Raw genomic sequence first — 256,007 nt, forward strand, 5'->3', positions numbered from 1 at the left:
CCAAGCAAACACACATACAGTTTCTTGCCTGGATAGAGATAATAAGAAACTGAGAAATGAAATAGATTAAGCTTGTGTAAATAAAAATGAAAATAAGCCAAATTATGCCAGTTTTGTTTAGTGTTGGGAACTTTCCATTGAAATGTGAGGTTGTGTGTTTTTTTTTTTAAAGCATGTAAATTACAGTAAAACTTAACCGTCAATCCCCAGAATGACCCTGTGCAGTGTTTCAAAGTAAGTTAAAAATGTAAACGTCTGGACACATAGCTTTATGGTTTTCAAATGCACTTAAATTACTGATATGAAAAACAGTTTCTAATTTGTTGCATTTAATAATATATATTACTTATATTTTATTGATGGTGAGAATATTGATGTAAATTACAACATAATGCAGGAGAACACAAAGTTTAATTATAGATTTTTCTCTTTCTACTAATATAATACATTAGATTAAAACACTTAAAACAATAATAAAAAATGAAAATATACAAAATGTGATTCATGATCGAAGCAGTGAACTATGTATGCAAGACTAGAGTAGAACTAAGAAGGAAGATGCAATTAAATTCTAATACATAAACCAAACAATGATTATTGAAGTATTTTAGTGCAAGACGTGAACTGGAAGGAGTATAGAAAGATTTAAGAAAAGATCCATGGGCTGGTTTAGGTTAGATAAAAATTGGAAGCATATTAGTCTCCAAAATTAGATGAGGATGAGTACAAACCAAAAATATAGAACAGGCTTCATCATAGGATTACATTTAATTGTTTTCACTCTCTTAAAGGACAATGATGAATAGCCTCTATAAACTATTCCTTGAGATTAGATTTGCACAATGCCAGACTCCTTTTTCCACTTGATCTTTTACAACTATGAAAAAACAAAAGAATTTCTGCAGACACTCAACTGTCTTGGTGCAGCTCTCCCTAGCACTAATTCACCCATGAAGGATTGAGACAATCCAAATTTAGTTCTGGTTGCCTTGGGGCAGAAATAACAAACTTTTGAAGCTGAAGACTTTCTTGGCCTGGAAGTAGTATGCCATGTATTAAATTGCTAAACTGTGGGGTCTGAGCTGGGTTGAAGAACTAGAACAGCCCAGGATAAATTTAATATAATAATTTGAAATGATTGTTCTTCATATGTTTAATTTGCAGATTCTACCTCATTGAAACTTGCGGTTTGTGGGCATTTCAAATCTCTCGAAAATCACCCAAATTGGTTCTATAATTGACTGAGTTCTATAGAGGTTGAGGTCCCAACACATTTCTTCTGGTATCAGCAAAGACTAGCATAAAAATAATTTTAAAAATGAGCCGATGTACTTAATGAGCTTTTAAACATATCTACATGATGTGATTCCTTTTTAGAAGCCCAATATGGTTATGAATGAATGAATGTACACATGATATTTAGGATCAGCTCTGAATACTTACATATTTAAAAATATTTTAAATATCCGGCTCTGAATATGATTGGAAACAGCATTCTTTTAAATGGCCATATAAACTGAATACATTGTTCCAGCAAATAGCATTACACTGATTAACTATTTTATGTACATGCTACTACTCCAAATATGGCTTGTGATGCACAGGAAGGTTGCAAAAGGAGAGTAATCCATTAGGGATGTCCATGGGAAGGGGATCAAAAAAAGTCAAGATGGTAACCACAATCGTGTAATTGAAGCCCTGCTGGGCTTCTATTGCACTGCTGTGACTGCTGTTTTGATTTTTTCCCCCCTTCTCTGCAGACAACCCTGGATCATGGAAAGTGCCTCCCTTGCCAGTTTGGTTCAGAAATACAGCAGATACAAAGCAAACAAGATGCTCGATGATAAAGGTGACATGCTTGAACACACTCTTAACAAAAGTATTGCAGGCTTCAAAAACTGGTGGAGTACAGCATGGGTGTCAAACTCGCAGCGTCACATTTCCGTCATGTGACATATTGTGACATTTTCCCCCTTCACAGAGCTGGGATGGGCGTGGCCTGTGCGTGATGTATCTCACCCATGGGCCGCTAGTTTGACACCCTTGGGTTGGTCCTGAACTTAATCACTGAGAAGGAAGAAGGGTGCAGAGGGAACTTAGATAATTCTTCTCCAGCAACACACAGACTGAAGTATATATATGAAGGACTATGAGAAAATGGCTTTTTCCTGTAATAACTTCTGAATCTTGTACTTTATTCTCCCACCTGCCACTATTCTCAATACATTAAATAAAATAAAATCAACACAAGTACACTCTTGGAAAGCTTTTGTCCGTGAGTTGAAGATGATCTTCCTCCCACCCAGCAGGCCTTATCATAAAAACATGAAGAGCAGGGAGATGGTAAAAGTTCTATGTCATGAACAACAACAACAGCAACAACAACAACAAAAAATCACATAAGGCAGATGTGCAATATAATGATATATATGAAACAGATAGATAAACAGCCTTGGATTTCTTTTACACTGCATCTTCTGCACGTTTCACGGCTAGCCAAATGGCTCTTTTTTTCTACAGGAAAACAAGCATAGGATAATATTGGAAATGACATCCTGCTTTACCAATTTCTTTCTTTCACGGTAGACAATAGAGGAGAGGTTACCTGGTGTCCTATATTCCATTTCTACATTGCTGTCTGTATCTATATAAAAGGGTTTTAAGGCTGGAATAACTAAAAGCCTCTCCCTTGGGGATTTTCCATGCCATTTACACAGGTCTAAAAGCTTCATGTCTTTTGTGTTACTGATATAGATAACATTGATCAATGATACTGGTATTAAAACCTTGGACCTTTTAATCTTTGGCCTTTTGTGTCTTTTTTATCCTTGCTTTTGCAGGCCAGTTTGATCCAATCTGCCAATTAACTGTTTTTGATCCTTGTGTCCATTTAATAAAAAAACATTATATTTTTGCTAGCTGCACTGAGGATTGTGTGTGCTTACTCTGTTCTGGGTAACAAGATAGGCTGGGAGTGTGCTGGGTGCAAACTAAATACTCTGTTTCCCCAAAAATAGGACCTATCCAGAAAATAGTTTTTTGTTTGTGCCTAATATAAGCCCTACCCTCCAAAATAAGACCTACTTAAGAGCCTATGCAGCCGGCCATCCATCCATTCAGTCTGGTTACTTGTTCTGTGGTCACGAGGTGAGGTGGGGGCTGGTGGAGTTGCCCCACACACCCCACACTGGCTTATCTCAGGGCAGCAAGTCCATCCATGCCCAACACCTGCCTCGCAGCAGCAGCTTCAGCAGCCATGTGAAGCAGGACCCCCCCCATGGCCGATGGCCCACTTCTTCTGCTTGCTCATGGCCACAAGGTAGCAGGAGGCTGAGTGGGGCACTAGTGCCACGGCTGCAAGGTGAGGCAGGTGTTGGAGCATGGATGGACTGTCTACGGTGGCTCTGAGGTAAACCGGTGCAAGGCGTGTGGGGAAGCTCCACCCCCGCCTCACCTCATGGCCGTAGCACCAGTGCGTTGCTGAGCCTCCTGCTCCATTGTGACCACAAGGAAGTAGAAGTAGGCCAGCGGCCACGCAGGGTCCTGCTGGACGTGGCTGTTGGAGCCATTGCTGCGAGGCAAGGCATGTGTCAGGGCTGGGTGGCCCACCGTGAGCAAGCAGAAGAAGTGGGCCTCCCATGTACTCTTAAAGTACACGGGGAAAAATAAGACATCCCTCCATTTTGGGGCCCCAAAAGAAAATAATGCTTATTTTTGGAGAAACGGGTAGGAAATTTCCCATAGGAATTTTCCAACAGATGGTAATGCAAATCAACTTTCTGAAGAAACATAATTGCAGCTGAGTCATTTCCACGGGGGTAAAATGGTTTCGCAAACTTCCTCTACCTTTGGCATATATTCTGATGATTTCTTGGTGCCAAACAAAAAATTGGTACCAAGAACAGGTTGTAACTATTTGAATGTTACTGCTTTGGGAGTGCAGCAATTAATTTGTATAGGAGTATTTGTCTGTGCTATTCCCATTTTTAATCCTGATTGCATTACTTTTGGATACTTAATGACTGAAATTCACACCAGGTGGAATTTTATTTAGCTAATTAAATATATTTAGTTTTTTTCTATTGGGTAAAACCTTTTTGTTTTACTCAATGTTAGCCACTTAAGTCTGACTAGCAAATTGGGTGACCATATAAAGCTAAAGCTAAATGAATTAAGAAATGAATCTCTATGTCTGTGATATATTTAGATGTAATTTTATACTGATTTATTTTGTAGTTGTTTTATCCCTTAATATGTGTACTTGATCAAAAGGAAATGAAATGCATTGTTCAATAATAAATCCAATCTCAAAACAGGAACAGAATGACTGGTTTGTACAATTTGCATCTCAGCTCCAGGCAAATGTAGGAGGGAACTCGAAATGTTTTACATATGCAAATTGATAATGGCCTTTTCTGTTGTTGGTAACATTGATATTTCACCCAGACGAAGCCTCCAATCACTGCCTCCAAACTGCCTGCAGAGTACAGCTATACAAAGAACAGTATAGCACCATCCAATCCTGCTATGTGATAGAGGATATGCTGGCGAGACAACAGATTTAGGATGACAGAAGTTTTCCCTGGCTTCAGGACAGGAGGAAATTGGGCATGGTTAAAGCAACTGAATCCTTTACAATAGAATTCTTATTATTCTATTCCAAGCAGTTACCAAATCTTCTTTATTTACATCCATTTTCCATTTATTCTTGATTGGGTGCCTAATCTGTCTTCTAATAAATTCTCACAGAGGGCTTATATTTTCACTTCCTAAAGGTGCTGCTTCTGGGCTCATCGGCCTATGGACGTCAGATTCCCACCACCCAGCACCAGTTCAGGAGTTCCTCCCCGCCGGAGAAAGGGAAAGAGAGAGAGAGGGAGGGAAAGAGAGAGAGAAAGAGAGGGAGGGAAGGAGAGAGAAAATCAGAGGGAGGCACAGAGAGGGGGAAAGAGAGTGAGAGAAACAGAGGGAGAAGAGAGAGAAGGAGGGAAAGGGAGGGAGGGAGAGAGAAGGGGAAGAGAGGGGGAGGGAAAGAGAGAGAGAAACATGGAGGGAAAAAGGGAGAGAAAGAGGGGAGAAAGAGAGAGGGGGGAAGAGAGAGAGAGACAGAGAAAGAGGGAGGGAGGGAAAGAGGGAGAGAGAGAGAGATGGGGAAAGAGGGGAGGGAAAGAGAGAGAGAGAAAGAGTGGGAGAAGAGAGACAGAGAGAAAGAGAGGAGGAGGGAGGGAAAGAGAGAGGGAGGGAAAGAGAGAGAGAAAAAGAGAGTGGGGAGGAAAGAGAGAGAGAGGGAGGGAAAGAGAAATGATATTACAAAAGGTTTTTTTTTATTGTTGCTAAACGTAATATTTCAAAAGCAGAAAAAAATGAAGGGGCGTAAAAGTGCATTTATCACATTTTTCTTAGAACAATTAGCTGAACAATTATTTTAGGTAGTAAAACCTCAGTATTCAGGTTAAATTGCTGTGTTGGCACTTTGTGATAAATAAGTGGATTTTGGGTTGCAGTTTGGGCACTCAGTCTCTAAAAGTTTGCCATCACTGCCTTAATCAGTTGAGGTTTTCATATAATGTTTTTGTAGAAAGGTACCAAAGAAAGTATAGAAGGTATGTCAGGTTACCAGCCTTAGTTACATCGATATCACAACATATGCAGCATTCCTGATTCCTGTTCAGTAAGGAAGTACTGATTCCACATACTGTTGTTTGTGCTCTGTTGACAAAGTATACTGATACACTGAAAATGGTTACCACTTGACTGGCTAAATGTTGAAATTGTTACAGTCTTTACTGCAGAAATATATTGGGAGTCTTGGAAGCCTTAGTCCCATGAATACAGCCTTAAGACAAATTAATTTAAAACAGAACATATTACAGGACGGTTTGGTACCTGGACAAAATCCTTGCTTAGGGCAGATCGATCCTTTCGATCCTTTGCTAAAATCACAAGATGCCTTATAAAGCTTGCACCGCATTGAAGACCCTGTAAGCAGAGGAAACAAGTCACCTGCTTTGCGCCAAAGCCAAAAGTTTGTTTTGTGGTATTTATTAACTCCATCAAAATAGACAATCCATTATAAGCAAAGGTTGAAAAATAACAAAGGAATAATTTTAAAACAACGCTTCCCATCGCAAATCCTTAAATGCTTGGGAGACAAAGTGCTTTCAGCAGTCTGAAGTGTTGGGATTGAACTTTGCATGCACCGGCTCTCTGCATCTGTAAACTTGCTGATCACAAGGGGCGTTGGCTGCAGAAGTGACTAGCAATGCACTTTTATTTCTTTTCTTTGTCTAACAGACTGTCTTTGTATCTCTCTATGTAAGTCGGTGACGTGGTTAGAATGGCTTTCACCATTCTTTCTCACTTCTGTCTTCTTTCTTCTGTTTCTGATCTGTGTGGATCTGGTTTGCTTGCTCTCCGTGAGAGAACTCAAGCTCTTCGCTGTAAGCAGACCTGAGTAATCCAGGTTTTCCAATCACCATGGTACAGTATTTACTAAATAAATGTGGGTTTTTTTACACACACACACACATGTATGTATGTATGTATGTATGTATGTATGTATGTATGTATGTAATATCTTTATATTTGGACAGCAGAGACATTACAGCAAAAGGAATGCATGGAAATAAAAGGTTAAAAGTATAAAAGTATAACTATACTTTTAACCTTTTATTTTCATGCATTCCTTTTGCTGTAATGTCTCTGCTGTCCAAATATAAAGATACACACATTGTCTTCTGTTTGAGGCAATGTTATAAAATTCCATTTTGGCACATAAAAGGCAAATTTGTTTACTTGTTTAATTAATCATCTGATCTGTTCACTAATGAATTGTGTTTCTTTCTCCAGTTTGCAATAAAATTAGTTCCCAAAGAATCTTGCAAACAACTAAAACAAACATTAACATCCGTGAAACAAGGAAAACTTTTAGTCAGAACTAAAGAAGCTGTGCAAGAGACTGCACAGCATTAAAACTAAAACATAAATACAGTAAAGGAAAAGGTAACAAATGAATTATGTTCTTTTCCTAGTGACTACACAAACATTATACTTGGGCACCATGCAATTTCCTTAAGCAATAATAAAAAAATGTTTGTCACTTGCCTTCCAGGATGCCATTACAGGTAGATCTCGACTTATGACCACAACTGAGCCCAAAATTTATGTTGTTAAGTGATACATTTAAGTGTGTTTTTCACATTTTACAACTTTTCTTGCCACAGTTGTTAAGTGAATCACCACAATTGGTAAGTCCGTAACACGGTTGTTAAGTGAATCTGGCTTCTTGTCAAAAGGAGGCAAAGGTGATCACATAACGTTGGGATACGGTCATAAGTATGAGTCAGTTGCCAAGCATTTGAATTTTGATCACATGATAATAGGGATGCTACAAAGGTTGTATGAAAAACCGTCGTAAGTCATTTTTTCAGTGTCGTTGTAACTTTGAATGGTCACTAAATGAACTGTTGTAAGTCAAGGACTACCTGCATTTTTTTTTATTTCAATTGTCCAATTTAGTCTATAGGACTGATATTTCATGGTTGTCTCCAATCCAAGAACTAACCCGGAGCAGTGATGCTTAGCTTTTTCATTTTTATCAAGGTTAACAAGGCACTGCCAGCAGTTGTAAATATTCTGACCAAGACTCCCAGGCTGTCATCAGGAGTTGAGACTTACTCGGAGGCAGGCAAAAATGGTCTACAGCAGAAATAATTTTAGGCTTTTATTATGGTTGCAATCTAAAGTATATAAACCGCTCTTTAATAAAACTTACATAAGACAAATTATCTAAAGGAAGATCTTTAAAACCAAATGGCAAAATTAAAAAGAATAGATGAAAGAAAACATTTCCTTCTGTGCTGCTTTCTTTTCTTTACTCACAACCACAATATTTTCTCAGCCTTTAGTAAATGAATTTTGAAAAACAAGTAAACTATATTTACTACCAAAGCCAACCAACCAATAAATAAAAAAGACTTTTTTAATGAGGAAGTATTTACTTATGCAATCTTATTCATGTGCAATTTTATTTTCCATCGAGATGGAAAGTTGAAACTTTGACTTTGGGTTTTGCTAATAGATTTATTGTTATAGAAATGACTAGTATATATTACTGTGTAAATGTAAAAATTGAGGCTGTAATGCTATTATCTCCTACTGCGCTCATTAAGGTTCTTAGATTGCCCTTATGTGCACAACACAATGATTATTTTAATCATAGTTATGGAATCAATCAGGGGCAGGTTTCAAAACCCGTCACTACCTGTTTGCTTGCATGCGCGACGCTTCTGGGTGGGTGGGCGGAACCTCCCGCCGCCGCTGCTACTGGTTCGCCCGATGCGGGGAGAACTGGTAGCAACCCACCACTGGAATAAATTACAGTTGGCTAGATTTACATAGTATGCTAATTCATAAACCATAGTTTGCTAGGGCTCAATAGTTAAGAAGTTGCAACCTTGTTGGCAGATGTTTCAGAAACCAATTTTAAAATGGAAATACTTGAGAGCAATTTCTGCACTTCAATATCTAGTGCAAATTTTTAACTTTTATGTGTATTAAAAATATTCAATGAATTTACTGGAAGCTTCCTAGACAGTCAGTAATGAGAATGTATTCTGCTTCTGTCCTCTGAACCACAGCCATCACTTCACGTAATTGCCACTGAATATGCTAAAGCTTAATTTTATTTAATTAATCTAAGAGATGACTTTAAGTTTGATTGTCATAGAGCAAATGCTCCTCTTTCCCTAAAAATCAGGTTGGTCCTTAGAAAATCATTCTTCATCAGAACATACTGCGTTCAACTAGCAGTGTCTGAAGCAAACTAAGATTTCATCAAAATGAGTTAAGATGCATTGTGTTAGAATGCAAACTCTGCATTATACACAGTTCACATATTTCACGTACTTACATACTTCACATACATATTGTGATGCACATTTAAAAGGTCAGATTTTACCTTGCAACATCAGGAGGCACTTTTTAGCATCCCTCACATGGATGCTCATGTCTTCAACAAAACTTTTCAACCAGATCAGTTTTTTTTTAAAAAAATGAATGAAATATTTGCCGTAGTTCCATTTCCCCTGTATCTCCATTTTCCATTATTTATCTCCATAGCCACACATCCATAACATTCTTTTAATGACTGGAATCGATACATTTCTCCTTTAAAAAAAGAACTCATGCTCATCCCAGAACATAATTATAGCTTTTTTGTGGTGGAAACGTATGATCACAAAAGGCAAAGCAGTAAAGCAAAGTCACTAATACTACTCTGATGTCCTTTCTTAAACAAGTCCACTCTGGGTCTGTTATAATAGGCTTTATTTATAAATCAATTGCTCCAATCATCTACTCTATCAAGGTGTGCAGATCACAGAGAAAAGAATTGGTAATTCTCACAAACCACTTTCAACCAAGCATTGAGGCAATCAGTGTTATTGGAATACACAAAGACCTTCTGAACTTAAAGCTATAGCAAAGCTGTTGATTTAAAATAATTTATACAATCATTGCCACATTCACTTTTTCTTGTTCACACCCCATTTACCTAAATGCCATCCAACTAGGCTGGCCAGGCATTAACCAGAGGAATAGGAGCCACCAAATATATATTTAGAACTACTCAAAGAACTGGGGTGCCCCTTTTTATCCCTACATCCTTGTTTTAGGAATTTATAAATTTGGCAACTGTCAGTGGTATTAAGGTTTCCTTAGACTTTGTACCCAGCTTCCCTTTGTTGTCTTTTGATGGAATTTTTTTCCATGTCTTTTGACTCTTAACAACTTATCTTCCTATTATCTATTTCTGAAGGCATCTTTTGACATTTAATTGTGTTTGTCCTGTGTCCAGTTAATTTTTAACTTATAGCAGCAATTGTCAATGTCGGCCTGGTTTACACATTTGAAACTCACTCCTCCATGGAGTTTAAAGATCATTTTATTTCACAGGGTCTTCAATTCTAGATAGGTTTATTGGCATCCCTTTTGAGGGAAAGCTGATTGGAATAACTAATTTAATACTACTGGTACCCGGATTATGTTATAATTTGTTGCTATTGTTGTTTTTGCAGTTTAACATATTGTAACCCCACCCACTTTTTGATTGAGTGGATTGTAAGAACTGTAAACTAAATAAATAACTTACACCATGCATGTATGAGACAGATTGTCTTTGTTTTCTCCAAGCTATAAGCATAGATTGGGAAGTAAACAAAAAGTATCTTCCGGAAGACAACAGCAAATCATTTCTGTCCTTTGACAAGAAAACATGGATTTGTGCATATAATCAACAGGAATCAAATTGGATTCAACACATACAACAAAAACAATGCAAAATATTTATGAAAAAATAAAATATTTTTATACGTTAAAATATATCTATTATCTACATGCTATTAAACCTCTCATGTCTTAACCTTAACCTGGGCGAAATGGTGCATTATAGGGCAGAATTTTTTTCAACTGAAGTACATCAAATGGGTTAACACATAGAATATATATGGAACCTATGACTCCTGTGGAATTGAAATTTGGCAAATTTTATAAAACACTTAATTGCATAAAAATTATTATTCTAAAAAATTTAGAATTTTTTCAGGTACATTAGAAGCTCTGCCATTGTTGAAAGCACTGAGGAATTTGGTAAAGAAATATCTCTGAAATGATGACCCAAAAGGTAACAGTTGTCTAGTTTTAAAATTAAATTGTCTAAAATACCATAACACAATCTGACAAGCTAAATTCATGACACCTTTGTAAATTAAAAAAAAATACAAAACCAACATATGCACACCTTATGTATTAAACCTCTGGGAAACTTAACACACCTTTTTTATGTAAACACCACAGATCTTAGAGGAAAATATTGGCTCTGTCAATTATGTTGACATTACTGTGCCATTCCAATACCTGCTATGTTTCTTGGAAGCAGGAAACAAAAAATAAACCAAAAAGGTAATCCTTGAGAGGATGGCCAGGTACCCTATTTATTCTTGCCCAGAACATCATTACAATGGATTGTTACAAAAATTGAGCAACAAGATTATTTTACATAACATTCGTGTAAATAAGGAGCACACATGCCTTGTACATTTCTGAGACATAAAACACCCATTTTCCAAGGGTGAAATTCAGCAGGTTCTGACAGGTTCTGGAGAACCGGTAGCAGAAATTTTGAGCAGTTCGGAGAACCAGAGTGGGGTGGGAATGGAGATTTTTCAGTATCCTTACCCTGGAGTGGGATGGGAATGGACAATGGAGATTTTGCAGTATCCTTCCTCTGCCATGCCCACCAAGCCACACCACGCCCACAGAACCGGTAGTAAAAAAATTTGGATTTCACCACTGTCATTTTCCCATTAATTCTATCCCCATGGCAAAACATGGAATGAAAAATTACCCTTTTGCACCAATAATATGCCATCAGTCACAACCTCTCCATCTCAAATATTACTTAGCCACAAGAAAGTAGCTTAGCTGCTTCTTCATATGAACAGAGTGGCAGTTTAGACAGGGTTCAGCATTCACAGCCAGATCTTTGCTGCTAATCAAAGAATCAGATCTTGTTTAACTCTCAGGAGCAGATTTGCCTCCACTGCATTCATATCTAGTCCGAGTAGTACTGAGAAGTGTGGTTGATTCTAATCTGCCAAAAGAGAAAATAATTGGATTTATAGATCATAATAAACTGTAAGTGCTCTGCTTGGTTTCAGCTAAGCATGAATTGTGAACATCAGCTTATAACTTGTTCAGCTAACCAAGGTGAAAACAAATAATGGCTTCAGAAAAAGTTTGAGCCCTGCCTTTCCTTATTTTATAGGATGGGTAAAAAGAGACCAAATATTACAACTGTCAGTCTTGTCTTATTTTCCTCTCAGTACAGGCTTATAGAAATCAAGGTAAAGGTTCCCCTTGCACATATGTGCTAGTCGTTCCCGACTCTAGGGGCCAGTGCTCATCTCCGTTTCAAAGCTGAAGAGCCAGCGCTATCCGAAGACGTCTCCGTGGTCATGTGGCCGGCATGACTAAACGCCAAAGGTGCACGGAACGCTGTTACCTTCCCACCAAAGGTGGTTACTATTTTTTCTACTTGCATTTTTTACATGCTTTCGAACTGCTAGATTGGCGGAAGCTGGGAGAAGTAAGGGGAGCTCACCTCGTTACGCGGCACTAGGGATTCGAACCGCTGAACTGCTGACCTTTCCATCGACAAGTTCAGGGTCTTAGGCCCTGAGCCACCATGTCCCTATTAACGCGTCCCATTATAGAAATAAGGATACCTTAATATCTCTTTCTCTTGCCTTACGTCAGGTACAGGTGAACATGTAAGAAAAGGCAGGAACTTCCTCTTCCTTTTCTCAGTCTCTGAATTAGAGATCCACCTAAAACCACAAACAAATCACTGATCACATTTGTGACCATAGATAAAACTGAACATGATTGGGGAGGATACCATTACAATCTGAGGATCAGATCTATGTGGATCCTCATGAATTTACACAGATCCCAATATGAAGTATTAAAAGCATGTTATTTTTGAAGCAAACTGTGGGCATAATAATCTATGCAGGTTCACAGGAAATGCTAAAATCCTGATGGTTTGGATTATTTAGATTAGAATGTAATGTGAATTTATCCAATTGTGGTTTACTCACTACCTAAGCATTAGTCTGTTACTCCTCCCTCACCATGCTCTTTGAGTCTTTGCTAGAGAATCCTAGTGAATCAGGGTCTTGAATCAATGCTATTATGCTGTAGCATTGTATGGACAACTGATGGCCCTGGTTAAATTCCTAAATTTAATTATAATAGTCGGGATACAGGTATTCCTCGATTTACAACCACAACTGAGGCCAGAATTTCTGTTGCTAAGTGAGACAGTTGTTAAGTGAGTTTTGCCCCATTTTACAACCTTTCTTGCCATTGTTGTCAAGTAAATGGTTGCAGTTGTTAAGTCAGTAACACAGCTGTTCAGTGAATCTGGCTTCCCCATTGACTTTGCTTATCAGAAGGTTGTAAAAAGTGTTCACATCACTCCTGGACACTGCAATGATCATACATAACAAGTCAGTTGCCAACTGGTTGAACTTTGATCACATGACTCTGGGGATACTGCAACAGTTGTAAGCGTGAAGTCCCTTTTTTCAGCACCATTGTAACTTCACTTAAACTAATTGTTGTAAATCGAGGACTACCTATCCTACCAAACTACCACTTAAAGTTTCTAATTGTTGTAAACTGAGGATTACCTATCCTATCAAAAAGACCTAGATTTGTGATGTTACTGCTCATTCATTCTATTTAAAGAAAGAATCATGCAAAAAGTAAGGTCATCTTTTTTAAAAAAAAAAATACCTAGGCATTCCTCCACCTTACCACCCTCCCACCCCAGCTCTTATTTAACGTCGGCCGTTAAATGAGCACAAACCTACATTCTTCATTTAAACCGAGGTTTGTCTTTCTATTTCCTTACTCACCACCCAGCAGTTCCATGTTCATCCAGATCATTCTCCCGGTGCTTTCTTGTGAGTAACACAGAAGTTGCTACACGCTGTCCGGAGTTAAGTTTACTTGCTCTCTCCCCTTCTAACTTTCTCGTCGCCGAGGTGAAGTCCGGGGCTTCCCGTTTTCTACGTCCATCCCGGGCGGCTGCCGCTCCGAAACAGGAGCAGAAGCTACGGCGTTTTTTGGGGGGGGGGGGTTGTTTTTTTTTACAGCGGCACAACGGGACATGCCTTGATTTCGTCCGAGGAAGGGAAGGGAAGGGAAGGGAAGGGCTGGGTCCTCCGGGTTCAAACTTCAAACAGGTTCCTGCTCCGCTCTTTCGGCGGCAGCCGTCAGGGCAGGGTTTGATGTGTAACCCTTTTTCCCAACGTGCTGGAACTCGTTTCCACGCCCGTCCCAGCCCACAATCGCTCCTGAGAGAGGGAAGGGCGGGAAATACCTGGGAGGAAGACGGAACAGCGTCCCGACTTGAAGCTCTCAGCACTTTTTCCCAACAGACCCGGGCGGTTTAATAGCAGTCGAGCGGCGGGAAAAGCTCGGGGGATCCTCGCTCGCCGGGACTCAGCGAAGTAAGCTTGGGGTGGGTAGCAGTAGCGGCGGCGGCGTCCCGTCTGCTTTCCCTCGCGTCCAGGCGGGGTGGGGTGTTGGGGGGGGGAGGCTTTTGGTCGGCCGGTCGTGGGACTTCCCGCCTTGCACGATCCCCAGTTGTGATGTTGTTGTTGTTGCGGGTGGCTTCGTTTCTACGCTCTGCGTCGCGGAGAAGGGCTGGAGGGAGGCTTCTTCCCCCGCACGCCCTCTTTTCTAAGGACGGAAAGGTGGACGGCTCCGATTGCTAGGCTTGGGTTGCCGAGCCAGAGCTGAGGAAAAAAGAAAGAAAGAAAAATGCGTGTCGTATTTGGAGTTTGGGGTTAAAAAGTGGGGGGGGGGAGATAAGGGATCAGGGGGAGGGGGGGCCTCTGTCTTAGCTTGGAATGAAGAAGAGGCAAGGAATGGGTAATATGGGGGTTATTTGAGGCTGTCCCGAGAGGGGGAGCTTTGCTGGCGTGAAAGGAGAGGGACGGTGTTCTTCAAAGTCACCTCATAACGTGGTAAACTTTAGGTGAGGGAGAAGGAAAATGGTTCCGCTGTTTAGAGTTTAAGCGAGCTAAAGGAAAGAAGGAAGGAAGGAAGGCGAGGCGGGGTCCTTAAGAGGCCAAATAAACCGGTCAAAACTTTTGTGTGACTGGAAGGCTCCCTCAGCGAAGGCAACCGCGAGTGTTAACTTTAGGCCGAATCTGGCCATCTCTTTCTTCGCCTCCCACGGACGGTTGAGGGGGGGGGGAAAGAAGCAGATAAAAACGGATGAGTCTGTGGATTGATGTTTCCACAGACTTCTGTTACTCTTCCTGAGGAGATTTTCGGGCCGCTTTGTAATGTTTGAATTGCTTTTTATTTCAAAACAAAACAAAAACTTGACTGTGTTTCGAATGCGAAGATGAAACTTTGAAGGAATGAAGGCCGGTTCTGTGCAGGTTTATCTTCGACGACAGCGAGGCGTTAAGGTTTTGTTTCCAGTTTCATATTGGGAAGGGAGAGTTTTTAAAGCTCTTTTTCTCTTCTTGCGGCCTTTTTCTCCCTCCTCCCCCCACCCCCCCAAGTCTGAGGAAAATTCATACCATCTAAAGAAAAGATAAGGGAGATACCTAAATGGGACGATATAGCGCTTTTCAACTCTGCTTCCTTTGCTTTCAAAATTAAACTCGTCACGTGATAGGAGCACAGTAAGGTTTGAGTCATGCATCTGCTACTGCACTTCATGTATGAAAGGCGGGATTTTATTTATTTATTAAATGTGTATGCTGCCCATCTCAATCAAGCGACTCTGTGGCTTACAATACCATAAATAACAGAATAAAAACAATTACAGGATCGAAACGTTAAAACATCAGACATTAAAGTTAAAACATGAAAATATTAAAGTGGATAGAAATCTAGGCAATGACTATGCTCCCAATACTGCATTATTTCAAAAACACAACATTTAAAAACCATTATTTTAAAATCATTTCATGATAGAATGAGGAATTTCAATTTATGATCAATATTACTTTACTTTTGGGGTGTGCTAGAAAGGATTGCAAGTTAAATTGATGAGTTCAGGTGGTGAGTGTAGATCCTTGACAAGTTGGGCTGTACAAGATGATAATTATATTTTTATTCTACCTTTTATACATTTTGGCCAATTTGCATTAGCATTTTTACAAATTGCTCCATTTTATTCTTGTGTCCTATCTAGCTATTTTATTTACATATCTTTAAATGACATAACCTAGTCCTAGAAAGTTAAACTGTGAGAAGCTGAACCATCCCTTAAAGATTATGAAGGGAATAAATGGATCAAAGTACTTTTTTCTCTCAAGCAGCATATTCACTACTTTAGGGAAGAAAACTCAGGATAAAAAAAAATGTTTTCCCCCATTGAGGCTTTCATAATTTAGAATATTGTATACCAATGAGGAAACTAGACAAGATTAGTTTTTACTGTATTTCAGATATCCTCTACACATTGATGTAATCTTCTGCTCCCTTGGAGCCAAGTTAATAATATAATTCATTAAAATTCTATTTTATTCATCTGTAAGAGTTATATGTGGCAGTAATCATCTATTCTAAAGGTATATGTGTGCATAAAGCACAACAATTACAGGAAACTAGAAGAGATCTGTTATTGGACTGCAGTACAGTAAAGCTTCAGTAGAAACAAGTGTACTCAATAAAAACCTTAATTTCTCAAACATGGATAGTGTCAGACCAGGTCAGACACTGCAAGAAATACTAGAACTCTATTGATATAGACTATACTGTAATAACAGAATCCTGAACACCTGATAGATTTTGTCTTTCCTTCCCCCTTATACGCAAGAGATCTATCTCATAAATCTCTACAGGAAGTCTTCTGCTAAGTACCCTTGGAACATGGTACTTAATGTCATGATCTACAATAAAATACTCTGTTTTATTCATGTGTAAGGATTTTATATTGCACTAATCATCAAAAGGGGTTTACATAGCACAAAGCAGTTAAAAGCTGCAATCCTGTAATCCTCAGAAAAATCTCCCAGAATTCATGAGATGTAGCATTTATTTAACCAATGGAGACCTTCTTGCAAAGGTACAAGATGCACCACAGCTAGTGCTGTTCCACTGATATACTAAAATGGGATTGGAAGTAGATACCCAAACTCCATTTTCTTACAGTTCTTCTGGTATGGGGGTGAAGAGAAATATACCAGCCCTGAAGTTGGCATATTTTTCCCCCCATGGCAAAAATGTTTTGGAAAAAGGATGAAAAAATAGAACAAATTCTAGCACAATGGATATCAGGCTTTTAACAACTTGCTTGTTTTATCAAAAGTTATTAATCTGTTTTGACAGAAATGTTAATACGTTGTATTGAAAGCAGTGCTTTTATTGGGGTTCATTGGAAAAATATCATAAAGATTAAACTACACCCTAGCAAAAGATTAATGTATTTGTATTCCATAGCCAAAATTACAAGAAATTAGAGGATTTTTCTTTATTCTGTTGTAACTATTTTGATGTAACGGATACAAGGGCCTAAAATAGTTACAACTGTAAGTAAAAGGATATGCGTTTGTGTATCTATGTGTATGTGAAACTGCTTTGCCAAACTCCCAGCTTCACACCCAATGATTGAAGTAGTCTATTCATGAAGGGTGGAGGTGATGAAGATAAATGACAGGATTAATTATTGCACATTGCAAAGCAAGATACAGTAATCACCACCATGCACAGTAGATCTTTATAGAACAGAACAGAAATCTTTAATTGTAATGAATCATGAAAGGGAAAGGGTTTTCTGGGAACGCGGTGTTTCAACAGGCTATTTAATATTTGCATTTATTTAAGTATGTCATCCACAAACAGTGATTGTAATATAGGTAACGGTTCAATGTAAAGAACAGCTAAGGATGAGTAATTGTATTATAAATTGCCTAAAAAACTGCCAAAAATGTTTTTGTCACAGGTGGGATATAAAGTTTTTTCATTAGCCAGTATATCTTTGTAATTATGTTACAAATATTTTTCAGCTGCCAGGTTTTGGTCATTTACATTGTAGTCTTACAGATTTTGTCTCAAAAGCTATGAGGATCAATTTAAAATCATGTCTAGCAGCTGTTGTTTGAAGATCAAACCAAATACTTTGTGCATTTTATTTATTTATTAAATTTGTATGCTGCCCATCTCATTATCAAGTGATTTTATGTCCTTGGTGAACTAGTACTATATTATATAAAGTTATGGAGAAATTATGGTATTTCTTACTGTAAATTAGTGATTGCTATCACTGATAAATATTATTACTGACTTCACACATAATTCTAAAATAGCTTATTTTTAAAACACAATTAGTTTAACAAACCATAATAGTTTGATTACCCTATGTCTGTGATGGCAAACCTATGGCACATGTCCCCAAAGTGGCCATGTCGCCTGGCATGTGCGCCGTTGCCCATTTCTCTTCTGGGTTTCTGGCGTGCATGACCACGCGACGATCAGCTAGCCTTTTTGCATGCAGCAGTGACGGAAACTGGAAGAGCTGGTCTTCCATTTTCCTGCATGAGCATGTGCACCAGCCAGCTGATCGTCATGTGTTCATGCGCGCCAGAAATCCGGAAGAGTAACTGGCTGAAACTGGAAGTTCAGTAGCTGAAACTGGAAGTTCATTTTTGGGTGTGTGCATGTGCCCTGGGCAGCTCCACTTCCTGGTTGCGGCCCAGACGTGCGTGCACGTGCTCCCTTTACAGCACTTGGTGCTGAAAGCACTTTGCCATCACTGCTCTATGTTAAGACAGAGCAGATTGGTTCAAAATTGAGGCTAAACCAAACTAATTTATGTAGTGCCTTAGTGTTGTAAGAGAAAAAGACCCTTGATTGGATTCAATACCAGCTGAAGTTCTTAATGATATTCATGGAGAGTCCAATATACAACAAGTTACACTAATAAGATACTGATATTCTGAGATATAAAAGTATAGAGATTTTCTTTTCAAGATATTCACAAAAACTACACTCCTAATTATTGTTATATTAAAGCAATGTGATGTGCACCATCACACACTTTTTAAAATTCAGTTTCAACTAATTCACCTGTATTCATATTTGAAGGATAAGCAGAAAATCTTGAAATCATAATATGAGAGCCAGATTAAGAGATGGAGTTGCATTTATCATGCCATCTTTACAGATTATCTTCAGGTAATTTTTCTATATGTGAGTTAAGGTTTAGGTTAAAGGAATTCTGGAAAGCCCTTGTTGAGGTTCATTAGAATTTCTTTTACCAAAACTGTCACTTACACTTAACAGGTAGTCCTTGTTTAATGACCAGTTGCTTAGCGACTGTTCAAAATTACAGTGGATACCCCCAAAAGGCACTTACAACCTGGTTCCAGAGTTCTGGTGGTGGTATACACACCCTTATGGTTATATCACTGCATTTCTACAGCCATTTGCAGTATTCTGTATATGATGCGATTTACAACTTTTTTTTTGCCAGAAACAGGCCTTTCCAGCAGTTTCCAGCAAAAAAATGCCCATAGCAATACACTGCCTCATTTAATGATCACCACATTTGCTTAACAACCATTGAAAAAAAGTTGGTAAAATTGTGTCAGTCATGGGTGCCACATCTTAGGGCTGTATGACTTACAGTGGAAATGTTATGCTCCATTACATTCATTAGTTGAGGACTGCCTGTACTTAAAGGTCTTGAAGTGACTGAGAATTAATAATTCTAGTTGCTGGTTTAATTGGATTTTAATTGCCTTGAATCATAATGGCAATGATATCTGTTAGCTGCCTTAAGCATGCTAAGGAAATATATTTGAAATAATAAAGTATATATTGTCATAGTGCTTAAATGCCATGGTTATAAAAACAACACCTGTTAGTAATTAGGTCTGTTCATTAGTTTAGGTTGAATTCCAGAAAGGTAATCAGGAACATGTAGGAATGGGAACACAGCAACTGTTTGCTACAATCTATTAAAGTAAATCTTTTTTTCAGAATTTTTCTCTTTTCTTAGGCTTATTTCTCATTTTTTAAGATTATGCAGCTGACCAGTAAGTAATCCAGGAAAAATATGCATTTGCTTTAAAGAGGTGTGAATTGTTCATACCCTTGCATAGTAGAAAGCACTTGTTTGGGATCAAATCTGAAGCGTTTCAGAACTTTATCAGTGATCATTTTGCTCTAGAAAAAAATTATTAATTGAGTTTTTATATCTGCCCATCTCACATGCGTGTAATTATGCACAGCAGCATGGACAAGTAAAACGAAACTAAACGGTATAACTTATACATTAAAACAGAAAAAAACAAACACTATAATAACAAAAGACAGGAAAGAATGCAATAAAACTTATACCAGCTATTTAATGGACTCCGTATTTCCATGAGAACCCCAGACACCATGACAAAGCCAAATTTTGAGGGCCTTTGGCAAGGCTAACAGGGCTGAGGCCATCTTCACCTCACAAGAATGATATTCCAAAAGGTTGTCATAAAAGAAAAAGCTCTCCTTCTGGTCCTGCCAAATGAAGCTCCGTGGCTTATGAGACCCTTAAAATATCTTTCCTGCTGGATCTGATGGGATCGTTCTGTATAATTGGGGTGAGGTGATCCCTCAGATAATCTGACTCCATCTATGTAAGTCTTTAAATGTCAAATACAGTACCTTGTATTTGGTCCCCAAACCAACTGGTAACCATTTCAGCGCACAGAGCAGATACATATCATATCATGTGCCATTCTTGGGTTACAAATAACTGCCTGAATTGCCATGTTTCATATGGCTGAATCTTCTGCATGTCTTCAGGAGTAGTCACATGTAGAGTGTATTACAGTAGTCCATTTGGGAGGTGATTAGGGCATAGAGCTTTCAGGTCCAGAAAGAGGTATATTGGTATATAGCATGAAGCTGTGCAAAGGCTCTCCTGGCCACAACTGCCCCCTGCTCTTTAAGCAGAAATTGTGAGTCCAGAAGACTCCCAGAGTTTGCAATATGTCTGTTTGGGGCAGTGCAACTCCATTCAGAACTAAGGATGATAAACCTCATATACAAAAGGTTCAAAACCCAAAAGCACTCTGTCTTGCCAGGGTTCAGTTGAAACCTATTGTTCCCCATCCAGACTCCAACAGCCTCCAGGCACCAAGAAAGGATGACAGTTTACTATACCATATAGCTTAATGTTGTTTGTTCAATAGATAAAAAGGCTGTTAGGCTCCACCTAGCAAGTAGAATTGGCGCCAAGCAGACAATAAATCTAGGAACTTTCAATAAGCTTTTTATTGAAGAAAAGTTATGAAATTCTGTGAAATCTAAATCTAATAAGATGAAAATAAAATGAAAATGAAATAATTCTAGCACCTATAGAAATCAAACATTTGGGTTCCTTATTCTTGCCTAATGAGCTATCTGTCTCCCCTTTTTTGGGTCATGTTTCCCTCTGCCCCTTGTTTTTGCAATAGTCAAATTTACTATCAAATTCTTCCTCACTGTCTATGTAAGTACAGGTAGTCCTCCACTTACAACAATTCATTTAATGACTGTTCGAAGTTACAACAGCATTGAAAAAAGTGACTTATTACCGTTTTTCACACTTACAACCATTGTAGCCTCTGCATGGGCACATGATCAAAATTCAGATTCTTGGCAACTGACTCATATTTATGACCGTTGCAATATCCTGGGGTCCTGGGATCATCTTTTGTGATCTTCTGCCAAGCAAAGTCAATGGGGAAGCAAGATTGATTTAATATCTTATTACTAATTTAACAACTTCAGTGATTCACTTTACAACTGGAAAGTGGTAAAATCGAGAAAAATTCACTTAACAACTGTCTTGCTTAGAAACAGAAATTTTGGACTCAATTGTTGTGAGTCAAGGACTGACTATATTGTGTTAATTGACATTTCAGTATTTCTGTTGGCTATCACATGATTTGAAATTAATTTATTTTGGATTTACCCATAACAGTATATCATATCCTGTAGCTCAGGGATGTCAACCTGGATTTCTTCGAGGGCCGATCAGCATTGTAGTTGTCCTCTGTGGGCCGGCTGTGGGGGAAGATGGGACGGACAGCAGATGGGAGGGACGCCTCCTGCAGCACCCTGCTGGCCAAAACGGGATGCGGGATGGCCTGGATGGCCTCCTGCAGCACCCTGTCATTTTTGCTAGCAGAGGCACCATGGGCCAGTCCTTTGCTATTTACAGGCTGGCTCCGCAGGCCAGGTCTAAGCACCCGCAGGGCTGGATCTGGCCCGCGGGCCTTGAGTTTGACACCCCTGCTCTAGCTTGACAGACACAAGAACCCATGATTAGCTGAAAAGTGAACATTTCTAAGATTTCTAGGAAGTCAATGGGATAGTAGGATTTTAAACTGATTCCCTTGATCAGGTTTTTATATTTTGAAGTAACTTAATTTTGAAGTATATTAAATATTGGTTTACTAGAACTAGGTGTTTAAACAAGATTGTTAAGAAATTGAAATTTTACTTTAAAAAATAAGAATTTAAATTAGGGGTACTAGATGTTGACTGCAAAAATATGGATAAAACATACTTTGGAGTATTAGAGTTTTCTGTATATAATTGCTGTCATCTTGATGTTTGCAGGCCAGAAGTGAAAACCTAATTTAAGAACTGAATACTGACTGATTTGTAACCAATTTATCAAACAATTCATGGTTACTTGAGATTAAACATTTGAGGACTTTTGAAGAGGACAGTTCTGTTAAGGAATGAGAAAACTTTTAATTCAGCATACTGTATAAAAGAAGGTACTCAAGCAGTAAAGAAAATCAGTTAAAGTCAATTTTATTGTTCAAACCTCTAATGTAGCTTATGAAAGAAGGTATACAGTACTAGTTTGTAAGGAAGACTAAAACAATAGGAAATCTGGATCCCAGGTTTCAAACCAGGATATACTGTAGCACTGTATAACAAACGGCATTTGTTGCCCTTTTTGATGATGTATAGTGGATTCAGGAGTGGAGGAAGTACAGACTACTTGGCTTTCAAATGCTTGGTTGGTTATACCATCAACAATGGTATTTTTCTGGACTAGCTCAAGGGATTGGAAGTGGAAAGCACAGTGCTGCAGTGCTTCCCCTTTCTCCTGGGCCACTTTCTGTCAGTGGCAGTAGGCCCCTGCTTTGGCAAATGTCTCCCATTCTCACCACTTTTATTTAACGTGAAACTCTTGGGTGAAGTCATTTGTGAGCACTGGGGTAAATATCATCACTATGGAATGTATACAGTTGTACATCTCTGGCCCTGATGTTATCTTAGTTCTTTCCCATTGTCTAGACAGGAGTCTGGATAACAAAGAACAGACTTAGACTTAACTCTAGTAAATCCAAGCGGCTGTGGGTTTTTCCCAAGGATATGGATCAGGGGATTCTCCTCATGTGATTTTAAATGGGGCTGTACCTACTTGGAGCTGTTGTACCATTTGGAGATCCTCCTGGCTTCATGGCTACTGTTTGACATTTATAGACAGGTGGAGCTTTGCACTAATCCATCTTGTGCACCAGTTGTACTCACTGGTGGAATGGGAAGCTTTACTCACAGTCAGTCCTGCCATAGAATAGGAATAGGAATAGGAATAGGAATAGAATTCTTTATTGGCCAAGTGTGATTGGACACACAAGGAATTTGTCCTTGGTGTATATGCTCTCAGTGTACATGAGGAGAATAAAATACATTCATTGAAAATAAAAAGATACAACACTTAGTGATAGTCAAGATTACTAATAAGCTATCAAATCGTACTAGGAAACAAATAAAAACAATATAAATTGAAAGATACAAGTAACATGGTTATAGTAATAAGCGGGAAGAGATAGATGCTAATAAGGAAGAGAAGAATAATAGTAATACAGTCTTAGTAAATTATTTGACAGTGTTGTAGGAATTAGTTGTTAAGCAGAGTGATTGCATTCAGGGAAAAACTGTCTTTGTGTCTAGTTGTACTGGTGTGCAGTGCCCTATAGTGTTGTTTTAAGGGTAGAAGTTGAAACGATTTATGTCCAATTCCCAGTTGGAGATTTGCAATGTAATTTACATGGAGCTACCTTTGAAGACCATCCATAAGTTACAGTTGGTCTAAATGCATTGGTGCAGATAGTAATGGTGGCATTTTCATACATCTATATAATTCTACTTCTTGGTGAGCTGTATTGGTTTCTGGTAGGTTTCAGGGTCCAATTCATGGTGTTGATTACCACCTACAAAGCTCTACACGACATAGAGATAGGTTGTTACAGGACTGCCTCTCTCTGGTTAGTGCTGCTTATTCCACAAAGTTGCATGTGCTGAGAGGAGTCTCCTCTTTAAAGTTGTGTCATATAATGGTTCCTTAGAGATAGGTCTTCTCTGTTCTTGTGCCTGCTTTGTGGAAGTATCCCCTCCATATCATCTGTCACAATAATATAAAGTAACAATATCAATAATGTAGAAACAGTTATAAAGTATAAAATTGAGGGACAAAGGGCAAGAACTGTTAATTGTGTATACAGGTAAAAACATGAATTTAAAGATTTAGTACAAACTATGTGAAATCTTTTAATTCATGTTTTTACTTGTATACCTTTAATATTTTGTCTTTCAACTTTTAAATTCTGGAGAATCTGTTAAAAGATAAGTATGCAGCTTTTGTCAGCAACTATTTGCACACATTTAATAAGATTTTTTTTTTACTCCCTTTACTTACTTTTATCAAAACTATCAAGTATTCACCGTCTCCATTTTATAATATTTTGTGCTCTTAAAATAACAGGATGACAGGTATTGCTTTCAGTTGTAGAGATGAAGAATATAATATTGTTGTGCTGCTATTTGGTTTTGACAAGGATGAATAGAACATTCCATCATTTATGGAATTCAATTTCAAAGTTGGTGAAGATGTTATAATAAAATTTTACACTTGCAAATAGTTTACTGTTTGACAAATCTGTTTTAAGTTTTAGTTCAGCAAAGCACTATCTTTTGGAAATTTGCACATAGATTATTTTCCTCCATAGAGACATGCAGCAAAAATAGCAATTCCAAATACACAACAAACCAGCTTGCGTTTGCAGAAGTTCCATATTTACTGATATCTCTTCCTTGATTTAGCACCATCCAGATGTCTTGTCAAATTTTGCCATAATCCCTTGCTTTTGGATGAACTGATTGGACTGAGGCGAGTTGAAATTTGAAATAGCTGGTGAGGTTGCTTATTCTTTGACTAAATGCTTTTAGTTTCTTTTTAGTGACAAAACTGTTTTTCAATCATAGAAATCTTTCACAATGTACACATTTTGATTAAAAATAAACCTGAAATCTTAAATGGGTGTTTCAATGTCTTCCAATGTGAGGGAGAGGAGTAACTCCTAAGGGTTGGTCTTTTAATTAATCGACACATGGAAGTGGTATAGGTGATGGGGTATGCAAGCAGAAGCTCAGTGGTGGGAAATAATAAAATAAGCACTCAGATTCTGTATACTGGAGATAAGTTACATACCTATTTTTAAAGCCCAGTCTTCTCCTAGTTTGGGACTATAATATCTATGAAGAGCATGTTGGCTGAGGAATTTGGGACCTGTGATTTGAAGTCAAAAGACATTTGGAGGGTTCAGGTTTGAAACACGCTGGTATAATATTTATAATATTTCCATATAAAAGGTATGAAAAAGAAAAGAGCTTGAAGAGGGGGAGGCATAGTTGGAATTTCAAATAGCCATTTCAGTAGATGTAATGTAAAGCAGCTACCAGGATAAACCTATGCAACCAATTACAGCACCTAGCAGAACCTGTCTGGACTTGGAAGCTTAGCCAGATCAGGCTTGTTTAACACTTGCATGAGGGAACAACGTAGAAATTCCAGGATGGGTTGGAAGCTAAGCCAGATCAGGCCTGTCTAATACTTGTGTGAGGGAACCACAAGAAATTTCAGGACTATTAACTAGACTATGAAGTTGAAAAAAACATTTTTGAAGTAGGCAGGGGCAGACCACTTCTCAGGACACAATCACTAAGACTCAAGCTCAAACTGACTGTCTTGATGATACAAACGCATTCTCCTTTCATAATCACAGGATTATTGGCAGTGTTAAAGCACTGCTGCAGTCACAGATATCAGATAATATTTGTGTAATTGCAATTCATACATTTATAAAGGTGATTCTGTAACCAAGAACAGGCGACAAGGATCATGGTACAAATGTAGGATACATTTATTAGGAAAAGTAAATTCTCAAAATATGTGCTACATCTTTGAAATTGTCTGAACTTCAGTAAATCATTTGACCATCCTTTTTAAAAAAAATTGACTGGATTATATCACCAAAACAAATGGGCTATCTAAAGCAGGGAGCTTGAAATTTTTCTGTTCTATTAATGACCAATCAGTTAAACTCTATTTCTCTGTCCTATATGTAGGTCTGTTTTTGAAATGGAAGACATGACTCAAAGTCACTCAAAAGTATTTAGTGTAGATTGTTTGGTAATCATTGCTTCAATATTTAAAGTTGACCTGATTCAGAGCTCATCAGCATCTAATAACAGTGCTACTACTGCTGGCTACTGGTTGAAATAAGACATAGTGCAAAGCCATAGCTAGCTTTATCATTATTTCTTAAACAACAATTGTTTCGGTCTATATACTTAGGTAAGCCATAATTCATTGAATTTAAATTATTAGGTGCTTGGTCAAAGCTAAACACATCTTTTTATGACCTATGACTTTAGAATTCTGCTGTAATGAGCTATGAGAATGATTTTGGGAGGCAGGATGAAAAGCTGCAGCCTAGATGTACAAAAGATAGCTCAGTCCACAGAAGGAAAGAGGGTGTGAGGAACATCTCAGAGGGTACCTTCCCTAGTTTTCTGGAATGTGTATGTAAGGGAGGAGATAAGCTTGCAAAATTCTGCTACTAAAAACTTGCACTAACGTTAGCAATAGTACTCATGAATTGTGCTTCTCGTCTAGTCTACCTTGAAGAGTTGACATCTGCTTTTGTAGCCATTGCTAGCCATTGTGCTCCTTCAACCTAATCTAAGAGACTGGTACCTAGGGTGAGAGCCACTTGGACTGAATAGGTAGAAATAAATACATACATTTCTGAACCACCATTGAGAGACTGCATACTTTGTCTGGTATAACAGCCAGTTGGTCTAGTGATTAAAGCACTAGGAGTATTAGGTATTTGCCACATTGAGTTATTTACAAGAATAATAAAGGCAGAATATCAATCAATCAATAAAAAGAAATAGCTATTTAGATTGCTGAGCTTACTGTCAACTACCAAATGCATATGTTGAAAAATATTGAGAAGCACGAATAGGCTATTGCATAATATATGATCAATCATTGTACTGAAAACATTTTGTATGTCCTAGTATTTGCCAAGCTGATTTAATTTATAATCACTTTAAAATATGCTCAATAAAATATCTTCTTATTTGTTAAAAAGTGATAAATCCAAACCCACATGAAATATTCATTCTAGTTTGAATAATATTGAACATGCTTTACATTTGCTTAAAAAATTTTAACCATTCTGAATTCCTCTTCTTTTTTTTTAGATATATTCCATAGTGTATGCATGGAGGTTTAAGAAGTCTTTGATCCAAAATAACTCTGAAAATGGAAACCTCATCTTTGCTGTCATCTTTACATGATGAATGCAGATCCGACAACTACCTTGAGCCTCACTACAAGGAATGTTACAGACTTGCCATTGATGTGTTAATTGAAAATGGTTCAGAGGCTTACCAAGAATTTCTTGCTAAGGAAAGATGTTCTGAGTTTCTGGCAGAAGATGAGATTAATTATATATTAAACACTGTTCAGAAAATCCCCCCAAACATGGTTTATGCTACTGACAACAGTGTTGATGATGCCTCTTCCTCAGGAACATACTGGCCTATGGAATCCGATGTAGAAGCACCTAATCTTGACTTGGGTTGGCCTTACGTAATGCCTGGAATTTCTGGTGGTACAAATATTGAACTTCTTTTCCACCCACCACGAATACAACCTTTTACAATAAAAGAAACTATTAGGAAGATGATCAAAGAAGCAAGAAAGGTAAATTCATTTCTTCTTTCTATTAAAAAATGAAATATGTATAGATCATGGGTATATAACTTTGATTTTGATTCAAATCAGTATCTATTATTCAACCAAAGTTTATCATAATTAAAAATGATTTTTTTAATCTACTCAATTGCCTCATAATCTTTCAAGCAACTTAAAAATGTCTCCAAAAATTCTGAGAATATAAGTATCTTTCTTGGAAAGGTAAAATTAAAGAAGTAGCAGGAAAAATAGAAATAAAGGAAAAATATTCTTAGTCAAATATACATTTTCTTTAAAAAAAAAAAAAGCAACCGTGGAACTGGGAATGTGGTTGAAATAAGAGAGAAAGATCTAATCTTTTTTTCACTGTGTGGCTAATTACAGCTGTTGGTGTATAAACTAGATAAAGTCCACAGTATGGAGGAAATAGCTAGAGCTTGACAACAGAGTTGTTAAACTTAAGACTTAATAAACCAAATTGTTTATATTCACTGAGGCCAATCTCAGAGGCAATATAGTTAACATGTTGACCTAGTAGGAAGGGATAAATAACAAGAAGGTCACCCAGATAAGTTTATCAAAGCATTCCAACAGCATGCTGTAATCTAGACCTTGTCTATCATTTTTTGGTCTTGCATTTGCAGTGTAGTAGGCCAAAGGTATATAAAAATGATTCTGCTTTGCTCAGGGCTGCTCAACAAGTTGCCACTACTTTGTGGGTCTCCAGTTTACACTGTATTGTTTGTATGTCCAATAAAATTATGTTGTATCTTTGAAGTGATTCAGTTTCTTTAGGTGAGCGAGGTTTTAGCCACAACTGTTTCCCCCATTTGCCCCAAATGTAATACTTTAAAAGTTGGGGTACATGCTTCCTTCTATATTGTTTTATATACATGTTTTTACTTTAATTTACCTGCCAAGATATCTCTATTTGTTTCAATGAAGAAAATAGAATTTACAGGGATTTATTTGCATATGGTACATAGATTTTCATGGAAAATAAATGGAACTTTATGAATACCTTTTTTTCTCACATGGAACTCTTGATTGAATCATTAATAGTATTTAGTGCCATATAATTTAAAAGAACAGTTACATCAGTGCAATTATTTTTAATAATTGTTAGCAAAGGACAGACGTGGCACAGCTCAAAAGCTTGCTCAGTATATTCCAGACATTACAACACAGAGTGGTAAAAATAATTTGATATGGCATTATCATAGATCATTTTGACTATGTAGATGAATTGAGCTAATTTAAAAATGTATTGATCAGCTTTCAGACATTTATGTGAATCTGGTATTACAAGACCCAACCAATTATCATATATTCTGATTTATAGCTCTTTGGAGTTCTAAGTTAGTGAATGCTGTATAAATAAAATTTGTGTTTTTTCAGATCTTTTAGTGTCAGATGAGTGAAATTTCATTGGTGTAACCAAATTAATAGAATAAGGACAATGCTATATAACTGCTAACCTTGTTCAGTAATTTTACTCTATATTCTTCATTCTCGCTTTCTTGCAGAATTTTGAGGTCAATAATTCTCTGATATTTATAATTAACATTTATAAAGTTAATATTTTATATGTACATTACTTATTTTATTTAAAACATTTAAAATATCCTCATAGAATAAGGTTATTATTTGTAATGAAAGACATGGTAGAAATCTGAATTTTAGGAGATATGTGTTCCATTGGGTAGCTGTGTTGAAAATACATTTAAGGAGAATTTGAAAACATTACACTATTTGTATGCCATCTGTTGCTATGACAGTATTGACATACTGATTCTAAAATAAGTGGGAGATATTTGACATAAAACAAAAACAATATATTCAAAAAAATTGCACAAGTGGAGTTTTATCCAGTAATGCTTCCTGATAAAAAATATAGTTGTCAGGGATACAAAGATCAAGCCCAACAAGAAGATATTTGACAATTGTGGCAAAAGAAAGCAAAGGTGGTACTAATAGTGATAAGCACCTTGGGTGCAAATCCAAAACAACTGGAGCACCACTTGAACTTAATTGCCATTGACAGAGTCACCATCAGTCAATTGCAAAAGGAAGCTTTACTCAGAACAGCTTACATCCTGCAACAATACCTGTAACACCATCAAACATCCACACCTTATCCAAATCCTTAGGAAGGACTAGATAGGTGGACAGAAATGCCAAATCCAGTTTGAACATCTGATTTACTGTACAATGAACCATAATAATCCCCTGGAAAGTCCCATTGATCCTTGGAGGTCAATATTGACCATTATGAGAATTTGCTCTAAAGCCTGTTTTCCTCATTTTAAATAACCAGAACATTGTTTTAGACCAGTAGTTCCATTACTATGTAATATGACACTCTTCCCTTTGCTAGAAGTCTAGCTTGTTATGCTCATGTGCTTTTCTAATATTTCATAGTCCACAACATCATCAGGTGTTGTAAGTCAGAACACCTGGAAAAATAAAATTGGCAGTGAAATGGGATCACTGCCAGTTTTACTTTTCCAGATGTTCATTTATTTATTTATTTATTTATTTATTTTTAAATTTGTATACCGCCCTTCTCCCTAAGGACTCAGGGCGGTGAACAGCCAAGTAAAAACATAAACTACAAACATTAAAATACAATTAAAAAGATATATATAAATTTGGCCCCATGATTAAAAACAATAACAGACAATTAAAAACATTTTTAAAAGTGTTAGGCCAGCCCGGCTTGCTGGAAAAAGAAGGTTTTAAGGGCACGGTGGAAGGCACCGAAGTCTTGGATTCTCCTTATCTCTGGGGGCAGCTGATTCCAGAGGGTAGGTGCCCCCACAGAGAAGGCCCTCCCCCTGGGGGTCACCAGCCTACATTGTTTGGCTGATGGCACCCCGAGGAGGCCCTCTCTGTGGGAGCGCACAGGTCGATGGGAGGCCGTCGGTAGCAGCAGGCGGTCTCGAAAATAACTAGGTCCTATGCCATGGAGTGCTTTAAAGGTAATAACCAACACCTTGGAGTGCACCCGGAAGACCACCATAAATGAGATCTTTACATTACATCCCGTTTATGCATAAAACAGGCAAGTAAATTAGCTGCGTGGTTATATGGATTACTATTGAACTGAACAATTATATGACAAAATCTTTTAGGTACTAATTAGGATGAAGCTAAATTTAATCCAGGTTCAGCAGTGCTTGCTTTTGGCCATCACCTGACTGATTAAAGATTTGTAACTACTGGCACAACTGGGGCCCATTCTACAAACATGTGACATTAAATTTGTGTTTACGTTTAATGCACATGCTTTATTTGAAATGCAATGTATAATTGAGAGTTTTTAATTCTGTAGTTCTGACAAAAAAAAATCTTTTTAAAATTGTTTTTTGTATTAGACAGGAATGACCAACCTGGAGTCCACAGATTAAAGGCAATCTCTGACATCTCGAAATCAATCACACAATGAAATTTGGCTAAGTTTGGTAGTGATTTTTAGTAGAAAAACATTGAAATAAGGAAAGGAAATATAAGGCCTCATAATAAAATGTTCCATTCCCACTCTTAAAATTTTCAAAAGTACAAAAGAACTGATTTGGGAGAGTTAATGGGAATGCTAATCTAGTGCTGTGTTAGGAAAAATTGTCCTACTGTTGCTAGGATGCTGATTTATTTGAAGTAGTGCATGATATATTCAAAGACATTTTAAATATTTTAATTAAATTGGTCACATGTCATGGTTCCCATGAAGTACTTCTACCACTAGGCTCACAGACATCTACGCTTCAATTTAACATTGAATAATATGTTTGTCTTGTTTTTAGAGCATTTAGATTTGAAAACATTTAATGGATCTAAACCATGGATCTTCCGTTATTTTGGTGGTCTGGTGCTACATGTAGATTTTTAGGCATGGAAGCACTGATACACAATACCAATCACAAGCAAACAAAATATTTATAATTGCAACAAAATTTTATAAAGAAAGACACATCTGTGAAGCTAGAAATACATTTCTTTAAGCCTATTGTTTCTTGCCATGAAGACACAAGTCCAGGGGTGAAATCCAGCAGGTTCTGACAGGTTCTGGAGAACTGGTAGCGGAAAATTTGAGTAGTTTGGAGAACTAGCAAATACCACCTCTGGCTGGACCCAGAGTGGGGTGGGAATGGAGATTTTGCAGCATCCTTCCCCTGCCACACCCACCAAGCCATACCACTCCCACCAAGCCAGTAGTAAACCAGTAGTAAAAAAATTTGGATTTCACCACTGCACAAGTCTATTTTTACCAGTTTTAAATACATTATTCTAAAATTATTGGGTTCTAAAAATAATTCTTCTAAATGTATTTCTTCCAAATAAAAATAACACATCCAAATAATTTTCTCTCAAACCCACAAAACTCTTTTCTCAAACTACATACTATCTTCTGCCCAATGCCGTCTAAAGTGATTTCCCACTCATATCTCCCCTGTGATGAAATAAGTAGCTCTCTTCCTCTCTTTTTCGATTTCTGAATTTCCTAACCCTTTCCTTATCTTACTTCTTTCTTCTTATTTCTTTAAGTCAAGGGATTTCTATACACTTTTTTTAAATCTCCAGTTGAATATGTTTCTCAAAGTGCACAGAAAGGTTTTTGTACATATGAGGGACAGTTTGTGCCTATGAATGGGTTGTTAAATTTAGGGTACTTTATGATATGACTAGTGTTTTATAAAGCATAATGGTGTTCTTAAGGGTTCCTTTGAAAATAAATTAATTTTGTGTACAGTTCTGGAAAGTTCACGTTGCAATAAATTTCAAAGCCTACAGATGGAATAATGAAATTAGGCTGCATTTCATTATTCCATCTGTAGGCTTTGAAATTTATTGCAACGTGAACTGCAGCCTAAAGTGAAAAAGAGAATGTATACATTTCTAAATTTCTTTCGATTCCTTACCGTTTATCATTAGCATTATCTTCATTGTTTTCTAACTTTTCACAAGGTGAAAATTGGATTGGCTCCACTTTCTTCAATAGCTTCAATAGGAATGAAACACAATAATTTTAATTAACCTTTGGGAGATGCTGTTTATAAAATTTAAATTGCTGGAATATTTGGAAAGAAAATCAGTGATGATTTAAATGAATTCAGAAATGAACTCATTCTGTTCATTATGTTCTGGAACCTCGATCTTTTGTTTTATATATGGAATAATTCTGTATAACATTTAATGATGCCTTGCAACTTTGAATCACAGCTTTTTTTAAAGATATCTTGGGCCTCTGATAAGGAACAAATAAACCCTAACTTAAATGCATCCTGAAAGACTGTATACAGTCATGTGTTAATGCAGAGTTATACTTTAAAATGTCATGCTTCTAAATTGTAGAATTCAATTTTCTATTGGAGGTGTTCTTTTTTATTTTTGATAAATACTGTAGCTTGCCTTTACTATAATCTCTTTTTCTTTACATACATATGTATGTAAATGAAGTGAATGATATTAAAAGATTTTATGCATACTAAATGTGTTCATTTTCAGAAGACTTACTCCTCTTTTCTTTTTGTGGGTCAATTTTATGGACCAGTTAAGTTCCCATAGAGAGTGAATTAAGGGAAACTAGAAAAATGTCAGCATTTCTCTCCAAAACTATTTGCTCTAAGAGTAATGACACATCTTGTTTAACAATACAAAATACTTTGCTTAGGGAATATTATATCTCCCTCTCCACTCAGGTAGAGAACATGGATAAGAGGTTTTGAAAGCAGGAGTGTTTGCAACAACCTCAATGTCTTCCAACATAAACTAAAAGGTGAGACAGAATGGCAGTAGACAGTCTTCCATTTCTGTGCCATATTATGGGATTCTCCAGTCTTAGGATTGTTCCTGGATGATCAGGTGGTAGTGGTGGCCAAGAATGCCATTGCTGATTTTCAGCTTCTCTGCCAACTGTCTGACTTTCTAGTAAAGTGGATCATCTCCTGTCAAGATAAAGTAGCAATCATACCATGGTTATTGTAATATAGTATGTTTTTGCTTTGCTCTTCAAAACTGTTTGCAAATTGCAAACAGATTAGCTTTTTATTTGTTTTAATGCTTTAACAGGTTGACATCTAAAAAGCCACTTCCTACACTATGAAAATACCAGAGCTCCAGTAATTCATCTGAAGATGTAGTGCTTTCTGCTTCCTATAGGAAAAGAAAGAAGGTGTTTTGAGTTGCAACAACCTGAAGAAGAATTGAAGAATTTTTCTCAGATGGGTTAAGCTGATACATTTGTTACAGAGAATTTTTTTTGTAATAAAAACTATTTTTACCACAGCTTTCATATAAATATGTGTATGTATGTGTATATATATATATATATACACATACATACATACATATACACATACATACACACACACACACACATACACATATCATCATCATCATCATGATATAAATCACAAATCTAAAACCAATGGCACTAAGCCAAGGCCAGAAAAGTACAGTTTCCATCAGTTATTCATTGATAGAGAATCAAGATACGATGTAGGAAATGTATTTATTTATTAAATTTACATGCTGCCCAATTTGCTATCCACAATGAAATGAGGATTTTGATCAGTTGGCTTGGCCAATGACATAATTTGGAGAAGCTTAAAGGTAGTTTGGTTCTACAACACCACTCTCCATCTTATTTCTCAAAACGTGTAAAGGAAAACCGACTACAAATTTATAGAAGATACTGTTCTATAATGTCTTAAAGACAAGATGAAGTGAAATGCAACATCTTTAGCTGGTTTTAACCATTTTATTTTCATTGCAAATCAAATCTTTACTTGAAGGAGAAATATCTTCAATTTTTCAGATTTAGCACAGGTTGTTAGAATTTCTTACAGACAATTACAGGTAGTCCTTGACTTACAATCATAATTGAGCCCAAAATTTATGTTGTTAAGTGAGAATTGGTTAAGTGAGTTTTGTCCCATTTTACGATATTTCTTGCCACAGTTGTTAAGTGAATCACTGCAGTTGATAAGTAACCTGGTTAGTAACCTGGTTATTAAGTGAATCTGGCTTCCCCATTGACTTTGCTTATCAGAAGGTTGCAAAAAGGGGATCACATGACCCTGGGACATTGCAATGGTCATAAGTATGAGTCAGTTGCCCAGCATCTGAATTTTGATCACATGATCATGGGGATGCTGCAACGGTTGTAACTGTCAAAAACATTCATAAGTCACTTTTTTCAATGCTGTTGTAACTTTGAACGGTCACTGAGTTAACTGTTGTAAGTCGAGGACTACCTGTACAGCCAAGGTGTCACACAGTACATTCACTTTTTGTTTTGTTTTTTCTTTCTCCATTTTTAATTTTTTTTGCGGAAAAGGAACTTTTACTATGGGATTCCTAATGAAACACAATGGAGTGGCTGAAAAAAAAGGAGGGGGGGTAGGGTAGGATAGGATGGTAAAAACCAAACAAATGTTCCACAATGCATTTACAAGTTAATCCTCATACTGAAAAGCCAGGTGCTTTCGTTCCTGCGTAATTTCAAGTATTATCTTGTTTCTCAAGGATAGTTAAAAGCACAAAGTTAGCAGCTTAACAGTTTGACTCATGGCTGATATTGAGTGATCAGTGAATACTGATTCAATCCCTGTGAATTACTTGGGTTTGTCTTATTAGCACTTTAATTTTCTTGTTACTCATCTTTTGTGTGAGTGTATGTGCCTTCAAGTCAATCTTGACTCCTGGTGACTGCCTGGACAAGCCCCTTAATTTTCTTGGCTTAGTAAGAGTGACTGGCCCAAAGTTATCCACTGGCTTCATGCATAAAGCAGGCTTAGAAATTAAGGTCTCCTGGGTTTTAGCCTGGAGTCTTTACTCACTACACTAAGCTGGCTTTCTGACTTGATACAAAGCAGACAACTTCCCAAGGACAGCTATTGCTAGTATGTAACTGAGCAAAAAATAAAAGTCCTACCATATTTGAAAGCTTTGTGATTAATGTGCTGTTTGATGATTGTGCTGATCATGTGATAAAAATGCATCTTTCCTAGATCCCTCATACATAATATTCCTATTTAAAGTTCCTTTGAAGCTTTAAAATACATTCTATGATGATTGCATAAATGCGCTACATTAGAATATTCACATATAATTTATGAATAAAACAGACTCCTTACATATATCTGAGTAGAACTTTACAAACCAGAATATTATTCTGCCACCACATTTTAAAAATGTAACTCAGTAATTCTATTTTCATTACCTTTTTTCCTGACCAATTGTATAGTTGTTTGTGCTAATAGAAATTAACATTTGAAGAACCTTCATAAAATATATGACAGTTTTTCCAGAACGCTGCTACTACACTCCAGCATTGGGAAAATCCTCTTATCTGACAGCAACTGAGAGAACTTTTTTTCCACTTATCTACCCACTCTGTGCTCTCTCCACGCCCCCTTTTGCACCCGAATCCCCAGTCTTTCTCTCAGTTGCTGACACACTGGGAGGATTTTCTCTGTGCTCTGAGTGTTGCGTTAGGCCTTTTGGTTATTTTTGATTAGCCCCCTTTTTTATTTTTACTTCTCCTTTTTCGGTTGAGTTAGATTTCTTTGATTCCTGGAGTCAATCAGCTGCTCGTTGGTTTCGTGCCCAGGGAGCTGGGTCGTGCCGGCTTTCGCGCATCTGCGCCTGCTGCTGCCGGCTTCTGTCCCTGCGGGGCGGATCCGGTAAGGTGCTTCTATCGCCGGGGAGATCGGGGCTGAGCGGATCGCTCCCCGACTCCCGTGTGGAACAGCGAGCCGGAACGGAGGTATTTCAAGTGCGGCTACTGGCTCGCTGTGTTTAGTGGCGTGATTCTCCAGCTCCACCATCCTTCAAAGCTCGGGCGGGCCGTCATTTTACAACTACGCCACCAACTTGCGGCCGCCATTTTGAACCATTAGGGCGGCCGCCATTTTGAAATCACCTCGTGGCAGCGCGGACCCTAATTAGAGGGCCGCAGCCTTACTCCGAGGTCTGGCTGGCTGAGTCTCTGTCCCATGCTGGGCATTGACTCGGAGGAGAAAAAAAAGGGGGGGAGCGTTGCCAGTTTATCGCTCACCCCTTTGTTTGCAGCCTTTTGTGCACGGCTTTCCCTCTACCTGGGCAGAGACAGGGGTGCCCTTGTGCTTAGTGTGGCAAGAGTGCCAGCACTGCTTGTTGGGGCATAGTGCATTGCCCAGGGCAGTAGCCAGACTATCAATTCATCTATCTATTAATCAATTAAACAATCATTCAATTAATTATTCTCAAGCGGATATCTATTAATTACGCAATCAAAGCAGCCAGTCATTCAATCAACCAATTAATCAAACAAACATTCATCCAATCAATTAATCAATTAATCAAGCAAACTGATTTCTGTCAATCAATCAATCATTTATTGATTCTTTATTTATTATTACAATTTCATCTGTCAATCAACTATTTAATAATTCTATTCTGCTTGGGGCATTCTCACCATGGCGGACTGCTCGTTCTCCTCAGACAGTGATCAGGAGGTCAGTCCTGTCAGATCTAAGTCCCGCAAGAAACAATCGGGCAAACGCTCTGCGTCTGGCGGTCACAAGTCCCGCCACTCTAAGACCTCCTCTGCCGCTGATAAGGATGCTCTCAGGCATCATAAGGCTTTGGAAAAACGATGTGAGAAGGCCAAGCAGGCATCAGCTTCTTTAGTCCGTGATGATGCGGGATCCGCCCAACAGTCTGTTCCTGTTCCTGACCTTTCGGAGCGGAGAGCGGTCCAATCCGGTTCCTTGGCTTGGCAGAAGGGCGTGTCCCAGTCGATGCCTGATGTCTCCTCAGCGGGGTTGGAGGCCTTTCCGCCCCCTCGGCGCCAACCTTCGGCCACTTTCACGCCTACAGCAGCGGGACTCCGAGAGGTGGACAATCCTCCACCTCCATCTCAGTTCGACTTCCAGACGATGTTGTCAACAGCGTTGGCCTCTATTATGGCGGCCGGAGCGCAGACAGCGGCCCAGACATCGGCGGCGGGGACTTCAAGCACGTTGGCCTCTTCAAGTTCTCGCAGGGCTCGATCCCCCTCGCCTCGTGAGTCTGTTTCGTCTGAGGGCTCGTGCCATGACGAGGAGGGCCCCGACGACCTCGAATTCTCTGAGGATGAAGGTCTGGTACCTGACACTCCAGCCTTCATGGGCTTGTTTCGTCCCTCACTATTTAAGTCCCTCCTTCACAAGGCTCGCTTGACTACTAATTTGGGTTCGGTGGGAGCACAACCCCCGACAACCCCGTCTGAGACCGGTCCTCATGATGCCCTGTTTAAGCAAGTCAAGCAGGAAAAGGACTTTATTCCGTGCCCTCAACTGTTCGCGGATGTTCTGCAAGCGCCTTGGGCCCAACCAGGGTCGTCCACTGCTCCAAGCAATTTAGATAAGAAACTGTTCTGTGTGGCGCCCGAACTTGAAGCCATGTTGGATGTGCCCACAGTGGATGCACCGGTGGCGTCTCTCGCTTCGCATTCGATGGTCTCATCTGATCCGCTGGAGGGGCTCAAATCGGAGGACAGGCGCACTGAATTGGCCTTTCGTAGGTCTCATCAAGCCGTGGCCTGGACTGTTAGAACTGCCACGGCTACTTCATTCTTCAATAGGGCCTCTTTGATCTGGTTGCGCCAACTTCAGGAACGGCTCCCTCCAGAGGATACCCGCTTGCGCCACGATATTAACAAGATTATTGCAGCCACAGAGTATTCGGCGGATGCTTCGTTGAACTCTTGTCAAGTTTGCATCGCGGGCGTTAGTGACTTCTGTTACATTGCGATGCCTTTTCTGGCTACGGCCGTGGAAAGCTGATGTGAAAACCAAATGGAAGTTGGCGGCGGCCCCATATAAAGCCCCGAACCTGTTTGGCACGGCATTGGAGCCGATTCTTGTGGAGGACAAAGACAAACGCAAAATTATGCCCTCGTCCTTTCGCAGACAAGACAGGCGTTACACCCCTTACACGCAACGTCAGCCATTTCGTTCCTACTCGGGGCAGGGAGGCCCCTCGACTTACCGGCAGTCGTTCCAGACTCCAGACCGCTTCTCCGACAGACAGCGTTTCAGAGAGCGTGGCAGGTCACAGTCCTCCTCCAAGCGCCCCTATCGTGGGTCCACTTCTAGGCCCTTCAGACGGGGCAAATGACTCACCGACTCCGGGGCCAGTGGGAGGACGTATTAATACACAGAGATGTGTGGCTATGCCTGCTTTTTCTAAAATCAACAATGATCTTTCGTTTTTCCAACATTTAAAACAAGCCTGTTTTTATTACATCAGTTCATCAAACCCTCTATCTCCTTGCGGTAAGCAACCTCATTGTCATTCTGAATAAGTGCTGTTGTATCATCCACATACTTCACAATATGGTTGGTGGCAAATCTTGCACAACAGTCATGGATCAACAGGGTGAACAACAGCAGACTTAGGACACAGCCTGGAGAAGAACCTGTGCTGAAGGAAATGGTGTTGGAAATATTAGTCCCAACTCGCACATACTGGGGCCTATCAGTAAGAAAATGAAGAATCTAGTTGCACAAAGGAATATTAAAGCCTAAAAGCCCAGTTTGTCTACTAGATGCTGAGGAATGATTGTATTAAATGCCAAACTGAAGTCGGCAAACAGCATTCGCATATGAGTATTTCCTTCCTCTTAAGTGTGTCAAGCTCAAGTGAAGAATAGAAGAAATAGCATCCTACATAGAGCGATTTGGATTGTAAGCAAACTGAAGTGAGTCGAATGCTGGAGGGAGGCTAGATACAATAATGTCCTTTATCAGCCTCTCAAAACATTTCATAATGATGGATGTAAATGCAATCAGATGGTAATCATTGAGGCCCATAATTGTAGACTTTTTTGGCACTGGCAAAAAAACGGCCATCTTACAACACGATGGGATCACTGCCTGCTGCAGTGAAAGATTGAAAATCTATGTAAGAACACAAGCCAATGCATCTGCCCATTCCCTAAGAACCAGTTATATTATCTGTGGGCCTTCTGCCTTCCAAATGTTAACTTTCCGCAATGTCCTCCGGACAAAAGTAACATCAAAGCTAAACATTTCGTCGTCAGGATGGGGCACAGCTTTCCTCGCAGGTGTGCTTTTTGATGCCTCGAATCTTCAAAAAAGTGTCTTCGGCTCATTTTAAAAGTCTGTGTTGGCCTTACAACATGATGGAGCCACCTTATAGACTGTAATGGCCTGAATACCTTGCCACATACACCTGGTGTTTGTCGGAAAAAAGTTCTGAACTTTCTGACAATAGGCTTGTTTTGCTTTTTTTATGGTGCTTTTCAAATTAGCTCTGGCTGTTCTAAGTGCCAGTGTATCACTGGATTATAAAAGCCGCATTCCTTGTTTTCAACATCTTGCAAACCTCATATGTCATCCATATGCCCTCACAATAATGTTTTTAAGAACACAGACATCTTCAATGCACTTTTGAATATATGCAGACACAGTAGTGGCATACTACTCTACATTTATATGCTGGTTATCAGTTGCTGCTTCTTTAAACATGCCCCAATCTGGGCACTCAAAGCAATCTTGTAATCCTTGGTTTCTCTCTGAGTAATAAAGGCTTATATGCTGAAATAAGCAGCACTGAGAAATGGCCAGAAGAGCCCAGGTGAGGACAGGGGGCAGCTTTGAATGCATTCTTGATGTTAGAATAAGCAAGATCCAGTGTATTCCCCACTCTGGGTTGCAAATTGATGGAAATGGGGGAGAGTAGCTTTCAAATCAACTTGATTAAAGTCACCCACTACAATAAATACACCATATAAATTGCTTTTCCACAGTAGAGCAGACTTCTTCAGGAAATGGTAGACTTGTTGACAGAGATTTGATAGCTGTTTGTCTGGGAAACTGTGATCCAGGATTTCTGTAATAGATACGAAGCTGAACTAGATTTCCAGAATCCTATCATTCAATGATTCCATAATTTAAAATAATGCTTTTTTTTTGTAGCAATTTTCTGCTTTCAAAAATGCTTCATTCAGTTACTCCTATCAGCCCCATAACAAAAACCATGGAATTGCATGACATCATCAAGATAGTTGTCTTAGTATGTTAATCTAAAGAGCCTTCTGATACTTTGAAATGAACAATTATAATCTAAGTAAATTATACTATATATATAAACAATTATAATCTAAGTAAAAACTAAGTAATCTTAGTTTTTTAAGAATCTACAACATTCTTAGTAACTAAGTATACTGTCCTTGTCAGCTGGCTAGCTTATACTGCAATCCATGTATATGAACATCAGTTTGGGTGCCAAATTAATGATAACAAAGCCAAGGGGTCGAAAGAATTAATTTTTACCAATTAAAAAAAATACACCTGATGTTTTCATGCAAGAATTCAGAAATCAACTCACAGTCGTTCTCCTGCGTAAAGAAGAAAGTGATTATTTAATAACAGGCCAATCTATTATGGTTCATTTAAAGTTGGTCATGCAGATATTTAAATAGGTTTTAAAAACTCATTTATTTCAGTTCCACCTTTTATGAATTGGATATTTTATATTAGCACTTTTAAAATTAGTGAGTCATAGGAACTGTTGGTAGTTTATTTGTATGTGTTTAACTGCTCTAAACTTCAGATTGTTTGATTTGTTAACAGAATCTAAAGAGCCTTGGTAGTACAGGAGTTTAAGGCACCCTGTTATTAAGCTGGTTATTAAGACCAGCTGCCTGCAATTACTGCAGGGTTCGAATCTCGCCAAGGCTCAAGGTTGACTCAGCCTTCCATCCTTTCTAAGGTAGGTGAAATGAGGACCCAGTTTGTGGGGGCAATAAGCTGACTTTGTATAAATATACAAAAGGATGAAGGCTATTGCTGAGCACATTGTAAGCCGCCCTGAGTCTTCGGAGAAGGGCGGCATATAAATCAAATTTAAAAAAAAAAAAAGAACCAAATTTTGGTTTGATTCTTGACAGGCATCTTATACATCTAATGAGGGTACTATATTAAGATAGTATAATGCAACTTAGATAAAACAAAAAAGGTTCCCTTAGAGATGACATTTCAATGAAATAACAGATTGAGACAAGATTGCATTATATAACCTTTCCGTTAATGAACTGGAGATCACACGTCAGGTTGAGGGCCAGTGTCCATTATTAGCTAAAAGGAAAATTCATGCTTTGTTATTTACAGATGATGATGTACTTCTTTCACCTATTAAATTGGACCTGATATATTGTATTGCCAAGGAAATTATACAAATTAACTATGATAAATCTAAAATTTTGGTTTTTGGAACAAAAAAGTAAAGAAGTTTATTTGGAAAATTCAAGATCATATAATAACACAAGTAGAGAATTTTACTTATTTGGCATTTTATTTAACCTTGCTCTAACTTGGCAATATCATTGTAAGGCAAAACTTTTGAAAGCAAAATCTACTAGGATGGCCTTGCTTCAGTATTTTTACTCAAAAGAAGGAAAATTGTTCCTGCAGCAATAAACATTTTTAATGCCAGAATTACATCTCAAATTTTATATTGAATTCCAGCTTGAATCACATTTACTAATACCATAGCACAGCTGCAAGTAAATTTTTAAAGGTATTTTTTAAGTGACCCAAGCTGTGATGCAAATTCTGTTAATCTCATGGAAACTGGGCAGTGCCCTTTGATAACAAAACACTGTTAAGTTTTGATTACAAGTAACATGTTTCTAAGAACAAGGAAGGATTGCTTCAGGAAATCCCACATGAATCCTTTGTAAATTTATGGTTTAAACAGGTGACTGAAACAATTAGTCAGATTGGCATTGTTCCTTATTATTTATTCTTCAGTGATGTGTCATCAGCAACTCATAGTATCAGACAAAGACTATGGGATAATTCAGTACAGGACTAGACAAAGTCAAAATATTGTGTTCACCTGCAACATTTGGAATTAATCATAGATATAGTTTTCAACTCCCTAAATATTTGAATAGCTTATATTTAAATAAATACAGAATAGCTTTTTTAAAACTAGATAAAATGTATCACCATCAAGTATGCTATGTAGTAGATATCAAAAAATTTCTACTTCTCAAAGATTTTATCCCTGTAATGGTACCGATCCTGAAACAGTGGATCATATTTTGTTGTATTGTGGATTTTATACTATTCTTCAGTAAAATGTTGTCTGGTTTATTTTAAAATCTAAACTAGGAAAGGATGCTTTTGGGTATATAAAAATGTTCTTGCAGATGAAAATCATAAGATTACAGTGGCAACAGCCAGATTTTAACCATAAAACAAGGCTTTTAGTGACAAATCAGTGAGCTCAAGTCTGTTATATAATCTATTAAATATTTTACTTAATAAACAGCGTTTTATCCACTGCCAACTTTAAATTATGTTTATACATTTGGACCTTTTGGCCATAAATAAAATTGGTTATTTTATTAAGCTCTCTGATTTAAATGAAATTTAAATTTTATCGTAGTTTGTTTCTTATTTTTGCTTGAAGTGCCTAAAGATTGTTTACAGGTATATATGTAAGGCCACATATTAATAAATAGTTTCATCCTATATGCATTATAAATAGAACCACCCTGTGTGCAGTATCAGAATGGTATATTACAAGAAGCTGTAATATTTTAACCATTAGTTACGGTTAGCATGTACAAATGGTACAATTTTCTCTTTCTTCCCTCATCTAGGTTATTGCCATAGTTATGGATATATTTACAGATGTAGATATTTTCAAAGAAATTGTAGAAGCATCCACCAGAGGAATTTCAGTCTATCTTCTGCTAGACGAATCAAACTTCAGCCATTTTCTTAAGATGACAGAGAAGCAAGGTTGCCAAGTCCAAAGGCTCAGGGTAAGTCCAGATTAGAAGTGCAATGTTTAATATATTGGGAATTCAAACAAATGAATGCAAAGTTTACATTCTCTTGCTTTATAATGTAGCTTATTAGAATGTTAGATGCATATTTCATGTTTATACTGTAATTACAAACTCTAGCTCAAAACACTTATGAAGTAGTTTCATTTGTTTTGTTTTTTTCTAAACCAGTAAATATTTCTGTTAAGGTAATAATTTACTAACTGAACAGCTGCTGTAGTGCTGTAATACTGAAATGATGATGCAATGAGAATGAGTCAGTAGGGTTATTTAACTGTTATCACTTTAAGAGGCTGTTTTATAAGAGAGGCCCTGTAAGGGCATCTCTCTCTCCATGTGTGCTTAGGTGCTATAGATGATTGATTGCCTGACTTTGCCTAGTACATGTATGTATATATTCCTTATAGATAAGCCCCTGTTTGAAAGACAAACCTCTGTCTCAAAATAGTCACACTGTGTGCCCTCTGACAATTTCATTCTCCCATCTTTTCTTTCTTCCACTCTCCGTCCAATTTCCTCAGTTATTTTCATCTGAACAATATGCCTTAATGTACTGTTTGGTAGACTGTGTGAACTTGTTTCAGTTTGCAAAATATACTTTAGCGCATCTGGCAGTGCGTGCATAGCACCTTTTTGCAATACCGTAAAGCATGGCATCCTTCCATATTTGTTACTTAAAGGCAATGTGGATAGGTGTTATGTTTCATTCCTACACACTGATGCAAGATTGAATCTGAAGCTTTAGGACAGCCTAAAATTTTGGATGAAAGTTCGCTTACAGAAAAAATTGCAAACCTTTCTTTGCCCACTTTAAGATAGTACAAATTATGATCTGTCGTGCATTAAAAAACAGTGAAAAACTTAAGCCATGTAACAAGGAGAAGGGGATGGTGGAATAATGGGAACAAGGCTTGTTAATAGCTATCATGGGACTACGACTTCTGGAGAGGATACTTCAGTGTGATTTTCTTTCTCAAAAAAAAAAGTACTAAAACAGTTTATTTACAAAGTGTTTTCCAATTAAGCTGATGAATCTGACAATTCAAATATTTAGGCAAGTAGTAACATGCTAGCTTTAACTGTGTACTAGTTGCTTAATAATGAATGCTTCATGCAGAGATAATGAAGTTTCAAATACATGAGATGTTTTATTACATTATAGATTATATTGATGAGATGATTACTACTGGAAATTGTGTGCTGTTATTAATTTCTAGCATTTTCCCCAGTGACAAGATTACAGTCTGATCCTATGCACCACTAGGAAGGAAGAATAATACTGTGTACAATACTGCTGCTATTATTACTGTTAGTAGTAATAACCAGTGGTGGGTTGCTACCGGTTTGGACCGGTTCTACCGAATAGGTAGTAACTTTAAGGATAAGGATAATTTTATTTCTATACCGCCCCTCTCCCGAAGGACTCGGGACAGTGTACAGCCAGGTAAAAACACAATACAAATATCACAATTTAAATTTAAAAATTATTAAAAGTATTACATTTAAGGCCAATTAACTAAAAAAACCCAAAATTTTAAGAACTCCGAATTTAAAACTCAATTATGAAGCTAACCCTGCCTGTCGGAAGAGGGGCCTCACCACCGCCTCCTTCAAGGCAGCAGGAAAGGTCCTCTCACTCAGAGAAGCATTTATAATCCCCTGGAGCCAGCCTCGTGTAACCTCTCGGGAGGCCAGTACCAACCAGGAGGGACACGGGTCCAATAAACGTGGCAGCACTAAGCCTACCCAGAATCCTGTCCACGTCCTGGGGAGCCACAGGGTCAAACTTTAGGAACTAGTTCTCCAAATCAGTAGTAACGGCAGCCAGGCCACGCCCCCGAACCAGTCCCCCGGTCGCTGCTCGCTCGCCCACCCGACATATCCGTCGGATGGTAAGCTGATTGAAGCAAGAAGCCTCTCAGCCTCCTGGCCACAGAGCACCGAAAAGTCCTTCAGCCGGTGAAAAGAAAGCTGCGCATGTGCAAAGATGGTGGCAGCGACCGGAGGTCTTTCCGGCGCTCTGCGCCAGTGGCTAAGTGGAAAAGAAGCCTCTTGGCTTCCAAGTTCAGCAGCAGGCTCAGTCCCTTCACAGGGTCACTTTTCTCCGCGCCCAAGAAAGATCAAAAGGCACAGAGCAGCCTTTAATGACAAAGTCGCCTAGATGAGATAAAAGAAAATGAACCACTGAGGGAAGGAACCCCCCAAAGCTGCTGCCATTGCAGCCCCCCCCCTTCCCTGCAGCTTGGAGCTCCAAGCGGAAGAAGTCCTCTGTTGTGAAGAAGCAGCAGCTCTGGGTGCACCACGCCTGCTTTCTCTTTGAGAGCCACTTTGCAAGCAAGGTGCAAAGTGGCTCTCAAAGAAAACGAAGCGGGGGTGGTGCACCCAGAGCTGCCGCTTCTTTGCAACAGCCGAGGGCGGAAGAGTTCGCTCAGGAGCGATGCAGGCAAGGAAGGCGGCCGGGTCAGAGGGAGGTGTAGCCCGAGCTCTCTGGGATGGGTAAACAAATGTGGGGAGGCGAAGGGGAGTGGACTTGGGCCCCTGCGTGTTGCACCCCCTCCCAGCCTTCGTCCATGCTTCCATGCTGCCAGCATCTCCTGAAGCCTCTGCTATTGGAGCCGCGATAGGGACTGGGGCAGCCCGGTAGCAGCCATGAGCCATGCTTTCCTCTAAGCGCTGTGGGCGGCAGAGGGAAACAGGTGCTTCTCTCTGCACAGAGCTTTCCGGGACTGAGACTTGGAGGAAAGCGCAGCCCATGGCTGCTAAATTTCACTGTGCTGCGCCAAATGAGCAACGGAGAGAAACAGCCACTGACCTGGAGAACACGTAGGCTGGAGCAGCTCTGTGTGCTCTCCACTGGCTGTTTCTTCCTATTAGCTAGTGCAGCACAGCGAAAGTTGATAAACCTAAAGTTTATGCCAACCTAAAGTTGATAAACATACCCTGTGTTATATAATTAAATTATTTAATAGCAGAATCTGCAAAAATTCCAAAACAAAATATTTTATTTATTTATTTTGAATTTGTATACCGCCCTTCTCCCTGAGGACTCAGGGCGGTGAACAGCCAAGTAAAAACATCAAGTACAAATATTAAAATACAGTTAAAATATACATATATAAATTTGGCCCCATTAATTAAAAACAATAAACAAAACACTTAAAAACACTTAAAAAATTAGGCCAGCCCGGCTTGCTGGAAAAGGAAGGTTTTAAGGGCACGGCGGAAGGCACTGAGGTCTTGGATTCTCCTTATCTCTGGAGGCAATTGATTCCAGAGGGTAGGTGCCCCCACAGAGAAGGCCCTCCCCCTGGGGGTCACCAGCCTGCACTGTTTGGCTGATGGCACAAAATATTCCAGTTCATGTTACATATTGAATGTGTAGTGGTCTCAATTGTTTTTTCCCCAAAGTATAGCAAGAAGATGATTAAAATTGATGTATTTAAATTGATGATTAAAATTGATGTATTTATATTCTATTTTGGAGTATTTCTTCCATGGACGGGTAGTCACACATGTGTGAGAGTGATGGCTGAACAAACCTATCAGATTATGGAACTTTTTTAAAGTCCATCATATATTGAGAAGTAAATTCTTCTACTATGAGCTTTTCCATTGTTTATACTCTATTGCAAGTCAGTTTTGTCCCTGGAAGAAAACAAAGAGTAAATTCAACCAAATACCCATAGGAGCTTTTATTAAGGAGTGTTGTTTCTAGTTGCGAAGTCGTGTCCGACCCATCGCAACCCCATGGACCGCATTACTCCAGGCCTTCCTGTCCTCTACCATCCTCTGAAGTCCATTTAAGCTCATACCTACTGCTTCAGTGACTCCATCCAGCCACCTCGTCCTCTGTCATCCCGGTTCTTCTTTTGCCCTCAATCTTTCCCAGCATTAGGCTCTTCTCCAGTGAGTCTTTCCTTCTCATTAGGTGGCCAAAGTATTTGAGTTTCATCTTCAAGATCTGGCCTTCTAAAGAGCAGTCAGGGTTGATCTCCTCTAGGACTGACCGGTTTGATCACCTTGCAGTCCAAGGGACTCGCAGGAGTCTTCTCCAGCACCATAGTTCAAAGGCCTCAATTCTTTGGCACTCAGCCTTTCTTATGGTCCAACTTTCACAGCCATACATTGCAACTGGGAAAACCATAGCCTTGACTATACACACTTTTGTTGGCAGGGTGATGTCTCTGCTTTTTAGTACGCTGTCTAACTTTGCCATAGCTTTCCTCCCCAGGAGCAAGCGTCTTTTAATTTCTTGGCTGCAGTCCCTATCTGAGGTGATCTTAGAGCCCAGGAAAATAAAATCTGTCACTACCTCCATTTCTTTTATTATTATTATTATTATTATTTATTAGATTTCTATACCGCCCTACTCCCGAAGGACTCAGGGCGGTGCACAGCCAAACAATAAAAACACATACAATACAAAATTTAAAAAATAGAATAAAATCAAATTAAATAATTTTGGCCCCGACAAATTTAAAACCCCAAACTTTTAAAACCAATTTAAAATTGAATATATAAATACTAAAAAATATTTAAAATTTTAAAAATCTTTTATAAAAGAGGGGGAAAATTAGGCCAGGCCGGCCTGGTGAAATAGTAAGGTCTTTAAGGCGCGGCGGAAGGTGCGCAGATCCGGGATCCTCCGTATCTCTGGGGGGAGCTCGTTCCAGATAGTAGGTGCCCCCACAGAGAAGGCTCTCCCCCTGGGGGCCGCCAGTCGGCATTGTTTGGCTGACGGCACCCGGAGGAGCCCCTCTCTATGGGAGCGTACCGGCCGGTGGGAGGCTATTGGTGGTAGTAGGCGGTCCCGCAAGTACCCGGGTCCTAAGCCATGGAGCGCTTTAAAGGTGGTAACCAAAACCTTGAAGCGCACCCGGAAGACCACCGGGAGCCAGTGCAGCTCGCGCAGGAGAGGTGTTACATGGGAACGCCATGTCGCTCCCATTACCACCCGCGCGGCCGCACTCTGCGCCAGTTGGAGCCTCCGGGTGCTCCTCAAGGGGAGCCCCATGTAGAGAGCGTTGCAATAGTCCAGGCGGGAGGTGACAAGGGCATGAGTGACCGTGCGTAAAGAGTCCCGATCCAGAAAGGGACGCAACTGGCGAATCAGGCGAACCTGATGAAAAATCCTCCCGGTCACGGCCGTCAAGTGCTCTTCTAAAGACAGCCGTGAGTCCAGGAGGACGCCCAAGTTGCGAGCCCTCTCCGTGGGGGCCAATGATTCGCCCCCAATAGTCAGTGATGGCGTCAACTGACTATATCGGGACGTCGGAAACCACAGCCACTCAGTCTTGGATGGGTTGAGCCTGAGCCTGTTCCTCCCCATCCAGATCCGTACGGCCTCCAGGCACCGGGACATCACTTCAAGGGCATCGTTGGGGTGATCCGGGGTGGAGATGTACAGCTGGGTGTCGTCAGCGTACTGATGGTACTCCACCCCGAAACCACGGATGATCTCGCCCAGCGGCTTCACATAAATGTTGAACAGGAGAGGCGAGAGGACCGACCCTTGCGGCACCCCACATATGAGGGGCCTCGGGGTCGACCTCTGTCCCCCTGTCAACACAGACTGCGACCGGTCAGAGAGAAAGGAGGAGAACCACCGCAACACAGTGCCTCCCACCCCCAACTCTTCCAACCGGTGCAGCATGATACCATGGTCGATGGTATCAAAAGCCGCTGAGAGATCTAACAGGACCAGGACAGAGGAGCACCCCCTGTCCCGAGCCCTCCAGAGATCATCAACCAACGCGACCAATGCCGTTTCCGTGCTGTACCCGGGCCTGAAGCCCGACTGGAACGGATCCAGATACGTCGTTTCATCCAGGTGCTGGGGGAGCTGTTGCGCGACCACACTCTCAACAACCTTCGCAACAAAGCGAAGATTGGAGACCGGACGATAATTTACCAACATTGCCGGGTCCAGGGAAGGCTTCTTGAGGAGAGGCCTCACCACCGCCTCTTTCAAGGCGGCGGGAAAGTCACCCTCACTCAGCGAAGCGTTTATAATCCCCTGGAGCCAGCCTCGTGTCACTTCCCGGGAAGCCAGTACTAACCAGGAAGGACACGGGTCCAATAAACAAGTGGTCGCGTTCAGTCTACCCAGAATCCTGTCCACGTCCTCAGGGGTCACAGGATCAAACTCATCCCAGATAACATTCTCAAGACCTGCCCCTGTCTCTCCCCCTGAGACTACCCAGTCGGAGTCCAAATCTTCCCGAATCTGAGTGATTTTGTCATACAGATACTGAACAAAATCCTCGGCTCTGCCCTCCAAGGGGTCCTCCCGCGCTTCCTGGTGGAGCAGGGAGCGGGTCACCCTAAAGAGGGCGGCCGGGCGATTATCTGATGACGCAATAAGAGCAGCAAAATAACTACATTTCGCTGCTTTTATCGCCACTAAGTAATTCCTAATGTGGGATCTTACTAGTGTCCGGTCAGATTCAAGAAGACTGGCCCTCCAACTACTCTCTAGGCGTCTTTTCCGGCGCTTCAACTCCCTCAGCTCCTCGGTAAACCAAGGAGCCAATTGAGATCGGCGCCGGGTCAGAGGCCGCAAAGGCACGACCCGATCCAGAGCACCAGCAGCCGCCCTATCCCAGGCGGCCACCAGGTCTCCAGTCGAGGCGTGTGCCAGAACCTCAGGAAATGGCCCAAGCTCCGTCTGGAATCTGTCAGGTTCCATCAGGCGCCTGGGGCGGAACCATCTGACCGGCTCCGCCTCCCTGCGGCGGGGTGCAGCGGTTCGAAAGTCGAGACGAAGGAGAGAGTGATCTGACCATGACAAGGGTTCAGTAACTATATCCCCTATATCAAGATCCCTCAACCACTGTCCAGAGACAAAAACCAGATCCAGCGTGTTTCCCCCTGTGTGGGTAGGGCCATGAATTAACTGGGTCAGGTCCATAGCTGTCATGGAAGCCATGAACTCCCGAGCCATCTCTGACGTCTCACCCACGGACGGCAGGTTGAAATCCCCCATAACCATAAGCTTAGGGGTATCAACCGCCACCGCGGCGATGACGTTGAGTAGCTCGGGCAGGGCTGTTGCCACGTGGCAGGGAGCCAGGTACGTGATCAGCAAACCCATCTGAACCCCATGACCCCATTTCACAAAAAGGGATTCACAGCCGGCCGTCTGAGGAACAGTGGCCTCCCTCGGTCTCAGACCTTCTTTAATGATAACCGCTACCCCCCCGCCCCTCCCCTGTGACCTCGGCTGATGGAATGCTTGGAAACCTGGCGGGCACATTTCAACGAGGGGAACCCCCCCCTCCTGGCCCAACCAGGTCTCCGTAATACCTGCCAGGTCCGCACCCCCCTCCTGAACAAGATCACAGATGAGGGGGGCTTTATTTACTACGGACCTGGCATTGCACAGCATCAGCCGAAGGCCTGGGTCCTGAGGGTCTATGCAACCTGAGGAGCGAGTAGAGCCTTGGGGGCCGGAGCACGCCACCGCTCGTAGACAGCGAGTGCGCACTCCCCTAACACGATATGGCCCCCTGCTCCCGCCATATCTACCCCTCCCACCTACAGTACTGATGTTCAAAAAACTATCCGGACAAGCTCTAACCCCCCCCTCGATCCCGGGTCCTCCATCCCCCACACCACGCTTCACTGCCAGACCCGACCCTCCCCCTTGTGGGTTATCCCCCATACCCACAGCCCGAATTCCAATCTGACCCTCCCCCTCCCTAGGACCCCTTAAAAATTTGACTAAAAATTTTGTTAAAAAACCCCTCAATCCCCTCGTTTTCACATGCCACCTCTCTGGGTCCCAAAACCCTTCCTTGAGGTGGGCCCTCGATAGTGAGGAGGGCCACATCTGCGAGAAGGGGGAATCTCGCAGCGCAAGAAGATCTGCAGTCGTATACATCTCCAAAATGCAGCGATGGAGGCCCAAAGCTCAGACAGGGGACTTCACAAAAGATGTAACACAGCCAATTGTTCATCGATGTGCTGTTGGTGTCTCAACTGTCCTCCCACAACAGCAGGAGGGTCCTAAATTATCTCCTCCAATGGGGGCGACCTCCGGCCCGCCCTCTCACAGCGGAACCCCACGGGCCGTAGATTGAAAAAGTTCTCCCACAGACAAGAGCCATGATGTAATAGAGGACCCCTCAACAGTTGCATCAGTTTGGCTGACCATGGTCGGAAGAAAGATTTATCAGTCTATCAGTCAGTCTATGAGCCACGCCAGGGGTGAAGATGGAAAATCCTTGGCAAAGTCTTATACTCAAGATCATATTCGAGTAAGTCCCGATGAAAAAGGGAAAGAAGGGAAGGGGAAGAAGGAAGAGGGGAAGAAAAGGGGGGGGAGAGAGAGGATTCCCTCAATTAGGGCGAATAATAAGCCCATTTAGGCAGACACAGTACCTGGGAGGGGGAGGAGAAAAGGGCTGGTATCTATGTGACGGAAAACTCCTCCGTCGCCCCCCAGCCCTACATTCCTCAGATAGTTCAGTTCTTCCGGGATAACAAATCCAAACCCCAGCCTCCATTGGATGTCACAGGGGGCCTCCAGGTCCTCTACAGCTGCCAAGATATCCCGGGAGGGGGTCTTTCTTCTCCAGTCCGTTATGCTCCTCTCAGTTTTCACCCTCTAGCAAGGCCCCTTCTCCGGCAATAGGGCCTGAGAACAGCTCCAGTACTTCCATGGGGTGTGCCATGGCCCAGTTTAATGTTGGGGCCGGCCTCACCACCCCCGCTGATATCCACGCCACCATTCCCGGTTTCCAGGGGCCGCTGAGGAAATTCCTGAGTGGGGCAGATGAAATTTCAACAGGCTGCCACCACTCGCTGCCCCACAGCCATACTTCCCCTTTCACCTTGCTGTTATCGCTGCCCACAAACAAACCACCATAGCACCACTTTCGGCGGCGTTGGAGCAGCGCAGCCAACTTCTTCGCCGGCGCCTCTAGGCATGTCCAGGGGCGAGGGAGATCTCAAAAACCCTCGCCCCCTCCGCTGACTGACCCCCCCGCCGCCAGCAAGCCACATCTCCATATCTCCGTTCTCCGCTCTCTGCTCTCTGCTCGGCTCGGCTCCACTCTCCCTTCTCCTTCTCCTTCCCAGCAGCGCCGCCGATCTCCACTCCCCACTCGGCTCGGCTCTCAGCGGCGTCGGCGGAGTCGGAGCAGCGCGGCCACATTCTCCCTCGCCGCCTCCGACTCCGGGGGCGTCCAGGGGCGAGGAAGATCGCAAAACCCTCGCCCCGAAGCCATCCGACTGAATCAGGGGTCGCTGATGGTCGAGCTCCCCTGCAGCACCCCCTCGAGCCCCAGAAAGTCCTCCATCCAGCCGCAGCACCTCACCTCACGACTGCCATCTTGCGCATGCTTACTAAACCTTCTTCCCCATCTATTTGCCAGGAATTGAGAAGGCCAGATGCCATGATCTTAGTTTTCTTAATGTTGAGTTTCAAGCCAACTTTTGCACTCTCCTTCTTCACCTGCATCAAGAGGCTCTTTAGTTCCTCTTCGCTTTCTGCCATTAGAGTAGTATCATCTGCATATCTGAGGTTGTTGATATTTCTCCCAGCAATCTTAATTCCAATTTTTGATTCATCTAGCCCCGCCTTTCCCATGATGTGCTCTGCATATAAATTAAATAGGCAGGGTGACAGTATACAGCCTTGCCGGACTGCTTTCCCAATTTTGAACCAATCGGTGGTTCCGTGTCCAGTTCTCACTGTTGCTTCTTGACCCGCATATAGGTTTCTCAATAGACAAATAAGATGGTCTGGTACTCCCATTTCTTTAAGAACTTGCCACAATTTGTTGTGATCCACACAATCAAAGGCTTTAGCAGAGTCAATGAAGCAGAAGTAGATGTTTTTCTGGAACTCCCTAGCTTTCTTCATGATCCAGCATATGTTGGCAATTTGATCTCTAGTTCCTCTGCCTCTTCGAAATCCTGCCTGTACTTCTGGTAGTTCTTGATCCACATACTGCTGGAGCCTAGTTTGTAGGATTTTAAGCATAACCTTACTAGCATGAGAAATGAGTGCAATGGTGCGATAGTTTGAACATTCTTTGGCATTGCCTTTCTTTGGAATTGGAATGTAAACTGACCTTTTCCAATCCTGTGGCCACTTTGAGTTTTCCAAATTTGCTGGCAAATTGAGTGTAGCACCTTTAGTGCATCATCTTTTAATTAATTAAGGAGTATTTTAATTAATTTAATTTAATTAATTAAGGAGTACTTTGTGGCAATAAGAGCAGCAGCATGTATTTATATTTCCATTCTCATTGCATCTACAGATTATTGACTGGTAGCCTTCTTTAAGGCGACTTGATCCCTCTTAGGTAAGGAGGAGCCAGGGCAACCTTTGCAATGTCACTATGAGAATTAAACTGTTGGATAAAGTCACTCAGAGTTGGATTCTGGCTGTTCAGATCCCATGGAGTTGTCTGAGATATGAACTTGCTTGGTTAGCTGGGAAGAGCTCGAGTCTGTCAGTTCTTGGGATAGAGAACTTGGTGTCTCTGAGTTCTGCCACCTGTGTTCTAGATCTTTGTTTCTCTAGATTGACTAGGCCTCCCAGAAGATGACATGTAGGTAGATGCATGTGGTGGTGGATGCTTCTTTGAATTGGGATGTTCCACCTGCTTTGAAGAAGGTGGCGATTTGCCCTCTCAAGAATTTTTGTCATCTTTGTGGCCAATTTGATATCTGCTACCAGCATTATTATGTAATGCCGTGACTGCTAGATGCTTCACATCTGTCTGAAAGATTATATATGGAAACCATTTTCTGCATGCACATACTTCTGGCTAAATGAATATTGAAATAATTTGTGCATGTAATAAAAGAACTTAAAATAATCTGTATTCCTACACTCGTTCACTAGGCGATACGGTTTACTGAATTCATTTAAAGATGTCTCAGGGAAAGAAAATACATGACTAAGTGTGTGGTGTATAATGTACTCTTAAAATGCAATTTTATGCAAACCTGCTTAGTATTAAGCCTCTGGGGAGTTACTACTAAGTAAATACACTTGGGATGCAGCTTCAGTAATACAACATTCTAGTTTTTATGTTATGTTTTGCCTTGTTTTGCAGAACATGAGAGTACGTACTGTAAAAGGACAAGATTATTTCTCCAAGTCAGGGGCAAAATTTCATGGAAAAATGGAGCAAAAGTTTCTTCTTGTTGACTGTAAGAAAGTTATGTATGGTACCTACAGGTAAGAATTTATACACTTATTTATTTTCAGTATAAATGAAAATACTATATTTCTTTCTGTTATTCTGATTGAGGATAATACAACTTCTGTCAGTTAAAAGCTACCCAAACTATAGTGTAGCACCATGATGGCGAACCTACGGCACAGTTGCCAGAAGTGGCACACAGAGCCATCTCTCTGGGCACGCCAGCTGTCACCTGTTGCTCTTCCAGTTTCTAGTGTGCGCATGTGCACCATCCAGCTGCTTTTCACGCACACATATGTGGCAGAAACTGGAAGACCAGGTGACCAGTGCACATGTGCATGCCAGAAACAGGAACCTCAGCTTCCTGACGCGCGCATGCATGCCGGAGAGCTGCTCTTTCTGCTCAGTTTCTGGTGCTTCCTTGTGCATACGCATGTGCTCCGGTTTCAGCACTCGGTGCCAAAAAGATTCGCCAACATTGGTGTAGCATGTTGAGGACAAGGACAGGATTTATTTGGGATGTAGGTTTCAGAGCTTAAAGACACTAATGAGTGAAGTGTTGACTTTTCTTAGGGGGAGTGAAGGGAAGTCGGATTGTGTTTTCTTGCAGATGTTTCATTACCCAACAAGTGCCATCAGAACTATAAGGGAATGGAGGTTGCTTTCTGTTTATATATACAGATGGTTTGCCCTGTCAGTGTTGGTGGGAGTGTTCCACAACCTTCTAGTACTGATGATGTTACCTAGTTGAGTAATGAAATGCAAGAAAACAACCAAGCTTAGAGAGCACCAAGGACCCCACAGTTCAACCCTGAGCTATAAATATCTTCTTTTATTGGAAGTCAGATGGATGAAATTAGCATTGCAGTGTCGTAATGCAAACCCTACCCTTTTTACCCTTTCACCCCAGTCCAGTAATATCATCCATATCACTACCTAAGCCCACTGTCCTTAAGAGGCAGGACAGTGGGGGGGAGAGAGACAGAAGAATTAAAAACACAAGATTTCTGACATGATTTCCAACCGTATTTCAATTTTGTACAACTTTAGTGTGTATTTTAGGGCAAGTAGTCTTTTCGCCTAACATAATATCTCTGTTTAATAGGTGATAATTCATAGAGGGTAAATGGTGACAATTAATACCTGTGAATCTAATTAACAGGCATTGTTTAGAAAGTTCAGAGTGGCTGTCCGGGGATGTTCTACTCTCCAATGGCAGAACTGATCAAGTGCATTATCTGTTTTTCTTTGGTGGTTGCTCAGCATTGGATGTCCCCAACTTAGATGTTTAATCCTATAGTTGTCATCTGGAACTATTTGGAAGAAGGAAGTTCATATACATAAGAAGCAAACGATAAATGAATATATACGGTACCTTTGAATTGTCCTTGGCCTCTGGCAACTGCTTGGACATGTTCCTGCAGTTATTTTAGCAACATTTTCAGAGGTGGTTTGCCATTGTCTCATTCCTAGGGCTGAGAGAAAGGACAGGCCCAAAGTCATCCAGCCAGGGTGGAAATGTTACAGTCTGGTCTTTAAAGTGATTCCTAGAACATTGCACTGATTAATCAAAATAAAAACTGTCCTCCCCCCCCTCAGGATCCCAGTATAATGAGAAAAAGGAATAAAAAAAGATTTTAAAAAACAGTGAAAAATAGCCCTTCCTGTTATTTAATTCCATTGTTCCATGTCCCACATTTTGAAACTGAACACATTTTAATTTTATATGTAATATTTATTCATGTATTTTAAGGCTGTTTTTATATACTTGCCATTGCCTTAGCTCAAGGCCAAACACACATTTATTCCATCCATAATGCAGCTCAAAGGAATTTGTTATCTTTGTAATACCATACAAGGATCCTTTGATAATACTTTGTGCAAATGGAAACAATTAAAACGTTAACAGGAGAAATAAATTTATGCCAATGCTATATAATTATGCATTATATCTATAACATATGCCCAAGTTTAGATTTTGTACCAACACTGCTGGCCTTTTCAAAAGCATTGAAGACCTGGATGTGTTCCTGAGTGTGAGGGTTGTTGTTTAATTTGTTATAGATTGTTTTTACCTTGGTGGTCATTATATATATTTTAGCTTTTATGCTCTTAATATATTTTCATATGTTTTTAACCACCCAGAATCTCTGTGTTAGAGACGGGCAGCCACATGAATCAAACAGGCAAACAAACAAAATTAATACATCACATTATTGTTCAGATCTGTCATTCTTAATTTGCTGCTGCTTTTGAAACATTTCTATATGGCAGAGAGACAATAATTGTGGGGGAATTTAAAAGTCAATATAGCTGTCACAGATATGTGATCAAAATCTTATCCTTCCTGTATTTATGTGGCACACATGTACAAAGTGATACGGCTTCAGTTTCTCTGTCATGACTCTCATCTTGACTTTTATGACCTCCCCATGCAGAGAAGAGAAAGTGAACAAGATTTCTTCAAGTTTTTTCCAAATACTATTAAGGCTGGGCAAGCTTCAAAAACTGATGTGCGAATAGTGCTTCAGATTTCAAGTTGTCAGCCTAAGGTTAAAATAGCTAAAATGTCTTTTTCAGGCATTATTTAAGGAATGAACTTCCAATACAGGAGCCCCCTTTTTAAGAATTTGACAGTTTTAATTAGTAATAAAGAGATATTGTTGTTAGGCTTCCATGCAAGTCATACTGAGTGCATATTGCCTAATTGATGCATCAGAGCTGGATTGCGGGGGAAAATGTCAATTATTGGTTTGCAGTGCTAACTATATTAAGTAGTTAGGCTAAAACCATTATTTTTAGAATTCTGTCTCACAACTAAATTATAGAAGTAATGTTGGAGCAATTTATACACTTGTTAAATAATTCAGGCAAATTAATTGCGGAACAGGTTAGATGTAACCTAACAAAATGCTTAGATGTAACCTAACAAAATGCCAATTTTGCTAGAGCTTCCTTTTGGAAAATATAATTGAAGTTTTCATGATAACTATAATTATCTATCCCATGTACTCTTGATAGTTCTTTAGAGTACTTGAAATATATTATCTCTGAATGATCATTATATCCATTGTACATTCCATATTTTTATCAACATGATTTTTTTCATGTTAACATCTGAACTATATTTTAGCCTCTTGTTTTATCAGAAATATCTTTTTCAGATTGCTGTTTTGGGTTCTTTAATAACTTTCCTTTGGAGATTTTGATCTCTGAATGTAATAGTTACAAAACAAAACCCTGTCACAAATATATCACATTTTATCTATTCCTGATTTAAATGGTTAATTATCTTCTTCTTTTTTTTTAAACTTTCAGCTTTATGTGGTCATTTGAAAAAGCCAATCTCAGTATGGTCCAGATAATCACAGGACAGCTTGTTGAATCATTTGATGAAGAATTTAGGACACTGTATGCCCGTTCTTCTGTTCCCAGTTCATTTGCTCCAGAATTAGTTAGAATCAATAGCTGCCGAGCACTCTGGGAAAATGAAGCCTATCAGCACTCACGTTCTTCTTTAGCTTCTATTTCCAGTCAGCGTAACCTTTCTGGGTGGCAAGACAAAATTCATAATTTAGATCCCACCATTCTGAACACACGACATACTGCTAGGTATGGAATAAATGAAAACGACCAGTTCAATCCTAGAAATCATCTACTTCACAAACCCCCATTTGCTCCAGGTTTCCATATGCAGAATAGAATTCAGCAATATCAGCCCAATGATGTAAATGAACATTGGAAAAGGCACAGTTATGCAGGGGAGAAGCCAGAAAGGACTCCTTATTTGATGCTCAATAGAACAACTAATAGAGCAAATAATCCGTCAAATCTTTGGAAAGTACCCTCCGATAGCCTCAGTATTGTATCTTCATTGCACGGGAGCCATATCAATCACAAGGTGCCTCAACAGAGCTTAGCTGACCGATTTCCACCGCCAAAGCTCAATATCGCGGACAGGAACTCAATTGTACGGAGATCTTTCAACGGCACTGACAGCCATATCCGTTTTCTCCAACAGAGAATGCCAACCCTTGAGCGCACCACAAAATCTTTCCTACGCAACTGGCGCATTGAATCATATTTAAACGATCAGTCAGATTTCCCGGCAGATTCAAACGGTTCAGGGTTAGGAGATAGGGCCGAGAGTTATGATGCAGCTGATAATATCAAAGCCCATGCCCTTTATGCCCATTCCCGGCTTCGCTCCTCGTTTGTTTTCAAGCCCACATTGCCAGAACAGAAAGAAGTAAACAGCTGTGCAAGTTCTTCCAATTCAACAATCATTGGTTCGGAGGGCAGTGAAACCCCTAAAGCAACCCCCAATCATATCCTGAAACAGAAAGATGAAACTGATGGCACTAAGGCCGAACCAAGCCCTAACATCCCGCTGGAGCCTGATATAGTAAAAAATCATACCTTGCAGATTTCAGAAGATATAAAGCCAAGTGCAACATTACCTGTGGCGAAGGAGAAACCTCCTTATATGTATTCATCTCTAAACAGAAGCAAGCCAGGAGAATTTCGAAAGAATCATCAAAATGAAAATATATTGAAAAGGCGAAGTTTTCCTATATTCGATCATTCAAATTCTATTATGGATCATGGTGACAGCAAAGAGGCATCCAGTTATATTTACAGTACATTAAATAGGAATAGATTTAAGCATCCAAAGCCACCTCTGGAAGATAGCTGTAAAAATTCGAAAAGCTTGCACAGTATGGCAAATCATGTATCAGATAAGGATAAAAACCATGAAGTTGAACCAAAGGAGTCACCTACTGCCAAGGCTGTTTCTATAGCACTAGTTGAATCTAGCAAAGAAGAGCCTAATAAAGATGCCTCATCAAAGAAAGAAAATAAGAATTCCCCAAACTTCCTGAAAAAGGGATCACAGAAACTAAGGTCTTTGTTAAACCTTACACCAGAAAAGAAGGAAAATTTGTCCAAAAACAAAACTCCTGCTTTTTATAGAATGTGTAGCAGTTCTGACACTTTGACATCAGAATGTGATGAAAATCAAAAACCCAAAACCTCTGAAACGAAGACGGATTGTTCTCCAAGAAGGAAAAGAACCTCTTCATCAAATTCACAAGGGAGCCTACATAAGAGTAAAGAAGATATTGCCATCAGGCCTAAATCACCCAAATCTCCTAAACCTCCCAAGTCTCCCAAGCCCCCAAAATCTCCCAGACCTCCAAAAGCTCCATCCGATGACAATGCTAAAAGAGGGCCTACCATGAAACCCTTGGAAAGCATCCTGTTAGAAGTACCTCCTGGTGACCCATCAGCCCCCAGATTTAATACAGAACAAATTCAGTACCAAGATGTTAGAGAGTTGCGTGCCAATGCAAACCGTGAGCGAGTAGCCCAGCCTGCTCCACAAGCAATCCCTCCACAAAGGATGGGTGGCCCAAGCTCTCGCTTGCCCAGCCCAAAGCCTCACGAGGAGCTCATAAGGCCTCGCTTCACTGAAAGGCGGGTTTACAGTCGCTTTGAACCATTCTGCAAAATGGAAAACTCGGCTCAGCCAATGAGCAACGCAACCAAAGCCAGCGGTCATTTGCCAGAGGGAAATAGCAAGACCACCCATAATAATTATGGAAGGAGCAATCAAGTGCTTACTTACAATCCTGGTTTATACCACCCATTGCATCCAAATGAAAACAAATTTAGAGGAATTATGCAAAAGTTTGGGAATTTTTTGTATAAAAACAAGTGAAACCTGTTTGTGGGGGTCTTCTAAAAACCTTTCAGTGTTGTAAATACCTAACAAATTAGACTGATGGGCAGCTTTCATAAAGCTTAATGGTATAGTTATTGCAGATCACTGCCATATATGTATATAATAAGCATTCCAAAACATTGGCTGGATGGAAGTTTTGGAATTGGGTTTTTATGTATTTGTACATTAAATTTGAGATTTGCTCAAATTCACTTTGATGCTTCATATTTTAAAAATAATAATAAAAAATATGACATAACAAGCCAAAGAAAACATTTGAACTCCAGTCACAAAAAGACCATTTATTTCACAATATTTCTCCCTTTTTCATAATAAATCCTCATTTGTTACTCATCACACAGTCTATCTGCTTTTTAGTTTTTCCTTCTCTAAAGGAAATATGTAACATTGTACATAGTATATTTTTTTTTATTGGAAGTGCAGAATTATTCTCATTTATCTCCAATTTTCAGTAGCAACCACATGTACATCATGTGCAAACTCACCAATTATGGGTTAGTTTTATGTATGAATCAAGCCACCATGACTTTTGCCACAAATCGTTAAAAATATGCCTTAATATTTTAAGTAAATACTGCTGGCTTGGGTGCTCAGGAAATTGCCGTGGGCTTGCCATTTTATCTCTTCGTGCATGTATATTCCCTATTTCCTGATTTTTTTCTAACTATACTTGCCACTTTGGGAACTAATAACTTCTAATGCCTCATAACATGGCTTACAAGTTTCAAAATAGGAAGTTAGGAAAGAAATCCATATGCAAAGAGGAGGTAACTTCCAACTCATCTCCAAACAAGATTCTTAGACAATTGTTTTATTAAAATCTGGATATGGTGCTACGTATTTAATTACTCTCATTGTTTTTTCAGTATTTACATATTTTATGCAGCAAAAGGCAGAGTTGTTTTATCTTCTACAACCCCACAGTCATAAGACACATATGCTACCTGTAATGGATGACCCAAAATCTCTGTCTTCTTAATGAATTAGTGATGCTGTTGCTGCTATCAGATTCTTGAAAAGTCCTGGTTTTAGAAAGTGTCACAAGCATAGACTTTTTTCTGCTTCTATAATGACACCTTTTTATAATCACTGGGCCTTGCAAAAATAAACTGTTTTAGAAAATGAGTCTTAATTTAAAGCATGTGACACCTCTAAGGATATAAGACAAGCCAGGATGCTGGATGCTTTGGCAACATAAGCAGGCAAGGGTTGGTTTTTACCATAATAATCTCAACTCCACTGAGGTTTTTATATGTGTCTGTGTCCATGAATGTGAATGTCAAGTTCAGTATTCAAATATGAGTAAACCTTACATACATATGTAGATCTGCAATGTGTGCAGATGGATGATTTATAGCAAAGATTGTAATCACAAGGTCCACCGATGAGTTAGTTGAAACAAACAAACTTAAATTTTTAATATGGCATGTTACACTTTCACAGAATCATTAAATACAAGGTCTTCAATACCTCAGAGCTTAAATGTTAACAACTTACATATTGTTTAACAACTTACATATTTACATTAAAATATTTTATAATTAAAGTATTTTCTTTAATCCAATACTACGTCAATATTGATACTGTTCCTCTGAAGTTCTAAAGCACATGGGAGAAAAACCTTCATATAAGTTCCTGATTAAAAAAGCCAGATTTTTCTTAATAAATGGTATGCTGCCAGCCATTCCCGTGTTAATCTTCCAGACCAGTGTCCCTTAGGATTGCATTATATTCAAAAGTGCCCTAATAAATTTTATGCTAATTTAAAAATTGTTTTCCTTTTCATTTTACAATGGTCCAAATGCCAAAAGAGACTTTTCTGTTTCTAAAACAAAAAACCAGATTGAATTACTTCATTTGGGATACCATCACAGTGTATCATTTTAGTGGGCATGCAGTGGGAAAGCTGTTAAAGAATCACAAATGAAATCCCAAGAAATGGAAGTGAAAATGATTCATTACCTTTTTTTAAAAAAAACAAATCAAATTACATTGTGATGGGAAGAAGAAGATGCATAGGTGGTGCCACCCTCCTTATTCTAGATCTTTCGGCGGCTTTTTGACCATAATACTTTCTGGACCCCCTGCGAGGGTTAGGAGTTGGGGGACATGGTTACGCTGGTTTTGCTCCTACCTTAGCGATCAGGTCAAGAATGGTTGAGAGGGCATTTTATTATGCAGTGCCCAATGATTCTGGCCTTTATGCCATCTTGATTAACATAAACATAAAACTTAATTTTATTGGTCTTATTTACATTCTGCCTTCATTACTTTTATTTATAATAAAATATATGCTATAATAATGCAACAAACATCTAATATTCTTTCTTCCTCCTATTTTCCTCACAACCACCCTGTGAGGTGAGTTAGGCTGAGAGAGTGACTGGCCCAAAGACAGCTAGCCAACTTTCATGGCTAAGGCTAGAGTTGAAATCACAATCTCCTGATTTCTAGCCTGATTTCTTAACCACTAGACCAAACTGGCTTTTATAACTTGCTCTACATGGGACTGCATTTGGAGACCACCTGGTCCAGAATACAGCAGAACCTGTAGAATCTGCTTAGGTTCCCAATGGTGCACTTCAAGGTACTGGTTTCAGCCATTTAAAAAATCCTCACAGTATCTTGGAGATCACCTTTCCCCCAATAGTTTTTGGGCATCCTTTTCACCTACCATGAGTTATAGTGATGGGAGGTCTGAATATCAGCATTCTCTGTAGCAGCTCCTCACCTTTGGAAAAGCTTGTCCTGAAGCAAGGATGGGCCCCATCCTCCAGGCTTCCTGGTAGCAGGTAAAATCGGGACTCTTCCAGAAAACCTTTGGTGATTAATTATAGCCAGTGTCACCATCCTGAGCAACTTTCGTTCACCATTTTCAATATTCGGAAATTAACATTTGGATTTTACTATTTAAAGTAATTACTTAATTTCAAGGAATCCTGACTTTTCTATTATATGCTTACACTACATTCTGTAAGTACCTGGAGTCCATTAGGTTTCTAGAAGGCTGTAGATCAGGGGTCTCTAAACCTTGGCAACTTTAAGCCTGGAGGACTTCAACTCCCAGAATTCCCAGCAAAGTTGGTTGGGGAATTCTGGGAGTTGAAGCCCACCAGGCTTAAAGTTGCCAAGGTTGGAGACCCCTGCTGTAGAGGTATTAATAGATCATAATAAAAAAGATGAATAAGTTGCAGTACTAGAATTTGGTGATGGAAATTAGGTGGTAAATGAATTTGTTTGATTTATCACAATGATTTGGAGTCATGCCCCCAACCCAGGATTAATAATGCTGCTGTTATGGTTGGTTGCATAGTTAGCCGGTTGTTTATGCCTTACAGCAGTTGCATCTGCTGGCTTCCACAGATGTTTGATATTCAGAGATTAGACCACTCTTCCAATAGTTATTGCTGCCTAAGAAACATTTTACACCAAGGCATGCATCTTTGCAAGCATAACTTAACTGCATGCACACAGAGCTCTGTTTTATTATTCCGTTGTCAGAACTCCCAAGGTGAAAATAAAAGGGTAATAAAACCAGTTGCTTTTCGTCTGATTCAGCATTTTTCCTGATTCGTAGGCTCAGGAAAGGTTAGGAATATGCCTGCTAGCTACAGAAACCATGATATAAAGCATAAAACCAAATGTTGGTGAGTGAGGCAAGCTTTAAATTCAACCTCCATGTCAGAAATGATCTTAAGAAAAATAGGTACATGCATGAATGTTCTATATTCTTGACATCTCTCTTCCCAGAAATCTGTTTACAGATAATCCTCAACTTACAAGAGTTTGTTTAGTGACATTGTAAGTCATAATGGCACTGAAAGCAGTGATTTACAACCGTTTTTCACACTTACAGGGCTATTATTTGCCTTGGCCTAACTTTGTAACAATCTCAAAATGACACTAAAACCTTTCCCTCTAAAGGAGGGCAGAGGAATGTCCAGGGCATAGCTTATTCCATTGAAATAATGCCTCTATCAGGGCATCAGCGGAATAATGCCTGATCGTGCTTGATGCTGCAAATACCTGTGTAGAATTTTGCAGGAATTGCACCAAAGAGCACTTGTTTTATCTTCTGTGAGATTCACCTAAATACCCACTTAAAACATACATAGTAAGTAAAAGGAACAGCAGATCTTTTTTTCTTTTTCTGAAATGTTTCTGATGTCAAAATGCCTGTTGCAAAGAAACTTCTAACAAATCACATAAGCCCACAAGGCAAAAGGGATGTCTACATTTATTTATTTAAAATTTATTGGCCACCCAACTCCTATGGATATGCCACACTGAATGAATGGGTTTCCCATATAAAGCAATACAAATGCAATCCATATATTTAGTGTTACGCTGTTGTACGCTATGTTCTGCATAATGTGCAGCAACTATACAGACTCTACCAGAAATTTCTCCAAGATAAAGGCGGAGGAATCCGGGCAAGGTTTTTTTTTTTTTTTAATGGTTGCAGATTTCCATACCAGTTATTTTCAGAAGGAACAAAGGAAGTACAGTTATGTGTATGCAACGGCATGTACCTTTCTATAGCATATGTAGAGCGTTAGCTAGTGTGTAAGAGAATAGTTTCTATGTACAGGAGGGGTCAAGTTTATAAACGAACAACTTATTTTATGGTATCTAATTTCAGTCCAAAGGAGGAAGTATTACTTCCTCTTCCTGATCTTCTTTAGAATATGGCTTCTAGGGAACTATATATACAAACATGTCTATAGAGACTCAAATAGGAGACATGCATTGGGTTGGTAATCCAATACAAAGAAGGTAATCATTGTCCAGAGTTTCAGTTCCTCCCTCCCTCCTCCTCCTCCTGCCCCTTTTTTTTATTGTAGCCAGGAATAAATATAGATGGTTTTCTGGTAAATAGAGGACAGCCATAGACTTACACATAAAATCTATTTGCATCCTCATTTCGTATGACCAGCAGTGAAACAGGCATTGTTGAAAAACACCCCTCAAGAGATCTAATTCAATGCTTGCACTGCAAAAGTAAAAGGTATTTTTGCAAAACATGCCAGCAAGTCTCTATCACACAAAATAAGAGAAATATAGAAAACTGCTTTCCTTGCAACTGTAAGTTCTCCATCCTGTTCCTAGCCAAGAAAAGCTTTTGTAATGCCACTCCCATCCAAGACAGTGACAAACCTGTTTATTGGCATGACTATATCTAGTTAAGGAAACTCCCTGCTGAGTCATCAAAACTGCAATACTCACAGTTCAAAAGGATGCTTCAGTCACAAGAATGTTACGCCAGCTTCCAAAACCCCTCCATTATACAATAAACATTTTCTGTATTTTACTGAAAACTGCTGGAAAGTTACAGCTCTGTCTGGGCAGCCGACTTCGACAATGCCAGAGAACCGGGTACATGTCAGTGCAAAGCTTACCATGTCTTGCCTTGGCACTTTCAACATGTAAAGACTGTCAAGAGAAATACAAATATTTGAGAGCAATTTCTGTGAAAGCCTCAGAATCCGTAATTGCTCAATGGGGAGTAAACCTGGAGGCTTGACCCTTGATCTTCTCTGCTCAGATCTAAAGGAGCTGAATGATGATATCAGGCCTGAAGGGAATATAATCCTTTTTCATCTTAAAGACATTTTCTCACTACTACAGCTGGCCATGCTGACTGATAATTAAGGAAAACGCTGCTTGCTTGCCGGATGGATGGATGGATAGATGGATGGATGGATGGATTGCATTTTTACACTGCCACAATTTCAAGCAACTTTCGGCGTTTTCCATCATAAAATCAGACCGGAATAACAGACTAAAAACATAAATAAAATAAAATTTGAATTGTAGGTGTCATATGACTGTGGTGACTCTGCTTTAATATGCAACTATTGAGAACCAGAGATTATCTTTGGGAAGGAATGCAGTAGTTACCAAAAAGAAAATTAAAAAATTTAGAAAGAAACTTAAACCGACTACATGTAATCCTCAATTTATAACAATTCATATTATTATTATTATTATTATTATTATTATTATTATTATTATTATTATTATTATTATTATTTATTGAATTTATATACCGCCCTACTCCCAAAGGACTCAGGGCGGTGAACAGCCAAAAGATAAAATACATATAATACAAATGTTAAAAAATCATTAAAATACAATTACATAATTTGGCCCAGAAAACAAAATTTAAAAACCCCAATTTTATAAGACAGATTTAAAATTTTAAAAATTTAAAAACAATTTAAAAAAGAGGTTGGAATAGGAATGTTTTAAGGGCACTGCGGAAAGCGCGCAGATCAGTGATCCTCCGTATCTCCGGGGGGAGCTCGTTCCAAATGGCAGGTGCTCCCACAGAGAAGGCTCTCCCCCTGGGGACCGCCAGTTGACACTGTTTGACCGACGGCACCCTAAGAAGCCCCTCTCTATGGGAGCGTACTGGTCGGTGAGAGGCTACTGGTGGCAGAAGGCGGTCTCGTAGATACAGATGACTGTTTGAAGTTACAATGGCACTGAAAATGTAACTTTTGACCATTTTTCACACTTAGGACTGTTGCAGCATCCCCATGGTCATGTGATAAAAATTTGGATGCTTGGCAACTGACTCATAATGGATGCAGTGTCCCGGGGTCACATGACCAATTTTGCTACCTTTCCACAAGCAAAGTCAATGGGAAGCCAGATTCACTTCACAATCATGTTAACAACTGCAGTGAATTACTTAACAACTATGGCAAGAAAGCTTGTAAAATGTGGCAAAACTCACTTAACAACTGTCTTGCTTAGCAACAGACATTTGGGGCTCAATTGTATTCGTAAGTCAAGGACTACCTGTGTAGCATTACTGGTATAAGTGTGGGGGGGAGCTAAAATGTCAGCCTTTCAAGTTTCTGCTACTGTAGCTTATAGGTAATTCTTGATTTATGACTGATCATGTAATGAAAAGGTTCCCAATCCCAGGGCCAGGGCCTATCTTCATTTTTATTAATTGTGAAATATTCCCAGCAAGCAATAGGAAGTGTGTTGGAGGGGGTGGGAATAGTAAGTTATGCATACTATAAATATACATATATTGATTTGGAATAATAGCTAGTTTATAGCACCACAAAAACTTTAAATACACCTTTATGATTATATATTTTATTTATACCATAACTCTTGTTAATTCCACCTTTGAAAACCAAGGCAATCAAAATTTAATATGGAAAGTACCATTTAAAAGAATCCTTTTCTATATTATACTGAGGAAATTATACTTAGGATGTTATATATTCTGCTGCATAGCTCCCAGCGACCGGTAAGATCCCACAGAGTTGGTCTCCTCTGGGTCCCGTCAGATAAACAATGTCGGCTGGTGGGCCCGCGGGGGAGGGCCTTCTCTGTGGCTGCCCCAGCTCTCTGGAACCAGTTACCTCCTGAGGTCCGGACCATCCCCACCCTATTGGCCTTCCGAAAAGTGGTGAAGACCTGGCTTTCCTGGCAGGCCTGGGGCTGTTGATCTCGCTCTTGTGATCTGGCGAGATCCGGCCATGAATGGTGTGAATGAGTTTTTAATGTTTTTAATGTTTTTTAATTTTTCAATGTCTTTTTATAATGATTTTTTAAATGTATTGTGAGCCACCCTGAGTCTTCGGAGAGGGGCAGCATATAAATTTAATTAATTAAATTAAATTAAATTTTCTTGTACTTAAGTATTTTAAGCCTTTTTTGAGAAATACACCTAAAAATGGAGGAAACTCAGCAGTCTAATCAATTTAGCTTACATTGTTAATAAATTTGAAATCAAAACCAGATGCTGAAAATGAAAGGGTGATGAAAGAAGGGACAAAGAAGGAAGGGATCTTACCCTTCCTTCTTTGCATTATATGAAGAAGGCAATCATAATGCTGACCTACATTTAAAGCTGGTGATATCACAAGAGTTCCTAGATCAGCTAATATACCAGTTCAAGAAATACAATATAAAATTAAGGAGGTGTTTGGTTTTTTTGGTCTCTCGAGCTGCCTCATAGCTACTTACAGACTACTCCTTAACTCTCATGGTTATTGTTTACTTTCCTTGAATGTTGCTTATTATTGATAACTTCTTGGTCACAGAGAATCCAAATAAAGTCCTTTGTCTTTGAGAAAACAAAAGAGTTTGTTCTCGTGCCTCTTGCCGAGACTGGATGTGATCTTTGCCGTTTGGCTTTTCTCTTCACTTTTTCCAGATATACGAGGTTATCTGATAACAGCTTTATTGCATGATTGCAGATTGTGTGGGCTATTTTATGGCTGCAACCAAATGCTGTAAAGCATCTGTTTGTGTTTATACAGCCATCAACAGGCCACATAGACTGAACACGTACTTATTATACTTCAATTATCCTTTTGATTAAGTCCTGAAACCTGATGCAGGCACTGTTTTATTAGCCTTTTCAGTACATGCTCAGATGCTTTTTCTTTTCTAAATGTGTGCCGACATTTTAAAATGCAGCACCAAATTTTATGCCAGTGGCATGGCAGGATCATTCATGAAGCCATGGCATTGTTGGTTAATTACATGGACAAAATTCACAGTATAATTTTTTCTCTCATAGTCAAAATCCGTTGAACTTTATTTCTTGAATAAGGCTGGGGAATCGTTCCTGGAAATCTCAAGTAAAAACGCTCTTCCAACATAAATGATTTAACTAGTAGATTAATCAATTAGAACTTTTAATTGATTGATCACCAGAAGACCATTTTATTCAATAAGGACACATTTGTGTTTGCACTGAATTAAGGAGAAGCTTGCTTAGCATTTATTTATGTATATTTTTATATTTACTTATTACTTTATAAGTAAGTCAACGTGGCAAACATACTTAATACTCCTTCTTCCTCCTGTTTTCTCCTCAACAACCACCCTGTGAGGTGGGCTGAGCTGAGAGAGAAGGACAGGTCAAGAGTCACTCAGATGGCTTTCATGCCTACGGCGGGACTAGAACTCACCATCTTCTGGTGATTGGCTCAGAGTCATCCAGCTGGCTTTCATGCCTAAAGTGAAAATTCAATAGATTTTGGGTCGATAGGTAAGAAAAGACACATACTGAGGTTTTGATGCTGAAGCAGACTTGAGAGGTATCTGATTCTGGCCCTCACAGCACCCACCTATACTTGTCAAATCCCACCCCACAAAAGCTATTAAAGAGATCAGCTGGTGCTTGCTTTTCCCATCAATCAATGAGGCTGGGTGGAAGAGGAATGCTCCGATTTGTTTTTAGACATTTCTCCAGAACTGCAAGCCAAGACAACCTTTTATTAGAATGTTTGCTCGGGGATTTAATTCAGGCACACACAAACCCTTCCCAGTACTGGGTTTTAATGCTTCTTCAGGGAAGAGTTTTATTATATGTTGCAGGATTAGCCTTGATCAAGCAAGCAAGTATATGGAAGCCAGAGTGCTTCCATATCCCTATAGGTGAGTCAATCTGTCAGTGTTCCAAGTAACGCACCCATTGAAAGCAGAATTCCGAGGCAGGTAGATTCCTCAAAGAACATGTTTATTGGATACATCATATCAGCACTCTAACAGTTCCCACAGTTTTCACCTAATTAAAAAAGTAAAAATCCCCCCTCCCAGGTGTCACCGGTTACATTGTCCAGTGAAGATGGATGGCAGTCTCCTCTCCTCCTTCAATAGCCACCTGTTACAATGACCTTGGTTCCCACAGGAAAACTTTTGTTTTGACTCTAGTCGGGCTATCTACTTCCCCCTCTCCCTTCCCCCTCTCAGGCTTCGTGCAACTATGAGGCAGCACAAGATGGCTTAAGCCAGGTTCTCTTCAGAGTTGACAGCAAGCCTCAAATATTTTGAAATTTGTTTGTCTGCTTAGGGGTTCTTTCCCGAACAGAAATTCAGTTGGTGGTCTTCACCTTTGAGTTATCTGAATGTTTTTGGTAGGTTTGTTGCTTCCCCATCCCGACTTGTAAATAAATAATGTCTGCAAGGCGTTAGTGTCATAGAACCCAACCTGACCTGATGCAGGAAATCCACAAAGGATTTAGGATCTAGTGAAAGTTATCTCTACAAGGCAGCACTGTTAGTGTACTGGTTTTTGTTCCAGCAAAAATCACTGCTCATTGGACACATGAGAAGGGAGGCAGAGATATTTCTGTTGTACATATTGGGCAAAATATGGGTTATGTCACTGGCTTCCAGTACATTACTTTCAATTCCTTCAATATTTTCTCCCAAATGTATAGGAACCAATGAGATGCTAAGAGCAGGCCTGGGTATTTGCAAGCAAAGAATGTTGCAATGATAATTGTTCTTCTTTATGGGGAAAATACTAAGGATTCTACAAATTTCACTTTTATTATCTTTATAAGTAACTCAAGGCGGCGAACACACCCAATGTTCCTTCCTCCTATTTTCCTAATAACTACAACCCAGTGAGTGGGATTGAGCTGCTGAGTGAGAGACTGGCCCAAAGTCACCCAGCTGGCTTTCATGCCTTAAGCAGGACTAGAACTCTTAGTCTCCTGATGATTTGGCCCAAAGCCACCCAGCTGCCTTTCAGATGGAACTAAAACTCCCAGGCTCCCAGTTTCTAGCCTGAACTGCTAGATCAAACTGGCTTATTGCACTGTATTTTGTAGTTTAATATGACCTTTTGGCTAGTCAGTAAAATATTATTATTATAAATGCTAATTTGGGCAGCTCATGTAATAATATCCTATCTAACTTTGTTCAGTCCGCAATATCGAATTGTTTCCTCAAGGACTGAATGGGCAGTCTTTACTTCAAGATATCCTTTCTAGACAAAACTTTTATAAACAAATACAATGCTAATTTGATAAACCTAGCAGACTCAATTCAACCATATTGTCTGGGCCATACACTGGATCCCCCAAATCTGCTCCCATAAAAATCACTAGTGCATTTCCTTTATATCCCTAATTGTGAAGTAAATGCCGGTAATGAATTTGGCGGGAAATGCGGGGGAAATGCTAATTCTGCCTTCACTCTCTGGAGCACCATTTCTGTTGCCCAGGTTCCATTTGGCTGCCCACCAAATGGAACACCCCAATGCAGATCCAAAAATCACTGGAAATTTGCCTGATCTTCTAGCTTTGGGACAAAATGACGGTTGATCCCCTGTAGAGCATTTTATTGTTAGTTTGCTTCTGGATGCTTATGATCTGGAGTTTCTTTTTTTAATTGTTATACTTTTTTTTCTCTAACTGTCAGTTTGGAGTGGTTAAGAGATCAGGCTAGAAACTGGGAGATCATGAGTTCTAATCCTGCCTTAAGCATAGAGCCAGCCTGGTAATTTTTGGCCTAGTCATTCTCTCAGTCCTAAGAAGAAGATAAGTGCAAAACACTTCTGAAAATCTTGGCAAGAAATCTATTTTGGCACTGCTCTTCCCAACCTTGCCTACCCCAAATCTTGTCAAGAATCAAGACCTTCTTTGAAGCATCCTCCCTCCAGCAAATGTTAAAAAATGTTATGTTTCCCAGATTCATCTGGAGTTGGCTGCCTCTAAATTGTATAAAATAAATCATAGGTAGATTAGACAATTACCCTGTAAGATGAGTGGAAATTTGCCTGACCTCAATACTTATTAAGGTTAATTTAACTTATTAATAAAATAGAGACTTTTGTAGGCTATGAATTAACTAGCTAGATTAGCTGTGTCTGCCTGCAAAAAGTAACATTTCTTTTGGCATCTGCCAGCAAAAGCCAGAGAGTTCAACCACAATGATAATGGCTGCGCTCCCAAAATGCTGCAAATCAGAAGCTGAATATGAATATGATTTCCTTGCCACAAATACCTTCAGAATTTTCAAGGAGATGCTAAAGTTAAATAGCTCAAAGCCAGATGAAAAGTCAGTGGAAACTTTCTGTGATTATAGAAGTGTGTGGGAGAGATGGGGGAGAGACTGCACTAAATACAATGTTATAGAAGTGAGTTAGAAAGAGACTATTGAATGTAACCTTGCTAATGTATTTTTTCATGAAAGTGAGTCTGGAGTCTGGTCTGATGTAAATAAATATAAGTGCTTATGTCTGATTAATGGAATGAACCTTTTCTGGGTCAGAATACAGTGCATTACATACAGAATTAAAAAGAAATTAAAATTCTTCACATTTAAAAATGAAAAACTACTTACAAGAACTTTATAAGAGCAAAACAAGGTTGGTTTTTTTCACAGAAATGATTGTTGGCCACATCACCAGATGCAACCAAAGTTAAACAGAAAGTATCTGCCACATCTAGTATGATTTTTCATAAGGGAATAGGTCTTCTCGTGCCAGTTTTACTTTGAATTTTATCAAGAGTTTTTTGTTGAGGTGGTTGTTGGAATGTCCAGGTTTATAGTATTAGCAGGATTGCTTCAATCCATTTTCTTGTACATTCTTAAAAAATAAAACACCTCTAGGAGGATGACATGATTACTTTTGCAAAATCCATCTTGATTTTTCTCAAAAGGTTTGTTCTTCTGACATGCTTATTTTTCTTGGTCTGTTTCCACCAATATAAAATTTACTAGCCTATAATTTCCCCTGAAACTCATTTTGAAAAATTGGTGTCACATTGACTAGCTCCCCGTGCCTTCAACACAGGGAGTCTGGTTTGAGTTTCATATTATGGGCAGGAAATCTTCAGTTTGAGTTCTTTAAGAACCCTTGGGTGGATGCCATCAGGAAGATAGCAATGTGACATTTTATGTTGCTTTATTGCGGTTGCCCTCTGCTTTAATAAAAGCAAAACATATTTCCTTCACAAGAAGAAATCCTGCATTTTACATTATTGGGAGCAAGGAGCAGGTTAGCAATGTGATTCATCACCATCTGTTTAGAGAATTTCAGCGGTTTGCAATTAATTGGGTTTGCATTTTTCAAGCATTGTCAGTGAAAGGAAAATGGAACTAATGGATATACTGGCTTAGTTTTTTTTTTTTTAACTTTCCAAAATGAGTTGAGGAAGGTTTACAGATTTGGGGCAATAGATTAATCATTTCTATATAAAGGAAGCAATAGCCCTTTCATGATTATTTGTTTTCTTGTCCATTCCAAAGCATAATTGGATCTAGGTGCACCTCAGATCTTGCATCTGTTCCTCCAAATGAAACTTCATCTGAAACTCCCAAATTCTTGCACCAGGGAATGGCCCATGTCTCTATCTTACTGGGATCCAAACTAAGTTTATGATGTTCCTCCAATCCATTACAATGTCCAGATTCCTTTCTTGACTCAGATAATATAGAAGAATAGAGTTCATCTGTATACAAATTGAGTGTCAGGCCTTTAAGGTAGACTAATCTAATAAACCAATGTCATATTGGTGTAAAATCACTTTTATTAGACTAGCTCTAGTAAGAGAATCCTGCAAGTCTGAATATGTTTTCCTCCTCTTTCACTTTATCTTCAGGTGAATTAAGGAGGGCCTGTCTGAGGCATTTTCTGGGAGGTTTTGGGAATGGACTGAAATCACGCTTATCGGATCATTGCCTTGGTAACAGATCTTGTCACGGTCCTTCAAGGCCATTCTCCGTGTCCTTTACATAGTTTTGCATCAGGTGACTCCTAATAGCTTCATATATTTTTAAATGACATTTGGAGAAAATCGATCACTTTGAAACTCCAGAGCTAAATTGCTATTGCAGTAATAATTTATTAAAACCAGTACAACATTCTGAACATAGGAATAGAATCAAATGCAGTGCCACCAAGGCACACTTATTTGAGTTTAAAGTTCCTTAACTGGTAGAATGAACATGATTGTGGTCATTTTGTCATGTGCATATTTCCAAACACATCTATTAAAGAAATTTGTTTATTAAAGAAATCCCCTTGGGTCTTGTAAATGCAATGCTCTTAATGCAACTCAAGGAAACCACAATGTCATGATTGATTCCATTACAGTGGATCAGTCCCAAATCAGAGGACTTTCTACATTTTTACTATGATAATTTTATGTGTTAGAACCACAATGTTTCAGGAACTGCGAACAATGCAGGAGTTGACTATGTCATACAGTCAGGTTTCAGAGAGGCTTTGTTTAGACATTGTTCATTAAATAGTTGTCAGAGACTGCACAATGCACTTAGCTAGTTGTGTCCAATCAGGAGTGACAAAACTTCCAGAGTGCAAAATGAGGCTTTAAGGTGTTTGTAGATAGGCCTGTAAAAGTTCCCCAGGGAATGATATTAAAGTGAGTGTAAAAAGGCACCAAATGCACACACATTTAGGCAGTGGTGGGATTCAGCCAGTTCGCACCACTTCGGGAGAACCAATTATTAACTTTCATGGCAGTTTGGCAAACTGGTTGTTAGAAGAAATCATTAGGGCAGAGAACCGGTTGTTAAATTACTTGAATCTCACCACTGCATTTAGGGGAGAAATGTGAAGATTTGGAAAAGTTCCTTAAAAGATATCAAAAGCTTGAGAACCATTGTACTATGCTATAAACGATGAGTAATAAACTACAGGGGCTGAATAAATTCACAAAAGGAACTCCTGATATGGCTAAAGTGGGAATCAGGCAGAAATGAAGAATATAAATGAAGTAGGACTTTCCCATCAGAAATAAGGAGCACCTCTAGGGAACAGAGGTCATGATGGCCACAGGGCAACACTTTCTGCAGATTATTAGAACCATAATTGGGACATAAAGGATGGAGATTAGTGGAAAATTTTGATTGCCAAAAGACAGGCAATAGGAGACAGAAGATCAGCCAACATACAATGTAGTTCCAGAGACCCAGATAAGAAACAGAAGAGTTACAGACTGCAAGTTTATTTAGTGCATTGTGATTATTTATCTCGTCCATTTCTTATTAGTCTACTTAATCCTGACTGTGAACATTGCTTTCTTTCTGAAATGCAAATTTTAACAAAGACAATTGTGGGCTTTCTTCACAAGATTTTTTGACTGTAGCAGGAGAAACATATCATGGTTTCAACCAAGGTGCTTTAAAACAACAAAGTATTGAAATGTAAATGTATTATTGACTTGGCATTCTCAAAATGTAACCAGAGCCCCTAAAAGCAATTAACACACAACTTTTAGCTGTATTAGTAAAGGCTGTTAAAGGTTATAGTGGCAGAACATATTTGAAATTGCTTTTGAAAATTGCTTTTTTATGTACGACAGGGATTATACATCATGCTAAGCTGTAAGGTGGTTTCTCTAGGTTTGGTTTAGAGTGCTGTGTCAATCAAGCCAATTGTGTTTTATTCAATAAACCATATTTTAAAATCATAATGCATAGATAAACCAAAGTGAAAGGCATATTCTTTACAATGAAATGAGCTTGTCATTTGGATAATGAACAATGTTTTCTTTTAACATTCTATACAAATATACAAGTTTTTGTACTTGTACTAAATATAGCAATATAATGTTTGCAATAAATCACATTAAATCTGAAAGACAGAACAGGAAAACAGCTCATAAACTTTCAATAAAGCCTACTCTCTAAATTCAAAACCACCCATTTAGCAATGTGAGTTTGTTCACAAAAGGAAGGATTTCAGCTTATTTATTTATTTATTTATTTATTTATTTATTTATTTATTTATTTATTTATAATTAGACTTCTATACCGCCCTTCTCCCAAAGGACTCAGGGCAGTGTACAGCCATATTAAAACACATAGATTTACAAAATTTAAAACCAATTAAAATCAAATATATAGAATTTGGCTCAAAAATTAAAACACATATATACCCCTTATAAAATTCGTATTAGGTCAGTCCGGCTTGCTGGAACAGAAGGGTCTTCAGGGCTTAGACCTGCATACAGCCCAAAAAATCCAGTTCAATTATATTGTACAATTGCAGCACCTCAGTAAATTGCTACTAGCGTACTCTCTGAAGTTTACATGCAGAGCAAAGTTCACAATTGCACTGCTGAAAATTAAAATATCTCGGCTTAAATCTTTTCATACCTACTGCACTTAAATTAGAAGGAGCTTGGTACGTATTTTCCAACTTTCATTAGTCAGAATCAAAAAGTTGAGGACCAATGACTTTGATTAAAAGTCACAAGCTTACTTGAGGTGCATGGAGTAGCTACTAGGATTTAAACTGGGATGAGACAGGGTGAAAAGAGAGGAGAAGACAAGGCAATTATATGCACAGAGTTAAGGGGGTGGAGTGCATATTCCTAATTTTGGGCTTCCATAGCTGAACACAACTTTCCGCCTGTAACCACTTCTTAAAGAAGGAAAGTAAAATGATGCAAATATGCATGCTGATAATAAACACATTTGCCACCTGTTTATATGCTGTCCTCTGATGCAGATTTGATTTTGTATGTGCAAAACCAGGCACCTTATAAAAGAAGGTTTATTGACTTACTTTGAATAATGCAATTATTCTCTGTATGGTCAAGGAATTCAATTTACAGCATTAGTGACCTCTTGTGCCCATACAGAGTGGTTATACATTTGATATTTCTAGACCACTTCCATTTCCTAGCTCAGCTCACCCAGCTAACAGTTTCTTCCCCAGAAACAAATAGCTGTTGATAATGGTTTATTGCAGGCTCTCCATTCATGTCTCACTTTTTCTAGGTTTAGTGGGGAAAAAAAGAAAAGCCACGGCTAAAGTTACATGGAGAGTGAGTTTGATTTACAATATGATACAGCTAAAGCATCCCATAACACCTTTGTCCACATTAATTACATTATTCCTAACTACATTTGCAGTATTCTTGGTTTCACACAAAAACAGCACTGACTTTGATGAGGTGTCACATCCTATCATCAGAGATGGTAGAGGATAGTATCACAACATTTTTGACCAAGAATACCTCTGGGCATGTTCATAGACAGAAATTAGGGATAACATAAGAAATTTTACCATCTTCTTCTAAGATGCCCTCGAACCCCACTTCTGTATTTAGTACCTAATACTGTCCCAAAGGTGCTTTTTCAAGAGGCAAAAGGACTTTCTGGATTTTCTTTGAAGATGTTTCGCTTCTCATACAAGAAGCTTCTTCAGCTCAGAGTTTTTGGGCAAAACCAACCCATAGTGAACAATAGTTTTGCTTTATGACCACCACAAAAAAAGGGTTGTAAAACTGGGTCTGCTCACATGACACCTCCCCCTTTACAACTGTCAGGACTTATGCCCATAATGGGCAGGTTCCATTAAGTCGACGACTATCTGTCCTCCTTCTCATTCCCATTCAAAGAAATTCTGAAGTGGGTTAATGCAAAGATTATAGATCAAACACTGGCATGAAATTACTCCAGAGAGGAAAAAGCAATTTTTAACCCCACTCTGACCTGGCTCCAGGCAGGCTTGATTGGATTATATGTGAGGGAACACATGCTGTGCCACACGCATTCTGAAGAAGTCACACAGATGCAGTTGCAGGCGTATAACCGCAGACACACCAACACAGTTTTAAAACACGTAGGCTCTTACATTTACTCCTGCTAGTTAAAACATGATTTCAAGAGAGCTTTTTTGAGGCTGTTTTGAACAGTTTATATAGTGGTATGACAGCATCAAGGATGGGTGTGTGTGGGGGGAGGGAAGGGGGGGGGGCAAGGCCATCTCTCTTCACCCAGCAGTGACACACAGAGAAATTTCTCCAACAGTGCAAGGGGTGAAGGCTGGAGGAAAGGTCCCTTGTTTTGTCGAAAAACAGAAGTGTTCAGAGCAAAGCTGCAACACCAAGGCAGGAAATGAATCTTTCCCAAAAATGATCTCTGACCTACTTCGATGTATTGGAGACCATTCAGTGCATTGTAGACCAATTTGGTGCAGTGGTTAAGAAGCTGGCCTAGAAACCAGTGGTGAAATTCAAATTGTTTTACTACCAATTCTGTGGGCGTGGCTTGGTGGGTGTGGCTTGGTGGGTGTGGCAGGGGAAGGATACTGCAAAATCTCCATTCCCACCCCACTCCAGGGGAAGGATACTGCAAAATCCCCATTCCCTCCCCACTCCTGGGGGAAGGACATTGCAAAATCTCCATTCCTATCCCACTCTGGGGCAAGTCAGAGGTGGTATTTGCCAGTTCTCCGAACTGCTCAAAATTTCTGCTACCGGTTCTCCAAAACCTGTCAGAACCGGCTGAATTTCACCCCTGCTAGAAACTAAGAGACTGTGAGTTCTAGTTCTGCCTTAGGCATGAAAACCATTTGAGTGACTCTGAACCAGTAACTCCTCTCTCTCAGCCCAACCTACCTCACAGGATTGTTCTTGCAAGGAAAATAGGAAAAAGGAAGGAGTATTGGGTATCTCTGCTGCCTTGAGTTATTTATAAAGTAGTAAACATGGAATAAAAATCTAATAAATGAATGTAGTTGGGATTATTTTAAAACTTTGCCAAGCTGCTACATCCGTCAGCTCCTGATGGGTAGAGCTTCCCCATTTTAGCCCAAGCAGTTTTATATACTGGGAGAGAAGAGGGGAGACACAAAGAGATTCCTCCACACCACAGAGGTCTAACGTAGCCCATTGGCCAGATGTTTCCTGTGTCTGTACAGGTGGTCCTCCACTTATAACAGCTCGTTTAGTGACCATTTGATGTTACAACAGCAAAAAAGGAACTTATGATCATTTTTACAATTGAGACCATTGCAGCATCCCCATGGTCACGTGATCAAAATTTAGATGTTTGGCAACTGGTTCATGCTTATGACAGTTGCACTATCCTGGGGCCATGTGCTTTTCGCGACCTTCTGACAAGCAAAGTCAATGAGGAAGCCAAATTCACTTTAACAACTGTGTTACTAATTTAACAACTGCAGTCATTCGCTTAACCAATGTGGCAAGAAAAGTCGCAAAGTGGGGCCAAACTCACTTAACAAATTTCTCACTTAGCAAGATAAATTCTGGGCTCAGTTGTGGTCTTAAGTGGAGGACTACCTATATTAGATGAATCTTGCTGATTTTAGCCCCTCTTTTTCCATTTTCCTTCAAACACAGAAGTAAGGCCCAGCTAGGAAAGTAAGAGAAAGGATAATTCCCTTGGAAAATCAATGAGCACAGAAAAAAAAATGACTATTTCTTCTTCTGCTTGACCACTGTTTAAAAAAATATATTCTGAACAATCAGAATTTTTCTTTATTTGAAAAACAAATGTGTAAATAGGATGTCTGCATCGCCACACTTCATCAGAGGATCCTAATCCTTCTAGGTCATCTGATCTGCATTCTTCTGGGTTTTCTTTTTTAATCTTTGTGCTGAAATACCTACCTTGTTTCAAGGCCTTTTTTCAAGTACTGAACTAAAAAAGCAAATCTCGGTTGGCCTTCATTTGCATCATGGCAGAAATTCCACAGATTTAAATTCAGCTATGAGTCACACAACATGAGCAACCAGGGAAGCAAAGTGAGGTGGCAACAGTTCAAACATCCGGTTGTCATTTGCACAAAATCCAGCTCAAAGAAAGCAGAGATGCCTATCATTCAGGCTTTTCAAAGACTTCTGGATGCTGAGCTTTCTGTAGTAATGGGGGGGGGACTGAGGACCATTGATGGGAGCAAGAGAGGGGGCCCTTTGCATAACCAGGGGACCCAGTAACAAGGAGCGCCTTTGATTAATGTTCTTAGTTTTTTGAAGAAACAAACAAGAATGTGAAATTCTGAAAGAACCTGGTTCAGACTAGCAACAGACAAAGAATTGTCCAAAAAGTTGAGCTTTAATAACCTGAAAGCTCATTATAATGTGGGAACCACACCTCCTGAATATTCAATTGATATTATTATGGGACGCTATGAACTGCTACATGGTACATGTATAGTTGCTGGGCATGCTGTCATGTCTGAAATGGTATAGGGTTTCCGGCCTAAGCAGGGGGTTGGGCTAGAAGACCTCCAAGGTCCCTTCCAACTCTGTTACTCTGTTCTGTTCTATTCTTTATCCTCCTGACTATGCCCATTTGCTGGAATGGGGCAAGCAGCTCGCTATTCAACGGTCAAATGCATCCTTTGGGCATGTCATTGGATGAAGGAAATAGATTGCCTGCTCCATTTCGCAAGCAGTTGGGGATGCTGACATAATATGGCTTGCCCGAATGAGTAATAGCGATCCTGGAAGTGCTTTGTTAAGAAACATTAGAGGAAACCATAGTATTTTTCTAGACTTAGAAAATACTTTTCTTGCATTAAAGCACATGAATTCAATTACAGGTAATCCTCGATTTACGACCACAGCTGAGCCCAAAATTTCCCTTGCTAAGCAAGTCAGCCGTTAAGTGAATTTTGCCCTATTTTACAACCTTTCTTACCACAGTCATTAAATGAATCACTGCAGTTGTTAAGTTAGTAAGACGGCTGGGAAGTGAATCTGGATCCCCATTGACTTTGCTTCTCAGAAGGACGCCAAAGGTGATCACATGACCCTGGAACATTGCCACCGCCATAAATACATGCCAGTTGCCAAGCATCTGAAGTTTGATCATGTGACCATGGGGAATGCTGCAAAAGTGTGAAAACTGGTTGTCAGTCACTTTTTTCAGTTGTAACTTCGAATGGTCACTAAATGAGTGGTTGTAAATCAAGGACTACCTGTCCTATAAGGCACGGTTTCCCAGGTCTTCAGGATTTCATTTGCTTCAGGTATTTTATTCTCTAATGGCTCCACTCCACACAGATGCCTTTTGTTCAAGACATCTTGTTCAAGACTAATTTCCAAGAATGCATGTTTAGGCTTGCGCTGCAAGAAGAGGAACGTAGGTTAGTTAGGGCTAATTCAACCTACTGGTTTCATATTACTCACTATTCCCTTTAAAACATTCATCCAGCAATTCCTCCAAAAGTGCCATTCAAAAAGTTGTTTTAAAAAAATCTATTTCTATGTTCTATCTTGCACCAAAGTCACTTCAGAAAAAGAGTTTAAATTGGTTTGGGTCTTTCCCCCTCCCCCCCAATCGACTCCATCAAGATGCGTCAACATTCCTCGTAGAAGTAATTAAATGTAAGATTCATATTGCAAGCACTTAGGCAAATTATTCCATTTTGTGTTATGTGGCTCACAGCAAAGCTATACAATATTTAAGCCTCTAATTAATACAAAGCAAAGCAGGGACTGAAAGCCAGTTTGGTGTAGTGGTTAAAGGTGTTAAGATTAGAAACGGAATAGTGTGAGTTTACTTCGGCCTTAGGCACAAAGTCATATAGGTGACTTTGGGCCAGTCATTCTCTCTCTCTCATCCCTAGGACAAAATACGAGGGCAAACCAGTTTTGAAAATGCTGCCAAGAAAACTGCACCAGCTTGTCTGTGCCATCACCAGGAATCAAGACTGACTCAAAGGCACACATTTGCATTTATTTCACATAAGAGCAACTAGCTTAATGTTCAGGGTGTAATTTTTTGATGGCTTTACTGTTACCAGAAACGTTTGCTGCACAGTTTAGCCAATTGCCTGCAGTACGATCCTATTCCAATTTATTTTGGAATGAATCCCCATCCATTCCATTGCATGAGCCAGATCTCCAACAAAGAGAATAGCAATTTAGCTGGGTTCCTTATCTTCAGTTTGATTTGGAGGGGCATAGGATTACAGTGTTAGAAGAAGTAAGATACAGTTGCAAAACTTATGGGCTCTCAAATGCCTTTGAGAAGTATACCATGGCCGCCTCTTCTTATTTACTTACTTACCGTGTTTCCCTGAAAATAAGATCCTGGCTTGTATTTTTTTGAACCCTGAAATAAGCGCTTGGCCTTATTGCCATGCACTCAAAAGCCTGATTTGGCTTATTATTTTGGGGGAAACAGGATTCTTACTTACTTACTTACTTACTTACTTACTTACTTACTTACTTACTTACTTACTTACTCACTCACTCACTCACTCACTCACTCACTTATTTAGAAAATTTATATGGCTTCCCAACTCACTCATGGTGATTTCTGCGTAGTTTACGGAAATAAAACCTTAATACAAAACCAAATAAACCCTCATCCTCTTGGTGACAACAATCAAACGAACCCCTTGATGCATTTCATATCATGCTGAGAACCCTAGGCCTGCTTGCAAAATCATGTCTTCATGGCTTTTTGGAAGAATGTTGAGGTGGGGTCAATCGTATTTCTGCAGAGATGATAGAACCATCATCTCTGAAGAAATAAAATTGGCCCCACCTTGACACGCTTCCAAAAGGCCATAATTTTGTGATGATGGTCCTCAGGGAAGGAGCCACCATGGAGAAGGGCCTTCTTCTTGGTCCTACCTGATGGGCCTCCTTAAGAGAGGTGATCCATAACATCCCCGCCTCTCCTTCTCCTAGAAAGCTCTATACCAGTCTGCTAGGATTCCATCACATCAGGGGTGAAATGCTCCCGGTTCAGACCGGATCACCTGATCCGGTAGCGATGGTGGAGGATGGTTCAGAGAACCGGTAGCGAAAATCCCTCCCTCCCCCGTGCCCAGCTGAGCCACGCAATCAACAGAGGCTTTTAAAATTATTTTTACAACCTCTTCGGCCAAAAAAATGCTTTTAAAAGTAAAAAAAAAAGACTCTGATGATCACGTGGCTTAGCTGGGATCGTCAGAAGCTTTTAAAAGCATTTTTTTACAACCTCTTCGGCTGAAGAGGTTGTAGAAAAAATGGTTTTGAAAGAAAAAAAAGGCTTTGACGATCAGGCAACTCAGCTGGGATCGTCAGAGGCTTTTAAAAGCATTTTTTTAATAACCTCTTCGGCCGAAGAGGTTGTAGAAAAAATGGTTTTAAAAGTAAAAAAAAAAAAGTTGGCCATGCCCACTCAGTCCATTACCCCCACCACCACCAAGCCACGCCCACAGAACTGGTAGTAACAAATTTTACATTTCACCACTGTATCACATACTATTAAGTCTCTTAACAAACAAGTTGTTTTTTTTTTTTAAAGATTCTAGCATTGAGCTAGGGTCAAGCAGACCATGTCTTGGGCAGACACTGGAAAAATAAGTGGTCCCACCTTTAATTGCATTAATGACCTCATTAGATCTCCGTATTTAAAATAGCTTGGCTGCAGTTGGCAGAGCTCATTCTAGAGGTTCAGGCAGAGGAGAAACTGGTGACTGACTGTCTGAAGGACCTCACTTATATCCATCTGTCCAATCAGGTCCGGCAGGAGGAGCATGTTGTGGGTTTCATTGACCAAAGTGCTTTGTTTGACGGGGTCCAGAAGGAGCGGCACTTTTGCTATGGCATCTGTCCTTTTGCAACATCCTTTGCCCAAGATGAAGTTAGCCCCAACCTTGTTGGTCTTACAGAAGGCCTTCAAAACTTTTCAGATCTGAGGCTCCCATGGAAGCAGTGAGACCATTAAATGATTGGTATAGGTTTCTATTGTATTCTATTGTATTCTTCCCTGCCTTTTTTAATTATATTTTTTTAAAGGATAGATTCTACTGATTATTTAGGTTCTGTTTTAATTGGGTGCTGTATATAGTCCAGAGTCACATGCAAAGTGAAATGGGCAGCTACATAAAATAAATACATACTCAGAGGGGAGAGGAACTGTGTGTGGGGGTGGAAGGGTAGACAGCAGCAGCAGAAACAGAGAGAAAATAATAGAGTGCTTTTTCCCCAAGGCAATTTCTCTGCCCTCTAACTCAGGGCACCCTGCTGAGGATTCTCTAAAATGATATATCTGACATTGATTAAATATACGGTACTTGATTGGCTGGACACAGAGTTATCAACTCTGTCATGAAAGCTGTGCATTTGGAAAAAAAGGGTAGCTTTTTCCCCTCTGCCCAGCTAGGTGGCAGCATCAAATCAGCTTTGATTAATCTGAAAGCTAAATCGGGTCAGAATTAATGAGTATTTTGAGGGGGGAAATGTAAAAAAAAATAAAAAAAATTCTCAGAATGATAAGTAAAAATTAAAAGAAACAGATGGCAGTAAAAATGTAGTATGCACTATTGCCAAGATATGTGTCCATGTAATGATCAGTAGTTATGCTTGACTCAAAGGAGATTTTATTTTGATTTTCTTATCCCTCAAAAGGATGAGATCATACAAGCAATCTATATACTACTAAAACTCTCATATCTGTTTGTCTGTTTCTAAGCTTCAACTGGGAGAAGTGGTGCATCATTGGGCAACAATTTTTAAATTGTTTTTAAAGGTGCTTCAGGTGAGCTAATTTACAAAATGTGATCACATGATCAACATTTCCAGTGCTCACTAATAGCTTCTCACAAGTCAATGGGGAAGATAGCAGGAAGTCTAAACTTGATCGTGATTGCTGAAATTCCCTACCAGCTTTGCATAAGCAAAGTCAGTGTGGAAGCCATCAGGAAAACTAGCAGGTGGCTTCTGGGGAGATGTGTAAGAGGCATAGTGAGAGTTGGGGAGAGTGCACAGGGGTGTGCAAGAGTTTGATTTCATTGGGGGTGTTACTTGGAACCCTGACACACACCATGGGTCACGGAGAGTACACAAAGATGCAAGGGTATGCCTGAAAGGTATGGTGAGGAGCAGGGAGGGTGAGTAGGTTGCAATGTAAGTTAGGGAGAGTGCATAAGGGTGTGCAAGTGATCAGCATGACACAAGCACTGAGGAACTGGGTTAGGATGCATATATAGGTGAGATTTACTCAAGCATCTTGCAACCTTCCTTGTTGGCTTCCCCATTAACACTCTCCCTTCAAGATCCACACAAGCAAAGACAATGGGGAAGCCAGCAGGAAATCAGAAATTGCTGCCACTCCCACTGCTGTTTTGCCTGCTCTTATCTGATTAGGTAATCATGTCTCTGAAATGATGACACATCTGAAACAATGACCAAATGGTCATAGGTTGTTTAGTGTTATCTGAATATGTTGTGCTTCTAAAAGTGAGGAAAAGTCACTTCACTGCAACAGTTCAATATATAGAAAATTATAAAGTATTCTAACTATTTATTATAAATTAGAGTGGATCATTGTTTTTGCTATAAAAAGATAGCAAAACATCACAGTAAGACTGGTAAGGGACAGACAATTCTAAGAATCTGTTGCTTTGGGAAGGAAGGAAGGAAGGAAGGAAGGAAGGAAGGAAGGAAGGAAGGAAGGAAGGAAGGAAGGAAGGAAGGAAGGAAGGAAGGAAGGAAGATTTTATGTAAATATTTTATGTAAATATAAACCAATAAGAAGAGAGGTTAAAAAAAACAATAGATTTTAAGCATACTTTTCAACAAAAAAAACCCAGTATTTCAGAAATAATTATAATGACCATATTATATTTATGTTCTTGGAGATGCAGTGAAACTAATACTTTATTAAAATATATTGTTCCACTTATTTATTTGTTTAAATTTGTTTAAATTTCTATACCGCCCTTCTCCAATGTAGGACTCAGGGCGGTGAACAGCCAAAGTAAAAACAAGACATACATACAAAACATACAAAATCTAAAATCTGTTTAAAATAATTAAATAATTTTGGCCGTAATTAAAACATTCCAATTTAAAATCCGTTTAAAATTTGACTCAAGCCAGCCCAGCTAGTTGAAATAAATGGGTTTTTAGGGCCCGACGAAAAATCCGGAGGTCTGTTATTGTACGTAGCTCTGGGGGGAGGTTGTTCCAGAGGGCGGGCGCCACCACAGAGAAGGCTCTCCCCCTGGGGGTCGCCAGCCGACATTGTCTGGCGGACGGCACCCTGAGGAGGCCCACTCTGTGGGAGCGTACTGGCCGGTGGGAGGCTATTGGTGGCAGAAGGCGGTCTCGTAAGTACCCTGGCCCTAAGCCATGGAGCGCTTTAAAGGTGGTCACCAGCACCTTGAAGCGCACCCGGAAGACCACCGGGAGCCAGTGCAGCTCGCGCAGGAGAGGTGTCACGTGGGAGCGCCTCGTCGCCCCCAAAATCCCCCGTGCGGCCGCGTTCTGGACCAGCTGGAGCCTCCGGGTGCACCCCAGGGGGAGCCCCATGTAGAGAGCGTTGCAGTAGTCCAGGCGGGAAGTGACGAGTGCCTGAGTGACTGTGCGTAGGGAGTCCCGATCTAGAAAGGGGCGCAACTGGCGTATCAGGCGGACCTAATAAAAAGCCCCCCTGGCCACGGCCGCCAAATGATCTTCTAACGACAGCCGTGCGTCCAGGAGGACGCCCAAGTTACGAGCCCTCTCCGTGGGGGCGAGTGATTCGCCCCCAATAGCCAGCGATGGCGTCAGCTGGCTATATCGGGACGCCGGAAGCCACAGCCACTCGGTCTTGGAGGGGTTGAGTTGGAGCCTGTTTCTCCCCATCCAGGCCCGCACGGCCTCCAGGCACTGGGACATTACTTTAAGGGCATCATTGGGGTGGCCTGGGGTGGAGATGTACAGCTGGGTGTCATCAGCGTACTGATGGAACTCCACCCCGAAGCCACGGATGATCTCACCCAGCGGCTTTACATAAATGTTGAACAGAAGGGGCGAGAGGACCGACCCTTGTGGCACCCCACAAGCAAGGTGCCTCGGGGTCGACCGCTGCCCCCCTGTCAACACAGATTGCGACCGGTCAGAGAGGTAGGAGGAGAACCACCGCAAAATGGTGCCTCCCACCCCCAACCCCGCCAACCGGTGCAACATGATACCATGGTTGATGGTATCAAAAGCCGCTGAGAGGTCTAACAGGACCAGGATAGAGGAGCAACCCCTATCCCGGGCCCTCCAGAGATCATCCACCAATGCGACCAATGCTGTTTCCGTGCTGTGCCCAGGCCGGAAGCCGGACTGGAGCGGGTCTAGATAGACAGCTTCATCCAGGTACCGGGGAAGCTGTTGCGCCACCACACTCTCAACAACCTTCGCAATGAAGCGAAGGTTGGAGACTGGACGATAGTTAGCCAAAACAGCCGGATCCAGAGAAGGCTTCTTGAGGAGGGGCCTCACCACCGCTTCTTTCAAAGCGGCCGGCAGGACCCCCTCACTCAAAGAAGCGTTAACAATCTTCTGGAGCCAGCCTCGTGTCACCTCCCGGGAAGCCAGTACCAACCAGGAGGGACACGGGTCCAATAAACATGTGGTCGCGTTCAGCCGTCCCAGGACCCTGTCCATGTCCTCGGGAGCCACAGGATCGAACTCCCCCCAGATAACACTCTCAAGACCTGCCTCAGTCATCCCGTCTGGACATACCCAGTCAGAGGCCAGCCCTTCCCGAATCTGAGCGATTTTGTCATACAGATACTGCACAAAATCCTCAGCTCGACCCTGCTTCAGTGAGAAGCAATGACTTATATTAACTCAAGCTCAGCTTTGTCTCAATCATGCGGGTGCTGACTTTTGAAATGAGAAAATGAACGTATAATCAGAAGATTTATTGTTTAGCATCGGAAGCACAAATATATGGCTCCAACTATTTAGCAGTTTACAAAATTAATTAATATAGATCAACCGTGGATGACTGTAATGAATCGTGGGTTTAATTTATCCATATACGTACGTCTGTAATATAGAGCTTGTATATTTTTGTTTTTTCTTCTTTATATAATTCTGTATACTTTTCAGTTAATAAACAATATTTTTTTCTGAGCTATAATTCTATTTTTTCACTGGCATGTGAAACCTGTTTCATTTCTTCAGTGATTAACCAATCATATTTGCAATAAAGAGTCACTTTTCTAGTTTGACAAATAAACATTTCTTGGAAACTGCTGTTGGTAGCTAAAACTCTCCCTCACCCCCAAGTGACAACTTTCTTTCTGCAATTTAAATAAAGCCATTTTGTTGTCCCAGGCTCTTCCTAGCCATTGTTGTATTGTTTCTGGCCATGAACTGCAACATCTGGCTATGTCCACAAGAAGGTTCAATTGGAAATTTGGTTCAAGCTTTTTTATTACATAAAACATTGTGACCAGAAAGGCTCTTCGCACTGCAAATGGGAAGTATAGAAATGACCTTTTCATCCCGTCCTGTCTTTAGTTTAATATACTTGGAAGTTTTGCAGATGACATTTCCAGAGCGTACTTTGAACATTTTCACCATCTCTTTCTTTTGGCAAGATTTTGGAAGTCGTTTGCTAAACCAGGAGGCCTGACAATAGTCCATCATAGGTGACTGCAAATTTGGTTTTAGTCATAAACGTGTGTTCTAGTTACCCTTATGCTGTTTACTGCAGAATAATTTTTTTAAGTTCTTATACTTACATGAAATTTATTTTGCTAAGGGTGGAAGGAAATTGACGTTCTGTGATGAAACCTGTGATTTTGAAGGTTCTTAGTATCCAAAAAGCAGTTATGAAGATGTTTCCTAAAGCGATTAAGAAAGGAAGTGGGTGAATCTATTGTTCACCTGGAAGATCTGGGTAAAGCTAGCTTTCCCTCCAAAACCTGTTGGAGACCACTATTTTATAGTCTCCTTGTGGGGAGCATCTCTTTTTTTTTAAAAAAGTTTTTTATTTTTATTTCTTATACACATATTGTAAATGTACATTATCTTACCCATAATTGATCATATATATACATATTTTTTCCTAATGAAAGCATAAAAATATGACATTTTAATTACATTTGGGGTTTGTTTATTTATTTATTTATTTATTTATTTATTTATTTATTTTATTAGTCATATTTTTATGCCGCCCACTCTCCGAGGACTCTGGGCGGCTTACACCAAAGACAGTATACTAAATAGCATATTGCCCCCAACAATCTGGGTCCTCATTTTACCCACCTTGGAAGGATGGAAGGCTGAGTCAACCTTGAGCTGGTGAGATTTGATCCGCTGATCTGCTGAACTAGCAGTCAGCTGAAGTAGCTGCAGTACTGCACTCTAACCACTGCGCCACCTCTTCTACCCTCTCTTTTCCCTCTTTTCACAACAAACTTTCTTTTCCTTCTTCTTTCTTTCCCCACCCTCCCTCCTCTCTTCTACTTTCTTCCTCCTCTTCTCCTCTCCTCCCCTACTTCTCCTTCCTCTCTCCCACTCCTCCCCTCTTTTCCCCCTTTCTCACCTTCTCTCCTGCTCTTGTCCTCTATCCTTTCTTCCCCTACTTCCCCTTTCTTCCATTCCTCTCTCTCCCTCTGCTCCTCTCTCCCTCTCCTCCTCTTTCCTTTCTTTCTCCTTTGCTGTGCATTATTTCCCTTATTTGGTATCCGAGCAACTCCAATTTTCTAATAATATATACTTTCTTTTCAATTTCTTTCCCATTTTACCCAATCCATCATTTCTTAATTGTACATTTATTTTTATAATTTTCTTTCTCCCCCCCCCCATCTCCCTTTTCCATTTACTCTGGTGTCATCTGAGTTTCTATTTCTTTTTTATCTTATCCCTCATTTATTTATTTATTTAATGAGATTTATATGCCGCCCTATCTCCAGCCAGACTCAGGGTGGCTCACAACAGTAAAAAAACATCTAATGAAAAAGTTAAAAAGAAATTAAATCCAAATCTCATAATTTAACAGTTAAAAGTGCAATTAAGACTAACAAATTAAAAATTAAACTTTCTTTTTTTAATCAGCATGATTTCTATTTAACTTTCTATTATCTATATCATTTATCTATCAACTTTTATTCATATTTCTTTTCTATCCATACGTGGGGAGCATCTCTATGAAGCATTTACGGGCAATCTTTGTTCCTCCCATTTATCCAGAGTGGGGCCAATCTGTTGCTGGCTCCTTGTTCTGCTGACTCCAGTGAAGTCTTCAGCTCTGCCATTGTTTCCCTGGAAGTAATTCAAAGTAACCCAATGAGTTTCCATAAAGGAGAGTAAGTGTTTCAACTGCCAAAATCAAGACAGCCACTGTTTGGTCTGTGTCTTTGTTATCACTTAGTGCAGCCAGATATGGTAGCTGCTTTGGGTGAGATTTTTCTTTTAATCTTGGATTCTTATCATATTCACCCAGGCTCCAATTATAATGTACTTTTATTGACACCAATGATCTCCAGATCTGTTTCCCTATCTTTGTGATATCATCACACCCAGTGTAAGTAAGGCTGAACCACTTGAAAAGATGTGAAATAGGGTGAGAAAATGACTGTATCAAAACGGTATCAAAAGTAAAAAAAGTGCATTTGAATAAAAGCAAATTGCTATGATTAAAGTAAGTGATAAAAAATTTGCGGGGGAGACCAACAAGTGAAAAATAAGCTTGAAGAACATCTGGATCAATTTCTAGACCTCCATTTGTACTGTTTTCAAAGAAATGGACCCATTCTCTGGCAGTTTGAGAAAGAAGTGTTCCCCTGACTATGAGGAAATGCACCAATAGTACACTATAATTCCAGCCAACTAATTTCACCTTAGGACATCCTGCATTCTAACAGTAGTTATCGGATTTATTCTCTATATTCACAAATCCTTTAGGTTGTTACTCTCTTGGCTTCGACACTCTGTTCTCCTTGCTAAAATACAAATATCTCTAGCCAGCTGGGTGAGGTTAAATGTCTCCTGCATCATCCCCAACTACAACGGCGTGAATACACAAATGAGTAATCCCCTTTATAGCAGATATTAAATGTATCTGCATGTTCAAATCATGCTGATTAATGTTGCAAACAAAGACTGGCTCCTGTCCAGGCTTGGTAAATAGACAGTTTTTATGCTTTTCTTTTCATGACAAAGGTGATTATGTTTTCTTTGATACTATAACAGGCGCTGAGTCTCAGAGTCAGTTTGTTAGCTTAGAATTTGTCCACCCTTAGACTCCACTATCAAAATAATGTGCAATCATTATTAACGCTGCAGTGTGAATAAAAATAAATCAAAGAAAACTTAATAAAGTGAAACTAAAATATACTGTAAAATGGCCAAAATGATAAGTGGAAGGAAAAGTTGTTGTTGTTGTTGTTATTGTTGTAAGCTACAAAGCACCCAGGCAATTCACCTAATGGGCAGTATTGTAAGAAATTTGTGATTCTGAGTGCATTCAATTCTCAATTTCTATAGACTTGGAAAAGCTATAATATCCCCCCTGCCGATCTTTGAAAATGGCAAAAAACATAAAGGATGAAATATTCCATTGGGGAACCAGGTCATTTAAGACACAATAGCCAGACTTAATAACTTCTGGAACGAAGGCAAAAACTGCAATTAGTGGCATGATTGCCCAGAATGGATGGGACGTGTCCTATTTTCTTCTCCCATTACTTCACTCTCATTTCTTCAATCTCCATATTCTCCACCCTATTGTTGGAACTGCCTAAAACAGTGTGCTAATCCAGTTTTGCTGGCTGAGGAACTCTGGGAGTTGAAGTCCACAAGTCTTAAAGTTGCCAAGGTTGGAGACCCCTGTGCTAATCCGTGTCTGCAGAAATAGGTGGCAGGCATTATGAATTCAACCGCTGCATTTGTAACTTAGGTGCAGGTGTGCAGTTCAAATCGCATTATCCGCCTAAAAATTTCTTTTGCAGTAGAAGGAATCTCATCCCATCTTCTTGGACCTATTTCTGCATACCCATTGACCAGATTGTATTCTACATGTCCCGTTATCACTGTAAATGAAAAAATGACTATAAGCCATTTAAATCCCAATAAAAGAAAATTGATCAATATCATATTCCTATCCCATTGCTGATAGCGTGGTAGTTATTGAAAGCTTATTGGAAGTATGGTTCTAAAAACATCATAGAATTTGGGGATATTTGTATATTGCTGGAAATTACTTTGATATTGGTGGGAAAAAGGCATTTTTGAAACCAACTGAGCTTGCCTTAGAAATGTATCTTTTAAAAGGTACAGATATTGCAAATAGCCAATTGCGGCTTTCCCGATGAGGCATAGCAGTAGATTATTGTATAATTTTGAACAACAGATGCAGCTGGAAGTGGTTAGTCATGCAGTGAATAAAGGGTGTTTTTTTTTTCATTTTTCTAGTGTGGTAGTACATTTATCTATGAAGAGCTCAGTTGCATTGCTGGAGTATTTGAAGGATCGTATCTGGATCCGTTCCAGTCGGGTTTCAGGCCTGGGTACAGCACGGAAACGGCATTGGTCGTGTTGGTTGATGATCTCTGGAGGGCTCGGGACAGGGGTTGCTCCTCTGTCCTGGTCCTGTTAGATCTCTCAGCGGCTTTTGATACCATCGACCATGGTATCATGCTGCACCGGTTGGAAGAGTTGGGGGTGGGAGGCACCGTACTAAGGTGGTTCTCCTCCTTTCTCTCTGACCGGTCGCAGTCTGTGTTGACAGGGGGGCAGAGGTCGACCCCGAGGCCCCTCATATGTGGGGTGCCACAGGGATCGGTCCTCTCGCCCCTTTTGTTCAACATTTATGTAAAGCCGCTGGGCGAGATCATCCGTGGTTTTGGGGTGAAGTACCATCAGTACGCGGATGACACCCAGCTGTACATCTCCACCCCGGACCACCCCAATGATGCCCTTGAAGTGATGTCCCAGTGCCTGGAGACCGTACGGATCTGGATGGGGAGGAACAGGCTCAGGCTCAACCCATCCAAGACCGAGTGGCTGTGGTTTCCGACGTCCCGATATAGTCAGCTAGTGCCATCGCTGACTATTGGGGGCGAATCATTGGCCCCCACAGATAGGGCTCGCAACTTGGGTGTCCTCCTGGATTCACGGCTGTCTTTAGAAGAGCATGTGACGGCCGTGACCGGGAGGATTTTTCATCAGGTTCGCCTGATCTGCCAGTTGTGTCCCTATCTAGATCGGGACTCCCTGCACACAGTCACTCATGCCCTCGTTACCTCTCGTCTGGACTACTGCAACGCTCTCTACATGGGGCTCCCCTTGAGGTGCACTTGGAGGCTCCAACTGGCGCAGAGTGCGGCTGCGCGGGTGGTGATGGGAGCGACATGGAGTTCCCATGTAACACCTCTCCTGCGCGAGCTGCACTGGCTCCCGGTGGTCTTCCGAGTGCGCTTCAAGGTTCTGGTTATCACCTTTAAAGCGCTCCATGGCTTAGGACCTGGTTATTTACGGGACCGCCTGCTATCACCAATAGCCTCCCACCGGCCAGTACGCTCCCATAGAGAGGGGCTCCTCCGGGTGCCGTCGGCCAAACAATGTCGGCTGTCGGCCCCTAGGGGGAGAGCCTTCTCTGTGGGGGCACCTACGATTTGGAACGAGCTCCCCCCGGAGATACGTAGGATCCCGGATCTGCGCACCTTCCGCCGCGCGCTTAAGACTTTTCTATTTTATCAAGCTGGCCTGGCCTAAATCTTCCCCCTTTTTAAATGTGGAAATTTTAAATTTTAAATTCGTCTTATTTATAGGGTCATGGGTAAGGCATTTTAAATTGGGGAGCCATTTTAGATTTAATTCTGTTTTAAACGTATTTTAATGTTTATATTGTATGTTTTTTAAATTTTGGCTGTTCACCTCCCTGAGTCCTTCGGGAGAGGGGGCGGTATAAAAATCTAATAAATAAATAAATAAATAAATAAATAAATAAATAAATAAATAAATAAATAAATAAAATAAAATAAAATGCAGCAGGGTGGGCAGTTAGGTGTGCCCCTAAAACGATACATGTTATACCTCTGCTTTGCGAGCTGCATTTATTATCAGTTTCCTTCTAGATTCAATTCAAGATGGTGGTGTTGACCTTTAAAGCCCTTTATAGCCTGCAGCTGAGTTTTTGAGGGATTTCCTCTCCTCATTACAACAGCCCACCTCATTATAGCCAGCAAAAGATGCTTGGCATGAGTCCTGTCTGCTACACTTGACGAGTCCCAGGAGGTGGGCCTTCTCTGCCCTGGCGTTCGCCTTATGCAACATTCTTCTCCCTGCCTTGAAGTGAGTCCACCTTCATCCCTGTTGATTTTCTTGAAGTCCCGCAAAGCCTGGTTATGCCATCAGGTCTGGCAATCCGGGGAACCAGCAAGGTACTTGAGATGGCTCCATTGTTGTTAACAACTGCTGCCCTCTGTTAGATTTTCTGATTTTTATTTTTATTTTCTGAATAGTAATTATTATTTATATGTTAACTGTTTTATAAGGAAAATTTTTCTGACAGTGAAAGCAATCAACCAATGGAACAGAAGTTGCTTTTAGAAGGTGTGGGAGCTTCATCACTGGAAGCTTTCAAGAAGAGACTGGACTGTCATCTGTCAGAAATGGTGTAGGGTCTCCTGCTTGGGCAGCAGGGGTTGGAAATGTGGGCCATTCTGCAACCTACAGAAACTGAACATGCAAATCTATTATGTGTTGTTGTTTTTCCTCTTCTTAGCCTTTGTCCTACTTTTGCTCAGCACTTGATTTGTTCTGTGTTTGTCTAGGCCCATGATGGCGAACCTATGGCACGCGTGCCACAGGTGGCACACAGAGCCATATCTGTGGGCACCTGAGTGTTGCCCTAGCTTAGCTCCAGTGCGCATGTGCATGCCAGCCAGCTGATTTTCAGGCCTTCTGGGCCCACTGGAAGTCAGGAAATGGACAGTTTCTGCCCTCTGGAAGGCCTCTGGGGGGGGTGGGGAAGGCTGTTTTCACCCTCCCCAGGCTCCAAGAAAGCCTCTGGAGCCTGGGGAGGGTGAAAAACGGGCCTACTGGGCCCACCGATAACCTTTTTGCCATCGCATGTCAAAAGCGAGGGGAGTGCAGGGGGGTTGCACACGCATATGCGGGGGGTGGGGGGGTGGGCCATGGAGAGGCATTGAATTATGCCTCACTATCCATGCTTTTGGCACGCAACAGCAAAAAGATTAGCTATCACTGGTCTATGCCTCACAGCAAAGCATGACGTGACAAGGGCCTTTTTTTTTCAACCTGCTTGTCACAGATCAAATCTGGGCTTGAAAAAGGCTAAGAGGGAGGGAGTTGACCCAAGGTTACCTAGCTGGTTTTGGTGCTTAGAAGCTGGGTCTCCCTACTTCTAGTTCAGCCCTTTAGCTAATATACCTGAATGGCTCTCAAGGGACCCCTCACACACACACCATTGCATTAAATTCCTGTCTCAGGTACAATGGCTAAAAAAATTAAATACTAGATTTATATCCACCTTTATTTTGTGCAAATTAAGGTAGTGTCCGTAATACTTCCTCCTGCTGCTTTTTCCATCACAACAGCAAAGGTGAGCTGGATTGAGAGAATAGAATTGGTCCAAAGTCACCCAGGCGGCTCCCATGCCTATGTAGAATTCATGGTCTTCCACTTTCTAGTCCAGTATCTTAACCACTAATCCAAACTGACTCTCAATTGATTGAATTAATTAATAGATATTCATAATTCTATTAATTAATTAGTTTCTGCACCAGAGACAAATTCCTTGTGTGTCTAAATAAAATACAGCAGTACTCAACTGCTGTCAAGTTTCTGAAAGATGCCCTAATTAATTCATGAGCCATGATCCAAACTTCAAAGGAAATATAGTGATTTATTAGGAGCACCATTCCGGCAACCCCACGTAGATTTATGTTCCCCTATGACCCTGTCTCTCCCCTCCCCCCTGGCCATGTCATAAATCACATTCTCCAATTAACCACTTTGGCTGGCTGTGAAACCTAACACCCTCCTTCTGATTGCGATCAGAAAAATGTATGGAATTTATTTCAGTTCTCCCTCCCTCCTGCTCATGGCAACTTGAAAGCTTTGCAAGTTGACATTCGGCTCCCCTCACTTCCCGAGGGCAACCTGCACAAAGCAAAACAATTTGAGTATAGATGTAGAGTTTAGGGATGTGACCCCCCACCAGGCTTGTTTGGATTTTCTGCATGAAATTTGGCTATAAGGCGATCAGCCTGGATGTTTCGACTCTTTACCCAAGATGCCTCTGATAAGGGGTAACCCTTCCACTTGATTAAATATTGGAGTTGCCTCCTGTGCCATCTCAAATTGAGGATTTGCTGCACCTCATAATGGGTCTGGCCCTCTATGACCACGGGGCCTGGGGGCTCACGGGGTAGTGGCCTCAGGGTCGATCCGACCATGGGTTTTAAGAGGCTACTATGGAATACCGGGTGTATCTTCCCTAGCAATCGGGGCAACTTCAATTGCACTGTGACTGGGTTGATTATCTTTACTATGGGGAATGGTCCTATACATTTTGGTCCCAATCTCTTGCTAGGAAGTTTTAACCTCAAATATTTTGTGGAGAGGTAAACTTTCTCCCCCAATTGAAAAGGCCTTTGGGGAGCTCGGTGTTTGTCTGCCTGTTTCTTATAGGTTTGTGCTGCCTTAGAGATTAACTCCCCCCCAATACTCATCTTTTCTTGCTTCTCAGCTTTGATGTCCGAGGGAGGCTGCATTCCGGCTGCAATTAGGCTCTCTCCAGATAGCTCGTCTCCGGCCATGGTTGCCTGATTTTCCCTCCCAGCACCCGAGACATCGGGGAGCTGTTGGAGAGTCCAGGATTCAGGAAACCTGGTAATCTTTACAGATTTTTAAAAGCAGTCCTGACTATCAAGTTTCCGAAAGATGCCCTAATTAATTCATGAGCCATGATCCAAACTTCAAAGGAAATATAGTGATTTATTAGGAGCACCATTCCGGCAATACTCAGATGCAGTCAGGACTGACCCCACGTAGATTTACGTTCCCCTATGACCCTGTCTCTCCCCTCCCCCCTGGCCATGTCATAAATCACATTCTCCAATTAACCACTTTGGCTGGCTGTGAAACCTAACACCCTCCTTCTGATTGCGATCAGAAAAATGTATGGAATTCACTTCAGTTCTCCCTCCCTCCTGCTCATGGCAACTTGAAAGCTTTGCAAGTTGACATTTGCTTTGAAACTCATCAAATTTGTTACTCAACATATTTTGTCACAAAAATTTTGTCCTGGTATTCATCATTTGTTTGGTACTCAACCCACAAGCTAGAAGTTGTCGACGTCAGCTGCCTTGTGACTCACTCCATTATTCCTTATGGGAAAACTTTGTTTGATACTCATCGTTTTTGGTATCCATTGCGCCTCCCAGAACCCAATGAACGATGAATACTGAGGTACCATTGTATTCCATTTCCAGTAATAAATTAATTGAAGGCAATCAGAAGACAGACAGTGGGAATTCATTTTGAATTTAGGAATCTGCCTATCTGAGGTTGTTATCAGTTTCTTTTTTTTTTTACTGAACCACTCATTACATTTATTATAGGGTGGCATGGAGCCAAGATTCCAATGCCAAAAAAAAAAAAAAAAGTTTTGCAGGATACAGAGGTTCCATAACACCTGTTGAAAAACCAACTGTGTCTTTTCCCAGGTTTGTGTTGCTGTCCTCAGCTACAGCACTATGCCCAAAAAAAGATATGTTTGGTTTAGCAAGTTGTAGAGAGCTGCCTGCAGGCTCTGAAGCACCTTTTTGCCTTTGAATCTAAAGTCTACCATAGTCATAATTTTTAATGAGAAGGGACAAAAAAGACCCCATATCCTCTTATGCAATCTGTCACAACATTGCAGACCTAATCACAATTATTTTCCAAAGGTTGAAGGCAATAGCGCAGTAGTAGGGCATTTGCTTCCATCAACAGGACCCAGACTTGATCCTCAACCTCTTTGAGGTAGAATAAATAGAGTCTCCTGCCTCTACTCCAATCACCATTGACCGTAGTGAGCCAGGAGGACCCACAATGTGATTCCACATAAGGCAGCATCCCGTATAATAAACCTCATACTACACTAGATTAGCTTTATTTTTAAATTCTCACAAGTTCCGTTGAGCTGTTTGCTTCTCTTTCGCAATGGAGTACTTAACCTCCTAGGGAAAAATGTGGCAATTCTCCCCATGACTACTGTCTTTAACTTAATGAGATATCATTAGCAACCAGCAAGATTGAGACAAGATAGGATGCATCATTGTCCTCCCTGCACCTAAAACATCCACCCGTGTTGAGAAGCCTGACAGCTGGAATTTAGCTGACTAACCTGGGGAGACCCAGGACAGATGCTTATGGCAATTCCAAAAGGAAGATCAGATTTCTGGCAGAGCACCCAGTCTCTTTCACCTACACAGTTCAGTTGATATGACAGCTGGGAACATGTGATATCACCAGGTCATGACTTAGTCTTATTCTTTTCCTGATTTTTCAAAGAAAGGAGAAAAAGCAGTGTAGTAGCAACTGGGTTTTTCTTGAATCCAATTACTGGCTGATAGTTGGGTACTGATTGCTAAGATTTCTTTGCCCACCTCTTGCTCACCTATTGACCCAGAAGGTAGGTTGTTAGCTCTGTTTAAGCACTACAGATTCCTAGAACAGAAATGAGTCATTAACTTTAATAATCACAATACCACTCTCAAGATCTGCTCCATTTTAAATGTGGAATTAAAAGACTCAGGCAATAAGAAAGTCTAAAATGATCTAAAGTCTAAAAATGTCCTTGGAAAATTGAAGAGAGAAATTAGGAATATCCTTATACCTAAGGATATTTATCCATATAGTAGAGCTGTATTGCGATTATCCTTCTCATCTTTCCTATTACCTTCTCCTATTGGTATCTTATGATTTATCACTTTGTTGTTTGCATGTACACTGTATGTTTGTAGTACACTGAGAGCTTATACACCAGAGACAAATTCCTTGTGTGTCCGATCACACTTGGCCGATAAATAATTATATTCTGTTCTATTATTCCAATCCACCTTTCCTGTCACTGATGAAAATAATCCATCCTTCCAAAAGTTTGAGTTCATCTTAGATTCTTTGGACCACTAACAACATTAACCATTTCAAAAGAAGATAATTTGAAAGCAGAACTCCTTTTTTTCTGGAAAAATTCTTTCTGATAACATTCCACAATGTTTGACTTTTAATTTTGCAAAAAGTAATATAATTCTCCTGCAAATTTAGTATAATGACCATGAAGTTTTTTGAAAGAAAATTTGAGCTAATAGATAATGCATAAATATTTATAAATTAATCAATGAAATAAAACAGTTTGCAGCCATTTTGTGCATTGGTCTGGACAAACTTCTTCATTTAATATCCAGGATATGCTTTGTAAGTTCCTTACTGACACAAGGGGAAAGTGGGGAATAGTTGTTAAAGATAAGCTACAGTAGGAATGTCAAATTTGATTTCATTGAGGGCCGCATCAGGGTTGTGTTTGACCTTGGGGGTCGGGGTGGGTGTAACTGGGGTGGTCATGGCCAAGGTCAACATTAGTCATTGAGGCTCCATTTTCGGCCACGATGGCTTCCTGCAGCCCTCTGCCAATGAAAACGGAGCCCAGGGTGGCGTGCATGGCCCTCCCAAGTCCATTTTCAATGGCAGAGGTACTGCAGGCTGGTCCTTTGCTGTTTCCAGAGTGGACCTGCAGACCAGTTCCAAGCACCCCACGGACCAGATCTGGGTCGGTGGCCTTGAGTTTGACATCCCTGAGCTACAGTGAGAAAAAGATCAAGACATCTATTTCTTGATTCTATTAAAATTTAAAAGATCAAGAAGCAACTAATACGTCACCCAGTTCAGGTTCAAGGTGAACTAGACAAAAGTTGTTTTTTTCCTCATAAAGTTCATCACAAGGAGAAACAACTGCTACAGAATGGATAGTTTGTCTCATTTAAAATTTAATCGTGCCATAAACTTGAGATACAGCTTTTCAAATTACATGGGCTATTGTAAATTGTTGCTTCTGTTCTGCTCTGAATCTTTTACATTTTTTAAAATCAATGTAACTACCAAAGATATTGGCTTCACCTCTCAGGTCTTTTATATGGAGGCAAATGTCTTTCAGAACGGGCTGCTATAAATACACTTTATCACATGCTGTTACATTTTATTATTATTTGCATTTTAAAACATGGGTGGGTTTTAACCTAGGGGAACCCTGATGCCCTTGACTTGGATAAAACGCATGAAAAGTATCATAAGATTCTTTCAAATGTCAAAACTCTTGATTGTGCTTTCTGTGTTTAGGAGTTTTAGTGGAAGACAAGTGATTTTTTTTTAGTTCCTTCCTATAGGATAATGGGACACCTCTTCACTTTCTCCAGAGTTCCTGCTTAATTAACCTTCTTCACAAAGCCTACTACTTATTGATAATTGGAGTATTTGTTCTGCATCTTTTTTCCACATTCAAAATTCTATTAATATGAAATACAGAAACATAAAAGAAAATAATAGGAAAACAAGGGAGGGAAGAAGAAGGAAAAAGTGTTTACTTCCAACTCCCTTTGGTGCAGTAGAATAAGATAATAGCATCAAACCTCAACTTTTTACTTTTAGATAATAATACAAACTAGCCCTTTCTATAATAACAAACCTATCTAATCGGCAAAACCCAAAACCAAAGTTTCATTTTCCCCCCCACCTCAAGCACAAAGTCCAAAAGCGATTTCTAAGTAGAAATAAAGCTAATTGTGTTCTTTTCTTTTATCAGACCACTCAATTTGGCTATCTCTGCTAACTCTATCAACTTTTGCAGCCATTCATCCATTGTAGGAATCAAAGTGTCCTTCAATTTTTGTGCATAAAGTAATCTTGCTGCCATCAACATATATAACATCAAAGCCGTTCCCCCCCCACCCCCCAGGGTGAAACCCAGCAGGTGCTTACAGGTTCTGGAGAACCAGTAGTGGAAATTTTGAGTAGTTCAGAGAACCGGCAAATACCACCTCTGGCTGGCCCCAGAGTGGGGTGGGAATGGAGATTTTGCACTATCATTCCCCTGCCACTCCCACCAAGCCACACCACGCCCACCAAGCCATGCCCACAGAACTGGTAGTAAAAAAAAATTGGATTTCACCACTGCCCCCCCCGCCAAATCTTTTTCCCTTAAACCCCCCCAAAAAAGTCTCAGATTTTATCCTTATATTCACTTTAAGAACCTTCTGTATTAAGATGTGAATGCTACTCCAATATTTCTTTGCTCGGTCACATGTCCACCATAAATGATAAAAGGTCCCCGGTTTTGCATCCTTGCATGGAATGTCATATTATCATTCGCCCTGCTTATCTTTCAGGTAATTACTACCACCTGTGTGAAGTACATTTCTTGACAGGGGTGGGCTTCAAAAATTTTAGCAAGGGGTTCTCTGCCTGGTTCCTGGGTGGGCATGGCCATGGTGGGCGTGGCCTAGCCGGTCTCCTGCACCACCGCAGGGGGGAGTGTTTTGCCCTCCCTGTGCTCCAGAGGCTTTCCTCAAGCCTCTGGGAGGGTGAAAACAGCCTCCCCCCCCAGGCTCTGGAGGCCCTCTGGAGGAACTTCTGGTAGGCCTGTTTTCGCCCTCCCTGCATACGCCCTGCACTTACCTGCATCCAAAACGGGGGGACTCCTGGGAGGGGCGGGGTGGGTGGGGCAGGGCCAGCCAGGAGTGGGATTTGGGGGTTCTCTGAACTGCACAACATCTTAGGTAGAGGTACTCCAGAACCCCTGCAAACCTCCAGCAGCCCACCCCTGTTTCTTGATATGAACACATGGGAATCCTGATGCTTGATTTGTGTCCATGTTCCATTTTCATGAAATTTCCTGTGACTTATTTAAGAGGGCTAAGCATGAACACCCAGCAGTCAAGCAAATGGATAAAACTGCTCCCTGCCTGAACTGTGCAAAGGAAATCAATTCCAGCCTCCAATGCACTGCATTTATTCAAGCATCAAACAGAAAGGGGTCATAAATTGCTAACTGCTTTTTAAAATTCAACAAATTTCCTAATATCTCTGGCAGATGGTGGAAAACAGGGGACTCTGGCATGCTATGATTCATGGGGTTGCGAAGAGTAGTACACAACTTAGCAAATGAACAATAACAACAAATTTCCCAACAAACTTACCAGGAACTTTCAGGGTCTTTGTAAAGGACTATATAACATGGTTATTCTTTGAACTCTGACAACTGCTTGAAAATGAGGCAAATTTCATCCAAATTTTATTGTGGGGCCAGGACAGAAGCAGATTCTAAAGAGAGAAAATCTATGTGACCTATTAGTCATTTGAATGACTTGTTCAGATGTCTTCTAGATAGGTCCTCCTATCCAGGCAATTCCTGCTTTACGAGGAAATTGGCTTGGTATATGAATTCCTGTTAATGTTGGTTTGACTGGATTTGTCATATTTCTTATTTAAAGAAAAAGATTAGCTGGAGAGGGTGGCAATGTGGATCTGTTTGCTAAGATTTTGAAATTGTATTTTACATTTAGTCTTCACAACTGGTACAGACAAAAATTGTCTGAGAAGACTTGTTCTACTTCCAAGAGCAGAGAATTTTCTTTGCCCACTCCTTCATGAACAACAAGTGCAATCATCTGGTGAAATTATTCATTGGTGCCTTATGCAGTTAAGACACTGGACTCGTGGACCAAAAGATTGACAGTTCAAGTACTATGTGACAGGGTGAGCTCTTGTTCTTGCCCCAGCTCCTGCCCACCTAGCAGTTCAAAAGCAGGCAAATGCAAATAGATAAATAGGTATCATTTTTGTGGGACGGTAATAGTGTTCCATGCACCATATTCATGCCAGCCACATGACCACGAAAGTGTCTTCAGACAATGCTGGCTCCCTCGGCTAATAAACGGAGATGAGCACCATGCTGTTGTGACCTAGGCTTACTGAGTCATTACAAGACACAATTAGTCCCAAATAAACCTATTTTATTGTAACAGCTGAGAATTACGTTCATTCCCAGCTGAGTCCCAATTAGTTGCAAAACAAGTCCTTCGGAAGAAGTCCTTCGGGATTATCACCAACCTTTATCTTCTTTGACATCTTGCCAAAGGCCTTACTTGGCAAAGCCCCACAAGATTCGGAAACAACAAGAGATGCCGACTGGAAACAGAGTTAGCAACGTTACTTTCCTGCAAAAAGGCCCAAGTGCCTCTGTTTCTCTTATAACACTTATGGGAGGGGCCAATCATCTCCTGGCCTTACTCCTGAGTCGTCCCTTTTGCTTTAGCTGCTCTTGCCTTCTGGCAGCTCTGCGCATGTGTGCACTAGGAACAGGTTCCTCCTGTTCCTCTGCCTCTTTGCTGTCCAACTCTGGGGGCTCCAGAGTCCATGCATCACTCCCAGATGGCCCTGGCCCCATCTCCACCTCCGATGCAGAGCCCTCGTTGGGGCCTTTCCCAGACTCCAGGACTGGCCCATGTTCCTCCCCAGCCTCCTCACTGTCTGACTCTGCTACCAGCTCCGCAGGCTGCTGGCGGACCACAACACATCCCCTAAAGTCAGATAGGACTGGAATGGGTAAACTTTTACCTTTATCTTTATGGTAGTGATAAATGGGATTGTCCTTCCCTCCCTCCCTCCTTCCCTTCCTTCCTTCTTTCCTTCCTTCCTTCCTTTGGGGAAGGACAGAATACTCCTGCAAGAATTCTGAACAGAATGCGTGCTTCAACTCCATGAACTTAAGCAAAGGTCACACTCTCATCAATACCCAAGCAATTTTCTGTACAGCTCACTAGCCATTGGGAACCGTCCAATATTCTTTTATTCTTGTCCTATATGATATGCTATAATTTTCCAAAGTCAGGCAGAATCAAATACTTGAAAGGAGAGGAGAGCCTTCATTCCTTGAGAATAAAAATGCTCCCTTACAAGAGATTAAAAAAAAGAAAAAGAAAGAAAGATCTGTGATTCATTCATCCAATCCAAAACATCACTGTATCACGAAAGGCAATGGATTGTACAAACATTTGATCGAAGAGTAAAAGGGCACCTTCAAAAGTCCTTGGTGGATTTACAATCCCACTCAATTGCAAGTGTGCACAGGGACACACACACACTCTCTCTCCCTTCTCGTTTCATGATCTCTAGAGTCCCTCGGAACACGCTGCATTTTTTCATTTTGCCTGTCACTGCAAAGAATGTGCTTCGCACACCCTCTGGCTGAATTAAGACGCTATATGCAGGAATTGCTTCTCATGCCTGCTGCTGTGTTACGACAACCTTAGTGCCTCTGGAGCTGCAACATGCATCCTGCCACTGGGAGATCCTCGATGTAAAGCTAGTTGAGGAAGTTCCATCGATAACACCTGGCTCTATTTTCCCCATTTTCCTCTTTCTGCCTACTTTTTTCCCCCTTCTTCCTATTGCTGAATGCAGTTATGTCTGATAGGCAGAAAGGTAGGCTAACCCCCTGAAAGACCAAATTCAGACCCAGAGCAGAACCAATTATGTCTGTGACTCAAGTGGAAGATGGCTTTCTTTCTTGCACAAACTGGTCTTCTAATGTATCAGTGAATGGGACTCGGGAACCCTTTGCAAGCCCTCCCACGGACTACGATGAGGAAGAATTTCTGCGATATCTCTGGAAGGAATATCTGCATCCCAAGGAATATGAATGGGTACTCATTGTTGGCTATATTATTGTGTTTCTTGTGGCTCTCATAGGAAACATCCTAGGTGAGTACCATTTTGTCTAATTGCTTCTTGATGCAAGTTAGATATTTGCAGGGACTCACCCAGGCAGTCGCCAGCAGTAAAAACATACATGCACACACATTATCAAACATCCCAAAAGCACAATCCTGGGAATTAGGAACACCATTTCTCTTTTTTCAGTAATTAAAGATCCATAGAAAATAGCAGTTTCATTTATTCAGAAGCTGTTGATGTGTGAGAAACACCTGTGTTTTCTTACAGAGATATCTCAGGTGGGCAGTCAAGTTACTGGGTTGCAATAAGACTTAAATGAATTTTACACTACATTCACAAGTGTGTGTGTGTGTGTGTGTGTGTTTGTGTGTGTGTATACACACACATACACACATATATACACTCATCCACCTCTGTGTGTGTGTGTGTGTGCGGCCTGATGCAGTTTTCACGTTAAGGCTGCAATGAAGCTATCCATCTGCTTGGGGATAAGATGAGCAATAAAAATGGAATTAAGTTTATGACTCTATTCCATATGGGATAGTACTATTCAGTTGCTTCACAATGAAGCATTAGAAAGTGTATTTCTCCACCCAGACTTTGTAGAAATTCAGTAATCAGGAAGGAATATCTTGAAGTTTATCATCCAGTGGTACATTATGTGGAAATGTTTTTATTAATAGTATCTGCTCTTTTAAGTATATGCATAACATATATTGAAGATAAAAAGTAATCTCTTCTACCCAAAGGCATCTGAGTATTAGTATAATTGTAATTATTTTTTACTGTTATCTGCTAAGCAAGGGTGCCCAGATCTTCAACCTTCATTCAGTTCTGCATTGGCAAAACTCTTGACTATGAGCCTCTCTTGCAATTCCATTCATATCAGTACAGTTGTGAATGGCTATTTTTACTTGTGGCTCATTCATGCTGTCAGAATTATCAATGGGATTTTGAATGAGAGTATAGCCTTACGATGGTCAATATTGAGAATCACAGGAACACTATTCATACTCCAATATCTATTTGCTTAGATATAAAACAGAAAGAGGGTGAGCAAAATTTAGCCTTGTGGGATAGACGTGATTTTTTTTTAAACTGGAATCTTGTGATTGGAGAAGTGGTTCAAAAGATAAACATCTTGACCTGCACATTCTGTGCCATGAACTTGTCGTTAGTGTCTCAACCGAATGAAGATCTCAGCTCTTTGCCCCAAAAACATTCCTAATTATTCCAAACTTTTTTCATTTCAGTTCTCCCCAGGTTTTTTTTTTTTTCATTTAGACCAACAGGGGCCATTTTATGGCTCCTTTTATTAAACAACTAGAAAACAGAAATCTTTGGTGAACTTTATGCCCTGCTTGAAACAGGGAATATCTGAGAGTTAAAACAAATACACCTTGCAATGTTCCTTTGACTTTCCCCAGGAAAGAAAACAAAAGATGATGAAAACAAAAGGGAAATACTGGGAATAAGTTGAGAAGACACAGCTTTTGAGGAAAGCAGGAATGGAGGAAAGAATCCAGACATTAGATACAGCTTAATAACATTTTACATAAAATGGGAGGTTAACCTAAATTTAGGAATATAGCTTGAGAAGTGAGAAGAAAAACAGCTTATTTTAATAATAATTCTGTGCAGTAATTGAGGATAAAAAATGGACTTATGCAGGCACCATTCATTGTGGCATATCTGGTGGAAAGAAGCCGATGCTTTCGAAAGACAGCTGGCAAAATGTTTTTCTAGGATGAAGAGATTTTATGTGAAAGTTACAAGTGCTTTGAAAACTATATGCAAAAAGGACATGTCTGTGTTTCAATCATCGTAACTATTTGTAGGACAAGAACCCCCAGTTTATTTTATTTCATATAGAGCAGCAAAATTCAGCATAGTACATAAAATTTACAGAAACAACATATAAAAAGTGTATCAAAATATAAAATACCAGAGCAGTAAATTATTTTAAAAACACAGAGTACAAGTGAAGAACTGTAATCCAAAGTATTTACCATAGGAGTGATCCTTTGATTGGTCCTTAACCTATAGGTAAAGGTAAAGATTCTCCTTGCACATATGTGCTAGTTGTTCCCGACTCTAAGGGGCGGTGCTCATCTCCGTCTCAAAGCTGAAGAGCCAGCGCTATCCGAAGATGTCTCTGTGGTAATGTGGCCGGCATGACTAAATGCCAAAGGCGCCCGGAACGCTGTTACCTTCCCATGAAAGATGGTCCCTATTTTTTCTACTTGCATTTTTTACGTGCTTTCGAACTGCTAGGTTGGCAGAAGCTGGGACAAGTAACGGGAGCTCACCCCGTTACACAGCACTAGGGATTCGAACCACTGAACTGCCAACCTTTCGATCGACAAGCTCAGCATCTTAGCCACTGAACCACTGCATCCCTGTTAACCTTAACCTATAGGGAAGACTTAAGAAAAATCATGGATAAAGTAAAAACCAGGAACAATATTCTTCATAAACTTTCTGACACCAGCCTTGGAGCATGTGCTACAGTTCTTAGAACCCCCAGTTCATAGCCTGCTAGGACCAGTTGAATTGCAAATTCAAACTATCCACAGCCCACTAGGCTCTCTTGTCTCTGTTCTCCATAGACTTCACATCAAGCAGAAGGGAGAAGTTAGGGTAGTAGCAGGTCTGTATGGTGTATACCTTCCAAAGACTTGGGAAGTAGGACTACATTGAGTAAGATTATTTGCATCCATCAGGGAAGAAGATAGTCAAATCAAATATGTTCCCAGAGTTGGATAGCCATATTTAGTGCCGTACAGACTTGTCCTATCATTGCTATATTCTGTATTGAAATCAGCCAAATCGGGGGTGGGTTCTACTTACCTTTACTACCGGCTCGCAACGGGGCCACACGCAGAAGCATTTTCATGATGTCAGGGTCAGAGGGCGGAGCCTCCTGCCGGTTTTACTACCGGTTCTATAGAACCGGTGTGAACCGGGGACAACCCATCACTGAGCCGGATGGTTAGTAGTTTGTTGACTACATCTGCAGAATTTCGAGTTCATTATATCAAAAATGTAATATTGCAAGAGTTTTATTAAAAGCATTATTACACAAATATGGAAGGAGTAATATACCCTATATTTAAGTGATGAGCTGTGACAGGTATTGTTGGTTGTTTTTTGTTTTTATTTCATTCTTATTCTTATTTTGAGAAAGGGACAAAGAAGCAGCATCGTTGAAATTAACTATACATTTTCATAGTTAAATTAAATCCCCCTTCCTTTCTTAATAGTGTGGTTATTTATGTTGGGGTTAGGTTAAGTTCTTAATGCCGTTGTACATATGATTTTATTAATTATCTAGACACAATAAAAATAGAACACCACCACTCCATTCTTTGCCCTACTATTCAGAGATATGCTGTTTGACAACATGAAAATTCTATTTTTGGCCATCATAATTAACACATTTTATAGGCTTTTCTCCAAGAATTTCTATAATCCTCATCCAGACTGGAGATGTTTACCACAATTGTGGCATGACTTCAATGTTTTGATCAGCCCAAAGACTGAAGTGAACAGGGGAGTTACTTCCAAAATGCAACTTCTTAAGACAAGACCTAATGAGCCAGAAATAATTCAGCATCTCTTATACCATTTTCCCTTCTTTGCTTTCAAGTTTTGTAATTCCTAGTATGTCTCCTTCCCTTCTGCAAATACTATTGAATGCTTGTGGCAAGATACAATTTAGTGATGTAATTCACATGTGAGTTACAAAAACATTTCTATTAAATAGTAATGTTTCTTGAGTCCAAAGGCAGAGTTAAGAAACAATATTTAACAGGTCTTGAAATGGCACTCCTGCTTATATATGATCTCAAGCCCCCAATGACAAAATAAAACCATACACAACGATCAGACTCCCATATACTAACCCAATTCCAGATTCAAGTACATCACAATCCAACAAGAAAAATGCTGCATATCTGAATCATAAACCGATAATTTCTCTTCTACTCAACAGCTAAGCAGAACCATAATTGTTCTTATTTTTAGTGGTACGAAAAGAAAACTGAAGGTGAGTTTTTTAAGACTGAGATGCTTAAATTGTTATAGTTTCTAAAAGAGCAACTGACTGATGAGCAGTTATCCACCCCTTTGTGGTCCTTTAGGGGCAGAGTCAAACACCTCCCCATCTCTCTGTTTTACAATCTGGCCTGCAGGTTCAGTTTGCTAAGCCTCTTCTTAGGAGTAGCAGAATATCCTTCAAATGAAATCCGCACTGCATATCGGACATAAATATAATCGAGAGAGTCCAGAGATATTTTGCGAGAAGAGTCCTCCATTCCTCTAACTGCAATAAAATACCTTATGCCACCAGACTCCAAATTTTGGGCTTAGACAACTTAGAACTACGCCGACTTCAGTCTGACCTAAGCATAGTACATAAAATTATCTGCCACAATGTCCTTCCTGTCAATGACTACTTCAGCTTCAACCACAACAATACACGAGCAAATAATAGATACAACCTCAAGGTAAACTGTTCCAAACTCAATTGCAGAAAATATGACTTCAGTAACAGAGTGCTCAATGCCTGGAATGCACTACCTGACTCTGTAGTTTCTTCCCCAAACCCCCAAAGCTTTAACCTTAAACTGTCCACTGTTGACCTCACCCCATTCCTAAGAGGCCTGTAAGGGGCGTGCATAAGTGCACCAGCATGCCTACCATCCCTGTCCTAATATTCCTTTTTACTTACTTTTCATGTATTCAAATTATGTTGATACTTTTACCTTTTATCTTATATATGCTTGACAAATAAACTTATGATTATGATTATGAAATCTAGTACATAGAGCCCAGTGCTCATACTGGAGCCTGGAGCCTTGTAATGGATGGTAGAGAGAAGTCACAACATTTTGCAATGTTTCCCCCCTATTTTTTTTTTTTTTGTCAATAAATGGCAGCATCATGGAGGGCTTTGCAAAACAGGTCAAAGCCTTGCATCTGCCTATGAATCAGCATGTGCGGGCACAATGCGAACTGGTAGTAAAGGTAAGTAGAACCCACCCCTGCTATGAATGGATTGCAATTCACACTCAGTTCTCAGTCTTGCTTTAAAACTAACTTGATAAATCTAAAGTTTATTCCACAATCTAGTCAAACCTGTTAGTTTTCCAGTTCCTAAGGGTGTTCTTCCTATCCTTTCTGGTAGTAGTCTGAGTTACTGAACAGCTGCTGGGATGTGATTTAATCAGATGAGCAATTTAATCCTGGTTTAAAAACCGAACAGATTTTGCAGGTGTAGGTCAATGTTTGCATAAGAACATTAGAGCGTAACTGAGATTCCATCTACCCTCGCTCTTCTGCATTTAATTGTGTAGCAATATCCGCACACTTTCTAATACGTTCTGGCTATTTATTTGTCTGAATCCTAATGTGTTTTTTAATATACCATCCAAATGATTTTTTTTTCTTTTGTCCTTTAAAACATTACAATCAACTGGCCTTACATCTTTTCATTTTATATAAAGTGCAGAGCAAAAAGTTAAAGTAGAGATGGCCTGTTAGGTGGCTCCATTTTCTCAAATTCTCCTTAAAAAAAGAATCAAGGCCATTCTGGAACATTTGCTCATCTCTCTCACGGTCCTGCAGTTCACTTCTTCTTGGTCCTTTATTGTCAAGGCAACATAAAGAATGTGTAAACCTCCAGAAATGATTTAATTTCAGTTCCCATTCAGCATGCTGGATGTGAATTGTAAACAGTGAGGAGGTCCAATAATATAGAGGAAGAGTGATAGAGCAGGAAGTATTGGAGATTTTTCAGAAAATATAGGAGTGGTTTGGCAGAACTGAAACTTAGAAATCTACAGGCTTTACAATGCAGTAAAAGTAAAGTCACCTTTGGGTCAAGCTCAAGTTCTAGTGACATTGTGGATATATTCATGTGGTTCTCTTAGTAACTATGGAGAAGTGGTTGGACAGCTCCTGATTTGGGATCCTTTTTCCCATGTCTAGTCTGTCCTACAGTGCTGAGAATTCGTAGTGAAATAGTAACCAGATCCAACCCTTTTTGACATCAGCAAAGGTGGGCTATTTCTGCATTCAGATGACACCATTTTCCCTTTAGCTGCTGTCATGGAGAAATTACATGAAGAAGTTCAACTAGGGAAAATAAATAAACTTTCTTCCCCATGCTCTATGCAAGGGTAGGGAACTATGGCCCTTTTATGACTTGTAGACTTCAGCTCAACTTAAAGTCTACAAGTAGAGTTGAAGTCTACAAGCCATAAAGGGCCATAGTTCCCCACCTTTGCTCTATGGGCTCATTCTGAGTTGAAGGTCTCAGATTTAGGCTTGCCTCAAAATGCAACCGGCTGGATTATATACTAGGTATTTAAAGTCAAATATAAATTCTATCCTAAGAAAAGGAATGCCAAGATAGACATCAGGTAGATTTCCCACACGCACAGTAGTAGGAGACAGGTTTTCCAGACTTGAATAGAGGAATTGTCTGTTTTGGTGAAAATTCCTGCTATAAAAGGACCAGTTGAAAAGATGCCACATTTGATTATGATTAACCAAATTCTGAGGCTCTGATGCCTTACTGAATGTCACAGGAGTGAGAAGGTGAGAATTCAAAAACATGATGACACTGTAAGTGATGTTTCCATGACTACAAATTGGATGAGGGGAAAAAAAGCCAGGGGTTCTGCCAGGTTTCCAAAGAGATGCTACTTTTTGACTACTGACTTCTGTCTCCCAATATGGCAAAGAAGTGGGAGGTCCTTTTCAGAAGAAAGCAGAACATGCTTCAAGTAAGCTTCTGGGTTGTTGCTCAGAGATAGATCATGCAGAGTAATAAGAAACCTCTGATACCTCAGCTGGTAAATAAAATAACGCAGTGACACTTAGGAAAAAAATACACTACAGTTCACTATGAAATAGGTAATTGAAATATTTCTAATTTCTGTCAACCAGAAGTAGGCAATATTTCTGGGATTGGGAACATTGTTGGAATTCAGAGAGACGTAGAGCAGTATTTTTCAACCTCGCCAACTTTAAGACATGTGGACTTCGCTCCCAGAATTCCTCAGTCAGCTTGTCTGGCTGGGGAATTCTGGGAGTTGAAGTCCACACAGCTTAGGGTTGGCAAGGTAGAGAAACACTGACTTAAACACACTAAAATGGCTGCCATGGAAGTCTAGTTATCCAATGTAGAAAATAAAACGGATTTTATGTGAGAGACTACTCATTAAAAGCAGCCAGGGAGGTGTGGGGAAAACAAGGATCAACCAACAGATGCTCACTAAAAAATTAAGGGCTTTACTGTAAAATAACTAAAATAACATTTTTCCCCTTTCCCAGACATTCACTGACATTCTCCATGTATAACACATTAATTTTCCATGGTGATGTATGGAACAAAATTAGGAACGTTTAATAAAAAGAGTGGGTTGCTGGGTGTAGAAGAAAGATCTGATGGAATCACTAATCTGAAGAGCTAGAGCATCAAAGCATATGAGACACCAAGAGTGTCTCATATGCTTTGACAAGAGTGGCAAGCTTTTTTTTCACCATGTGTATGTATACATTGGAACTACAGTAGACTGTGATGTTTCTGTGTCATATATGTATAATGGTTATCTTTTGAGAATTGAATGCAACAAAATTTCATTTTAATGTATGCTGATTAGTGTACATTTAAAGTGACAATAAAGATTCTATCCCATCCCATCCCATCCCATCCCATCCCATCCCATCCCATCCCATCCCATCCCATCCCATCCTATTCCATTCCATTCCATTCCATTCTATTCTATTCTATTCTATTCCCTGACTGAAACCATAGAGCAAAGCCATTGTTACCCTCTTGAGAACATTACACTGCCCTCCAGCCATCTTCTCCTTCCATATAGAGCTCTTGGGTCTCCAATGCACCACCATAAACCTGTTTGATTTTCCCTCTGTACTGTCTCTCTTTCCACTGTCTTGAACAAATAGAGTATTGAAGAGGACCGAATCATAGAAACATAGTGCTAGAAGGCACCTTTTAGTCCAACTCTCCTGCCCAAGGAGAGGGATCAAGAAGCCTAAAGGTCTGGCAGGAACAATAGTGCCCTTGTTGCAGGAAAGTTAAAGAATTTTTAGCATTTTGCAACGGTTTCTAAATTCATCAAAACTCCTGCAGAAATATAGTGACCCAAATGCTCCAAAAGGAAATAGGAAAAAATTGGAAATATTTCTGAAAAAGACAAAAGCAAGCTGTTATTTTTAATGTCTCCATTTTTGAAAAATTGAAGCATTCAATTTTCTTAAAAGTCATTTCACTCTGTGTCAGGAAGACAATCCTAGTTACATTCTAACTCACTTACTAGTGAATGTATTTCTTAGGCCAATTTACGGCCATAAAACAATACTCAGGCTTTCAAGTTCTGAATGCATTTTTTCAGTCAAAGTACAGGAAAAGCAGGTTCAGAGCACTTGATTACAATCTTATTTAAATGAGAACTATACCATGGATAAGCAAATGTCTTTCAAATGCTAACCCTGATTCAGGTTTTGACAACGATTCCTCCCACCCAAGAGCTGCTGAAATTGAAACAAAACAAAACAAAACAAAACATGGTTGGTGTCTTAATTTTAAAAATATAAAATCTGGATTTTAACTCAGTAAATGTTGTAAGTAGTACAATACTTACAAAGTATTGTAAGAGTTGTAAATAAAACTCTTAGATTTGTGGATGCTGATGAGATTATTTTTGACCATTCTCTGTCATTATCAGAATAGCAATCTGTATTATTTTCATTCTTTCTATTCTGTGCTCGTGTCCATTATGTCTCCTTTCTGATGTCCTATCTCTGCAAATATTCAATCTGCGCAAAGGTTGTCATCAGTGATGGGATTCAAGTAATTTAACAACCGGTTCTCTGCTCTAATGATTTCTTTCAACAACCAGTTTGCCGAACTGCTCAGAAAGTTAACAACCGGTTCTCCCGAAGTGGTGCGAACTGGCTGAATCCTACCACTGGTTGTCATCCTCCAAATAAGAGATTTAATTTTACAGGCTAATAGGAACGCAAGTGAAGGCTACCAGCTAATGCACATTTAGGTTCCTTTATCAAGTGCTGCTTGGCTGCAGTGAACAAATAGCTTGAGCTTTGACGTCTGGTGACTTTTTCACTAGAAGGGCTCTCTTGGAAGTATCTTGCTTGTAGCTTAATTGAAACTTCTCCAGTGTAATATCATCTGTTAGTTTAATTGCTAAGGTCAACTGCTGGTATTGATGGGAAAAGTTGTTAAAATAGAAGCCCTCTGAATTTATCTTCTTTGAGTGCTGGCAGGTCCTTAGTTTTTCGGGTTCCTTTAAAAGCCACAGTTGTGGTTAGCCAATGTGAAGCATCACATCTGAATGATATGTGAAGATCCATAGAAGAAATCAATTCTATTACAAAAATTCAGGGTTGGAGTTCAGCAGCAAAAGGGGGAAGAGGACAGGATCTTCTGGAAAACAGCCTGTTTAGGAAATCTAGATTCTATCATTCAAGTATCAGGAGTTTTTTCATTGTATAATTATATTTGTATTTTACCCCAGATGCCTTCTTATTTTATTTGTGCTACAACCTTGTAAGGTATACTAGGATGAGAAAAAAAAAATGAGAATCACCCAATGAATTTCTGGAATCTTAAACTCCCAAGTCCCACCCTATCTGATGCGCAAACTTCACGCAGGTATTACTATAGGTTGGTTGCACAGTCAGCCAGATGTTTAGACTGGATTTGGTATTTTTATCCAGGTATCAAGTCCTCCCGAAGGACCTGGAGTATTATCAGGTCAACTGCAAAAGGCAGCTTTACTTGAAACAGCTTACATTCTGCTACGAAACATTTGTTATTATTAAACAACATCTGCCTACACCGCTGTATCAATCTATCATAACAGAACATAAGCTTTTTGCCTTTTGCAACTGAATGCTGGTGATTTTGTCAATGCTGGTGGCACTCAAATGATTTATTTTTATTTTATTTCAAATTTATATACCATGCCTTCTCCCGAGGGACTCAGGGCGGTGTACAGCCAGATAAAAACATACAATACAAACATTAAAAACAATTAAAAGAATATATATTAATTTGGCCCCAATTTAAAGTGACAAACCAATTAAAAATATTTAAAAATATGTTAAGCCAGCCCGGCTTGCTGAAAAAAGAAAGTTTTAAGGGCACAGCAGAAGGCACCGAGGTCTTGGATTCTCCTTATCTCTGGGGGCAGCTGGTTCCATAGAGTAGGTGCCCCCACAGAGAAGGCCCTCCCCCTGGGGTCACCAGCCTACATTGTTTGGCTGATGGCACCCCGAGGAGGCCATCTCTGTGGGAGTGCATGGGTCAATGGGAGGTTGTCGGTAGCAGCAGGCGGTCTCGCTGATGCTCAGATGTTTGGGGATTCCACCTAAGGTTCCTATTACTATTGGTATTTAAATACCAAAAGGGATGAATTGTTTGAGGATTATTAGAAGCATAATATTTTTCTCCCTGTCACTCAGATCTAGTGGTCTGCTAATTTTGTAATGTCATCCCATTGAATATATTCAATTTAGGTTGGAGAATCAGTTGAATACATTGGAGTTGGATGTCTGTGGAGATTCTCAGCCATCCAGGTCAGGGCTCTCCCAAAGGTGCTTTTTCAAAAGGCAACTGGACTTTGTTTTTCCTTGAAGACGTTTCGCTTCTCATCCAAGAAACTTCTTCAGAAGATCTTCTTCCAAGAACTGAAGAAGCTTCTTGGTTGAGAAACAAAATATCTTCAAGAAAAAACAAACAAGGCCCAGTTGCCTTTTGAAAAAGCACCTTTAGGATTACAGTTGGATGCAACTTGAAAGCTTCTGAATAATTCTTGTTCTGAAGAACATGTCTCATTCAGTTGTGCTATTTCTAAACAGTGTGAGGTCAGATATAGCCTCCAGCTATATCCCAGAACATTGTTTGCAGTAAAACAGATTATTGATTCACTGTCAATATTAGTCAGTGAAATTATCAGCACTGACCTCTATAGTTACATTCATTCATACATGATCAATGTATCAGCCAGCCTGTCAGCCATTCCTTCCTTTGTTCATTCAAATGTACCATATATTCTCTACCAAAGGTGTCACTTGAAAAGATGTACTGTTTGCAGAGATAGGGAGCAAGGTCATTTTGCACTTCAAAAACTATTGGGGGAAGTGGGGCTGGCCATTCTTCACTCGAAACAGTTCTTGCAAGCTTAAGTAAGAAAAGGCGTGTACTTATTTACAAGTCCTGCCTACTAATGCAGGAAGGAAATTGATCAGGAGAAGGTGACAACGAAGAAAAAGTAGCCCGTGAAACATTATTCTAACTCTATTGATACACTTCCAATTATTTTTCCCACCAATTATTTTAGAATACATTCAATCTCTTTTTGGTTTTCTTCTCCCCCACAATTATATCTATCACCTTTGCCCTGACTTTCTCTAAATAATTCAGAACATGGGTATGGTTACAACCCCATGACCAAATAGGGTAGGCTGCAAAAGTCTAATTATTGTGCAATTCCCATTCAGCTTCGTATCGGGAATGTATTATTCACTCTCAGTGTATTTTAACTACTAAGAGTGTGTTTCTGTGTGTGTGAGAGAGAGAGAGACAGAGACAGAGAGACACAGACAGAGAGATAGAGACAGAGAGACACAGACAGAGACAGAGAGAGACAGAGACAGAGACAGAGACAGACAGACAGACAGAGAAGGGGAGGGAGAGGGAGAGAGGAAAGAGAGAGAGAGAGAGAGAAATGAATATGGTTTATTTATATGCTTGTTTGCATTGCTTGCACATCTCCCATTCCCATAGGCTTTAGGTGAGTAATAATTTAAATAAATAAAATATTTCGAAACCAGTTAATCTCCATGGTATGTATGTCTTCACCACTCCTGTGTGTCTTCTCACAGGGAATGTGTAAAGAGTCTATATCCATTAAGACAGCATGGTGCATGCTTCCTGCTCAGCAAACAGATGCTCCACTGGATCTGTCTGCTGTGTATATCTTGATGAAAGTTTGTGCTTGAATAATTATACATAATCTTCAGGAATGTGAACATCTAAGATTAACCTGAAGTGCAAGTCAACTTTCTTTTCCCCATTGCTCAACCATTCCCACCAATTAATGAGCTCCTTTTGTGTGAGTGAAAATGTACTTCTGGACTGTGGAGAAAGAAAAAGCTAACAACTCCTACTATGAAATTTGTATTTATTTATTGATTTATATCCTGCTTTTATTATTTTTACAAATAACTCAAGGTGGTGAATATATCCAACACACATTCCTCGTCTTATTGTCCCCACAAGATGAGTTGGGCTGCGAGGGAATAACTAGCCTAAAGTCATCCAATGCTGATGTTATTCAACTGTTAGCAGTGATTTGAAATGGTTTGGTTAGTATATGCACAATACATGGACAGAATTCATTATAGTTTCAACTAGGAAACTGTAAGCACGCTAGACCAAGCCAGGCCCCAAAATACTGGAGAATTCCTGGCAGCTTGGCAAATCATCCATCAATGGGCACAGAGAGATAAACAACACCTACATACCATTCAAAAGAGACAGTCAAAAAGCTAAAAGACTACAACATCTCCTGATCAGCAATTAACAGCCCAATTTTGTTGTTAGTTGCGAAGTCGTGTTCAACCCATCATGACCCCATGGACAGCATTCCTCCAGGCCTTCCTGTCCTCTGCCATTCTCTGGAGTCCAGTTAAACTCACACCTACTGCTTCAGTGACTCCATCCAGCCACCTCATTCTCTGTCGTCCCCTTCTCCTTTTGCCTTCAATCTTTCCCAGCATTAGACTCTTCTCTAGTGAGTCCTTCCTTCTCATTAGGTGGCCAAAGTATTTGAGTTTCATCTTCAGGATCTGGCCTTCTAAAGAGCAGTCAAGGTTGATCTCCTCTAGGACTGACCGGTTTGATCGCCTTGCAGTCCAAGGGACTCGCAGGAGTCTTCTCCAGCACCATAGTTCAAAGGCCTCAATTCTTTGTCGCTCAGCCTTTCTTATGGTCCAACTTTCACAGCCATACATTGCAACTGGGAAAACCATAAGCAGCAATTAACACCAAGATTAATACTAGACCAATAAACAGCATCCCAATCAAGGAACCGCCAACTCAAATTAAGAATAAACAACAACCTCATCAAGGAACTCCAAAAGCCATTCCTACCAACACCACCAATATATAAATAGAGAGCAAACCCCACTCTCTTCTATGAATGATGTTACTTAGTTGGGTAATGAAACATCTGCAAGAAAACAACCCAGCTCAGAGACCACCAAGGACCCCATAGTAGTGGTTCAGCTGGTGATAGACCTGGAACTAATGGCATTTATTTATATTTTTTGGAGAGAAAAAAAAATCTGTCTTTTAGATCAGATGCATAGTGATATAAGAATGTTCACTTCTGTGTATGGCAAAGTATGATCCATATTAAATCATTATTCTAGCCATTGTCTATCTGCAGGATGAAGGCCTCTTCTGCATGCTTCCAACCAATATGCTCCTGAGCTTTCTTTTGTCAATTGGGCCCACAATACTTGCTGATGTCATCGATCTAATCTTGTTTTAGGTCTCTTTTGTGAACACTTTTTTTTTATCAAGTGGGATCCATTCTGTAACTGCCTTAGTCCACCTGCCTTCAGTTCTTCTTGCTATGTGACCAGCCCATTTCCATTTCCATTCTTTTACTATCATATCGCTTCACTTGTTCTCTAATCCAAGCGCAGGTTTTTCTATCATGTCTTGTGATGTCAAGCAAACATTTCAGAGATGACTTTTATAGCAGCTGCAACTTTAATTTGCCCATTCCTCATCCAAAGGTGACTCCCTCATTCTTCAAAGGGAACCATTTAATCTGCACTGTCCATATATCTAAAAGCCAAACGCAATGTTCCATAGTTGGACTCTTGCAGTTGTTTCAGCTGCTATTCTAATCAGGGGTGAAATCTACTTACGTTCCTTACCGGTTCGGAAGCACACGCGCTGCGCGCGCATGTGCATCATGGGTGCGCACACACCTTCTGTGCATACGCACACCTTCTGTGCATGCGTAAAACCTTCTGCACATGTGCAGAAGATAAAAAAATATTACTTCCTGGTTTTAACCTGGGCGGCGATTGCTACTGAATCGCCGAACCACAGGGAAAAATCGCTACCAGATCGGGTGATCCGGTCCAATCCGGGAGCATTTCACCCCTGATTCTAATATATGTGGATGACTCAGCTCGCCAAAGTTTTTAATTCTGTCCCAGTCTGTTCTTCATAACCGTCACTGACTAGTTATCCTGGGCATGAATCATTTGCAATTCTGGGGAGAAGCAAGAAAAGATCTAATCCTGCTGGATTTACAGCTGATACAATAATGCTCTGAAACAGACCAGCCAGGGTACTGCTGGGTTCCAAGAATGCAGTAAAGCGCTCAATATTTTTTTAAAAAGTGAATTCTTATCATTCTCTCTTAGTGAAGCCTATAATACCGAGTCTTTCCCAATTCAGCTGCATTTGCACTTGATTTTCCATGCAATTGATTTTCCATGCTTTCTGTCAAGAAATTGAATCTCTTCTCCTGCTTGGAGAGAGGGGCATGAGGGAATCTTCTATTTTATTGGTTGGAAGCTTTGCATGAGCCCTCCCCAGTCTGGTCTATTCCAATCACTTTGCTCTCCTTTTCCCTCCCTCACCCCAGAGAGGATTTCTTGGACAGCCAATTGAGGCTTTTGAAAAACCAAATTGTAGTATGAAGTATGGGTAATCTCATGGGGATATAGTTACTCTAATTGTCTTGTCATTGTCCCATCATGACCCAAACATGCCCCCTTCTCTGTGAACAGAGTTAGGGTTGAATTAGGGATTGGATGGGCATTCGAGAAGATTATTGCATGTCTTCTGAATATGAATACAATGAAATGTGTCAGGAGTAAATGGGTTTGATGTGTTTGAATGAATGGATGGAATGGGGCATCTATCTGACTAGCTGACTGGCTGATTGACTGTTTAATTATATTTCCAAAAGTTCTTGTGTGAAAGGGAAGGTGTTAATTTCTAAGAACAAATAGAATCAAGTTGCATTTCTTCTTTTGATCCTTAATCTTCTGTTCCTCTATTCAGTGGAGTAATCTTTTTCTTTAAGTTCAATTATGTCCAGTTCTCAGAAACGGTCTGAACATGTCTTGGCAAAGTTTTCTAAGGTTGAGGGAAAGTGATAAATGGACACTTAACTATAAATAAGACAAATTGGAATTTTACCCTTTATTGCAATATGGGACTTGTCTATGATAAATGGAAATTTCAGAATAATATATGGAGTGAACTGTAGTGTCTACAGGAACAAAGAAGATGCAACAATCTGGACATCAAATGTCCACTGAACACATACTATGTGCACGATATATAGGCAGTCCTCAACTTACGATGGCATTTGGGCCTGGAATTTCTATTATTAAATGATAGGGTCCTAAAGTAAGACTGCATCTCTCAGTGATGGCCATCCTTGCTGTCCCAATTGCTTCAATTGAGTATTGTGTTCTCATTAGTAATCTGCAAAGTTTTCAAACATCTTGTCTTCTGACTGCCTCCACTGGTGGAACAAGAATAACCCCCATCAAGCCTTTCAGACCACACCATCCACACCCATGTACAACCTGGAAGGCACTCAGAATACTCCTGTTTTCCTACCCTCTTTGCAAAGTCTGTCATCTTACCTATGAGGTTATCCACCTTGGGACAGTGAGAGACATATTGGGTGTCACCTCAGGGGGTGGGGGGGGACCTCGGGTTCAGAGAGTTGGCGTTTAATACACAAAGACTTTTCCATTTCACTTCTCAAATACTTGGGATCTTCTGCATGGCAGTTGCTTGAAGTAACAGAAACCAAGGACTGCTTCTACTGTACTCCACAGCAGTGCATATTTTGACTGCCCACACCCAGGTACACAGCTTGGTAGAGCAGGTATTTGGGCACCTGAGGGCAAGTTGGATCTCATCCAGCATTTGTCTTCAGTGATTATGGTGGATTATTGAATATTGCATGACATTTGTGAAGGTCATGAGAATGTCCTGCTGAAGAATTACTCATTCGTTTTGGCATCTGCCATCCCAGGGGCTAGCAGAAAATTAGAATAGGAGCCTTGCCCTGAAAATCCCTAGACTGAGCATGACAACTAGCAAGAGGTCATTGTTATCCTCTTTTGTCTAGCAGATGTCATTTCAAATCATTTCCTGTATGACCAATATAGTTATGAAGAGATCTGGTGTCTGGTGCTCTGTTTTCAGAGACCTGCCTGTCCTGGATGCTGAAGACATCTCCTGGGTTACGTGGACATATTTTGCTCACCCCTCTTACAAATTGGTCCAATGGCCCTGCAAGTTTGTGGTTGATTACTATTCCCCTTTCCTTTGTAAGAGCCGTGGTGGTGCAGTGGTTAGAATGCAGTATTGCAGGCTAATTCTGCCCACCGTCAGCAGTTCGATTCTGACCGGCTCAAGGCTGACTCAGCCTTCCGTCCTTCCAAGGACGGTAAAAATGAGGACCCAGCACAATGTGCTGACTCTGTGAACTGCTTAGAGAGCACTGTAAAGCACTGTGAAGCAGTCCATAAGTCTAAGTACTATTGCTATTGAGCATGTTTTTCATCTTGGAGCATTGCAGGGCAGAGGGAGAAAGTTAGGAAAGATGTCTCCTGCCCCGCTCCCCACCCTCCATGACCCAGCTAAGCAGAGAAAGAGGATCGGTTGGTCCATGGAGCAGAAGGGCCACACATATAGACTATATATGAACTACTGCTACTTCCCTCCACCCATTTTTGTTCCCTTGAGAACTTTTCTTTTTTCCCTCACAATCCCTTCCATACCCCTGGCTGCCTGCCTATAGTTGGAGAAGAGATTGCTGATGAAGGAAATGTTCCTAGAACTGTTGTACAGAAGATGGGGATGCAGGAATTCAACCTCCCCCAAACAGGGACTTTTGACCCCACCAAACCCTGGATTTTGTGTCCTACCAAAATCACCGCAGATAAAACTGGCAGGTCCTTAGCTGAACCATTGGCATCATTACAAAAGGAGGCTTTGTGGGAATACATCCAAAGGAGTCCCCTGCACTGGCATCAAAGCAGAGAATCCCGCAAGGCGTGTGTGTTATCTGTCAGAACAAGCAGGCATTAATTTCCCTTGATTGCTATCAGTGATCTGTAGAGCTGATCTAGTTTAACTGCTGCTGTCAAGTGTGCAATTATGGTTTCATATTGCTCTTTTTATTTATGTAAACAAATGTTGGAAACTCTAGTGAGAATAAAAAGATGAGAAATGTGCCATTTTGATCAGACTTACAATTTTCATAACAAACTGATCCAAAACATGCATATGTTGCTGAAAAAAATTGCAGTCTGAGCCATCTGTATGTAGTGCTGCCAGGATGGGGAAGGGTTATAGATAGCAAGCAAGCAAGGAGATGTTGCAAAAATTTGGCTAGCACCAAGACATAATTGAGTTGTGGTGGCGCAGTGGTTAGAATACAGTATTGCAGGCTAATTCTGCTGACTACAAGGGGTTCGATACTCACCAGCTCAAGGTTGACTCAGCCTTCCATCCTTCCAAAGTCGGTAAAATGAGGACCCAGATTGTTGGGGGCAATATGCTGACTTTGTAAACTGCTTAGAGAGGCTTGTAAAATCACTGTGAAGCAGTATATAAGTCTAAGTGCTATAATAGATGCCTAACTCCAAGACAGGATTTGGTCTGACTAAACTCTAAACATGAACAGCAGATTTTGTTTTGCAAAATCTGGAAAGTTTTTCTTCACTGATTACTTCACCTAAAACAAAATGCTATATTTTCCATTTTCTTTTAAAGTGAAAGTGTTACCCCATAAGGTCATGAATTGCGCAATGATGGGATTCACATAAGACTTCAGTACAACACTCAGAAGTTTAAATATATTTATTTATTTATTTATTTGTTTGTTTGTTTGTTTGTTTGTTTGTTTGTTTGTTGGTTCGATTTATTTGCCGCCCTTTTCCGGAGACTCAGGGTGGCTTACAATGCATTAAGCAATAGCCTTCATACTTTTGTATATACCTGCTTAATAGGGCTTTTGGGCTCCCCCAAGCGGTGTTCTTTTTTATACAAAGTCAGCTTATTGCCCCCACAATCCGGGCCCTCATTTTACCTACCTCGAAAGGATGGAAGGCTGAGTCAACATTGAGCCTGGTGAGATTTGAACTTGCAGTAATTGCAGGCAGCTGGTGTTACTTAACAGTGCTTTAGTCTGCTGCGCCACAAGTGTTTTTTATGCTGACTGCTTGTTACAAGTTTATTGCCTCCTATTATTTACTTGCTTGCTTGCTTATGTGCCATTAAATCAGTGCTGACACATAGCAGCTATTTAGACCAGGGGTCGGTAACCTTAAACCTTCAAAGAGCCACAAAGGTCCTAACCGGAAGCCCCCCATTCAATTCTGGAGCTGGAAGTCTGGTTCCCCCACCATAGAGTCTCCTAGTGCGGTGTCCTTTTTCATCTACCTGTCCTAACCAAAAGCCCTATCAATTGTGGAGCAGACCGGAATACCCACCCCTTGCCATAGAGTCTCCTCCTGGCATGCCATGCTTTCCCCCGCTAACCGGAAGCTCCTCTCAAAATTGTGGCACTGACCAGTGACAGGGGGCCGCAGCAGAGGGATAAAAGAGCCACATGTGGCTCCAGAGCTACGGGTTGCTGATCTAGACAGACCTTGAGGTAGGGGTGATCTGTCCCTAGTCTTGCAATTCAGATCTCTCAACAGTAGTGGAGAAACAAACCAAAAAGCCACTAATGCATGAGACAGAAAAGAAACAACAGGGAGAAAGCATCTTTTACACATGCCGTAAACTCATACTGCCACATTACTATGTTACCTTTCTAGTATCCAAATAGCAATGCTCACAGGCCACATATTTGGGCCATTTTTCTCTGAGAAAACCAAGAGTGTTCTGGTTGAAAGCTCATCTTTCTCTATAGGAAAAGTATTCTATATACATTGGGGATCTAGTTCCATTGCCAAGTATTGACTGACACACACTGGCAGAAGGAATTCACTGCACTCATTTCACACTTTTCAGTGTGAACAGAGAAAAACCATGGTGAAGCTTCTGGTTTGTTTTGTTTTTTTTAATTGATTGATGGATTGGATTTATTCTGCATTGCTTAGATTTAAACTTCAGACAGGCATGTTTGGTATGAATACAGGTAGTCCTTGACTTACAAACACAATGGAGCCCAAAATTTCTGTTGTTAAGTGAGACATTTGTGGAATGAGTTTTGCCCCATTTTACGAACTTTCTTGCCACAGTTGTTAAGTAAATCACTGCAGTGGATAAGTTAGTAATCCAGTTATTAAGTGAATCCGGCTTCCCCCATTGACTTTGCTCATCAGAAGGTCACAAAAGGGGACACAGCGACAGTCATTAATATGAACCGGTTGCCAAGCATCTGAATTTTGATCATATGATTATGGGGATGCTGCAAAGTTCATAACTGTGAAAAACAGTCGTAAGTCACTTTTTTCAATGCCGTTGTAATTTTGAACGGTCACTAAATGAACTGTTGTAAGTCGAGGACTACCTGTACCATGATGTTGAATTGAGATTTTGATGAGGATATGCTGAGAAGTACATGGCACACGAAATCTCTCACAGTAGCACATTGGAAGAGCTTAGAGCGAACATAACTGAAGAAACTGCCTTTTTTTTTTATTATTTGATTTATATGCCGCCCTTCTCCGGAGACTCAGGGTGGCTTACAATGCGTTAAGCAATAGCCTTCATACTTTTGTATATTTATACAAAGTCAGCTTATTGCCCCCTAAACTGGATCCTCAATTTACCTACCTTAAAAAGGATGGAAGGCTGAGTCAACCTTGAGCCTGGTGAGAGTCGAACTTACAGTAATTGCAGAAGTTGGTGTTAATCACAGTGCTATCAGTCTGCTGAGCCACCAGGCCCTTTTTGGTGGTGAGATGGGTGGCAAACAAATTGAATGAATGAATGAATGAAGCACCCTCTCCAAAAAGAAGAGTTGGCCCCCTACAGAGTGGCCCCTACTTTGAAGGCCTTTTCCTTTTCCTAGGTCAGAGTTGTTACAGTGTCATTCTTTGCTGCTTATTGTGATTCTATTGTGGTTTATATTTATTGTCATGGTTATTATGGCTCCTGATCTTTCTCTCCTTCTCATGCTGATTTGGGGTTTTCATGTAGTTTTTTATATTATTTTACTTTTATGATAACTATTAACTCTCTACCTAGAAAATTCCTGAGGTGGAGTTCTCCAAAAATACGTAGAGAGGGTGGTATTAAAGTGTGGCCAAAGGGGAAAACTAGTTTGAGACATGAGTGAAAGAGTTCAGCTGGGATTGGGGAAACCCATGTTGTAATCTACCTTTATTCACAGAAATTCTCTGGGTGATTGTGGGTCACTCTCTTCTTTCCCTTGACATATGGCCCAGTATTATGGTGGTAGAAAAAATAAAAAGGAAGGATGCTATGTACGCCATCTTGAGCTTCTGAAAGAAACACGGGCTATAAATCCAAATTAAGAAATAAACAGATTAATCCACCAGTGTGCTGAAGTTCTTCACAGTTCTTTTTTTCTAATTTTAATTTGTAGTCTCAGTACTGCATTAACCACTAGTAGACAAGGGTGATTAAAAGGCCTTCAGCTCTGTTCACTATAAATTGTAGGGATTTCACTAAATGGACAAAATGCAACTGTGCCTATATAAACCTTCCCAATATGGAGAGTGCCCTCTCTCTCCCTCCCTCTCTCTCTCCCCCTCTCTCTCTCCCCCTCCCTCCCCTCCCCCTTCCTTTCTCTCTCCCTCTCCCCTCCCTTCTCTCTCTCCCTCTCTCTCCCCCTCCCTCCTCCTCCCTCTCCCCTCCCCTCTCCCTCTCTCCCTCTCCCCTCCCCTCTCTCTCCCTCTCCCTCTCCCCCTATCCCCCCTCTGTTCCTCCACCCCTTCAATCTTTGGGCCATCCTTGTCTATTACACAATTTTGCCCTATAATTGGTTTGCCCTGCACTATGTAGGAGAGGTTAATCAGTTGAGTTTCCAAGCAGGAGGAAGAAATAATTTGGTCAGTCAATATTTGGGGACAGTGGGGACAGTGACAAACGACAACCCTTGCTGAAAATGATGTGTATTCCTCACCAATCCTCCTTCACTATTTTGGTCTGTCTGTCTGTCTGTCTGTCTGTCTCCCAATGCCTTTTCCCCTTGGGCTGACATCTTTGTGAAATCAGTTTGTGTTGCAGTGTGGAAAAATCATCACATGAGGACTGTTACCAATTACTTCATAGTCAACCTCTCCTTGGCCGATGTCCTGGTCACCCTCATTTGCCTTCCTGCAACACTAGTGGTGGATATCACCGAAACGTGGTTCCTTGGCAACAGCCTCTGCAAGGTGATCCCTTATTTGCAGGTATTGTTTGCCAGGATTGTGGTGCACATTGAAAAACAGGTTAAGTTGGGGGTTCGATGCTACCAAACCTATAATTCAGAAACTAGATTATGATTAGCATATTACTTCACAGCAAAAAAAAATTAGACTAAGAGGGGCTTAATTATTTCATGGTCAGAATTACCGTATTTTTCAGAGTATAAAACACACCTTTCCCCCCTAAAAGGGGGTGAAAATTTAGGTGCGTCTTATACACCGAATACACCACCCACTGGTCCCCACCCTTTGGCCTCTGCCTCGCAGCAGTTACCTCCTTGCAAGCAAACAGCAAGAAAAAACAGCTCCTTTCAGCTTCAGCACAGCCTAATTAGCACAAGTTGATTGGATCAGCCTCCTGACTCTCAGCTGATTTGATCTCAGTTGTTTTGCGCAGGACTCTGCTGCTTGCTGCAAAGAGGTAAATTGCTGGAGCAAATGTTTTTTCCCTTGTGCTAATCAAGCTATGTTGAAAACGAAAATGAAAGTAAAGCAGGCTGTTGGCTGTTGGCTGTTGGCTGTAATGAGGCAAAATTGCTCAGAGGCAGAGGGAGATTTCTTTTTCTTGTTTTCCTCACCAAAAAAGGCAGGTGCGTCTTATACTCCAGTGCGCCTTACACTCCGAAAAATACAGTATGCCAGTTGCAATTGTACATTTGCTATAACATCTAAATAAAGTAGAAACCAAAGCATAAAACTGTACATAGAATAAGCAAAGCAAGAAATAAATTTCTTTCTGAAGCAATCTAGAATACTTGGAAAGAAGCAAAACGTACTAACAATTAAAATGTTAGCTTCGTGAAGACATTCCAAGTGTGCGAAAGACTGGGCAATGCCATGGTTCCAGGTATCCACAGAATAATTTTATGAAAAGAAGTGGACAAAAGAGTGGCATGCATGAGTGATCCCATGGCCTCTACAAATAACATTAAAAAAGTTACATTCAGATGATGTGTGAAGTGGAATACACTCAAATATAGGTAGTCCTCGACTTACAACAGTTTGTTTAGCAGTTCAAAGTTACAACAGCACTGAAAAAAGTGACTTATGATCGTTTTTCACGGTTACGACTCTTTGCAACATCCCCATGATCATGTGATCAAAATTCAGATGTTTGGCAACTGGCTCATGTTTATGATGGTTGCAATGTCCCAGGGTCATGTGATCATCTTTTTCTGACCTTCTGGTCAGCAAAATCAAAGAGGAAATCAGATTCATTTAACAATCGTGTTACTAACTTAACAACTGCAGTGATGTGGCAAAAAAAGTCATAAAATGGGACAAGACTAACTTAACAAATTTCTCACTTAGCAGCAGAAATTCTAGGCTCAATTGTGGTCATAAGTCGAGGACTTTCTGTATGAATGAATCTCTGTAGTCCAGGGATGTCAAACTCAAGACCCGCGGGGTGCTTAGATCTGGCCTGTGGGACCACCCTGAAAACAATGAAGGACCAGCCCACGGTGCCCCTGCAAGCAAAAACAGAGCTTGGGAGGGTCACATGCAGCCCTCCCAGGCTTCGTTTTCAGCCGCGATGGCTCCTACAGCCCTCTGCCAGTGAAAACGGAGCTCCCTGTTCACTGGCAGAAGGCTTCAGGAGGCTGTTGCAGTTGAAAATGGAACCTCGACAAATGACGTCAAGCTGGCCTTGCCCATCCTGGCCACGCCCCCCCAGCCCCCGAGGTGAAACCCTGGTGCGGCCCTCAATGAAATTGAGTTTGACACCCCTGCTGTAATCAGTTCTTGATGGTTCAGTTTTCAAATGAAAGCATAGAAATTGCTATTATGGATGAGAATGAATGAGTGAGGTTCTCCACACAATAGAGACCATACAGTTGAGATTCTTTAGTCACATGAACACTCCTGAGCCTATATGGCTGCAACAGCATAGGAGCCAAATACGACGACTTCTGCGACATCAACAGGAGTGCCAACCCTGGAGGCAAAATCTCATTCCTACGTTCCCACCTCACAAGAAACAGAGTTGCCTGCAAACATAGGACAGTAATGGATGACCTGCTTTAGTAACGTGCACTGCAAACAAGGTTTCAGTAATGCCTTGTAGTGGAACCCCCCCCCCCATAACAAGTTAAATCAAAATCCTCCTTCTGATCACTTCTGAACTTCGTGCTTGATGTGAAGAAGAATGAAACTCTGATTTGGGGTTTTACCAATTAGACTGATAGATCTTCATAGACATGGCTTGTTCATATTATTATGAAAAAGCAAAAAGCTGTGATTTGATGTTAATGCCCTATTTTACTGTAACAGAGAGTCGGAAGTCAATGCTTCTTTTTCTTTTCTTTTTTTCTTAACTTTCCTCACTTCTCTTTTCCTTCCCTCCCCCCCCCCCATTTTTCTATTTACTTCGTATTTTATAATACTTTATAATTTAATAAAAATGTTGACTGATTAAAAAAAAATCCTCCTTCCTCCCTGCACCCAGTATATTGGAAACACACATATGGATTGTTACTCGCTTGGTTTTCTTTTGTGCTGTGAAAAACTCCCTGCCTATCAGGGAGGAAAAATTTAGCCTAACTTCCTCATGATACATCAGAATATGGGAATTGTCTTTCTGTCTGCTTTTTTTTTTTTTTTAAAGGAAATTAGATCTTGTCAGTCCTTATTAGCAGTGCAAAGTCATAATATAGCCCAACTGAATCCTGCTTTCCTAGCAATAGGACTAGGGTTAAAGAGGTTAGTGGCAACCAAACTTTTCCGATTGTAACCATGGTGGGAGAGACTATTTCTCTGATTATGCTTCTTTTGTCACTCACTGTATATTGTTCTCTGGCCTTTCTCTTCTTCCCTTTGTAGACCGTGTCAGTCTCTGTTTCTGTACTGACCCTTAGCTGCATCGCTCTGGATCGATGGTATGCAATTTGTCATCCGCTGATGTTCAAAAGCACAGCCAAGCGAGCCAGGAACAGCATCCTTGTTATCTGGATGGTGTCCTGCCTTATCATGATCCCTCAGGCAATCGTTATGGAGTGCAGCAGCATGTTTCCCGGATTAGCTAACAAGACTGTCTTGTTCACTGTCTGCGATGAGCATTGGGGAGGTGAGTGCTGGTGGCCTCGATCTTGGGATATGCAAGGCTCACTGTGACAGGAGAAAAAAAAAGATGGCTACTTGTTATCAAGTGTGTTACAGAAGACTAATTAGACTTTGTTGGTTGGCAGATATTTTTGTACAGTATATAGCCTTCAGTGCTAAGGGGTGCCTTTCTTTGACTTTAATCTCGAAAGTATTAATTGCAATATATCAGCCATGTCGCTATGGTAATTCAGTCATGTTCTGCCATTCAAGAGAAGAGCTGTTGATCACCTGATGTGTAGAAGAGCTTTTGTTTACATGGCCATGGACCTGGGTAGCTAACAGGTTGCCTGAAGTTCAGAAATCAGGATGATTAATTTGGGGTCCAAAGTCCCCTTTTTATAAGGGCCTCCGGGTCTCCCTGCACCTATTGCTGAAGACTAAGAGCCATTTCTGACATTTTGTCTTGGCCAATGACTGAACATTGTAGCATGAAATAATTTGCTTTAAGCATACAGAGCCCCTCAACTTCCCTACCAAACCCAATACTGTCAATAGTTTGATTTAGTTCCACTCATTCTATAGCACTCCATACTCAACAAAAATAATTGTACCCTTTACCTTAGAAAATTGTCTGCCACTTTTGGTCAAAATCAAGATTAGTCCTTCTGTAGTGGCTAAGACGCTGAGCTTGTCAATTGAAAGGTCAGTAGTTCAGCGGTTCGAATCACTAGTGCCACATAACAGGGTGAGCTACTTTTCCCAGCTTCTGCCAACCTAGCAGTTCGAAAGCACGTAAAAAATGCAAGTAGAAAAATAGGGACCACTTTTGGTGGGAAGGTAACAGGGTTCCGTGCATCTTTGGCATTTAGTCATGCCGGCCACATGACCACAGAGATGTTTTCAGACAGCGCTGGCTCTTCAGCTTTGAAACGGAGATGAGCACTGCCCCCTAGAGTTGGGAACGACTAGCACATATGTGCGAGGGGAACCTTTACCTTTACTTTATGTAATCTGTAATCCAGATTGAATTACTGGATTACAGACTAACAATGGAAAGGAAGAATTCCTTCCTTCCTTCCTTCCTTCCTTCCTTCCTTCCTTCCTTCCTTCCTTCCTTCCTTCCTTCCTTCCTTCCTTCCTTCCTTCTCTCTCCTAAGCATCATTGTTGCAAAATCTGGAACACCAACTAAAACCAGGGCTTCATTTCTGAAGGACTTCCAAGATTTCCTCCCCTGCAGGACCTTCTTTAAGTCACTGAAGTTACCCATGGAAAGCTTTAATAAAGGTTCTAACAGCAAAACAGCAGCACTGCTTCATTTCAAAGACAGTTCCCGTGACCTTCTGGAAATGCCAGAAGAAGTTTTGGTATGAGAAATGTACATGCTGAGCTTCTTTTCCTGGCCAATTATAGGACCTAATAAGGACTTTAAAGGCAATCATCATAAGTACTTATTTAAAATAGTTATAAACTGCCCCTCCCTCACTTCAGGAGGTATGCAGAATTTAACATTTCCACATACTAACACATAAATTAAAACATTACAATACATCATAAGACAGCGGTTGTACTCAATCCAGCTCTTCAGTGTCCAGGAGAATATAAGGATTTTTTTTAAAAAATCCTTTATAAATATTTTACCTAAACAATGAATAAGGTTTGCTCTTCCATTTTGTATGAAATTAAGTCCTATTTAGGTTCACCTGAACCAGCTTTTGCAGCATACCAATAAAGGAGAATGTTTGCAGCTCAGGGTTGACATGAGGAGTCCTTGGTGCTCCCTGAGCTCACTTGTTTGCTTGGAGATATTTCATCACCCAAACTAGGTAACCTCATCAATGCATCAACAGCACTGATGATGTTACCTAGTTAGGGTAATGAAATGCATGCAAGAAAACAAGCAAGTTAAGAGAGCACCAAGGACTCCTCATTTTGCAGCATATAATAGCAAATCAAATGAGATATTACTTATGTGCTGTTTTATTTCCTTTGCAGCTGAATTTTTCCCCAAAATGTATCATACCTGTTTCTTCCTGATAACCTATCTGGCTCCATTGTGTCTTATGGTGCTGGCCTACTTACAGATATTTCAAAAGCTGTGGTGTCAGCAGGTGGGTCCTTTGCTACGAAATCCATCTTTCAGATTTATGCCAGCTAAGCCTTTTAACCTCAAAGGAATTATGTAATTGATTGAAAGGTATAGTGATCTAGATTGAAATAAATTATCCTTGGCAATGTAATATTCGCGCCATCAGCTATCTAGCAAAAATAAATAATTCCATGCCCCTAACCAAGAGTTTATCAATTCAATGTTAAAACTAAAATACCGAGATCTTATAACATCCTGCTAGGAATGCTTATTTTCCCCCTGTATTCCCATATTTCTTAAATTATGTCTGAATGAAGGGATAAGGAAAGAAACTGAAACATAATTTAAAATAAAGTTCTGATGAATATCTCCTAAACAAATTTCCACTGTATTAAATGCATTTTTTTAAAATATAATATTGAACCAGGGTCATTGCTACTTTCATTCATGGAAAATACATTATATTTGATTTTTGAATGTAATCACTGAAATGAGCATGCTCTTATTTGTTTGCTGGCTTGCTTGCTTGTTTAAAACATTGATGTAGCTGCCCAACTTCCAACTCTGGACAGCTCCCAATTATGTTAAAAGAACTAAAAACATATTTACTATTAATTTTTCTAATATAGGGCTGTCAAATTTGCAGCCTGTGGGCTGGATGTGTCACACGCTAGCCGTGCCCATGCCCAGTTTAGCGAAGGGGAGAAAAGTCACTAAATGTCACGTGATGACACGAGTTTGACACCCCTGTTCTAATACACTCAGTGACATTTTGATAGCAGATATATCATATAACTGTTAGAAAAATTAACAACCATTATGTGTTTCCCTCCATCTATGGGGTTAAAGCACATCAAGAAAATCTGTTACAATGGTAACTTGGTACTCAACTGCTTTGAAACTCATCAAATTTGGTACTCAACACATTTTGATGCAAAAATTTTGTCCCAGTACCCATCATTTGCTTGGTACTCAAAGCACAAACTAGAAATTGATGGTATTGGCCGCCTTGTGATTCACTAAATTATTTCTTATGGGAAAAATTTGTTTGATGCTCATCACCCATACTAGAACCAGTTAACATGGAGTACTGAGGTACCACTGTATTTAACAAGTAATCTTTATAGTTTTCAACCTTCTGTTTCTATACATAAACATAAAATGGTTTCCACCTTTTTAGCACATGCTGTATGTCTTCGGAATAGAGTGGAGAGATTCTTTGGCTTGTTTAGAATATATTGCCCCAAATCTTATCTTCTTTACCTTGATTTTTGACCCATTCATACAGTTCATCGAGTGTTTTACAAATGTGATATATCACAACAGAGAGATTTTAAATCTGAGGTTATTCTATCTTTCCTATATAGAAGAGCAATCTTCTTTGATTTTTCCCATGTTAAATCTATAGCTCTTCCCATAGAGGTAAATTCCAAATTTGTGGTATGTAATTCTAATGTGTATTCACATCCTATAATAAACTTTATAACTTTACCCTATAATAAATTTTATAACAGGGATGTCAAACTCACGATGACATGTTGTCATCATGTGATGTATCGCAACTTCCCCCCCTTCGCTAAACCAGTGGCGGGTGTGCCAGCATGTGATGCATCTGGCTTGCAGGCCGCAATTTTGACACCCCTGCTTTATAACTATTGTGGAAACAGACTGATCCTAACAAAAAGGATCTAGATTTAAACAACATTGTTTCCCCAAGGATACCTTCCATCTTCATCATAGGAAGATGATCACACTAAAGATGATCACACTCTCTGTGATCATGTAGCTATGCTCATGAGTGGAAATGGATCTACTTGGCAACTTTGGCTGAGTAATCAGTGCAAAATTTCCCTTGGGTCAAATGGCAATCATTAAGATTCCGATTATTGTGTACTGTCAAGATTCCAGGAACGTCATCCATAGTTCAGAGGAAATGGAGGCCGCTGCAGTCCACAGCACAGACACGGGAACTGGGGCCACCAGCACACTTGAGGATTAGTGTGGTGGCAGCTGAAATCAAGCAGATTAAAACCAGGAGGAAAACAGCCCGGATGCTCATGGTGGTGCTCTTGGTTTTTGCCCTCTGCTATCTCCCCATTAGCATTCTCAACATCTTGAAAAGGTACTTCCATGTGCAAAGTCTGGAGATACTAAAAATAAATAGCTTGGGTATCTGTCTGGGGTGTGAAAATGTATTCAACAATAATTGGGTGGGGATGATTTCTATTGAGAGCCCTCAATGTTTACAGGTAGTCCTTATGACCACATTTGGAACTGGAACTCCCATTGCTAAGTAAGGCAGTTGTTAAGTGAGTCCCACCCAGTTTTACAATCTTTTTTATTAGTAGTATTAGTTATTTTTTATCCAGTCTGTAGAGATTCTCAGTCATCCAGGTCATGGCTGTCCCAAAGGTGCTTTTTCAGGAGGCAACTGGACTTTCTGTTTTTTTTCTTTGAAGACTTTTCACTTCTCATCCAAGAAGCTTCTTCAGCTCTGACAGGATAGTGAGGAATGGGAGGATTTATATTCCTTGCAGACAACTGGTAATCCGTACCCTTTTAGATAGTCGTTAAAGCACTTGGAGGTTTATCTGTGTCCTCAGGGTCACCTGAGTAGTACTCCTGGTTCCTGTAGTCTGCAATTTTTTCTCTGAATTTTTTTTTATCCAGTCCTTAATTATACAAATAACTCAAAGCAAATTATGTAATCCTTAAGCAAATCATCCAGTCGTTAAACAAATCTGTCTTCTCCCATTGACTTTGCTTATCAGAAGCTGGGAAAGTCACAAATGGAGATCCAGGAATGCCAGAATGCTAAAACCCTCATAAATGCATGCCAGTTGCTAAGCACTCAATTTTGATTATGTGATTGTGGAGACACTGTGCTGGTTGTAAGTACAGGGACCAGGAGAGGTCACTATTTTCAGCACCATTGTAACTTTGAATAGCCATTCAATGAATGGATATAAATTGAAGACTATCTGTAATTTTCTTTCCCACACAAACATTGGGGTAGGACAGGGGTCGGCAACCTTAAAAACTCAAAGAGCCACAAAGATCCTAACCGGAAGCCCCCCATTCAATTCTGGAGCCGACCAGAAGTACAGTTTCCCCATCATAGAGTCTCTTCGTAGTGCAGCATACTTTTCCTCTACCTGTCCTAACCAAAAGCCCTATCAATTGTGGAGCCGACCAGAAAACCTGCCCCTTGCCATAGAGTCTCCTCCTGGCATGCAGTGCTTCACCCCCCCAAACCGGAAGCTCCTCTCAAAATTGTGGCACTGACCGGTGACAGGGAGCTGCAGCAGAGGGATGAAAGAGCCACATGTGGCTCCAGAGCCACAGGTTGCTGACCTCTGGGGTAGAATAAAGTTTTCATGGATGCTAATAGGATTTATTTTCACATAAGGTTCATTACAGATCATTTCAAGGAATATTTGTCTTCCTCTCTCCCCCTATGTTTTTTTATTAATAGACTGATTTTAAAGTTTAAAATACACTAATAATAAAAAATGTGTTTTTAAATGTTATAAACGTGTTCTGAAAGTGATAACATTGGAAGCAATGTAGGAAGTCAAAAGGCTGCAGGAGACACTTACTGACACTAGAGGGCCCATCAGCCAATGGACTCAGGTGAAGAAGCATGGGCAAATGGAGAGTATTGCTACACAAGGGGAAAAAATCGTATTGTTCCAGTGAGGAGCCAAACTCTGAGAACAATATAAGCAAGAAGATCTCATACTGCTGAAAATTATTAGCACTATTCCTGAGGAAGTCACTCTTGGTCTGAGCTAGTCAGCAGAGGTTGGGCAGTAGATCATTTCTACAGGCATCAAGGCCAACAAGGAATGTAAATCAGTTTTCTTATAGTCCTCCAGATATGTCAGAATTCATGTCCTTCATCTCCTGTCAGCAGTCTGGGTAGGAGTGGGGGGAGTTGAGGTCCAATACACCTGGAGGGCTCTAAATTGGAGATCTTAAGGCTTTCAGTTCTTCCAGATTGTGGTTTGGATTAGGACTGCAGAGTTAATGCTGCTCCTTCCCAGGAATGTTACTGCTTACATTTAATGCACTTAATGTTTCATCAAGTTTGGTGACCTCAATTCAAGGCTCAATACTGTCAAAAGAAATCAAATCAAATTGCAGGTTAGAAAAGTATGCATATTGAATGCCACATCTCTACTGAATGGGATGGTGACTTTATAATGGGATGCACTGATGAAAAAAAAATGTTTCTGGTTTACATTTAGAACATAGAACCATGATGGCGAACCTATGGCACGCCTGCCACAGGTGGCACGCATAGCCATATCAGTGGGCACGCGAGCTCAGCTCCGGTGTGTATGCGCGTGCCGGCCAGCTGATTTTTAGGCCTTCTGGGCCCACCAGAAGTAGGGAAACAGGTTGTTTCCTGCCTCCGGAGGGCCTTGTGGGGTGGTGGGGAAGGCCCATTTTTCTCTCTCACCTGGCTCCAGAGCATTTCTAGGAGTCTGGGGAGGGCAAAAATGGCCTTCCCCACCCCCACCCCCCGGAGGTCCTCCAGAGGCCAGAAATGGCCTGTTTGCCAACTTCCGGTGGGACCAGAAGGCCTGTTTTTTGCTGTCCCCAGCCTCCAGAGCCTCTCTAGGATTCTGGGGAGGGCAAAAATGGCCTTCCCCACGCCCCCAGAGGTCCTCCGGAGGCTGAAAACGGCCCGTTTCCCCACTTCCCACCAGAAGTTGGCAAATGGGCCATTTCTGGCCTCTGGAGGGCCTCTAGTGGGGAAGGCCGTTTTCACCCTCCCGAGACTCCTATAAAGGCTCTGGAGCCAGGTGAGAGAGAAAAACGGGCCTACCAGGTCATCACGTTCCAGGAACGGGGGGAGCGGGGGTGGGGGTGGTGTCGTGCGCACATGCGCGTGGGCAGTGGACATAGAATTATGAGTGTGGGCATGCACGCACGCAACCTCCCTCCCCCTCTCCTGGCACACGATGGCAAAAAGGTTAGCCATCACTGACATAGAATGATGTTGGAAGGAACCTTGGAGATCTTCTAGTCCAACCCCCGCTGCCCATTCCAGACAAATGGCTGTCCAGCCTTTTTTTGTAGATTTGGAATGTACAGAGTCTGGCAAAAAGCTGTACATTATAATACTCATTTTTATGAAAGAGGACCGTATCAGGGACACTGAAATAATTCTCAATCCGGAGAACCCTTTCTTAGTGGTGTTCACTGATTTCTGCAGAAAATCCTCTTTTTTTTTTTTTTTTTGATAAATACTTCTTATTGCAGAGAATCCTGGAAAAGGGCCTTCTATAGTGTATGTAATTTTAAAGGTCAGGCTGACTTGGGAGAGACGTATTCTTAAAAATTTTGAGAAAAGGTATGAGTAGTCCCCACTCAGATATTCACAAAAAGGTGGATTAGAAATCAGTGGGCAGCATAAATCCAGTCATTTCTGTATTTGTAGAAGTTGATTGTTATAGCACTTGTCTAAAATCTATACATTTACCTCTGTTGGAGAATTCAGAAACATATACAGTTCCTCATTCAACTAAGATGAGCAAGGGTAAACTAGTGAAGTGGTACTGTTATCAACATCCCTTTGTCTGCTAATTCTTTGTTCATGTATTGCTTTTATAGCATTTTTCATAATTTTGAATATTTTTAATGATTAATGATGACAATGCATTTAGGTATTTACTGATTGTGTGTCAAGTTTCGAGGTCGTCTCGAATAAAATGCATTTCAAACAAAATCTTTGTAGAAAAAACTCCTATTTATTGAGCACGACATCCTAACCTGACTCCAAACGAAGCCAACACTGACTTCCAGCCCCAAAACCCTGTGTTAGCTGTGTCGTGCCAGCTTGTTTGGCGAGACGAGCAACTAGATAAATTAGATAAATTAATAAAATGCATCTGGTTCTTGGTATGTGTGGACCTTACCTGTAGTTCTGTCAAGGCACAACCAATCAACATGACAATAATATATAAGAGATGATACATACGGAGAACATCCTTTACAACTTCATGTTAATATAATTACGACACCACTGCACTCATCTGGAATTCAGAATTTTGATCTATAAAGCATATAACAATTTTACATGGTTTATCAATACCAGAAATGTGATGCGTTTTCTACTTCTAACATTTTTTCTTTCTTTTTGTAAGAGTTTTTGGGATGTTTAACAACGCTGAAGATCGAGAAACAGTGTATGCTTGGTTTACTTTCTCCCACTGGCTTGTGTACGCAAATAGTGCAGCAAACCCAATTATTTACAACTTTCTTAGTGGTAAGTTGATTACTTGTGCCTTTTTATCATGTTAAAAAACAACAGCTAAAGAGTTAATGCAATTTATTTACTTTGCTGTATTTATGGTCTTCTAAAAGAGAAAGATGTTTGTACCACTGTTGTATAGAGGGAGGAAACAGAGATTTAAAGAAAATGCATCATTCAAGCAATCCAATAAACAGATCTAGAATCTGAGTACACATTGTGTATGTTTGTGTGTGTGTGTGTGTGTGTGTGTGTGTATGTATATGTATATGTATATGTATATGTATATGTATATGTATATGTATATGTATATGTATATGTATATGTATATGTATATGTATATGTATATGTATATGTATATGTCTTTGGTTATTCGGGTTTTCTCCCATGTAAAATTGGAAGTGTCTTGGCGACGTTTCGACAAAGTCTCATTCGTCATCTTCAGGCTGGTGTTTTCAGCTTCGTGCTTTTAGGAGCAATGTGTGATCACAGCTGTTTCTTCCTTTTAACTGCCAGTGGGGGTGTGAACTGATTGGGTGGGAGCTTGGCTGTGTTCTGATTGGGTGGAGGTGTGTTCTGATTGGGTGGGGGTTTGGCTGTGCTCTGATTGAAAGGAAGAAACAGCTGCGATCACACATTGCTCCTAGAAGCACGAAGCCGAAAACACCAGCCTGAAGATTTCTGGGCTTTTTTTCTTTTTCTTTTCTTCTGGCAGCCAGCAGACCCTTTGCTGCCCATTGGGAGACTAAGATAGATCTATTTCGGCCTTATAAGGCCTCATCAGTTAGCCACACCCTCATCTCATGTGTGTGTGTGTGTGTGTGTGTGTGTGTGTGTGTGTGTACACTGATTGGGTGGGAGCTTGGCTGTGTTCTGATTGGGTGGAGGTGTGTTCTGATTGGTTGAGGGTGTGGCTGTGCTCTGATCGGATGGGGTGTTGGCTGTGCTCTGATTGGATGGGTGTGTGTTCAGTTTAGGTGGGGACTTGGTTGTGCTCGGGTTAGTCTGAGTAGCAGGGGGATTTGAGCTGGTGAGCTGTGTTGCTGTTGTTTGGCTTTGTGTTCGTGGCCGTGCCACCTCTTCATGGTGGGTGTCAGTCTGCTTCATGTATGGAACACCCACGAAAACCTCAGAAAACATATATATATATATATATATATATATATATATATATATATATATATATATATATATATATATTTCAATATCAAACAGATTTTTACTTTTAGTTTTCCATTAGTTGCAGTCACACAAAAAACAAACAATGGACAAATTTCAACACAGCAGAAGATCCGCCTAATATTGTAACAGAAGATCTGTCTAATATTATTGATTGATTGATTTGATTTGATTTGATTTGATTTGATTTGATTTCTATAGTTGTCCATCTAAATCAGTAACTCTGGGCAGCTTATAATTCTGAAAATATAGAACAATAAAAGCAATTTAAAAAATATAGTATGAGGTGTGTTCTCTGATATATAGGAGATAGTGATTTCATTCCTGATTAACTTCTTCTTAACTAATGATCAAGTTCAAGAACTTTTTTATATCTCTCTTTTTGAATTCCTTGGTGCTTGGGCTAAAAAGAAGGAATTGGCCTTCACCAACATCTTCCTCTGCAAAACACTCCCTCACCTCCTGCAATCCCTTATGCTAAAAGAGTCCAGTAGTCCTGGATTCGAACTGTGGGGGCTCTGGTTTGAATCCCCCCACTATCAGAGAGCTCATGGGACGATTTTTTTAAAAAAACTCAAAAACTCAGCTCAATCTTGGGGATATATATATTCACAAAAACCATACTGAGTTCTGGAGAAAAATAGGAAAATAAATGCAATCTGATAATAAAGACTTCTGTACTTCCCAATGTGTACCAAGAATGATTAAAAGTTGAAATCTTTTGCCCAGGATGCTTATGACAGGCTGAAAGGGTGATTTCCCTGCGAGTCACTTTGCTTTGCTTTGCTTTGCTTTGTTTTGCTTTGCTTTGCTTTGCTTTGCTTTGCTTTGCTTTGCTTTGCTTTGCTTTGCTTTGCTTTGCTTTGCTTTGCTTTGCTTTGACTTCTATTCTATTCTATTCTATTCCATTCCATTCCATTCCATTCCATTCCATTCCATTCCATTCCATTCCATTCTTTGCATCTTTAAGACAGCACAGATGTTCAAGCCCTGATCTCAGTTTAAATGAGATGATTTTGCTACATGCTTCACCAACTCTGCACACAGGAACTCAAAATCAGAATCATAATTGCATACATAAATCATCTTAGAAAACCTGACAGCCTTCCCAGGTAGACCGACAGGAAACACGACCAGATTAGCTAATTATTGTCAGGCTACATTAACAGAATCTTACAAGTCTGAAAATACAAATCTCCCATCATCTCCTTTACAGCCTGATAACCCAGAAAGGAGTCCCTTCTGAGCCTCTTTCTCCACCCATTATGCAGCTTTGGGCTATGCTTCCTCTTATCTGACTGTTCCTTAGGCAGCATCTCTTCTTCCCTGCCCTGCCTCCCAAGGCCATTCCCATATACCATTATATCACCTGCTGCCATCTCGTTGCCTTCTCTGGATTATGCAAATCACATCAGACACTTTGAACGGAAAAGAAACAAATGTAGGAATTGTGTTATGCATGCCCTGTTTTGGAGGACATGGTCTGGCTGCTTCTTCATAATGGTCTTGGTCTTTGATTTGACAGGAAAATTTCGGGAAGAATTTAAAGCTGCTTTTTCTTGCTGCTGCTTTGGTATTGGCCATCCCCAAAATGCTCCACCCAGAGGAAGGACAAGAATGGACAGTCGGAAATCCTTGACGACCCAGATCAGCAATTTTGATCATGCTGCAAAGCTCTCAGAACATGTTGCCTTGACTGGTATAGTCTCACTGCCCACAAACAGCCCTGGATTTGTTGGGAGCTGATAGATGGCTACTTTCTGTGATAAATCATTGTCAATCAATCTGTGAATCCAGTTATCTTTTGGTCCAGGAACCAAAAACCTTGAAAACCGCAAAGTGAAATAACAGATTATAACAAAGATAAAATAGACTAATATACAAAATTGGATGATTTAAAAAAAAAAAAGAAAACAGAACTTTGTTTGGAAATGTATGTGATTTTTCCTAGCCTATACTATTCAACTGTAAGAAATGATTGTTGGGAGACACATATGCACTCATTTTCATTGGTATGATCTGCCGATGGGCTTGGTTCCTATCCAAAGAATATTTCATTGTAAGATTTAAATTACAAATAACCAGAAGGTGTTGAACAATGAAATTATTATGAAATAATAATACAATGAAATGGTAGAGAAAGTATGTAGTGTTTTAATGCTTTTATCAGTGGCCATAGGAAGAGTCTGTATTTTCCTTGTATAATTAATGTATTTTGTGTGTATGCATGTAAGTTTTTTTGCTATCCTATTCTTTGACATTTCTTATGCCCCATTCTTATGCAAGTTGGCTCCCATTCCACTCTGTTCTCAGAGAGTTAAAGTGACAGACAAAGAAATTAAGACCTAAATCCCTTATTTTTCTTTCCAACTTTTGCTTACAATGCAAACAATTAAAAAAGGTCAGATCATTTCTTCCTTTCTCATTTTATACTAAATTTTTAAGTATGGTCTGATGTCCTGTTGGTTAATGGTGAACTTATTCGTCATGTCTGGAAGCTTGTGTAATCCGAACAGACGAATATGCTGGAAATAATAAGCACAGAAAATGCTACTTCTAAGAGTCATTCACTTTACTTTGGAAAGGGGCTCACTCAGAGCAGAAGAAGATGCCTTTTGGCATCCTGGCCCATACAACTGAAAGGTCAGAAATGCCTCTTTAAATTGCAATTGGAAATTAATACCCAGTCCAGATACCTTGTATGCTTTAGCTTCTATTTGCTCAGAATGCTGTCTAAATAAATAATTACTCTAATTGCCTAATACTGTATATTAATATTTCTTTTTTAATTTTTGATGAAAATAAGGTCAGAGAACCTAAAGCTTTCAGGAGGGGGAGAGAGAATGAGAGGAACGGGGGAGAAAGAGAGGGGGGCAGGGAGGGGGGAGAGAGAGAGTGAAACAGATAGATAGATGATAGATAGATAGATAGATAGATAGATAGATAGATAGATAGATAGATTATAAATAGATTGCAGTAGATATAGATGATAGATAGATAGACAGACAGACAGACAGATAGATGATAGATAGATAGAAGATAGATAGATAGATAGATAGATAGATAGATAGACAGACAGACAGACAGACAGATATAAATAGACAGATAAATAGATAGATAATAGATAGATGATAGATGATAGATGTCTATGGGGATTTTCAGTCATCTAGGTTCATAGTTGTCCCAAAAGTGCTTTTTCAAGAGGCAACTGGACTTTCTTCGTTTTTCCTTGAAGACAATTTACTTCTCATCCAAGAAGCTTCTTCAAGGAAAAGCAAGAAAGTCTAGTTGGCTTTTGAAAAAGCACCTTTAGGAAATAGATGAAAGAGTGTGGGGGGTAGTGGGGGAGAGAGAGATTTGTTGGCATATATCATTAATATAACAGACCTTCAAAGATCACCTTCAAAGACCCTGACACTAGTAAATTAAACATATTTTTGTTTCTATATTTTTCCTAGCAACGTCTGTCTCACCACATTCCCAAACACCAGCAATTATAATAAGTTCAGTATATGGAACTGTTTTGACCTGCTGCCCAAACTTCATTTCTTTCACTTCCACTTGATTTATATAATAACCACTCAATAAAAACATTTTTTTGTTCTTTCCAGAATTCCAACACTAAAAAACTACTGCACTGAATTGAATTTGAATGCCTTGTTTTCCTCCATATTTCACATTCCCTACAGCTTTATTTAAGTATCTATGTCCTTCCCAGCTCACTTTCTCCAGAATTTGGACCAACTTTTCCTGCTCATTTATGGTTATGAGAATCACTGACTAATAAAATCTAGAGCTGTTGCCCCTCTGCTGTTGTAGAACGATGCTTATATATGCCTTTCCTCCCACATTAACAGATTTTTCTATGGTTATCAGTCTGGGAGCACAGTACAAAACGCAGCAAATTTCACATTTGTTTCGGTGATATAATTATGCCCTTGGACTTTTTGCAACAGAGCCAAGGAGATCCCTGCTTTCACCCTAGAGAAGATCTAATTCTCTTATTCTGATAATAATCAGAATAAAGTTAGTTTTTCTTCAGGACCATGCAATTTAAGCTTATCTCCAGGCCTCACTAAATCTCAAGTCAACTGGACCACAATTTTGACTTAGCATGATGTGCAAGGTGATTAGCTTATGGATCAGTGTGCTGTTTGAACCCAGAAAATTGGGTTCAGATTTATTTAATGTGAACCCTGGGTTGAATTATAGTGAAATTCAGGCACAGAAGGAAATTCAGGAATCAAGCCAAAGGGGAATTGGCTATTTTCCTGGCTTTAATGAAAGAGTAGATCGTTATTCAGCAAGCATATTTGATCAGCAGTTAGCTTTATCGTTAGCCTGGACCTCTCCAACAGGTGTGTGAAAGAGAGAGAGAGAGAGAGAGAGGCTGTGCTTCTCTCCAGCAAACGCAGAGCCGGCAGGTGGGAAAGGGAGCGGGTGGGAGGGCGGGCGGGCAGGTGTCCCGCCGATTCTGATTGGACCAATCGCAAGCGTTTGCTACGAGCGGAGCGCTGTCCGACGGAGCGTGGTATTGAAATGACTCCTCGTGTTTAAAGGGAGACTTCAGAGAGGATTTAAGAGCAACAGGTAGTTTGCTGTGCTCAGTCTACCTGGAACTTCCTCAGCCATGAACTCCATTCTGTTCGTCGCTGGTAAGTCTGCTTTAGTTCAACAGGAGTCTCTCTCTCTCTCTCCCCCCCCCCCAAACATCCATCTCTATTTATCTTTATCTATCATCTACCTCTGTATCTATTCTCTCTCTTTCTCTTCCCCCCCTTTCTTTCTCTCTCTCCACCTATCATCTATCTATATCGTCTAGATGTCATCTATCTCACTTATATTTCTCTCTATAATTAAGGTAACTCCCAATTATATTTGCTAGGGTTGCAGCCTTGCTTGCCTGCTAAAGGGTAAAGGGGTAAAAAGATGGCCAGCAAACAAATCTAACAAATAAATAAAATAAAATAAAATAAAATAAAATAAAATGCTTGGCAGCATCAAAGTGTGTGCCCAACATGGGTCTCTTATCAGTTTCCCAATAATTTCAATTGCACTGAAAATAATAATGGGTGATCTATTTATTAGCTCCAAGACAATTTCTTTTCTTCCCCATCCCATTTTAACATGATAAAAATAAACAATGGCCTTAATTATTTTAAAAAAGAGCCAGTTTGGTCTAGTGGTTAAGGTACCAGTTTTAGGTATGAAAGCCAGCTGGGTAATCCTGGGCTAGTCACTCTCAGCTCTGGGAAGTAGGCAAGGACAAACATACGAAGAAAACTGCAGGGACTAATCCAGACAGTTGCCAGGAGTCAACAATGACTTGAAGACACCCAAAATAACGTTTTTAAAGGCTAACATGTGTGACCCTTAGGGTAGAACAGGATTTAAAATATAAATATCCAAATTATTCTATTGGTTTTTTCCCCCAGGCCTCAAATTCACTTTCCTTATTGTTGCAATTATTTCCTGTCTATCTATAGTTTTCATTTATGATCTGTATAAGAAAATAAGTAATTAGCTCAAAACATCTTGCTCACACAATCAATCAAACCCGAAGGGCTGAAGAAGCACTTCTCCTAAGATTCTAGAATTTACCATATTTGGACTTACTATGGGATTTTTTTTTGTTTTGTTTTTTTGGAGAGAACCCCATGAGTTATATACATTTCAAGAGGATCATGGAAGTGCAGTCAAGATGAGAAAGAAAAGCTATTCCAAAGATCGGCCTTTTTTTTGTTTGTTTTACTCCCCCCCCAATTCATTTAGGAACCTAAAAGAATCTAGTCATTGACTAGATTCAGATCCCCAGATTTTTGTCTCCAGTTAATATCATCTGCATGGAAAAGCAGCAAAGAGCTCCTGAAGGAAATTCAGTGAAGGAAGGGCTCCACAATCATAGCCAACATTTCATGTTGTGTTGGAGATAGAGACCAGCACCCATTTCAACTGCAAGCCACGCAATGCAGAGGCCAACAAAAATCAAAGTAAATGTGTTCTGTCTGCATGAGTAGCTTCCTTGTGCCCAGGGCTACAGCTGCTGTGTAAAGCCTGGCTAATCCTTTAAATGCTTTCTGGCTCTAGACACTTCCCGAGTCATTTGTGCTTCTTGTTCTTAGAGGCCGTGTCTGATTGGAACAGCTTTCATCTATCCCTGGTAAGGTTAGAAACAAGTTGTTGATGAACAAGTGCTAACTTCACACTTTAATACCATCTCCAGAATAGTGTTTGATTGGTTGTAATATTTTCCTTTTGGAAGACTGCTTTTTGCTAGAGATGTCATCTATATTTGGCCAGTATATTTCAGTGAGTGTGCTGACCTACTCAAATCTATAAATACCCAGTAGACATGGAAGTGGAGCAGTTTAAACAAATAGTTGTTGTTTGCTAAGTAAAAAGCCTAAGAGCATGTAAGGCCGCGAGAAGAATGATGGCTAGTATTGGTAACATTTCTTTTTGGCCAGGCATGAAAAAAAGGAAGGAAGAATAGTGAATATAGGCATACAGAATGCATTAATATAAGACTGAAAGGATACTTCGTGTCTTAGCTTCCTTTCCCTCCTGGTCAGCTACAGTTTTAAAACAGCATTTTAAATAAATCCCGCAAAACTGATTAAGCCATGTCACTCAGCTCACTGTAACCTGCTGGTGAGTTTTACCAAACCCTGATTTAAATAAAATAAAATAAAAATAAAACAGTTTCCCCCAACCAGTTGTCTCCCAGATATCTTGGACTTTCATTCCTACAATATATTCATTTGTGGTAAAATGGGAGGCAAACAAATTTAATTAATAAATAATTACAGGACAGTATGGCAATGCCCGGGGATTGGTACCTAGTTGGAAGAGTCTAATACAATATCATATCCCTAATTCATTATGCATTTGGGGAAGCCCTTCAGACAACTGTATGCTTAAAAAAAAACATACCAAACAAATATTAGCAAAATCTATTCAGATTAGATAAATTGGATATATCATATAATTTTGTTCTGTAACTTGGACCAAGATTTGGTTAGAAAAATCACATTTGTCACACCAGCAACAATAGGAAATGTCAATATACTGTATAACCCATGTATGCAATTCAACAGTCCAAAGATGAACTTCTTGGACTTCCTTCTACTGTATTTCTAACCCTGATCCCAAACCCAAGGGGGCAGATAGTTCCCTAATGCAGATAGTCCACTGCTGCAGCTGCAGCTTCATTAGAGGTAGATGATGGCCCTTACTTAATGATTTGCAAATGGGCATCTGCATTGTTACTCAAGAATCTCTTTGAAAATGGGTTTTCTTCAGATCAGATATGCACAGTACTGAAAGTGTGTCCTAGGAAAATTTCCCATAATTGTATTTTTTCCTAGGCTTTTTTTTATTGGGATTTCTATCAGTTTAATGCATCTTTGATAATAATCCACCAGGACAGCATCAACCTGGGAAAGTCCTGATAACTGTGCCAGAAACCAAGTGCAAGAGATGTTAACTAAAATCAAAAGCAGGATGGAAAACAAGTTGCTAAATGTGGGAGTGAGTTCGGTATCTTTAAGACAATAATGAACATTTAGTCTCCAATCCATGGGGATAACTGGAATAGAGAAGATGGATGGAGATGGAGATAGAGATGGAGATGGAGAGAGAGAGAGAGAGAGAGAGAGAGAGAGATGGAGATGGAGATAGAGATAGAGAGATGAAAGAGATAATGAGAGACAGATGGAAAGGAAAGAAAAAAAGAAAGAAAGAAAGAAAGAGAAAGAGAGAGAGAGAGAGAGAGGGAGAGAGAGAAGTGGGGAAACAGACAGGAGAGCGAGATAGAGTTTGTTCTCCCTTTCATCTATTCCATCCTGTGCATATCAATTTAACTTCCCATTTCCCAGTCAACATGTCCCTATTTATGTTAGTTAAGGATGGTGAGAATTATAAACTATTTGTTTGGGAAAGGCACTAACTGGGCTCAGGAGCTCAGTGGACCCCACATATTATATCTCTGTTTTATGTTATATCAGGAGCCTCTGATATTTTTTTAATTTAGTGTTGTCTTGTGCCTTTTACAAGGTTATTTTTTCCAATTCATATGTTTTGTAAGTCACCCGCAGTTATCTGGTGAAGATAAGTGGCCATGTACATTTGACTGATAAATAAATGAATAAATCAGAATAAATAGCTAACATACTGAATAAGTGCAAACGAACTACACTCTCAAGCTCAGAGGCATTAAGAACCCTCCCAAATTCAACTCTGGATATGTTCTCCACCCTTGCATACACATTTGACCACTGGGGTGTTTATTTTCATATAGGTTTGTTTAGAGTCATAGCCTCAGCATTGTAAGCTGCACAGAGTCACTCCGGATACACTTTAATAAAGTTTATATTGCCTGATTTGCAGTGCTGCTTCTATATTCCCTGAACGCATGTACCTACCAGGCACAGACGTCAAAGTGTCAACAATTGAAAGAGAGATGTGTGGCTGCAGGAAATGGATGTGAAAGTGTCTGGAATTTACTTGAAGAAGTTTGTTACATTTCAGGTAACTTGTATAAAGCCATGTATTGCAGAAAGAGTATTTCATATGATGTCTGTAAACCTTTAGAAGTACATCAAATCTCCATTGGTTTGTTTTCATTTCATCTTTTCCCATTTTCCCACAAAGGTGGGGTATGAGTAGGGCATCACAAGTCCTTGTACTCCCAGTCACTTCAACAAAAAGGGTAGCTTGTATACTTACCTTATTTCTTTCACAGTCCTATTTCCATTGACATGTATGGGAAGCTCTTTATAGATGGAGAATTGCATTCTTATGTCACATCATAATTCTTGCATACTCATTCAGTTGTTGGGTTCTTGACAAACTGAGCTTAATCTGATATCACCAAGAAGAAAATCAAGCTCAGAGGCATTAAGAACCCTCCTAAATTCAACTCTGGATATGTTCTCCACCCTTGCATACACATTTGATCACTGGGGTGTTTATTTTCATATAGGTTTGTTTAGAGTCATAGCCTCAGCATTGTAAGCTGCGCAGAGTCACTCCAGATAGTAAGATGAGCAGCATGTAAATAAATTTAGTAATAAAGAAATATGTTTGTATGTATGTGTATGTATAGATCAGGGGTCAGCAACCTGTGGCTCTGGAGCTGCATGTGGCTCTTTCATCCCTCTGCTGTGGCTCCCTGTTGCTAGTCGGCTCCACAATTGATAGGACTTTTAGTTAGGACAGGAAGAGGAAAAAGGACACCGCACTAGGAGGAGACTCTATGGTGGGGGAACCAGACTTCTGGTCGGCTCCAGAATTGAATGGGGGGCTTCCAGTTAGGACGACCCCTGGTATATATTGTACTGTACTGTAAGTATTGTAAGCTGCTCAGAGTTACTCTGTGGTAAGATGGGTGGCCAATATATTTAATAAACAAATAAGTGTGTGTGTGTGTGTGTAAGAAGGCTGGCCAATAAATTTAATAAACGACTAAATAAATATGTATATATATATATATACACATACATATACATACATACACATTTATTTATATGTTAAATTTATTGGCCACCCATCTTACCATAGAGTAACTCTGGGCAGCTTACAATCATAAATCTATACACATACTTACTTACATACATACTTACATACTTACATACATACATACATACATATTTCTATGTTATATGTGTATATACTGTATATAACTTAGGAAATTAGGGAATTAATCACAGTGCCCATTTAGAGTAACTTGCATTTCTAATGGCAGTAGCATAAAAATCCTCTAGTTCAAATTATAACTGATAGCATCCCAGGCATTTGGGTTTTTTTAGGAAAAACAAAAAAAAAAGTTAAATCAATCAGTACTGATTCCCTCATCATGTACTATATTTAGATCGAAAACTGAAGGGACAAACTTTTCCAGCCCAAAGTGCCAATATTCCCACTATTCCGTAATAATGGAAACAATGAGGTAAAGTCAGATTTGGGCAAGATTATATCTCTGGCATTTTAGCTGAGCAACTGAGTCAATTTTATGACCAAGCCTCATGATACCTGTAAAAAAAAAGATACACCATTTAACACAACTCCTAACCAGCTGAAGAATAGACTGAAGTCTTGTTATTTTGCTAATTAAATGTTGAACGCCATCCAATGTGCTTCTGAACTGTGATCTCTCTGTTTCTGAGCAACCGAAAAATGTTGCACAACACTAAAAATGCCCCCCCACCCCCTGTTGGCTGGAGGACTTTTACAGACTTTTGTCTTGATTAATAAAACTCGATAAAAACTGTGGTAGGTAATTGTTTACATCTTTCAGGGATAGTTCATGTCATGAGAAGATTTTTAATGGCAGGGCACACACACACACACACACACCACTGATTTTCATCCAAAATTTTAAATAGTAAAAGAATCTTGAAAATTGTAGAAGTAAAATGTTGAGTCTTGATTGTGTCACAGGTTTTTCTTAGAAAAATGAAGTGCTGATTTTTCATTTAAAAAAAAATTAACAGTATTGTATTTCCGAAATCTAGGCAACAGCTGTGCAATAAAAGATTCAACCAACTGTAATAAAATAACTCAGTTTTTAGTTGACCAGTTCCCAGAATTTAAAGACTGCATCTGCATAAAAGATAACTGCAGCATCAGAATGTGGTTGGGGGAAAAATGTTCCAGTGAAAAAGGTAACTGTCGGCTTTTTGTTATCAGATAAAATAGTAGCGTTGTATAATGGTTTTGTGCTAAGAAAAAAAAAACATTTCTCACTTTAAGGAGCTCATCAATTAAAGCAATCATAGGATTATATCAACCAACATCTAATTAGAAACTCCATGGCTCTTGTAAGCACTTGTACTGGACTTTAGATTCCCCCCACTCAAAAAAGATCACATTCATAATTCATGAAAAACGACTATTTTGAACAAAGTCATTTCTAAATTACTACTTAGAACAGTACGCACATTAAAGCCAATTTTGGAAATTAGGCAGTGGAAGATGGTAGAGATGGGAGAAATATCTAGCTTGAACAGCCAAGAAGTAGATAGAGACAGAGATAAAGTTCCAAGAGAGGAATATAGGAGGTAAGTCAAAAAAAAGCATAGCAATTAAAGTATTTTTTTATTAAAAAGTTTTAACAAGTATTACAACAATTTTTCCCATCCCTCCTCCCCCCCTTCCCTCCTCCACCCACCCCCATCCCCTCTCTCCCTCCAATCCCCCTCCCCCCACCCACCCCACTCAGATTTCCCAGAGTAAAAACAGGGTATAGCATAACAATGCTATTTCTGTAGTCTCCAAACTCCCTCTTGCTCTTTAACTCCCCTTTCAACTAACTAAACATAATTCAAGAAGAAAATATTGGTTTCATTCGTAAGCTATTTGAAACTTTTTAGTCCAATATTTGTTTTGAATATAGTCAATCCATCTTCTCCATTCCGATATATATCTTTCATTTGAATGGTCCTTCAAATACGCTGAAATTTTGGCCATCTCTGCTAAGTTCACTACTTTTAGTGTCCATTCTTCAATAGTAGGCAAGTCTTCCTTCTTCCAATATTGTGCCACCAAGAGTCTGGCTGCCGTTATTAAATTTAAGATCAGCTTAGTCTCTATAACAGTACAATCTGTAATTATACCTAACAAAAAGAGCTATGGAGTAAATTTTATCTTCTTTTTGAGAATATTTTGGATAATCCACCATATTTTTTATCCAAAACGCCTTAATTTTTTTACATGTCCACCATATATGATAATACGTGGCATCATCACATTCGCATCTCCAACTCCATTAGGTTGCACACTTGGATACATACAGGCTAGCTTTTTAGGATCTAGATGCCATCTATAAAACATTTTATAAAAATTTTCTCTTAGGTTTTGGGCTCGCGTAAACTTCACATTTCTAACCCATATTTTTTCCCATGTTTCCATCATTATTGGTTCTTCAATGTTTTGTGTCCACTTTATCATACAGTCCTTAACTAACTCCGTTTCTGAATCTATTTCTACCAATGCATTATACAACCTTTTTATATGCATTTGACTTTGATCTCTAATCTGTTTTACCAAATTCTCCTCATTCTGCAAAATCCCAATTTTCTGATCTTCTCTCCATCTAGCTTGCAACTGTACATCTTGAAACCATGTTTGAATTATCCTTTCTTCTTGTAGTTGATTCAAAGATTTTAATTGTAGTATACCTCCTTCCATATTAAGAAGCTCTTTATAAGTAATCACGTCTTGTTTTTGCTCTACACTTATATTCTCTATCGCGTGTCTGGGTATTGCCCACATTGGTAACTTATAGTTTAATTTATATTGATACTTTTTCCAGACACGCAATAAAGCATTCCTTAATATGTGACTTTTAAAAGCCTTATCCACTTTCTTATCATATAATAAATAGGCATGCCAACCGTAAACCAAATCATATCCCTCAATATTCAATATTGTTTCTTCTGTTAAATTCATCCAGTCACTAATTACTGACAGAGCAGCTGCCTCATAATATAGTCTTAAATTGGGCATTTTGAGACCTCCTCTTTCGCGTATATCCTGCATTATTTTTTGTTTTATTCTCGGTCTCTTCCCTGCCCAGACAAAATTATTAATACCTTTCTGCCATATCTTCAAATTCTCATCTTTTTAAAGTATTGGTATCATTTGAAAAAGAAACAAAACCTTAGGCAAAACATTCATTTTCACTGCTGCTATTCTTCCTAACAAGTATAATTGTAATTTTTTCCAGTTTTCCATCTCTCTCTGTATTTTTTGCCACAACAGATCATAATTATGCTTAAATAATTTCGCATTCGATGTCATAATATAGACCCCTAAATATTTAACTTTTTTAACAATTTCAAATCCTGTTAGTCTTTCTAATTCATCTTTTTGATTTATAGTCATATTTTTAGTTATTATCTTCGTATTCCCTGCATTTATTTTAAATCCAGATACTTGTCCATATTGATTAATTATGTCCATTAAACCTACAACCAACTGTAATGGTTGGGTTAAAGTAACAACCAAGTCGTCTGCAAATGCTCGTAATCTGTAGTCATACTGCCTAATTTTAATTCCATTTATTTTATCCGACCCACATATCTTACTTAACAGAAATTCCAAGGTCAAGATAAACAATAATGGAGACAAAGGACATTCTTGTCTTGTTCCTTTTTCTATGTTAAAAGTATCTGTTAAACTACCATTAATTATTATTTGCGCTGTTTGTTTCTGATATATTGCATTAATAGATTGTGTAAAGTATTCTCCAAACTGCATCTTTTCTTTAATTTTCAATAAGAATTGCCAGTTCAATCGATCAAATGCTTTCTTTGCATCAAGAAATATCAGCACCGCAAGGATTTGGTTGTTCTTCCCCAAATACTCCAATAAGTTAACAACTTGCCTTACATTACTCTTCATTTGTCTGCCATTTATAAAACCAGTTTGATCATTATGAATCATTTGTTGCATGACTGTCATTAACCCATTTGCTAGTATTTTAGCAAAAATTTTGTAATCTGTATTTAAAAGTGATATGGGCCTATCATTTTTTGGCTGAGTGTGGTCTTGCTCCTCCTTTGGAATCAGAGAAATATAAGCTGTCCTCCAGGATGGGGGTACATCTCCTCCAGATTGTATGTTAGTAAATAATTCTTTGAGTGGTCCCACCATTTCTGACTGCAAGTGTTTATAATAAGCAGCTGTCAAGCCATCCATCCCAGGAGCTTTACCCACTTTCAACTGCTTAATTGCAAACATAATCTCCTCGGAAGTTATTGGTTGATTTAGACCCTCCCTTTGCTCTTTTGTAATTGTAGGAATATTCTCTTTCTGTAAGTATCTATCTATCTATATCTATACTTTGAATTTTATCACTAGCATACAACCTCGCATAAAATTCTAAAAATGCTTTTTTAATCATATTTTGCTGATAAACCTCTTTACCTTTATATTCTATTTTCTCTATGGTCCGTGACTTTTGTTTTTTCCTTAACAAATATGCTAACCATCTCCCTGGTTTATTAGCATTGCAAAAAGTATTATGTTTAGCATATTGCAAATTAGTTGCGACCTGATCTGCTATTAACATATTAAATTGCCCTCGCAATAAGTTAATTACCTCTTTTATTTTCTTGTCTGCTGGGTTCAATATCAAAGCTTGTTCTTTTTTTTAAATTTCCTTTTTTAAGTCCTTCCTTTTTTTTCCTGTTTACGTCTGTGTTTATTATTCAAATATATCAAAATACCTCTCATATATGCTTTACTTGCATCCCAAACCATTTCCATAGATGTACCCTTATGCATATTTATAATAAAAAATTCTCTCATAAATTTTTTACATTCTGTTACATTTTCCTCATATCTAAACAGATTTTCATTTAACCTCCAAGACCTCTTAGATCCCATTCCATACTCTAATTCCATCCAAACTGGACTATGATCCATTAAAACTCTTGGGCAGATCTTCGTCTTCTTCACCCTAGAAAAAAGATCATTAGTAATTAATATAAAATCAATCCTAGAGAAGGATTGATGTCTATCAGAAAAAAAAGGTAAAGTCTTTTTCTCCGGGGTTCCTCTCTCGCCAGATATCTCTCAACTCCATATCATCCATCATTTCAAAAAATGATTTTGGCAATCTGGAACGCGTTGAGATATTCTGCAAGAGCCCCTTTGTGTCTTTTTTAGTGTCCAAAACTCCATTCCAATCGTGTATCCAGTAAGATACATGATTTATAATTCCATTGTAATAATTCGGAATGTAAAAGCTTATAAAATTCTTCCTGTTGTTGGTTCGGTGCATAGACTCCAATTAAAAATATTTTTTCTCCTTTTATTAAAAGTTCAATTGCTATAAATCTTCCTTGATCACCTGCTTCAATTAATTTGGCAATTAAATCTTTTTTAGGTATATAACTATACCATTCTTCTTCTCGGGGGCAGATGCAACAAAATGTATACCTAACCTTTCATTTATTAAATATTTTTGATCTTTACTTCTAATATGAGTCTCTTGTAAACAAATTACATCATTTTTAAACTGTTTCAAATAATGAAATATTTTTCTCCTCTTTTGTGGTGAATTTAGGCCATTAACATTCCAAGTCAAAAATCTAGTTGCCATTCTTGGCCCCCTGAAGCATTTGGAGCATCTTCTGGAAATCTCCATGCATTTTATTTTCTGGCCTTGCTCCTCCCACTGCTTCTGTTTTTGAATCATCTGAAGTTGCTGCACTCTTAATTCTTCTTGATACTTGGCTGCCGCTTGGGTCTATCTTTGATCCTTAGGTTCTTCTTCTTAGGTTCTAGTCGAAAGTTGTATTAATTCTTCTTGAGTAATCAAAGCTCCCATTTGGGCCTGAGCCAACAATTCTTCCTTCTCCCCCTTTCTTGCCCCCTCTGCTTCCGTCTTCCTTCTAGCTTCTGGGGGCTGTGGGCATCCAGCCTTTAATACACTGGTGTAAAAATCTCTTGCCTTCCACACTGAGTTAAGATGATATCTTTCTCCTGAATAGTTCACCACTAATCCAGCTGGAACCTCCCATCTGTACTGTATCTGACAGTTTCTCAGTTCTTCCACCAGAAAGGAATAATCCCTTCTGGCTCTCAACATTTTTGGGGGGGGGATTTCTTTCAGTATTAAAACCTCCTGCCCCTGCACTTGAAGTTTATTTTTAAAAGTGATTTGTAGGATTTCATTGCGTATTCTCCTTGTTGTAAAATAGACTACAATGTCTCTTGGTAAATGTTTCTGTCTGGCAACCCATGAATTGACACGATAAATTTTGTCAATTTGCCATTCAAGATTTGCTTTTTGATCTCCCATTATCTGTGCAAATGCTTCTGAAAAGATCTCTCTCTGGGGCTGGGGCTCGCAAAAGAAGCCTCTTCGGCGCCTGCGGTGCCACCGGAAGTCCGCAATTAAAGTATTGAAGCAGCCAAGAGACAATGGATAGATGATTTCTCTTTTTGTTGTTGTTCTGATTTGCTTTTCTTTTTCTCTCTCTTTCTTTTCCTTTTTTAGGTAGGTGCATGACTAGAAGTTAGGTAGGATAGAAAGAAAACTTTTTTTTAAATAAAGGGTGATATGATTAAAAGTTAGAATAAGAGATAGAAACAAGAGAGGGGGAACATTAGTGTATACACTTTTCTATAATAAAATAGAAGTGATAACAAAAGAAACTATGGGATAATTGAATAATAACAGACTGCAACTTATTATAAATGTGTATTATTATTATTAGAAATATATAAGTTGATTGAATATAATAACTATGATTAATTTATTAGTTTTTGTTTTTTATTAGAATGCATGATACCCACGTGCCACACTGTTCACGCATTTATATGTTTGTAAAAAAATAAAAAACTTGGGGGGGGAAGCCTGCCAGATGCATATTCTAACTTCTGGAATTGCAAACTACCTTGAACAGCAGCCCATTAATTCCAGCAATAGCTTCTAAATCAGCCATTTTTATACAGGGTACAGCAAGAGAGGGAGAAAATGTTTGAATGTCTAGAAATTGTTCAGACGAAGTGGAGGAGGAACATTGGAGAGAGGCAATTATACAGACCAAGTTATAATTAAACAGCTAGCTGAAAAACAAAAAAACACTTGGACAGTAACTTTAGTGGAATAAAATCTGTACAAAGAAAGTTTCTTATTCACATGTCCTCTTTTAATTTTAGTATGACAATAAAAAGGCTTTCTGAGTATATGTGAGGTCCTTGTGAGGAATTAAGGACAGGCAATAGACAGCTGCAGTGTCGGTGAAATAATGTCATCTAATGGTCCTCAGGAGTTGTGCCTTCTCTGTCCTGAAGCCTATTTTTTTGGAACAGCATTTCCCTGAAAAGATTGTGTTATAAGAAGATTATAAAACAATAAGATTTATGATCTTCTTTATCATCCTTTCTTGCCTTTCCTTTCCTTTCTTTTTCTATTTTCTTTCTTACTTATTCACCCTTGTTCCTTATTTTATTTTTCTTTTCAAGTATTTGTATTGGTTCAAACTGGCTAAAAGTTTCTTCAATAACTATCATATTTAAAAAAGAGAGAGAAAGAGAAAGAGCAGCACTTCCCTGAGATTCGGATGGCCCCTCTCCTGTTGGCCTTCCAGAAAGCCTTAAAAACCGGTGATTCCCCTAGGAGTTGGATGATTGGATGAGCCCGTTTTGGAAATGGTTTTAAGATGGGAACAGTCTGGCATGTGGCCTTGATTATGTTATGTAACTGTCTGTCTCTGTTTTTATTTTGTTTCTTTAAATCCTATGTTAACTGGCCAGACTCCCACTTTGCAAGTGTAATAGTCATATAAACTCCAAACCAAACAAGCAGACAACTTTTGGCTCCAGAGTGTCACTGAAATGAAAGCCCTATGATTGCAATTTCCTGAATCCTTATCTAGCTCCTGTTACTAAATCTGGCAACACCACGTTCTACCATTGTCTTATTTTAAAGCCGGGAACACTCCAAATGGTGGCATAGAGCATCCTTCCTAAGTCTGGAGGAAATATCTAAAAGTCTTCTGGCCCAGCCTACCTACATGATATGCTCTCACCTCCCTTCCATCACTGTGCTACTGCTGTAATCTCCTGTCACCCAAACAAATGCAACCCCCATTATTAAAAGATTGCCTCCTCCTGTCCTAAGAACATTCACTAAGGAAACATCCTCCTCCTCCTCCTCCTCCATTGTCCCTGATTAGTGGTGGGTTTCAAATTCTTTACTACCGGTTCTGTGGGTGTGGCTTGGTGGACGTGGCAGGGGAAGGATACTGTAAAATCTCCAGTCCCTCCCCACTCCAGGGGAAGGTTACTGCAAAATCCCCATTTCCTCCTGATCAGCTGGGACTCGGGAGGCAGAGAATAGATGGGAGCGGGGCCAAGTCAGAGGTGGTATTTACCGGTTCTCCAGAACTGGTCAGAACCTGCTGAAACCCACCTCTGTCCCTGATGCAGCATCACAGGAGTGCTCTGTCAGTGCTGCCATCCTGCTTCACCGCATCAATACGCAGATGTCAGAACTGCCATGCACTCCAGGGGGGAGGGAGCTAATAAAGGGAGGGGGGGGAACGACAAGAAACAGGAAGATAAGAAATGGTAACCAAATGCCTGCCAGAGACATGAGCTAATCAACCCCAAGGTCACAACCGAGGGAATAGAATCATCATCGAGCCCACTAAAACCTTGGGACTTTTACCAAAACGATTTGTTTAAATCTAATTGGACACCTGGGAGATAACTGGGTAGGGAGGACCTGGGAAAGGGGAAAGTAACTATGCAGCTTTTGCACTCAAACCTCAGATCTGGGTTTTTTTTTTCCCTATCCTGTAACCACTTGGCTTTAGTAAAGTTATTCCTTTCACTACAAGTGCAGTCGAAGGCTCTTTCTTTCTAAACCACTGAGTCATGACCGAACTGACATCATCCCTGACAGTCAGACACATTTTTTTTTTTGCAGGTACAGATAACAAAGAAAAGAAACCAATTAAGGCTGAGATGCACTCATCCTGAGGTCCCAAGAGCCTCAAGTGGCTATTACAGTTCTTGGATGGAACTGACCCCAGAGATTTTCAAAACTGTTGCTAGACTGTAGAGCTGAGCATCCTTCCTAAATGATTCCAAAGAATGGCTTGGTGTTCAGAGCACGTCACTTCTCTGCCATTCATTAAAGGATACGTTTTTAAAAAAAATATATTATTCTTAGTCTGTGTGAGCCTGGGGAAAACAATCACTGCTTTAAAGAATATACGCATTAAACTTAAGCCATCTGGAAGACAAAATTGTTAATTGTTGCATCAAGGATGCGTAATCGTGAGAATAAAATGTATTGAGATTTTACTAAATGAAAAGGAAAACAACCCGACATGAACTCTCTCTCTTCACAGGGAACTTAGAATCTTCCTCCAGCACAGATATTCAATTCACACCTCTGGATCAGATAAAACCTCCAGGGATGGTCCACTCAAACCAATTGGGAAATGACTGCTCGGTTGCCAAGGACCTCTGTCGAAGAGACCACACCTGTTTTACACAATACAAGACATTCCAGAGAGTGTGCCGAGCAGAGACAGCAAAATGCAGCCTAGAAATGGTGGTAGAGCAGTGCTTTGCCGCATGGAAGTTGCTCAAAAAAACAGTGATGGGCAGTTGCACGTGTTCACAGCCTGCGCATAAAAGATGCGTTAAAATATGGAAAAATATATTTAACAACACATGCTTGCAGTCCACCCAGAAATATCAAGATTCTGCCACTGGAAAGCAAACCTATGCAGTTGAGGAAACTCAAAACCACAATCCAGGTATATGTTTTATCTTTTAAACAACAGCCATTTCTAAGGAAGTTCCAGCCTTGAATCTCTCTCTTGCATTGTCTTTTCTCTACTCCCTACACAATACTTAGTTTCACTGTCCCTTAGATTATTCTGCACTGCGCTGTGTCTTACATTTCTCGTGGTTGTACCATCAGTCTAAGACAAATGATGACAAACGGCTTGAGAGTCAGGAAGGCTCAACCTGAAGGCAACTGATGTATAGTAAACCATGGTTCAGACAACGAGTTAGTGGCTTTCACACAGCCACTGATTTCAATACTCTCCAAATTTTCACGGGTTATCACATTCAGAATCTGTGGTAATCATTTCCTAGCTGGTAGGGCAAAAAAGGAGAAATCATTGCTAAAGCTTTAATTCATGGTGAAATCAGCCACATTTCTTTTAATATCCACTAGCAGAAAAACAAGTTTGGGCAATAACATATTACAGTATAGCGCAGAAGGGTTCTGGCCAGTGGTGAAATCCAAATTTTTTTACTACCGGTTCTGTGGGCATGGCTTGGTGGGCGTGGTGTGGCATGGTGGGTGTGGCAGGGGAAGGATACTGTAAAATCTCCATTCCCACCCCACTCCAGGGGAAGGATACTGTAAAATCTCCATTCCCACCCCATTCCAGGGGAAGGATACTGCAAAATCCCCATTCCCACCCCACTCTGGGGCCAGCCAGAGGTGGTATTTGCCGGTTCTCTGAACTACTCAAAATTTCTGCTACCGGTTCTCCAGAACCTGTCAGAACCTGCTAGATTTCACCCCTGATTCTGGCTGGGAAGTAAAAGGATAGAAACCTCATGTAACCTGATCATTTGATTAAAATCATATTAAAATTACCTCCCATGTTGTTAAAACATATTTCAAAAGGGATCATATGTAATAAAAATGATGGTCAAAGGAAGCACTGCTACCAAACTGGAAATGGACAAAATGACACTTGGTAATGGATTTATTTGTCTTTTTGCTTTCCAAACATACATGGACATCAAAAGAAGGTCCAGGAAACCGACTGAATGTTGCTTGCAAGTAGATATTTGTAACCTTGGATTGTAGAAATGATTTAAAGTTGTAAAAGTTTGAGTGATTAGGGGAGACTAACCTTCTTTGGATTATTTTCCAGGTTTGTTTTTTTTAAATTTCATGCACCACTAGAGTCAGCAACCATGCAGCAGAAACTTGTTTCTACTTGTAGACAATGGTTACTATTCTTAGATATCCCATCAAAACAGAATTTCTAGTGTACACAGATAGTCCTTAACTTAAAACCCTTTGTTTAGTGACTGTTTGAAATTACAACATGAAAAAAGTGGCTTGTGACCAATTTTCACACTTATTTATTTATTTATTTGTTTGTTTGTTTCAATTTGTATACCGCCCTTCTCCAGCAGGACTCAGGGCAGTGAACAGCCAGAATAAAAACAGAACATACAAATTTAAAAACAGTTTAAAATAATTAAATATTTTGGCCGCAATTTAAAACAAACCCAAATCAGTTAAATTTAACCAAAAACTGTGGGATCAAGCCAGCCTGGCTAGGTGAAATAAATAAATTTTCAGGGCCCGACGAAAAGTCCGGAGGTCTGGTATTGTACATATCTCTGGGGGGAGGTTGTTCCAGAGGGCGGGCGCCACCACAGAGAAGGCTCTCCCCCTGGGGGTCGCCAGCCGACACTGTCTGGCGGACGGCACCCTGAGGAGGCCCTCTCTGTGCGAGCATACTGGCCGGTGGGAGGCTATTGGTGGCAGAAGGCGGTCTCGTAGATACCCCGGCCCTAAGCCATGGAGCGCTTTAAAGGTGGTCACCAACACCTTGAAGCGCACCCGGAAGACCACCGGGAGCCAGTGCAGCTCGCACAGGAGAGGTTCATATGGGAGCGCCCCGTCGCTCCCATAATCCCCCGCGCGGACGCATTCTGGACCAGCTGGAGCCTCCGGGTGCACCCCAGGGGGAGCCCCTTGTAGAGAGCATGACTGCAGCATCCCTATGGTTACGTGATCAAAATTTGGGCAATTGGCATGTATCTATGACAGTTGCACCATCCTGGGATGATGTGATCACCATTTCTAACCTTCCAAAAAGTCACTTTGGGAAACTAGATTTGCTTAATAAGTACATGATTCATTCATTTATTTATTTATTATTTATTTGTTTAGACTTATATGCCGCCCTTTCTCCGAGAGGACTCAGGGTGGCTCACAACAATAAAACAGAAAAATAAAACAAAAACTTTGGGTTAAAAGTTACACATAAAATCCCTAAAATCAATTAAAATCCATTAAAAAAAAACCCATCAGTCCAGGCCGGCCAGGTGAAATAGCCACGTTTTTAACAACTTCAGTAAGACTCCAGCTTAACAATTGTGGCAAAAAAAAAAAAAGGTTCCTAAAATGGGGTGTAACTCACTTAACAACTGTCTCACTAAGCAACAGAAATTTTGGGCTCCATTATGGTTGTAAGGCGAGGACTACCTGTAAATAAGTCAAATACACCCACTTATTTGAGTTCTTTGTGTCTAATTCCATATTGCTGTAATACAATTTAACTAAAATATCATCTGTCCAGTTTTGTTATTATTGTTAAGTTCCAATGTCTCCTGGGAAATTCAGAAAAAAGAAATCTGATTTGCAAATGCATAGATCATGCAGGAAGAATGGTCTGACAGGCATTAATCAATACACCCAAGATCATGTCTTGCAGCTGAAGTTGCATTAAAGTTGTCACTTTTAATTCAAACAATGTTGTGTCCATGGAAAGTGAGAGCTAAGGTGCCATTTAAACCAGTGATGGGTTGCTACCAGTTCTCCTCGGTTCTTGCGAACCAGTAGTGGAAATTTTGAGTAGTTCGGAGAACCGGTAAATATCACCTCTGCCTGGCCCCGCCCCAATCTATTTGCTGCCTGCCGAGTCCCAGCTGATCGGCTAGAAGGAAAAAATCAGGGCTCACTTGACAAAGAAGAGAAAAAAAAAACAAGACACCTTAGCTTTAAATTGAGAAGCCAAGAAGCCTCCCAACTGATCGGCTAGAACCGATCCGCTCCTTGTAAACCGCTCGGTGGTGGTAGATTGGCAATTGAGGCCAAGCTGCCTGAAAGCGGTTTCCGATGCTCTTGGTGGTGGCAGAGCAGCAAAAAACTGTTTAAACTCTTGCCGTGGTGCTTCAAAGGGCCACCCGACAGCTGATCAGCGGTAAAAGGCAGTGTGGTGGTAGACCAGTCCGCTCCAAAAACAAATAGGTAGACCAGTTCAGCTCTGCAAACAGTTAAAAGCCTGGCAGACCAGTACCTCTGCTAAATCCTAAATAATTGTTTGTCACATGACCATCAAACCACACCCACAAAATAAGCCATGCCCACAGAACCGGTAGTAAAAGAATTTAGAACCCACCCCTGATTTAAATGTAATTAAATGAAAAGCAATGTCTGGCATTACTCTGAGAAACTCCTCTACGATATAGGCTATTGTATTAAAACTGTTGTTAGAAGAATTATCCTTCTGGGTTCAGTTCCAAGTGGGGAAAAAAGACACTGGAAACATGGAGACTTCTTGGAAAGATGGTTTAATGGTGGACAGGTTCACATGGTTTGAGTTACTGAACAGAAAAGGGGGCGAGATGCAGAGAGTCCCTGTGTTTATGCCCTCTCTGGCTTTGAACTTCCTGGGGCCCAGAAAGAGTATCCTGATTGGTTGTGAGACTCCCAGGGGGTGGGGGTCTTAGCTAGCCTTGCTGGCTAATGTAATCGTCCCAGGTGCCATGTGGTGAGTTTCTTCTGCTAGATGGGTCCTATTGTATTGCAGATGATGGTCCATTGACAAAGATTGAGTTTCTGCCTCTGGCCCATTGACAAAGGGTGGGAGGCGGCAAGAAGATGGGAGCTGCTTCGTCTTTTAAAACATGCTTCTCCATTTCTCATCCAGGGAAACATAATATTCTGCCTTTTTAATATTTCCTAAAATATTTAATTCTTCTAGGAAAGGGGTGGGTGCTAATTTCCTACACTGTCCATGGAATGTGATTGTTTTATCAGAATGATAAACACAGCTCCTTACCTGTATGAGTGCAACTTCAAGATGCTTGCACAGAAGGGGTGGAGTTTATATTGGTTGTGATGCTGGGAGACTAGGCTGAAGCCACCATACCTAAAAGTGGCGAAGGCATGTAAGCAGAATGGGCAAAAGCCAGGAAAAGTTCCCTCGGGGAAAGGAACCAAGTCGTTAAAGGAACAAAAGAACAATGGAGTTGGGGGCCTGCATGGGAAGCCCCTCCCCATCATCTCTGGCGGATAAAAAGAGGTCCTAAAGCCTGCCCAGCCTTTTGAGATGTTTTTGGATCCCAGACTTGGTGGCTTCCGTCCCTCTGGCTAGTGCCTGGCAGCCTAGTTGAGGATGCTGGGTAAGTATGGATGAGAGAGAGAGTGTGTGCGAGTAAGAGCAAAAATATAACAGTAAAAGTTTGCTGCATTTTTAAATTCACTGGGTCTGTGTGTATTTTAAAGAACAGTTTGTGCCTCAGTGTTCAGTTGATTTGGGATTGAGTGTGGCAATTTTCCAGGTCTGGGAATGTGTAATGAACCATTAGCTGAACCAAAAACCACACTTATATAACAATGTTTGCTTTGTTTTTACTTTTCCTTCCCTGCAGTGGATGCTTATGTATTGTATACTATCACAAGTAACTTAGAAGTTAAGCATCTTCATGAAAAATCTAGATATTAGAATAGAAGGGGCTAAACCGAGATCTATTAGAAAGGAATTCTAAAAATCTGGGGCCAATGCTGAAAAGGCTGTTTGCAGAATCATAATAATGCATTTCATTAGTGTAAAAGAGGACTCAAGAAAAGAATTGTTTCAATATCTTTCATTAGCTTTATTTGGTTGAACTTATGGTACAGGTAGTGCTTGACTTATGACCATTCATTTCCTGACCATCCAAAGTTACGATGCTGCTGAAAAAAGTTCAATCCTCACACTTATGACCAATTCTGCATTTATGATATCGTAGCACCCCATGATCATGTGATCACAATTTGGGCAATTCACTTAATGACCACAGTGATTCAATTAATGATCATTGTAAAAATGGTCATCAATTTGGGCACAACTCAATTTACAATCATATCACTGCACAATAGAAATTCTGGCCCTAATTCTGGTCATAAATCAAGGACTACCTGAAGCAATGTTCCCCTGTCATCCACTTGACCTCACTTTGGAACCTGCATCATGCAATCCATTGTTTTTGAACAGATGTATCTCTTTTCTTGCAGATCACATGAAAGCAAAATCACAGTGGAAGTTATCAGCACTTTCAAACTATGGTAAAAATCAATACCAATATTTCTTCTGGGACCCACATAGGTTGAATTGGCCTAAATCTATCTAGCTTTGCACATCGCAGTCCTAGGAAAAAACATACGTTGTCTCAAAAATGCATCAGTCCACATTCTCATTCAGACAGTTAATATTTTTGTGTGCTAATATAGCCAGAGGCTAAACACATCACACAAAGCTTTCTCCCATAGGTTCTCTTCCTTGGCATTGATAAGTCCTCCTTACCAGATGGGAAACAGAGAAATGGGATTTCTCTGTTGTAATATCCTACTTAACTCTCCAGAAAGACTAACTTATGTATCATGTCACTGACCATGATAACACTGATGGCTAACAACAGACAGCTGTAAGAAGAAGCTGTGCTGAATCAAAAGCCTCTCTGCTTTGGTATTCTACTTCTACCTATGCAAATTGAATGCCTGTGGATAGGTCTCAAGCAGTTATACAAATGCAATATCCACACCCCGTTGCCCCTAGTGCTAATAGAACCAAGGATTTAGGTCAGAGGTCTCCAACTTTAAGACTTGTGGAGTTCAATCCCCCCAGAATTCTCCAGCCAGAATTGAGTTGAAGTCTCCAAGTCTTAAAGTTGCCAAGTTTGGAGACCCCCCCCCTGACTTAAGGCATGCTGGTCAGAATGGCTTTGGGAGATAGGGAAAAAGAGTCCTGAAAGAACCTTAAGTTGCCTATCATGGGTATGAGCACTTCAAGAGACAGTTAAGGATGAGACCCAAAGGCTCACTAGATCATTCTTAGCATTCAGATCTTGTAATTGTATTTTGCTCTGCTCTTTCTTTAGAGTACAAGCAGCCGCTATCCTGCTTCCAAGCCAACATGGAATGTGTGAATGATGAAGTCTGCAACAAGCAGTTGTCTTTATATCTCCAAGTGTGCCAAATAAATGGAAGCTCCTGTGATATAAATCGATGCCGGGCAGCCCTACACGCCTTCTATGCCAATATGCCTTTTCAGGTGGCTCAGATGCTGACCTTTTGCGACTGTATGCAGTCAGACGACAACTGCCATCAAGCCAGACAATTCCTCCACGGCCATCCATGTGCCATCAAAATGGTCCCAACGCCTAGCTGTGTTCATGTAATGCAATTGTGTCGGGAAAACAAGCTTTGCTGGTATGCACTTTTGCTTGCATGCAGAAGTGGGCTTAATATGAAAATACATAAATGGGTTGAGTCTATCTATTTAAATGACAGTGTCTTAAGTTTTCAAAAACAAAAGTATTGCAGAGGATACTCCAAAGGTACAGAATAAGCTAAGGCTAACATTATTATTTCCCTGTGAGTTAAGTCTTCCTTTTAATCTTCTCTAATTTATGAGCATTGACAGGGCATATTGGATAAGCAAATTTTAATTGTTCATCAATATGAATCATATACATATAGTCTTAAGTGGCGGTACAGGATACCCTTTCTCCATGCATTCTTTTAATAAGAGATGTTGCTTCCCTCTCCAAATATTCTTTCAGGCCATTTAAAACAGGTAGTCCTCCACTTTTAACCATTTGTTTAGCAATTGTTCAAAGTTACAATGGCAATAAAAAAATTAATTTACAACTGATCCTCCCCCAACTGTTGCAGCATCCCAACAGTTACATGATCGAACTTTGGGGGGCTTGGCAATTGGTAGGTACTTATGATAGTTGCAGCATTTTACAGTGACATGATTGCTGTTTCCTGTCAGCTTCCAACAAGCCAAGCCAATCAGAAAAGCCAGATTTGCTTAAGGACCCACATGATCACAATTTCAGTGATTAGCTTAAAAATCATGGCAAAAAGATCGTAAAATCAGGTGCAACTTACTTAGCAATCATCTTGGTTAGCAACAGAAATTCTGGTCCCAATCGTGTTTGTAAATCAAGGACAATAATCCTTTCCAGCCTAGGTACAGTACTTTTATAATCCATTGCTTAGAATAAGGGATCTCCAATCAATTTGTGAAATTATAAGTAAAATACAGTATTTTGAATAGGCCCTCCTTCATATTCCTCCTTTTAGTTTTCATGAGAGTTCTAATCTGCTTTCTTTTCATCCTCTCTCATTTGTCCTATGTTTGATTGTTGCACATCACAATCAAAAGGAACCTTGGGGCTCTATATATCTCTATATTTATGCTCCCCTTATTCTGCCTTGTGTTTCCAAAGGAACAAATATGAGGCGTTTACGTCAAAGTGCTTAAAGCACATCAGTCAAACCTGCCTTGAAGAAAACTCCTGCCTCAAGACCTGGAATGCCATTGATCCAATTTGTTCAGAGAGTGTTGACTGCAGAGCGGCTTATGTGGACCTGTGGGGATCCGTCCTTCGAGTCAAGTGTACCTGTGAGGCCGCATCACAAGCTGAGCAGTCTGTGTGCCAGTGGTTCCATCGTATGCTCCATGGCAAGGTTTGCTTACGTAAGTCGATCTGGTCAAGCCTTGACATTGTCTATTTTAAGCTCAGAAGTTAGTACCATCTGCTTCAAATGCTAAGCTTGGAGACCAAGTAGGGCCAGGCCAGGTTAGTCCATGGATGAGAGACTCCAAAGAAATAGCAAGCTTTTTGTTACACCAGGTAGTGAAAAGCATGTCCCAAAGAAACCAACAGAAAATTACTACTCTACTATTGCTTAGTATATTGCATGTAGCTGCTCTTGAAGTCACCAGAACTGAACTAAAGCTGGAAATGATTCTACTTTTGCTTTTAACTTGGTACAATAATTCAGCATCTTTCTGGGAGGGTCTTCCTTGTAGGGGATGCTAGTTGGAGAAACAGAATGAATGGGCACCAAAGCGAAAGTTAGTGGTCACCTCCATTTTTGACTCTAGTCCTACTCCACAGTTGTTTCAGCTCTGTTGCCTAAAGCCATATCACCCAGGGATGAAATTCAGCCGGTTCTACCCGGCTTGGGTGAACCAGTAGCAGCAGCTGTGAGAGGCTCCACCCACCCATGTGGACGTCATGATGTCGCTTTTTTGCGACATTTTAAGCCTCTGTTCATGCCCAGAAGGCTTTACGCATGCGCGGACGATGGCGTGCATGATTGAAGTGAGCACGCGCACAGCGTGCTCACATTTGCAAACCGGTAGGGAAAGTAAGTGAATTTTACCCCTGATATTACCACTCAAACATGACATCTGGGGGAATATCCCTCAGGACAAATAAAGATGCCCCCCAGCCATGTTTGAAGCACACAGACACTTGTTCCACACAGAATCAGGGTTCCAGCTAACAGATTTCAGTTTCAGCATTTAAGATCAGTGCTGGAGAAACTTACAGATGTGGTCTATTTGTAAAACCAAGCAACCTTAGAGCCATGGGTCTTGGTGCCTAATTGACTGCTGGTAATGCTTGTACTCACAAACATTTCAAATACTACATGTATTAGGGATAGAATCATACTTTACTATGAGGGCACCTTTGTGTAGAGAAGCAGTGCGAAGGGATACTTGGGTGAAGGGTCTCATTTGATTTCTGAGTGACTAACCCATCAAAATATAAAAAACAAAATGCTATCCAATGTATTTTAAAACAAAATTTAATTGAAATTACATGATGCTCGTTAAACAGATTTCACTGGTTCCGATGCATAAAACCATTACAAGTTACCATTTGGAGGGACATTGGGAATTGCACTCAAAAATTTGAGAGGGCCGTATCAAAAAAGGTGTGGTCTCAACAGGGGTGAAATGTAAAATTTGTTACTACCGGTTCTGTGGGCGTGGCTTGGTGGTGGTAGTGGGGTAATGTGACTGGGTGGGCGTGGCCAACTTTTTTTTTTTTTAACTTTTCAAAGCATTTTTTCTAATGCTTTGAAAAGCCTCTGCCGATCAGGCAACTGAGCTGGGATCGTCAGAGAGGCTTTTTAAAAAATACCTCTCTGCCGGTCAAGCAACTCAGCTGGGATCATCAGAGACTTTTCAAAGCATTTTTTTTACCACCTCTTCAGCCAAGAGGTTGCAGAAAAAAATGCTTTGAAAAGCCTCTGACGATCCCAGCTGAGCCACGCGATCATCAGAGACTTTTTTTTTACTTTTAAAAGCATTTTTTCGTCGGAAAAGGTTGTAGAAAAAATGCTTTTAAAAGTAAAAAAAAAAAGCCTCTGATGATCCTGCGGCTCAGCTGGGCATGGTGTGTGGGGGGGAACGCAGGGATTTTTGCTATCGGTTCCCGCCGCCATCGCTACCGGATCAGGCGATCCGGTCCGAACTGGGAGCACTTCACCCCTGGGTCTCAAGTTGTGCAAAGAAACCAACTGAACAAGCATTGTAGCTTTTAAAAAAGTGGGGTAGAGATCTGGAGGAGTTGCATTTGAATTGGGGTTTATGCAACTCCATAGGATGAGAACCAGAATTCAAGTATGACAAAATCAGAATCTTGATCAAGTGGATAAGGTTCAAGAAGGAAGGATTTAGAAGGAGTGCAATTGACAGAGGTAACTGTACCACTAAATGATGACATTTGCAATAGGCATCAAGTAGCATGTCATTAACAATTTTTATTTCCTTTAGCACAGCATAAGACCTGCACAAATCATTTCTTGCTTGGAAGTGTAAATAACTAATTGATAGGGAGCGACAGCTAGAGCTCTCTCTACAGTTGTGTGCGTGTGTGTTATTTTGATGTATTATGTAATGTCATCTCTATTATTTTTAACTATTAATTTTTTAAAACAATATGTACTCATTCTTGTAATAAACCCTAGGAAGTTTAGAAATGTTTTAGAAGTTATAGCTGAGAAGCTAGGTTAAATCCATTCTAATGGAATTGTAAACAATCTTTCTCCCATCTAATAAAGTAGAGGTATTCAGACAAAATATTCTTATTTTATTTGTGCACTGTAGCTAGATTTCTTTTATCTAAAATAATTACAGCTAGAATCTCTTTCTACTTCTCTCATTTCCTTGAGACATAATACTTAACAAACTGTGCCTAAGTGTTATTTTTGGCCAAAGCATCTATATACCGGTAATCAAAGGAAGGGATATCATGTTTGGGGCGATTGAAGTAAACATGAGGTTTGCTAAAATAAAAACAAAATTTAAAAATCTCCATTTTTGGGGGGGGGGGAAGAAAGAGGTTTCCTAAAAACCTCTTCCTAAAAAACTCCAGGAGATTTTGGGATGCAGGGCAGAGAGGATGGAGAACAGGCAGACAGATGAGAGGGAGTGGAATCAGAGGTGTGTTTCAGCAGGTTCTGACCAGTTCTGGAGACCTGGTAGTGGAAATTTTGAGTAGTTCGGAGAACCAGTAGTAAAAATTCTGACTGGCCCCGTCCAGGGGTGGGTTCTAATTTTTTTTACTACTGGTTCTGTGGGCGTGGCTTATTTTGTGGGTGTGGTTTGGAGGCCATGTGACTAGGTGGGCGTGACTAGTTGGTCAGTCATTTCTGGAAGGTCCTCGCACTTACGACCAGTCCTCGCACTTACAACCCGACTCATTTGTTTGCTTTTAACACTGATCAGTTGTAGGATGGCCCTTTGAAGCCCCGCGGCAAGAGTTTAAACAGTTTTTTTCCTTCTAGTCATCAGCTGGGACTCAGGAGGCAGCAATAGATTGGGGGTGGGACCAAATAAAAGGGAAGAATAACGTGGGTGGGGGGGTGGGGGTGGGAGACGTCATATCGTCACCGCTACCGGCTTGGCCGAACCGGACCAAACCGGGAGGAACCTACCACTGGCCCCGTCCCCGTCTATTCTCTGCCTCCCAAGTCCCAGCTGATTGAGAGGAAATGGGGATTTTGCAGTAACCTTCCCCTGGAGTGGGGTGGGAATGGAGATTTTATAACATCCTTCCCCTGCCACGCCCACCAAGCCACACCTACCAAGCAATGTCACGCCCACCAAGCCACACCCACAAGCCGGTAGTAAAGATTTTTGAAACCCACCACTGAGTGGAATGGAGAATCCTGAAAGAGCGATCAGGCTGGCTGGCAGGCCTCCAACAGGAAAGCACTCCATGAGGCGATGTTAGGATGTCCTGTTTACTTGCTTTCACACCTTCTTGTTTTTATATTCTCTCCTGTTTAAAGGCCAGATATCAGGTGGAGACGCTGACCTTTACTCATCGCAGATAGAACTCCCTGGAAAAATACTTCCTGTAACTGGTGAACAGTCTTTGTTTTACGGTAAGCTGGACTTTCAAAAAGAAAGGAAGCCTCCACCCCTGCCATGGACCCCGAGGCTTACAAAGCATGAGGTCTGCAGAGGGAAGAGCACAGGTGATGCTGGAGTGGGGAGGGCAGGAGGCTGCTGAAACCACCCCTGTTCTGGTCCTTGTTTCTATCTGGAAGGAGAGGAGGGTTAGGCCACTGTTCAAGAGCATGTAGATGTCTTCAGTTTAAATGGAGAGTGGAATCATTTGCCTGATCTTTCCCTACAGATACCCTTCTGCAAATGCTGGTGTTTGGTCTGGGACTCTTAATCTGGCATGTGCTGATATAGCCCCATGTATTGCTGTTGTTGGGATGTTGTTGGGATTATTTCATTACATTTATATGCTGCCGGATTCCCAGCAATTCAGGGAGGATGGCAGACAGCCATGGTACTTTATAGCCTTGTGTGTGTGTGAGAGAGAGAGAGGGGAGTGGGGGAATAGGGAGAGACACTTAGTTGAAGCGCCTGCTCATTTTTCTGAAATTTGCAAGGAAATAGTATATACACCTGGCTGATTCATGCAATTAAATTTGCAATTTAAATATTGCTATTAGCTTGGATGCACTTTTAATTGTTTCCCTACTTTAATTCTAGATGACACAGTCATTACTATTCTATACGTCTCCTGCATCATTCTTATCCTGGGAATAATCCTTCTGGCTTTGTTAAAGACCAGGTAATTTCTGCAAAAAGCAGTCTCTGTGTATTGCATTCTCCAGGTTAGGGAAAAGACTCAACCGCTTGTTTCCCTCAGCATACATTCCTTCCCTGATCTCTAGTCATTTTTAACTATTGTTTCCAAGAAGATGGTGACATCTTGAGGGGAGCTGGTGGAAGAAACAGAGAACAAGTGTATGTAAAGTTGAATAATCAAAATAAACAACTACTATTCCATACACGGCACTCACAGGTCTATTTCTAGCCTGCCTAACTTCGTTATTTTAAATTTAATTTTAAGTTTTAAATGAATTGCAAAGCCTCTATTACCTCTTTTGGATCAAATATGGGCTGAATGCAAATTAGTGGTTGGCTGCAATCCACTGCATTGTTAGGAAGTATCACTGCCTGCCCCTTTCAAAAGACAAAGTTGGGGTGATAGAGAACTTCCTGGGGTACTACTGGTAGGGCTCTCACTGGCTTGGGTGATGGGCCTTTTCAAATGCCAGCAGCCATTTTTTTTTAAAGGAATCATAACATGGCCTCCAAAATGCCTCCACCAGCCCTGGCTTACCATAGGGAAGGCAATCTGTTGCCCCCTATATAATTTGGGCTACAGATCCCATCAGTCCAAGCTAGCACTGGCGATACTCATAGAATATGGGCATTCTGCAGGGCATCCAGTGGCAATACTTTCAGAATATGGACTATTCTGCAGAATGGCCTAGATACAGCACATTATCATCCTGACATATCAGATAAAATGCATTATAGCTACTATTCATGCCAATAGACCATAAATAATAATAATATATAAGAACATTTACAACTCCACTTTGCCAGAAACAGAGGCACATTTAAGATAATGTTAAGCACTGTTTAATCCTACTTATTTCAATGAAAGAAGATAGGCTTAATTACCTTTTAAGAATCAATGAGACTTAAAAGGGCTTGACAGTGACTAGATCCTGCCCAAAGTTTACCCAGCTATCGATTTTAGCCAAGCAGAATGAAGTGTTCAGGCTACCTGGTCTGTTAATGCAACACCTGTTTGTTTGTTTTCAGGGCCTGCACAGCTGTTTATCTGCCAAAGAGAGTTTCCTCCCAGGTGCATTTATCGGAGACGCTCCCAAGCCCTTTTATCAGGAACAATCCAACAACTCTGGATCACCCGCTGGGCCAAAAGTGCTCATTCTGACTCCTGCAGTAAACCGACCATTTAATTGTGTGAAATCTCTTTGGAGAAACAAAACAAACAAACAAACAAAATATAAACCGGGAAGGGCAGAGTCCATAACCATGATCAACCACTCTGGCAAACATTGGGCAATCTATAACATATATCTGGAGTTCTTTTTTTTTTTCCTTTGACTTCCTAGGGTATTTGTTTTAGAATTAAACCACAGGGACACAAAATTATACTGAGTATAGAATAGTATGTTATCTAGAAAATACTTGTTCCTGAATTTTTGTTTGCTAAGACAGCATGAATCTAAGAGCAGTGGTGGGCCTATAGACAGCCAGTTTGGTGTAATGGTTGACAAAGGATAAACCCCCTTTCCGAGACCATCGTAACTTTGAATGGTTGTTAAACAGCCGGGCATAAGTCAAGGACTACCTGTAGTTATTCACTAATAAGGTCTTATGAGAAAGATTATTTTATTTTCTATGGAGATATTGCAAACATTACCCTGAAGAGCTTATAAGCTAAATAATCTAGGAGCAGACGTGGGTTCTACTTACCTCCGCTACCAGTTTGCAACGGGACCACGTGCCTATGCATAGAAGCTTCTGTACATGCGCAGATCATTCCTGACATCCGAGCGGGTGGGCGGAGCCTCCCGCTGCCGTTACTACCGGTTCGCAAGAACCGGACCGAACCGGGAGCAGCTCACCACTGTCTAGGAGCCAAACTGAAATCTGAAAGATATACCTAAAGGTGGTAAAAGTGCACATTTAGCAAATCGGGCCATTTTTCTGATTGCACCCTAGTTCATTTAATTGATTTGTAGAAATCATAGCAAAATGAGCCAGTAATTGATTATTTTTCTTGCTTGCTTACCTGTTTGTTTCTTATTTGCTTGCTGTTAATGTACACATAGAGTTCTATATGTCACCTTTAAGTCAATGGCAGCAAGCAATTCTCAGTGTGCAATTTTCAGGTGTTTTCAGCTTTTTTGACTAAAAAAAATGGTCAAAACTTTAGAGACTGTTGTGTATGAAGTTAGTATTAGTACCATCAAAGGTTTGAAGGATCAGATTCAGTGGTGGGTTCCTCCCGGTTCGGTCCGGTTCGGCCAAGCCGGTAGCAGTGACGATATGACGTCACTGAACCGGTTCTCCCCCCCACCCACGTTATTCTTACCTTTTATTTGGTCCCACCCCCAATCTATTGCTGCCTCCTGAGTCCCAGCTGATGACTAGAGAGAAAAAAACTGTTTAAACTCTTGCCGCGGGGCTTCAAAGGGCCGTCCTACAACTGATCAGTGTTAAAAGCAAACAAATGAGTCGGGTCGTAAGTGCGAGGACTGGTCGTAAGTGTGAGGACCTTCCAGAAATGACTCTGACCAGCTAGCCACGCCCACCTAGTCACATGACCTCCAAGCCACACCCACAAAATAAGCCACGCCCACAGAACCGGTAGTAAAAAAATTTAGAACCCACCCCTGATCAGATTACTATATACAGGTAGTCCTCATTTAATGTCTGCTTATTAAGTGATTCTTTGAAGTTACACAACTTTGTTGAACAAGATGTACTTACACTCCCTCATTGTTTTGGCTGTAACAGCATCACCACAATCATGATGGTGATTTGTGTGCTTGGCAACCAGCTTGCAATTACAATGACATAGCATCTGCAGTCACATGATTGCCACTGGCTACCTTCGCTGTCAATATCAGAAGCTGGAGTAAGACAAAACCTATACACTTCTAAAGATGGATTTTTCCAGTGGTGAAATTCAAATATTTTTACTACTGGGTCTGTGGGCGTGGCTTGGTGGGCATGGTGTGGCTTGATGGGCGTGGCTTGCTGGGCATGGCAGAGGAAGGATACTGCAAAATCCCCATTCCCACCCCACTCTGGGACCAGTCAGAGATGGTATTTGCTGGTTCTCCGAACTACTGAAAATCTCTGCTAACAGTTCTCCAGAACCTGCTGGATTTCACCCCTGGATTTTTCCTTTCATTTTACCAGATGTTTTCTGACCTTACACAGTATGAGACTTAGTTTTGGCTTCAAATCCAAAGAGGCCTTACACAAATTTCCCCTGTGGTAGAACTTATCCTACTAGCCAGGATAACCATGGAGAACCATTTCAAGGCATTGTGAACAGTCTGGGGGTTGTAGTGATCGGTTCTTGTCAGCTGCAGTGAAAGATAATGTCTCTCTTAAAACCTGTTGGATGTCTGTAAAACCTGATAATGTAGTAACACTGTTCAGCCAAGTTCCTCTTAATCCAACAAAGAGGAATGGTGAGCAGCTCTTACTCACTGGTAAAACAAGTGAAGAGCAAATCTCCTCTGGTGTGGAACTGATTGTAGTGAGGAGCTTAAGCACTACATGTAATTGCTTCCATGGGCCATTCATGTGTGGAAGTGAGTTGGCCTAAACCCTTTGTGTAACTTGGTCTTCAAGTGTGAAAATCAGATCATCACTATCCTTTCACCCCAGTACAACTAGCTATATCCATGCTGACATATATACTTTGTTGTAATTTCTGAAAACTCATGCTCTGTGCATGAAATCTGTCTCCGGTGTTACTTAAGATAAACTCATTTTTGATGAGTCGTTGCTCATAATAGCTGATTGGAAGTGCTGATTAACAAAAAAGCAATTAGTAGTAAATATAGTCTCTTCAGGTAGATTATTATAGACCAATAACATCAACTCTGAATGGAAAGTGCAGTCAATAATTATTGATGTCTTCCGCCCAGGTTGATTACTTGTAATTGATATATTTTGGAGCACAGCTTGTATTTTTTTCGTATCTTAAGATATCTTGGTGAAAATAATGAATAGATGCACAGGAAGTCCTCAACTTACAACCACAATGGAGCCCAAAATTTATGTTGCTAAGTGAGACGTTTGTTAAGTGAGTTTTGCCCCATTTTATGACCTTTCTTGCCACAGTTGTTAAGTGAATCACTGCAGTTGTTAGGTTAGCAACATGGTTGTTAAGTAAATCTGGCTTCCCCATTGACTTTGCTTGTCAGGTCACAAAAGGTGATCGCACGACCCCGGGACACTGCAATCATCACAAATATGAGTCAATTGCCAAGTGTCAGAATTTTGTTCACGTGACTGTGGGGATGCCGCAATGGTCATAAGTGTGAAAAACAGTCATTTTTTGGTGGTGTTGTAATTTCAAATGGTCACTAGATGAACTGTTATAAGTCAAGGGCTACCTGTATTTAGTGAAATGATCCACAATAGTGAAATGTTTACATGGTCTTCCTTTATAGCCAATAATTGCATCTTCCACTGATCTTTTTTTCCCAAGACCCAATTCTCACTGGGAATTTTTCCAGGAAACTGGAAAAAGTAGGCAAACTTTTCCTCTTCTTAACAGAGCAGTGTATGAGACAGGCATAACTTCCTATATGAAAGACAGGTTCTGAAAAGAAAAGTGTCGAGAATATATTTTTTGTATAATTCATTGTTCACGCCACTTATAAAATACTGGCCTTTTTCCGGTTCACAAGGACAGAAATGCTTTCTGTATCTGAACAGATGAGGGTGTGGAAATACACAAGTGATTAAACAGCTTTTTCTGAGTAACCTACAGTAATTAGCATGCTCAATTGCATTCAATTCATTTGTGATGCCATCACCTAAGAAAATCCAATATAAGGAACATGATCTGAACATTTCCATTTTTGGCTTTTAAATGTTCCTTATATTGGATTTTCTTGATCCACCACTCTAGGCAAAATAGATAGCATGGATATATACTACATAATCCTAAATCCTAAAATGGGAATCTAATTTTAAAAACGAATATTGCAAGGGCATTTTTTCTGCTATAACTGAGACAATTACTTGTTAGAAGATGGGGCATAATTTCTACTGGGATTGGCAGGGACAAAAGATTTTACTTTTGTTCCCCAGTTCTAATCCAAATTTGGCCAGCCATTTATTTGGCTGAGGGGTATAAACATAGAAGAATGCACAAATGTCATTACCTCTCTTTCAAATGGAGTTGTGAGAGAGAATGATTAATACTGCCACTGTACAGCCACAATTTTTCAGGAAGTTTGCACAGTGAAGTAAAATTTGCTCCCCTAAACATCCTCACTAAAAAAAAAAAACCCTCAACAACACAGCAGCAGTATTAAATATCATTTGCTCAAAAATGAGATTGAAGTTGATTACAATGACTGTAATGTATGTCACAACTATAGGAGGACACCACAAATTTGGAGAATGTGGCAGATTGCCATTTCCCACAAAACTCTTGGAACAAGATAAAGTCCTTCATATTCTTAACAGATGTCAGGCATAGTAAAACACTGCAAAAATGCTACTCATAGCAAATCCAGTTTTGGCTCTCGGTTCAGAGCATAATGACTTGGGAAACAGAAAGAGGTAATCTGCAGAAATAAACTATACAACAGGCCACACACAATGATGGACCTCATAAATTGCTGCAAATATTTATGAGACACTAAAAGCTTGATTAAGAGCTAACAATGTACTTACTGTCTTTAAAATTCTGCAGCCTATTGTATCCAAGGATCAGCTGTAAGTGAAGCAATTAAATCCCCTAATCCAGACCTTATTATCCACCAGACCAAATGCAATTTGTCCATTATTCTCATTTTTGCAATCGAAGATTTTGTTTACGTCATTTTTTCTTACACTCGGGGTTAATCTTTACCTCAGTGGCTGTGCTCAATCTAATGCATACTTTCAAAATAGGAGACTGACCGTATTGTGCCCCTTGTCATGGCATTTTGGCATAGTGTGAGGGTTTCTTATAGACCAAGAGTTGCAGTTGATCACGTAACAGAAGTTAAAAGAGTTTTGAACAGAGACAGATTATTTTATTGATTTTATATTTTGCATATACTTTTTCAGAGTTTTATAAATATATCATCTAGTACATGGACAAATATTTCCAGAAGCGTACACATATACAGTACGTTTCAAGCAAATATATAAAAATAAAAATGGGAGGAAATTGAATAAAGTCCTAAGGCATTTTACAAGAGTCACCAATATATTATGACATACATTTTCCTGAATTAAATAGGGATGGCTACCTCCCATCACTTCTTACCACCATTAGCCAAGCTGGTTTGAGGCTGATAATGTTCAATACATTTGCACCATCTTATATTGCTTGTACATAGTTTGGAGTCCAATCTGCATATTGGTTTATTATGCGCCATCAAATCAGTGGGGATTCTTAGTGATTTTCTCCATGAAGATCTGCCCTTAACTTGGTCTTTCAGAGGTGCCTCCATCACCACTGGAGCGGAGTTCATCCATCTTGCTGCTATTGATCCTCTTCTCTTCCCTTCAACCATTCCCAGCATCAGAGCCTTCTCTAGAGAGCTAAGTCAAACATAATGTGTTTGAAGTAGGATAATTTGAGCCTGGTCATTTATGCTTGGAATGAGAACTCAAGGGGTTGATTTGTTTGATGATTCATCTCTAACATCAAAAGCATCAATACTTTTTCCATCCTGCTTCTTCAAAGTCCAACTTCCACACAGTGTCACATGGAAAACCATTGGCTCACACCTCTGATCTTGGTAATACAGACACATCACAGCATATGAACATTTTCCCCAAGGCATTCATAGCTGCTCTACCAAGTGATAGATTGTGGCATATTTCTTGATTGTTTGTTCCTACACTATTGATATGCAGAACTCATAGCAAGATAAACTCAGTTCAAATTCAATAGCACTACATTACATAACACTGTGCTTGCTCAGTTCAGATTGTCTCAAACTTATTTTTTAATTCACATAGCAAGCCTATTTCATTTGTAAGCAAATAACCTTGTTGGTACAGAGTACCACTATGGGGAACATTTATATTCTAAAAGCATCACATCAGAAGTTGACTATGATCTGATAAAGAGAGGCCATGGTAAGTTGCAATAGGCACCATCCAAGGACCCCAAGGAAAAAAAATCATTTAGCAATTCAAGTGAAGACTCTCTCTGGTCTTGTAATTCATTACTGCCATTGGCCTCATATCAACTGTAGTGCTACTGTTCCCTTCAGATGATTTTTTTAAATTTTTGCAATATGCTTGTTTTCTGCAACTATAAACAGGAAAAGCCCACTGATGGATAAATATTTAACTTTTTAAGACTGCCACCATTTCTTTTCCAGCTCAATCACTGAACGAAGCTTCAGCAACTTTAGAACTGGTTTTCTTGTTCAAAGCTGTGCAAATGAAATTGCCAGCTTCCATAACTTTATAAAGATCCACACCCTAAAATTGAGGAAGAGAGAGGAGAAAGAAATATTTTTATTATGTTTATCCATATATAGCCACTCAAGATGTTCAGCAGGAGAGGAAAATGTGAGCATGCTTTGTGATGATCCTAAATTCTTCATCAAACATCCATATCCTGAAAACTTTCTCTGAGTCTGTTTATCTGACTTACCTTCTATACTTTAGTGTTTGGCAGCATTCTAATACATTATGTCCCCAATGCTTTTTAACAACTACATCACATATTTTTGGATTACAATATTTCAGAGAATTTTATATGGGCCTCTGAAGTTGGTTCAGAACTTGCAGTTACGTTATCTGAAAGGACCTGAATCATCCAAACTTCAGAGTGATCATCTTTTAAAATTATTATTACTTTCGGCCTTTGAGCTAATGTTGACTCATGGCAGCTGTCTGGATTACTCCCTGCAGTTTTTTTGACAAGATTTTGGAAGTAGTTTGCCCTTGTCTTTTTCTACAGCTGAAAGAGAGTGAGTGGTCCAAAGTTACTGGCTGGCTGGCATTTTGATCTAAAGTGGAACTAGAACTCACAGACTCCCAGTTTCTAGCCTGGTGCATCGACCACTACACCAAACTGGCTCTCCAATCTGATAACTAGAAGAAGAGAAATATAACCATATTACACTTATGCCCTGGAAGCAATAATGCTAATACTGTTTGGGCCTCAATATAATTCAAAAATTTGGTTCTGACATTTACTCTTTGCTTGCAACCAGAACATCTGAAGGTGCTAGTCCTTCAGGGCTTCGGGTATACCATGACAACTGGTGCTTGATTTAAAATGCAATAGGACCACTTGGTGGTGGCACCCTAAATATGAAACTGTCAATATAGTTCAGCTGATATTAACCTTGTAATTGGTGCCAGATATGGATTCTTTTATTTTCCATTATAAGTTAGTGTTTACTTATGGTCCATTTTTTTTTCAATTTGGCTAATTGCTTTCATACTTTTAAATTATGGTATTTCAAAGTTTTGCTTTTGATGTGTGTATGTATATGCATGTGTGCTTTAATATACTTTTTGTAAACCATTCTGAAAAGTTATTTACCTATCAAATGAAAATCCATCGTTCTATGAAATTAAAGGATGAACAATCTAATTAAAGCCATTGGGAATAAGTCAATCTCCTCTTCTTTGTGATAGCCCCTCAAGTACTGGAAGACAGCTATTATGTCCTCTTCAATAGGCTAGATACACCTAGTTCCCTCAACTGTTTGTCATACAATTTAGTGTCCAGACTCTTTATCATCTTTGTTGACTTTCTCTGCACATTTTCCAGCATCTCAACTTTGTGTATCATGAATGATGGGTTAATTGCTCAATCAATCAATCGATCAATCAAGATAATGGGCAAAATCTAGCAAAATCCAGGAAACTCAAACTTTCAGCAACCAACCAACCAAGGCTTTGAAACAGAGAAGAGGAAAGCCCATACTGCCCTTCTTCAGAGTCATGGAGGAGAGCATCTGGCCTCCAAAGAGTATGAAATACGCCACAACTTGGAGCGGGCTTGCAGAAGTAAAAGAAATTAAGCCGTCTATATTGTGGACTGATCTCAAATCTATCTGTTTTGTTTTACCTACAAGGAGCTGTTCATCCATGAGTTTTTGCGCCTCGAAGGTCACCTGTGAATTACAACCTACAGAATGCAAGACATTTCATTTATTTACATTTCATTTATTTGTTACTGTATTGTTTTTGCAAATAACTCAAGGTGGTGAACATATCCAACACATTTCCCTCTTCTCTTTTCCACACACCAATAACTCTGTGAGGTGAGTTGGGCTGAGAAAGAGTGACCAGTCCAAAGTCATCCAGCCAGCTTTCATGACTAAGGTGGAATTTGAACTTTCTAACCTAGACTAAACTAGCTCCTTTTTCCTTTCCTTTTTCTCTCACTATCATTGTTCCATTAGCTTCTTAGCCTTAACCTGCATATCAAACAACTGGTACTTTCTTCTGAAATTCTCTGTCTCATTCTGACAGGGGATTTAGCCTTTCATCCATCCTGGCCACTCAGCTTAACTATAAGGGAAGGAAAGAGGAGAATCCCCCGGCCTGAGACACTGGCTTCAAGAGGAAATGTCTTTATGAAGAATGAGTGGAGGCAGTGACCAGATAGACACCTCCACAGACTGAAGAGGAAATCTTTGGGACTCAATTGTGCTAGAGTGTAAGCACATGTTCCAGTACAGACGCACACATTTATTTATTTATTTTATTTTATTTATTTTTATCCCTTTATTATTTTTATAACTAACTCAAGGTGACTAACATATCCAATACTTCCTTTTCCCCCTATTTGCCCCACAACAATAACCTTATGATGAGGGTTGGGCAGAAAGAGAGAGTGCCTGACCCAAAGTCATCCAGTCAATTTTCATGGCTAAGGCAGGACTAGAACTCAGAGTGTCCTGGTTTCTAGCCTGGTGCCTTTAAAGATAAAAGTTCCCCTTGCATATATGTGCTAGTTGTTCCTGACTCTAGGGGATGGTACTCATCTCCATTTCAAAGTCGAAGAGCCAGCGCTGTCCGAAGACGTCTCTGTGATCATGTGGCCAGCATGATTAAATGCCAAAGGCACACGGAATGCTGTTACTTTCCCACCAAAGGTGGTCCCTATTTTTCTACTTGCATTTTTTATGTGCTTTCAAACTGCTAGGTTGGCAGAAGCTGGGAGAAGTAACAGGAGCTCACACCGTTATGCGGCACTAGGGATTCGAACCGCTGAACTGTCAACCTTTTGATCGACAAGCTCAGCATCTTAGCCACTGAGCCACCGTGTCCTTTACCACTAGACAAAAAGAAAGTGCCTTTACCACTAGACAAAAAGCCTAGTTTTGTCTAAAGTCTTTTGGCAACAGGCGGTTTCTATTTTAATTTAAGATGGAGGAAATTGAAAGAATCCTGCTACAAGAGAAATGAGCTAGTCAGGGAATCTAAAAGTAGCATCAGATTCAAACTGAAATCCCATACACACTTCTACTTTGAAGTAAATTTATTAAATGTATATCTAGGAACAAAGTAAACTAGCAAGAAATCTGATGAGCAGAGACTTCTGCAAAAAATAGTACTGTTTTGGAGTCTAATATTCTTTTGACTCATACATATTATTATCCTCAAAAAAAATTGTTTCAGCACCTTAAATCTAATCTTCACTTGCCAGATGTTCATTGAGCTGACCTTTGCAAAATTATACACAGCCATGTGAGGATGCTGGGTCTGAGCTTTCCCAAAGTAAACTGACAATTTGATCTAATCATCGTGAACCTTGTTCTAAACGAGGAATTAACTGTGACTTCAAAGTTCTCAGCTCATCTGAAAGTACAACTGCTTTTAAAAGAGGAAAAAGATCCATTGTGTTCTTTAGCAGCAACCCAAGAAAGAACATGGAAATGGAAATAACGTAAACATAGGGCAATGTTTAATTCTAGTAAATGGTATGTGCTATCAATAATTTGATAAGAAAATAAACTCCGAAGTCTAGAATTCAAGTAATAGTGAGGGTTAAAACTGTTTTAAAAAGAGTTTTATAATTGCCTGAGATGCATTCCTATCCTGGGAAAATTAGCTAGACATTTATACAAAATCACTTTTGTATAAGATCTTAAGATCTTACATCTTAGGAGAAAAATTATGCAATCCTTTTGTAACACAGATATATCTGTTCTGTGGAAAAATCAATTTCCCCAGATTGCTGTCCTAGAATGCATTGGTGGGCACTGATTGATGGATTCATTTATCAAATCTGTATAGCCTTTTAGAACAAGGTATAAAAGAGTGTAACACATTATATTTTTTGAAATCAATATAACAGGCATGACATACATGCTATTTCAATGATCCCCCCCAATTTTAGCAATTATGCAGAATCCGATAGATATATGAGAATTAGCTTACTGTATTGATCCCCATGCCATTAAGCATGTATAACACATCTTCTGTGGCTACATTTCCAGTGGCACCTTTCGCGTATGGGCAACCGCCTAAGCCCGAAACAGAGGAATCCACAACATGAACTCCCATCTAGAAAACAATGATGGTAATGATAGAAATTCCATTGGAGAGATAGTCCTCAATTGAAAATGTTCACTAGGGCATTCTGCATACACAAATGGTTGGGAGCATTTTCTGCAATCTACATCTGGCCATGCCTTCCTTCAATAATCCAGATGCCATTTTACTCTTATGCTATTGTACTTTAACCTTGACCGTGCATGGCTTATTTTAGACAAACATTCAACACAGTTGCCACGCTGGGCTTTCAGTACCTCTTTAAAACATTCTCAATAAAACATTCTATTTCTTTACAAATTGATTCCCCCAATCAGCATGGACCGATCAGACAATAGTTTGAGACCCTCTATTGCAAAGCGGGAATTTAAAGTCTCACAAGTGGAGAATGTGACATTGTTCATATTTCCAAAATCTAAGGATTCATATCTATACAGGTAGCCTCGACTTACAAGAGTTCATTTAGTCACTGTTCAAAGTTACAACAGCACTGGAAAAAGTGACTAATGACCGTTTTTCAGACTTACAACCATTGCAGCATCCCCGTGATCACATGATCAAAATTCAGATACTTAGCAACTGGATCATATTTTTGATGTTTGAGTGTCCTGGGGTCAGGTGATCACTTTTTGCAACCTTCTGACAAGCAAAGACAACGGGGAAGCCGGATTCACTTAGCATCTTTGTAACTAACTTAACAACTGCAGTGATTCACTTAACAACGGTGGCAAGAAGAGTCATAAAATGGGACAAAATTCACTTAGCTGCCTTGCTTAGCAACAGAAATTTTGGGCTCAATTGTGGTCGTAAGCTAAGGACTACTGTAGTCTGAATTCAAGCCACAGACAAAAGATAGGTGTGGTAGGTTTCATCCATTTTTCAAGTATTTGTGAAACAGGTCACCCCCAATCAGTTTCAACCTTTGGCATGTCTCCTCTATTACAATTAAGGGAAATGGATTTCTTGGCACACATAATGGCAGCTTGTTCCTTGTGTTTAAATCGCTGCGCAGTCTAGTTATGTCATTTCTAAAATACAATCATAGCATCTGGAAACTTTTATTGGGAACTCATCACTATTGTCAAATAGTCCTAATTTGACATAAGATTATTTACAACTAGGAATTTAAAGTACTAAAATGGATGTCTCTAAGATTACAATTAATTTCCTCCTTAAATTCAACTATAACACAGCCAATGTTTTTATGAATGCTGTTCATATTTGAATAATACATTATAGAACTCATATAGGCTAAAATCATTTTATATCTTGTAGAGCAGTCTTACGTTAATATAACTCAAGGCATACATCAGATCGATGCAAAAGGCAAAATAAAAACTTTACACAAGCCCCAAAATATTGAATTATATATTTTAAAAAGCTATTTGTGAGACATAGGCAGTGAGAAGCATTTTTATGAAGCTAAATTGGGCATGGAAAATAGCTTTAAAAGTTCATAGATGAAGCATTAAAATAATACCCTGTGTTCTTATTAAATGTAGGTAGATTAATATAAATTCTAATCATAAACTCAGACAATATAATCAACAGAAGCACATGATGAAAATGCTGTAAGAAAAAATATAAAACTGAAAAGCAAACAATAACAATTTAATAGCAGCAAGAGGAAAAGTTATTAAAATGCACAAAATTAAATTACATATTATAGAACCAGTTCCACAATAAGTACCTAATTAAAAGTGACCGTAATTTGTCACAGAATAAACACTTTGAAGAATCCAGGTGACACGATCTGCTTCTACTTTAAAATCCACATTTCAGATGTGTTTTCCCATGAGATCTAAGGAGCTACTGTTTGAAATATATAACCCTAAAACATCTATCATTACACAGAATAAGCTGCACCAATCTATTGATACCAAGCTAACCCAGAAATTTGATTGCTGAATAATATGCTGAATAATATTGTGTTTTGTAATACTTTCAGCTGTTTTGCATTCAATGATGTATATTATCGGCTAGACAAACTTTGGATCTGCAGCTTCAGAAGCTTAAATTCTTTGTAGATTTTATTGACCATTATCACTGACCATTTCGCCATTGACCATTAATTGTCTGGGTTTTTGTCCCCTTGGTAGATTGAGGTTCTTCCCTTCAGCCTATTCTCTGTAGGAAGAATTGAATATTTTATGCTTCCTTCTCAATTTTACCATGAAAAGGACAGAAAGCTCTGAAATGGAACCATGTATACCAGTGCACGATTTCCTTAATAAACTTTATTTATACTTTTGAACCATAAACATCTCTCTCTATGTAGATCTCTAAGAGTACTGTCTCCAAAGATTCTACTGACACAGGCCTGTTCTGCTAAACACAAATTCCACAAGTAAATAGAAGGATGCCAACAAGAGTTACAATAAATTATCCATTCTGTCTGAAAATACAGACAGGCAATGCTGACATTAGGCACTGCTTATCTACAGAAGTAACTAGTGTATACCAGTGCTGCTAGCCCAGTGCACAGGATTTTGGCTAATCAGGGGCTTTAGATAAACAACTTTGAGCCCACTGGAATAAAGCTAGTAGAATAAATACTTGCCTTTAATTGTATTTTATTTATATAATGAAAAACAAATTGTGTACTTAACAAGAGTATTAATATTAAAAAGTTTAGTGGAAAAGATTTGACAGGAAGTTTGTCAAAGTGCACTGGGACAAGTCAAGCATCTCTCCTTAAAGCACTGAAGCAGCCACATTCTCCAAAATGTTCAGTACAACTATTTTGAAGATTTTTCCCTGTTGTTTCTAGGCACAGTCACGTTTTTTTGGTATTGGTGGCGATTCCAGTGGATGGAATTTCTGTGCATATATATTAATATGCTGACAACCTGCCAAAGGAGACAGTTGTGTTGATGGTTCAAGGAGCATTAAACCAACTTTGCAAAGTAACCCTACTGAAGGCCCAGAGCTCAGAAAGAAATGAAAATGTGATTAAAATTCTGAATCAAACTCCACCCAACAAATTACTTTAGGGGACTGTATTTGCATCCTCTTTGTAATTTAGTGTTAATTTAATGCATGAAGGATGTACATGCAATTAAGTGTATAGTAATTATTTTTTAAAGTAAAAAGTATTCTTTTGCTAAACACTTGGTGGCACTGTTGCCTTAAACTGGGCTATTTTTTGTTTTTTTGCTTGATAAATTCTGATAACAGGAAGATTGTTTTTTTTCTTCAGATTTTGATTTTACTTATTTTTAAACTAAAAGTTAAGACACAATAAAATGTGGCTTTTTCCCATTTTTTAAAAAAATGTCAAATTACAGTATATGACATTTTTATCTGCACAAACCTATCCTGAAGCAATACAAGGATAATTTATTATAGGTTTAATAAATAAATCTTTTAAAAAATACATCATTACCAAATGGAATCTACCTTACTGATCCTATGGTGAGACCAAAATTGGCAAAGTAGCGTTCTCATAATCCTGGCATTGCTTTATTAATCTTTAGCTGGATCATGCAAACAAGTTTTAAAGGCCCAGCATTCTCAACCAAGATCCCAATATGGCAGCTACACCCCAGGCTCTTAAAAGTAGAGAACTTTCTTTCCTTAAAGCCCAAAATATATTTTCTCCTGTAAAATGATGATAGCTGTGTTCAGAAAAAAATCCTGAACAATGAATGCCAGGGGTGGGTGGGTGTTGGGCAGAAACTAGAATTGTTGGTATCTCATTGCTGCCATCTTCTGGCCCTCTTAATTTTTGCAGCCAATTTATGGTATCTCTACTGCTGAAGACCAAAAACTGTGAACTTCCAAGATTACAATTTTAAGGACAGTTTTTATTCTTTGTTTATTAGGTTTTTGTGAAGGTCTTGACTCACATCCATTTGGGCAAGGTTGCCTTTGAAACTCACAAATTTGCTGAATGTACTGAATCAAGGCTGTCCAACTTTTGCTGATTAGGGAATTCTGGCAGTTGATATCCACAAGACTTAAAGTTGCCAAGGTTGGCCACTTCCTAATAAATGTTCTGCTGTTTTCAGGATTATTTTTTCTAATAATGAAATCTTGACCATAGAAAAACATTCTTGAAAAGACTACTGGTCACTCCATTTTGGACTATGTTTTGGATAATATAACCAATAGTTTAACTTCAAAATATTCAATTAGTTCATAGGTTTGATCTTTTTTCCTGCTTTACATAAGTGCATAGAATATAAGGCTAAGAATATCATTCATTCAGCAAACTGTGAAATTGATCTGCATGTACAATACTCTCTGCATACGTTTGGGAGGAGAGATACTTGTTATTGGTTTAGCAATTTTCTACTCATGAAAATAATTAGCTGATCTAGAAAAAATAAATAACCAGGGCCAAATCTGATTGATCTTTGGATGGTGAAACAGCAGGAAATCCCCAGACTGTAGGCTGGGCTGAGAACTAAGTGAGAGAAGAAAAATAGGCATTATTGTCACTTCTGAACTGTTATCATGGAGTTGTACTTGAAGAAAAACTTATTTAAATCTGAAGGCAACTTTTTTCAAGCTCCCCAACTTTTGCATCCTATCGCAATGTGTTCCAGCGAGTTATCAATCCTTCAGAATAATTTCGGTCAAGGAGGATGGAGAATGGGGAAAAAAACTAAAAATTAAAAAATTAAACAGTTCATCAAGCTACATATGAACCATTTAGATCAGTGGCCCCCAACTTTTGGGACATCAGGGACCGGTTCCATAGAGAAAGGTTTTTCTGTGGACCAGAGGGGGTGTGGTTTTGCATGCTGCCTGCATCCTTCAGATGGGGCTTCGTTTGTTTGCACGGTCTGGTTACAGGCATGCTGCGGACCGGTGCCAGTCCATGGACTGGGGATTGGGGACCCCTGATCTAGATCTGTCCAGAACTACAGAAAGGCAGGATAGGTTACTATTTATATTTACAGACACAGGGCCCTTACAGTTATCTGTTTAGTGACTGTCTGAAGTTACAATAACCAGTTGATTTACAACTGGTCCTTACACTGATGACCATTGTAACACCTCCATGATAATGCGATCAATATTCAGGCACTTGGCAACTGGCATGTATTTACAACGGTTACCGCATCCTGGGATCATGTGATCGCTGTTTCCAACCTTCCCAGCCAGCTTCTGAAAAGCAAAGTCAAGGGGGAGAAGCCGGATCTGCTTAACAACTGCGGGAGTCACTTAACAACTGTAGTGCTTTGCTTTAAAAAGGTTGTGAAATCAGGCCTGACTCGCTTAATAACCACCTTGCTTAGCAAAGGAAATTCTGGACCCAACTTGTGGGGGTCATAAATTCAGGATTACCTATAGCTGCAACGGAATGAACTGCTTTGCGCATCTGTCCAAAGCTAGGTCCAACTCAGTTTAGTAAACAGATAAAAAAGCTGCAGTCTCCATCACTTCGTGCTGGTGAAGGAGCTCTACTGTTCTGCAAACAGTATTAACTGAGCTTTGTAAAACAGATCAGTAAAGCTGTGAGAATAGAAGTTCCCTATTACTTCTGCCATTTAGCCCATCAGAAGAGTAACACAAGTGACCGATCCTATTATTTAGGATCATTTTTCTTTTTGGTGCCATTAATCTATTTTCAGCTGGACTCAAGAGACCTGCTATTTATCATTATAAAATATAAAGCCAAATGTCCCCCACTCCTTTTTTTTTTTTTCAGGAGCGCCACAGATTAACAGGTTAGAATGTTTTCCACATGTCTTGTTTTACTGTCAGGAGGATATTAAAGCCGTTTTCCAGCTTCCGTAGTTCAACCAGATGTCCACCGATCCCATGGCGAGAGCAAAATTGGCAAAGTAGCCTTCTCCTGACCCCGGCATTGTTTTATCAAGGATCACTTTAAAGGTATAAAGGGCCATTTCTTGCTGAGATGTGTAATGTTTTTCAGCCCTTTCCCCTGCAATTACCCCAAAGTGCTGACTTGGTTGAACTACTGATAGGCAGTAGTATTTTTTAGGATGCCTCTCACACTGAGCTGTAATTGCTGTTTGTGTTGGCCCCAGAAAGGTACCAAGTTTTGTTTCCAGTGTACATTTCCGGACTCTGGTTTCAGTAATATCAGCATCGGATATGGTCCCGGGCACATGTTTTGTTGTGTAAATGTTTGACGGTAATTTCCTCTGTCAATCTCTACCGGCTAGCCTCTAATTATCAAAGACTTCAGATGGACAATTTCAAAAGTATTTTCTAGGGCTCCACCAATTGCTTTCCTTTCGCTGACTTTTTTTTTTTTTTTCACCTCAGCAAGTCAGCCTGCCAAATGCATCTAAACCAGAATTTGGTCTTTGGTTTAACTTTAGATCGTTTTTGCTAGTGCGCCTGAGGTGGGATGGTGGTAGTTTGCAGCAACTCCATATTCTTCTGCCCTGCACTAAACCGGCCTTCCTTCACCTGACAGCTTCCAGATGTGCTGGGATTACCAGTCACAGTATCCCGAGCCAAAATGGCTATGAGCCATATTGCTGGGAGTTCTGGAAGGGGAGAGTCCCAAAACATCTGGAGAACTCTAGGCTGGGTGGGAGCTGCACTAAATTATTGACACATGAGAGTGAGTTTTTGTTATATTCCCTCTTTTAAATGATATTTTTCTTTCGCTCTTGTACCGTGTTTTGTAATACAGTTTATTATTATTCCATCAGTACACAAATATTGTGTCTGAAACCACAAGTTAAAACCCGTTTTTTTTCTTTCGAACTATAGCATCTGTTTTCCTGCTTTTGAGTGCATTTCAAAACCCCAATTATTTCAATGGGAAACGTAAAATATACTTTTTTAAAACCATTTCAAAATACAGCTAGTTCATAAAAATGTTGTTTCATATTTACTGGACTCCCCAAAGAATGTTTTTAAAAAGTTGGATATTTGTTTTTTGTACTGGCATGATAAGAAATGAGGGGTTTTAGGTTTGTACAATTTGGTTTGATCCAGCCATACCTTCCTCTTGGTTTCAAGTCACACCTTAAATGGGAAAGAGTGAAATAGTAAAGATGTTAAAACTTATCTCTTAAAATATGAAATTAGTTTTTCATGAAAAGAAATGGCTATTGCTGTTTAGTATGATAGCAGAGAAGCTCACACTAAAGCAACTGAATAAAAGCAACTTGAATTGGATTGCAAGGAAATAACATTTCTTTATCATGGCAGCAATGGTTCAATAGAGTAAGCTACTTAAGCCCAGGGAAGATGTGAATCTCTTCCTCTTGAGGTTTGTAAAGGAATGGAAAGGATGAGAAACTCAGATTTTATAACAAATACAGAATATTGTCAAAGCTTAGACATGCAATACATGTCTGGGAGATTTCATTCATTAAGAATATAAGCCTATTTCAGTGGCCTACCACTGAACTAAGCCTTCTCCATTTAGTTCAACCTTTCTTCAAGGCCATTCAAGGATTTCTTGAAGACTATTCAAGGGCTTACCTTTCCCATCCTCTCCTTCTTCACTACGAATATAAACTCACCCCCAAATAACATTTCTGTATTATCTCCTCCCAACTGCGTTGTTCAAAAGTTGTCTACTTTCAACAAGGAAAAGTGAGTAGAATGATGTCATTCCTCCAGCTCCTTCTATCTCAAGTTCCCCTGGCTATTTTATCCTTGATGCAAACTTAATAAACGATCACCCTGTGATCACAAATTTTCACAAAATCTTCACAAATGTGAATTTTGGGAGTTGAAGTTCACACTTCTTAAAAATCTCAAGCTTGAGAAACACTGCTCTATGGGATTGGCAACTCTGCTGATTGCTTACCACCAGACAGAGAGTGCTACTTGCCTTTAAGCACCTACAAGCAGAATTTGGTGCCAATTCTTCTCTTTAACTAAATTCCCTGGTTTACCCAAGGAATTTAGAGGGAAGAGTAACATACCCAATCCCATTCTCATTATGCATGGCTAAACGCTCTGTTCAGAGGAACTTGACTAACTTTCTTAGAATAGGAAGTAGACAGGAAATAGACTCTCTATAGCCAGGCTTGCTCTGTTATACTGTTATAACTTTTGCTGATAGAGTCTAACTATGCCTTGCTAAATATAATAAATAAGGAAGTCCCTTGAAAATGAAGAGAGAGAAAAAAACCTCCTTGCATCTATTTCATTTAGGGATTCCCATTACATTGAACATTGATCTTTTTTTTCTCATCTAGAAACGACTGAGATTATTATCACACATATAGTGTGCTTCCACCATGAAGGCATTCCATCTCTATTTGAAATTGGAACATTAATAATATATTTTACAAAGTCAACGGGACATATTTATTAGGAAAAATGCTACAGCAGCACCACAAGAGAAATCATTACATCTGAACTAAGAAGCTGGATTGAAAACCACACATGCAGAGATGCACACACGTAACCCAAAGGGAGGAAGAAACTTAGAAGACATTTTATAATTGGGTCTTAGTTTAACAAACCATTAATTCAGTCAAAACCCACTTGGCCAATAGAGTGCTGAGAGCTACCAATGAATGTTACTACATAATTCCAAGTTTCTTTACTATTTATGAAGTGCAAAATGATTTTTCAAAACCAGACCCCCAAGATGGGAAAATCAAACAGTGATTCCTTCTGCTAATGGAAAGCAGGCAATGATAGATGGATTTTGGCTGACTATGAGGAGCTGAAAAATTCAGAGTTACATATTTAATTAGAGAAGCTGAAATGGAAATGACTGCCAGTAGAAAGCAATTTACCAAAGCCCAAAGGAAACTCTAGAGTATAAGAGCTATATAAAATGATGAGCCCAAAATCACCTCTAATATCATCCTTTTTCCTTCAATGAAGAGGAGGCTTCTGGATTTCCACCTCTAAATGGTACATAGTTCTTATACCTAGTTGACATGGCAACTCCCCTGCGTGTTTGACAGATGGTTGAGGAATGTTACATTCCAAAACACGAAAACGGTAGGGAAAAATTACTGAGGTTTTGAACCAGCGCCAGCTCTTTTCTTATTCTCAAACCGAGCACTCGAAATAAGGTTGTACACGCAGAATGATCCATAACTGCTGCCAAGTTTCTGCAGTTGCAAAGTATTGTGCTAAACTTAAGCTTCTTGTCAACACTTGGTTTAACTCCCTACATCCATTCCAAATCCCACCCCGTCTTTTGCGTTCCAGATTTATGTCAAATGCCAAGGCCTACAAAACCTACTCAGCCGTCCTACTCTGGTTGTCAGTCCAATCCACACCATACTTATGACCCTCTAGAGACTGCTCAACTACAACTCCCAGCACTTCTTGCTGTTGCCCATGGGTCTTGTGATCAGCAGCCTCTGGAGGTATTGTGGTTGTCCACTATTGGTTTAAGGAAGTGGTTTAAAAACAATTTAAATAAGCTACATAAACTAATCTTTGCCTACTGATTGGTTAATCATACCACAACAAACTTCAGATTGTCGGGTTCCTTGATGCATCACAAATTTCATCAAGAGAGGCGGGGAGGGGGAGGGAGGGAGGGAGAGGGTCAGAGAGACAGAGAAAGACAGAGAAGATTGGTGCTCTCTGAGCTTGATTGTTTTCTTGCAGACATTTCATTACCACACTAGGTAACATTATCAGTGCTAACAGTGATTACATTGCCTACTTTAGAGTAATGAAATGTCTGCAAGAAAACAATCAGAACACCAAGGCCCCTCACTATTATGTGTCTATTTATACAAAGAACGCTGTAAGAACTTAATCAGTCATAAGACTTGCCATAAGAATTCTTTATGCCTGGCTTTCACATATCAATTAGGCTAAAGCTTCAGGCCAGCATTCAAGTTTCACAGGTATTCCTTTTTGTCAGGAACATCATGTGAATATAATTTTCTAACAAAAAAAATATGACACTTCATGCAGATTGCCTTACTGAGGTCCATTCAATAAAAATAGAACAAATACCCAACAGGATTAAAATTTTATATGAGGCAAGAATTAACAGCAAAACCAGTACAATCACAAGCCCCTTAAATATTGCTTACAGGACTTTTAAATAGAATAGAATTTTTTATTGGCCAAGTGTGATTGGACACACAAGGAATTTGTCTTGGTGCATATGCTCTCAGTGTACATAAAAGAAAAGATACGTTCAGCAAGAATCATAAGGTACAACACTTAATGATAGTCATAGGGTACAAATAAGCAATCAGGAAACAATATCAATATAAATTGTAAGGATACAAGCAACAAAATTACAGTCATACAGTCATAAGTGGAAGGAGATGGGTGGTGGGAATGATGAGAAGATTAATAGTAGTGCAGACTTAGTAAATAGTTTGACAGTGTTGAGGGAATTATTTATTTAGCAGAGTGATGGCATTCGGGAGAAAAAAGCAGGAGTATGTTAAGTGTTCAGGTTCAGGTATGTACTTCATGAATGAATGAATGAATGAATGAATGAATGAATGAATGAATGAATGACATCTGAAATGTTATAAATTCCCTGAACACTGAAATCTTATTAGATATAATAATTCCAAAACATTTCAACTCTTTTAATCCTTTAATTGCAGAATTACAGTATATATAAGATGTTGCATTTGTTTTGGTCCCTATAAATACTACATCACTGACCCTTGCCTGAAAATACATTCACCTATTATTATTAGATATTTTAAACCCTTTTTATAGAGTCATGTTTTTGTTTCACATGTTCTTTTCCCTCATAGTTAATGCCACTAAGAAAACGTAAACTAGAATCAGTAACAGAAGCTCACAATTTATTTCTCCTTACAGCATAAAGTTAAGAACATTAACAGGATCTTTTTCAGAAATATTACTTGGAATGAATTCAATTTGCTGGACTCAAGAACCCATATGTATTTATAAAATAAGCCCTGTAACGCATACTGCTGAAATTTTCTTTGCTTCCTGAAGTATATATTGCCCTTGTTAATAACGGATATCCAAAAATAACTGATCTGTATTGTTTATCTCGCTATTTCTTTTTTTTTTTTCAGTTTAATAGTGGAAAACTGGAAATCTCATCTGAAGTTTCCATAGTTCTATAAGAAACATGTTAAAGAAGTAGAATCAGCAGATCAAAACTTTGACTACCTTCCTGGTATGATTTCCAAACAGGAAGCTGTTTTCCATTTTCCATTTGCATTTCTTTCCAATATTATACAACATTTCTGTTTGTGCTACCATTAAAACTTCTAAAAGGAAACAGACAGCACCAAAAAGAAAAAAGAAAAGAAACAGCTCCACCAATATTTTCCCTTTTTCTGATTTTTTTTTCTATTACATTTTTTCACAAATTGTAAAATTTGGAAGTCGTATTGTTGCTTTATGTCACTGGTCAAAGCCAAAAGCCCTGACATTCAGTAAGTGTCACTCCGTTGGCCTTGAAAAAGACTCTTTTCCCTCAGCATTCTCCTTCAGTTTCACCAAAGGTGAAACCATGCATTACTTACAATCTAAAAATGTTATTTCATGTGCTTTTGATCCCACCATTGATCTACGGTACATTTTCCTTTTCCTTTTCCTTACCATAATGTGTTGCCATAGGAGGATCATTCTCTCACCACTTAGCCCACAATATAGAAGGCAAGCAAGCGTGGCCACTTTAAAAAGCAATCCCTTTTTGGGAGAGATCCCTTATTCAGTGGTTTAGATGTTACCGAGAGCCAGCCAAGAGTTACTGGATTTTGAAGAACACCCATATTAATTTCATAAATAAATAAATGGCCAGCAATCTATTTTTGCTAGAGCTGCTGGAAGAAGACACTCAGAAAGTTTTCCATAGAGGCAACAGAGGGAGAGGATGAAAAAGGACATGCTTCCTTCCAAGATGCGATGGGCGTGATACATGGAGCATGTAACGCCACAAATCCTCCCTCCCTTATATGCCTTTTGATTAAAAATTTCAAGATAACTCAGAAATTTCTCGGTATCTAATGTTTTAATTAACTCATCCATGTATGTGTGCCCAATATCACATATACCAAGTTTTCTTGAAAATAAGACCCTGTATTATATTTTTTTGAACCCTGAAATAAGTGCTTGGCCTTGTTTTCGGGGAGGTCTTATTATTTTGGGGCATGTGGAGCCAGATGGGGATCCTCTTGCTGTCTTACCTGATTTCCAGCTCTGTCTCCCTAACCCTAACCAGAGGAAATGGTGGGGACCGGCTACACATGCGGTTAAATATTTTCAGGGAGGGCTTATTTTCGGGGGAGGGCTTATTTTGGGGGAAACACAGTACCTGCTGCTCGAAAAGATTGCCAATTCCAGAAATCAGGTCCAACAAGGCAAATGACAACTGAGTGCTTCTATTAGAACAGAAAAAGTAATGGAGACACAGCTACTGTACTACGCTGTAGGGCATAACTTTTATAGGAAAAAAAATAGAAGGTCAACAGAAAACCACTCAATTTTAATAAGAAACAGTATCTATTTTTGTAGTTAAGTTAATCAGAAATTTCATTTATAAACTTCTGAACATCTTCCTAATTTGTTTCTTCTGATAAATTAAGCAGATGCATTGTCTTCAGAGATCTGAGAGTAATTTAGAAGTCAGTCAGCTGATGATGATTGAAGATGGTGATGATGATTAAAAAGAGCTTTAGGAAATACACCAGGGGAAAAGTCACTTAATCTTTTCCTGTCCTGTTGTTACTATTATTGTTATTACAAAAAAGAAAACTGCCCTCCCTGATTTTTTTCAGAATGGTTTCTCTAATGTCCTTTGCCTTATTCTTGTTCTGTTTAAACTCTTGCACTTCTAACTGATTTATATTCATAACAAATACATATACACAGACACAAAATTATACATAGGTGATAAATATCCTTTAAGTGCTGATTCCTTGTTGGAGATCTGGGTTACAGTTTTATGTTCTCATGTGGATTTGGATGATGTAAATAGAATCAGCAGCCCTGGCTTCCACCACCCGATTTTTAACAACATTTATCTTACTGTCAGACTTACTTGCTTCATATTCATACTCATACTCATTCATGAATATATGAATTTCTCTCTCTCTCTCTCTCTCCCTCTCTCCCTCCCTATCTTTGTGTGTTTATACATGTGAATGTGTGTGTGTGTATATACTAATCCAAAGAAAGGGGGGGGAAGAAAGAAAGAAAAAGATAATAGTACAAAAAGAAAAGATAGAATGAAATAAAAAGAAAACTTCCAATTTCCTTTGCAGCAAATACAAGTATGATTACAAAATTATCTCTTACTCTATGCTTACAAAAAAGTTCTATTTTTTCCATTATCTAATCTTTTCTAATCATCAAAACCACAAACCAAAAGTCCATTTTCTATTTCATGCAGAAAGTCTACAAGGGGATTCCAGTCAGCAATAAATACAGATATTGTCTCTAATCAAAGAAGTCAATTTAGCCATCTCTACAAGTCCCATCATCTTTACCAACCATATCTCCATTACAGATAATATCAAACATTTCCACTTTGGGGCATGTAATAATCTCACTGCAATTATCCTATATAAAACCAAACTTCCATGACTTTTCCTCAAAGACTGTTTAAAATGCTTACCTCAATTTTACTCCTTCCTGCAGTAATGGGGTCTGCAGGATACCTGAATCTATAGAGCACATAATTTCTCTCTGCTGGTAATGAAGTGTATATTCAGAAATCAGATTCCTAAACTGCTAGGTCGCAAGTGAAAGACAATAATCTTGCCTCTTCAGCCCCCATCCCATGCCCTTGGAATAGCATCAAATCAATCCCAGAACTGAGCAGCTCGGCACATAGGTGCATTTCGTTGTCTCTTCTTTTCTCCAACCTACATATGCATATGAATGAAGGAGGGTTGTGAAAGTGAACTCAGAGGCTGGAAGTTACCTGCATAGCTGTAAGAATATTGGCTAAGGCCTGGCCGTAGGTATCATGGCAATGCACTGCCACAGCGGACAATGGAACTTCCATCATAACAGATTCCAGCGTTCTCTTCATACTGCCTGGGGTCCCCACTCCAATGGTATCTCCCAAAGAGACCTCATAGCATCCCATACTATATAGCCTTTTGGAGACCTGATTAGGGAGAAACAGAGTTCTTTCAAATATAAGTGAGAGGTAACAAGGGAAATATCAATGGTCTACTATAATGTTACAAATTCACATGTGCCAAAGAAGAATTTCTGAGGTATTAGGAACCCATTCATTTTTCGCTTCAACTGGTTCGTTTCTATCTCCTTTCCAAGAATTATGGAACATCTAAACCTGATGGCTTATCAGGCTAATTAAAATTTTGGGAATTTTAATCATAATGGCTCTGGAAGGCACTGGGTCAGGAAAACAGATCTAAGTTGTCAAATCAATTCTTTGCACTTACATATGCAAGTCACATTGCCACCTTGTAGATCTTTTAAATCGAGATTTGACCAAACAATAGGACATTCTGCTAGGTTTTAGTCTGCCTAAACCAATTAAGACCGGGAAAAGGCCCATCTGATATTACAGTATATTGTCTGTTTAACAAATGAAAACCAAAGCAGATCCCTGTTCCATATTCAGGTAGTCCTTAAATTACAATCACAATTGAGCCTGGAATTTTGGTTGTAAATCATTGTAGTCATAAGTCGAATCACCACCAGACCAAGCTCATTTTTATGACAGTGGTTAAGTAAAACACCATGGGCATAAAGCAAAATCCAAACTCCGGTTATCCAAAGGATAGGTTTTGTTGGAAAAACATCGCAAAACACAATTGCATGATCATGGGGCACTGCAACTGGTCATAAATATGAACCAGCTGCCATGCCCAAATTGTGACCTCATGACCACCCTGGTGGTGCAGCAGCCTAATTTGGAGGACAGGATTGTAGGTAACTTTTATTGAGTTCATCATAACTTCAAAAAGGTTGTGAGTCAAGGATTATCAATATCTAGCAGAGTTGTATTTTCAGTCCTGTTTCCGATTTAAAAAGGATTCTGAGTTTACATCCCTTCCCTCTTTTTGAGGGGAGGGGGAAATAAACGCATGTTAAAAATGTAGAGCATGAGGGACTACTTTTCTCAGGATGAGGTTGTTCTTTGTTTGGGGTGGCAGGTCAAAGGTTGTTGTCCAAGAAACAGAATAGTGATGAATCTGCTGTTCCGCCATTCCTATTCCAGAGATAAACATTTACACACACATTCTTTTTCACATGGGTGGCTCTTAGACTTAAAAACATATTTTCATTGCTTCTGCAGTCCATCTACTCCTCAGAAAAGGCAGATTGTATAACTTCTATCAGCTTTAATACTAAATCTTGGCTTGAGTAGAAGTGTTCATGACATGTTCATGAAGGCGCCTTTATTGCATCGAATGAAGAAAATCCCCACCATATGTTTTACTTTCTGGCTTACTAAGACACAGTGGAAGCTGATGCTTCTATTGTTATCGGAACTGACAGTTATTCTTGCTTCTGAAAATATACACACATAGTATATTTGATGGCAGCTAATAGCTATGGCTCATGCTTCAGTATTTGGATTGGAGATGGAGGCTATTTATTGTCTAATACAGCTAACAGACAAGATGTAGTCAAATTATATAGCTGAAATGTATTTTTTTTTTACCTTTAGTGAGAAGAACTGACTGACACCGATTTAAAGATTAGAAGTACCTCTCAGGGTACTTGGCAGTTCCATTTCAGGTTGCACTATATATAAATAAATATATGTCAAGCATATTTCTGAATTCTCAGTTTTAATTATCATAATTAAATGAATGAATCATGCATGCAGCTACGATAGCTCTACAAATTTGGAAGAATAAGGAGTTGCAGAGGAATATTTAATACACACATATTCTAGTTTGGTTTTAATTTAGAAGAAATAATCTTACTTCAGCAACTTTAGCTGGAGGGATAGTTCCTTCATAAGGGCATCCCAACGCACAAGACACATACCTAAACAAGAAAAAGAGGTACATTGTTGATATGTATAATTCTCACAAGCAACTACCATGTTTTAAATCTGGTAAATATAATTAGGAAAAAAATGTAAGGGTGGACAAATTTAGTCTGCAAAGTCAGACTAAAATACTGATAAAATTGAATGCAACCTATCAGCCACCTAGTAACAAGTAATATGCCATATGCCTAAATGCAAACATAAATCCAATGTTCTTGTCATATTTATTTTTAACTACTGTAAATCGATTTATATTTACAATTTGACTTCAACTGTCTGGTTCAAACCAGCATATTATCTGTACTGAGATCACAAAATAAAATATTGCAATGTTGGGAGTGATGATTCTATGCACGATTGAAGAAATGATATGCCAATGCAAGGCACCTTCCCTTCAAAGGATGAAAGGCTCGTGCAGTGGACCTCGATCAGGATATTGCTAAAGCAGCCACCCAACCAGAATGCTTACATATTATATAAATGAGAATCACATGCAACTGATGACTCCAGGCCTGCCCCATCCTTAAACAGAATCCTGACAATAACCTATTTTGGTGCAAAATTCATTGTTACAGAATAAAGAACTCAAATTATTATTATTATTATTATTATTATTATTATTATTATTATTATTATTATTATTATTATTATTATTATTAGCTTTAATTTATATGCCGCCCTTCTCCAGAGACTCAGGGTGGCTTACAATGCGTTAAGCCATTGTAATTTTGAATTCCAGAACTGTTTTTCATGAAAAAAATTGTTCCTTCTAACCTTTTCCCCAGTATATACTGTGTCAGAGTATGAATATTCATAGACTGGAATAGAACAGCCAATGGGAACTGAATGGAGACATGGTAACAAGATCAGCCAATGAATAGGCATAGCAACTGGGTCAGCCAATGAGGCTGTTTTTGGAAACAGAAACTTAAGCAGGAAGTCTGGGCATGGCTTAGCTGTGTTTAGCTCCTGGGTCTCTGCTGAGAATTGAAACTGAAACTAGTCTACTGTACTCTGCTTGTGTTTTACTTGTAACTGCTACCTTGGAAGAATCAGCTATTGGTATTGTACATTTATCTTCATGTGTTATATTGTATATAAAGAGAAGTTAAGGAATCCTGCTGAATCAGTTACTCTGTGTGTGCTATCTGGATGTTTGATTTTTGCAACAAATTCTGACATATTGGGAGGGAGGATGACTAATAAAACATTGCTGATCTATCTGAAGGTCCTAGGTCACCTTCTGTCCATCCTTATTGTAGCAAATAAAATGTATACTTCAACCTGCTTCTAGGAGCTTACATCAGCTAACCAGCAGCTATTTTCTCTGTCTCCCTAGCCAAAGGCTCACTGCCCATTTTTCTGCTTTCAGGCCTATAGTTAAAATTTTACAAGCCACCTCAATCTTTCCAGCTGCCATTACAATACTAGCTATGCTCATTGATGGCATGTCTGACACCTGCCTTTCCTCCACACTTCTTGCAGCTACACACATTGTATATTCTCCAACTCTACTTGTCCATCAGATAGCTTGCAGTCCCAACCCAAATGTATATAAGTCAATTTTAAGCTTTTGTGGGCAAATATGTAGCACTCTTCTGTGTTTTCAAAGACTATTTTTGATGCCTCAGTGGGAAGAGTGAGAGACAGAGACAGAGACAGACAGACAGAGAGCACAGCCAAATGCAGAGAGATCCCTGAGAATCTAGTCTGAGACACAGATGCTGCTGCTTCCTGTTTATTATTATACTGTATATTTGAATATAATTTACACTGTTCATTGTAGAAGCATTTATTTTCATTGGGAGTTCATGTCTGAAGAACAGATATGCACCCTAAAAGCAAATTCTTAACATGGCAGTTGATATTTCCTTAGCGAATGTTATATTATAAAACCACCAAATAATTGCTGCCAGAACACTAGGAAATAAAGGGAGGTTGTAATAATAACCTAAAAATGTCTTCTAATTAAAGCAAAGCTTTAAAAAAGAATAGGACTTTGGATAGTTTCAATTGTGTTCCAAAATTGCTCGCCGCAAAGTACTATAGTAGATGATGCAATACATACTGTATTTTGAGTAGATTTTTGTAATTCAACAAATTTCCATAATAATAGGAGAGTTTACATCAAAACTTAAATAAAACTATTGCTGCCCTTCCTGAATCCCATTCCCAATATTTAAAAAAATATATAAAAATAATTGTAGATCTATTTTCTGATTTCAAACTTCAACGAAAATGGACAATATTATGGCCATTTATAGCAACAAATTACTTAATATCAAAAATTCTATTGCTGGTGAATGTATACAAATAATTTTCATTTCCTTTAAGCAGATATTTTCATTACACTGGATGCTTTTCCTGCCATACTGAACTTTACAAATGAAGCAAAACATTTAATTTTGCTGCATGGAAGTAAACACTCGTGTCATCCACAAATGGACTGCTCTTTTACTTATAAATAGAGACACATTTGTGGAATCACAATTTGCTTACTTGGGATTTTATTTGCTTTTTTTAAAAGTTAAAATATAGTTTCAGGTTTCAGATTGATATTAAAAGGTGAGTTCCAGATCTGTTATGAACTCCCATCTTTCTCAAAATTAAGAGATGGAAAACCTCACTATATAAAATGCATAGTATTATGAGTATCTCATAAAACTAGAGTCTGGAGTCACCTACTGAGCAGAAAGGTTGAAGACTGAGAGAAAGAGTTGTGCCACTCTGTTAATTTTTGTTACACTACTACTAAAGGATGTGATGTTGGCTGCTATCTTGGATATCTTAAAAGAGTGTTCAAACTAATTTATGACATATCAAGTTATTAATATTTTATCATGGAGGTAAATCGCATTTTAACAAACATTTTCAATGAAAATAACAGGAAGATTCTATTCTGTTCACAATTTGCTTGTGTATTTCCCATTGGTATCTGTTTAGCTCCCAAAGAAAAATGTTGAATCGGATCTGGGTCTGACCAAACACTGTTCATATTCAAGGGACTATGGGGCTATTTTAATAGTCTTGTAAAGCAAGATAAAAAAAAAAAACATTGTGCTTTACAATCCTTACTCCATTTTCATCTCACCGTATTTTAAGTGACTCAGATCATACATAGAGACAGCATGATTTGCCAAGACCACCCAGTCAGTGTCTTGGCTAGCAGGCAATTAAAGTTGTCTAAATGTGACATGTTATTCACCTGCTGTACTGCCCCTAGTTTAATTACAATATATTTACGTAAGTTTTTCTTTCATGGATTGCATTCACATTTCCTATAAGGAGAGTGTCTGCGATTATATACACTTTTATATCAGGAAGGCGCTGGGGTAGCTTTCAATTATTTTAAAAGACAGTAACTTTCTGTGCAGTTTGTATTACCAGATCACCAGGAAGACTTTAGTATGATTGAGCATACAAAATATATTAAAAATATTTTGGTGGCTGGATTTTTAGCACATTTCTTTGAACTGTGGCCTTATAGGATGTTCTAAAGTCGTAGGAAAAGTGCTGCTGGACTGGGTGTTAGCATTCATGTATTTGTCTGATAATATGTCTTCCTTTATCTCTGTAACATAAATATCTGTAAAATCCATTCACTAGGCCAGCTTCTGTTATCCATGATAGGCAACTTACTTTATGATACAATTCAAAATTTACTAATTAAGATAACTCTGTTTGCAGCAGTTAGGAAAATCATGTTGATCAGCAGTGTATACTTCTAATCAGTTCTGCTGAAACTGAGAATTGTAGTAAAGGGTCAACTATATTTAAACTTTGATTAATAATTGTATGCACTGTTGCCTTCTGTTGGCAATTGTGCCACAAGTCTTGAGAGGGGAGAAAATATGTTCCCTATATTACCCCCCCTCCCCAAGGTTGTCTCTAAACATGTTTATGCATAGAGGACACTTCCACCAGAAAGTCTTCAAAGCTTTCATGTTGAACCTTCACGATGTAGTGGTAACTTTGCAAATCCAGATGGGATTTCGTTTCTGAACAAAATATTTTCAGAATGATTTGCAAAGCCCCTCCATCCAGGGCTTAGCTTCACCGTCTCTTGCAGCAGCAATTTAAAGCCTTAATAATTACAGGTTGTTCACAAGAACCACTTCTTTTCCTCATTTTGAAACTTCAGCTAATTAATTTCATACACTAGACAATATATGTAAATATGGAGATGGGATGTATGAGTAATTAATAAAGATATTTACTTATCTTTTTAAAAAAATAGTAAGCATATGACATCTTTCAATAAACAGTTCAAGCCTTCCATATGTCAGTTGATAAACATGAACATATATCAACGCCGGATGACCTTGGACCAAAGCCGGTCCAGCTGTAGCAATGGAACTTTAGAAACCTCTCTAAAGCTTTCAAGGAGATTTTTTTCCCATTACTTTTACCCACTGATGTTGATCTATTTTTGCAATATAAACTCTAATTTGCCAGGAAAAACAGGATATAAAGCTTGAAACATGATTTCTGAAAGGTCCAAACTTGCCAGAATGCTTAAAGTTATACCAAAGTTGATGGTATCAAAAGCCATTAAGTAGCCTAGAAAAACCATCAGGTCCTCACACCACATCTAGTTTCTATATTCCAGCCTAGGTCACCCATCAACATGTCAAAATAGTCTCAGGATTATATGCCAACCAAAAACCCAGGAGAAATTTAAACAAAAGACAGTTGCATCCAAATCCACTGGGGCCACATCTTTTTTGAGCCTTTACATTCTTTACTCTTTTTGAACTCCTACCCAAAAATGTTTGACACTCTCTTGCAGTTACAAGGATCTTCCATGTCAAGAGACCTTTCCAATAAGGACCTTATAACTACTAGCAGCAACATAATCCACCCTGATGAATGCATTAATCACCCCCTTAACCATGGAGTCTGCCCCATCCAAGCCAAACTAATCATTTAGTAAGGACAAGGTATTTATTTATTTATTTTATTTTATTAAATTTCTATACCGCCCTACTCTCGAAGGACTCAGGGCGGTGAACAGCCACAGAATAAAACACATAAATACAAAAATTTAAAATAGAATAAAAACAAATTAAATAATTTGGCTGAACAAATTTAAAATACCCCATAATTTAAAAACAAATTAAAATTTACATTTAAAAAGGGGAGAAGATTTAGGCCAGGCCAGCTTGATGAAATAAAAAAAAAAGGTATTGGTCAAGACAAGTGGTGGTCCTCATCTCCACATATACTACATGCTAAAACTCCAGGACTAGCAGTAACCTCTCTATCCTGCTGTAACATTGGAGTCAGTAACCTCTCTATCCTGCTGTAACATTGGAGTCAAGACAAATTGCACCAGCTTTTTCTGCAAATAGTGATTAAAATTGTTCACAGCAAGTCTCTGTCCCTGCTGTGATGTCTAGACAGAGAAAATGCTACATAGAACAGAAAAGTCCCAAAGGTATTTTTTCCAAAAGGTAACTGGACTTTCTTTGTTTTTCCTTGAAGATGTTTCTCTTCTCATCCGAGAAGCTTCTTTAGTTCTCAGAACTGAAGAAGTTTCTTGGATGAGGAGCGAAACAGCTTCAAGGAAGAACAAAGGAAGCCCAGTTGCCTTTTGGAAAAAGCATTTTTGGGACAACCAGGACCTGGATGACTGAGAATCTCCATAGACATAGTACAGAGATGCATTGTTGGCTATTCTTTGCAGGTACAAATGCAAGAAAATAAATGAACACTCATTATTGCATTCATTGTCAAGGAAAGGATTTCAAATAGGGGTTCAGTTGAACTGCACTCCTTATTTAATTCAATCCATCCGGAGCATTCCTCCACAGTTCACTACCAATCACCTTAATTGCTACAAATTTAATAAAAGACTGCTGGGAAGGAAAAAAATCTTTGGAAATATCCAGACGTTCAGAGAGTTCCAGAAATGGATCTTAAGAAAATGTTGGAGTTCTTCAAATACATTGAATACATTGAAAAACTGCACAAGAGAAGCTATCCAACCTATGCATGGATTGATATGTAAATTGGGATTTACAAGGATGTGAGTATTGCTGTAACTGTCTTAAGTGAAACTCTAGGTATTTAATCAGTCTGAAGTGAAACACCTACAGCTTTATCACAGAAACAGAATAACTAAGACTCAATCTTAAAATAAGTCTTATGTTGAATGTCCGACAGAATACACTAGGGTTCACTTCTGAGAAAACAACCAAAAATTGTGCTGCAAATTAGAAATCTATCTCAATTTCTTTCGTCAGGGTGAAAATATAGCAAAGAAATAATCACATTAATAAAATTAATAATTATTACCCTCGCACTGGAATGTCCATATTTCTTGCAGATTTAACTACAGCCTCAAATCTGTCCAGACTTTCTTCTATAGTACAATTGATATTTATTTTACTGAAAGTCTCAGATGCGGCACCAAACACTGATACTTCAGTTGCTCCAGCAGCTATCTACAAAAGCAAACAAACAGGAAGGAAAAAAAAAACATAATTTTTCTTAAGTAAATAGGAACTATGCAATTGTAGTATATGCATTATTTTAACAGTAGTTCCTGACTACTGTAGCAAGAACAACCAAAAAGTAGTCTAGCTATAATTAATCGAATTTACATGAAGTCATTCCAAGAGAAAATTAGTTCCAGTTAAGTATCTTAAGATCTAGATAGTCATTACTACTATAGGAACTGCTGCTAACTAAAACTTTCTCAGTGGTGTCCAATATCAGACCCCACTTACTAGATCAAGGATTCAAGACTAAAGTAGAAAAGATGAGGCATTATGTTACGCTATTATTTCTTAATCTTTGTTCCAGTCTATCGGCTTTTATTCTGAAAGGTATGTGGAGGTACAGAGTGAACTGAAACTCATTCACAAATTTGGAAAAGACAGAGTAGTGCAATTTCTGTCACTTGGGGGGGGGGGTCACCAAGCTTGGAGGCATCAGGGAGCTTAAGAGGTAAAATGTGGATCCTGATCATCAGCACCCATTTACTCCCATACTGAAGAAAATAATGGTTGTACCCATTAAAATTGATGACAGAAGACTGCATATTTGGCGCTCTTTGGATAAGCCATAATGTAGTTTGTTTATTTTGACTCAATAGCTTGATTGAATACAGATCGTCCTCAACATACAACCATTAATTTACTGACTGCTCAAAGATGCAACGACACTGCAAAAAGTGTCTTATGACCATTGCACCATCCCCAAGGTCATGTGATCAAAATTTGGACACCCAGCAACTGGCATGTATTTATGATGGTTGCAGTTTCCCCGGGTTTTGCGACCCTCTGACAAGCAAAGTCAATGGGGAAGCCCGATTCCCCACTAACGATTGCATTACTAACTTAACAACTGCAGTGATTCACTTAACAACTGCAGCAAGAAAAGTTGTAAAATGGGTCAAAACCCAATTAACGAAAGTCTTGCTTAGCAATGGAAATTTTGGGCTCAACTGTGGTCGTAAGTCAAGGACTACCTATACATATTATAGTTTATAAACCATGCCATAGAAGTTAATGGGGACTAGAGGTCATTATAATTATTTGATCCAGCCATTGGGATATGATCCTCTTGACTGCAGTTTCTCAGTTTGGGAAAGGAAAAGACATTCCAACTATTTTCCCAACAGCATCACAAGGGAGGCAGCAGTGGTATCATATTGTTCCATGCAGGAATACTTCATGCCACTTCTGCCAGCCTCCTCAGCAGGGACATGATGATTCTACTGTGAAGAGATTTCTTTAACGCTTGGTACATGTGCTGCCAGCGCACTGCAGCAAGCAGGAGATGTGGATAAGCGCCCAATTTGGCACAAGTCATACATTTCAAAGAATCTAAATCCTGATTAATGGATTTTTGGATTTAACTTCAAGAACGGAAGCTTTCTATAATTTTGTTATTTCTAATTATACAATTCTTTGAATGCTTTGGAAGGATTTTTTCCTAATTTCCATCAAAAAGAGTGTTCTTTTTTATATTTACCATAGCAAAAAAGCACTAGTTTTTTTGTTAACTATTATCCTGACTTTATATTGGGGCTGAAAGAAGGTGACTGGCCCAAAGTCTCCCAATAGGCATCTGTGGATGAAGGTAGATTCAAACTTGCATCTCCCCAGTCTGTACTACACTATTTTCATTCTATACACACACACATATATATATGCACATTTATTACATACATACAGCAGAATGGAAACCATGAAGATTAGGAGTAAGGACTGGATAATGGACTCCAGGATATCGTTTTATTCCTTTCATTACTTCTGTATGATCTGCCATCTTTTAAAAAAAATCATTTCACAAGGTTATATTATAGTACCTGATGCCTACCTCATGGCATTAATAAAGGAACACAAGTAACACAACCCACAAATAGCACAACATCAGATAAGCAAGATAAAACTGAGAATGTATGTCAGGTAATATAATCAGTGTAACTAACATTTGAGCCATGGTGGCGCAGTGGTTAGAATGCAGTACCGCAGAGCTAACTCCCTGCTCACTCCAGGAGTTTGATCCTGAGCGGCTCAAGGTTGACTCAGCCTTCCATCCTTCCGAGGTGGGTAAAATGAGGACCCTGATTTTGGGGGGCAATAGGCTGACTCTCTAAATGCCTCAGAAAGGGATGTAAAGCACTGTAAAGCGCTATGTAAGTCTAAGTGCTATTGCTATTGCTAACATTTGTTCTCTTTCTCTATATATTGCATGGTTGTTACGTGGCACTAGGTGTAGGAGTATCTCTTTTAGTATGCCACAAGTAGCTGTGCTGTGGGTAAGATATTGAATTGAGATTTGGGGTGGGCAGTTTGAGTCCTTGCTCAACATGAAGCTGCTTGTGACCCTGGAGTTACTCTCAGCCCAAATAAATGACCATATTTTTGTTGTGATGGTAAAAGGAAGTGAGACTCATATGTTTACCATCTTGAGGTTGCAGAGGAAAGACAAGCTATTTGTGCAATCATAACAAAACTTTAAACCCTTAATTAAATAAAGAATGTCCCTCATACCATCTAGGATAAGGCAAATCTTTAAAATGAAATGTACTTTATTTAATGAAATACAAAACCAATGCGACAACATTTGTGCTTTTGAATATTATGAGACCCCTGGAAATATGGTTAAAAGGCTAAATATAAAGTACAATTCAAGCACCATGAACCTTAATAGTTTCGAATAGATTTTCTACAACAAATTTTATTCCTGATAATTTTTCTTGAATGTAAAGTCTTATTTTAACATTAATGTTTCTGCAATCCACGTACAAAATGCAATAGGATACTTAAGCCATAAGCATTCCAGCGGCACCCGTTTATCATTCTTGGCAATTTCAATTATAGGTGTGGGATTCTGTTTTACATGGCACATTGCTACTGCAAACCCTTTACTTCTTCTGGCTGTTTTAACTAAAAAAAATCAACGCCAAAGAAAACATTTGTAAAGAAGTAGTAAAAATTCAAAAATACCTTTAAGAAAGAAAAGATAGAAAAGTAACTAGCTATAATTTTATGATCTAAGAAAAGGCTGATCTAAGGGGATACAATTAAGATCATGCTTCACCGGCAAGCAATGTGACCTTAGTATGTAAACAAATTTAATGAAAACATCACACTGTTACATACAGCATTGAAATAGAAATAAAATGAGATTGTTTTCCACCCCTTATACATGGCCATCCTAGACCAAATTTGCTACTGAAGGAGACTCACTGGGAAAGAAAAAGAAATTAAGAAAACATTTTTAAAAACTAAGGAATTGAAAAGAGTAGTTTATGGTGGCCTTAAATATTCCTTGAAGGAAAGTATCAGAATACTATATTACACTATAAAATAACAATAAGAAAAATCCAACAAAAAAAAAAAATTTAAAAGAAAGCATGGGATGCCTATTAGTATAGGCAATTTAAACAGATTTTGTTAATGCTAACACTATAAGTATGTATATATATATATGTGTGTGTGTGTGTGTGTGTATGTGTGTGTGTATATATGTATTATATATATATATATATATATATATATATATATATATATATATAATTGAAAGTTTTAAAAAATATTAATACAAAGATTCAGATGAAAAAAGAAAAAAAAGAAAAGAAAAACTACACAAAGAAAAAAGCTAGAAGAGAAATAGAAAAGTGGTTTCTGATCTTCTTTAACAGCAGTTATAAATACAATTGTAGATTTACCTCTTTCTCTAACATTACATTGTGATTCTCTTCTTTCTATAACTGACCCTATGTAAATCATCAAAACCATAGAGTATAAGTACATTTTTTTCTGTTTTATGCAAAAAGTCCATAAAGGGTGTTCAGACAGCAATAAACGTAGATATTGTCTTTTTTCTAATAAAATAAGTCAATTTAGCCATCTCAGGAAAATCTATAATCTTCACCAACCATTTCTCTGTTGTAGATATTGCCAAATCTTTTCATCTTTGTTTATCCAATATCTTGCTGTGGTTGTCATATATAAAACAAAGTGCCATGACTTTTTTCCAACTGTTTATCCATCAGTCCCAAGAGGAATTTTTTTTAGTTGTATATTAATCTTTAAAACCTTCCAAATTGGTGTATGCATTTGAACCCCAAATTTTCTAGTTTTAATTAGAGTTAATTCTCTTCTCTATCCTCTACAGAAGAAGATTGTCAGTATGAGGTGTTATGAGTTTGCTAGAAGGACTATGCTGCAAAGTTTGTCCCCAAATAAGTGTGGGTGTTATTAATCTTCCATCATTACCACTTCATGCCTCTTTAAAAGCTCTGCAAATTTGCCCACATCCTCCCTTAGTTGAGGAGGGCAATAGGAGGTATTAACAACAGTATTGCATTTATTTTTAACCCAGATTCTCTCCACAGTATTGCCAAATTCATTCATTTGGATTTCTGGGCAAGGATATTTTAATGTTTTAATTACCACTGCAACAACTATTCTATTTCTGTTGCTTCTGCTCCTTGTGAACAAATAGTATCATACAATTGATCTATTCTAATTAGAGAAATCATCCCACAAAAGTTATCCCAGTCTCCACTTTAACTATGAAATCATATTTGCTTTTCTGTATGCTGGTACAAGCTCATTCTGTTCATTTCCCATGTTTGGAACGTTATTATAGACAATGACAATTATAACCCAATGTTCTTACTACAATAAAGATATGTGAATACCTCTTATTTTTATTACAGAAGCTGCAGGCAAGAGTGAGTGATTTGCTGTGTGAATTCAGACTATCAATAGCATTAACTTTTCATCAATCTATTTTCCCAAAGAAATTCATGTCTCATTTCTGAGGCTGCCACTTGCCTAGTAGACGGGAAAATCCTATAAAGAAATTCAAATTTCCTGCAACAGATGTAGTATCTGTAGGATGTTTCTGTGGAGAAGTGTGTTCACTGATTTCTCAAAGGCAACTGGACTTCTTGTTTTTACTTGAAGCCATTTCGGTTCTCCTCCAAGATGCTTCTTCATTTCTGTCTTTTGCCCACTTTTGGGACAATCATGACTTGGATGACTGAGAATCTCCATAGACATTCACTGATTTTCTCTCTCCACAACATATACCGGTATACACAAAGCATGATTGGAATAGTAGCTTCAAGACAGAATTAGCCGGGGTGGTGGTGGGGCGTTCAAGGGACTGTTTTATCTTCCACAAATTTAAGCATTTATTTCATTTCTGAAGACCCAAGTCTCAATCCAACAAAATGCCTGCACTTATGTGTTTCTTATCAAATAGCAGCCTTGGATGAGGACAATTTTCATCAGGATGACAACATGCAACAAAAACTCACATACACTCCTTTTTCTCTTAAAATATTGTCTGGAAAAAACATTAGAGAGACATTTCATTCAGATTATGCTGCCCTGTTATAATGTATAATTTGGCCCTAAATTAAAGAGAGCCATTCCATGAAGTAATGTCTCATATTTGCTTTAAGGTCAATTTATAAGATCACATGAAAATTCCCTTTAGATTAAGTTACAGCCCACAACCAGATGTGTCACCTGAAGCTGTTTGAATGTCACTACATTGTGGTGGTGATGTGGATATCTTGGTCACATTCTACTGTCAACTAACCGCGACTTCAGCACATAAAGGATTTTAAAGTAGTTTTCTATAGTTGCAATGAATACCCATGTGCAGTTATCTTATATTCAGCCTCCCAACAAAAGAAGCACAAAATATTGCAATGTATCAGTGCATTTTTCTCTAACCTTTCAGAAGTCAACAGAAAAATAACGACAACATGTTGGCTACAGGATTAACGCTGTATCATCTAGCATTAAAAAGGAAAAATCAAACGGAAATATCTTTTGCAAAGATTAATTTTTACTTTCTTTCCATTATCATATTTATCCAGAAACAGTAGTAAATCTTTATAGAAATTATGACTCCAATATAGTTTGACCTCTCTAATAAATATATCTATCTGGATTATGAACAAGTAATGTGCCCAAGCCATTAAGAGTTTGCCTAGGGGCAAAGAAATTGTCATTGGTAAACCAACCAGGACTTGGCAAATATCATCTCTAACAACTACAGAAAACAATAGAAAAACAAGACAGAGGGGAAATGAGAAGCAATACAGGAAAGCTAAATACAGAACTAATGGCCCAGAAAAAGAGTGTGGAGAAATTTCATGGTGCAAGAAACACTGGCAATGTTGAACATTGATGAGTAATGCTCAGGACGGTCAGTTCTTTTACCTACCTGAGGTACCCATTTTGAAGAAACAAAACTTGTCACTTCTATGACAGACAAGCCAGTTTGGGAAAGTTGGTCGATTAACTTAATTTTCACATCTGTAGGAAGTATAGCCTGTGAATTGGAAGAAATATCATTTCTATACAGCACAATGCCATGTGTTAAAAACATCTTGGATCCACACAAAAAACTATTTATAATGCCATAAAACAAAATGTAAAAATCACTAGTGATGTTTTAGGTTATTGGGCCCAGATGCTCTTTTCTTAGTCAAAAGGAAACTAACACACATCCACAGGAAATAAGTTGTAATGCGCACTACTGTTGGCTCTTCCTCAGAGTCTGCAATATCTGTTTAATACAAGTGACACGGTCAGATGGAATAAAGACTATGGATAGCACATGTTTGGGAATACAGAACATATTTTTCTGACTATTACAGTAACTGGCATTGCCCCAACCAGTTCAAAGCAGAAAGTAAGGCTCTGTCCCCCAAGAGCTTACAATTTAAAACCTCTGAGACTAAGAGAAAGACAAGGATGGAAATGTAATGCATTTATGATAGAAGAACATGAGAAAATCATTTAGTCACAAAGTAAGACAAAACTCAGAAAGCTGCTGTCACTTTTTCCAATGTCACGGAAATAGGGACCTCCCCTTCTACCAATGGACTTTTAACATTCCTTCCCTTGCTAAGTAACTTCCCTCTTCCTGCCTTCTCAAATGTATTCCAGAAATGTTACATGGAGTGGCTATGGAAGAAAAAGCAGCACTTCCTTAATTTATATAATTGATATAACTACTGATGAAGGAGAAACTGATAATAACATTGTGATATTCCAAATAAACACACTGGTTTATCTGCTTGTACTTGTGGTGTAAACACTGCAAGACATCATTTTATATGTAGATACAACTACTGATAACTTCATGGGCACATGAAGATTTATTTACTTATTTATTTACATTAGATTTTTATCTCAATGTATTGCTTTATAAGTAAATAAAGGTGGCAAATACATCTCTGTCCTCCTCCTATTTTCACCACAACTACAATCCTGTGAAGTGGTTTGGGCTAAGACAGCGTGACTGGCCAAAGTCACCCAGCTAGCTTTCATGCCTAAGGCAGGACTAGAATTCACAGTCTCCTGGTTTTAGGTCAGCACTTTAATCATTATACCAAACTGGTTCTCCTGTTCATCAAACTTCCAAGATTGTTCCAACAAAACAGAAGCAGTTTGCATTGCCTTCTTCTAGGATGTTTTTCCACTTCTCAGTCCATCTACAAGCTTTATCATCTTCCATCCAAGTATCAACTAGGTCCAACCCTACTTAGCTTTTTGTGATCAGCTCATGTTGACCAAGTGCTTCTGCTTAGTTATGCAAACATCACCAATTGCCCTATGACTTTTGTCACATCTGCATCACTTGGGGTAGCTTCCATCCCAAGGCTATGCTTTTCATATGTAAACATTGCATGAGCTGCAAAGCACATGCTTCTACATAGCAACATTCCAGATAACAGGTCAGGCAGTTGAAGAAGGCAGGGAGAGAGAGATCAAATCAGAAGGTGGCGGTCCACAGGTCTTTCTCATTTAATGAGGAACTTTTTTTTTCTTACAAATTAATAATAAAATGGGGAAAACCCATAGGCTGGGCATCTGCTAAGTGACAAACATGCACACTGAAGCTATATGGAATGTCACCAAAGAGAAATGGCTTCCATATGGACTGAGGCTTGTAAAGACATTTTGTGGGGTTCTCTCAGTTAATATAATATGTCAGAGTCCTTTTCTTAATATAAAGTTGCTATTGTATATTGTACTACTAATTGATTTCATACTGATGCTATTAAAAAAATGTAGCCATTTCAATGAAATGAAACAGTCTCATTGCTTTTCCTTTTGCTACAGTCATATTTTGTTGATATTTTAAAGAGGAAAGCTTTTGAAGACAGTATGATTGCAACAGCTAGGATATTACTACAGTAAGTACTAAGAAAATGCTTACACCAAGTTATTAATTAATTAATTAATATTAAATATTAAAACATCACAAAAGAGGGGAATCGAGATCTAAACTCTGGTGTCTTTTATATATTGTAAACTTTTAATGGCATAATCAACTATCTGGGATTAATTAATACAGTATTGTCTTCCTCAAAGGCTCACTATCCCTATTGTTAACATACCTTTTCATTCTGTAATCCATCTCTTGGACCAACTTCCACTATTTTAACAAACTCAGGAAATCCACTTGTAAGCAATTCCTGAAACATAATATGAAAGATTTGTTAGCATGTAAAAGATTATAGTTTAATCTACACCAAGGCTCCCTCCTTAGGGCTTTGCCTACAGCTTGTTTTCATACTAAAAACAGGTTCAGGAATGTGAAAGGGGGAACAATGAAAATTATCTTAAAGAATCTTTGCAGAATGTCTTTTCATCATCGTGGAAATGTTTCCTTGCAGATTAGGATCAAACAGCCAGGATTCTAAAACACGATAGCCTTTTTCAACAAACGATGCTCTTAGGAGAAAATAAGAAGAGGATCAACTTGATCACAGCCAGTTCCTCCTAACATAACGTTTACATTTTCAAGAAACTGATTTTCATCTAGTTTGGGAATAATTTATATTAGCAACTAGCAACATTTGCATAAAATCTGTATTCCAGATGCTAATCCTGTGATCAAAGGAGAGTAAAGATGAAGTATGGTTATGGAAATGTAATATTCCTTGGAAGGCAATTTGGAAAGAAGATTTTCGCCATTCATGCTTACTGATGCTTTCCTAAACAAAAATTTCCAACAAATCAGTTACCAATCAAGGCATTAGATCAGATCCATATTTTATACAACGATGTAAGTGTGTGCATATACATATGTATGCGCCACAGAGATATGGTAATGACTGATAGCACTGAATGAAATAAAGCTAGACTTTTAGAGCCAGCTTTTGTATTTCTGAGCAATATTTTTGTCATTAATTGGTATAAAAAAATCTGAGGGTGGTTTCATACACTTACATTCTTTCACATCCCAGCAAAATCAGCATGAAATTGTGCTGGCATCAGTAAGTGGCTTGGCATTAAAAATAGAACCTTAATTATTGACAAAATAAATAAATGCTCAGATGTCCCAAAGGATATTTGCTCCTTCCTTTGGTAGACAAAATCTAGTTATGGCAAAGTTAAGATCTCTAACTATTCAATACATACTGTAAGTACAATATAATCAAGACCTGCCAAATCACAGGACTGTTGTTTAGTCACAACTTGCAGGACACAAAATCAGTAAGCTAAATACCAACGATTGTCTTGCTATGGTTCTACAATGATGAACAATCAGATTATAATGATGAGCAGAACACGAGTGTTCAGTTCAAAGTTTTTGCCTTAATATCTAAAATACTTTACAAATGGTTCTCAGCTGACAGCCACAATCAGAGCCAAAACTTTCATCACTAAATGATGTAGTCATTAGTTGAATTGCACTCCATTTTACAACATTTTTTGTCATGGTCATTAAGCAAATCACTCAGTTGTTAAGCAAATTTGGCTTTCCCCATTGACTTCTCCCTGGGAAGTTCACAAATAGGGATCATATAACCCCGAGATGCTGCAACCGTCATAAATACATGCTGGATACCAAGCGACTGACTTTTGAAGGAAGGGGGAACCAATTCATTTACTCTTCATCTCTGTTAACACTGTTAAGAAGAACATAGGAAATATCTGACTACAGGCACCATCTGGCCTTCAAAGGTTTTATGGAATCTGGGTGGGCCTACACTTCCCGAGTATATAAGTCCATTTCAATGCAAAGGCAAAGCTCTCTTTGGCTACATAAAGGTAAAGAGTAAAGGTTTCTCTGTCCAGTCGTGTCCGATTCTAGGGGGGCGGTGCTCATCTTCGTTTCTTAGCCGAGGGAGCCAGCATTGTCCAAAGACATTTCCGTGGTCATATACCATCTCCTCCAATTTAGAAAGCACTTCATTATTATTAATAAAAGACCTCTTCGCAGAGAGGTTTTTCAAGACCATCAGATATTTGATCTTACAAGACAAAGGGCACATGTGTGGTACAAATGCCTCTGTGAGAAATGGGGGTAACATCTCAGACGTACTCAGAATGTAGTCATAATTTCCCATCATGCGTCATCACAGGCTATATGACAGCACCCACCCACCAGCGTGTGTGGGGAAGTAAACATCACTACCATATTATTATTGTATATTGTATTACAAGTTATCTTTTGTGGAAAATCTTAATGTGCTGTTTCAATTGCCCACACGTGGCTATCAGATGGCTTGGTTGTTTTAGGTAATAATGTTTCTTTTTTCTCTCATACCAGACCAAACTTCATTGCAGTAAAAATAGCTTATATTCCTACCCCTCACATCAGTTGTATAAAAAAGATAGCTAAAAACTAGAATACAAAAGATTAAACCTCCCCACATCCTGTGATCATGAAACTGATTGGGCCTCTTGCATTTATTTTTGAATAAAAGAGAAAAAACAGGAGACCTGATCCTACATGTTTAATTTAATGAAGGGGTGTGCAATTACGACAATTTTATGACCTATGGACTTCAACTCCCAGAATTCCCAGAATTCCTGAACCCATGTAATCTGTACCTTGATTTATGTGGATCCTTCAGAGCTCTTTAACCATTTCAGCGTAATCACCATGGTTATAATAGCAGCCATTTAAAGTAAGTTCTATAGCGCTGATGAAACTGTGATGAAGGGACTTCTCAACTGAAGCATCTTCCAAATGTATTGAAAATTCCCAATTTATAATTTGCAAAATTCCCAGGCAGCCTAAGATGCATTTTGTAAATTGTTTCAGCCCAATACAAAATGCAAAGGATAGTGTAATGCTTAGCACAAGAACAGGAAATAAGAAAGGAATTCAGAAAAAGAAATCAAATTCAGTTAACTAACATGTTACATAGTTCTATTTATTGGTAGATATGAAGCATTGACACCAGAGTTGGCAACTTTTTTCAGCAAGGGATCACGCTATCATGCTGATATTTATTTATTTATTTTCCTTCAGGGGAGATATGGTAACATTACAAGATGAAGATTAAAAGGGGGGAGGGTATTTGGGGGTGATCCGAATGTCAGAGAGGTTAAGATGTGCAACTTTTTGTTATTTATTTTAGTAAACTGCCATCCCTAACAAATACGTCCCTAACAATCAGTGGCTTTAATATAAACAGCTTAATCTGAAGCTATTCCAGTGGCTTTGCAACCTCTGATTCACACTGACTTCCCATTTTAATTTAACCCAGAAATTTAAATTCCATGAACTGGCAACATGGGATAGTGAAATTTTAAGTGGAAAAAGATCTACTATATTGATGTATATTGACTGTAACAGGGAATGATCAACAGGGACTGTCAACCGTCACAGAAAGATGACAGATCATATAAAACAAAAGGATAAGCTTTAAATTGGAGTTACAGGTCAGTGAAGGCCTTAGATAAGATTGGAAGTGTTGTCTAAGGGATATTTAATTAATAAAAGCTGGGTATATTTGCACAGCATTAAAACAGAATATCTATAAAAAGGCACAATTTTTTCAGTCAGAAGGGAGAGTATAGTCAACTTTGGAATTAAATGGAAAACAAAAGGGGTCAGATATGGCCATACAATTGTTGAAACATAAAAAGCAATACCTTGGGAATTAGAATTCACTTTTGGGGAGTCTGAATCAAATTTAGCAGCATTTCTACCTGCCCTAAGAATGACTTGTCAGGGCAATTTGAAAATTTGGTGGGGAAGAGGGAATTATCCTTAGTTCAGTATTTGAAATAGCCAAATCAGTAGTTCTCATTAGTAAAGTTAAGCATCAAATATTATCCTAAGAATTATTTCAGTACTTCTCAACATAGTTCTATTTACTGGACTATTAAACCAAGGGTCAGAAAGCAATGGAGAAATATAGGTTACCATTTAAAAACACTGAGAAAAAAATATGCGACGGAGAGATATTGAAAAATTCATTTTGCCCACAATTTTCTCACAGTCAAAAAAAGGTCTTGTTTCTACTGTTATGCCTGTCTATTTGTAAATAAACAAATGTTACAAAAATACTACCGTATTAATCCCCAGGGCTTTGTCTTCCAAACGAAACTAATTTCTGATGTACTGTTTCCAGCATTTCTTAGCATTTAGGGAAAAAAATAGAGCACATTCTATGGAACAGCAAGAGTCAATTGATATAGTGGTTAAGGCACGTTAGAAAACAAAAGCTTTAAATTCTAGTCCTGCCTTAGAAAAATAAAGTCACTGGCTGATTTGGGGGCAGTCATTCTCTCTCAGTCCTAGAAAGAAGACAAGGTCAAACCACTTTTAAAAATCTTGCCAAGAAAACTTCACGGACTTGCCCATACAGTTTTCAAGAGTCAAAACTGACTTGAACAGTTCCTGAAACCTTATTATTATTATTTCATGAGCCGTGGCGTAGTAGTTAGAATGCAGTACTTGCAGACAGTTCTGCTGATTGCCAGGGGTTTAATCCTCACCAGTTCAAAGTTGACTCAGCCTTCTTGGTAAAGTGACCCAGATTGTTGGGGGCAATAGGCTGTAAACTGCTGAAAGAGGGCTGTAAAGCATTGTGAAGTGGTATATAAGTCTAAGCACTATAAGCACACAAATAACTCAAGACAGCAAACATACCCATACTCAACTCCTACTCTCAAAACTACGCTATAGAGAACTGCACACCAAGACAACTAGACACAAGAACATTTTTTTTCTGAACGCCATCACTCTGCTAAACAAATAATTCCCTCAACACTGTCAAACTATTCACTGAGGCTGCATTACTATTACTATTAGTCTTCTCATCGTTCCTATCATCCATCTCCTCCCACTTATGACTGCATGACTGTAACTTTGTTGCTTGTATCCTTACAGTTTATATTGATATTGTTTCCTAGTATGATTTGATTGCTTATTTGTACCCTATGACTATCACTAAGTGTTGTACCTTATGATTCTTGACGAATGTATCTTGTCTTTTTATGTACACTGAGAGCATATGCACCAAAGACAAATTCCTTGTGTGTCCAATCACACTTGGACAATAAAGAATTCTATTCTATTCTATTCTATTCTATTCTATTCTATTCTATTCCATTCCATTCCATTCCATTCCATTCCATTCCATTCCATTCCCAGCTTCCTTCTCCTCCTTTTAAACTCTCAATTATATTTATAGCATGCATTTACCTTAAAAAAATTCAAAGAAGCAAGATATAAAATGTAAACATAAAAACATCAACAAGCCAACCCTAGTGTAAAATTTATTCTGTGCACCCAGGTCCCTTACAGTTAAAAGTAAAAAGTAAATATATTTTTAAAAAACTGGCAACAAAACCTTACAAATATTAACTGTTCCTTCAATATATTAACGTGTCTTCCTAAATTTGATCCAACAAAAATGCATGATTATTAAAAATAATGAAAGGTTATTAAATCTGATATTAGCTCTGTGAAATGGTAAATACTATGGGTAAATTGTGTGGAATATCAGCAAGAAAGGGGTTTACATTTTATTTTTTTTATTTTTTATTTTATTTTGATTTATATGCCGCCCTTCTCCGGAGACTCAGGGCGGCTTACAAGGCGTTAAGCAATAGCCTTCATACTTTTGTATATTTTATACAAAGTCAGCTTATTGCCCCCACAAACCGGGTCCTCATTTTACCTACCTTAGAAAGGATGGAAGGCTGAGTCAACCTTGAGCCTGGTGAGAATTGAACTCGCAGTAATTACAGGCAGCTGGAAGCTAAGTACTATCTTTAACAGTGGCATTAGTCTGCATTAGTCTGCTGCGCCACTCAGGCTCCTTCTAAGGAGCCTGAGTGGCGCATAAAAAGCTAAGAGCCTGGAGCATTTTCCATTTATCAGGTGTTGGCAAAAAACCAGAAAACTGGATGTAAAATTTTCTCTCCTCAAAAATGCCTCCTTCCAAGCAGAAAGCACCACTGGATTCCCATCCTCTTCAGATGCCACACAATTCGAACAAGAGAGAAAAGGCTTAAAATGTTGTCTGCCAAATATGTTAATCGAAATATTTAATTCCTGCTCCTCTCTCTCAACTTATAAAGTGATTAAAACACGGGTTTATAATAGAAAATGCTGCTAACCTTTAATCATGGAATTACAGCCTTCTTAAATTTACATCAACTGTAAGCAAATCAGCTACATACAAAGAAAAAGAGAGGGGAAGCACTGCTAATAACTTCCCCCTCTCCTGGAACTAGAATTCAGAAACATTAGCAGACATCTTAGCTTTCTCTACATTCAGAAAATGCCACCCTGTTTGCTGTTCAGCTCATAAGCCAATGCAGCAATCTACTGTAATACTAGGAGAAAGTCCAGTATTCCTGCAGATGGCACATATCCATTATATAAGTAACCAGAACCCCCATATACAAATGAAATAAATAAATAAATAAATAAATAAAATCTATTTGAAGTTGTATGGCATTATAGATCTCAAGAGTCTCTCTTAGCTTAGTTTCATCATAATCACATTACATAAGAGCAATATACTTTTCCATTCCCAAGACTGATATTGCAATTCAGTTTTGGCTTGAATCAACCTCAGCACATGGCAATGGAAAGGATGCACTTGCATGATTACCCCTAGAAAATATATGATTGACTGCAACATTAAGTTTGTTTGCCTAAGGAGAAAAAGCCACCCTGGATAACTCAGCCCAAGAGGCACTTCTTTAAATACAATGCTGACCAGTGAATCAACAAATAACCCAGCATGTGTGAATCAGCCCTTAGCAGGTTCAGCTCCACACTTAGTCACGTGCGTACTAGTTCACAACAATAGCATTATAAAGAACAGGGATAGGATAGGATAGGATAGGATAGAATGTAGAATAGAATATTTTTTATTGGCCAAGTGTGATTGGACACTCAAGGAATAAATAAATTAATGTTTCAACATTCCTTACAGAATAGTTTAGCAACCATGTCCTAATCATGAGAGGTAGTTTTGCCCTATTCAATTGCAAAACTCCAACTGGCTTATTTATTTCACACATTGCATTGGCTCTCTAGGGTACCAGATAATGGTCTCTCTTAGCATTAGGCATACTCGAAGATGCATTGCAGAGATATATCCTCTTCCCTACCTCATGCTTAGGTCTTAAAAGAAGTGCAGGCTAAAGTTATAAGAAATCAGATTAACAGCTCCAAAAAAACTTCATATTTCAAGTTCAAAGGAACTGCCATAAATAACTGAGACTGTTTATGAAGAGACAATATTCTGCAATAAGGCAAAACAGCAAACAAAGCTGTGTAGTCAGTATCTCCTGAATGAACATCCATATCCCCAAATTTAACTTTTTTTTGTTTATCAACTGCTTTTTAAAAAGAGCTTTGTTTCCTTAATAGTCGAGAGTCCATATAGACCATTTTCAATGCAATTCCTACCCAAAATGTATTACTATTTGAGAGTGTAGCACAAACAACCACAATGATCTCAAGGATAGTGGTTTCCGACAGAAGACTTTTTTTTTATAATAGTGTGGAGAAACACCTTTTCTTAACAGGAATTCCCTTCAAGAGTAATCCATTGGTAATTAATTCTCCCTAGATAAGTAAAATCAAATCAAAATTTATTTTTATCAACAAGCAAAATTTACACATACATAGCCTAGATGGTATAATTTATCATAAATTAATACCAAACCTAGAATTATAAAACAAATTACCTCAAATGCATAATAAAAATACTTTTTTTCTTCTTCTCCACATTTTCTTCTTTGATTTTCTACCACACTACTCAACATTTAGATACACACTATGTGTATCTTGGCTCAAAATCAACACCATCGTAGATCTAGTCAATGTAAATCCAAAATGGACCTAGGTTGGCCCAAAAAACTATTTGTAACATATCAGGAGAACCTGAGACAACAACAACAACAACAACGCAGGGTGATAAGCAAGATTGTATAATCTTCCTAGATAAACCTGTGGCAAACTAAAAATGAGAAACAACCAATGAGAAACAATCCAACTAGAGAAGATTCAGCAGTAACATCAAACAGAAAAATAGGCAAATGTATATGCTAAAGAAATTGAATGAATACCATGTAAAATGAAATGGTAGAAAGTTTAAAACAACGTAAAAGCAAACTGCACAGACAGCAAATAGTGAGCCTATGAACAAGAACATGATGGAAAATATATGGCATCAAAATAGCTCAAAAGATCTGAGACTTTTAGGAACCTAAAATTAAAACCATACTTTTTGGGAAATCTTATCCTAATGAACAGATTGCCAGAAGTAATAATGGTTTCTAAAATCCATTAGAGCAAAACACTTCCGAAATAATAGAACACTCCAAGGGATATTTACAGATCTAAATACTACTTAATTTGGAAAATTAAAATAATAAAGCCTTCCAAGACTGAAACTCATCAGGAATGTGTACATAAGAGGAAGCAGATTTTCCTCTGATGTTCAGGATTTATCTCTTCTTCACCTCCTCATATACCAGGAAAAAAACTTCAAAGTCCTAAGGGTGTTTTCACACACTGTATTTTTAGATACATTTAAAAGTGCATGTCTAAATATTTAAGAAGTGAACATGAAGGAGATGTATTTTATGTGGGGACAATGAATCAGACAGTAAGAGTCAGAACTGGCTTCCGGCCACATTATACATTTAGTGGCAATCCTAAATTGGTTTTTTAAAAAAATGTTCATAATCAACTCTATGCATCTATCTGTATAAGTAACCTGAAAGCTGCAGGGATGGGGGTTTCATTCTGAAAACGGAGGAAAAAAACATTTTCCCATTCTAATCCACTTGTATGAAATGCATATGGCAAGGTATAATGAAAATTATGAACAAATGCTTTCATTTTGTTTTCTATTTTTCTTTCCTCATAGGAAATAGAGAAAGTGACGTTTGAAATTAATTCCTAGAATCTTTCTAGGTCAAGCCAAAATAGTTCAAAAACACTCAAGCATTTCTTTTCACCAAATTACCCCTATGGAAACTCATTACGGTATTTATTCATGCTATCTTTAATTCTGAAAGAAGCGTATAACTAAGATAACTTGCTTAACCTGTTTATCCAAGGGGTCAACCTTCAAATTTAGTACTTTAACAATGCCATTTACAGAGTTCTCTATCATACTAAGAATAACTATACAAGTCTAGTTTATATGATTAGTTTTTTTTCCATGCTATTCTTTACACAAGTGGAAACCAGGCATGAATATAAGGGTTACTAGAATACAAACACATTTTCGTAGTCAATGAAAGCCATGCACGGAGGCATAGTGTATTCGTTGTGCCTTTCTTTTTTTTTAATAACATTTTTTTATTTTTTAAACACACAAACGAACATAAAATGATCTTTTTCTGAACAGAATATTGGCCCGGTTTTAGATTTATACAGATTTTTGTTCATCTTTAACACAAATTTTAACACAATTTTATATATAAATTTTTTCATATCATTTATTCTCTCTGATTCTAAGAAACCAATATTACCCTTCATCTTAACTTCTCATCCTAATATAGTTCATTTTTTCTTTTCCCTCCTTAAAATTTGAACCCCTAAATTTAAATTCATATAACATAATACCATCCCCAATTATTACCTTAAATTCTCTTATTCCAATCACCAATGATTCTTTTATCAACTATTCCAAATAATAGATTTCAACAATTAAACATATTCAATAAAAAATCAATTAAGTATCAATCTTACTCCAATACCTCTACATTTACATTCATATAGCATAATAGAATTCCCAATTATTTTCTTAAATTTATAACATAATACCATTCCCAATTATTTTCTTAAATTCTTTAGTTTCAATCTCAAATAGTTTTTTCTTTGTCAACTGTTCCAACTAATAGGCTTCAACATTTTTATAACATTTTTATATCATTTTTATAAAGACCAGTTAAATATATCTAATTAATTCATAATCCAATATTATTTCAGCTTTCTGTTCCTATTTAGTTAAATATCACATATATAATTAAGGATATTTCATTTTTTACAATCCCCTTCATTAATTAAAAATATTCCAATCATTCGTACACCCATACAGTTTTAAATCACTTCATTAAAAATACAATTTCATCTTTTCCCTAGTATTCATTTTCTTTACCCCATATTCTCCTTCCATTTCTTTCTCCTTTTTTATCTTTATATTTTACTTTCTTTTTCTTACCCCTTCTTCTTTTTTGTATTTGAAAATCCTGATCTCTCTTTTCCCTAATCCCAATGTAATCATTTAATTTTACATAATCAATCTCCTTGTCTTTGTTTTTATTTTCAGTCTCTTTTCCTTGCATCTTGTTAACTGTTTCTTTGTCAGCTTGAATGTATCCTAAATCAATTTTTTGGTCATCAAGTTTTAATTTTCCATGCAACATTGTAGTCATTTCCTTTATTTCCATTTTCAATGATAGGTACATCGTTATCATCATTTCCTTCAGTTCCTGCGCCATTTTGTTCTTTCTAAAAAATTCAGTGCTATGATTTTTTTTCCCTCCTGAAGATGGCTCTCTACAATCCACATTTGCAATTGGTGAGCTTAAAAGGCATCCATTTTGGTTGCAGTCCGTTTTAACAGTTTTTACTTACACCAAGTCAATTAAAATTCAGTCCAGATTTATATAGTCCAAATTCCACATTATATTCCAATTAGGTTCCAATTTAGAGTCATTAACCAGTCCTTTCTATTACAGGCTTTTCTTCGGTTTTTTGTTTTTTTTTAACTCCCTTTAAAGTTTCCAAATTGAAAAAGAATCTTTTCGGGTTCTTGGTTTTTCTAATTTTTTTTAAGGTTCTCCAAGTATGTTAAACCCAAAACAAACAAATTTCTAGTCAGGTTCTGTTACTTTGTAACTTCCACCTTACTCTTCTTCTTCTGTCCTTTCCCAAGCCTATTAGCCGCTATTATGACGCCAGGACATTTGCAATTGTTTTAAAAATCCTTCCTTTTTTTTCTCCTTTCTGCCTATGAGTTAGAGATCTCTCACCCGGCAGCAATATTCCATTCAATTCTCCGCTCCTGCACATCACTTAATCCGGTTGCCCCAGTTTACTGGCAGTCGTAATGGCCGCTGCCCCACGCTGCAGAGTCAGAGAGAATTTCCTCTGACCTCCGAGGAATTTGCCTGTTCCTCTTGGTCTTCCGAGGTGCCTCTCTTTCTTCTCTGTCCCTACAAGACAGGTCTGGTCCGAAGACCCCTCTGCAGCGGTTCATCAGCCTGGGATTTCGTGGGGCTCATCATTTCGTGGGGCTCATCATCGTGTGTCTCACTGCAACACTTCCGGTCAACCTTGTTGTGCCTTTCAATGACTTGCTGAACAACCTGGATGTGATTCATTGTGCTGTAACCACTTCTGAAGCCTGTCTGCTCCTTCGGCTATACATCATTTAATGTTCTCAATATTCTTTTTGCTATTATCTTGATGAAAACCTTGTAGATGACTGAAAGAAGGCTTATTGGGTGCTAGTTCTTTAAATCATCTTGGGCCCCTTTCTTGTGTATAAGAATCACTTCAGCATTTTTCAATGCATCAGGTATTTTTTCCTCTCTGAGGCATCTTGAGTATAGTTTTGCTAGTATCTTGTGTAAACTGTGAGCACCATCTTACATAAACTTACTACAATAAAATATATGAAAAAACAATGGCAACAATTTGCCTTAATTATCTTAAACTGGAAATCAATGAGGTGTATGACAAGGGGACACAATATCACCTATCCTTTTCTTAACCGGCCTTGAATAGGTATTTCGCAAACTAGACTGGGCAAAAGATGGAGGAAAAATCAGTGGTGCCTATTTATATTACTTAAGATTTGCAGAAGATGTTATTCTCTTCCCACAAGACCCACAAGAGTTACAAAGACATATACAAGAATTGCGCAAAACAGGAGAACCATTTGGTTTAAAAATAAATCTGAAAAAGAGCCAGGTTATGTTTAATAAATTCACTAAAGAACGAACATTTTTTATATCTGAAGAAGAACTAGATGTAGTAGACCACTACATATACCTTGGCCAACAGATCTCAATGGAAGGTGATACAAAAAAGGAAATTGAATGGTGTATTAAATGTGGTTGGCAGGCATTCTGCAAGCTTAGCATAATTTTCAAGAACAACCTGCCCCTATGCCTAAAGAGAAAAGTTTTCAATCAGTGTGTGCTACCTGCTCTAACATATGCCGGTGAAACATGGACACTAACCTTACAATCGACAGAAAAGCTATGACTGGCGCAAAGAGTCATGGAAAGATACATGCTTGTCATCACAAGACAAGATAGAAAGACCTGCACATCGATTAGAGAACAAACGAAAGTATACAATATCATCAAGAGAGTGAAAAAATGGAAATGGAAATGGACTGGTCACATAGCAAGAACTGATGGCAGGTAGACCAAGGCAGTCATAGAATGGATCCCACTTGATAAAAAGTGTCCACGAAAGATATCTAAAACAAGATGAATCAACAATATCAGCAAATATTATGGGTCCAATTGGCAAAAGAAAGCTCAGAACCGTATAGGTGGGAAACATGCGGATGAGGCTTTCATCCTGCAGTGGATGGCTAAAATGATGATAATGATGATGATGATGATGATGATGATGATGATGATGATGATATACATATTTAGTCACTGAAAAAAATCAGATTATTTAAAAAAACATTAATTTAGATTTACAGATGACAGTATGTCTTCAGCAGTTTTTATTCTGTGTATCTTCAGGATTGAGATGACACATTGTGTTCACTGTATGAGCATTACATTAATCCTATATTAAAGAATTTAAATGAGCCTTATGAACTGGTTTCAAGCAGTAGCATTACTCTGGTATATTTGATTCCTCCAGCATAGGAGATATCAATAACTGAATTCCTAATATTAGAACTGTGGTTATTTTTTATTTATATTTGAATGCCACTGAGTTTATTTTATTTAATTCAATTTTGAGGCTACCACCTCACATTCAAGTAACATTCTATCCTACTCAGCTTCACAATGTCCAAATATTTATGTTACTTTAGCATCTAATACTACGTATCTTCATAAATCATATCTTTATCCTGTAAAAGTTGCTAAATGAACAGATGAGAAATGACCAGGAGTGGAATAAGACACTTGGAGTTCTTCTTTCTCTCTGGATATGACAGCAAGAAACCACAATGATACACAAATCAAATTCTTCGAAATGCCTGTTTCTTCTTTTTGGCCACTTGCTTCTACTGAGTCATGATGGAAACTGAGACAAAGTACTACGAATGATTGATTAAAAGAAGATAGGTGGGTGTTTTTGCTGGCTCATAATCTCCTGAAGGAAAACACTGTGGATAGTATGGTCCAAGTGAGGAACACTTCAGAAGCAGATGGACTACAATTCCCAGCAACCTCTCAAGACATCTCAAGGCTTTCAAGCTCCTGCCCCCTGCTCTATTGGATGAGGTTTTCTCCACCACCAAGAGGAAAAAAGTGATATTGAGTTAAGTGCTTCCTACATTTCCTGCCCCCCCCCATGTGCCTCTCTTAATGCTGCAATCCAGCTGATGGAGCAGCTGCTTCATCAATCTGTCCACTTCCTCTTAAAAGGCATATAGGGATACTTTCTCACTGCTCCTTAGAACAATTGCTCCATCCTGGTGCTCTCTACATCCATGGGGATACCAGAATTCACAGCCAGCCTAGCAAATAAAAATAAATAAAAATAAAAATAAAAATAAAAATAAAAATAAAAATAAAATAAATAAAACAAATAAAATAAAATAAAATAAAATAATAAAATAATTGAATTGAATTGAATTGAATAGAATATTTTATTGGCCAAGCGTGATTAGACACACAAGGAATTTGTCTTTAGTACAGAAGCAGTGTATTTTAAAGGCAACAGATGATGATGATGATAATAATAATAATACCACCAATAAAAGGGGGAAGTAAAGAAAATAATAAAAGGAATAAATAATGCTATAGCCACATTCTATGGGTTGATATACATACACACTACAAGAACTCCAAGAATTAGGTGTTCAACAGAATGATGGCACAAAGGAAAAAACTATCCCTATGTCTAGTTGTGAAATAAAATTAAATTTAAATTTAAAAAATAAAATATAATTATATAATTTTAAGCACCCCAGTCCCCTGAAGCATACCAGGGCTGTCTTAGCAGAAAATAACAGAGTTGGCCCTGAGTTGCCTTCTGAGGCAAGGATGTCCAGAAAAGCCCTAGGCACCTGAAGACCACCCCAACCTTCTCAGGGACCCTCTGACTGCCCTCCGTGCCTGTGTGGCAGCTACTCAGCCAGAAGCCCCCAGTGCCCTCCCTCCCCCATTTTCCCTGCCTGGGGCTGGAGCTGCGGCCCTTGAACGGCCTTCTTTCCGCCACCCGGGTACCTGCCCAGGCTGTTGCAGAACAGTCGGCTGCTGGGCAGCTTCGCCGATCCCCAGCTGCTCCTTGAGGAGGTGGGGGTAGCTAAGGCAGTGCTTCAGCGCCGGCGGGACGTTGCCCATGGCGCCCGTCTCCCCTCAAGAGCCGGCAAGCCGCCCACCACTACCACCACCACCTCCCGTCCGCAAGGTCACCGCCACCCGCGGCTTTTGCGCCCAGCCATCTGCAAAGCCGCACGCCGGAACCCAATGCCTGGCCGAGCGTGGGCGCAGCATCCGCCTCGGCCAGCCGAGGGAATCCCGGGCGATTCTGATTGGCTGAGAGGGATGCCGGGAGTTCGCGGGGCCAGCAGCATCCTTTGGGTCGCCGGAGGTGGAGAAGGAGGAGGAGGAGGAGGTCGGATCGGGGCGTTGCTCTGCCGCTTCGGGGGCTGAAGCCCTTTCGGAGACGGGGTCCCGGCCTTGGTGGCCGTTTCCAGATCAGTATTTCGATCTTTCGCCCGGCTGGAAGAGCTGCTTTTGACGCAGAAAGGTGGAAGATTGAAACTGGGTTAGTCGACGGGCTCCTTATCCAGCAGGTGGCGGTTTGCAGGCGCTGCTTTTGCACCATTAAAAATTGCGGCAGAAGGTCCCAAAGGGGGCAGGCAAGCAGAGGAAGAATTGAGGAAGAATTTTGAAAAATTCATTATGATTTAACGTGGTCAGCTGGGCATAATTGCAGACCGAAAACGCATGGGACAGGATATAGAAGAAGAAATACCATAGAGCATGGCAAGAGTTCACATGCATCTGAGTTGAAGGCGGGCTCTCAGAGATCCAAGACACTTCCAGGCTTTGAGGCCTTGAGATATGATAGATATACAAAGGACCACTCTTGTAAAAAATGTAGGGCACGAAAAAGACAAATGAAGAACCAATACAAATAGTTGTAATATAAATACAATTACAAGCCTGTAAACTTGAGGCCCAGTTGAAATGGCACTCTTGGATACAGCTCCTACCCCTCATTGAGTTTTTAGGTTGGAAGTTGCTAGGCTAGGTCTATGCACTATTCCCGTCCACAGTTTCTGATGGATCTTTTCCCAAATGTTATCAATGAATTTGGGATCTTCTGTGTGCAAAGGAACCAGTGGCTCTGTTCCTTGATTGAGAGGGCAGCTGAATAAGGAACGGGATGCTTGCTTATAACCATAAGCAAGATGATAAAAACTGATGGATTTTTAGTCAGCGTGTAATTAAATTGTAACCAGAAAAAAAGAGTACATTGTTTGACAGCATAAAATAGTGTGGAACAATCAGAAAAGAATGAACTAAGATACTTAGATGTCAAAATTGGCAAAAAGTTAATGTGTTTCCCAAGCAGGGATCAAAGCTTCATCTAGTCAGTCTCAGCCAACAAAAGTGTTTTTGACAAGCATATAGCTAACACAGTCCAGGCTACATAAGAGAAAACATTGGGTCTTAACCAACAGCATAAGAGCTATCACCATCACATCAATTATAATTGGAGAAAAAAATGTAAATAATTTATCATATGCTGTATCTTGTTGCGCTACATTGACAGGAACTAGAAGACAGTGCTTCAGTGTATAAATCAGCAAATATCAGTAAATTGTTGTCTTTTGGTGACCGAGGGCTAAAACTGCCAAATTTTGACCCTGTGCCAGAGAGACACCACGTTTTCAAATCTGACTTTTTTCGAAAGATCACAAGTAACCCTTTCAGATGTTGAAATTAATTCTTGCACTCACTTTAAAACTTTTTAAAGCATCTACCATCTACTTTATATTGGAAAATTGCTTTCTGCAAGACTTGCTACCGTCTGCCATAAGGATCTCTACACATTAATCAAGAATCTTTGTCCTTGCATTTTAGTTTGCTATCCAAAAGAAGGTTCTGTTTCCTTCCTTGCCTTTGCACTGGATGTTGGCAACTTTGGCAATTAATAAAACTTATTCATGTAAACATCATGGTTTTTCCTACCCAGGACCTAAGAAAGATAGAACTTATTTGTATAAGTAAATAATTTTCCATTCAACTTAAAAGCCACTTCATTCTTTATTGTTCATAAGACGTTCATGGTATTATCTAGAAGGATGACATTTTCTGTTCAAGAGTTTAGGAGAGAAGATGGGTCTGCATTGCCTAGGATCGCCAGATAGGACCGAGGTTCTTTTATGAATCCTAGGCCAGCAATAACCAACCTAGTGGTGAATAATGTCCATTCAGGGTCCTTAAAAAAAGGACATCAAATAAAACCTCTTCCATGCCAATGCTTTATTCTGTCCACTCTGCTTATACAATGTATGGGAATCTATTTAAGCAGAAGGAGAATCTGTTAGAAGATAAGAGAAACCTTTCTTTCCAACATCTCTTAGTGTGGATGAGATTTGGACAGGAGAATTGGACCTTGGAATAGATTTTGTTTCCCACCCTTGCTGACAATAGTCCTGGACTTGATAGGCCAATGAATTTATAATTCTTTGTTTCTAAAATTCAGTGGGGATTGCTAAACTAATTAGTTCAAGTCAGTTTGCAGCAAATTATCCCTAAATCAGAATATATCTGGAATAAATCTAGTGAAATAAAGAAGTTAAAGGTATAGAATCCTTGAAAGGTAGTACAGTTGAATTTGTGAATTTAAAAATACTGAATTTATAAATGGAGTACTTTTACATAGAGTGCCTACTGAAATGAATAATCCATTATAATACAGGCCAGCCATTGTCCAGGAAATGGAAACTAGAGGGCTGTTGAGACAGCATCTTCATGAGCAAATTAGTGTAACTTGTTAAAATAAGTTGTGTGGTTCATCTGAAACTAACAGGGTGGGAGATAATTGAAAACACATTTCCTAAGGAATGGTATCTGAAAACAGTGGTTCCACTTTTGAAAACAAACTGCAAATTATATTCCCGTACAGTTAACAAAGCAAATAATTCCTTTGATTCCTAACACATGGAGTTATGACAAATACATAAAATATGTGTATGTGGTTTTTAAAGAAAAAATACTGTGCAAATTACAGTATGTGAGTGTACTTAATTTAATTTGTTGTGCACAATGGACGTTTCACCTGAAAATGGTTAGAGGGAGGAAGGTCTGCATGATTATAGCAATGTAGGAATGACACACTAGCCGTCTATTATATATGGACGTATCCAGAGGTATATTGTATAGAATTTAAAATAAACAGAATGACTGTGAATGTCCATGGTTAATGAAATAAACCATACACTGGCCAGCTGAGATTAGAAAGGGAATGATGCTATGGGAAACCATTTCATTTTGCCTAAAGGCAAGATTGGTTGATTGGTTGATTTGCATATGTGTATTGAATAGCAAAGAGATACAGAACAAAGTTAAAATTAACATTTACAAATTATTTTAAAATGTTAAAGAATAATAAATCAGTTCAATTCATTTTTAGAGTTCCTATTTAAGCCTTAAACATCTTTCTGTGTTCCATAAGACATATTGAAGGAAGTTGTTTTTACTGGCAGGAGCTTAATTAGCATGTTTAGGTTGTTGGAGTTGAAGATAAACAGTTAGTTGTTTTATTTACTGACAAATAGTACATTCTTATGTATGTCAGGAGAAGGAAGTTTGAGTAACTTCATTTAACACCAGGCAAGTCTATACAAACGATTGCAGTCTAAAACAAACACACATACTAGAGTCCTACTAAAATTAGTAGGATTTAAATGTCAGTATATTTACACAGGATTGTACTGTAAACTCACATACCTTATTATCATCTTATTATTATACAGTTTAGGTTTTGATATTGGATGTCATAGCTATGTTAACAAATTTTTCCTACAGTACTTTGTTCCATAAGCTTTAGATAGCATTTCTTCTTCAGTTTGTTAAAAAGATAAAGGTTCCCCTCGCACATATGTGCTAGTCGTTCCCGACTCTAGAGGGCGGTGCTCATCTCTGTTTCAAAGCTGAAGAGCCAGCGCTGTCCGAAGACGTTTCCGTGGTCATGTGGCCGGCATGACTAAACGCCAAAAGCACATGGAATGCTGTTACCTTCCCACTAAAGGTGGTCCCTATTTTTCTGTTTGCATTTTTTTATGTGCTTTTGAACTGCTAGGTTGGCAGAAGCTGGGACAAGTAACAGGAGCTCATCCCATTACATGGCATTAGGGATTTGAACCCCTGACCTGCCGACCTTTCGATTGACAAGCTCAGTGTCTTAGCCGCTGAGCCAAGGAGATCCCTTCAAAGTGCATCCTCTAAGTTTGAAATGCTTCTAGCTGGCGGGGCAGTTGCAGTACTTCACTTATCATAAGTTATACCTGTGCGTGTATAGAAGCCACTTCTTTGCAGTAGACAAGTGCAAATGGGCTCCATGTCAACAGTTCATGGAGGCAGAGCTTCCATGCGATACTTTGCTGCATTGAAGAGCTTTATCAAGCAGATTGAGCAACAAGGGGTCCATGGTGCTCTCTGAGCTTGGCTGTTTTCTTGTAGACCTTTCATTACCAAACTAGGTAACATCATCGGTGCACAGTACACAGATTGAACAACATTTGCATAATCTTAGTGACCTTTTTTGCCACAGTTGTTAAGTGAATCATTTAGTATTCTAGTTTCCATCTTTGTTTCCCAAGCAGAGTTATCAATAGTTCTTATTTGTGCATGATCCCATTATCTACAACTTTTCCTAAGTGTTCATTTACATCTCCTATAACATATGATCAAGTATATTATATTCATTAACTCCTATATTGGATTCAAGCTTACTTGTTTTGAGTTCTACAGTCAGACAATTTATTCCCATGGCAGAAATAATGAGAGAAGGATTTATACATGTTTAGTGAATATTCTGAATCATTCTCAAATTCTTGGCATAACTATATCTGACTCATGGCGAGGCATGCAAATCAATCCTTCCAAAATTTGGAATTTAGTCGTGGGAATGACTTGCGAGAACCTTTTGTGATTAACATTCTATCACAAGTAAACCCCTGTGGCCACAATGTTCAGTGCCTTTGTTTTAAAATGACAGATCATTCATCCAAAATCAATCATAAACATGTGTCTTTCTTTCTTTCTTTCTTTCTTTCTTTCTTTCTTTCTTTCTTTCTTTCTTTCTTTCTTTCTTTCTTCTTTTCCCCGCCTATCTCACAAAAAGTAAGTGGGCAATGTACAACAATTAATTTAAAACAATAAATATATAGAAACTATTATTAAAATGTAAAAAATCACAAAGCACAAGAGAGTGTGAATGTCAAACTACAGGCAGTCCTCAATCTACAACCATTTATTTAACAACTGTTTGAAGTTATAATAGCACTGAAAAAAGTGACTTATGCCCGGTCCATACACTTAACAATCATTGCAGCATCCCCACAGTTATGTAATCAGAATTCAGGAGCTTGTCAAGGGCATGTATTTACGATGGTTGCAGCCAAGGGTTGGACTAGAGGACCTTCAACTCCCTTCCAACTCTGTATTCTGTAACTTACGATCACAACTGAATCCAAATTTTCTGTTGCTAAGCGAGGGAATTATTAAGTGAGTTTTGGCCCATTTTATGACCTTTTTTTTGCCACAGTTGTTAAGTGAATCACAGCAGTAGTTACATGGTTGTTAAGTGGATTGACTTTGCTTGTTAGGAGGTTGCGAAAGATGATCACATGAACCCAGGACACTGCAATTGTCATAAATATGAACCAGTTGCCAATTTTGATCATGTGACCATGGAGATGCTGCAATGATTGTAAGTGCGAAAAAGAGTCATCATAAGATTCAGACAATGATGTTTCCTAGTTTGGGTAATGAAATGTCTGCAAGAAAATAATCAAGCTCAGAGAGCACCAAGGACTCCTCATTTCATCCCTGAGCTACAAATATTCTCCTTTATTAGATTCAAACTCATAAGGATTAAGTGAGCACAGTTCAAAACAAGCAGATCCTGCAACTAAGTAGGACACATGCTAAGAGGAACTACATAACTAGGAAATTCTTCTTACATTTTTTCAAGATTCTGCCTTCACCCCAGACTAGTGTTAAAGATATCTTACTGAATTGCTTTTGCTTATTTAATGTTACTAGATTCATGCAACTTGACAAAAGCCACTCTAATCTTTTTGTACTGGGATTACTGAGCCCTTGCCCACTAAATATTTTGCTAATCCTTTGGGGCAGGGATTCAGTGCTGTTTACAAAGGTTATTTCAATTACGTTTAGTTGAATATTTTTTTTATTAACATGTAATAAATTCATAGTTAGCATTACATGTTACGTCGTAGGAAATACTTTAAAAAGCTCTCAGCTTTCATTAACATCACCTAGAGTAACCTACGCAGTATATATTTCATGGTAAAAGTAAAGGCATTTTCCCCAGCAGATCGGCAGACTGAAATTGTTCAATTCAATTGGAAACCAAGTGCTGTATGTTATTGCCTGGTTTGATTTATATCTTTATATCTAATTTATATTTGCAAGCCTGAAGCAACAAGATCTTGTCTGCAGGGATGGTTTTTAAAACAACACATGACTATCCGTCTCCTGGGATTGCAAGCCAAACTGAAGCCAAAGATCCCTGTTAGGTCCCAAAGCATTTTTCTCATGCTTCTTGCAGACATAACAGTAATCCTAAGAAAGGGGGTGGGTGAGTAGGAATCAATGAATAACAAAGAAAAGCTTGGGAAGCAACTAGATGAACCGTTTAGTCAATTTAATAAAAAAAAGAAGCACAGCTACAAGCAAGGAAACCACCTACTGGAAAAGAAGATACAAGGAACTTCCCTGCAGAGAAGTAAACTTTGAAAACCTGTCCAGCAGGATCTCTTCATGTTGAAATAATGTTGGCCCCAGGACTGAAATCCTACTGCTTGTGTTAAAATACCAGCGATGATGCAGAGATTATTTGCAATTTTACACTCATTATTCAGGGATCATTTTTGCTGAAGAAAAGAGGGATAAGTCTATTATAAATGCATAACATAGACTAAATATATATATATAAATTTAGAATAGGAATTCCATTTATTTAATAAATTATTTAATGTTGATTAAATGTCAACAGAGGGTTTGTTTCACCTAGAACTGCACCTTTTTCCTGGTGTCTTCTCAGCGCCTATTTCGGAACAAGGCAACAGTAGCATGGAGTGAACTGTGGAGATTACAGCAAACTAAAATATCTTGAGAGTTCAAGTTCCTGAGAGCCAAAGGTATCTACAATACATATATGGTAGCTTAGCAAACCATAATGTTCCTAAGGAAAAGAAAGAAAGATCAATGACTGTTATGGTATCTATGCCCCATGTTCTCTTCTTATTTCCATTTGGTGAGAAAGAAAAGAAAGACAAGAAAGAAAACAAGCATTCAGCAGAATGCTCAGAGATGCATTTAAACAACCCAGAACATTGCTAATTAAAATAACTTCTTCCCCTCTTTCCATTAGTAGAAACCTCCATGAGAAAAACCATTTCTGCAAGGAAAAGAAAAGAAGACCTAATCCCACCCCTAATACTAAACCTACTTTAATTTTCATTGCCACTGGGATTTTCCCATGTATTTTACAAGTCTGAATGAAAAATTTTCTCCTCAGCTTTCATTAGAGAACTTCTAAGAATCTATTGCTCAGATCAGTTTTTGTCCCTGAATCTAAGGTGACCTAATACACTAACACTAACACCAATAACTCACCCTAGTTTAAATTTAATTTGCAAAGGTTTTTCCTATGTATTTTATTGTGGTTCACAAACAAGTCCAAACAAAAAGCTGTCACCATCATTTTCCTTAGAAAATTTCCAAGAATCTAATTGTAACATATATTTTTGGCTCTGATTCCAAGAGAACCTCCTAACCCTAACTCTAGTTTAATTTTCATTTCAGTGGGATTTACCCACATATTTTACTGTGGTCAACAAACAAATCTGAACGAAAAGCTATCATCTTCGCTTTGGGTCCTTTTCCCCCTTCCAAGCCTTAGACCTGATTCCCACCACACCAGGCAAACACCATTGTGTCTTTTTTATCACAACCAATTCCATTGTTCAACTTTATTCGTTTTTTTTAAAAAAAATAGTTTAGACACAGATCTCCGCAAATTAGTATTAATCAGGCCCCCAAATTCAAATATTGTGAAGGAAGTAAGAACCTTCTCCCCTTTTCAGTTCTCCTTGAAAATTGTACATTTCATTGACACAGAAGTGGAAATTTATGAACTGTGGGGGATAATCATGGTATAATTGGATGAACAGAGTGATCCTGACCTTCCTGGTCCTGTCTGAGTTTTGGAGGTAGATTCAAAGGGCCTCAATCGAGAGCTAAAGAACTGATTGAATAGAAAAAGTTTGTGCTGAGCAATGTTGGTCAACTTTATCATGTTAAGATGAATATTTGCATGCTGAGGCAGTTAACATTCCCATTCATGCTGTCTATTGACAAAACATCTATGCTGTGTTATAAACTTTCAGTCATGCTTAAAATGGCTTTATTTTATACTCTATTAACTGGACAAGGTATTCCAGGGACAATAGGGCGTGTTGACTAGAGGAAAACAATGTTAAAATCTTGAAGTTATTTTTCTAAGAATGAAGCCCATCAAGCCCATTGAAATTTGCTTCAGTGTAGAATTGTGGTACTGAAATAGTTCACATTGCCAATCTGTATCTGTAGCACATCTGGAAGTTGGCTATTTATTATCTTGAATAGTTAGAATCAAAGATCTGGATTAAACAGATGCCATATTGGCATCTGTGGGGGCACCTACCATCTGGAATGAGCTCCCCCCAGAGATACGGAGGATCCCGGATCTGCGCACCTTCCACCGCGCTGTGAAGACCTTTTTATTCCATCAGGCGGGCTTGGCCTAATCTCTTCCCTTTTTAAACATGTAAATTTTAATCTGTTTTTAAATTATTGGGGTGTTTTAAATTTGTCTGGGCCAAAATGATTTAATCTGATTTTATCTGGTTTTTTAAATTTTTTGTATCTATGTTATTTTATTGTTTGGCTGTTCACCGCCCTGAGTCCTTCGGGAGTAGGGCAGTATACAAATCAAATAAAACATAAAACAAACAAACAAAACATATTGGGAAGTTGATGGAGGAGTTTGGCCTATGCTGGCCAAATTTGGCCTGTGCAGGCATAATTTTCACATAGCAATGAAGGGATACATTCATGAACTGTCCTAGAAGACTGAATAAAAAGCAAAGATGATTGTGCAAGAAGTGATATTTAATGCACTTCTTTTTAATCAGGCATGCACAGATTTAGAGAAAAATGCACACAAATTGTATACAACTAATAGCTATTGGTGGCCCTTGACTCCATGGGTGTGGGTTTATTCTTCATTTTTAAAGCTATGCCAAATGTGTAGTGCTAGATCTAATATTTGGTAGCAGATCCTGCTTATCTAAGTTAAATAGGGAAGGTATTAAAATTGTTCAAAAATCTGTTGCACACTGTGTGCTGAAAATGATTTAAAATAACATCGGCGGCTTGGCTTGTGTTAGTTTGATCAAATGATAAAAGCCTCACATTTCTATTTCTGTTCCTCATTTCCATGAATATTCACCACCTTGACCAATACAGAGGGGAAGACATTAGAAAGGCAAAACATTACTCTGGGGAACATGCCTCCCTTTTTGCATGCTCCCGGATAAATTTGCAGAATCCAAAAAGAATGCCCTGTCTCAAACTGTTATAGACTTCTATGCTATGTAACAGTATACCTTTGAAATTGAAGGAAAATTGCAGGAGACTTGGAGGCAGGAAAACACCTCTTAGGTTGGCATCGAACTTGAAAGCCCAGCTGGTGTATAGAATTTTTATAAGTAGGAAAAAAGTCTCCAAATTTCCCCCAGTTCTCCCACACCTCTGTTTCCTTCCTTTGAGCCTCTCTCCATTCCGGCTCTTTTTCAACCTCTTAGATGAGCAACCGGGCATATTTGCATTCCAGTTGTCCTTCCTCACCCCTCAACTCCAAGCCAACATTTCTCACTGACTGTTATGACTTCATCTGGAAGCATTTTAGCAGTAGATCATAGTGTCTCCTGTTATTAATCACGTCCCTCCGTTCCTCAAAAGAGGAGGCAAAAAAATCAGATTGACGTTCTTCTCTCCACTTTTTCATCCGTAGTATGTATCTCGTATCTGCAGAATGAGAGAAGGGGGAAATCCACAAATTCAAAATCCTGTGGCTTTAAAGAACACAAATTAACTCCATTTGAAGTTATTGCTTTTGCTGAAGCCAAATAAAGGAGAGGAGTTGAGAAATCTCCCTTTTGTTATTGTTCTAAAAAATAATCTAATATCTTGAGGCAGCCTGACCCCCATAGAGGCGTGAAATCAGCCTTATAGCTGTAATGTGGGGTTTTTTTTAGTATGCTGAATTGACAGCACTTTAAACATGTTTTCTTTTTATAGAAACTTCACTCAGTTTTTTTTCTCCCAATTTTATTAGTGATGCCCTCATGCTCTCTATAGTACAAGGAATTGTCTCAATTGTATACAGCACCATGTAAGCAGCATTAAGGAAAGTTGCATAAATCCCAGGATATTCACAGAGACAGTGTGTTAAAAATGTGTTTCAGGCCAGCTAGAGTTTAAATAAAAGGAGTACAAAGGAAATTGCATAAGGAAAAAAAGCAAACATTAGGGGAAGTTGCAGGGCTGGTGGTGGTAGAGGTATATTGGGAATTGTAAACTGATGGAAAAAGAGACCAATTGTGTTCATACACAATACTTGTTAAAATCCATATGACAGCAACTGCAAATTTTCTGGGCTTTTACAAAAATGATATGATGAGAAGTTGGATAGAATAGATGGCACATATATATTCATAGATACATTTTCACATAGACTAGATTGACACTGCTGTGCCCACCCTGATGATTTCTCGCAATTAATTAAAGAAGCACACAGAGCAAGAATATAAATTGACTATAGATCCATTCTGACTATCACAACCCACGTTTGTTGTACCCTGATAGCTATCTCTCCTTCCCATAAAGTTATTGTTAGCCTACCAAGAACTATACATCTTAACTCATCCCTAGAATTCAGAGAATCTGCAAGAATTGCCCCAATCTAACATCAGAAATCTATGGACAAAAACTGGTCTGCTAATGGAAATTTGCACATATTAAAGAAACTGCACACAGAGGGGATTTCATTTTTTGTGCAGTTTTAATTTCTATGTGGACATATTTTCTGAACAGAACTAAGTTCATCTAATCCCTCATCTATTTTGTCCAATGGATTTACTTTTGCACTTTTCCCAAAAGAAGGGGAAGGGAAGGAGGCTTGGTCATTCTGGGCCAACATTCAGGCAATAAATTAGCAGCACCTGCATAAATGGAGGCTTGAGGCCAAATGTCCCAAACTTAATGCAGAGTCTATGTCCGTGATGGCGAACCTATGGCATGTGTGCCACAGGTGGCACGCGTAGCCATATCAGTGGGCACGCCAGCTCAGCTCCGGCGCACATGTGTGCGCTGGCCAGCTGATTTTTGGGCCTTCTGGCTCACCAGAAGTAGTGAAACAGGCTGTTTCTTGCCTCTGGAGGACCTGGTGGGTGATGTGGAAGGCCCGTTTTTCTTTCTCACCTGGCTCCAGATCCTCTCTATGCATCTGGGAAGGGCAAAAACAGCCTTTCCCACTCCCTCAGAGGCCCTCCGGAGGCCTGAAATGGCCCATTTCCAAACTCCCAGTGGGACAGGAAGTGACATTTGGGCCTACCGGGCCATTGGGGGGGGAGCAGGGGGGTGGGTTGCGCGCGCATGCACAGGACAGGGTACATAGAATTATGGGTGTGAGCACGTGCATGCGTGAACCTTCCCCGCCCCCCCCTCTCCTGGCATGCGATGGCTAAAAGGTTAGCCATCACTGGTCTATGTTCATGTTCAAGAACATGTATTCATCCCAAGCTCAAATCCAGTATTTCTAGTAAGTCTGAGAAATACCCTACAATGAAATCCTCTAGAGCAGAGGGCCTGCAAACTCACGGCCCGCAGGCCGGATGCGTCACACTCTGGCCACACCCACCCCAGTTTTAGCGAAGGGGGAAAAAGTCATGATGACAATGTGATGATGCAAGTTTGACACCCCTGCTCTAGAGTGTTTGACAGTTAGGAGGGACTACACTTCTGCAATCCCACCCCTTGAGATGGGAATATACTGCCAGAATTCCTAACCAGTATAGCTTTCACATTAGGAATTATATGGTCCCAACACCCCTGGAGAGCAGCAGATTGATGGTTGAGTCTGGAAATGCAATCCCACATATTTAGAATGTGCCTACTTTTTTAAAAAACAGTAATAGATAGGTAATGAGCTAGATAGCTTGATGATCCAATGTTTAAAAGGCCATTTCTTACGAACCTGATTTCATTGTTCCATCTGCATGCTATACTCAAATGAAGCTCACCCCATTTTAAACACAGAAATGAATTTATAGGCAATTTTTAAAATATCTCATTACAGATGTTAACCTTGGATGCTTTTTTGTTTGGAGCAGTGCACAAAGACTACTTTCAGTATAATTTTGATTTAATTGAAACTACGGCTTCCAGTAGTAACTCCTTTTAGGGATTGAGGGGGGGGGATTGCTTCATTTTGATGCTCTTAGGCAAAAATGAATTTGCCTTTATCCCAACCCAGCATTTTACTAAAGAATTTCCTTCTGTGCAAATGCAGAAGGAGGTAAGGGAAAAGACTGCCCTTTAGTCGCCAAAATGTAACCGGCCTTTCTTATTTGGCCTGAAGAGCCTCCAAGAGATAGCCTACATGACTGGCGGGGATCCATGATATTAAACAGTTTGAAGGACAGCAAAGTGCCGAGAGTCATCCTGCTGAGCCACAGGCCACAGGAATGCAAATCATCCCAAATGCCAAGAGTGGAGCTAGCAGGTGGCCTCTCTGATTCATCGGATGTCAACATACAGTTCAGAGAAAGGCCCTTTGGACTTTGCGTGGGCCACCGTGGCCTTTAATTAAAGATAAATGCAGTCATTCTACAGGCTGCCCATATTATTATACTAAAGATTTTTTTTTCTGTTCATGGAGAATTGCCATTATACATGTACATGTGTTTGCAACTATATGCAATCAGTCACATTAGGTAGAATTATCCCCACCAACTTAAAAATTTAGATAGATAGATAGATAGATAGATAGATAGATAGATAGATAGATAGATAGATAGATAGATAGATGGAGATGGAGATGGAGATGGAGATGGAGATGGAGATGGAGATGGAGATGGAGATGGAGATAGAGAGATATAGAGATATAGAGATATAGAGATAGCTTTTTCTTTTAGCCAGGTTTTTCCTACGTAACCAAGATTTTTCTACAGCCCTAGCTCAGTGGAGTCACATCCACTCGATTCTGAGCTTTTTTTTTCTTCTGGCAACCAGCAGGCCTTATGCTGCCCTATGCTGCCTAGTGAGAGACTTATATAGATCTATTTCTGGCTCGTTAGCCATCATCAGTAAGCCACACCCATATCTCATGTATCCTCCCTGTAAAGATACAACATCTATTTTCTTACTTTTCGTAGGTTTTATTTCTTTTATTTCGTAGGTTTTATTTCTTTTATCTATTTTATTAAGAAAATAGATATTGTACCTTTACAGGGAGGATACATGAGATGTGGGTGTGGCTTACTGATGATGGCTAATGAGCCAGAAATAGATCTATATAAGTCTCTCACTAGGCAGCATAGGGCAGCATAAGGCCTGCTGGCTACCAGAAGAAAAAAAAAAAAAAGCCCAGAATCGAGTGGATGTGACTCCACTGAGCTAGGGCTGTAGAAAAATCTTGGTTACGTAGGTTTTTCCTACGTAAAAAAAACACACACATAAAACCTACGAAAAGTAAGAATATATATATATATATATATATATATATATATATATAATTTTATATCATGAAGTTCTATATTCAGTAGAACAATTCCTTGGCACTACAGTGGCCAACTCTGTTTCTCTGGAAAAAGTTTTATTTTCTTTGGAGGGGAGTTGTAATTATTATTTTTAATACATTTGAAATATTGCTTCTGAAAAGCATACAGCGTTTGAATAGAAGCATTTGTCCTGGAGGAGTTTTTCTCAGAGTTCAATCCATAAAAGTCACAGAAATGATTAGCATATCCAACTTTTTTTTTTTTGCATGCCAATCAGTAGCAATAAATATCTGCAGTTGTAAAATTATGGCTCCAAAATTCATAATTGAATCTGTCCAGCAGTGGGTAACAAATGTCATAAAATGTATCTATTATCCCACCTTCTTGACAAGTTAAAAAAGAAATTTATTTTTCAAATGTATCATGAAACTATACTTTTAATATAATAATGCAGTAATAATAAATAACAAGAAAATAATAATGTAACATCTTTTAGACAGTCTTTTAAAGATCTTATTGCATTTTTTTATGCCTAATTTAAGATTATACTATGAAGCAGCTGTCCTATCAATAATCAGTGACTGGATTAATTCAACAGAAGAAAGAATATTGAATATTGAAGGATATGATTTGTTATATGGTTGGCATGTTTATTTATTATATGATAAGAAGGTGGATAAGACCTTTAAAAGCCATATACTAAGGAATGCCTTGTTACGAGTTTGGAAAAAGTATCAATACAAGTTAAATTATAAGATTTATAATTTAACCCAGACATGCGATAGAGAATATAAGTGTAGAACAAAAGGAAGAGGTGATTACCTATAAAGAGCTTCTTAAAATGGAAGGGGGTATATTGCAGTTAAAGTCCTTAAATGCATTAAAAGAAGAAAGGATAATTCAAACTTGGTTTCAGTATTGGCAGCTGCAAGCTGATGGAAAGAAGATCAGAGAATTGGTATCATGCAGAACGAGGAAAATTTGGTAAAACAAATTAGAGATCAAAGCCAAATGCATATAAAAATATTATATAATATATTGATAGAAATAGATTCAGAAACGGAATTAGTTAAGGATTGTATGATAAAATGGGCACAAAATATTCAGGAACCAATAATGATGGAGACTTGGGAAAAAATATGGGTTAGAAATGTGAAATTTACGCAAGCGCAAAATTTAAGAGAAAATTTTTATAAAATGTTTTACAGATGGCATTTAGATCCTAAAAAGTTAGCTTGTATGTATCTGAATTTGCAACCTAAGTGTTGGAGATGTGATTGTGATGATGCCACCTATTATCATATATGGTGGACTTGTAAAAAAGTTAAAGCATTTTGGATTAAAATATGGTGGATAATCCAAAATATTCTTAAAAAGAAGATAAGGTTTACTCCACAGTTGTTTTTGTTGGGTATAATTACAGATTGTACGGTTATAGAGACTAAATTGATTTTAAATTTAATAACTGCAGCTAGACTTTTGGTGGCGCAATATTGGAAGAAGGAAGAACTGCCTACTATTGAAGAATGGACATTAAAAGTAGCGAATTTAGCAGAAATGGCGAAAATTTCAGCTTATTTGAAAGATCATTCACAAGAAAAATATATATTGGAATGGAGAAGATGGATTGATTATATTCAAAACAAATATTGGACTAAAAAGTATCAAATAGCTTATGAATGAATAGAAAAATTAAGAGTATTCATATTTAGTTAAGTAAAAGGGGAGTTAAAGTGTGAAGGGGGGATAGGAGTCCATAGATAGTTAGCTTAGTCTAGTATATGATTGTTAATTGTTATACCCTGTATTTTGTTCCGGGAAGTTCGGGGTGGTGGTGGTGGGGAGGGTAAGGAAGGGAGGGGGGGAGGGGGAAATATTTGTAATTTTTTTTTTGTAAAACTCTTTAATAAAAAAAAAAGATCTTATTGCATTTTTAATGTGAGCTAACTCTCCGTTGTGCAATATCCATTGGGGGAAAAAAACCTCATGAAGACCATGATCCAGAATAAACCATACCACTATATATTCTTAATGTAAAAAGTTACACCTCTCTAGATTTCTAATGTGATATGTTATATCAGGGATGAGCCATCTGCAGCATTAAAACTGCACGTTCTTCTCTCCCTTCCTTATTTTCCATTCCCCCTCTGAAATTTAACAATATAATTGTTGAAAATCAGTGGTGAGGTTCTTGACATTCTAGAAACACATGAAACACATAAAAAATTATTCTGAAAAATGGCAAATAGACTTATAAAAAGAAAAAAAAAACAAATCCAAACCTCCTAAATCTGGAAGAAAAATTAATTCTTCTGGCCCTATCTATATGTTTCAGATGGACACCTACATTTGGGAGTCACTGCATCCATTATCCTTCTCTTGTAAAAATCATGTGTAGCCTATCTTTTGGCTATATAAATGTGATGGGAGTGATTCTAAGGCTGAATTTCTAAATATACTTGGGCTGAAATTCAGTGATCCTTTGGAACGAATTCCAAAGGCTCTAGGAATATTATAAAAAAGGGATTAGATCAGCCTCCAAAGGGGAGATTGAAACATGTGTACATGCTTCCAGATGCTTGGAAATATCTGTATTTGACTCTACTCTGACTTTATTGCTCTGACAGGAGAAAGGAAGTGTGCCAACAGTGGTGAGGGACATCAGGGCAATAGTTATTTTGAAACAGGCCATGGATTGAGTCCCAGTCCCTGGGCCAATATCCAAACTTACTGTAGGATACTAAATCATAAGACTTGGAAAGGACTGAGGACATCTTATAGTGCAATTCCATGCAGTATTTATTTATTTAATTATTCCATCATTTATTCCAACAATTCTGCGTGGCTCACAGGGGGATAAAAATCTTAAAAGCCAAACATTAAAAAAATAAATAAATATATTAAGAGATTATTTCCTAGCTTTGCTTAAGTGCCTGAAGAGATGGGATCTCATCACACATCCAAATGCACTCTGTTTTATTGCCAAACAGACCTTTTAACCAAAATTCACTTCCTTAAAATGTCTACCTGTCTAAGGTCAAGGAATACATCTTTGCTACCCTGTTTCCCCCAAAATAAGACATCCCCTGATAATAAGGCCAATTGGCCTTTTGAGCACATGGCAATAAGGCCAAGTGCTTATTTCAGGGTTCAAAAAAATATAAGACAGGTCTTATTTTCGGGGAAACACGAGTATAAACAGATTAACACCTGGAACAGCTTGCTATACCATTCCTGACTAAGTGTATTACGTGTATCCAAAAAGCTACAATGGGGCAGAATGAGAGTGTCATGTATCTCCTTACTACTATCGAGTGATCCTTCAGATTTCCGGAGTCCACAAACGGTACTCCTATTCCTGCTAAAATGAATATATAGTTTCAATAATCAGTTGTCCTACAATTGCTGAGCTAAAGGATGTCTGGTCTCTGTTATCAACTGAAACTCAAGGAGAAATGTGAGGCTGCTTCTTTCATGATAAACTCAACCTTATGCATTAGCTATAAAGGAGCATCTCCGGATACTGGCTTCATTTTGTCTCTGAGCGGGGAAAAAAACCCCTTTCATGAGTCTTGTATAACTAATAGAAGTTGTGACTGAATTTTTTATTCTCCCTCCTATTTCTTTTTCCTTTGATGTCATGTCCTTTAGTTTGTAAACGGGGGTGGGGGGGTGGGGGATGGGCACAGGCATTATCACATTACTTCAACAAAATATTATGTTCTGCCTTTCCCCAGCAAAGTTTAGTGCAGCTTATACAAGCAGAACTAAAAGAATGAACTCAGTCAAGTGATAACAGCAGAAACACAAAAGCAGATACAATCAATTAATGCTAGCTAATTGAAGCCTTGAGCATGCCAGAGAAAATTAAAGTCAACATGCCTGCTGGCCAAATGCCTTTCATAAAAAACAGCTATGGAAATCTGTCCAGAGAGGAGGGAAAAAAAGGCAAATTTTCTCAGGCACTTAGTCCTGGAATTTAAGACCACTCCTGAAAAAAAGAATCTTTCCCTTATCCCAACCAGATGCTGATGGAGAAGAGAAAGATTGCCTTCTCTAATACTCCTAGAGAACAGCCAAACTCAGGGCGGTGGGGGGGGGGATGTGCTTTAACAAACAGAGAAACATTTTTAAATATTGAAGACATCCATAGCCTTAGCCAGAAACCAGGACTGAAAATATTTTTGAAGATCCTAGGCAATAACCTTTCCTTACTTGCCTTCTTAATAAACTAACCTTTGGGAAATGGATTGAGCAAAAGAACTCACGCTAGAAAATGTCATACTAATGTGCTGTAATCTTTTATTTGGAATCTCCTAGATTTTGGATAAATAAAGCTCTTGACCCATTCTTATCCACTTAATTTCTGGATGTCAGTTGCAGACAGTAGTGCTAGGCCAAATATATATATCAAATTCAGAAGTAAAAATATGAAATTAATTTTTGACTATGTTGCTTTTCTAAGCTATAGCGATCAGAGAAGAGATGCTGTGCTGTGCTCATGCTACCATGTCAAGGCAACTCTTCTACAGCCCATTCAAAAATCAGTCTGGGAGGAAGGTGACAGAACTGTGATAGTGTAGGTGTAGGTGAGAAAGACATAATTTCTCAGGAAAATAATCCATAGAGTTCCATGTGTAACTTTTCTATAACTATGGGGAGAATATCAAGTGTGGCATAGCTTTATCCTACCCCAAAGAAAGGAAAAGGAGATGACTCTTACTGGTTCCCTTGAATCCCAGTCATTTCTTAGCTGCAATGGTGAACTTTATAAAGAAGGTTTGCAACTGTTCTCAAAGAAAGTTGCTGTTTGCAAAGAGAGCCTTAACAGTTAAGATTGTAATGGGATGGGAAGAGGGCAGTGATAGTTTCTCTTAAAAAGGAGGAGGAGGGTGGGAGGAAGAGGATGGGGAGGAGGAGAGGAAGAGGAAGAAGATACGTGGAGAAGATCAAATGCTAATACCACTCTATAAAGCCTTAGTAAGACCACACCAAGAGTACTGCATCCAGTTTTGGTCACCACACTATAAAAAAAGATGTTGAGACTCTAGAAAAAGTGCAGAAAAGAGCAACCAGGATGATTAGGGGACTGGAGACTAAAACATATGAAGAACGGTTACAGGAACTGGGCATGGCTAATCTAGTGAAAAGAAGGACCAGGGGAGACATGATAGCAGTCTTCCAATATTTGAGGGGCTGCCACAGAGAGAAAAGGGTAAAGGTATTTTCCAAAGCACTTGAAGGCCTGTAAGAAGTTAGCACTCACCTCTCTCCTAGAAGAATGAAATATTTTAGGAAATATTAAAAAGGCAGAATATTATATTTCCCTGGATGAGAAATGGAGAAACATGTTTTAAAGACAAAGCAGCTTCCTGCCTCCCCCCACATTTGTCAATGGGCCAGAGGCAGAAACTCATTCCCTCCACCTTTGTCAATGGGCCATTAAGGGAAGGCCAAGCTCACTCATTACCTCCCCCCCTTTGTCAATGGACTATCATCTGCAACACAATAGGACCCATCTAGCAACAGAAACTCACTAGCAACAGAAACACCACATGGCAAAGCTCAAGCAAACTTGAGAGACCCCCACCCTCTGGGAGTCTCACAACCAATCAGGATTTTTTATACAGGAACAGGAAACACTTAGAGATGGGGCCCAACAGAGGGCATAAAACCAAGGCACTCCCAACATCTCACCCCCCCTTTTTTTTTTCTACTCAGGAACTCAAGCCATGTGCTCCTGTTCAGGAACTCAAGCCATGTGATTCCTGTCCACCATTAAACCATTTTTCCAAGCAGTCTCCATTTTCCAGTGTCTTTTTCCCCACTTGGAACTGAACCCAGATGGACATTTCTTCCAACAAGCCAGACAAGGAATAATGGATGGAAACTGAACAAGGAGAGACTTAACCTGGAAATAAGGAGAAATTTTCTGACAGTGAGAACAGTCAACCAGTGGAACAGCTTGCTTTTGGAAGTTGTGGGAGCTTCTTCACTTGAGACTTTCAAGAAGAGATTGGACTGCCATTTGTCAGAAATGCTGTAGGATCTCCAGCTTGGGCAGGGGGTTGGACTAGATGACCTCCAAGGTCCCTTCCAACTCTGTTAATCTGTAAAAGAGTATATGATTATGATTCTTTGCATTAATGAACTACATGAAATTTACTTCTGATTACAAGTCCATTGGCTTGGACTGTAAACTTCATTTCTAGCATACCCGGAAACAAAAACTGAAGAGCCATTTACAGTCCCAAACAGTGGCAATGGGCCTCTTGTTGATCTTAGGTTACACAAGAAATGTGGAACATTATGTCTTAACCAAAAGCCATTGGTAAAACAAATAACCGAAGTCAAGCTTCTGAATCTGTTAGCCAGAATCAGAACGCATTGAATCATCTTTCTTTGGGATGCTTACTCAGAGTAAGGGAAAATGTTAATTCCTTGGCAAATGTACCCCTCAGACTTTTTCCTAAGCTGTCCTGGCAACAAAATGGAGACTGTCAGGAGTGGACAAAGCTCTGAGAAATAAACAAAGCCCTGCATGTTATTAAAACAGGGCTCCTTTATTACATTTTTGAAAATGTTGATTCAGGCCTCTTGGCTTCCCTGTCTCTCCCCCTCTTCTATTCAGCACTCCCACCAGCAATGTCCCACCCACATCCCTTCATCTGTCACTCAGATTCCTAGTAACTCTCTCTTCTCCTCCCCTTCCCCAAATTAAACAATATATTGACAGCACTTAAAGTTGCATGTTTTAGTTTCTTTTAGCCTTATAAGCTATGGACTATAAGCTACAAGTAGAAAAGATGGCACAACCTTACTCTCCAGTATCTAATTCTGACACAGTATTGCATCAAGCCAGGAATATAAAATATTTGTAGTAACTGAGCTAACTCAAGCTCCCAAAGTCCATAAAGGGAAACAGGAAAACAGTCTAGTGGAATAACACTTTTAAAGGGTACACTCAGTACTTCCTGTTCCATAGGTGAAATTCAGTATTCGAAATATTACCATGTTTCCCTGAAAATAAGACCTTGTCTTATATTTTTTTGAACCCTGAAATAAGCGCTTGGCCTTATTTTTGGGGAGGTCTTATTATTTTGGAGTAAGAAAGGCCTCCTCTTGCTATCTTACCTGATTTCCAGCTCTGTCTCCCTAACCCTAACCAGAGGAAATGACGGGGACCGGCTGCACATGTGTTTAAATATTTTTGGGGAGGGCTTATTTGGGGGGGGCTTATTTTAGCGCATGCAATCAAAAGCCATATGGGCTTATTATCAGGGGATGTCTTATTTTCGGGGAAACAGGGTAGTAAATAGCAAGTATAATCTTATGCAGAGAATGTAGGCAGAGCTATTTTCAAAACAAAAAGTCTGTCCATTTGAGCCCTCCTACCATTTTTGAATCATTCCAACCTATATCAATGGTTCAATAAATAGAATTAGGTTAGAATAGGGATGTCAAACTCGTGTCGTCACGGTGTCAACACGTGATGTATTGTGACTTTTTTCCCTTCGCTAAAACGGGGTGGGCGTGGCCAGCGTGTGACACATCCAGCCCGCGGGCTACAAGTTTGACACCCCTGGGTTAGAAGAATCCAAAGAAGGAAATAAATTTTGAATTGTATTTTAACTGATCAGTTTTATGGCTTCGAACTAAAACTATTCATCGGTTTGCTACTGATATTTTGCCTCAAGGAACCAATATGGCTGCCTTTCTAGAAACCATTGTCTGTTGTAGAGCGTTTCACCCAAATGGGCTGTCTGTGCGAATCCAGGGGAAAAAATGTTCTTCTAATACCATGTTTTTAATAGAGCAGCTCAGCCATGCTCTCGGATCAACTTTAAGTCATTAACAAGCCAAGCTTGAGTTCAACGGGTGACATAATTATAAACATTTCCAAAACTAATTATTGACCTCCTACAGACACTCCTGCCCCCTTATCACAACATCTACATTTTCAGCTAACTAAAATACACTGAACGAAGGAAATCATTACATGTAAGACATTTCCTGTGCAGGTAGGCTGTGCAAACAAACCGAAGCCATCGAACTGTCGGCATTTCAGACTCTGCTCTAATGAAAACACTCAAAGACAAGAAGCGAATTCATCATACAGTTAATGATAAATATTTACACAAAGAAGTCGGGTGGGTTATTACAATGCAGCGTATTGCTCACGCTATTTAACTCAGAAACTAATTACTGTTAGAGTGACACGTTCAATCCAAGCTAAGCTTTTTTGTCCAGAAGCATGTGCAATAACTACAGCAGAGCTTTAAGGAATGGGAAAATTGACTTGTTCAAAGACCATGGGAAGACGATGATGAAAACAACAGTTCAGTGAGGAATGTTTATCATCCTGATGGGTGGGTTGTCCTTCCCTGAGACATTTTGTGAGAAAATTACCACACACACAAAAAGCACACATAGCATTCTTTATAAAAAATTGGATGAATTTTTTTATTAAAAATACCCTACCGTGAAGGGCAAACATGATATAATATAGTAAATATATTATTTAGAGAGTCAACTCTAACAGTACAACTAGCAATGTAGGCTGTATGAAATCTTGGAGAGCTTTAGATGTTGCCTTCAGAGATCTGTGTCACAGAAGATGTTACTATTACCGGATTGTAATAAAAAGAAGACTGAAGAATAATCACATCTAAGGTATCTGAGGAGCCATCTTGCCCCTATGGGACTGCCCCACTCAAGCCAGTAGAAGAGGCCTGCTACGAATCCTGTCTGCTAAGGAATACCAGAAGGCAGGGTCAAAGTGAGGAGCCTTTTCCACTGTGGCCCCATCCCTGTGGAGCACAGTACCACCGGAGGTGAGAAGTACTCCCATTCTTTTGCCTTCTGGAAGGCAAAAATTAAAACTTGGCTTTGACAATTGGCTTGGGTCCCGAGGAGGGCACTGACTTCTGGAGATGACTGATGGAGTAAGAAGACCTCATTCCTATACTATCCATCTCTTAGTTCTAGTTTCAGTATAGTTTTAATATTTTAATTACTTTTCTATTTATCTTTTTATAATCTGTAAGCTGCCTAGAGCCATCTTATAGAGGGGATGGGTGGCATAAATAATTTAATCAAATGAAATGAAATAAAACATTAAATGATATTTAAACTAATCATTGAATAATCTCTTCCGTGGCAATGGCATGCCACTCAAAAACCAAGAGTGCCCCAAAATATAGAAAGAGAGGTTAATTCCAATGTAATACAGTGAATCGTCATTGTCTTTTACTAAACATAAGAAGATTTGCTCTTGCCCCAGGGGACTTAAAGACTTGTCTGTACCACAGCACATAATGAATGGAACTAAGTTTAGAGAGTCAATGTTTAACTTAAAGAAAAACAACTTGAGATCAAACAGCTACTCAAAGTGTAATCATGGAGTTTTACTATGTAACCTTTATTATATAGATCAAAACAAGCATTACTGTAGAAATAGTTTGTTCAACACAAGAAAAAAATCACTTTGAAAGAATCTTCATTATGCCTTAGTCAAGAGTATAAAGACATTGCCTCTTTTGGGTGTATTACAGTAGAATATCTTAATGCCTAGATGTGGATGTGGCTGGATAGCTGTATGCCATCAAAGATTTGAGAAAAACACTTAAGGAAGAAAATGGAATAAAAATGAAGCAGGGATTGGCAACCCACAGCCAAAGGCCCTTCATATGCCTATCCGCTGGTAATGGTTGCAGATATCAAAGATTTAATCAATCTGTTAATCAACTGCGATGGCCCTGGCAGTTAATTAATTCCCATGGCTAATTAAAAATAATACATTTTGTTTAAAATTATAAATAGATAAAGGAACTGGAGGCTAGCAATTTTAGTGCCCATTTTTTAAAAAAGGAGATGGAACAGCCCAGCAAATTATTCTACAGTTATATGCCCTATATCCTACAGGTAAAGGGATGGTCTAGATTCTAGAACAAGAAAACCCATTGGTTTTCTAGAGGAAGAGGCTGGATTTAAATCTAATCTATTATCCAATGTAACAGAAGAGCCAACAAGATGGCTTTTAAGTCAGAGGTTGGCATGTCTGACCTACCACTCAAAATCTGCTGACCCATAGCCCACAAAACAAATATCATATGCAGCTGCCCCAAAACAGAATTCAAATTTGTTTTTCTGTCTCAGAGAGAGCCAGTTTGGTGTAGTGCTTCAGGTACCAGGCTAGAAACCAGGAGACTATGAGTTCTAGTCCTACCTTAGACACAAAACCAGCTGGGTGAACTTGGGCCAGACACACACTCTCAGTGCCTAGGAAGAAGGCAAGGGCAAACTGCTTTCGGAGTGCAGGAGCTTGATCAGGTAATCCCCAGGAATTGATATTGACTTGAAAACACACACAGATTTTTTTTAAAACCAGGGCCTGAAGCAAAACTCTGCTGTTTCAATAAATCATAGTGACTTGGACAGTGTTACAAGCCCACATATAAATATACCTATCTGTTTATAGCTTAGCTTCAATTCTTTTTCTCTCCAAAAGCAGTTTTCCCCAACCTCTTAAACTTTGTGGAGCACATCTTCATTTTCCTCCTTGACTATGCCTCTCTTCCTTTCCCCTAAGAAAAAAAGGGTTCTCTATATTCACCCAAAAAAGAAGAAAGAGCAGCCTATCTTCCACTCACATGCCTGACTTCTAGCCCCTAGGTTTAAAGAAAAACCTTAGCTTTACTGGGAAAAAAACCCAAAACTTTTCCTGTGTTCCATAAGATCCATGTGCAAATTTTAGATATTGGTGCACATTGAGAAATTTCACAATTTAAATAATAATATTGTAACACAATGTCTATGGAGATTCTCAATCATCCAGGTCATGAATGTCCCAAAGGTGCTTTTCAAAAGGCAACTGAACTTTCTTAGTTTTTAATCTTGAAAGCATTTCACTTCTCATCCAAGAAGCTCCTTCAGTTCTTGACCCTGATTCTGATTCAATCTCCCCATGGGAAAGAAGAGGTGCCACCAAGTAACTAGTGCATTTGCATGGTCTGTGGTTCAGGTTCTAACTGTTGGTAGATGATTTCTATTTTTTCTTATGTTATCTTTGTGCTTTTTAAAACTGAGTTCAGGGGGAATAGCTCTTTGAACATTAGGACAAGTGGCCATCCTAAATCAGGCAAGTCCCTTTTGCACAGCTTTTTAAGACTAAGCCCAAGGCAAATACCAACCTAATGATGTTTTTAATGATTGTTTACATCAATGCACTGTCTTTGCTTTGATTATATGGCAGGACTAAAAAGCATGCAGCCTCCCACCATCCTTGAAGCAATATACTACATCCAGGGGCAAACTAGGAGCAGGAAAGAGGAATGTGAAATACTACTTGTGTGTGTACGTGACTAAAAGTCAGATTTTGATTCTAATGACTAATCCTTTGCATTTTCTTACAAGGGTTTTCGGAGTAGTTTGCCACTGACTCCTTCCTAGGGCTGAGAGAGAGGGACTGATCCAACAGGATCTTAATCCACAGTGCCAAAACTGATGAATGCCAAATAAAGTGAATCACTATTTTCCCTCCTTTAAGGAACCCTAACATCACATTTCCCTTTTTCAAAACCATTTCATGCTGTTGAGTCATATTCAGTTTGTGGGGCCTTGGTGCTCTCTGAGCCAACATTATCCAGTTGGGTAATGAAACATTTGCAAACCACCACACTTAGAGAGCACCAAGGACCCTACAGTTCAATCCTGGGTACATTTTCAGTTTGTATTATTATTTCAAAGTCTGTTTTCACAAGGACTAGTGCCTTGTGAAATATCCCTCATCCTATATCGTACATTTGATATCTAGGTGAAAGTTTTTTGCAATAGTTTGGCCAATCAGGTCATTCTTTATATTTAAATCTAAAGAATTCAAGGCTATCAACAGAGATGTTCATTGAAGAGAAGGGACCTGAATAAGGCTGGTCCACTTCTACATGGGTGCTAAATGCCTGGAAGGCATGGTGGTTTGATTTTTCTCATGTTACATTTTCTTGTGCATTGTTTTATCAAAACCTTGATTCAACTTTGAACCAGGCCAAACCAATTTTTAATATTCTTTATCAAGTATTTCAGTAAAATAAAATAAAGCTTTTCTGAATTTCTTCTGAAGAGAAAAAACTCATTTATGAAGGACAGGATTCCCCCCGTTATTTACCCAAAATATATAAAAAGATCCAATTTTTAGGCCCACCTATTTTGATGGGGCTGCATCAAAGGAATGCTGAGGACCTAAGCTATACAGATAATCCTGGACCTATGACCATTCATTTAATGACCGTTCAAAGTTATAGCAGCATCAAAAAAAAGTGGCTTTTTGAACTTTGGAGATTCCTATTCTGTCATTAGATGGCTACATAAAGAAAGAAGAAATACAATGTTTAATAAACTTTTAACTAACTAGCGCAGCAATAAAAGACTTGGCGCAGGACCAGAAGTGGAGAAGTTGATGTTTTACTGGAAATGCAGAGTTTTAAGTGTGGAAGTATTGACTTTAAATTAAAATGCATATGGACAGATAAGGAAAAGAAGAAGCAAAATAGAGAAATTGGATAGCAATGTTTGAATGTTTAATTGTTTAAATGGTTCAAAATTTAAATGAGTTTTAAATAAAAATAAGAAGTGTTCATGGTAAACAAAGATAGAAATATTAAAAATATTAATTTTTAGAAATGGGAAGTAAAGGTGATTAAAAGTGATATGTTTATAAAAGCATAATTTGTTGTAACATGCTTTAGTTTTAATTTGATAACAAAGTGGTGGATGATAATTATGATCAACTGTTAATGATTTTAGATGATGTATTAAGGTACACAGATGGAAGTTATAATTGTAATTGCACTTAATATATCTTGGAATGATTAATATTAAGAAATAAATGGGGAAACACCCTGGAAAAGTATAGTTGGAAATAATGGATTAATAGATGACATATAGAAAAAAATTTTTTTAATAAGTTAATAGAATAGAAGTTGGAGTTAATGGAGGAGAATATGCTGAGAAATCAGCCAAATAATGAAATGCTGGAAATCAGCCAAATAATGAAATGCTGGAAATCAGCCAAATAATAGGTGGAGTTAAGGAGGAGAATGCTGTTAATCAGCCAAAACAAAACATGCTGGAAATCAGCCAAAACAATGGAAAATGCTGGTAATCAGCCAAACAAAAGGGGAAGTTAAGGAGGATAATATGCTAAAAACTCAGCCAAAATATGCTATGCTGGAAATCAGCCAAATAAATAGGTGGAGTAATGGAGGAGAATGAGGAGAATATATTGAAGAATAATTATTAATAAGGGGTGAAAAAAAATGTTGGGTGATAATTAAAATGAAACGGTAAATTTTGAGATCTCTGTGTAAAAGTTTAAGAATATGATAGGATAGATTGGGTTTAGAAAACGAGAAAAATAGAAAGAAATTTTGATTAATAAATTGAAATAAAAATTGAGTTGTATACATTTGGAAATTAAGATTTGTGGTGATAAAATTGTAAGGTAAATATATAGATTAATAGAAAAGATTGTTTTTGTGCTTAATGTTGATGTCAAAAGGAGCAAGGGATAAAATAATTAGATAATTCTGATTTATAATTGAATTTATAATTGAATATAAAAAGGAGCTTTGCCTTAGTAGGAGATTAGGATGTATGATGAAATAATAGAAAAATTTATTAAGATGTTGGAATTTATGTTAAAATTGTTTGTTTCTCATTTGTTAAATTAGTGTACCCATTTGTGACCCGACCAAGACTTCGTTCTTGAAAAAAAAATATTTTTTATGTTTGTTGGAAAAAATAAAAATAAAAAATAAATAAAAAGTGACTTACGATCTTTTTCACACGTGACCATTGCAGCACCTGCATGCTCATGTGATCAAAATTAGGATATGGCATGTACAATATTTATGACGGTTACACTGTCCTGGGGTCATGTGATCACCTTTTGTGACTTTCTGACAAGCAAAATCTTAACAGTTGCCGTGATTCACTTAACAACTGTATCAAGAAAGGTCGTAAAATGGGAGAAAGCTCACTTAGCAACTGTTTTGCTCAGAAACAGAAATTTTGGGCTCAATTGTGATCGTAAGTCAAGGACTACCTGTACAGCTTTTGCACATTTTCATATTAAGTTCGCTCACAAGACTTTTCCTGGAATTTCCTCCTCTGAAAACATCCTCAACCAAATTCCTTGAACCAACTGAGCGAGAAGCAGTAGTGGGTGGGGAAGGGGAGTAAAGCAGGAGAATGTTTCTGCCCATCTGATCCTGGGCCTTGAGGGCAGATAAAGTGCCTATCTGTTTCTCCTGCAGGTGTGTGGTGATTTGCCATTAAGGAGAAACCTTCAGCCCAAAGTTGATCAAATTTACTACAAAGAGGAAGCAACTTGAGGAACACAAAGGCTTGCTTTAAAAGAAGGCCTCTCCAACCTTGAACGGCACACAATGAAGGAAAGTGCATAATTTCAAGAAGATAACGAGATCTGAGGGGCCAGAAACAAAAAGCTGTAACTGGAACCCTCTATCTGTCGATCTGAGGTGATGAAGGAAAGGCAAGTGGGAGGGCAGCTAGCAAGAATAGACTGAAACTGAGCTTTGCCAGGGACGTAAAATTAGCCCACTGAAGCACCTTTGTCTCCCACTGAATGCCTGGCAGAGGCATTGTTTTACGTATCTGTGCGGCAGAGAGCTTTTTTTACAAATTGCAATAAGCAATCGCCGAACTTGAACTAATTTTCCTTTTGGTCTAATTAATACCACGAAATTAGAGTTGGTTTCCTGGCAATGCCCTCTTCGCTGCCTGTCAGCACCGCCTTTGTAGCTTTTAAGGGAACACTCAGTGCTGCCTCTTAAGAACTGGAAGTCGGAAGCTGAGAAAGCTTGTCAGCGGTCAGCCAGCCCAGGAATGCTTCTTTTCAAAGGCAATTGCTACATTTATTAAGTGCCGTTCTCAACATTTGATCCAAGGGGGTTGAAAAAAAGCAAAGAAAAAAGAAGAAAAAACAAAACAAAGCCAAAAAAGAACCAAGCCTGTCCTATCATTTTAACAGAAAAGTAATGTATGCAAACTAGCAAGCGAAGCAAAGTCAACATGCAGTTGGCCAATGAATTACAGGTAGTCCTCGACTTACAACCATTTGTTTAGTGACTTTCCAAGTTACAATGGCACTGAAAAGAGTGACTTATGACCATTTTTCACATGACTGTTGCAACATCCGCATTGTCACGTGATCAAAATTCGGCTATTTGGCAACTGGCCTGTATTTATGACGGTTGCAATGTTCCTGGGCCGCGTGATCACTTTTTGTGACTTTCTGACAAGCAAAGTCAATGGCAAAGCCAAATTCACTTGACAATCAAGTTACTAACTTAACAATGGCAGTAATTCACTTAACAGCTGTGGCAAGAAAGGTTGTAAAATGGGGCAAAATTCACTTAACTGTCTTGCTGAGCAACAGAAAATTTGGGCTTAATTATGGTCGTACGTCAAGGACTCCCTGTACAGATCTGTTCTGCATCGGTTTCAATTTAGTGTATTGTGGTCATAGACAAGTACGGATGAGAAACAAAATAACATTTCAGAGAGAATTAAAATACATTTGCAAAATAATCTATCCAAAATCTAAAATAAAGTTCCAGGATATAGCCTATATTAAATTAACAGATTGGGTTGCCAACTTGATCGCCAACATCCGATGATGGATAT

General features: G+C 39.1%; 4 protein-coding genes and 2 long non-coding RNA genes across 10 annotated transcripts; 3 read left to right on the forward strand and 3 right to left on the reverse strand.

The window, feature by feature from the left end:
- Positions 1-319: 319 nt before the first annotated feature.
- LOC148116788 (uncharacterized) lies at positions 320-6,480 on the reverse strand. Its single transcript, XR_015731349.1, has 2 exons — positions 5,887-6,480; positions 320-2,514 (listed from the first exon to the last, which is right to left on the reverse strand). It is a non-coding gene; the product is annotated as an uncharacterized LOC148116788 (long non-coding RNA).
- A 4,483-nt stretch (positions 6,481-10,963) lies between these two features.
- On the reverse strand, positions 10,964-13,963 carry LOC117676899 (uncharacterized). Its single transcript, XR_004594552.3, has 3 exons — positions 13,482-13,963; positions 12,285-12,386; positions 10,964-11,650 (listed from the first exon to the last, which is right to left on the reverse strand). It is a non-coding gene; the product is annotated as an uncharacterized LOC117676899 (long non-coding RNA).
- On the forward strand, positions 13,942-60,585 carry SACK1B (scaffolding CK1 anchoring protein B). 3 transcript variants are annotated; one of them, XM_034436706.2, is made up of 6 exons: positions 13,980-14,078; positions 24,691-24,781; positions 27,142-27,646; positions 43,302-43,466; positions 54,563-54,687; positions 57,971-60,585. In XM_034436706.2, exons 3-6 carry the CDS (start codon positions 27,203-27,205, stop codon positions 60,372-60,374), a joined length of 3,138 nt encoding a protein of 1,045 aa, XP_034292597.2. In that variant the 5' UTR covers positions 13,980-14,078; positions 24,691-24,781; positions 27,142-27,202; the 3' UTR covers positions 60,375-60,585. The 3 variants fall into 3 exon arrangements, with proteins under 3 accessions (XP_034292596.2, XP_034292598.2, XP_034292597.2); XM_034436705.2 differs by lacking the exon at positions 24,691-24,781 and having other exon boundaries at positions 13,942-14,078; XM_034436707.2 differs by lacking the exon at positions 24,691-24,781 and having other exon boundaries at positions 13,951-14,089.
- A 43,358-nt stretch (positions 60,586-103,943) lies between these two features.
- On the forward strand, positions 103,944-141,240 carry HCRTR2 (hypocretin receptor 2). The gene is made up of 7 exons (XM_034436703.2): positions 103,944-104,437; positions 125,721-125,899; positions 128,735-128,978; positions 130,950-131,065; positions 132,945-133,165; positions 137,199-137,320; positions 140,010-141,240. The coding sequence occupies exons 1-7, from the start codon at positions 104,209-104,211 to the stop codon at positions 140,228-140,230; spliced, it is 1,332 nt and encodes a 443-aa protein (XP_034292594.1). The 5' UTR covers positions 103,944-104,208; the 3' UTR covers positions 140,231-141,240.
- A 1,823-nt stretch (positions 141,241-143,063) lies between these two features.
- GFRAL (GDNF family receptor alpha like) lies at positions 143,064-171,270 on the forward strand. The gene is made up of 10 exons (XM_034436698.3): positions 143,064-143,139; positions 146,873-147,013; positions 148,999-149,148; positions 157,360-157,773; positions 163,062-163,112; positions 163,925-164,255; positions 165,284-165,534; positions 169,149-169,244; positions 169,867-169,948; positions 170,995-171,270. Exons 1-10 carry the CDS (start codon positions 143,115-143,117, stop codon positions 171,125-171,127), a joined length of 1,674 nt encoding a protein of 557 aa, XP_034292589.2. The 5' UTR covers positions 143,064-143,114; the 3' UTR covers positions 171,128-171,270.
- Positions 171,271-171,723: 453 nt separating this feature from the next.
- Positions 171,724-226,983, reverse strand: HMGCLL1 (3-hydroxy-3-methylglutaryl-CoA lyase like 1). Of its 3 annotated transcripts, none has more exons than XM_034436700.3 (9): positions 226,435-226,979; positions 212,172-212,249; positions 209,987-210,094; positions 205,460-205,555; positions 203,576-203,724; positions 197,211-197,274; positions 195,224-195,412; positions 181,312-181,437; positions 175,955-176,490 (listed from the first exon to the last, which is right to left on the reverse strand). In XM_034436700.3, exons 1-9 carry the CDS (start codon positions 226,549-226,551, stop codon positions 176,455-176,457), a joined length of 963 nt encoding a protein of 320 aa, XP_034292591.2. In that variant the 5' UTR covers positions 226,552-226,979; the 3' UTR covers positions 175,955-176,454. The 3 variants fall into 3 exon arrangements, with proteins under 3 accessions (XP_034292592.2, XP_034292591.2, XP_034292590.2); XM_034436699.3 differs by having other exon boundaries at positions 175,955-177,384; positions 226,435-226,978; XM_034436701.3 differs by lacking the exons at positions 175,955-176,490; positions 181,312-181,437 and adding an exon at positions 171,724-171,862 and having other exon boundaries at positions 226,435-226,983.
- Between the last annotated feature and the right edge of the window lie 29,024 nt (positions 226,984-256,007).

This window comes from Pantherophis guttatus, chromosome 1 (assembly GCF_059756535.1).
Source record: "Pantherophis guttatus breed Tessera chromosome 1, ASM5975653v1, whole genome shotgun sequence".
NCBI lineage: Eukaryota > Metazoa > Chordata > Lepidosauria > Squamata > Colubridae > Pantherophis > Pantherophis guttatus.

Excerpts from the sequence above, each read along its gene's own strand:
- HMGCLL1 (XM_034436699.3), bottom strand. The coding sequence starts at position 226,551 with ATGGGCAACGTCCCGCCGGCGCTGAAGCACTGCCTTAGCTACCCCCAC. Across the intron at positions 203,725-205,459 it reads TTCATGGTTTCCATTCTGCT|ATAGCTGCTGGAGCAACTGA; the intron begins GTATGTATGTAA and ends TTGCTTTTGTAG. Across the intron at positions 177,385-181,311 it reads ATGGCATGGGGATCAATACA|GGTGTGGATCTTTATAAAGT; the intron begins GTAAGCTAATTC and ends CCTCAATTTTAG.
- SACK1B (XM_034436705.2), top strand. The coding sequence starts at position 27,203 with ATGGAAACCTCATCTTTGCTGTCATCTTTACATGATGAATGCAGATCC. Across the intron at positions 27,647-43,301 it reads TGATCAAAGAAGCAAGAAAG|GTTATTGCCATAGTTATGGA; the intron begins GTAAATTCATTT and ends TCCCTCATCTAG. Across the intron at positions 43,467-54,562 it reads GCCAAGTCCAAAGGCTCAGG|AACATGAGAGTACGTACTGT; the intron begins GTAAGTCCAGAT and ends CTTGTTTTGCAG.
- HCRTR2 (XM_034436703.2), top strand. The coding sequence starts at position 104,209 with ATGTCTGTGACTCAAGTGGAAGATGGCTTTCTTTCTTGCACAAACTGG. Across the intron at positions 131,066-132,944 it reads AAAAGCTGTGGTGTCAGCAG|ATTCCAGGAACGTCATCCAT; the intron begins GTGGGTCCTTTG and ends TGTACTGTCAAG. Across the intron at positions 133,166-137,198 it reads ATTCTCAACATCTTGAAAAG|AGTTTTTGGGATGTTTAACA; the intron begins GTACTTCCATGT and ends TCTTTTTGTAAG.
- GFRAL (XM_034436698.3), top strand. The coding sequence starts at position 143,115 with ATGAACTCCATTCTGTTCGTCGCTG. Across the intron at positions 149,149-157,359 it reads AAAATGTTCCAGTGAAAAAG|GGAACTTAGAATCTTCCTCC; the intron begins GTAACTGTCGGC and ends CTCTCTTCACAG. Across the intron at positions 169,949-170,994 it reads CTGGCTTTGTTAAAGACCAG|GGCCTGCACAGCTGTTTATC; the intron begins GTAATTTCTGCA and ends GTTTGTTTTCAG.